A 288,358-nucleotide genomic window follows, 5' to 3' on the forward strand; every position below is an offset into this window, starting at 1 on the left:
GTATTACAGATCAAAATCAGATTTTATTTCTACCTCCTCAGAGAAGCCTCCATATTTCCATGTTTTCTCTTCTATTAACTCTCCCCAGTCAGGAGAACATTTAAGACTATATTTACCTTAGGCATGTCTTAATACCTGCTAGATGCAGGGTTTGGGGAACTTAATAAGACCCAGTGGAGATCCATGAAGTGGGTGAGATTAGGCGTAGAATCTGGTGTCTTTGAATGACCAAGACAAGACTGTTGTCAGGAGTCAACCTATTTCTCATGTTCTCATACTGTTGTCCTCAAGATTTCAGGCAGAAGCCACACTTCCTTCTCTATACCTCCCAAACAGTTAGGAGTCTTGCACCATCTTTTTGAAAGGTTTTTACACTGTTATAAGTAATGCCTGGAGTAGCTATTTATAAAATGGAAAAATTACTACGGCTTTCTCAAATGAAAAGTCAATTAATTCTGAGTCTGCCTTACTTCAGTGCTATTGATTAACTTTTATGCTTGTTTGGAATTTTTCATAGTTAGGTGTTTCACTCAGTGTAGAGACTGAAAAAAAGCATCCACTTATTTTGCCTTTACTTTGTTTTCGGGTTATTTCACAGATAGCTTTTACTCTTTCACATTGCGTACTCTCTGGATTGCAAACATTGTGAGGAATCATTTTGATACAAATGAAGCAAGCCCTATTCATTTTCTAAAATGGAACACACTCTTGGTAATGTTTACTCTTGTAAACTCTTTCAAAGCAGCCTAACTTCGAGAGTAAACCAACAGCACTACCTTACTGGAAACCATACATTGCTTATACTGCTAAGGAGATGAAAATAGACTGTAGCTTAGGATGTTCATGTTAACAATATTAACCTTTCCCTAGAAAGATGCTTCAGTCTGTTCCATCTGCCTAAATCTATTTTTATCATATTTATCCCTCTTTCTAAAATAAATTGGTCTCTTTTATTCAGGTTTCTTTATATTCCCATTCCGTTGCCCATGCAAAATTCCCATTTCTGCAAAGAACCTTGACTCATGCATAAGTTTGGAGCAGTATCTCAGATTTTCAAGCTACAGTAGGATGTCCTGAGTTGTTTGAGTGTTTTAAAATTAGCTATCTTCTGTTAGATGACAAAGGGTAATCCATGTATATAGAAACTTGGCAATATAATGTTGACATCCATCTGTGTTTCCATCAGCATTAAAATACTTCCTTTGTGGTACCATTCTGGGTTTATGAGCACACAGATAATAACATCAATAAAGAAATAAGTACCATCCTAGTAAATGTCAATACTCAGGAAGCACTGATCTGAACACTGGAAAATATATATTATTAAAAAAATAAAATAAAATAAAATAGCTTCAGTGCTTTCCAAAAAAAGCCAGATTTGCCTTGTTCTGCAGCCAGACTGGGCTAAATGGCTCTTTGCAGAATCTGATCTTTGGTGCGTGGCTTCCACCCCTGGTCCTGTGTTGTTTGCTCCTTGATTTCCCCTCCTTTCTTACCTTTCCTAACTATGATGTACTGAATATGTTGGAGCTTGATGATCCTTTGGGTCCCTTCCAACCCAAGCCATTCTATGATTCTATGATTCCTATGAGTGTATGAAGACCTGGACAGGCAGACCACTTTACTGTTGATTCTAGTAAAGGAAAGTCTGGGGTATAAACTTCTCTCAGTTGTAGCTTTATCCTTGTATATGCTACTTGATAGAGGAGTGGAACAAGTCACAAGAAAAACTTGTGCTATGTTTTATGTCTTTAGGCACTTGAGATTCTCACCGAACATGTAGGAGACTCGACATGTTCATTGCACGGTGATTTGCTTTCTTCCCTACTCACTTCCTACTACTTTGTTGCCTGCTTGAAAGAATATGGAAGCTTTTATCTTCCCCTCCTAATTAGTGATTTCCAAATGCCTACTTTCATGCTCAACTGGACGTAGCAAATGCAATCTTATTATGGGACTGAGAGGAACAGTCTCAGGAACCGGACAACACTTTAACTGGTTTAAGGCTCTTCCAAGTGATGCAACATGAGTCAGAGAAGTTGGGGGTGTGACAGTGATGTAGGTTGGCAAAGGGAGGATCATGGGTTTGGTTATGAGGTGAAGGGGTTGTCTTATACCTATGCAGAGAAGTTGCAAATATACTTATGGGCAAGATGCACTTTCTGACAGAAGTGGGATGGATGAATAAGCTGTATGTTTTACTCTTCCATGCATAAGGCCTGCATTGCTTGAGAAATGTGTTCCCACAGGATCAGGGGCAAAGCCTTCTGTCTCAAGAAAGCTGCTTGTAGTGCTTCCAGATACCTTCTAATAGAATGGTTTTTTGAGCAACTCAGTTCAGTGTTATTTTTCTAAGAAGTTAGGCATCCTCCTGCCTTGAATGAAACTGGGATGGTCCTGTGATGAGGTGGGGTGCTTCTTTGTTAATGCAGGGTCCGGGCTGCTAACAGAAGTGCGTAGCATTCAACTCTCATCTTCACTCCCCCGACAGTTGTTTTCTGCTGGATTCTGAACCACAGCAGGAATGCTATGGGAATAAAGCTCTGACAAGTACTCTGCAAAATGCCCGCACTTAAGAACCTTTATATAAGTCTTTAACTTCTTCAAATCCTTCAACACCTTCAAATCTAAGACTCCTGGACTTCCCTGTAATGGTTCTCTTTTTAAAATTTGTGTTGATCAGATTCATGACGGTTTCTAGATGATCTGTCTTGTTTTAAATAAAGGTAAATTTCTACCAATTCAGTCCCCTTCTGTGCCATGGAGAATGAGAAAATCTTTGTGATGTGGCAGTTGTTAGAGAAAAGAGAAAGTAGCAGCAGAGGAAAACAAAGATCTCATAATGGTGAATAAGGAATCAAGAATTACACAGAAATATAGAAATCCTCCTTACGTAGCTTCTTGGTCTGGATGAGGCCAAATTCACTGCAGATCTACGAGTTGTTTTTTTCCCCTCATTCCTTAACTGCTGTTCAGCCGGGGAGGAATGAAGAACATGACACACAAGCTACAATGTACAATGGATTGTACCCAAGCTCAGCTTGTAGCATTGAGTGTCAGTGAAGTCAAGTGTTTCATTACCTATTAGAATGTGTCTGTATTTTTCTCTTCTCAAACATTCATTTTCATCCTTATTCCTAAATCAGTGACTCAGAAATTGGCACAGCTGGCAAGACTGGGGACAGGACTTGCTGCATTATCGAAAGGAGAGTGGAAAACCTCAAAGGCACCAAAAGCATGTCCATATATACAAAATGAACATTATTCTGATTATAAGATGAAGAACAGAAGAGAAGGTACTTATGTTTTAAATCTATAGTATTGATTGAGCTAGTTATAATTATAGTCTGGTGCTACAGTGACTGAGGATGCACAAGGTATTGTAATTGTAGATAAAGGAATACAAAAGGCATTTGAAATATTGTGCTAACAAGTAAGTAATACTGTAGCAGCTGCCTTTTATTACTTCACATATTTTTCTTTTATATAGCTAAAAATAAAACAAGAAACAAAGGGATAAACAACAGATTAAAATAACTTTATCATACACATACCCGGCTTAGTAGAAGGTAGTTGCAGAACTGAAATACAGTAGATCAGATGTTCCTCTCTGCTTCAGCATGGCAATAGCATGAGCTCCCACTAGGCTCTGAAGTCCCCCACCCAGAGCAGATACCACACAGCAGCAGACACTGCGGCTCCACTTGACACATGCTGCAGCGAGCTGAGGGATGTTCTGGAGGGCAAAGGAACACACTGTGGATGTTCCCGTGTCTTTATTTTATGCTCTGAAAACAGAGCAGGCTGTCGCTGAGGCATTTCAATGGGAAAATCTAATTCCACTTTCACCTGAATGAGTGGAATTAAAAAAAAATTTTTTTTTTTTTAAATTTTTGTAAATGAAGTTTTGTTTTTATGTCAGTCCTAGCAGAAATAATGAAAAAGTTCACAAAATATTATATGTTTTGAAGTGAAAATGTCTCTTTAGTATTCATTAATCCCCCTCTACTTTGCTGGTATGGAAACTTCTCACCTAAAAGCACACTTGAAAAGATTGAAACTTGTAAAGACCAAAGTTTTTCTCCAGAACAATTTTCATGCTCGATAAGAATCCCCGTGGGTGATGTGTAAATTAAAGCTGCACAAAACTGAAGGTGCTATCAAATTCTATTCTAACAAGAGAGTTTCTGTAGCAGTCTTCATTATGACATTTAAATGCTATATGTAAAGAAAACAATGTACTCTTGCTTGAAGGAGGAATAGAGGCCAGCTATATTGACTTCCCTACTATCCTAGATATATGACAAACAATCCTGTTAAAATCAGCAAGAATTTATTAAATCTAGAGCTTATTAATGAAGGTGGTAGAAATAGATGAGCAGTTGTCTTGCTGACCAAGAGCTTTGCAGGGATTGCTTTGAGGCACTCTGTAGCTCCATTTCTGCTGCCTTACATGTTTCCAAAGTAGGCTGGGGTTGCTGCTAGAAAAATGACATTTCTTGAGAAATGAAAGAATAGTGGTCTGATTCTATATATTTTTTTTTCCTACTGGAAAAGATGAGAGATGGGTTAAGCCATTTCTGTATTTTTGATAAGATCTGCAGATAGACTGTCAGCAACTGATAGCACAGTTGTAGAGGCATTGATTGTAAGGGACATCTTGATGTTGTCTACCTCAACCACTACCAAAGCTGTCTATTCAGCTGCTTGAAGCATCTCTCTCCAACACTGAAGGAGGCTTTAGTGATGGTTTTATGTAGCCAAGTCAGAAAACCCTCTAAATTTGCCACCATCTTGAAAACTAACTTATTTCAATGCTGTGCCACTAGTTAAGCAATTTTTCTGCTGTCCAGTCTCAATCTCAGGTTTGGGTTATTTCCTCTTGGTTTATATCATCTGCTGTTGCTAAGAGAGGGGTTTGTTCCATTCTCCTTTAACTCTGTTTCGTGCAGTTGCAGGCTGCTATCAGATTCCCCCTTAGCTTCTTTTTATCAGACTCAGTTCAACTGTCTTAGTTGCTCATCACAAGCTATGCACTCTGGGACCTGGCCTTGAGAACAACCTGCTGGACTCCCTCCAGTATCTCAGTTCTTCTTGAACTGGAGGACCCAAAGCAGGATTTGATATTCCAACTAAAGTCTCAATAGCCATGAAAATAACCTTAGTCTCCTGGCAATGATCCACCTAATGTAGCCCAGTAGCAGTTTTCTCTATTGAGAATGATAGCTGAGAGTTTGCTCATGCATAGCCTAGTGTTCAGCAAACCTCCAAAGTCCTTGTTAGCAGGACCATTCCTCAGACAACTGTCTTCCAGCTGGGCCCACAGACAGGATCATTGCACCCCCCACTGCAGAACTGTGTGCTTTTTCTTCCTGAGGATCTTGTTGGTTCAGTTTCCCAAATTTTGCAAGGTCTTTCTAGATTGAGCCTTCCTATGCACATTCTGACGCTACCAAATCTGCTGATGAAGATACCAAACAAAATGAGCCCTACCACTTACATGTGGTATATTCCACTTCTTAACCATCAGCTGAGCATCAATTGATTTTTCTTCTTCAAGCCTGTTGTGGTCTAGACAATTTACAATCTATGTCTGATATCAGAGACAACCAAAATACTATCTGTGTACTGCCTTTATCTGTAGCACAATAGTGATATGCCAGTGGTATGAGATCTAAATCAAAATATTCAGATTTGAAGAATAACTTGTGTAGTTTTGTGTGCAAGTGAATATCATTCAGCTCCACTATTTTCCTTAAAAAAAAACACAACCAACAAACCAACGACAAACTCCTGCTAATACATCTGAAACAGGACTGATTAGGAAAATTACTCTAGTTACGCTTCTTTAGCGTGCTTGTTTTTCGACACCTGTCCAGATTTTTTCTAGGATTGCTGGATGAGGCTGACAATTAAATGAAGCATTTCTTACTGATTTTAAACAACATGGAAAGGAAAGGCATGAGAAATTTTAGCAAGTTTCATAGATAAGAAATGCAGATTATCTTCTGTTCCACTTCTGACAAAATGTTGAACTGGTCTGTTTCTCTCATTCACTCTAGTGTTGTTTTGACAGAGTTCAAATTTTTGTATCAAGTAGGATGCCAATGTCACATTTACTATATAACATCATTTTTTGCCAGTAACACACACAAGTCTCTATTGGCCCTATTGTTTCATCTTATTCTGTTTTTCAAAAAAGGTAACTGGACTCCAGAAACACTTGTGTTTTTGCAGTTTTTACTATTAACACAAATGCTCTTCAGAGAAATCATGTATCTGCAGGTTTCTGGGTGTTGTTTTTCTTTCTATACTTCTAGCTGTCCTTAAAAAATGCAATTGATTGATATAAGAGTAACTTTCAGGAGCCTAAGGATAGTCACATAGATCTTGAAAAACATTTCTAATAGAAAAGAGTTGTTTCTCCTTAAGTATAGTGCTCTTCTGAAATACACCTACACTGAAGTGGTGGCTTTTCTCACAGTGTTTCTTGCAGTGCACTTTGAGGCTCCCATCTGCTAATTTGAGTGACAGACATACTCTTTCATTCTGCTTTATTCCTGTTTGCCCTGAAGAGGTACCAGTGCTGAAAGACACTTTGATTTTTTCCCTTGTACTTTATCAACAGAATTGTTTGTTAAGTACTATTCATCAGAACATATCAAAGGCAACAGATTGGATAACTGTCATGGGAAGCACAATTGGAGAACTTCAGGCTATGCAAAAATACCTGAGAATCTGATTTGGCAAAATACATTTATGACTAATGAGTATTCTCGAAAATTAACCCAGCAGAATTATGAAGAATTGAAAGGAGCAAGGAAAGATGATGTGCAAGCCAAACAAGTCTGTGATACATTTAAAGAGACACAGTAAAGCCAGCTAGTCAAAGGAAAGCATCCCCATTCCACTCGCAGTGGCAGGATTTATCAAAATTTCATTTCTTTGTGTATCAATATGAGATATAAAAACAATACAGTACACGATAAAAACGTCTTGTGAGTAAATATTTTCTTGACTTTTGTGTGTGGTAAAAACGAACCATTCCAACTGCATCATGATGCTGTGATAACAGTTTGTCAGCATTTTGTAATATTATTACATGGCACATCTAAACTTCATTGACTTGGCATCTTTTAGTAGAAGGCTGTTTCCCTGGAAATTGTTCAGTCAGCCCACAGATGAAGTAGTGATCTATAAATATTTTCAGTTTCTTTACAACCTTCTCTCTCTGCTGAGTGCTTGTCTCCTCAAAATCAGAGAACTTAATCTCTAATCAGTGTTGGAGCTCGTTGCCTTTCCCCAGGCATCCTTAGTATCTTGCTTTACCACAAAAGGCATTCTTAGTATCCTGATTTACCACAAAGTGTTCAAAAGAGAATGAAGATATACAAGGTTCCTCTGAAGACACTCATAGTCCTGATTCAAATAAGTCTGTTTAGCTTCATTTTTTGTAAGCTACTTTGTTTTAACATGAAGTTGGCCCTCAGTATTGGAGGTCCAAAGAAAAACTCAGCTGCTGTAGATGTGTTCTGCTAGAGCCTGTCACTGCAGTCTCAATCCTACAGGCACTTCTAGGAGCTCAAAATGGAGGACTCCAGCTCCTGAAGGCTCAGAAAAACAGTGAGATTGTTGGCTGCAGGGATGCATTTCCTGAGACTCAAGATCAGAAAAAATTAGCAAAAGTAAAATCTTCACTTCTGTAGTAAGGAGAAAGAACAGGCTTTATAGGCAAAGCTCTAAATGCGACACTTTTTAACGTGCCTAAAGATGCATTAAGTGAAAGCTCCCTTCAAAGTCTTAGAGGTTCATGACTGTACTTTACTGACCTGGGTTCGTATCATAGCATTCAGATTAACATGTGTGCTAGTGTTCCTGATGTCTGGCTTAAGGAGACATTGGTCTTAACTTGGAAATCTTTTCTCTTTTACTTTTCCTGGCATCATAAATGTTAACCAAGGAGAGTTTTAAAAACTATCTTATATCCACAGGACTTCTGGAAGATATTTGTTATGAAGCAGTGTCTAAAGTTAAAGCTGAATGTTGTACTAGATGAGATGATGACAGAGGCAGCATCAAAGATGAAGTTTTCCAAGACTCTGATTGTTCACATCTACTTTTAAGTCAGTAATGCTAATGGTTTTGACTACAGTATTTAAATGGCACTAGACCTTATAGAGAGTTTGCTTGAAACATCATCAGTAATTGACAGAACTTTGTGCTTAGGTTGTTCCCATTATAAAATGAAAACAAAATGATGTTTTGCAGATCAGCAAATTTACTCAAACATAGATGCATGCCAAGTTTGCTTGTCTAAAAACAAGATACTGAAATGTGCTTCTAAATAAATAGCTTAGTGTTCAGAAGTGTTGTGCATATTCAAAAGTAATTGAACTCAGTGGGATTACAAGTGTTTGCTGCCTGCATTACTATTTTTATAACCATACTAAAGACTTTAGGAAAAAATTAGGATCAGGCTTTTATGCCATATACCTCTAAACTTCCCTTGTCATGCTATTGCCCTGTGACTGTCAGTGTTCAGGAGGCATTTGGATAATGCCTTCAGCTGTATGCTTTAACTTTTGGTTAGCCCTGACGTGATCGGGTGATTGGATTTGATCCAACAACCAAACAGCAAATGTGCTTTCTCCATACTGTGCTGAATTTCACAATACCTATTGCTTCACCCGTCTTTTGTGCTGTACTGGGCTTGCAAGTAAAGCTGAGCTAACACTGATCTTTAGAGACTTTTTCTAATAATATGTGGAAACCTAGGTCTTGGCAAAATGTAGCTATGCTTTGCAAACTCAGCATTCACAGCTTCATGTGTTTTTAATAAAAGTTTAAGGAAATGTTTCCTGGACAATTCCTGGACAAAGTAGTGCAACTTCCCCACCTGTTGCTGGAGTGTCTCTTGGCAAACCTCAGCTCCCTGCATTTCAAACAAAATCGATAGCAAAAAAAAAAAGCAACCAACAATAAATTGCACATTGGACAAGATTTCACTGTTTCTGAATCAGTTTGATGCACATACACAGACATATGCAAGTGCATGCACAGGCACATGTAAATCCCCAGTCCCCTACATTTGCAGATATCTGGATATTGCCATATTATTTTGCATGCCACATTTTGATTGCTGTTCTATTTCAGTTGTAAGAGATTTCAGGTATGGGACTTAACGCTTGTTAAAACTAATTACCCTTATCATTATCATTGATTAACCCCAATTAATGTCAGGGAGAAACGCAGAAATGTCGAACCATTTTCTACAATTCAGTACAGCTGAGTTCAGGGGAACTGGCAGGCAATACACCTCTAGGCTGTGCCCAAGAAACTCAGCTGTCCTTGAGGCAAAAGCCCTCCTCTTGGTTACACACATGCACCACTCAGCCTTTTCCCTAATAGCACTACTTCTGGAAGCTGAGCAATTGGTGTCTTCTGCCTTCCAGCCTCTTAAATGGGAGTGGTTTAGAGAACGCTCTGGGCAAAGGTCTCCAGTGCGGCAGCCGTGACACTTAGTGGCCTGACGCAGGAAACGTACTGCAGACCCAGACTTTGTCACTTGCCTCATTTCTCAGTACTCTACTGTTATTGATTATAATTCCTAGTACTTGGCACTTGGATGTAGGACGCTGATTTTATCAATCTTATAAATATTCAGCGTACAGTGAAACAGACGTTATCAAAACTTTTCCAAATTTAAATGCTGCTGTTCCAGACTTGATTTTTGCTTTATGCTTCAGGCCACGGGGCCTTGCTGAGTAAGGGTTAAGCCTTCTGCTTTGTGTGGTAGCTCGCTGAATGTGACTTCAGTGTTCTTGTCCTGGTCCGTTCCTCATCCTGGTAAACTAATGATTTAACAGTATGGTATTTGTGAGAGTAGTTATAGGTAACAGCTGAAGCGGACTAATGTTGTTGGAGACTCCTGGCTTTGTCTTCTAGGATAGTGGATCTAAAAAAGGAGTTTGGTCTCAGTATTTAAATTATCAGCAGCATTTCCCAAACCAGTGGTTTTAACTTGGCTGCAATGTACAGCTGGGAAATGCAGAGCAGAGCTGCACATTTTAGGGATATATTTCTGCTCAGAAAATCCTGACTGCTTCTGCACCCCCCTCCATCCCCACAGCACTCAGACCCTTTCTGATCCTTTTTATTGACATCTCACCATGAGGATTTGGAAAGCTTCCCGTGATTATTACTGCATGTGTGCAAGCCAAGGACTGTTGTTTTTCATTATCCTGTAAGGATGCGGCATGACAGACATGACAAATACGGTGACAACTAGGTCTCTTTTGTTACTTGAATGGATTTAATTCTTAGTAGAAGGTGACAAGCCCCCTTAATCTAACTTTTGCCTTTTTTGCAATGCGGCAACGAATGCTGGTAATGAAATAAAGAAGAGGAATATATTTCTGAATCAGAAATGGCACCATAAGAAATGTAAAATCCAGTCCTTTTTGCTTTACTTTGTTTATCTTTTTTTAAGAACGGAACCTGGCTTAGTGTGCATATATATGGTAAAGCATTACTAGTTATGTTGTGGAAGATTACCACTAAGTAAGTAATGTAGATCTTCGAGGTATGTACGTACTAATGCTTCACATCTTTCTCTGGGAAAGTAGTCTTGGATACAATCTTGCAGACCACAGCTGTGAGACCGTGGAATGGCATTAGGCTGTAAGGAACATGAGTGTGATCTACTGGTCAGGGGAGATCTGTGTTGTAGATCTCTGCTTACAGTTTTTAAGTCATACTATCTGATCAGCTCAAGGGCATCCTGGTTCTGTACAATGGTATCTCAGCCACTCTTCCTATCTTTCCTGTCTAAAACTAAGGAGCAGGAACAAAAATCATGAACCAGTTGGATCAGAATGGTGTCTGATCCTTAGCAGAGATCAGAGGCCATGCTTCAGTGGAAGGTGAGAGAATATGAAACCAAGCAATTCTGAAATAATACTTTGGAATTTTCTCCTACTGTTCTTTCTGGCTTATGTCGTGAAGTACTGAGGCTTTAAATCCCTTCTGAATGTTAAGCTTTGTGAAGTATTTTGATAACTTCAGCTGAGAAGTGCTGTATAAGCCAAAGTATTATTATTATTAATTGCTTTATTATACAGAATTCATAGATGTCTAGGGAGGGTTGGGGCTTATTTTGGCAGCCTGAGGACTGGCAGGGTTTGCACAGCATGGAATGATAGGCTTGGAGCTTTTTTATTTATTTTATTTTATTTTATTTTATTTTATTTTATTTTATTTTATTTTTTCTGCATGTTGCTTGCAGAAATACACATTTCAGGAATTTCACTTCTCAAGTTCTTACATCATGAAAGAGATCTCCTTCTGCATCCCTAAGATAAGTGCAGCTATCTATTTCTCTCCACTAGAAAGAGAGAAATTATATGAAAAGAGAGGATGGCTTCATCTATTATTACCATAAAACTGTCCCTGACCCTGCATACAATACAAGTGATCCCTCTGTAGGGTAGGAGAGAATGATTATTAGGGTTGTCTTTTATGACCTAAATGTACGTAAATGGTACATTCCAATGCAACTCGCAGGATTTGTGAAGCAACTGCCTTTCGCAGTAAGAAAGATTTAAAAAATCTGTAGCTTCTTCTGTAGTTTTTGTTGTGCTATATGCTTAGAATCTTTTTCATTGCTATCAAAGGCAAGGTTTTAATTCAAAGAGAGTTACTGTAATTGCATGACCTAAATGGAATCAAGCCTCTAATTATACATATTTCATAAATAAATGAAAGGGCTTCACATATTCTTTCCTGAGTCAAAAATATACAGAATCTATTATCACAAATACATGATTTTCTTTGCCAATACGGTTTTGCAAACAGTGGCATGGTGCTGTCTCCTTGCTTCAAGCTTATGTCTTTCTTTATTAACTATGAAAAAATTGGAACATGGGCTAGTGACAATTTTCTTTATTTATACACAGTTTTAATGAACAAAGATGTAGCTCGTCATAATCTACAGCATTTTTATGGTGTTGCATGTGATTAGGTGCAGGGGGATGCACCAGCGCTTTTATTGACTGCCACACAGTTGCTGCTATCAAGGAACTCTTAGGGTACAGAAGAACACAGAAAGCCTTGGTTCTGTCTCAGGTGAGGTAGATTATCTTTTCTGCCAGCACCTGGCTGCAGCCTGCTGACTGAAGAACTCCTGTGATGTACATAGAGTGACTTCATTTGACTCAGCTCTGGAAAAAAAATGATGTGAAGCTGCATTGCAACATTTTTCCAAAGTGACAGCAACTTTTCATTACAAATTCAAGTATCTCTGATCCTGGGAAGCAGTGGGCTTTTCTTGCTGTCAGCACAGGGCTATGAACACTACTGCCAGAGCCACGCAGTAAGCAGGCTAAGACTGCCTGCATATAAAGAATTATCTATCAACAATTTTGGCTAGCTACAGAATAGCTGAGCTTAGTCTCAGGTATGTCATTCAGAGAGAAATCCCATAAGTAACTTCTTGTTGCTGTGGGTAATAGGTTTTCATCTATATTCATTATATTCATGTCACAGCCTTGATGAGATTGTCTTGATTTCCCTCCACCCCCAACTGCCTTACTTACAAAGCTTCCCCTTTCCTCTACTACTTCATTTGCTACTGTCTGGAAAGGCCTTGTAAAGTAAAATAAATAAATAAATAAAATCTGAGCAGTATCAACAAATTTCTCAGGCTTGCCTGTCAAGGTCTGACATTAACACCTTTCCCTTACGTGACAGTTGGCAGGAAGATGTTTCCTTCTTGTTTAAACGTGAGCTTTCCTTTTGATTCTTCCTGGCCTTTCACATTCATGCAAAATTCTTCTATTTCCTCCTGCTATTACCAATTGCTCTGACTTTGAAATTGCTTCTCTTTCATAGCCTTCCCGTAAATCCCCCAGTCCTTTGTTGTGTACTGTAAATAAGGGTGGACTGTTTCCAGTTCCCTGCTTGGCTATTTCAGCACACTGAGGAACTGACCAAGGGCTGCCTGCCACTCAGGTGCTGTAGCAGGACATGTCCCTGTGCAGGGACACAAGCGAGTGACATCCTGGCAGGGCTGTCTGTGTTAGCTTTGCCAAGTGTCAACTCCAATTACCAAAATGCCACCGCCATCCAGCATCTTAAAAAGGCAAACCCTTCTAGAAGTACAGAGAGTACTTCTTAATTGCTGCAAAAACTTCTTTCTTTTAATTTTTTATAAAGTGAAATATAAAAAATTTAAATGAAAACTTTCGAAGGGCATAGCTTGAAATGTAAGAATGCTTGGAGTGTTGATGCAGCACATCTGATTCCAAAGCCTATCCTATAAATCAGCTCAAGTTTTGCTGTGCAGTAATTTAATCTCATTTCTACTACACGTTTTCCTCTATTTGGCTCAGCACTGTAACTCTTGACTATTACAAACCACAGACTTGAATCAAACTGACTTCTTTAGACAGAGTCCAAGAAAGTGCTTCTGATGACCCTCATTGATGTCAGTCATCTTGGGAATCGGCTTTTGGTGTAAATCTTAGTCTTTTTCTATCCAAAAATAGACAATTGTCTATTTTTGGGTGTACAAAGGTGAAGATGTCTCTCTACTAGCTTGGGGATAAGGCTTGGGACAGCACTCTAGAGTCAGATTGACCAGATTTAGTTTAGTCCATTGATAATAAATATTTTTCTGTAGCATGCAACTGATCACCAGACTACGTGCACCCTCTGCTGCAGATGACCCAGTGAACTTAGCATTTATAGCAGGTTTGTTCGATATGATTTTAAGTCCCTGTTTTGAATTAGAGATTTGGGCACTATGCTGTAACAGTATAAGTACTAACTTTCACAACATCTGCTGGAGGAACTGGTTTCTTTCTACTAGATTTGATGTTAAGCTAATGATCTGAACAGAATCTGGTTGCCTATGGCATTAATCTCCCCAGCTTTTGTCTGTGATTTGTTCCTGTCGGATCAAATTGCTTCCTGGTGAGCTGAGTTCTCTAGATTTTTCCTTAATAGTTCCTAAGGGTTACCGGAAAGAGCCCACGAGGATGTCTGAAGATGACACTGCCTCTAAGCAGCAGCAGCCTGAAGTGCTGCACTGCCTCATGCTGAAATGATGAGCCTCTGTGCCAACAGCCAATGCTCCGCCAGTGAGTCAGCCCTTTGCTCTTCTTGAGCAATTTAATAAACTGATGTGCTGATCTAGTCTGCTGAGGTTAAATGTCACACTCGATGGAAAATTTGAGTGGAGAATGGCATTAATACAACTGCCCCTCTTCACTGTCTTCCGAACACCTCCCAAACACCTCCCCTGCACAAAACAGCATGGTAGCCAAGAGGTTTTCTATTAAAGTCTGCTCAAAAGTACTTCTGAGGATTCTCTGACTAAGTGGAAATACACCTAGGACTTACAAATATTTAGAATATTTAGAGACTCAAAACTCCTGCATGTTTTCCTAAAGGCATTTATAAAACATGAGTCCTAAAAGTCTGTATTTTCAGAGGTGCTTAAGGGTTAAATATTCTGTATTTCTCCCAGTTCAGTTCTACATAACAGGTTGCTTCTAGGTGTGTGTCATGCTGGTCACTGGTCAGTATATCATATCTAATCATCTTACTGATGGATCCTGAAGGTGAAGTAAGACTCCTAAACAAAATTTCTACAGCTGCAAATGATGGCTGCCATACCATTCAGAATTTACTGTAGAGGAGTTCTGGGTAGTTGAGATTGCATTGAAGAGTTTATGTGTGCTTTCGAAATTTCACAGCAGCCAAGTAGAAATCATTTTGGAAAAGGCTGATATTAAAAAAACCAGCAATTATTATTTCATCAAAGCTTCCAGTCTCAAGCTGGAGGCAATATCTTTTCATGAGGCGTTTCCAACATTTTTTAGAATTACAGAATTCATGGGTAGATTTTATGTCAAAATCTCAGGGTAGACAGAGTAAGTGTTGTTACTCCAGTGAACTGCCTGCTACAGTCTTGAACCTATCTGCAAGAACAGAAAGGAATGTCAAAACTCTGTAAGAACAGGATTATTTTAAATTAACTAAAGTGAACTTGGTTTTCCCCACCATGCATTTGCACTTCAGACATTAAGGGTACAGGCATCTTCAAAGTGAAACTCCTGTGTTTGGAAATGAACAGTTCTGTGGAAGATCTTGTATAACAAAAAAAAATTCATGAAAATGACTATTCACAATACCTCACTGTGCTAACAGAAGTGGCAAAATTGTTCCATGGCATCAAATATAATTTAACTTTGTGTTGGAAGGGAGATGTCAAAGATATCTTTTAACAGACACTGTGAGTAAAGAATAACTCAGAGCAAAATATTGAAAATAATGAAGCTCAACTGGTAACTAGATGATCATATAATTGTTTCTCATTGTTTTTTGGTCTGCACAAAAGATTCTGAATTTTTCAAGTTGAACTATCAGGTGATCATAGAAAAATTTTAAGAATGGGAAGTGGGATGAAAAATATTGCTGCATATTTTGGTGCACATTTAAATCTGCAAAGCCATTTCAAAGGAAGAGAGTATTAATTTTTGACAAAGCTGCCAGCGTGTTAAAATGTAACTGCTGGGAATGGGTTTTGGTAGTTTGTAATAGCAGGTATAAATCGTAAGCTCTGTGGTCAGAAATCGCACATACATGGATGTGTTGCATCTATTATGCAGTACAGAAATCTTCTCTACATTTCTGTATGTGGATATATGAAACGATTTGGATTTCATAACTGTGGAAAGCTGTTTGCCATTTAAAGTCAGCATCACTAAGCCTCAACCAGCAAGATTATAGCTCTCCCATCCATATTAATAATTCAGTGTGAAATATCTTCATGACACTTGTAGCTCTGTCAGAGATTGAAAATGTTTATATATTCTGGATACATTATATTAAAAGTAAAAAGCGTTAGTATGCTGCAAGCATTCACAAATTCTAGTTGTTGTGGATGCACTCTGATTTGAAACCTGTAATTTTAAACCCAGCCTTGCATTATGAGTCACATTGATTTCTGTGTGCAGTACTGTGGGTAACAGGTGTCTCGTGATAAAACTGCCCTGTCTGGTTAGGTGATGAGGGTGAGGACAAGCAACAAAACCTGAATCCCAAACCAGACTCATTTCTGGTCTCCTTATGGCTTTGACATTCTTCATCTATGTTGGGTTTGGTCCTTCTGCATCTCCATCAAGAGTATCTTTCTGACTCTTGGGATGCCAATGGGTGCGAACAAATGTTTTCCCTGAAATCTGCTTTGGCTACAAGGCTGTCAACCTGTAGTGACTTAGTGACAGACAGCCTTGCTCCTATTTGTCAAACTCGTGCACGTCACCTTTGCAGCACAGCCAGCCCCCTGAAAGCAAAGGCTCTTGTGATCAAATCTCCCTTTGAACTTCTGGATTCTACTTAGCAACAGAAAGTTTTGTCGTGTTTTTGCAGTAAATCATATTCTAAAAACCCTTTGAAATTAAAATTGTATTGCAACACTTGCAGGAACTGTATGCATCCACTGAGTCTCAGTGCTTATGGCATGTCCAACCTGCAGCCCAGGAGCTGCAATGCAGCCTGGCCCCTGCCCCATACTATGCAGGCAGCAGCTCCTCCCTGCTGAGCCAAACTGCCATTTTGTAACCCTATCTGGGCTGAAACCAGGACACAGGGAGGGTGCAGTGCAGTGCCAGCTCAAGTTATGGCAAATTATTGTATGCCTTTTCACACACTGGCCTGTGAACGGAGAAAAATATGCAGCTGTGCCTTCCATTGTGATACAGGATTTTGAGAATAGGTTTCAAGATTGCTGAAAAAATAATCAATTTCTTGGTGTCTTTGCAATTCTGTTTTCAGTTAACCTAAATAAATTGCCTGTGAATTTTCAAATGCAACATGTTGAGTTGCAATCAGACGTTCAACTCAAGAATCTGATCATGTGTCCTTACTAGACTTTTATGAGCCCTATCTCACCAGAGAAAAATATCATTTGCTTCACAGCCACATCTTATTAGAGTCATTGTTTTTTGGCAGTGTGAACATTTCTGAACAAGACCATAAGAGTAAAATTTCATCAAAAATCTCTGGTGAACACCTTGAGACCTCACTAAGGATTGCAGCCACTGCCATTGAACCAGACTGGTGTGTTAGTTTTACAAAAGCAAGATCACATATCCCACTAGTTGTATGGGTTTGTTGCTTTCCTTTTTTTTTTCTTTCTTCTTTGCTTTAATAAAAATTTGTACCCATTGGCATTTGTTGACACTTGCTGAATATTTATAGCAACCAAATGTGGATGTGAGCACAGGGAGGTGGTGGATGGTGCCTTTCAGCAAAGGCAACAGCAACAGTTGGTCATTTCCACTGGTGCTGATTTTGACAAGCATATTATGCAGGATCTTGTTCATCGCTGGTGAAAATGCAGAGCTAATGGTAGTGCCTATGTTGAAAAATAGTATTTTGTAGCTGAGAATTTGCTCTATCAGTTACCGTGCTCATTTTCTCAGTTATAGCTTGGAAATAAACATTAGGCCAACACAGATGCAGCCCAAGGCAATTGCTCTTCACTCATTGCAGCCCAGGCAAGCCAAAAGGTTGGACACTCATGGTGCAAAAAGATTTCTGTCCCAGAGCCTGTCATGTAAAGCACCCTACTGAACAGGAGTGTGGAACTGGGGTACAACATGACAGCTGTGCAACTATGCCAATCTAACCATAGCTGTGATTTGTTATTTGTGATCAATCGCATGCAGCTTGAGGGTGCAGAGGTTTATAGGGCTACAACTCTGCCAGGGTTGCGTCTTTGCCTCCATACCCTGGTGGGGTATTAGAGGATCTCTTCTGTTCACTTCCACCAAAACTTTATTTTCATGCTTGCTTCCGCTACAACTTGAGTATGTTTGCTGGGGGTTTGTCCACATAAAGGGCCTTAAAGACTTTTTTTTTTTTTTTTTAAATGAAAGATTGCTGCTGTCAAACAGTCTAAACATTTCACAATAATCAGCCTTAATCCTGAAAAGAAATATGACTGTTTTTATTACTAATGACAACAATCCATTTATGGAACAGAAAATCAGATGTCAGGGAAAAAATAACTTTTCTTTTTTCCTTCCGTGCAATTTTGAGTACTGTGGGATTTTTTGTTTGTTTGTTTGTTTTTGTTTGTTTGCTTAAATGTGCTACAGCACCAGGATAAACTAGAAGTTGAATCCTGATATTTGCCATATATGCTTCATCAGCTTTCTGTATCTGGTGTGCTCAAAGAGCCATATAAGAAATAGGTTTCTTGTAACTAATTGTAAACGTGATGGGCTGGATATATTCAAGTTTTTCCAATAGCAGTAAGTAACACTTTACTGTCAGTAAGCAATTGCATACAGTTTCCAGTGCACGTTTTTCTCATCAATCAGTTAACTAATCACAGACTGGAGAATTGTGTACAGACATCAGGATGTCTCCATAATGAGCAAAACAGTTCTTATTTCATTATTCTGTGACAAGATACAAAAGGGAATACAGTGAGTGAAAATTCATTTTGTGAATAATGAGCAAATAAGAAGGGGTATTTGCAGCAAGTGTGATTTAGGTTGCAGAAAGCTTGCAATGCTTTTCTTAAAAAAGGCTGTGCCTGTGGCATGCTCTGTGCGAACATGTAATGGCTGAAACCTTAATTTCCACCAATGCTTCTGGTATCAGCTGAGAAGTAGAGCAGGATCTAGCTGTCTGACAGCAAAAATTCTTCCTAGAGCAAAATCTCTCCATCCCAGGACCCTTCTTGTACTTTTCGTATATATTGCATTAGACTGGTTCTTAATACTCTATATCTCCACTTTGTATAATTCTAAATTATTTACCCATTTACTATAATGACCTGTCAAGTCCATAAACCTCTCCTCTTCATACACTAGATCAACAGCAAAAACAAAGCCCAAGCTCATGGCTTTCTACAGTATTTGTCAACGTATTTTGCATGGCAAGCTGTAGGCAATCCAGGAGGCTCCTAGAATGCATTGAGAATAACTTACTGAGTCAAGTAATAGATGACTCCACCACGGGGGATGCAATACAGCACCTGTCGCACCCATGAGTGCAAATGAACGGATTGGTGATATCAGGTTGGGAGGCTGCCTGTGCTGTAGTGACCATGCTGTGGTGGAGTTCACACTCCTGGGGGATATGAGACAGACAAAGAGTAAAATTAGGATGCTACATTTTAGGAAAATTAAATTCCAGCTCTTCAGGAAGTTAGTCAACAAAACACCCTGGGAAACTGTCCTCATGAGCAGAGATGTGGAACAGAGCTGGAAGATCTTTAAGGGAGCTTTCCTCAGGGCACAAGAGCTCTCCATCCCCAGGTGTAGCGTGTCAGGAAAGGAAGGCAAAAGACTGGCAAGGCTGAACCAGAACCTGCTGGTCACACTGAAAAGCAAGCAGGAAATGCACAGGCAGTAGAAGCAGGGACAGGTACTGTGGGGAAGAGTATAAGGAAGCTGATAGTCTATGTAGGGATGGGGTAGGGAAAGCCAAGGCCAAGGTGGAATTGGTTTTGACAAGAGGTGCCAAGAAGAACAAGAAAGGCTTCCACAGGTACTTCAATCAGAAAAGGAAAGTCCAAGAGGGTGTACCCCCCCAAATGAGTGACACAGGCAGACCGGTAACAACAGACAAGGAGAAGGCTGAGGTACTCAATAACTTTTTTGCCTCAGTCTTCTCTGATAACTGCTTGTCACACAGCCCTCAAATGATTGTTTCAGAAGGAGGGGATTGGGGAAGCAGCATCCATCTCACAGTGAGCAGATATTAGGTTTGTGATGACCTGAGGAACCCTGAACATTTATGTGTTTACACATGTGAGGTGTAGTCAGCACACTCAAGGGACAGGATACCAACCAGAAGGACTTAGACAGGCTTGAGCAGCAGTCCCAGAACCTCATGAGGTTCTACAAGTACGTGGTCTTGCACCGGGCTCAGGGCAACTCTGTCTGCCAATACAAGCTGGGGGATGAAAGAACTGAGCACAGCCCTGTCAAATAGAACTTAATGATACTGGTGGCTGGGAAACTGAACATAAACCAGCAATGTGCCCTCACAACCTAGAAAGCCAACTGGGCTTTGATGCAGCCCTGGGCTGCATCAAAAGAAGCATGGTCAGCATGGTCAGCAGGTTGAAGGAAGTGATCCTGCCTCTCTGCTTTGTACTTAGGCCTCACCTAGAGTACTGCATCCAGTCATGGAGTCCTCAGCACAGGAGAGACAAAGACCTGTTGGAGTGCATCTAGAGAAGGAACACAAAAATGATCATGGGGATGTATATAATAAATATTAGGTCAGTATCTGAACCAGTGATTCACACCTGGTGAAAAGGTGTGGCCAGTTCTTGAGAGCATAGGTGCAAGCAATTCACCTGTGTTAACTTCATTTAAGAGATGGTAGCCAGGAAGGAAATATCTCTACTTAGAAATTGCTTTCTTCCAGGAGTTTTCTAGCAAGCCCTTATCTTTAGAATGGGGTAAGTATAACCCCTTCCTATTGCTGGCTTGTGACAAATACCTTTATTGGGTTATCCTAAAAGCAGTTAGAGGTACCTGCGCTACTCTGAGGAAAGAGTACCTCTCCTGTGAGGATGCACTGAAAAAGCTGGAGCTGTACAGCCTGAGAATAGGAAACTCCAGAGAGACCTGATAGCAGCCTTTTAGTATCTGAAAGGGTGCTATAGAAAAAAGGGGACAGATTCTTTTGCAGAGTCTATGGTGGTAGAACAAGGGGAAATGGTTTCAAACTTAGAGGAGAGATTATTTAAGGTGGGTACAAGAAACAGAAGTCTTTTACAGGAAGCGCGGAACAGGCTGCCCTGTCCCTGGAGATGCTTAAGGCTAGGCTAGACTAGGCTCTGAGTATGCTGGTGTAGCTGTAAACATCCCTGTTTGTTGCACAGGAGTTGCACTAGATAGTCTTTAAAGGTCCCTTCTAACTACTAAGGATTTCATGATTTTTATATTACCCTTGTGTAGTGGAAATTCAAGTCACAGCCAGAAACAGTGATTGAGCACCTGGTGGAAAGGTAGGGCCAACCCAGAAGAGCTCAGGTGCATGCAATGCCATGATCCACTCCTTCCCAGACCTCATTTAAGGGTTGGCAGTGAAGGCAAGGGTATCTTGTTGGCTCCTTGTATGCCTGAGCCCTTCTAAAGGTAAGCAGTACCTTTCCTTTGTTTCTGTGGCTATTGTATTTGAGCAAATACTTGTTTGTTTTGACTTGGGACCTTGCTGCTCTGCTATCATTGCTGTACTTTCTATTCTGTTATGCCCTGTCAGATCTCTTTGTTGAAGAGAGAAGACAGTACGATGTGCCTTGGGGTAGTTCACAGTGGTAAAGCAAGCAAGGGGCAACAGGTCTTGGAAATAGAAATTCATGGTGTGTGGACTTAGTGCAATGTGTGTTGTTTTTTTGTTTTTAAAGATAGTAGTGTCAACTGGTGTCATCACTATGAAAGATGACTGCTACTGGATGTTAGTGGCATAGTGGAAGTAAGCACAAATTAGCAGACCAGAGCTGGGTGACCTTTAAAAGTACCTTTCAGCCTTAGCTATTGTGACCTGTTTAAGGCCTTAGCTTTTCTCTTTTGTCAGGAATATCTTTTCTGCCTAGTTGCAACCACTAGAGATTCTGCGTGTGCTAAGCATGGTACTATTGGCTTCTATAGACGTGCAACTTATTAGAAATATAGTAAAAAAAAAAATGTGCTGTAGGGGACAGAAAAAGGTTGTGCAATCTATGTTCCTGCACTAGGACAAGCTTTTGTTGCTTGCCAAGCTATCTGAGAGCTGATGCTGACAGCCAAGCATTCATTATTTAGAAATATTTTGCTGATCATTGGAGTTAATTATTAGGAAAGCACATTGAGAGCAGGTTGCTCAGGGTTGTGTACTTGCAGGCTTTGAGTCTCCCTAAGTTTGGAAGTTCCATTGGCCCTCTGAATGCTGCTCCAGTGTTCTCTTTCATACAGTTCTTTATCTCTAGTCAGAATTTCCCTGGTTCCAGCCTGTGTCTATGTTCTTTTGTCCTTCCAACGAGCACATTCCAACTTTTCTATGCTCTCCTGTCATACAGTGGCACTATGATGATGGTTTGTTATTTGCATGGAAGTAAACTGTGAAGAGTCAATACTGGAGTCCCATTGCTTTTCTGTAAAGTGGCAAGAAGTGAGTGAATACCCTTTATAGATGAGCATATAATCTTCTGAGTTCTTTGCAAAGTGTGTGGAGGCTACTATTACTTGCTCCTTATAGGGCTTGCTAGAGAGAACAAAAGCATTGTCAAAGTGCAATGAAGTGACTACAGAAACCCTTTCCATGTTTTTTTTAACATCTTCTAAGGAATGGAGGTATCACCTTTTGATATTTATGAAACAAGAAACATTCACTCTGCTAAAACTTGGAATGAGCAAGTTTAATTGTTCTGTTACTGCTTTTGAGTCTTCATTTAGGAGAGAACTTGAAAAAGTCTAAGTATTCACACAGGCAAGAGGTTAATATGCATACCTCATGGTACAATGATCCTTTTAGTAGCAGCATTTCATCACTTTACGGTTTTGTGAACTTGACTCTCTTGGCAATACCTGCCCAACAATTTATTTAACTAATATACTTACATGAACTGATTCCCTGGCTTCACTTGGTGTAGTGGAAATGCTAATTTACAGCCTGAGACAATAATTGAGTACCTGGTGGGAAGGCAGGGCCAACTGTGCAAGGTGCAAGTAATGGATCAAGGATCCACCCCTTCCTAGACCTCATTTAAGGGTTGGTAGTGGAGGTGAGGGTGTCTCTTGCTGGAGATCCCTGCCTACCTGAAGCCTTCCAAAGGTAAGCGGTACTTTTCCTTCATTTCTGTATCTGTGGCTGCTGCATTTGGGCTCCTTCTCATTTGCTGTAGCTGAAGACTTTGCCACCCTGCTATTATCATCCCATTATAGCATTACACTTAGTAACCTGAGAAAAGGAAAAGTTACTCTAACTATGAATATGACTGGGGCAAATGGAAAATGCATGTGGTGCTTACTTCAGAAATGGGTCCATCAGTAAGACTTTGATTACTCTTGTCACGTAGAAGTTTTATGGTAGCCCTTATGGAGATTCAGGACTGTATTAGACTTACATGACAGGATTTTGGTAGCACTGCACTAGTAACCAGTAGCTCCCTTGGGATCAGAGGTCATCGCCACAATACATTCAACATACAAAATGCAAACAGAGAGCATTCTGAATTAGTAATTCTTTACGTGTCCAGTGCTTCCAAGAGGACAATTCTCTAAAACCAAGAAGAAAAATTGTGAGGCCCTATCTTTATATGAAAGTCTGAATGGAAATTAGGTCCTTCAGATGAATTTATTTTAAGATCAGAAAGCTTCATCCTCAAGAAAAAGGGGCAATTCTGATGGGGAAAACAAATCTTGGTTTGATAAGGAAGTGAATGTATTTCTCAATATATGGGAATAATGAGGGAATAGTACATGGCAATCAGTAAAAATAAATTGCTCTGGAATTGGTAACAGAAAGCTAGAAATATGAGGGAAAATCAATGGCAGGTGTTTCATACACATATTTAGAATTAAAAAAAAAAAAAGTCATAGGAATGGCATTGACCCTTGCAAATCAAAACACATAAACAAAAAACAAAAAGTATTTGGTGCCAGCTTCTGGTTTAAGAATGTAAGGCTGCAAGCTAAAAATATTCTACTTGATAGCAACAGTTTTTTTTTTTTCAATAGAGGTCTTTTGTTCACTTGGAAGGAAATGAGTAAGGTAAAGCTCATTCAGTAACTAGGTTTTGTGAAGTCATCAATTAGGCCAAAAATAATTATATTTTGGATATGTTATGCATTCTAAGTGTATCTTTTAAGAACTATTGAAGAAAGAAGACTGAGGCTGTGTTTTTGTCTCCAAAAGAAAATTGATTTAGGCTTTAGGTTTCAAGAATTGGTCCCTCACTAGTTTTGAGAGTGCTACATTTGTGTGAGACTGCTCTGCTCACTGAGAATGGCAATGAATGTGTCGTCTTATGACAAAGTTAGGATATAATGAAGTACTTCCAGTAATGAACTGAGTATGTATTTGAGAGCTGCGGATGTGGTCTCGGGTGTCTGTGGGGTATTACATAAGCTTTCAGGTGAGTGTGCTGTCAGAACTTCTCTGTGTGGATGGATAATGTGAAGGTGTATCTGATGTAGTTTAAGAAAATAATCAGTAGCTTTTTAGTAGCAGTTCAACCCCATTTTTTTAATGTGAAAAACATGAAAAAGACTTTTTTTTTTTTCCCCCCCAAAGGGAATTTTCAGATTTGTGTGCAGATCCTACAGTTTTCTGAATACCTGTATTTTTAAGCTAAACTGTTAATTATAGTGAAGAAGTCACATTTGGATTCTTGCATTTCCTTCCTCCTCCGTTTCTTTTGCTACTGCTTTGACAAGAATTGTCTTGATTGTTTTTCTGAACGTATTCTAAAATTCTGTGAGCAGTGGGAGAAATAAAACCTGGCTTCATTTGGATTTGTACACTTGTACTCCAACTCCTACTCTGTCACACACACCAGAAGGGAGCAGCCATGCCAAAGCCTCACATGCGCAGGTTGCCTAGTGCCTTTCAGAGCATATGGTGATCTGAGGACAGAGATATGCTCACTTTCCCTGCAGTGGGAGAACTGGCTGAGGTTCCTCTCCTCTATCCAGCTCCTGATTCTTGTGATGCTTTCCTCCTAGAAGTAAGCTGGCAAGCTAGTTCAGGAACTAGTTACAAATGGAAGGAAGAAATCTTTTCTTTCTCTGCAGAGCCCGCATTGTATAAAACTGAGGCTAAAAATGCAAGTGTGCTGAATGCAGAAGTAGTAGTTGTGAAGTACTGGTTTTGTCCACGTTAAATTTGGTGAGTCTGAAACTTTAGGCTGCCTAGCATGCAGGCCTCAGAGCAAAGGAATTCATGTAACTTGGGATGCTTAAAATGTTCATATAATACATGTTGTGTGGTGTATTACCATAAGTGGAAACATGTTTATTCTGTGTTGATGTATCATACCAGATTGAAACAGTCATATCATCTACAAAATTGACTGTGCTTTTGCTTTGCTTCTGGTTTTGGCAGAAAATAACTTTGTAATCAACATATGGAGTTAGAGTGTTGGTGATTATATGACTGTCATAATGTCCAGACAAGGTCCTGTAGAAAGACAGCTGGAAATGAGACACAGACCGTGTCGGTATACCTACCTTATCCATGAATACAGTCAAGGGTGAACCTATTTTTAGTGTTACAGGGATGTTCTTCGGTGCCTCAGAGTCAGGCCTGTATTCTTAAACTGGACAAAATCTCCTAATATATTAAGTAGGGAGTGCATTAGCACAGTGTTTCCTATCAGCCTTGCTTTTTAATTTTCTCCATTGCTTTTATTCTGTATCTTAAGTGAAGATCTTTACAGTGCTATTTGGACTGAACTTTGTTCTCTGCAGTTTCCTATTTCACTGATGATCGGTTGATAGCATTTCCAGTAAAGAGTCTATCTTACCAGAAGCCTGATGCAGATCTGCTCTAACGAGTTTTATTTTAGAACTGTGCTGGGGGACATTTAACTCTCTGCAGATTGAGGGGTGCTCTCCAGAGCTGTGAATAGGAAATCCATTGTTTTCCCATTGAATTGGGAAAACCATTTGATGGTTGGAAAGCTTTTTATTTGTGAGGAAAATGGGAAATAAAAATTGTCATAGCCAGAAGAAGTTAGTGTGTCTATGGCTCTGGTTTATTCTATAAAGGAAAGGCTTTTAGCCAAACGGCTGCAGTTCTCTGATAATCAATACCATGCTACTGTTTTTGGCCAGCCACGGTCCCATACATTGAGCACAGGGTATCTGTGCCAGATCAGCAGGATGAAGCAGCTACCAGACTTCAAGCATGAGGTGTGAGCCTCGTGCTGTTCAGCAGCAGCCAAAGAAATATTGGGGGGGGGGGGGGGGGGGGGGGGGGGGTAGGGAAGGGTATGAAAAAAATTGGTATTGACATTAAGGAAAAGAGGTTTCTATGAGCTAACGGAGGTTATCCCTATTTGAAACAGCCTGCCACGAGAGCTCTTGAGAAGAGGGATGCTTGTTGCCTTGTACCTAAGCCCGGGGCCCTCGCGCTTCGGCTCTATTTAAAGGTTGTGGGGCAAGGAGCAAGCAGGCTCACTGGCCAACAACGCAGGCGCTGGGGTACGGGGCTCCAAGCTCGGACAGGCGGGCCCGGACCCGGGTGCTGCCCCGCGGGGGCGGGCGGCGGGAGGAGCCGGGTTGGGCGCAGCGCGGGCCCGAGAGCGGCCGGGCGGCTCGACTCGGCCGTCCGGACTAAGTTGACCGCCGTGTTGTGTCCGCCTCTCACTTTTCCGCCTCAGCCCGCGGCATGGCCGAGGAGCTGCTCTCTTTCCGGGCCTTCCAGAGCAGCTGCCCCGCCGGCTATGGCTACGGAGGCGAGCTGCGCGGCCTCCGGGAACGCGAGTTCCCACGGCTCCGAGGTACCGTGGGCGGGGCGCGGCGGCGTGAGGCGGGGACGGGGGTGGAGCGGGTGGTTTGAAAAGAGAAGTTTTAAAAAAAGAAATAGAGGATGTGAGTCCAAATGGTGAATCGGCCCTGCCTGCGAGCGGCTTGCGGCTGAGGGGTCTCTGTAAATGATTTCTGCAGGTTGTGCAGCTGTCTCCTCGCAGATACCCGTGTGTGCGTGCGCCTGTTGCTTCAGGTCAGGTGTAATGAAGCTGCTAAAATAAATCGTGTAAAGAGAGGTGTTGATGCCCACGATCTGAGTGTTCCAAAATACTTAAGAAAAAAAAAAAAAAGAGGTAAATAACATCAGTGTGGGCATCCTGATCCTTAGGCTGGCCTTACTGTGAGGGGTTTCCAACTATTGCTTCTTCAGGGCATTTTGTGGACATCTTGTGATAGAATCTGAGCGCAGGTGTTGCATGCTCTAGGAGGACATGGAAAAGAGCTAAATTTTAGCAGCAGCCTGAAGGACTGCACTGTTAGCTAGGAGTCTGTAAGCTGATTTCAAATATCAGCAATGCTAGCTGCATCAGAGATGGCTGGATGACAAAGTCGATGGTAAATTCAGGCCAGGATTCTGAAAAATAAGTGAGGTGTTGCTTAGACAGTTAAACAGATGGCTCATCAGAACTCCTGAAAGTCAGTCTTGTTTCTCGTGAGACTCCCTGTTTTTGAGACGAAGCGTAGCTGCTGGTGAGCGGTGCCTGCTGGATGTGCCTGGTGCCCAGCTAGAGGTCACTGCAAAGGCAAAGCATTTGGAGCTTATTTAGCTTTGTTTGGAAATGTTTTAGCTAATGTAGTCTACCAAGCTGTACTTCAGTCATGCTGTTTTCTGAAGTTCCTTTTACCATTTGTAGAATTTTAGAGTGTCTGCTTTTATTCTAAATACTATTTCTGGAGCTTTTAAAAATATTTTTAAAGATTGTAATGTTTGTTCATAAGTTGTCCATTCATCTTGGAAGCTCCTTGTGTCAATGTGGAAGATTAGTGTCCTGAACTGACGGCTGTCAATATTTTGTATTGTCCTACCTGGTATTCCTGACTTAAAAGTGGGGTCATCTCTCCTGTTGTCAAGGACCTGTGTCTTAAAGTGGCAGTAATATATAAGATTAGATTTCCCCTCTCTTATATGTGTGTGTATGTCCAGAGCTGCTGAGTTAGGTTTGCTAAAGGTCTTAACACCTTGTTGTGGATGCTACCACATGGGTTTTGAAGCTCTAGGTCTCTCTTGCCGTGCTGAAATAAAATGGAGTTGGCTGATATACAGATTAGGCTCAGTGGTAATGAGTACAGGAGCCTTCTCTGACAAGAAATTAGTGGGTGTTTCAGGAACATGAAGGAGGTGAGGCAGGAGTAGGAGTCTTGGATCATTGCTGGCTTCAGGTCAGCTTTGTGGGTAAGTCCTTACTGTACAAATGTTGACTCTCAAGGAAACCTGTAGCTGCTCTGGATATTGATCTCTGCTGGATGCCTACCAAACTGCAACACCTCCATGCAGTTAATCCCTCCTGGTAAAGAGCATTATCAACAAGGTCCTGGTTTTAAGTAGTCAATAGCAATGTCTTGCGCTGCCTGTTTGGGATGTGCCTCAAAGATTGTTCCATTGTTAAAGATGTATAATAATCCTGATTCTGCTGCTGACTTACGTGAACAGAAACTTTTGCAGTCCTTGTCTAGATGGCCATGAATTAAGCCCTAAACTGTATTTGAAGTGCTAGCGATTTATGGACAACACATAGCAATAAAGCCTAGTGCATGTCAGCAGTTGCAAAGATACAGCGACACTTGGTGATCTTTGCTGAGGACATCTTGTGCAAATGGTGCTTTCTGGGGAAGGGGAAAACCTTTCTTTTGTGATACAGCTTTCACTTTATGGTGTTAATACCTCTGTTGTAGCTCTGGTATGAACAGCTGTCCAAGAATCTGTCCAGAGTATGTACAGTATATGTGTGCTGGGACACCACCTATTGGACTTAGTGTGAGACCAGGCTTTTCTTTCAGAGGTGGTCCACTTGTGATGTTACCAAAGTCCGGGGGAGGTCTGCGCTTCATTGTATCAGAAGGCTCTTGTGAAGCCTGTTGAGGATTTTCCATTCAGTGTCTGTGATGGGATGAAAGGAGTGACTTGAATCAGCAGGGTTATGTCTGTCTGTTTTGCTACAGAAGCCTTATATGTTACCTTTTAAGCCAAGGTTTATCTTCATGTTTATAATTGAAGGGCAGTTAGCTGAGGGCTCAAGCAGCCCCTTCTAAAAATATACATGGAGTCTGTGAAACTGATCCCTGTTCTACAGGCAGCAGTGTGTGTGCAGTACGTGACCTTGACTTTAATCTTGTGAAGAGCATACCCTTATCTGCAGTGTAAATTGTGCTTTAAAAATGGATAAAGAAATCAGCAGGAGTTTGTAGGTTCTGTTGTTAAGTACTGGGAATAAATATGCTTCTGTGATTTTCATCGTAGCAAAGGAAATAGCAGCTTCAGTTTATATCAAGTTTTCAAAAAAGAAAAAAGCTGATGTGATTTGTAATGCAGCATTTAGTCCCAAGATACCTTTCTAGTTTTAGTTGTTAGTATTCTCCTCGAAGATAATAGTGACCACTTAGTGGAAGCTTTCCAAGAATGATAAGCAACTTACAGCCCCCAAATGAAAGAAACGTAGTGTATTAGTGGGCATGTGTTCTTTAAGGACTGTTTGCTCTTTATTTGAGCTAAAACACACTGTCACCTTTAATGTCAAATGCATTGCCACATTAAATGTCAGTTGTCTAGAACTAATGCCCTACTAATTTCATGATTTGTTTTAGATGTGTATGTGTGCTTATATACAATTAACAATAGAAACGTAGCTTGTATGTTTGAAAAAGAAGGGCTAAGTAAGCTTTGAATAGCAAACTGGCCTTTGTTTCCTTAGAACTCAAATGATGTGTCATGACCCAGTCACTGATGCAAGAGTTTGTTCTCTTTTTTAGTTAAGAAATAGTTTTGTACTTGACCTTACACAAAATAATACCTTCTACTCATATCACTAGTAATTATTTGCACTGATACTTTTCCTGTAAGTTGAGAATGGGCGTGGCATGATTTAAGTGTGTTTCAATTAGTTCTCAGTGGATCTGTTAGGAAAGGTCAGCTCTGTCCTCTGAGAACAGAAGAGCATATTTGTTCTATTGTGTGGGATAACCTGGAGTTTTAGCTGAGTTTAAGAAATGGGAAATGCATTCTGGTGTTTCAGATCAGAGTAATTTTGTTGATAGCCAGCTGAAGCCACATAGATGAGTGTGTTGTGAGCTTGAAGAACAGGGCTCAGCTGTTGATCTGATTGCAAACGTGGGTGTCACCTCAGTTTCTTCACTGGCATGGGAAGGTTGTTGCCTTGTCAAACCAGTATTTCCAACAGCTTTATGTCTGAGGTTGATTGGTTGTTTTGGGAGTCTTTGTTTATATAAATCTCAGAAAAAATCTCTGTAACCCGATTTTTTTATATATATATATATATATATATATATATTTTTTTTTTTTAAAGAGAAAACCAGCTCTGGTATCTGTCTTCCACCTCTACTTGTATTTGTTCTGCTCAGTTTCTGGTCGTTAATATTTTCTACCTATGAATAAATCTGTTTTTTGCTTGCTTGATGAAGACTGCATGCATTCAACAGAACTCTTGAGTGTTAGTACTTGTCAAATCTCATGTCATTTTAAAAACTATGAGTAATGAGTAAGTTTGACTCACTTTTTCCATAGGCTATGCTTAAGCCATACACAAGGTATGTGGCATCTTATGATCATGTGCAGTACTTTGCTGTGAGTCCCTTGAAGCCCTGGCACCTATCACGCCATCATTAATCTAGGCAGCTACTGGTGTGGGAGAGATTGCAAAGGTAAAAGGACTTCACCTGTGAGCTGAGATTGGTGGATGTTGATCTAGTGCTTATCTCTCCTGCCCAGTGAAAATGAAACCAACTTGTAGGGGAAAGATGAGATTGCTTTTGTTGTCTCATTGCGTGACTGAAAGAGCTGCTAGTTGTGCTAGAGAATGTTTCTCCCAGTTGCCTCATCTAGTTCATTTCGAACAGAAAAGAAATCTTCAAAACTTCTCCTTCTGGAAAGAGTAGGAGGTGGGGGGAAGAAAAAAAGACTTCTGAATGAGAAATTCCACTGAACTTATTATACCCTTACTACCCACACTTGGAATGCGAAGTCTTGTTTAGAAATGTTACAATCCTTTTTGAAAAACAAAGACTGAGAACATTGCACTGCCACCCTTCACAGAACATATCTCAGTTTTTTGTCCACAATGCTCTGGTTCCAAGGCAGAAAGAGGAAAAAGCTGATTTCTCCTCAGGCTGCATTAACTGGAGTGCAAATATTCAGGATCTCTGTTTTTGTAGTTGCCCATCTGCATGCAGTCTTTTTCTCAAGCACTGATAAAAGGTGGTGAAGACGCATGATACAAAACTTCAGCGGGGTGGATTTGGAGTTGTTACATTCGACTGTAGTAGTAAACCCTGAGGCAGGTACAGGAGACATCCCAAAGGTTCTCTGTAAAAACTACTTTTTATAGAAATCTAGGATTCAGAAAATGATGCTACATAGATTTTTAGGTATGTAGAATGACTTAATCAAGACATAAGAAAATCTGTATTTGCAGATGTTCAGAACTGGCTCTTTAGGGAGAGTAGAAGTGACCAGTGAGACCTATTATTGAAAAGCTGGAAGCAAATCTTCCTGCTTGCTGTGAGGGTTGTTCATGTGCTTCTTGGTGGCTGTGAGATCTCTGGCTGTTCACATGTTCTGTCCTTGCCTGGATATCTTTGCAGCCCCTTTGTCACAGAGTGATTTGTGTTTTTTTTTTTTTGTTTTTTTTTTTTTTTTTTGTGGAGCACATTTATTGTATACAGAGAAATAAAGCAAGAGATGCTATTTATTGAAGGAGGCTGCTGGTGGACAGTTTGAAACACTGAAAGACATTGAGGAATGATGGCTTTAGTATGTGCAGATGGCACTGTAAATAGGAGCTGTGATACGTGTAGTGCAACTGCACAACTATGTGATGATTGTGTTATGAAAACCAATATAGATGTTAATGTAGACTCCTAATACTTCCTTCCTCTTGGTTTCAAGATTTCGAGCTTGCTGGAGTTTTAAGAAGCATTTGGACAGTGTTCTCAGTCATATGGTCTGATTTACTTTTTTTCGGGTGGTCCTGTGAAAAGCTGGGAGTTGGATGGAATGATTCTTGTGGGTCTCTTGCAGCTTGGGATATTCTTAGTCAGCAGGAGTTACTTACATATGCTATTATTTAAAGTATTGCTATTGAAGAAGGACCATGCGTGGAAAGTGAAGTGGACTTAGTTTAGACACCAGTGAGTCAGTTCCTGATGTTTTTCTTTGGTTACAAGCAGGAGGTAGTGCTGAGGAGTTCTTTATCTTGCCTGTCAGGATTCATGGGCTGTCGGTGGTGTGCTCTGTGCAGAACTGATGCTTCAGTTGATCACGGAGCACTGAGTGATCTCTTGCTCTTTGTGAAGGACACCGCACTTAGTGAGTAGTAGTTGATGATATTATCATTATCATACTTCTACGTTGAACAGATTTTTAATTGAAGAGAGGAAAAAAATTCCCACAACTATTCAGGTAATGTTTTCTCTTTCTTGAATTGTATTACGCCAAGTAATAGATGTAATTCAGTTTAACTTCAGATTTGGTGCTTTAAAACCCATAAAAAATGTCCGCTGCACTATTATGCTGGGTCCATAATTGCCTATACCGCATAGCACAATGTTTTTAAAACTCTAAGCCTCATTGGGAGTATAGAAGTCTTGTGGAAAAAGCCAAGTACCAAACCTTATAAACCAACTTAGTACTAACCTGGTGTGGTTAATGTGAACTGAGAATACTGATGTGCGTTTCAGAACTGCTTAGATGGTCAGTTGGGACTAGATTCTTTACAGTGGGGAATAAATTTATGTGAACATTAGATGTTTAACTATACATGTGGAGATTTAAATAAAAAGAGATTTGGAAAGATACTTGATGGAAGTCTATAGATGCTGCAGGGTATCAGACAGCAATTTAAAATGCTTTACACTTCTAATTAAAAGATAACATTATCTCTAAAATTAATGTCTGTACAAGATGGATATTAGTGTATGCAAGTATTAAAACAAGCCAGTGTTTGCTTTAGTAAAGCATGAGACATTCTCATTTCTCTTACTGAAAAACAGGAGATGTTTTTCCTGCAAAATCCCATGTCAGTGTTTTGTTCTTCCTTCCACTGCCTTTGTGTGCTCTCCTGTTTGTCCTTCTCTGTTACAATATTGCTGCTATACTTGAAATCTGTATTGATTTCTTCACATACTTCTGTACTATGTTACATGTTCTTTTGGTTGTCTATTTTTCTTTTTTTAATGATGAAATTAAAATGTTTTTTAAACTTTAAACAGGTATGTGTTCCTATCTTTCTGCACATATCAGTTATACTGGAACTCTTATGTAAGATCAAAACCTGGTACGTGCATCTCTTGAAGTTTCCATTGTAGCAGCAATCTTGATATCTGAGCTGTTTCTGAGAATTCAAGGGTATTCCCAGACTGAGGACAAAAAGACAAATGGAGAGATGAGCAGTCAGTTTTTGTTGATCAGCTTGATTCATTGCATACTTTGTTTCGGAGAGATGCTGCAGAGGCATTGCTTGGATGTGAAAAGACTGTCATTGAATTCAGGAAGACCATACTGCAAAGAGCTGCATAGGAATAAAGCACTGATATGAAAGGTTGATAAATGGTGAGGCAACACAGTATATTTGCAGAGCAGGAAGCTAGTGGGTTGCTTGACAGAGAGATGATATTTAGGAAGTAGGTTGTTGAGCTCTCAAATGTCTTGGGCTTTTTATAATAAGATGTCTTGGACCAAGTCACAAGACTATTCAGGGCAGATGTGCTGCTTTCTATGATGCTAAAATATTTGTAAGGTGGCTTTGGTCTGTTTTTCTTTTTTTTTTCCCAATACCTTGCAGAGCTGAGAAACTTAAAAGTGCAACTAGAAAAAGATTATTTCTATGAATGTCAACTTGGGTTTGGTGTGGTATTACCCTGTCTGCGTACTGATCTATGTACACAAACAGTTTGGATCCAGCCACAAACCAATTTCTGTCACATCTGTTAACAGGAGATGTGGTGCATGGAGGTATTAGGGGAAAGATGGTATCGAGAGCTGAAGGTATGGAAAAAGGATGTCAGAGTTCTGGAGAAATGGGCATATGGTAGAGCAGGGAGTCATAAAGACAGACCACAACAAAGTAAAAAGTCAGGCTCCATTAGTTTCCTTGCTAATGAGGCAAGTTGTTGCATTCCTGGAAGTACTCTTGGCAGCCTGGGTAGATCCCCTGCAATGGTTTTCTCTGGCCCTTCACCTCCTGTCCTGCTTTATCGAAGTGATGGACTGGAGGCACCTCCTGCAGGGATGTGAGCCTGGGCAGGCAGATGCTGTAAGGCAAGCATGCAGGAAAACGTTGGTTTCTTTTTACTGGTATGTGAAATACCAGTATAAAATTGGAAGGCAGTCTTTGGGAGATGAATTGTACTTTCCATGCTGTTTTATTTCCCCCCATTGCTTTGAAGGTTACACTGACTCACTTTTCCTTTCTTGTAGCAGCTAGGTGAATATGCTTTTTACAAGGGAAGTAAAAAGTTGTGCTTTCTGTGCTCGTTCAGCTTAGCCCCTGGCGCAACAGGATCTAAATGCTTTTAAAGAAGAAAGGAACATGACTGGACAGAATTTTTGTCATTTGTGGTCTTTCAGAAGGCAGAGATCCAAGGGTGTGATCTTGTAGTGCTGTGGTTAACTGATGAAGGGCAATTACACAGCTAAACTTCTGACAATATGTAGAATGATGTCCTAATTTAAAATTTGGAAGAATGACAGGAAGCTGTTTTTAACAACTGTTCATTAGGTTAATGTGGTGCAAATTAATTTCATTAATGCAAAATTAAACACCAGCTATTACTATTTGTTCCCCTTTTTGAAATTATTAACAGGTGAGGTGAAGTTACACAGTAAGGAAGCTTGTCCTCTGATTTCTTCTAAAGGATGAAGCTGAGGCCCACAGTTGTCCTCATTTTTATGTCCATGACATACAGTGCGTTGAAGTTGCCAACATTTAGTAATTTCAAACTGATTGTATCAGTGATGGGTGATGATGCACGTTGCCTTTTTTCTTTACAAAGATATGAAACAAATAGAACTGTGTGAGTTGGTGACCTTCAAAGATGCCTTCCGTCTGACCCCCCCCACCACAATAGTCAGGGCCATGAGTGTGCATATATTTGTGTGTGTGTGTGTGTGTGTGTGTGTGTGTATATATATACATGAATGGCACTGTTGCTGTTTTGTATATATCATTTCCCAAGCAACTTACTCTGGACTCATGTTATCTGTTACAATATACTATATGTGTATCTGACTATTTCTTTTAATATAAACAGTTGTCACAAAATATTGCTTAGCCACTCAATGGAAGCGTGTGACTTTTTTGAATTCTGCTGTCGGCTTTGATTCATCACATACTAGGAAGATATTTACTACTTACAGATTTAGTCAATTTAGGAGCATATAAGCTCAATGAGTAGAGTTCTTAATACCCTGTCTGATCTCACTTGTGATGGCTTTGATACAACATGTTGTGTGCTGATGAGATCGGATAAAAGCTGATAAATGGAAGTGGCTAACAAGAAAATACATTCTACTTGATGGTCTGAATAGAATAAAATCTAAGACAGCATGCAGAAGGAGTCTTTGCAGCCATAGACATATTTTTCACCCTTATGTAAACTTGTTACTATTACATAGCTGGGTAATGGGACACAATGCTCAAACAAAACTGTACTGCACTCTTTTATAACTGAGTCATAGATTTCCCAAATAATTTAAACACTTGATAAACAAATGGCATCTTTTAAATGTTTTTTTAAATGCATCTTTTAAATTCCCTTAGGCATGTGAAGTATTGTGGCCTAAGGGTGCTTATGAAGCTTAGCGCCACCTTATCCTAGGTATTTAGTGACAGGTACAATGCTACAAAGATAGCTTAATACAAATGCAGGATGATGTCCTTCCAGAAAAATATGTTTTGTTGTTGGTGGAAACAAAGAAACCCATAGATACTTTAAATTCATAAGAAGCACATTGGGAAACTCACAGTTTGTAAGAGCTGTGTATAGAACTTTTCTCAAAATGTGATCTTAGACATGCAAAAATCCCATCTAAGGAGTGGGTGCAAAGGTGTATTTAGAAGATAAAATAGGAAAATAAAAACATCACTGCATCTGAACTGCATTATAATTGGCATTCCTTGTTTCCTGGGACAATGTAGTCCATGTGAATGGTGCTTCCCCAGTTTTTTTCCATTCTGTTGTTTACAACTGTTTTGACTGAGGAGGGTGTCAATGCCAGCTCTTCCTGGTAATAAAATTAAGCCATTTTCAGTATTTTCTATTTAATGTTTAATCAGTAAACTGTCTTAGCATCTCTCCTAAACTCACAGAGAACAAAAATATAGAACAAGGAGAGAGGAAAACTATGACACTTAAAGGGATAACAACTCGCTGTGTACTTTAAATGATTCCAAGTCCTCTTAACTTGCAAAGTTGGAATCTTTGTGAGAACCTCCTTTCTATTCTCCGTGGAAATTCCCGTAGCTGTAAGTCTGTCATTTATCAGGGAAGTAAATTGCTGTTTTTCCTGAAACTGTTCCAAGTTCGTGTTCTTCTGAAGCTGAATTTGACTAATAAGTCATGGTGTGATGAAGTTCTGTCTATCCTTTGTCCTTTAGGGTCTCTTTGAGAGTAATGGAATAACTTTTTAAATTATCAGAGAACTTGTTTTTCTTGAACAAAGGTAACTTGGAATAAAGGCTTTGATTTTGGATTTAAGTGTAGATTTAGCTTTTCATTAATTAGAATAGCCACTGCTAATGTACTTAAGGATTGCTAATGTCTTTATAGTGTTGATGGGGTTGCCGTGCATGGAAGCAATTCCCCTATGAACAAACCACAGTAATTGAAACTGCAACATAAAGGAAATGTGTTTTTTAGGAAATGCCCTTTTCTGTGTTTTTTTTCTTTCTGTTAATAAGAACAGTAAGACTTAATGCTATGATATTTTTCTTGAGAGTGATTGATCATGAGTGATTCCCATTGCAACTCCATTCTTTAAAGCCTCTCCAGCATCTATACAACCTGAGCTGTAGGAATAGAGAGGGCGTGAATGAAAGGAAAAAGACAGATTTCTAGTGAAAGAAAGTAAGCCTCTTTAATGTTCCTTTCATGGCTTATTGTCAAGTCTAGTTTTAAACTTCCCATCTTCTATTTCTTTAGAGGCCTGTGGTTTTTAGTATGGAAAATAGAATTGAAAATGGTCTCTGGGTGATCAACTGCAGCTTGGGGAAGAACCAGACTTCTGGCAGCAGGGAAGGAAGTAATGATGACTTTGTGAGGAGCTGCCTTGTGTTCAGGCTCAGAGAATCTCATCTGCTGGGCACAGGAAGCATTACTGTGCTATTTCTCCCTCTTATTAACTCAAGCCAGCTCTCGGTTATCCTTAGGAGCCTGTAATAATGTGGGGTTGAGTCCGTCAGGAGTTACGGAAAAGTATAAAGTTACACCAGTGCTTTTCTTCTGTTGAGGTTTTTCTTTCCAGCTGGTGTTTTTAAAGGACTGGGAGAAATGTCCCACCCCCTTTGGAAATGTCACAGTTAAAAAGGCCTGCTTTCATTGAGAACATTCATATATTCAGACTAGCTCTTAATGAAAGGTAATGTCAGCTTCTTAGCTCATAGGAGCTAGAGCTCACTGCTAAAAAATAATTGTGAATAGCTCTGTTCCTTTAAACACATGGACTGTTCACAATGTGCAAAGGCTGTCTGGAAGCACCAGATCGATACTCCCAGATTTGCATCACTGAGCATGACAACTCCCAACAGATTAAGGAGCTGTTACCATCAAAACTTTAATCAGTTTTTCTTCCGTTTCTGCAAGTACAGAAAAAGACTTGTGAATTGTCTTGAGGATTATACTGCATTGCTTCTGGATAAACTTCAGTGCCTCTGAAGTGAGGGGAACACAGCACCAGATTATCTTGCGACAGCTGTCAAGTTTCCAAAGGTGTCTGATGAGATCTTCAAATCTTAATACTCAATACTTTATGGATACATCCAACCTGTAATATGTCACCCTTGCTGCTGTTTCCTCCCAGTCTGGTGGTAGAAATGTGATTACACACAGAGCTGATCAAACAGCAGGTAACTGAAGCAGATAGTTGTGAATTATTAGATTTCCATGTTAAATGTAGAACTGTGTATAACCACAGAATCAGGGTGGCTGCGGCCGGCAGGGACCTGTGGATGTCATCTGGTTCAGTCCCTGTGCTCAAGCAGGGCCACCCAGAGTAGGCTGCCTCTTCACTAAACAGTCATTACAATGTGTGTATGTATATATACTTGTATGATTATATACATACAAATTCAGGAACATTAATCTGAAAAGAAGAGGTAAGAAGAAAAAAACCAGAACCAACAATTGTGGAGTCCAGACTGAAGATTCAACCTTTCTTTACTCAATGTCATTCAGTTTCATTCAGTTTCTCACTGACTTGAAGAGCAAGTTTGGGCTTCAGCAAGAATAATTATCTTATACAGTTAGAGTCCCAAACCTGATGGTGTGTTTTGGACCCCTCACTACAAGAAAGATATTGAGGCCCTGGAACGTATTCAAAGGAGGGCAACAAAGCTGGTGAGGGGTCTGGAACACAGGCCATAGGAGGAGAGGCTGAAGGAGCTGGGAATGTTCAGCCTGGAGAAGAGGAGGCTCAGGGGAGACCTCATTGCTCTCTATAACTTCCTGAAGGGAGGTTGTAGTGAGCTGGGGGTCGGCCTCTTCTCTCATGTCATTAGTGATAGGACCAGAGGGAATGGCTTCAAGCTACGGCAGGGGAGATTCAGGCTGGACGTGAGGAAGTATTACTTTTCAGAAAGGGTGGTCAGGCACTGGAATGGACTGCCCAGGGAGGTGGTGGAGTCACCGAGCCTGGGGGTGTTCAAGGAAAGGCTGGATGTTGTGCTGAGGGACGTGGTTTAGTGGGAGCTATTGGGAATAGGTGAACGGTTGGACTGGATGATCTTTTAGGTCTTTTCCAACCTTGGTGATTCTATGATTCTATGCCATTACCAATTAAATGCCACAATGTTGAAGTTAAGCTGGAAGTCAATATAGAGTATTAAGGAAAACAAAACCTTGTGGTATTGTTCATAAACAGTTGAAAGCATGGAGAATAAAGGAGTACAAATCTCTATCCCATTTGGAGTTTTCATCAGCAGCTCATATTGAAGTGTGTCAAAGGAAGACCATATCATTGTCCCCTTTCTTTTTTTTGGTGGAGGAGGATGCAGATACAGTGTGGTTGTTCAGAACGTGTAGCAGCTGAATGTTGGTCAGCTGCTGAAAGCCATTGCAGTTCAGTGCAGTTGATAACATTGCTCTCAAATTTGTGTCAGTGCAATGTTAGTGATCAGAACACAAGCAGACAACTTAAAAATGCTAGTAAAATGTATTTGCCTGTGCTGTTTGCTAATTGTATTACTGTTAATAATATGCTTTTACAGGCTTACTGTTTACTGTTGTTCAAGTTAGAATGTCTTCTATCTTTTGCTTAAGACTATAAAAGCAGATTTTCTTTTACCGCCTCTTCTGTTGCTTTTTTTTTCCCTCTTGTTTTATTCAGAATATGGTGGAGCTAAATTGAAACTGACTGTTCAGTATGTCTGTCTGAGGGCAGAGATTTATGATCGTTCCAGTCTGTGTGGGTATGAGTTCCAGTCCACTGTCAGGATTCACAGCAGTGAAAGATTCTTTTCTTGTGGTACTCTTCACCATTATTTTGTTACTGAGGAGTATAGCATTTGAGGAAGGTCATCATCCCATATGGAAGTTGGTTCTTGAATTGCTCTCTAGGAACTTTGAAGTAATCAGGATGCTTTGGCAGAGGGCTGCTTAAATAAGCTATTTGTCTGATAAGCAACAGCAGTAAACATAGGAATGAGTAATATGAGTGACAGTGCCTTCATAGTAGGAGATTACAGGATCTTAATGGCACCTGATTTTTTTTTTTTTTAATTTGTTATTACATGTCTGTGGTTAAAATATGAGAGGAATGAAACACAAATTTCATTTTTTATAGAGAACTGGCTGTGAGGGGCACAGAGAATTTTATCTGTTTAAGCTGTGCTTTTTTATATTGGAGAGAAAACATACTTCAAGAATGGCTATCTATAACTCAGGATTATTTAAGACCACTGATAACACTCAAAGTTATTGAAGACAATATCAGGAAAATCTGAGTTTCTGCTTTTTTGTATGATGATTCCTTTAAAAGGATTGTTTCTTGGGAAACTTTGTAACACCTAAACTACTTGTATATGTTATGTTCACGAGGCTCACTGAAGGAAGTTGCATCGTGTGCATCTGGGGAAGGTACTTGCTTCCTTAGGGGTGTGCCTGGGAATAGGCTTGAAGCTGACTACTGGCAAGTCCTCAAGTGTTAGCCACTGTAGTCAATTCCTCTGTAACTCATAAGGTTTGTCCTCAGAGAGAATAGCTGGAGCTGCAGCCCCCTCCCAAGAGGTGAAGCAAAGCTTATGTCTTGTGGTGCCACCAACAATGATTTGTTTTGTACATCTTCTGCATGGTAGTTTTGTCACTTTGCTAAATATGAATGAACTTCAAATGAATTTCACCTTAATAAGTTGCTTTAAAATGCAAGAGATAGGAACCAAGTATGTACTGTAGCCTTAAATTTACTTGCTTTCAGGTTGTGTAGTAATGTTATGGCCAAAAGTACAAATATGACAAGTAGACAGTTCCAGGGTAAGAACACATTACTTGTAGTTGTGGTTCTTAGACTAGTGAGTCTATGGAGGTATTTGAGAATTAACAGCACAGAAATTAGCTCTGAGATATTAGTAAATGACTGCCTTTTCCATTTATGATATTACCATTTGTTATTAATTTGATCACTCATTGCCATGAATGCAGTTCATCTCACTTAAAAATTCCTCTCCATCCTTGCTTCATGTTACAGAATTAATTGCTGGATTTCTTAGCTTGAGTAACTCTTTGTTTGCCATCGAATGTGTTTTTTCCCATGTAAGAAATAGGTGACTAGCCATCTCTGGTTTGCCCCGCATCAGCAGGAGCAATTATAAAGAATGGACTGGGAAAGGTCTACAACTCCAGCACTTCACTGCTGGATAGCTTCAGAGGCTCTAGATAGGAAATAGCTGCTTAGTTTCTAGTTAGACAGTATTTTCTAGATAGCAAGTGTTGTCATAAACTGACAAAGATGCTCTGTATGAATGTGGAGTCTAATCTTGTCACTTAGTCAAATATGACTAGACAGTACAATTTGTGGATGAAGGCCTTGACTTTTAAGCATGTAATGCTTGCCTGGGTTCCTTGAGACAAAATGCAATAGCTGATGTTTTGGCACAGTTGTGATTTTTAAACTCAGAGTTCAGAGATGAGGGAAACCAGGGAATATTTGTTGTTTCATGTATAATCCTTCTTCATTCTCAAAGCTAGTGTAGTGTTAATGAGGCCATTTGTATTTAGTGCTTTGAATAATTTATGGTGAAATCATAATTCTCTTTCATTTTTAATGTCATTAGTATTGAAAGAAACCCTTTAATTGAGAGGAATTAGAGCAGATGCAGGACTCGGTGAAGTGCAGCAAAATATTCTTTAGGTATGTGTTTATCAAGTTGGGGTAAACATGTAACTGCTTTAATGTTGGACCTATAAAAAATGGAAAAAGCAACTGTGAAACTCATTTTTGCAGGACAGAGATTTTTTACTAGACATGACAATCTGTATATCAGTAATAATAGTCTGTTATTGGGTTTGTGATACTCGGATATTTGTGAGTACTACCAGAAATATATTAACTTCTCAGGTATCTCCAATCCTACTTTTTAAAAAATGTGGCAAGAATACATTGTATTAACATAGCTGATATCTACTAGAAGGTAATCTGTTTACTTTCTGAAAGATACAAAAAATATCCCATTGACTTCAAAAGAGTTTTGGATTATCCTTTTATTTGTTTTGTAAATGAAACAGGGAAAGATATTTTGGTGTTTAAAAGAAGCCATGATACGCTTTGCTATGATGCTTGACTTTTTTTTTTTTTTGATAGCATGGTAATTTGTGGAAGTTGAGTAGTACCTTTAGAAAAGAGTTTTGTGTCTGTAATGTCATTCTTTTATAAGCAAATGATTATGATTTTTAAACTAATGATGTAAGGGAAATGAACTGGAATTATTGCATTGGTTTCCATGTGGCTTCTCTTGCTTTACACCAAAATGAGTGAGACTGGAAGAAGGTGTGATGACTTCTTGGTTATTGCTTGACCGGAAATATCAGAATGTACAGTTGGAGGAGCAGTGTAGAATCCAACTGTGGAAGAGAGAGAAGGAAGATAGTCTTCCAGAGTTGTATGCTTTTCCTTATGTTCTTCTATAAGAAGCAACATGAAAACACTAATTATCACCTTCAAGTGTTACTTCTACGTGTTTATTCATATAATCATCTCAGTAGTGTACACCAAGACATCTTTCCAAATATATATTTGGAAATGTTATAACACATGCTCCAAGGAGCCACTCAGTCACCTTGATATCTTGGTACCCTTCTGAAGAAGTGGCTGATGCTACTTGACTGTAGCAAGGTGATCTGTCACCTGCAATTGTAACCCTTGTTTGTGTGCATCCTACTCCTTTTTGTTGGTCTCTGAACTTCTGGAGAGTGCACACAAACCCCCTGGAGTCTAAAGATGTCCATAGGTGCCATTGGAGGGGAGGTAGCAGTATACATAGGCCAGCATGTCAAGAAAGAAAGCTTTCTGTTGTTTCAAAGGTTGCTTAAGCTTCTGTGCGGATGACATTATAGCTCGCTAGCTTGGCTTGGAACCAAAAAGGTAATCAGCTCAGTATATCTAGGAAGTGCTGATTTAGTATATTTGTTAATGGTTTAACTCAGTCCAACTGAGCCTCATAATTACCTCAAAGGCTCTGAATCGGCTGCTGTTGCGTATGCTCGTGTTTGAACATAGTCCTCTCTGTTTCACAGAGGTAAGGTCTCTGTGAACTAAAGACAGAGTTCTGCTTTGGTTATTCATTGTAATACAATTAGAAATTCAAATAGATATTGGCTGGATTCCTTTTCAGGCACTGGACTTTAGAAAAGGTATTTCTGTCCCACTGCAACCCTTCAAAGGTCAAAGAACTCTAATGAATCTGAGACTGCCAATAGATTGTGAGTGTTGGGAGATGTGGCTGGAGGAGGAAAGAAGTAAAGTTTCGTGTTCAGGTGGTTCTTGACAGCCCCTGCATGTTAGTCTGCCCTTTGCTTTTGAGAGTGTATTTTCAGTCTTTAGGATTCCAGCAGCGCAAGGAATGATAATGTCTGTGTCCAGTGAAAGGTAATGTCTGGAAAAGCCACAGACTTGTTCTAAAAAGCTGCATGACAATAACCAGCAGTGGATTTCTGTTGTCTGAAGTTACTTTTAAAGTAAAGACCAAACCTCTAAACCCTGTGTGTTGCATGGTAATAGTCACTTAGCAAGAAAGCCACACATAGGCTCTTAGGTGAGCACTTCAGGAGACTTTCTTTTTCTTTTAGTTTCCTAAAACACAATGGACTTTACCAAAATTAAAGGGGAAAAAAAAAAAAAAAAACCAAGAACAAAACAACCAGGGGATATGCTGAAGTGGCATGTTATTATAAGTAAAAGTGGGCCTGTGTTAAGCAGGTTTTCTCTTGCATATAGCTATGTTTGAGGTTAATCGTTAGGAGATTGATATTTCATTTCTTTTGTCAAAACTAGTTAGCACAGCTCTGCAGCTGTCATGATTTTTCGCTATTGTGAAAAGCTTTGTTTTATTGTAATGCTACTTTGTGATAAACAGACCTCATTCTTGGCACATTCTTGGAAATGATTGTTGGAGGCTTTGAATCTGTGCTTGGGAAGGCACCTAATTAATGGAAAATAAGCTGTAGGAACTAATTTAGCTCAAATATAAGAAGGCATTAATAGAACACTTACACCAACGTATAATTGCGTTCCTGCTAAGTTATTGGTGGAAGCTTATTTATGTCTCTTAGATTATTATTATTATTTTTTTTTTTTGCAACAATTGTTGTTTCCCAGTTGGATGATGCTTTTTGTGCTGAAGTATTATGATGTTTTTGGAGGCATTAGAAAAATAATTATTGAATATTCTGTATTTCTTTATATTCTCTTCTCAAAACAAAATAAGAAATAGATATATTTAATGTGCTATATTAGTGAAATCAACATCTAATGCAGTCAATGAGCTTTAGTAAAGGTAAGGTAATAGTGTAATCTTACCATTTAGGTTGCTTTCTATTTGAATAAGGGAAGAAGTTTCACTTGAGAAGCGATTTGCTTCAAATTATTATGAAGTGGAAGTGTATGCAATAGAAAAGTTAGTCATTTTTCATAGTGATGTCTCATCTCCATAATAAAACACAAGGATTTTTATGTCTTATTAAAACGAAATTTCCACCATGTTATATTATATCTTAAGTAGTAGATGAAATACTGAAACATGTGTATTTGTATTTTTCCAGTCTAAAACAGAACTGAAAAACAGTTAGGAACAGTAAGTCAAGAGATATGGATGTGTTGGTCTGAGGACTGTTTTTTTTTTTTTTTTTTTTTTTTTTTTTTTTTTTTTTATGAAGGTGAGGGAACTAAACTTTGGCTTTCCGAAATTCTATGAACTTTTCCTGAAATTTGCTTTCCAGAGAGAGAAGAACAAGGTTACTACTTGTGGTGGTGTTGTTTTTAACTGTTCTGTTCTTTCAACCTTAGTTTTTCCTCCTAGTGTTTTTGGAAACCAGTAAAACCATTTTGAAAGCTTTCTGTATGTCGCTGTATATTTCATTTAATGTATTTTGCAGGAGATATTTAAAGTCACTAATTTGTCCTACATTTTGTATGAATCCAATTGATTCAGGTCGCAGAGCAAGAAATAGAACTAACTAGAAAAGTCAATTTCAAATATTATTTTGGCGTGTTGTTGTAAGCCTGTCTTTTTATAGCAATAAAAAAAAAAAGGTAATGAAGGCGAATGTAGAATAAGAGTGTTTAGCTAATGACCATTACTATAAATGATTACTATTAAGATTCCTTACATATTGCTTTCTCCTGTCATGTTGCAACTGCCAGTGGAAATTCTGGATGCTGCTTTCCTGCACAAAAGTGAACATTTTTGTGAAAATTTCAGCAAAACCAACAAAAACATTTTGTGGTAGTAGAAGAACAGGAACTGTGTTCTCTTTGAACTCCTATTATTTGATCAATTGCATGAGAGAGAAGAGAGGTAAAAAGAGACTGAAAGATAGCAGTATCTTCAACAAGGATGTGGGAAAATGGGTTTTGGATTGGGTATGTTGCAGTTTGAAGGCTTGCATATCTATGGATCACTTGCAATTTATATTTTATCTGGAGGTGATGAGGTAGTAAGCTGCAGTATGTTATTTGCTTGTGGCTGAGGTACCTCTGAGTCATGCCCAGAAACTAAGGAAGGCTTCAGCGAGAACCTGAAATGCAACCTGTTACAGGAGCCTGTGGAAATAACTGTACTGGCAGCAGTCGATATCTAATCAGGCCCTAGTGGGCAAAAAGTGAGCCTGTTATAAAACTGCATTACAGGTGGGCTGCATGAACCAAGGTAGATGCTCACTGACCCATTTGCTGGCGTCTCATTTAGCACAGGAGCTCATAAATGATGAAATTTGACAGCACGTACTCTTTTTTTTCCTGCAGCTGTGAAAGATGCATTTCATAGAGCTGGGTATGACTTAAATATAAAACGCTTGCTTTATTTAGTGCTTGCAAGGCCTCAATACCAGCAGGCTGTCAGCTCTATGTAGGAATACTGTAAACTATATGTGGGCATAGAACAGAGGCAGGGCTTATTGAAACTGGGTTTTGGCCACCTAAATAGCTTTTGTAGAGTCTGAGCAGTCCCTGCTGAAAAGTACAGTGAAGGTGGTGTATGATATTGACTGCAAACTGTTTTGATATTCTGACTGCTTTGCTGAAGCTAATAGTGCAATAAGAACGAATAACGTGAACTAACAGGAAGTGGAGAGAACTAATGGGAAGTTAATACGTATAAATGTAATCGAATATTTCATGCTTTGCTTTCTTACTCAGTTCATCATGTCAAACACTCAAGTACACTAATGAAGCACCGATTTCCCACAGAACTCAATATCTGGCTAGCAACCTGTGAAATATGGATGTCTTTCTGCGGGTTGCTGGGTTGACCTGGGAGCACTCCAAGTGCTGTTGAGCTCAGGGTGGCAGTTGGGAGCCAGGTTCTCCTCCAGTGGTATGGTGACTCTTCAGGCTTTTGGTCTGCAGCCTTGTTGCTCAGGTACTGTGCTTTTGGGGTCATTTGAAGAGCTCCTGATCCTAAGCAAGGGACACAAAACGTTGATTTGTCTAGCAGCGTATAGGTGACAAGCATGTCATTCAGAAAGCATAATCTAGTTTTGATAGCTTTTGTCTATATTGATGCCGAGTAAGAACTGAAGATATAAATAACAAGTAATTGACCATATTAACAAAATGCTAGGTATGTTCTGTTTCAAACAAAACCCACTCTCAAGCCGTATTAGTAGCATTTTCTTTTCTTTTTCCGTTTAACATTTGGAGTTTTTTTTTTTTTTTTTTTTTTTTTGCAGGGCCAGGATTTTTATCCATCTGTGCGGTGTGTGGGCATATCAGTGACTGTATCATCCTGAGACTTCAGGTGCTTTTTTTTCAAGGTTAGATGCACAGCATAGTTAGAGCTGCTTTTGGCATTTAATTTAGAAGCAGCTCTTATACAGTCAGTGGAGAGTGGGAGCAGCCTCTGAAGGGCACCTGACATAGATAGTGAGACTAACTTGATGTGGTGCTACCTGTTAGCTACTTGGTGGTCCAGAGGATAGCTCACTTTCCTTCGTAGACCCCTCTCCTCTCTATATTGTCACTTATTAAACTTGGGTTATTCCAGTTTTGTCGTCGTTGTTTTGGCATGTGGAAGTCTTATATTTATCTTTTGACAGATAATGCTGTATTTTGCCTTCAGCTTGTTTTCATGCAATCGATTTCATACTGTTTGTTGTTAATGTTGCTGCACTTAAGATAGATACCATCTCCTCAGGGCTCTGCCTGTATGTATTTCCAAGCAATGTTTTGTACATAATCCCACTGAATTGTAATTATATCTGTCAATCAAACTTGATGATTCCATTTTATTTTTCATTATGGAAGCTTTGGCAGCCTGACTGACAGGCTATAATCAGTTGAGAGGGGGGTTCTGCTCTGTCTGAGACCTGGGAAGCACCTGTGGGGCCATGGCTAAGGAGTCACAGGGTTGCAAAAGGTTGAGGAAATGAGGCAGCCATGCACAGAGCAGGTAAATTGGTTGTTTTTGTGGTTGATGTACAGTTAAGACTCAGTGATTTATAGCATCAAGAACAACATTAAGGATTAAAAGAATAGGCCACATAGCAGAAGAAGTCATAATGTAGCTGAATACAAGCTGGATGACCAGGCGTAGGTTCTCCAGTGGTGTAGGGAGGAGGACATCTTGGGATTGCCTGCATGGTCTCTGTTCTCCTCTGGTTAGGCTGTCTACAGCATGATAACCATACACTGAGCTTCCTAATTACTAGGAGATCTAAAAGTATACATGTAAAATAGGAGTGTTAAATTAAACTGAATAGTCACCCAGCGTAGTGGAGTACTGTATCCACTTCTGGGCTCCCAAATACAAAAAAGACAAGGTGAGAGAGTCTAGTGGAAGGCCATGAAGATGATAAAGGGCCTGGAATATCTCCCCTGTGAGGGAAAGCAAACTGGGTCTGTTCAACCTTGAGAAAAGAAGACTCAGAGGGTATCTGATTAATGTTTGTAAGTATCTTAAGTGTGGGAGTCAAACGGACACTGCCAACTTTTCAGTCTGTGGGGACAGGACAAGGGGAAATGGCCATAAACTGGAGCATAGGAAGTTCTGCACCAATATGCTAAGGAACTCTTTTCAAAGAGGGTGATGAAGCACTGGAACAGGCTGACCACAGAGGTTTGGATTCTCCTCCTCTGGAGATATTTGAGACTCACGTGGACACCTATCTGTGCAGCCTGCTGTAGGGGGGCTGCAAAGCAGTGCAGTGGGGTTGGACTCGATCTCTGGAGGTCCCTTCCAGCCCCTACAGTTCTGTGATATCTGAGGCTGTGCTTATTGCATGCCTGAAGTTTTACAAAGAATCAAGGTATGCGGAGATAGTGAATATTTGGTCTACATGTGAATTTTAACACAGAAGAAAAACAGGGGACTATTTATTTTGCAAGTGGAGTTCTTTGTTCTTTTTTCTAATTTTGAACAGGAAAGACTGGTTCACATTTGTTTCCAGGGTGTTCTGTATGTAGAAATAATTTGCAATATTAGCATGTGATTATTATAGCATATGATTGGATACTGTTGATAAATAACTTTACATAACTAAAGTTGGCACATAATAGGACTTCTGAAAACCATCCTAAAAAAAACCTGCCTCTGAAATGTAGTTTTATCAAATAGTTGGTACTTGATCAATGAAGTCAGTTACAATTCCTTGCATAATAGTATGTAAATTGAACTAAATTTTATGCTTTTCCCAAATAAAGAAGGCAGGTCCTAACAAATGGTGTATTTTAATTTTCTTTTGGTTGATCATGTTGTTTTCTTTTTGTGCTACTTGCTGTAAATAGTGTAATTTCACAATGCTGACAGGCTGTATACAAAATACTGCGGTGAAACAGGGAACTAGATTACTCTGTATATACTGACAAATCTTTTGTTAATGTGTGTTCAATAAAGTTAAAATAGCAAGTGTTATTAAACTAGGGGAAAAACAATGAAAATTATTAATGTTCTTTTGTTTGCTGGTGTTATACATGTGCCACAGTGCTTTTTTTTTTTTCTTTCCTCTAAAAAATAGTTTTATTGAAATAAGACAGGAAGGGGAAAAGCTACAGCATAAAAGTGCAGTAGCAATGAAGGTATTTGTTTCAGTGCTGTCTCAAGTTCTATGAGCACCTTTTTTTCATTTTTCAGGCAGTACAGAGAATATTAAATGCTATTCTGCTTTCAATTAAACAGCAGCATTAAAGGTATCATAAAAGTTTAAGAATTCCAAGTCATGGACCTGGAAGTGGTATTTCAGAAATGAATTCAAGTGTTCTTTACCTTTATTTAGTAAAGTCACAATGTTGTCCTGAATTGATTGTGTAATGAATCAAATTTGAAAATATCACATAGAGGAACTATTATCTAGAGTCCCTTTTGCTTGTATTGTTTCACATGAGTCTGCTTGGAAGGCATTGTTCTCTTGGAGGAGAGGGCTGCCTTTGTTTTTTCTGGACTTCAGAGAACATTCTGTGAACTCTTCAGGGAGCTGCTTGGCAGGTTGGCATGGGATAATGCCCTGAAGGGAAGAGGGACCCAAGAAAGCTTGTCAGTATTCAAGGACCATCTTCTTCACATCCAGAAGCAGTCCATCTTGAGAGAGAGGAAGGTGGGCAAGAATGCCAGGACTCTTCCATGGATTATTTAGAAATTCCTGGACTTAACACGAATAGAAAGCCTATAGGTAGTGTAGGCAGGAATGAGTTACCTGGAAGGATACAAAGAAGTAGTAGTTAGAATCAAATCTAGCAAGGGACATAAAGGGGAACGAGAAGAAATTCTACAGGTCTATTAGGGTTAAAAGGGAGGCTAAGGAAGATGTGGGCCATCTCTGAAAGGAAACTAGAGACCTGGTCACAAAAGATATGAAGAAAACTAAGGTGCTCAATGACTTCTTTGCTTCAGGCTTCACTGGCAAGGGCTCTAGTCACACTGCCCAAGCTGCAGAAAGCAGAAGTAAGAACTGGGAAAAGGAAGATGTGCTTGCTGTAAGTGAAGATCAGGTTTGAGACCATTTAAAGAATCTGAACATGCTGAAGTCCATGGGACCTGATAAGATCCATCCACAGGTTTTCAGGGAACTGGCAGGTGAAGTTGCCAAGCTCTTATCCATCATACTTCAAAGCTTGTGGCAGTCTGGTGAAGTTCCTGCTGACTGGAAAAGAGGAAACACAGCCCCAATTTTCAAGAAGAGGAAAAAAAGATAGAGGGAACTATGGACCAGTTGGTCTCACCTCTGTGCCTGACAAGATCATGCAGCAGATCCTCCTGAAGATCCTACTAAAGCACACAAAAAAAAACAAACAAAGATGAGGTGATGGGTGGTAGCTAACATGGCTTCAGCAAGGGCAAATAGTGCCTGACAAACTTGCTGACCTTTTTTTGATGGAGTTATGGCATTCATAGATAAATGAAGAGCAATTGATATCATGTGCCTGAACTTGTGCAAGCTTTTGCCACTGTCCCACATGACATCCTTGTCACCAAACTGGGGAGAAGTAGATTTAATGGATGGACAACTCGCTGAATGAGGAACTGGCTTAACGGTTGCTCTCAGAGTTGCAGTCAATTGCTCAGTGTCCAAATGGAGATTGGTAATGAGCGGCATTCCTCAGAGATTAATGCTGGGACCAGTGTTGATTAACATCTTTGTAGGCATCATGGATTGTGGGTTTGAGTGCACCCTCAGCAAGGTTGCAGATGACAGCAAGCTGAGTGGTGCAGTTGATATGTTAGAGGGAAGGGGTGCCATTCAGAGGTACCTGGACAGGCTTGAGAGCTGGGCCCATGCCAGCCTCATGAAGTTCAATAAGGCCAAGAGTAAAGTCCTGCACCTAGCTTGGGGCAATCCCAAGCACAAATACAGGCTGGGCAGAGGATGGCTTAAGAGCAGCCCTGAGGGGAAGGATTTGAGTGTCTGTTAATGCAAGACTCAACGTGAGCTGGCAGTGTGTGCTTGCAGCCCAGAAGCCCAACTGTATTCTGGGTTGCATTGAGAGAATCTTGACCAGCAGATCAAGGGAAGTGATTCTGCCCCTCTTCTCTGCTCTTGCAAGGTTCCACCTGGAGTATTTCATCAGTTCTGGGGCCCCCAACACAAGGATATCAAGCTGTTGGAGTGGGTCCAGAGGAGAGCCATGGAGATGATCAGAGGGCTGGGGTGCCTCCCCTATGAGGACAGGCTGAGAGCTGGAGCTCTTCAGCCTGGAGAAAAGAAGGCTCTGAGGGGACTTTGTAGTGCCCTTCTGGTACCTGAAGGGGCCTACAGGAAAGATGGGGAGGGGCTTTTTAGGAGAACAGGTAGTAGTGATAGAACAAGGAAAAATGGCTTCAAACTGAAAGAGAGTAGATTAAGACTAGATAAAAGGAAGAAATTCTTTACTGTGAGTATGGTGAGACACTGGAACAGGTTGCCCCCTCCCTGGAGGTGTTCAAGGCTAGGCTGGATGGGGCTTTGAGCAATCTGGTCTAGAGGAAGGTGTCTCTGCCTATAGTAGGGGGTTGAAACTGGATGATCTTAAAGGTCTCTTCCAACTCAAACCATTCTGTGATTCTATGTACTTGCAGTTACTTCCGTTCTATATCAGAGCTAGATGCGCTGGCTACTAAGCTGTGGGTTCCGAGTCACATCCCAGTGTCCTGCTAATATAACCAGCCTCTGTGGTGACTCTGACAGTGTGATTTGCATGTAGCCTGGTGAAGGTAAAGCTGGTCCTGTTATGGCAAAGGAGAGGCTGGGTGTCTGGGGATCCCCAGTGGAGACCCGACTGTCTCCTGGAGCTGCCCTGCTCAGCTCAAAGCACCTCCATTTCTGAGGCTGGGAGATGCCAAGCAGTTTCTCATGAGTGAAACTGAATCATCTTTAAATGGGCAGATTTGATATTTGATGTCACAGCACTAGAGCAATTTTTATAATGAATGCATTTCCCTTGCATTAGCTACAGCATGAAAATATCTTCTCTGCCAGTTTTCTATATTGGTTTTTCTTTTTTTATAGTATACATTGCGTATTCATAGTAAACACGTGTAGATGTAAGCGTATGTCTGTTATGGTGTGATTTGTTATGATTGTGCAAGCACTTTCTTGAAATGAAGCTTGCTTGCTGGCATTTGCCATGCAGACTAACTGTGGGGCAGCCAGGTTTCACCATATGCCTTCTGAATCTTCATTTTGACCTCTGTGTGATTGTATGTACTGTTTCATATGTACTGTTTCATACTGCTTTTTAGTCCTTGTTATGATTTAAAAAAAAAAAAAAAAAAACCAGAAAGATGGTACATATAATAAATCAGTCTAGTATTTTTCCATCCTCTTCCACTCTAAGCACCTCAAAACACTTTTCTTTGATTAACTTCAACTCATTAAAAAAAAGAAAATCTGCTTTTAACCAGGCACTATAAATGGGGAATTCTTGAGGCAGTGGAGGACTCATAAAATAAAAGAAGGGATGGGTGTCCAGACTGGTTTTGTCATTACTGGTCTCACAGCTTCACCCACTGAATCACTGCTACAGCAACGTAATTTATAATTATATGTATTTCCAAGTGTCAGGACTTCTCATTTAAAGCTTAACTCTTTGAGCTTAACTTTTAAATCCCTGTGGAAAGGAAAGGCTTTTAAAATACTTATTAAATTCTAATCTTAATCATATTCATCATTATTAAAATTTGAAATAGGTTGAAATACTTAAGGTAAGTGAAATGAAAAAACTAATAAAGGACATGCAACACACTGGAGAAATGGAAGAATAATTGCTAAAGATTAAGAAATCTAAAATGGTCAAACACGAGAAAGCCTCCCTTTCCAAGAAGCTTTTATTTAAAAGTTTTGCAATAACTGAAAAATATAAAAAGGAATTTTAAAAATGAATGGAACGTTAAGTGCAGCAGACTGGCAAGGAATATTTAAATGCATTAAAACTTAAACTTTGGGCTTCAAGAATGATTCAGGCCATGCCAGTTAACATGGTTGTCGCCTACTCTTTGGCAGACTCAACAACTCACTGTTTTTGTTGATACTTGTAGTAATTATTGAGATAAGAATAATAACAGTGTCTAGAAGTGCCAAGGTACTGTGGCTCAAGGCAGTAGCTTGTGCAGTCTTCTACAGGTGGAACTTTTCAAACAATGTGTAATATGAACTTGGAAGAAAAGGATCTCTTCCAGTATTTTGCTTTCTAGTTAAAAATTATAAAGATGCAATCAAAACACCGGGTTTCTATTGTATCGCTTTTTTTAAACTGTGCTGGTGAATGGAAGATGCCTCAGTGTGAGTGTTGCCTGGTTTATTAGAACATATTTGAGAACCGTTTTTCAAAATCTGGGTGGACTTCTGAGTCAGTCAGAGAGCTGTCATACACTAGGAACTTTAGGGGGAACAACTTTTTGTGTTGTGTTCTTCAGTGTGGATCCTTGTATAATGTACCTTACTTGTATATGAGAAATTAGAATTAAGTATTTAAGAAAAAACATTGAATTTGATCTTTTTGTTTGTTTTAGGGATGACTTACCTTGACCACGCAGGTTCCACACTTTTCCCTGAAAGTCTACTTACAGCTTTTACAGATGACCTCAGAAACAATGTTTATAGTAAGTATGAATCAACGTTTCCATTATTCTTCTCATTATTCTTTTCACCTAAGTAGTTCAAAACTAGGCCTGCTGAGTTGTTGGAAGATAGGTTTTTCACACTGCTATAGAGCAGTTGGAAGACCAGTGATTTTACGGAGAGGTCACATCTCTTTAGATCTCCCTTGCTTGGCTTTTTAGTGGCTGAGGACATGTCTTTGTGGTGGGATGCAGACAAATGGGAACTGCTCTCCTGCCGTTGTCCAGGGCTGCTTTCACCCTTGTGAATCTTGCCCTTTTTAATATGTGGACAAAGGGACCTAAGCATGAGGTTGTTACTGAAAGGTAGCTGCTGCTCTTTTTGCACGTAGTGAGGGAAGCCAGCCTACAGACAGCCAGAAATTGGCAGTAGATGGTGGATAGTATGAAAACAAGAGAAGTACAGAGCAGTTGTGTGGGACTAGGTTATGTAGACCCTTCACTGTTGTGACTGTGGTCCATCATAAGCATTTTGTTTGAAAGAAAGCTTAACATAGAGTGGAGTTAGGTTTAGCACCTATTCTCTGCCTCTTCTGGTCCGCTGCAGTTTGGTACTTAGAAAAGGAATGTGAATTTGATGTGTTTGTAATTGCACAGTATCTGGACGGAGATGTAGTTATTAAGGCTTTATGGCAGTATAGTGCTACCTAGTATTATTTCTTCCCCAGATCTTCTACTTAAATTCTTCAGTCTCTTCAGGACATTATCATCTCTGAGAACCCCATGCTGCTTGTGCTTTTAAACAAAGACAACATCCTTTGTTTGGAAGTTATTGTTATGGTGAGACACAGTTTATGTTAGAAGAGACTCATCCAAGAGAAAAAAAAAATGCTTTGCAGTATTACCTATATATGCTATTAGTAGTCCATCTGAAGTCATCAAAATTTCTTATTGTGTGTTAATATCTGTGGGCTAGATGTCCTTTTTTCTGGTTTTATGTACTCCTTTTGCTCCCTGATCCATTGAGCAAAGTGTTTCCTCATCTGGGAACTAGATATCACTCTTCAAAAGAGAACTGTGTTCATTAAAGCACCAGCATGTGCTTATCACCTGGGTGATAAGCCAAGGAGAAGTTTTGGCAAAACTTCATGTCATGCGACATTGTCTGTAGCGTTTTCCCCTCTTGTTTTCTGAATGTTGACAAGTCCCGGATCTGATATGAATTTAAGTTCTTCTATGAACTAGATGTTATTCTTAATAAGGGTAGCCTTTTTGTTTTTTTTGGAGTTACAAAAGGATGCACTGATTTGATTACGTACAAAATCTCTTATGGTAGTGAATGTCAGTGATATTAAAATTAATGTTCTGTCACTGCAGCCATTGTGAAGTGAAACATATGCACTCTGATCTTAGTTACTTCAAACAAATTTGGGCTTGGCCCTTCTAATTAGAAGTGCCATCTGTGGCAGAAAAAATTAAATCTGTGAATCAATTGAGTGGTCATGAACAGAAATAGTAGTGCTGCCAGATTTTCACAGTACCTATAATGCTATGTGAGAACAAATTCCATGTTTGACGCTGCTTTAATTTAAAATGATAATGTAATCCCTAGCCTGGTGAAATTTTTTTTTTCCTCACTTATCTCTGCTACTCTAAGGGCAGTAACTGTTGTATGAGTTTATTTGATGGACACAGGTGTGAATAGGTGTGAAGGGGAAATTTAGCTTGCCCTTTTTTATTTTCTTGGTGAAAATCTGCAGGCCTAAAGAACTACGTTTAAGATACTGTATGTGTAAATGAGAGGAAGGGATGTAAGTAAAAGAGATTCTCACTTCTAAATTGAGAATATTTGAATTGGAAATTACAGAAATGCAACATCAGACGTAAAAAATAAAAATAAAAAATCAGAGCTCAAACCTTAGATGTAGTACCTCAACGTTATTATTCTTTTTAATGCTTTCACTCAACATGCTTTGTAACACCTTCACTGATTTTGAAATTTTAAAATAAATAGATTTTATTGTAAATTACTGAATAGTGTATTAATTGGTAACTTTTTTCTTGTTCTCTTTCAAAAATGCTTATGTGTTTTCCTAAGGATTTATTGAAAGGAAAGCGTGTTGTTCATCTGTGGATGTTGGTTTAGCTTATTTTGCTCAAGGAGATAAATTTATGCCCTTCTTAGGTACTGTTTTAATTGTTAACATCTGTCTGTTCTGAGCTGTACTAAGGTGGCCACTGATGTTGCAGTGAAATTTTTATTTTCATGAGCAATAGGAGCATAAGTGGTGTCCAGTAATGAATGTCTGCTACCTCCATATGATGTCTGTTAACTATGTCTTAGTCCCTGAATGTATTTATTAATGTGCATTCTGTCTCTGCTTTTTTTTTTTTTTGCTAACCTATTTGTACAGATGCAGTTGTATTTTTGTTAAGGGAACTGCCTAAGTACTAGTAACAGATACAGTTGAAGTTTCAAGGTCTGTCATAATTGCTTTCTTTAGTTATATGTTTTGACTAACTGTTCCAAGGAGCTTCAGGGCATTGCCTGCAAAGTAAATATTAAATCTTTCTTGGTCATTTTTTCAGGCTGGCTTGGTGTAATACTTTGTTAAAAGAAAAAAAAACTAGTACCTATGTTGTGATTTATGATTAACGTCTATTTCTCCATTGTCTCCTAGGCAACCCTCATAGTCAGAATATCAGCAGCAAACTGACATACGACACAATCGAGCATGTCCGATACAGGTAGAATAATCTTTCTTTCAGACGTTGTGTGATGCACTTGATATTTTTCATTTTGTTTAGGCCTGTGCTGTTTGGATCATTTTGATGTGATGCCATTTTCTGAGGTTTGTCTGTCGCATCTACAGAGAATACCTTGCACTCAGGCAGTCAAATGTTGAATGCAGTCTGAGACAATCTATTTCTTCTTCTCCCAGTTGTCCCAATTCTCCAATTCCTGTTATTAAATTAGCGCTGTAATGTAAGTCTACAATTTTAATTAAGATCTAGAATTTAGAATTTAAAATGTGAATATTAATAAGATGGTAAAGTAGATAGTAAAGTGGAATGAGTGCAAAGACTTTGCTGAAATTCAGATGGCTTTATTTAAAGTGTAGTGGTTTGGAGTAGTTTATTAAAAAAAAAAAAAGTATGTTCTTCACAGAAAGAGTAATAAAGGCATACATACTTGTGCAACAGATACTTCTACTGAGATAATAGCTTTTAAAGTTTGTTTATTGTCACTTAGTTCAAAAAGACAAATAAAATACAGTTGAGCATCATGGCAAGAAGGAACTGAATCTCTAAAAAAAAAACTGTCCTTGCACGAGTTCAGAATAAAGCGCACTGAAAGCTGTTTTTTGCCTTTGGTTTGCATAAAGTGAAGAAGTACACAATGTAGGTACTTAGTTTAACATCTTAAGGGTTTTTTACGTGCCTCTTGCTATTTTATAAAATGTCTTCATTGCTAGATATGCATGCTTCGACCAGAGTTGATTGGCCTGCTTTTAATGGCACTCTTTGCACAGGGTGAGAAATGTCACAGATTCCTTTATTATCATCATCTTGAAAGCAAACCTTTCTCCGAAACACATTACAGAATTCAGATCAATAGCAGTGGAACTATAGCAGTGTAGTGCTTGGAGTTAGAATGAAAAAAATCTGCTTTACATCTTTTTGCCTTTTCTGAGTGCCCTTTTATAAGGGTGTAAAAAGAAGGGGGAAAAAAAAAAGAAAACAAACAAACAAAAAACAAACAAAAAAAAAAGCAAACAAAACCATGAGATTTTTAGCTGCGTGATGGTGCTGGGTATAAACTTTCTCCTCTTTTTTTTTTTTCTTTTTTTTCCCCCCCCTAAGTGTTCTGAAAAAGTATTCTTTCCTTTTTCCCAACTCTGTCTTATGCCGAGCAGGATAAGACAATCTGTTAACACAAGCCTAAGTGAAATAGAATCTATGAGGAAGGGCTGTCTTCAACATCAGATGCTTAGGACCATGTACAGCAGTACCTACAGTCCCACAGTCTGCTGAGCTTGCCTGTGTGATCACATGCAGTGTTCAACTTGTGGTTTTAATTTACTGTAATATTCCAGTGTTGCCATTGAATCATTTTTCTTATGAAGGTACAATAGAAAGTGTTCTTTGTAGCTGTTTCTGGAATAACTTCTATAATACTGTATGCACTTCATGGACAAGGTACAAAGAAATAGACCTTTTCCGTATATTTAAGATTTATTTAAGAAAGAACATAGATTTCTTACAGAAAGCCAGCAGCTTCAGCTTATTTTATTTTGGATCCTATTTTTTTAAGTGACTTTTATAACAGCTGCATGGAAGATGCCATAAGCATACCAGTGTTTTCACTTTTTTCTCCTGAAAATAAGTAAATGAATGAGGAGCACTCTGCATCCAAATGAACATTTCCAGTCTTGCAAATGTAATTTGCCAGCTAGTCCTGTAGATATTCTGCAATTATTCCCCAATAAAAGTTTTAAAAGCATAATCATAAAAAAAGACACAGTTGTAAAGTTGTAAAAATTTGGAAAGAAAATGCCTTAGAACCTGTCAGTATGTCAGTTATCTAAAAGCCAATAAAAGAATATTAAATATCTATGCTTCCATGCTCTTGCAGCTAGTCAAAAGAAGCAGTATGACAAAAGGGAGGCAGGCAGTTTTGTCCTATATCAGAGCTCACAGGCTAGATTTCCTCGATGAAACAATAATTCTGTGGGTAATTTCAGATACCTGAAAACAATTCACTTCCTTATAGTTCTGCTTTTGGTGCATGGCAACAGCCAGAAGTGTAACTTCTATTTGTGATCAACTCCTGTGACCTTATGATTATTTTTTCTAATTTTTTAATTTGGTTTGCTGATGAGATGCCACGGGCAAGTAATCAGGTATGGAATAATAGGATGTTTTGAGTTGGAATGGACCTTTTAAAGAACATCTAGTCCAATCCTTGTAATAAATCTTTAAGATGAATACAAAACTTAGTTGCTAATTTGTATTTGTTGATGTTGCTGGTTACAGCATTGGCATAAACATTCCTAATCTGGCAATGTACACTTTTCCTCCATATAAAACTATTATTTGGTTTTGCTTTGGTACTTGTTTGACTGGCAGAAAGCACTGTTAGAATACAGATTTGCATTAAAATAATGTAAATAATTAAATATTAGAGCTAATGTATGTTTTCTATGATTTACCAGATTAAAATAATCAAATTGGCTTACCAACTCAAGTACAACAAGAACAATCAAAAGTAACTCTATTCACAAAAGCATTGCTTCTCTTCTGAAATGAACTGTGGAGAGATTTTTAATGTTGTGCGAATCTTTATATTAATCATGAATGAAGTTGAGAAGAGGAAGCAAGAGCTGTAATAAACCTTTCTTAAAAGTATTAAATGTAGGCATAAAAAAATTATAGACCCTTTTTATGACCTTGCTTACGGAAGTTTGGATGTGCCATTGCTCCAATCCGTATGGCTACAGTATGTGAGTGGCAATATTTTCTCACGATGCTGCAGATAATGCAACTCAGAAATTCATTAGAGTATTAGATATCCTTTTTCCCATATGCAAGCATTTTAAAATACTAGCTTTCTGAATATTTTAAAACATTGTCCTTGTAGATCTTATACTTGCAGTATCGAATAGTTCAGTGTTGTGTTCTAACCAGAGCCAGAATGATGTTCTAGTGTTACATTTGGGGTGCATTTAAAATACCCAACGGGGTACCTTTTTCATTCAAACAGTGTTGTTGAATTTAGTAGAGTTTTGATGTTTGTACTTGAACTTCAGGTACTGAGATACATTAAACTTCAGCTTACTTTGGGAATTGAAATGTAAGAGGGGTAAAAAGCCCTCAAATTTCAGCTTAGTTTCTGCATCAGGAGTCTCCTAAACTATGGAAATGTGTGTTACAGAATTTTCTCACTGAAGCTAAAAGGATTTGGCATTGAACTAAATGGGATCATGTTTAAGTATAGAACCAAATCATCACTTTCTATAGAAGCCTCTCTCAAACTATGCCATCTAAAGGAGATAGTAAGAGGAGAATAATCTTTGTGGCCTGCATGTACATATGAAAAAAGGTACAGCAGACATGCTGCTTAAAATAAATGTAAACAGCTTAAAGCTTAATATTTTTCAAAATTACTTCAGCATAAAACATGTAGGTAGTACTGAATCCTGCTGAGGAAGCAGTCTTATTAACCCTGTTAAAAATTTAATCTATAGTGTATTTTTAGAGATCATTTCATGATAGCAAAGCAAGGCTTTACATTCCTTCTGTGAATCTCATAGTTTGTCCCTCAAATGAGGTCTAACTCTCTTTTTAAATTATCAGATGTTCTGAAGCAGTGATATGTGAGAAATAAGCATTCTTTGGTTATTTCCTTGCTTAAACACTTCAATGTCTGGAAAAGGAATGTTAGATCTGATACATACATGAAAATTGCTTGACCTTTCATACACAGTAAGAAATAGTAGATGCAGGATCTGCTTAGTATTGATTTGTTCTTTGTAAAGGTCATCAGCTGGAGACCATATGGGTGAGTGACATATGAGCTCTGCATGCTCTCCTCTTTAATGACACCTATTCACTTGGAAACCACCTTTCAAAACTGGGGTGGTGTTCAGCCCTTTTACGTGCTTATTTTATACTGCCACATGCAAATGCTGCTTTTTCTGGCCCAGCTGTTCAGCTGTAGGACAAGTCTGAAATGTCACAGCCAGTGAAGATAAGTGGGAAGGCTGCTCCTGAGAATGGCTCTGTATGGTGAATGGAAGTACCATGAGAAGACAATTATGAATAATGAATAGTTTTTCTTGAAAGCGCAGAATAGGCAAGAGAGGTGATCATCTTTGTGATGGTCCATGTAATGATTTTACATAGCAGTGCCATGGAATGATCCCAGTGTGCCCACACTGATCTGGGGCACGAGCAGTACCTGATTCTGTGCTCTCTTACGTGCTGAGCAGCAGCCCATCAAGAACTTTAGTACAGATGCTTTCTCGTTTTTCATTTGATAACACCTGTCCTTTTATGCAACTGTGGGAACTTACGTTTTAGTTTGCAGTACTAAAAGAAAAAAGATAATCAAATGAGTAGTAAGCATAAAATAAAAATCTCAATTTTATAAACAAGGTTTTTTGGGAGTTGATCTGTTATTACTTTTTGTGGTTTTACTCTCTGTAGTCTTATGCAGGTAGTGAAAAGCATTCAGACATACTTTTTCTTTAGAATGAGTTCAAAAAACAGTGAAATCTGTCTGCTTTGTAACTTTGCTGATGGACTTTCATTTCTATTTTTATTAATTCATTATCGGTTACTTTGATGTGCTGAAGCTTTAGAAAGGAATGTGTTAATATCATCTTAGTCTTCTGCACGTCAGCTTTATACCTTTGTGATGAGATAGCAGTGAATAATATTTGTACGTTCACGGTGATGCTCTCTGGGTTGTAGACAGACAAATCTGGAGTGTTTCATTTATTGAAAGGAAAAAGAAATGCTTCAGTAAAAAGAATTAAAATCTGGAGGTCAAGATTGCTAGAGTATGAACACACAATTTATTAGCTAACCTTGGGCAATCCAGAGTTTAATTTCTAGGAGTGGTTAGAGTGTGTTTTGCAGAGATTTGAAGAAAGGTGGGTATGACCTTTATTTTTCTTCTATATTCAGAGAAAAGGAAACCTGAAGAACCTGCTTTTATAGTGTGGCTGTGATAAAGAAGCAATGGAGAATAAGTTCCATTGCTTTCTAAAGAACGCTCAGAGTGTAGGGAATGATACAGGCTTACTTGGACCCAGGCCACCATGTTTATTCATGTTCTATAAATTCATAAAGCCTAGCTGCATGTTCAGTCTGCTCTTCTGGCACTGACCTGATGGCTCCTGCTAGAGGGAACCTGTGCCACCAAATGAGATGTTTCAACTGGAATGAGGCACATTGTTAAAAATAGTGACATTTCCTCAGTACAAATTCCATTTTTCTATTCATCTTCTTGTCTCTTTTAAAAATGACATGGAAGATTTTTTCCTCCTTAGCCTTGTAGAAGAAATTGAAAACAGTGATATTCTTCCCTGTTCTGGATCTTCAATTGCATCCTCAAAACTTCAGTGAGACACCTTTCTGTGACTTTTTTGGTAACGTGTTCCTGTAGCTGTTAAGGGAGTAGTATCATAGCCCTGCCTAGCTGTTGGACCCCTAACAGTTTTAATTACTCTTTATCAGCTCTTAGGGAATCTGACAACTTCCTTACTGGTCTAGATGGTCATTTGTATTCTAAATAATGCTTGTGGGAGACCAAAAAAAACTGGATTTCTGTTTTTATTCATATATTATTATGTAGCATTAAAGAGCTGTGCCATTTGCTTCAAGTCAGTTGAGTTGAGAAATCTTGAGTGTCATCTTGAATTATGGATATTGTCCAAAACTCAGCTGTTTTTTGTCAACTTTCTTGAAGACCGCAGACACTTTCAATTTTCCAATTATCAGTGATACTTTACCAAGAAAACTGGTAATTGGATCTCTGAAAAGCTTAACCTATGCTGTTTATGTTACCCGTAACACCATCACTGTGGGAAAGACAATCCATGTATTTTTTTTAGAAGCACAGAGGTAATTTATTACCACACCTTTTTTACAGAGTTTCAGGATTTTTCTGTGAAGTTAGCAAATTGAATACTGTGCTCAATTTAGAATCTTTTTCATTTCACTTGTAAAGCAATCTAAATACTTCATCTGCTGATATAATTAAGCTGTTGAAGAGATGCTATAGTGTTCCTGAGGGTTCCCCTGATGGCATCTGTGCCTCAGTGAATCTGAAATTCCTGGTATCACTTTCTTGAAAGCTTGTATGTTTTGCACTCATATTTGCTACCCGAGCCATATCGTCCTGCATTTTTAACTAGCAGACTTCAGTCCTGGAAAAAAGTCACTTTCTGCATATTGAGTCCCTATCCAAAAATGTGAATTCTGACTCTATTTACTGTTCAGTTTCCTCAGCTTTTTGGTACTGTTTGTTGCACATACTTCATGATCCTGTCTTGACTTTTTAGTACTTTGAACTCTGATACCCACTGAAATAGTTTTAGTATGAAGTTCACCAAAGGCAATAGCTAAAAGTGTTGCTTATTTTTTTTTATTACCAAGTCAAGCTTGTTCATGGTGTATTGTTTGCATTTTCATATGTATATAGATCTGATCTTTTTAAGGCAGTGATATATTCAGGAAGTTTTTATTGTGTTTTTTCTGTAGCAGCAGCTATGATCTGCAAAGGGTGGTAAAAAAAAAAAAAAAATTGGGCAGGTGACTGCAGTGTTTCAATGATTTCATTACAGTTTTTAATCTCAGTTGTTATACAGACTGAGAACTATCTTCTGTCACTGTGACATCAAATATAACTACAGCCTTCTCCTCATCTCTAATAATGCTATTAGCTTTTATGCATTGTTCCAGACTGTCTGTAGCTCATCCAGTTTGTTTACAGGCACTGGAAATACATTTGCCTTGCCAGACAATCACATGCCTATAGCTCTTGCTTTCTCTAATGAGCAGGTTATTTACAGCACCCACACTAGAGGCTGTAGTTCTAAAGCTGCTTTTTCTTTTTTGCTGCCCTCTGCAACCTGATGTCTTGCTGAAATTTGCAGTTAATCTCCTATGTATGTTATTGGTTGTTATCTCTTTTCCTCTGTGTGGCACTGAGAACCCACTTGGGCATGGGCGGATTCCAGCCAGCTGTCTTCATTAAGTGTGTAATGGCTTGTTACTGTGGGCATTTCTGTCCTGGTTAAAATTTGAACCTTTCTGTGGTAAAAGGCATGTAGGTAGAGCAATGTGTTGAATACTAGAGAATGCATAACTGGCGGATCTAATGCAGTAGCTCTGCTGAGCAGAAGGAACAGGATGAGCAGAATAGGAGTGCAGGAGGGCAGAGACCAGTGAGGGATAATGATGTCGTACAAGCTGACTGCCTTACTCCAAGCAGGGATGCAATGGGAATGTGAGGGCCCAGTAAGGATTTTAGGGTGCCAGACTTCAGGAAAGCTGGATCCAAATGTGCATTCCCAGCTGGTCAGTTCAAGAGTATGGAAATGTACATCACCTTCAGGATTTTTATGCTTTAGTCTTCAGCTACTACAGGGTAATCTTCATCTGGTTAAGAGTTTTCTCATTTTCCCAAATGGGAGACCTGGAAAATTCTTCCACTGCTGTGAGAGAAAGCAGTGATGATATGTTGCGGTGCCAAAAATTTCTGGTTTTTTTTGAGGTCTTCTGTTAACACTTTCTGAGGTGTTTAAGTAGAGTGAGTCCTTACCCATTCTCTTGTTTTCATAGACTGAACAGGCTCAGCAGTTCTTCTGAGGTGTTTCCTTTATCCTCCACCCCAAACTCCACTAACCCTGTTTCTGAGCTTGTTCTGGGTTGCCTTCCTTTTTCAGAAATGCATAGCAGGAATAGTGTAGAATCCTTACAACAAGTCCTACAGTATAGTAAACAAAGGTTTGGTAATTGAAGAAGAATAAAAAATTGTGTAAATGGGGATATAACTTGATGAAATGTTCTGGGTGCTAGGAGAAGTCAGAAAGTATTGTAAAGACAGGGAAATTGCCCAGGCATTTCAAATGGATTAGAGGAAACTAACAGACACAATGGATTTTCAGGATGAAAGGAAGAACGTCTTTGTGGGGATTCTTCTAGAATGTGATACGTTTGTTGGAAGCTGATTTCTCCTTGTGTTTTTGTTTTGAAATTTCATGCTAGTTTGAAAGTGATAATGTGATTTCTAAACTGATTGATACTGTTATTAATGGAGCCAAAATGAACGGCTGAAATTTCTGTACAGATAGATATTTTGTGGGAAAGTATAATGATTTGAAAAAGAGGAAATTATTTCATTAACATGATCACTTTCAGCTTTTAGTTGTTTGAAATTAAATGTGCTGGCTTTCACTAGTAGTTTGAAAACATGCAGCAAATGAGGGCCTAAACTCAGAGCTTTGTAATATACACTGGAATTATTGAGATCCTTCTAACTGTATTTATTCTTACTTTTGTTAGTCTGCCTATTTCATCTATTGAAGTTTTTTCATCTGTTTTAAACTTTGTTTCTGTTATGAAGGCTGTAAGCAAAGATTAATGTCCTTGGAAATAAAAGATGCTTTAAGAAGCAGCATGAGCTGCATTAATAAATGGAAATATGTAAGATAACTGAAGCAAGGGTTGGAACAAAATTCTTTGTTAAGGTGAATAATTTCTAGTGAATCTAGGTGGAATTGGTGGGTTTTATTAGTATATTTGCAATGTGTCAAAACAGGAGGAAACTGTATCATTAGTACTGTTAGTGCAAGCTCAATAAAATGTTGTAGACACTTCATAATTTCTCTCAAAGCTTTGGATTGTGAGATAATTTAGAGGGTTAAATTCTGCATTTTTGGGCTTTTGTGTAAGCTACCTGGGTTTGTAATTAATACGGTGTTCACCCTCAACAGTACATAAAAGAGCTTTTCAGCACTCAGGCTTTTCTTAGCCATTCTTATGCCTCTTTTCATTTCTCTATCTTTTTTGAGGTGTTTAGTTTTTCACTACACATTTTGCACAATACCTGTGGTAAGGAGATTTCAAATAAAGAATCATATTTGGAAAGTCTTTCAAAATTCATGGTAAAAGTGATCTTTGGAATATTATGTATCTTTTCTCCTTACAAGGGAATTAATGTGATCTATTTCTCCTTTCCACCTGGCTGACAGTTGGTCAGAAGAAAGTAGGAAGGCTTTGCTCCTGATTTTCTAGTAGCACTTTAAAGCTATCTTAAATGGCCATCTTGGTAAGTGAGATGCTGTTGTTTCCCTTTAGGTCTCCCTCTTTATTTCTTGGATAAACAAAATGTTTGACGTTTACGTATCTTACAGACCAAGTTCTATGCCACTTGTGTGGTTAGGAGGTGGTATAGAAGGGTGGATTTCTATCTAACCAGTGAGAAATCCATTGCTAAGGTCAATCCCCTTTCTTGTTCTGTGAGATATTCCAGTAATTATAAAAATTATAAAATTATGTTAAAAAGTATAATATGCTGCTTCATTTGTGATGGGAAAATTATAAATAAAAAAAAAAATGCAGGTATTTTAGAGGCACAGATATAAGCAAGAAAACTCTGTGGCTTTTAACACCTTTAGCCATACTTGTAAAAATCTAAAATCAAGGCTACGTAGTTCAGCTCACAGTTGCCTGTCAAATGCAGAAGACTTCATCTGGAAAAGCTTTTACCATTTGGGTACTTCTCCAAGTTTTTCTGTGTTTGCCTGTTTAAACATCCAAATGGGATGAGATTGCTATAGCAAATAGTACTGACGTTTAATGTATATAATGAACTTCAAAATGAGCTTGATGAAGTATGCTTTTAGTACAAATTGGAGTTAAGCTGCAGTGCCAAATTGTGATATATAATAGGTGGTATTCTTAACAATGAAGTGCAAATGAAATTCTGTCTGCTTTTAATTAAATAAGCACACACTCCACTGAGTTTTGGAAATTTAATTCTCTTAATCTGAAGTCTCGGGCCCTGAACAGCTATTGTAGTTTTGAAGATAGTGCTGATATGTTTCAAGGCTGTTTATACTTAACAAAACACTTATGATCTTGTCTTCTGTAAATTTGAGATTCCTCTAATTTATTTTTTTTCTGGTATTTCTTCTGTTGTGTGGAAAAAGAGCGAAGATAATTTTCATATTTGTACTGCATCATAGTCAGAACTGTTACCACAAGCATTAAGAGAAAGGCTAAAGCCTGTGTATTCTGGTCTTTCTTGGTTGTAGTTGTCCCATGTGAAAAGTGCGGTGAAATATGTTGCTGTACACAATGAAGCATACCTGCCACTTGAGAGCTGTCAAAAAAACCTTCCAAAATGGGAAGGGACTGGCCAAAAATTTTTGCTTGGAAAAAGAGCTACTGAAAAATCAGATGGGTAAAGATTTTCCTGTGGTCAGATCTTGTGCTTTAGAGAAAAGATTCCCCCAGACAAAGGGACTCATACTAGGCATAATAAATATACAGCACTAATTATGATGGCAGCTCTGAAAGTAATGCACCTTATTATGTTGGTCCATGATGTCAGGGGCAGATGGTGGTGGTGTATAGCAGTAGAGGCTGAACCTTTCTACCATTACATTTTGTTGCTGTGTGACAGATGGTAGTAGAAGAGCAGTGTGACAAAATGACATCTGAGGTATGAAGCAAAAGTGTAACATTGAATTCCTCCATGGAGATAAAATAGCACCTATTGGCCTTCTTTGATGCTTGCTGAAAACTTAAAAACCAAACAGTGAGCACAGTGAGGATGTAACTGGTACATTTCAGTAGTTGTGACGACAACAACATGAAAGACAAGCCACAATCTGGATGACCATGCATAGCTGTCATAAAATGAAGAGCATATTAATCAGAGCATCCATGCAGATTGGTAGATTATGGCCAGGGAACAGTGTACGGAGCTGGATATTGGCTTCAGTGTATTGGAGACAATGGTGGCAATGCTGGAACAAGTGCTCACACAAGAAGAGAAGGAGCACAATATGCAGGTTTGTCAGGACCTGTTGAGCCAATAGAAGGCTGATCACATCATTAGCAGTGATGAGTTGTAATGTCACCGCTACAAGCCAGAGACAAAATGACAGTCTGTGGAGTGATGATGTGAAATCTTCATCAAAGAAGAAATTCAGGATGCAAGCCTGAATGGGTGAGGTGATGTACACTGTCTCTAGTGGTAGGAAAGGGATGATCTTTCTGGATTTCTTGGAACCCGGACAAATTATCAACTCTGAGAACTACATCATAACACTAAACTGAAGGCTCAAATGTCTGGAGTCAGACCAAAGGGGAAGACAACCTTTCTCTTGCAAAACGATAGCACCAAACCCCATACCAGTTTAAAGACTTTGGAGCACACTGCCAATCTTGGCTAGTCTGTCCTACCATACCCACCGTATAGTCCAGACTTGAGACCTTCTGACTTCCATCGCTTGGCCCAATGAAAGGTGAACTGCATAGACAACATTTTCCTAGCAGCAGTGCTATCATAGCTGGTGTGAAACAGTGGGTCACCTCTGCTGATACAGATTTTTATGAGCATGGCATGCCGGCTCTTTTTCGTCACTGGCAAAAGTGTATAGCTAATGGAGATAACTCAATTGGAAATTGAAGCAAATTCTTAGCTACAGTGTACTATCAAAACTGTTACTGTGTTCTTTGTATCTGCTGTTGCTTCCAAGGAAATAAATAGGAGGCATTACTTCTAGAGTGACCTATGTGCTAAGCTTTGAAGAGATCTGTACAGCTTATTGAAAAAATATTAATAATAATAATGTTCAAGTGATACTGTGCTTTTGTAACTTATGGGAGAATTTTTTTTGCCTTTGGGAGAAATAAGTATATATTTCATGCTTTCCACTGTCTAATTTCATTGTCATAGAACCACTGAATGGTTTGGGTTGGAAGGGACCTATAAGATCACCTTGTTCCAACTTCCCTGCTATGATTCCAGTTAGTACAAAATGAAATAAAGATGGCTATTAAATTTATTTTACAAATGTATGTTATTTGAAGTAAGGTCTGGTTAATCAGCTAATATACGTTTTAGCTAATACATATACATAACCGTTGTTGTTTCTTGAATTTAGTTTATTCAAATTCAAATGATTTGATGGTATTTTTTACATACCAAAGCCTGTATTCAAACCACTTCAGAGTCTTAGTAGTGGCAATCTTTTTGGAAATGCTTTTATGTAGCTTATATAATTTGGAGTTAGCTCAGATGTATTTTTACAGCCTAAAGTATTTTTTTGACCTTCATTATAAGTAATTTAAAAACAGTAGCATATAACATTTTTGGTGTCACTCAAATGACTTTCATTTTGAAGTCCAATTGAGGTTTACTTGCAATGAATTGGAGCTCACAAACCACTTAAGTCATTACTGCAGTAGAAGCACTTTGCCTTTAGGGTGTACTTGTATTTCTGCATTAGTAGAATTGTGTTTTGTACCTGTTCAGTGAAAATTCCCATATCAGACTCAAACAAAAGAAATGGAAATAAAAAATACTTTTCTTTTTTGCACTATCTTTCTACACTGGAAAATTTTGCTGCTGGCATGGTTGTATAGATTTGTTATCATATACCTGACCAATGTAATAGCAATGTCCACAGGATTAGGTAAATACATAATTAAATATATGAAGAAATTAAATTCAACATAACTTTCAAGAAATCAGAGTTATAGTGTGCAATTAACAGCTTAATGGACCTTTACCTCTTCTAGCATCGTGTTTTAAATGAGACAAATTGCTTGGAAACGTTTAATAAAAAATTTGATTACATACAATATGTAAAATGAAGACTTTAAGTGTATTCAGAATTTCTCTCAAGCACACATGGGTTGCTAGAAAAAGAGAGCACGTGTGGACTTGGTTACTTAGAATATAATTCTTGAAGTGCAAAGCATATTGTGAGTCATTTGAAACTTATGAATGGCAGATTTGTGGAAAAGTTCAATTGCAGCAAATTATAAATGTTGGTAAACTTGTTTTTATAACCACAGTGAAAGATGTTTTTCCCCTAATAAGAAATTCAGACTGGAAATGCGTAGAAGGTAAAGAAAGCCCAGCAAAACACTGTATGTTCTATGCTAGCTTTGGCAAAGGGGTAATTTTCTGCAGGCAACATGGCTGTGAGGTAGTCAGAACCACTACAGCCAGTCACTGCAGCTTATAATGGTGTCTGTGCTGTGTGGCATGTATGGTCTCCCCAGGACTAGTGTCCTGCTGGTACAGGCCTCACTTGGTGCTCTGAGTTTAGGTGGATGCTCAGGTTGGGCTGGCACTTGTGGAACTGAGGCAGGAAAGACCAACCCTATGGGCATCATTTGATGGAGAACAGCTCTGAGGAGGTTGTAATGGTGTCAGAGTGAGTTCTAATAGATGATACTTGACTGTATGGGACTTCCATGCATTGGTCTAGTACAAGTATGATACCAAGGTAAAGCTATTGACAAAACGCAAAGAAGAAAATGAGAGTCTTAAATTCTTCATGGCAAACTGTGAGAAGATTATTACTATGTTAAGTAACGTTTTAGGGTCTGTTAGACCTATTAGAAAATGAATAGACATTCCTCGGGTATCTTGGTAGTCGCACTGCCACTGAATTTTCTGAACGTACAGTATGCACTGTAGGCATTATATGCTAATGGCATTTATTTGCTTATTTATGCAAGTAATTTAAAATAGGACTTCTTACCATGTACTAGGTGTTTTGCAGAAAAATTAAAAACATAAATCAAGTGGCTACCTGCAGCGGGTAGAGCAAATAAGGGCTTCTATAAAGAAGTGACCACCAAAACACATAGCAGAGATATCTTCAATAAAAGTAAAGGGATGCATTCAGGCATGGAGAAGTTACTTGCATCAGTCAGATGCAAAAGGTCCATATACAGTGTTCCATGTTCCTGCAGCAGTTTGTTTCTGGCTGAAAAGATGAATGAGCTGGAACTAGGGTTTTAGTAGATGTAATCACACATTTTCCTTTTTTCTTCCCATTTCTTTAGCCATTCTGCCTAAATATATGCTAACAAGTTTATCTACTGATTTAATAAAAACACATAAGGTCTCTCTTCTAACCTAAGCTATTCTGTGATTACTACATTTTTCTTCTGCTGCTGTGAGAAGGTGCAAAGGTCTACAAGAAAGACAGTTCAACACACAACAGCACTTAGAATCATATTTCTGTTGTCTGTTATGTGAGTATAGTCCCTGTTGTGAGAAGGCTGGTAGAGTGAAGGGAGAGAGAGCCCACAAAGTTTGAATCTGTGGTTGATATGCTGCTGAGGGTGAGAAGTGGGCTTCACATATGCAGTTTATCTAAACTCTGGTACATGGTGAGATATCCTAGAATAGTTCTGAAACTCCGGAAACCTCTTACACTGTTAAGCAATGCCATGTTTTTATTCTTATTGCTTCTATTTTTCTGCAACCCCTTAGCTCGCCCTTTAAACCTCCAAGTTTTCTAGTGATTTCTGGTTGAGAAATTTCTCAGCTGTTTTCACAGCTTTCCTTGCTGCTGCACTCTAGATTTTAGGACTTTTAGATGTTCTTTTCTCTTCTCTAGTTTTCTTGTATAGCTCATATTCTTTTTTGTGTAGGGAGGAGTTATGCTCTCAGGAGAAGGAAATGTGGGTGCTCAGCATTGTTTTCTGTGATCTTAATTTTTTTTTTGTTTGTTTTATATTCAAAGTGTTGTTTTAACATTTCATAGGCTGGAGCTGTTTTACCTGAATATTCTAATGCCTAAGCTCCTCTTCAGTGATTTAGTTGTCAGCTGCATCACTTGGAGACATTTAAACACTGTATGAGCTTACTTGTGTCCTGATGTTGCTTATATAAAATAAAGGTTGAAATCAGCCTTGCTGCTTCCGAAGAGCTGCAAGAAAAGCAATAGCCCTTAGCTTCTAGTCAGCCACTTGTGCTGAAAATATTTGAAAAGGATGCAGTAATCATCAGAATTGTGTAATGGCAGCAAGCATTAAAAATACTCTGCATTGAATAAACTAATAACCAAATAATAGCAAAACAAACCCCAACTATGCAGCAGTATTTAAGATTCCTACAATCTCTGTTGTGGGTCCTGTAGCTGGACCTGTTTGTTCTGTGCAAAGAAACTTGGCCTCTTTCTTGTTCAACCAGAGGAAAACTCCTTGCACTAACCATGAAATTAAAACTGTGAGGTTGTAAAACCCATAGCTGGCACTTGTTCCTCCTGAGAGGAAACTTGACATAGTTAATTATTACTTCTGTGATACTGATGACAGTTTTGTAGTATCTCTCTTTTGAATTGGTAGTACTAATGAAGAATGTAGTGGGCTCAAGTAGGTGTTTTGCTTGCCTGCTTAATGCCCACGTATGGATTGACTTGCTTCCGAGCAGTAGAATGTCAGTGCTCTCCCCCACCAGTAGTACTTCTTTGGTTCTCTTCCAGCTGCAACTGATCAAGCCAAGGTCTGTCTTTCACTGTACCAGTTTAGCATCTCTGAGACCTCTTCCTATCAGTCGTGCTTTTTAAACTTGAATCTTGACAGATCCTCAGGATCTAACAGAGGTGGTGTAGTAATGTAGAGTAACACCTCTCAGTCCTTAAGAAACTTGAGTTTTCTGGATTTTGGCTTTATAATCCTAAGTTTTTACTCACAGTTCCCTTCTATGAGCAGTACAGAGAAATCACACCAATGATAGAGTCGAGATTAGATAATTAGAGGGAAGAAATGAGTGAAGTAGAAAAATGTCACTCCTATGTGTCTATGTCTAGAAGAAGTCCCAGATCCTTTCTGCCTGATTTGGATCCATGGTTTGAAATGTTACTTCTACCAAAGAATACCTCTAGACGTTATCAAGAGAATCAACTCCTGAAGTACTGCTTTGATCCAATTAATGTTGTCCAGCTAAATGGGAAATGACTGCAAAGTGTGGGGATGAAGATAAATGCACATTTTCTCTGTATGTCTCTCACCTTTGTGTTATCCTGGTGTTGCATGAGCTTCTTGGCCTGAAAAAGGGAATTAAAGTCAGACTCTTGCATAATAAACAATGTAGTTTTATTTTCTGAAGGAGTTTTAGCTGTTCTGGTTTTTCTTTTGTCTACCTTGAAGAGTTTGTTTTTATCCCATGTCAAACATGAAAAACAGAATCACAAGAACTTGTGGGTTCAAGAAAGCCCGTTCTCTCCAAACTCTTTGCTGCATTCCTGTTCCTGAAAACCTGGAACAATTATTCATGGAGTTCTCTGACTTTGGTGACTGTGAAGACTCAGAATGCTGCCTGGAAGACTTGCCACTTTGCATCCATTGCGTTATCAGAGTCAGTTGGTTTGTAGCCCAGGAAAATGTGTGCTGTTGTTTGGGTAAAATATGAAGCCTCTGAATGTACCTAATATATAAATGTGTTTTTAATAGTTGATAAGTACATTGATATGGTGTCTGGTTTTTTTCCAGTAAGAATCAATATAAACTTGTTTTCCTTTTGTCATTGGTTCTGCATATGGGCATTTTAAATTGCTTGAATAAAACAAATATCTCCCAGCTTTGAGCAAAAATATTGGACTGTAGCAATTGATTTGCTTACGTTATTTGATAATAGCTATGAGCAGTTCTAATTAATTCATGAAGGATCCCCATTGTGGGGAGAAATTCACTATGGTTTTTGTAATTTATTGTATAAGCAGAAAGCTATAGTCTGCTGTAAGTGGCCTATAATTTATTTAGAAAACTTGTTGAATTGTCAATATTTATGCCTTCACTGTAGTTAAGACAGGTCATAAAGTGAAAGAAGACTTTCATTTAAGTTCTGCACTGAGGTCTGTGCTGTGCAGACGTGATGCAGTGCATTGTCCCTCATAGTATGGGGGCATGTATTATCAGTACTAAAAATATACTTTTCATCTAACCTCCTGATTTTTTTGTGAGCCAAGAACAGTTTTGCAGTGGATCTGAAGCATAACAGATATAAATTATGATAATTAATATCCCTGTTTAAGTGAAAATGGCTTGTTATCACCATAATGAAAAAAGAAAGTAACATCCTATGACAAATGAACGCACACTATATGCATTATCTGAAGAGACTTCCTTGTTCCTGTACGATATTTGAGCTGATCTGAAAAATGAGAAAGGTGCAGAATAAATACTTAGCCTTGTAGAGCAGTGAAAGAGTGTCTACTCAACTATAACTGGAAGCTTGGTGTTTTCTGAAGCATGCCAAGGTCAAGTAGTTCTTTTGAGAGTTTTCTGGGAGCCACTGAGTCATGGAGATGAGGGTTGGAGAATCCTTGGTTTTCAGAGAGGATTTTGCAGTGTAACAAAGACCACTTCACAGAATTAAGAATATGCTTCTTTATTCTGTTTACAGTTTAAAAGAGATTTTCCAGGAGCCATTGCTAATTTATCACTGAGTCTCATGTACTTTTGACTTGGTTAGGATTTGTGTTTCAGTGACAAAAGACTTTTTAAAATCACCATTTCCAAAATCTTTGCCTTTCTGTACTCGTTGTTAAATGCACATATAGTAGGAATGGACGGTCCTTGATTCAAGTATGTTATCATTCCCTTAATATTTTAAAGTAGACACTGTCAGGAAATGAAGAATACTGTATTGTTTCATTGTTCTTGTAATTTGCAGAGGTGGCAATTATGGTAGAAGAAGCAGAATAACTTACTAAAGATCACTCAAGGATTTAGCATATGAAGTAGATAAGCAGATCTTCCAAGTCCCACTCAGTAATTGAAATCTTGAGACAGTGTTTTGTCTTATGCACTGGAGTATTTAACTTTAATCGACAACACAGTTGAGACGCAATACCTGAACTATTTCTCCCTTCCCACTTTTGTTGAATTTCAGTATCCATTTGTGATGGCTGTAGAAACCTTCCTGTGAACAAGGGGGGGAGATGGGATATTCCTCACCACCTTTCCTTTTGGTGCTCAGACTTTGAGTATCCTTTTCATTACAGTCCCATAGCCTGTCAGTGCTTCCTTACAGATTGTACCCTGTCATATCGTAATTTGGTAGCAGTGTACATCTGGGCATTTTGTCACTTCCTTAAGACTTGCTAGTTGTATCATTTTCTCCTTTTTTAAGAACCCTGCTTTATATATATGCATATAGTTATTTGTGTGTGTGTATATGAAAATAGAAGCACAGTTTTTTTCATCAGTGATCTGGATCCAGGAATGCAATGCATCCTTAGTAAATTTGCTGATGATACTGAAGTGGGAGGTGACTCTCTTGAAGGGCAAGAGGCCTTGCAGAGGAATTTAACCACCAATTCAACAAGAACAAATGCTGGATTCTACACTGCACCTAGAGTAATGCCAGACATAAGTAAAATTTGGGAAGTGAGTGGGCTGAAGAGAAGCCCTGCAGAGGAGGGGCTGGAGGGTGCTGATGACAGCAAGCTCAGCACAAGCCAATGTGCCCTGGTAGCCAAGGGGGCAAACACCACTTTGGAGTCTGTTAAATACAGCACAGCCAGCCTATCAAAAGAGATGATTCTTCTGCTTTATTTAGCATTGGTGCAGCCTCATGTGGAATATGAGCTCTGTGACTCAACTCTAAAAAGGATGCTAAGGTCCTTCGAATCATCTAGAGGAGAGCAACAAAACTGATAAAAGGGATGGAAGGCTTGTCCTCTGAGGAATGGATAAGGACACATGGGTTTATTCAACTTACAAGAGAAGGAGAATAGGAGATTGAGAAGATTGCTTCCTACAACTTTGTGAGGATGTAGAGAGGGAAACGCTCATCTATTCTCCCTGATATCGAATGGTGTGATATGTGCAGGTGCTGAAATCTGTCAGGAACATTTAGGCCAGGTATGAGGAAAAACTTCTTTATCAAGCAGAGAGTTGAACAGTAGAACAAGATTCCTACAATGGACTGTCCAAGTTTTAGAGGCTTTTGGATAAAGCACTCACTAATAAGTTTCAACTTTGAGTCGGCCCTGATGTAGTCTAATAGTTGTACTTAGTCTTTTTAGGTCCCTTTCAACTGGAGCTGTTCTATTCTATTCTTCTGCTTTTAATCAAGAATACTGTTAGTATGTTTTATTGTCAAATAGTTTTACTGAATAAATGAAATGCTTTAAAGTATCCATATCATTTAAACATGTACAACTTTACAGCAGAGACTTGTATCTTCGTTTCTAGACAAGTAAAGCTTGGATTTTCAATTCTTCTAGGGTTTAGAATAACTACACATCCTGTGCCAGATTTCACTTCTTCCTCTGAATCTTGAAAGATCTTAGAACTAATGAGAAACATGGTTTGCATGAAGGGAAATGACTTGACTTTGTCCACTTGGGTCACCTTAAAAGTGAAGTGAAAGACAGTAATTTTTCATTTACGAAAATCAAAGCATCCTCTGCTGTCTCTGCAGACCAGCTTTGTCATTGCGCATTGCTATGGCTAGTCAGAAATTAGCCTGTTGTGAACTTCCCTACTTCTGCTGCTAGCAGCCAACCCACCCATTACTTACTGATGGTTTTATGCCTGACTTTCTGAGTTCCTAGTGTGCAAGCATGTGCTTATCTATCATCACCTACCTGAAATATGAAATGTGAATATAACTTTTAATTTTTCGCTATCAGAATGTTCAAAAATCAAATTTAGTTGCTACAATTATAAGCTGATATGTCTGTGAAAACATATTCAGTTTTTGTCAGTTGCTGATGTTGGTGAATTAATGCTTTTTGTGTGACAATCTGACATACTTGTCCATAAGCTGCTGAAAAACTGTTAATTAAGTTGGTCGCATCATTTTTTTTTTTTTTTTTAATTTGTGTCCTAGTTAGTCAATTCTATTAGCTAATTTTCAATATTTTGAGTTGAGATTGGTATCTAAAGTAGGTAGAATAAATCACATTTTAGGGATGACTTGTGTAGGTATAGGTGCTAATGTTAGATGAAGTGAATCCAGTATCAGAATCAAGAATGATGATTCCCTGGGTGCATTTCTGATACTGTAATTTTACTTGTTGTAGACAGTATACATTTAATTAAATGCCTGGACCCAGGTCTGGTATTGTATTAATTGTGCAGAGCTTTAGTTCAGAAGCAGAATCATAGAATTATTTGAGTTGGAAGGGTCCCTCAAAGGCCATCTAGTCCAATTCCCCTCCAGCATACAGGGACGCCTACAGTAGGTCAGGTTGCTCAGAGCCCTGTCCAGCCTGACCTTGAGCTCCAGGGCATCCACCACCTCTCTAGGCAACTTGTGCCAGCACTTCTCTACCCTTACTGGAAAAAATACAAAACAAAACAAACAAACAAAAAAACCCACAACATTATTTCTTATATCTAGTCTAAAATACCCAATCTAAATCTCTCCTCTTCTACTTTGAAACTATTTTGCCTGCATAATGATTTTAAAAAAGTATGTTTTTTCTAGACAGAAATAATTAAACAAGATCAATATTGACAGCTGTTGCTGCTGCAGTTATTCTAAAAATGGAAGAAATAATCATCTTGCATTAGTGCAGAAACCTAAGTGGAGCAATGATTTATGTAAAACAGTCTGCATCTGAGAAAAGCAAGAGAATGTCATGGAGTCTTCAGTGTGCTTCCCTTTTGTATTTGTCAGGCAGCACAGTTAGCACTGGTCAGGGATCAAAGAACACTAGTTCCTTGTGTATGTACCCTTGTAATATTCCAGATCTGCAGTGAGGTGTTGATTGGCAAATGTAAAACATTAATTGTATTAAAAGTCAGCAAGCTAATCATAGATTTGTACCTTGCAGGAATTGGAATTCATGCTAATATGCTGAATTATAAGATACTGGCTGTCTCCTTAAGCTTCTTGGAATCTGTTTCTCCCATGTAAAATGTGGAGATAATACCTCATTGAGTTACGTAGTTACTGCAGCTTTAGCAAGAGGATCCTTTATATCATTTTAAGATATTTGAATGGAAAATAATATATTTAAACAAGTTATTTTAGAAAGCAAATGAACAAAAAACAAACTTGAATTTTGGAAATAAGTGCAGCCAAACTTTATTACGTTCAGTGTTTTAGACTAAGTGCATATCTTATCTCTGGGCGTTTAAAGACCAGAACTACAGGGTGACTGTTTTTTAATTTTAGAAAACTTATCTTAGGCTTATGCCAGTAGCACATAGTCCTTTTGATGGTTTGCTGTGCAAGAGATGATGCTAAAATTCTGTAAGGTCTATGAAAGAGTGCACTTAACAAGACCTAGAGTCTTGTCAGTACTCAGATCTACGAAGTCATTTGAAAGCCTGCTAAATTATTGCAAGTATCATGCATATAGCTGAAGTTTAAGCTCTGTTTATGTTGATGTTTTTATTGCTCTTCTCAAATCTGGGGTGAGGGAGGGTTTGCAATCAATAATGCTTTTTCCATAATAGACCTTCTGAAATACTTGCTTCTAGAGAGTAAAACATAGAGGAATTGACATGAGGCGTTTCTTTTCCTTGTCTGTGAAATTTTGCACTCCTGTAGATGTGGACTTATTCCCATTCTTCTGTTCACTGGCTTTAAGGAGTTTAGTAATTTACAGCTGTGCTGACTGAGAGGATCAGTGTTGTTACTTGTGCTTGTTGAAATGTATTACATCTTTTTGTTGTTGTTACTGCTAAGAGAAAGAAAGGTAGTCTAGGAAGGACCTTTTCTGTGCTTTCTATTCTTTTTTCCCTTTTGTTTAGGAGGGAAAAGTGTTGAGAGTTATCTATGTAAAACTAGGGTTATGCTTTGCAATAGAAGTTAGTAATTGACAACCATACTGCAAGTAACAATGATCTCTTTGCAAAGTGTTTTACATTGTCCCTGTGACATGGACAGTTAGGTCTTGGCATTGAGGTGAAGTTGGTGTTTGTTGCCTTGTTCTCTTGTATCTTAATTTCAATCAGTAATAGTTCACGCCTTGGATTTGCTTTTTTATTACGTGGTCTTTTCCCTCAAAGGGTTAAGCAAGGCAGCTTACATTGATAAATTCTAAATAATTTAAGTCTGATTGCACACATTGTGAAAAATGATAGGTTTTAAATTGCGCACATTTGGAACTAATTTCTCCAACATACAGATGGCTTGGAAAGACAAAAAGAAAAAATGAACAAATGTGTATGCTACCATTCTGATATCTATGTAGCTTTATGGGGGACTCAAATTTTGTCACTTACACTGCCTAGGCTTTGTACACCTCAAAAATCTTCATTCTCCCATTATGCTCAAGTAACCATACCATAACAAATCAGTTAACTTAACATTTCTACTGAGAGATACGTGACAGATAAAATCAGTAAAATATTAAAGGATAGCAGTTTCATTAATGCAAATCAGCATGATTTCACAGAAAGCAGATCTTGTTTCCTTGAGATCATTTTCCGTGTTTAATTGATAGAAAAAGCTTCTGACATAGTAGACAGATATTTGACTTTGCACTGAACAGTGCTTTCATGCCTTTACTTTTTCTAAAGGCTCCATACCTATAAATGAATAACAGATTTTTCTTCTACAGAATAAAGATTTGGAGTGAGTGACTCCAAAAGATTTGAGATGCATGAAAATAACTGATACATGCTGCACCTTTGCTACTAGCAAATACAAATTGGGATTTCAATCAAAAGAGAGATGGCCCAGCCGGCTGAGGAAAACTGGCATGTACCTATGCCAGAAAGAAAGAATTAAGGAAAAAAGTACAGCCTACATTTTTGTTTGTTTTCATTGTAAACGTTTAAATACCTGGCCAAGTAAGCTGTCTTCTTAAGTTATGGGACAGCCTGAAATGTAAAGGAACTGTGCCTGGACTTAAATATATTAAAACTTTTATGAACAGTAATGAATGTGCTCCCACAGAGCAAGCACATTTATAAAAGGCATCTTCTAAGATGTAGAGGCACCGTAGAGACCCTGACACATTATAAACTATTTGCTTCTACTAATAATTCCCACTGAAATCAATAAAAATGCATGTAGAGCAAGATAATGCTAAGGCTAGAGTGTCCTAACCCAAACCAGTGCAAATATTTGCCAGGTGAAACAGTGGAATGTACAAAGCTTGTTTGTAAGTTTACTGAAAAGGTTGAGGTCACCTGCTTAAAACATGCATGCTTTTTTCCTCTTAGCAAAGAAACAGTATTTCATAATCGTTCTTTCTTCATGTTGCTTTCTTTAGTTTCAATAAAGATTGCATGTGAAAACCTTCCACAGTGTGTAAAGTCAGTCCTCTGAGATGAATTAATGATATTTTCACTTGTTCGCCAACAATCATTTTTAACTGGGAGAGAGATTCTGTAACTGTTGATGGGGGACTAATGTATTCTGAAAGCTGGGGGAAAGCAGCTGGATTTAGTAAGGATATCTGCAAATGGCTGTTGACAGGGGCAAAGGAAGAAAGGTGACTGAATGCCCTGTGGCATTCTCTGCCTACTGACAAGTTGTTTTGCTTTATGCTTTGGAGATCATCACAACTCTCACATGATGTACCTCTGTGAGACTTGCAGCTCGACCTGACCTGTGTTTTAATAAATAAAGAAATAAAATAGTATAAAAATGCCATCTTCAAATGGCACTCTCAAACCATTATTGAAGACCCTGGGAACACTGTAGTTCTTACTTGTGCGTAAAATATATTCTTAGGAAATATTTTTTCTCTTAGCCAGCTGTGAGAGCAGTAAGATTTATTATCTCTTAGAAACTGATAAAAATCTCTCTGAGTAGCTTAGTGGAATAAGTCAAGATGGAAAGAGGACATTGGCAGGGAAAGGGAAATAAATTTGTGTTGGAATTTTAGTCGAATTTGAATTTCATTGACTTGGGACAGAAAGATAAGAGAGGTCAAAAGTTGTCAGCTTTACAAAACGAGGAGGATCCATACTTATGAAAATCTCTTTTCTGTTTACATTTACTTGTACGAGAAAGGCTTTGTAGTTTTCACCTTATGTGGCATGCATATTACATGTGAAAAATCACCAATCTTCTATTTCTGTTGCATCGAGAACTGTAAATAGTATCTCTTGATATCTGAGGACAACTCCCAGTATTTCAGTGGGAACTCAAAACATCTTTCTAAAAAAGTTTGTTGTGTAAAAAGGTGTGTTTGCTAAAAATAATTTTTAGTTCCACTGCATTTATAATAGAATAGTTGAGTTAGAAAAGACCTACGAAGGTGAGAGTTGAACTATTGTTATTTGGAGAATGGGATTTTGAAATTCATATGCAGTCATAAGCAGTATACATGAAATTCATTGTCTAAGTAACAAAGAGAAGACCAAAATACCTCAGATTTGAAGAGCTACCTTTGTGGCTTGCCTGTATCATGAGATTACATTTTATTTTTATGTGCAATTGTTTGTTTATTTACAATTAAGGCAATTATCTCTTAGTGAAAGCAACATCTGCATCTTCATGGAATGCTGAAAGTGTATTGTCAGTGATAGGATTATTAGATGTTGAAAAGGTCTCTGTTTTCACTGAGCTGGAAATAAGAATTTGGAATTAGAAGCAGCATTTTCAATTCGATGCAATTTTTTCCACACCTGCAGTGGATATGAGATCTCTGTGAAAAGTGAGCGAAGCATTCTAATTAGGGATTTTGAACTCTTACTAGTTTATTAGTTTGGAGGTTAATAAAAGCCACTTTTTGTCAGTATGGTGGACATTAGTGAAATTTTGACCTAGTGTAAAGACAGAAGTCAGTGCCAGCATTCTTATTGATTTAATAGATATTACCTTGGACCTATTAATAGGAATACTGGCTTTTTGCGAAGAGGAAGGGAAGATTTTGTACGCACATCCTTCTTGACCTTATCGTAACACTTACCATAATTTTCAAGCTGCAAGGTATTGGTGGTGTTCAGAGAGGTTTTTATATATTGGTGATCCCTTGCAGAACGCATTTCTGATATTTTTTTTATCCTGTTGAAGTTGATGCGTCTTGTCTAGTTTTAGTCACTTGCTAGTATTTAATTATCTACAAGCAAGTCAAATTGATTACATAATATAAGAGCCTTACAACTTTGAAGCAAAATATCTTAGCCTTTAGATTTAATCAGGATAGCTATCAGTGCTGGTGGCAAAATATAATATAAATCTATTTACGTCTTTGATTGGGATGCTATACTTCAATAATTTTGAAAGACTTTATATAGCTGTAGCTTAGAATCCATCTTAAGATTGAAAATCATTATTATAGATTGGATTTTTTAGATTTTCTGTCTTGTGTTCTGTGTTCATATATGTGTCTTTAAATGTGTATAAAGAATACAGTCCTATATTCTGGTCCCTTATTTCAATTTGACTTTTTGGTGTGAGTCATTTAAGCTTGGGTCAAAAATAGAGCAAGTCATCAAGATATAAATATTTGCTTATGTAAAGGGTTGAATGAGCTTTTCATGCAGGTAAGAAATGTATAGCTTGCATGCCGTGTATATACATGCATACCTTGTGTACGCTCTTGATGTCATTAGAAATTCGTGAGCTGAATATTAAAAAAAAAAAAAAAAAAAAAAAGCAAATGTTATTCCTAATATGATGTTTCACTACTCATTTGTTTCACTACTCATTTCAAGTGTCTTTGGATTTAAAGTGAAGAAAGAAGACTCTGTAGAATAACCTGAATATACCAAAAGGAGAGAGATAACAAAGGGCATCTAAAATGCCAGTGCAGCAAAATGAAGGAAATTCTGCAGGGAAACAAAGTCAAAAGAAAGAAGGAGAATTCTTAGTTAGGTAGCAGATGTTCTCCCTCAAGAATAGTGATGGAATAGAAACTAGAGGAGAAAATACCTAATGAACAGCGAAGTTTCCTTTTTTTTTTTTCTTCTCCCTCCAGTGTCAGAACAGTAAGTCTAAAGAAGTGTGACAAGAATTGTCACCTTCTTTGATATTGAAACAGGAACCAAGAAAACAGTTAATTTCAAATTTCTATATTGGGAAGTAGGAAGTGCTCCCATAAATAGGATAATGTCAAGGGAAGGTCCACTGAAGCCAAGTGTTGTGTGTTTAGTTGAACTTCCTTCAAAGAGGAGATTGCATAGACTAGCATTAGTAGTTTTTCTCCTTTCAGTTGCTGCAAGGAAGAATAGTAGAAGTACTTTACTTTTCAGAGCAGTTACAAAAGAAGGGTATCGCTCTAATAATCATTAGAGATTTATTTACATTTACAGCATATATAATAGAGTAGTCACACATCATCCACCACCTCACTGTGCTACGTTCACTGCTTGGTCTCCATAAATGTTCAGCAAGTGTTGATGAATGTCAGTGGGTGCCATTTTTTTCTGTGTGGAGGATTTCATGCAAATGCTTTTGCCTCAGATGCCATTTTGTCAGACTGCTCCTCTACTGCCATAAATTGCATGGCTACAAAATGTAATGGAATGTTGTTGGGAAGATTCAACCTCTACTTGCCACACTGCCAACATAATCATAGAATCATAGAGTGTCTTAAGTTGGAAAGGATCTTAAAGATCATCTAATTTAAACCCTACCGCTATGGGCAAGGTTACCAGCCACTAAATGAGGCTGCCCAGAATCTCGTCTAACCTAGACTTGAATCTCTCTAGAGATAAGGCATCCACAGCCTCTCTGAGCTGCCTGTTCCAGTGCCTAACCTTCCTCTGCATAAAAATTTCTTCCTAAAATCTAACTTAAATCTCCCTTCTTTTAGTTCAAAGTCATTTCCCTTGTCCTATCATTATCAGACTCCTCCTGCTTATAAGCTCTCTTCAAATACTGAGAGGCCCCAATGAGATCTCCCCAGATCATTCTCTTCTCCAAGCTAAACAAGTCCAACTCTCTTAATCTTTCTTCCTGCTCCAACCCTTTGATCATCTTTATGGCCCTCCTTTGGAGACCTTCCAACAGCTCCACATTCTTCTTGTATTGGAAGTTCCAGATCTGGATGTAATACTCCAGGTGGAGCTTTACAAGGGCAAAGCACAACGCGACAATCACCTCCCTCGCCCTGCTGGCCACCCCTCTTTTGATGCAGCCCAGGATACTGTTGGCCCTCTGGGTTGCAAGAGCACACCGCTGGTTCATGTCCAGCCTTTCATCCATCGGGACCCCCAAGTCCTTCTCTGCAGGGCTGCTCTCGATGACTTTTTCTCCCAGTGTGTACTCATATTTGGGATTGCCTCAACCCAAGTGTAGTGTGTTGCACGTGGCCTTGTTAGACCTTGTTAGATTCTCTTGTGCCTGCTTTTCAAGAATGTTTAGGTCCCTTTGGGTGGTGTCCATTTTTTCTATTCTATCAGTTGCACCTATCAGCTTGGTGTCATCGGCAAACTTGCTGAGAATACACTCAATCCCACTGTCTATGTCATTGATGATGTTGAAGAAGACTGGTTCCAAGATGGATATTTGAGGGATGCTACTTGTTAGTAGCCTCCATCTGAACACAGAGCCATTGAGAACAACTGTCTGGCTGTGACCACCCAACCAATTCTTTATCCACCTAATAGACCCGCCTTCAAATCCATAGCTCTCTGATTTAAATATAAGGATGTGCTGCAGGACTATGTCAAATGCCTTGCACGAGTCCAGACAAATGACATCTGTTGCCCTTCCTCTGTCTGTTGATGTTGTCACTCCATCATAGATGATCACCAGGTTGGTCAAGCACGACCTGCAATTGGTGAAGCCATGCTGGCTGCCTCAGATGACCTCTGCATCTCACATGTGCCTTAAACATCTCTTCCAGTAGGGTCTGATCTGTGATCTTCCCAGTGACAGATGTGAGGCTCAATAGCTTGTGATTCCCTGGATCTTCTTGAAGAATACTGCATTACTTTCAGAGTAGTCATCGTACTTTTGGTACTTAAATAGTTGTGTGCTTGTTTCCTTTGCATTTAGTGTGGTTCCTACCTAAGGTGAGACTGTGCAGTGATTGACTTGTAGAATAATTATATAAATTCACACAAGATGAAGTAACAGATTTTGACATTTGGCTGGCACGGAGATTTTTTAAAAGGACATTGCCAGCACATCAGTCAGTTTCAATGTGATAAATATGTTGTTTCCAATATTTGAAAAATCAGCAATTTATCAGACCAAAAGGTCTTCATCAGAACAAAAGGTCACTGACTCAGACATATAGCCATATGTCTTTTTTCTTATTCTGTTTCCTCATTTTTATAACAGCAACTAGGTACTGCAACAGTAAACTGGGAGCCAAATTTGCCCTCTGACACTGAGTTACTATTTGTAAGAAGCCACTGGGAGCCATACTCTTCTGAAGTGAAAACATGTTTCTTTGTGTTTATTCTGTTCATTCTGTTCTAATGTAGGCCATGCTCATGCAGTTATTAAACAGTAAAAATTCTCATCAACTTCAACAGCAGCATGAGGATCAGCAGTGACAGTTTTCTCTTTGTGGGGCTCCTCCTGCTGCAGAATGCAGCCTCTCACTGCTTGTGGGACTGAATGGCTGGGATGACATTACATCTACCCAACAATCCTGTCACTCGCTGCCTATAAAATGAAAGTGGATTAATTTTAAACTGACCCCCCTTAAAGCCCTCAGCACAGTAGGAATTGGTTTTCTGTAAGCATCCTCTGTGCATTTAGCTCTCTAGTCCTCTTACTCATATTCCAGTCAGAATTTGTTGGCAGAATCAACTGTGTTTGCTGAAAAGTAGAGATAGCATGTGGTTTGTTCAAAGGTACACAGGAAATGAAAGGTGCTCCAGAGTCTTAGAATTCAGCTGTCTGAACTGACCAACACTTTAACTTCAGTGTAATACCTGAGTTCAGTATCAGTAACAGACATCTAGGGAAAAAGAGGGGAAACATTTTGTGGTGCTTTCCTGCTAGACTTTTCCAGCATCCAGTGACCTTTGTTTCAGGGAACTCTTAACTAGATGTGATATTTTGGGTTTTTATTAATAGCTTTTTGTGTTCACTGATATGATTTTTAGTGGAATAAATGAGTTTCTTTCAAAGAGCCCTGGTGTTTGCGTCTCCAAAGTTGTTGGTAAATGTTACAACCATATGACTTCTGGCAGTGAATTTTGAAGTGAGCTTCTTTTTGTTGTGACAGCTTAACTATTAGATATGACTATGAGGCCTTTAAAATAATGTTAGGTAGCTGACAATTCAGTCCCACTGAACTATCATGTCCAATGTCAAACGAAAGTGAGTTTGTACTGATGTTGACCTCTGCTGAGTATGTTGGGGCTACTCAATCCAGGGTATGATGTGTCATTTAATCACAATCACAGCTAACAATATGCAATTTTTTTGGTCCTTTTTTGTTTCTTTTGCCTTTGATGCTTTTTTTTTTTTTTTTTTTTTTTTTTTCTTTCTGCTTTTTCGTGATACATGTTGGAGAGTCTGTTTTTCTTTGCCCGCAAAATTTCCTTCCCACAGAACCACAAAGAGCATGAGGGCACTATCAGGGAGGATTAAATTATAATAGCCTGGAAATCCATGTTGGCCATAAAGAAAGGTAGCATCACACAAAGGATGTTGATGAACATCATAGAGTGTTTCCACCATTGTTTTGCCTCTTTGTTCTTGACCTTGGCCCTTGATTTTTTTGCCAAAAACAGCAGAAATGCTGATACTGGGTGAATGGTTGAGTTCTCCAAAACCAGAAGTTTCTGAAATTGTGTGTCATTTCACAAAACAATAAGGAAATCTTTAATCAAACACTTAAATGAAAGCTTGTACATTTTGTTTCAGCAACATGAAAGTGAATTTCAACTTAGGAGACCAGGTTGGAGGCTCAGATCTCATCATGGCTTCTAGACATTTATGCTTTCTGGCAAGAAGCAAAGAGCAATTGAGAGTCCCTGACAATACTCAATCTGAAATGAACTTGTCAACTTGTATTTTGTCCACGAATTGAATGCCTACGCACTTATTAAGTGAGGAAATGGCCAGGGTTCTCTTTGTACAAATGCTGATCACCTCATGTAAATAAGGCAGTAAGTCCAGGTGTTAGGTCATAGACCCTGTTTATATTCTGCTTAGATAGCTGATTCTTTTCTTTTTCACAAGTTTAGATGCAGAAGTCTTGCTCTGGTAGCTTGGGTGACAGAACTTAATACTATGAGTAGTGAACAGTCAAAGAGTGGTAAACAGAATTTTTACCTTGAAAGAAAATTGTTCACGTAAAGCATTGAATAATTGAGAAACGTTTCTTGTGAGTTAATCAGCAATACTTGGTAAACAGGTTTGGTGTAGGAAATGTATCCTGATCAAGTGGTTCATTTGTAATTACAAACTGATTTAACTAGATTTCATTACAGTTATCTACAACTTTGTCTTTGGGAGGGCTTTTTTACTTTGTTTAATGCTTGATCTCCTTACTGATGCTTCCTAGGCTAGCATTCCAGTCTCTACCCAAGAAACAGAGCAGCACCATGATGTGAAACATTTATCTGCTCTCAGTAGGAACACTTCCCCTCATGGCTGCATTGCTTCGGGAGATTGGGCAGGCTGAAAAAGTTATTTGCGTTTTCTTTCTTGCTCATAAGTGTGAGTGCCATTCCGTGTGGTGGGTATTACCACAGCTGAGTAGGGAATGATGGTCAGTGAACAGATAATGAGGAGGTACCTACAGTTCTGAGCAGCTTTGAGGAATAGAGGAGTTTATGACTGCAGATAGTCCTGATGTTCTGACTAAGTAGAATTAGTACATCAGACAGCACAATAGGTCTTGGTGCTGGTCTGTACTGTAAGCAGGCAGGTCTGTAGCTTGTTCTCTTTGAGTAGATTGGCTATACATGATAAAATAGTCATCTCTTAAGACTGAGTAATGAGTTAGCCTGTTAAGATGCTGAGGAAGTTTTGCAGAACTCTTGGCTACATACAGATGTTCTAAAATCGGCTCTGCATGAACAATAGCAAAGCTTAGCTTCTTTTTGAACCTTTTTGTTATTGATTCGGGGAAATAAATGGCTGTCTGTATTATGTAGGAGCATGCTGCGGTACTGCGTTACTGTGTTGTCCATCAGCAAGTCTTGTTCTCTTCCTTTACTGGATAATGCTCATGATAATTCCAGGAGTAAATCTTAAAGCCCAACCTGAACAAGTGGAAAAACATGATATTAGGCTGTTGAATATTTGAGACAAATAGCCACATCGTTGTATCTCTGTTTTTGGATTATATTTTTAAAATATATTTCTATAACAAAATTAACTGTTGCTGTAACCAATACACTTAAAATGATTTCATGATGATAATGAAAATGCAATGGTTATTTGCTATATTAATTAGCAGTTGATTTAGTGTTATACAAATGTGCTGCTTTTCAAGTAAACATATTGCTGACATTTTTGAATAAGACTACCAATTAAACATAGATAAGTAGAGGAGGTGATTACAGGGAGGTTATGACAGTAGACAGTAGAATAGAGCTTCATAATTTTTGACTTTTAACATGTTACTATCTAAAGCATATTGTTAATGCCATGTTTTTGTTACAGCCTTTTATAATAAGTACACATCTCTGATATCTGCTACACAACCAAATTGCTGAAGAATAAGGTGTTGCTTCTCTGAGCTGAATTTTTCTGTGAGATCTTATATTCCCCATACCAAATCTAGCTCCCAAAGCCTGTAGAGGGAGCCTGCTAATGTTCTGGCTGTTATTGCAGTGTTAAGGTGTTTCTGTAACTTTAAAAACTTTCTAAAACTTAATTGAAATATTAAAGGTATAATCAAAATTTAAAAGTGTGTACAGCCAAAGTGTCTTCTTGAGTAAAACCTTCTTGAAGCTGAGAAGGCACCCTGTGCTTGTGAAGTTATTTTGCAAATCCTCATAGAACAGATGTTCACAGAATCCTTCTGCCTCTTGCTTATTTAAGCAAACCTCAACTGATGTCAGCACCTATTTTTAATGGGGACTATTTCAGACCAGTCATTCTTGATTTGCTGTATCTGAGGAATGAACCCATTCGGTTTTCATCTATAGTGATCATGCACTTGAATAAAATTTATGAGTCTGAAAACTGGGATAATTAACGACATGTAACTACTTCATGGGGCGTGTTTAGAATTGTGTAAGATTAAAGCCCTTAACTAAAAAGTAGGTTATTTGCTCAAAGTGTTTTTTCCTTGTGATTGTAGAAGAGTTTGAGCAATAATCTAGAGATGACTTGGAAGTGAACAATATGTGTTGCTTGTTCTGGACATCCTCACTCAGAAGCAAAGTGTCACTTGTTCTTCTGTGGCATTTTCCTAGCTCTGGAGTTTGATGCTTTGTGTATTCAGTAACTGTGAATGTTCTGGCTCCCTTTTTCTCAACTGTTTTACCTGCTAATCCTCAGTGGCAGTGACCCTACTATCTTGAGCCTGGGTTTGATACATTATTGATTAATCCAGTTTAGACTGCACTTGAAGTGGTTGCACTTTAATTAAATTTGGTATCTAGAAGTAATAGCCTAGCATTTCAGATGCTTTTGGGTAGAGATGCTTCTTGTGTACTGCAGAATGTTTCTTGTGATGGCATTTTTTCTTATCAGAAAAAAACGTATCTTTTAGTGGAGTATTCTATATTCTTTGAATCTGATTGCTTTTATATTACAGTAATTTATCATTAGTAAGATTCTTTTTTCTCTGTGGATGCCTTATTTTAGCAATACAATGTGTAATTTCCTAAGAAAACAATCATCACTTAAAACCACTAAGCTGTAATATCAAAATAAAACTTTTTTATTGAACACTTTCCTTTTGGGTGCTTGTGGGTTTTTTTTTTTTTTTTTTTTTTTTTTTTTTTTTTTTGTTTGTTTATTTTGTTTCGTTTTTTTGTCAGTTACTCCTGTTTTATTAATACTACATTCTTTTGCAACAATTTATCTTAATAGTTTCTGGCTGTGCCCATTAGTATCCTCTCCCTTGGTTTCTCATACTGAAAGCAAGGAGTAGATGATATAGCTAAATTTCATCATTTATAAATATAATGGGTCTCTGGGAAGCCTTCACATAAAAAGGTTTTATTTTCTTTTTTGGGTACTGATACATAACTTCTTTAGCATCACACTGATCATGAAACATTACAGATTCTACTTCTGACAGAAGCAGGCTTTATTTAGTAATTCAAAGAGGGGAGATCTGCATTTTCACGCATCTTCCATGTTAATTTATGAGTGAATCACTTCAACAGAAGTGTCAGTTAAAATGAATCTAAACTATGATCAGTTATCAAGTGAAAAACAAACAAACGAACAAAAAAACCAACCAACAGTTAAACACGTTAAACTGTTATTGTATGCTATAGGTATGTTGCTTGAACCTGAAATTAGAGACGCTCCTGAATGAGGCATCCAAAGTTTTACTGTTTTATGTGCATTTTGGATTGCATTCAAACATTTAGAGTATAAGTTACCATATTTCTTTTCTCGTTTGTGTTCTAGCAGTGGCTAAACTGCATCATGCATCCTGCGGTAAGTGGTGATTTAAGTATCATGTAGGGAAGGCGGTCTCTTTCCAGAAAAGTTTATTATCCAAATTTAAAAGCAGCAACCATGGGTGGGCACTTTGAGAAAGCAAGATAGATCCAGTAGACAAGACAAATCAGTATGAGTAGTAACAGTGTCAGCATCTCACTTGCTTGAAAGAATATAAATTCTGGGGAGTGGTGAGGTTGGATGTCAAAGGCGTGTTGTAATCAAAATATCCATAAGTGGATGTTCCTTTGAAGAACATTTGCTATCATCTTTTTCTAGAGCAGAAGTGGAACCATTTGAAAATGTGTGAGAAGATGGTAAGGTTTGTGGGAAGGAATCAAGGCTCCAAAACTTCACAATGGATAAGGGTTCAGCAACAAGACCACGGTGAGCCTTGAAAACAGAACCCTCTTTGGGGTTCAGATGGGTCTGAAGACACTCCTGGGGGAGTGGGTTGGTCCAAGTGCTGAAGGGGGAAACTGCTCCTGGCAGTAGAATTTGGAATAGCTAGCAATGGAACTAGGAAGTCATGCCATAGGCAGAGGGATAGCATGTTAAGGAAGACGTGCTGTTTTGGAGATTTTGCCTTTGTGGACGGATAGGAATAGGCATGTTTTTGGAATGTAATAGAAAATCATTTATATTTATTGTAGTTCAAGCTTAGTAGGATTCTAACCAGTCTTTTTTTTTTTTTTTTTTAATATATATATTTTTAGTGGAAATAAATGGTTGAAATGAAATGATCATTTTTAATAATTTCATTGGGGCAAAACCTGAGAGAAATAAATGCCCACATGTGTCAATTTTGTCTTATATTGACTGTCCTTATTTGACACAAAATTTAGTGGGATTACGGGCAAGAGTGTCATTGTTGCAGTGGTAAAGAGTTTAGCCTCTGTAAGGTCTTTGGGTTGTATTGTTTTGAGAATGGCAAAGGATCAAAGTGCAGCATACCTTGATGCTGTAGATAACAGTGGATATACAAGAGCAACAGAATATGTGCAAGTGCATTGTGGTTTTCTGACCTGGGTTTTTGAGCATCACTTACTGAATATTCTGAAAACAGTGGGTAGAGAGCATAGACAGAGAGGAAAAAAAAAAACCCTACATTGTTGAATTCATTTGTTCAGTCATTATTCAATACATTAAGTAAAAATACTTGTTATTTGTGCAAAATAAGTAAACATCAGTTTTAGCACCTAGATATTATAACTTAAAAATAAACCTCTTTTTAGTTTCTCGTTCACAGTAAAATAATAGTACTTCTGTTTGTCATAAAGGAATACAACTTTGTAGCAGAAGTATATTTTTTTATCTTTCTTTGTAATAGTGCTGAGCAATATCTAAGAATAGCAATGTGATTAGTCCTTATGAGTACCATAAGGACAATAAAACTGGCAAATGATCTTCATGTGCCCATTTAAAGTTTTACATACTGGATACAGGCCATACCACAGGATTATAACTGGCATCTTTCTCTTAAATTGTCGGGCAATTAACTTGGTTTAAGGAGCGTGTAGAAGAAGCTGCACTTGCTGTTATCTGTTCTTTTGCATAGCATTTCAGATCCTGTAAAATTTCATAAATATTCTAGAATAATGTTCTTTATTTATATGTGTAGATGAAATTATTTTTGTATGCACGTACACAGAAACATCTATGCAAAACAAGATCTCCTTTAGTTTTGGTTCATGCAGTTTACCTTGTAGTGAAGTGTTTCTCCAAGCTCTACTATTAACTGTACTGATTCTGCAGAATATGATATTTCCTAGGACTCAGAAGGAGATCAGAGCTATCCCTAAATTCTTCGGATAATTTTGTTTATATTGCATGTATACAGTGTCTCAAAGTGGAATGCTGCAGGTGGGCTGAGCTTCTTGTGTGTTACAAGAATGCAAATAATTAAGCAACAAAAACCACCTGTCTGTGGTGACATGAATTGAGATTTTTGAGAAACTGTTTTTCAACAGTGGTGTTTTTATAAACTCCGTCCTCATCTATCAACATTCAGTCGTATGTTAGATTGAAGCATAAGAGCAATGGAAACTCTTCACAGTTTTCTAAGAACTTGTCCTATTTATTATCAGAAATTAGTAAGTGTATTATTTTGATAAAGATTCATCTTGTATGTTACTTTTAAAGAAATGTAAAGGCACTGAGATCTTCCAAGAAATCTGAGCCACAAATTGAAGGAATATTATAACTCCAGATTATAATATTCTTCTCCATAATCTCCCTACCTGCGCTTCCTAGAGATGCCCACAGTTGGATGCTCAGGCAAAGAAAAGAAAGAAAAAGGTATGCCAAAAACATTGAAATTCAGCTCAACATTTCCTCCATAACTGCCTGTCTGCTGACATAAGAGGAGTAATAGCAGTAATAGTCCACTTTCCTCTTTGCTACTTGACCTGTGGTCAAACAAAAACAATCAATATGAATCAGAAGTGAATACAGGAGTGCTTAATCACTTACAAAATTGTTATAAAATTTAAGAGATCTGAATAATTTTGGGAGTCTGAGTGATGAGTGCCAGGACCTTACTGTCTGAGGTCTCAGTTCAAGAAGTTATTCAGGTATGTATGTCATTTTAGACTAATTGAAAACAGAGGGGCCACGAAGAGTAAAAGACATGCTTAAATACTCTCCTGAGCTGAGTGTAAGCACGCAATAAATCTGCAATGATCTTGTAATGCAGGTATCTCGTGTCAACTCTCCCTTACTAACTTCATTGAAGTGCTGTAGGTACATCTGCTGTTTCCAATGAAAACCAGACAGGATTTGAAGTGATGGCTGCTGCTGCAAGAGTTTTCTGTAATAGCTGCCAAATGGGAGAGAGGAGGGGGAGAGAGCAGCAGAGGAAGCAGTAACATTGCTGTCTCAGGCAAAGAAACAAATCAATCAGTAGTCTATGCAGAGAACTGGGGAACCTGTCCAACATCTGTCAGATGGAAAACTGACACACTGCAGTGGAATCTGCTTTATAATCAGCCATTTCAGGTGTTCTGCGCTCAGAGAGACGTTCAGAGAGCTGTATGAAATTCTTTACGTTGTACAAGGGTGGGATATTGGCAGCAGCACATCCCTGCATAAACGTGAAACTGTACCTTAGCAATAAGTACAAACACAGCTTATGTCTTTCATATTTCTCTGTAGGTCATTTCCAACCTTGCAATTCTATGATTCTAAATGTACACTGAGATGTATAGAAGGTGCTTAGCTGGGGAGTGCCCTGGGGAGCAGAACATCTTGAGCAGGGCTGTCTGCTGGTAAAATCCCACTGCTGCTGGTGTTTACCCAGAGGGAACTGCTTTGCTGGAATGTGGACCATTCTGATTTTGGCTAGTAGGAATGTGAAGATGAACACCAACACTGCTCAACTCTTTGGGAACAGAGAAACTGGGAGGCACAAGACAGGGGTGACCCTACCTCTAACCAGAACGTAGTGTTCTTTTGTAGGGGCAGTGGGCTAAGTAGTGTTGTAAGACAGGTGAGTGAATTGCTGATTCCTAGTTCTCACCCACTCCTGCTGAGCCTGACAGCAGCTCTCTAATAGGCAGCATGAGCTGGGTACCCAGATGTGATGTGGCCAACGCCATTCGAAGCCAACAGGCTTGTAACTATCAGCACCACCTCAAACATAAGATGAGGACACTGGGCTTAGTTGGATGTCTATGCATCATGGGTGAAAGCCCACAAAATGGCAGCCCAATCACAGCAGAGTGAGGTTTGGCTTAATATTTTGGGATTAATGTAGATATTTATTTTACTGAAGGCTTTGTGCAACAGGCTGTTACAGTGCCTTTATTTTTATGATTCTGTAGGAATATTGTTATGTAAGAGAATGGCAGTCATAAAGGGAGCTGCTGTATAAGAATGAAGCAGTAAGTTTAAAAATAGGTATGCAATTCTTGCCCTTTTCAAAAACTTTTTAATAAAAATGGTGAATAATGAAGAAAAGCCCAGTAGATCTGTAATGTCAATAAAGAGCCACAGTATGAAGTATCTTCTACATTTAATTGTCATTAGGTCTCAAGCAAAGTAGATTATGGAAGAGCACTTTTGCTTTTTATAGCAGGCAGCTTACTGTTTCTGTCTCCTCCTGTTAATACTCATAGGAGTCTTGCATTGATAGCATATTTTAACGATTCATGCATCCACCTTAGTTTAGGGGCATGCAGTGCTGATCTGCAGCCAGATGGTCCAGACAGATGATAAAAGAGTATGCAATGAGGCACCAGAGCACTCATCTCCTACTGCCCTGTCACATTGAAGAAACACTTAATGAAATCTGAAATCGTAACAGCTAAAAATACGTACTGCAGGATGATGGACTTTCACACGTCCCACGGGGATTGAAATGGTTTTTAAATGTAGCTTTTGTGGGAAAGTTGCTGAAATCGCTGCCTTTTTGCGTCCATTTCTGTATGAATTCCTACTGATCTGGTCAAAAGCCATAATTACTTATTTTGTTAGCAATTACCTATATTTTAATCTGGAAATTGCCCACAAAAAGTAAACTATTCTTCAATGTGCTTTGTTGTTCACCAGTTAACTTCTTCTGACATCCTTGTTGCACAGAGCGGTTGGTAGCAATCCATTTTGAGACTTTGCAATTTGACACTTGAACCCATTGATGGGATGTAGGATGAATATTAAGCTTCTGCCTTTGACTTTTTAGAATGTAACTCTTAAAATCAGATTTCTAGACTACAATGGCAAGTTCTGTATTTACTTTCCTAGAACGTTCTGTAATCATTCAAACTCACTGTACATTTGCTGAAATGTTTGCAGAAAGCAGTGTACAAAGGGCAGGGACATACATATCATGAATGTATTTAGAACTCTGAATAAATATTCATCAAATATATTCTGCACTTTTTGTTCTGCTCCTTGTGATATTAGATGTTACCAAAGCTAATATCAAAGCATCAGAGGTGTGACAGATCTTCAGAAAAAGTGCCAAAGTCATGATAGGTAGGGCTTAAAAGTACACAGAGCCGACAAGGCAGTAGGTTTTATCTGAAAAACTTTGATAAAGTAAATATTTTGGAATTCTCTTCTGTTTTGTGAGTTTTATTCAGACTTGATCCTGCTGGAACATAAGCCCAGAACTCTGGAGGACCTCTAAATTGTTGGGCAAGTCTTACTGCATGCATCCTGTCTTTTTTGATATGACGAGAGATCACTTTCAAAACAGAGAGCCTACTGTAATGTGGTGTTGCATAGTAACATAAAGGAGGTTGTTGCCCTTTCTAGTTTTGATGTAATATATTTTTCAGCAGTTAATAAAACTTTCCAATTTTGATGAATTTGTAGAATGCTTAGATTCACTAATGCAAGAAGGTTGTAGGTTAAATCCATGTTTAGAGTAAGATTTATTTGCTCAATTACATTATTCCCACAAGGGTTTAATCACTGTATAAGGTAATACATGAAAGTACCCAGGCTTTTGATTTAGCTTGAAGAAATTCTAGAGGTTTTTTTTTTTTTCCTTGAAAGTTAATCAAGGATAGAGTTTTTTTCAGCTGTGAACATGTAGCAACACACGCCCCTTCAGGTGTGTACACTGGTCGGAGTTGCATCAGTGTTGTTACAACTGCTAATTCTGTTGTGGAGTGCAAATTTTGCAGTAATAACAAGAATAGTTACTCTCCATACCCCCTCCAATATCAACAACTTTAAGAAATTTTGAAACTAGAAGTAATACTATTTTAGTTTGTGCAAGAGCATGGGCAGTATTATAGAGCTATTCAAGTCTGAAATAGACTTTTTTTTCTATCTTGTGTAAAAAGGAGGAATGAGTTGACTTTTTTAATGAGAAATTTGTAGGTGTCAATACAAAATGCTGAAGGGCTGGGATGCTGAATTCAGTGGTCAGCTGCAACATATTACTTTCCTTTGCATTTATTTAAGTGCCTTAATACCTGGAATAAAAAGGAAGAATTTTGCAAGTTTTATGCAACTATTGATCATCCCATGCAGAATAGCCCTTCAAAGAAGTCAAACATGATGAGGTTTCTCCATCCGGTTTCTTTTCTGCTTTTGTTCTTTAAAAGTTCTTGAACTTAAAATATCAATTTTATTGCTGTTTCGAAGATATGAGCTGTAAGTATTATTCCACAAGATGCTAAGTATTCTGTTTCATATGAGCAGGGGTTGTTATCTAGTACATGACAGTATGTACTACCCATGTGAGCAATCCTCTGCTCATCCTGAGCATCCTCCAGTGACCTGAGTTTTCATGGGGCTTCACTTTGCAGTGTGGCATACTTGGGAAGTCAGACAAAGGTTCGTAAGTACTGCTCCTTATCTATGGTAACTGGCTTTAGTGAAGTTGCAGTGGTTTGTGCCAATGATGAATTTGCTATTCAGAATGTTTTCCAGAATGTTTTCCAGAATATCTGTTGCTATATCTGGGCTGACCATCTGACATTTGGATTTCCTGACCTCCTGGGTCAGGTATCTAACTCTGAGGAGTTAGATAGTGAGGAAACAAGAAATACAGGTCAGATACCTTTCTGGCTCAGGCTTTCTGCCTAGCAGCTGTACAAGATGAGGATGCAATGTGGAAGGATTGCACAGGAAATTGTAGTTGTTTCTATACTTTGTAGTTACTTTTGATTTCATGAAGTTTTCTGCTGCCAAGCAGCACAAATTGCAAAAAGGAAAGGTTAATTAACATACATCCTATGGGGTGAACTTCCTAATTAATAGCAGTTTTAACATATATCAGAATTAGCTAATGGAATACTTAAACCAGGATTAGTTAGTTCCAGTTTATGATTTCCGTGTCCATTTTGATTTGAACAGAACATTCCTCAGACAATATGAGAAAAGTGCAGCAGGTTTCAGAATATTTCTCTTAGCTTCCTTTCACATACACAGTGTCTTGTTCTTGAATTTGATTAATATTTTCTGTTCAATTTGTAAAGTAATGACATTTATACAGAGGTTTTCTGGTGTTAACGGGCTTTGAGTTACCCCTAAGCTGTTTTCATTTTGTGATTTTAAAAATGTCACTTGTGAGCTCCTTAAAATGCTATTGTTCCTTGTTTCCTAACAAGTTTTCAGGATTGCAAATGGGTTCTGTTTCAAGGCAAGCCAAGAATATCCCTCAGTAGTCATTTATTCCTCATTGCATTCATCGTGTGAGGAACAGTTTTTCCCTCAACAGCCAGGAGCATTGGAAGCATGGTTGTCAGGATTTAAAGTGAATGAAGTGCAACTTGACAGGCAGAGATGATGTTTCCCATATGTGCAAACATCCATTCATATTTCTGGGAGGTCTTGGGGCTGTCTAAGCCAAAATATTAATGTGGCTCAGTGTGCAGTGAGAAGTCTTTGATTGGCTCTTCAACAAATAATAAGCAGAAAATCCCTTCACTTCTGAGTGCTTCTTGGATTGAAGTCAACAGGATGGTTTCAATATGTCATTATATTGTGCTATTTCAAACTCACAAGTTATGGGATAGGGCCTTGGTTTTAGCAGAGGATGAGTGTCTTGCAGCTTTCAAGAGCCCTTGTACCAAGGCTTTGTTCTCCATATTACTGTCTTCCCTTCGTTTTAATAAGAGCTTTTAAACATTATTTTTTTTTTTTTTAATAAAAAAAAATCTCCAGTGCTTTTAGAAATGAAAAGCAGAGCTGCCCTGCTGAGGTAGGGCATCAAACCACATGAAAAACAAATGCCAAATAAAGCATCTGCAGTGTCCAGGAATCTTGCAGACTTTGCTTTTGTGGCTTTTCACCCAAGGAAGGGAAAGCACAAGCTGATGGTAAACAAGCCTGGTAAACTTAAGTCATGTTAAAGAGAGGTCTGTGGAAATGCATAAATAGATGTCTGTAAATTCCTTGTATTTTGAAAGCAAACTAAGGTGCTTTCATATTAACATCTTCATCTAAAACGCTTTCCAGATGGAAGCACAGTACTTGAAAAGCAACGCATGAGGAAATAAGGCCTATTTATGTGTGAGTGTATGCCACTGTCCCATTCACCATGGTAACTGAGGCTCAGATTCACAAAGTCATCTTGTTCCTTCTTAAGCACCTAAGTACCTCTGAAGTTCTCAGACTAAATCTTTCCCAAGTAAATATGATCTCTGTACAGGTGTTATATAAGTTCCAGGAAACATCCCATCTTCACCTTTTTTTTTTTCCCCTCAACTAAGAAAGCACTGTTTATGGCAGTAATGATTTTTATAGTCAACCCACCAGTCATGCTGTGGAAATGTGCCAAAGAGGAAGATCCGAAAGGTTATGCTGCAAATTGTCAGTTTCTGAACTTCTGGACATTTGGATTCAGGGACTTCATCACTGCTGAAGGCTCATTTTGTGTAACTGAATCCTTTTGATATGAGAGCACTTTGCCTTAGGCCATCTCTTTTCACCTTGTGTTTTGCAATTTCCCCAGAGAACAGGCTAATATTAAAAGTGTGTGATCACTGACACAGCTATCTTCATTTGTGGTCAATATTTTTCAAGCTTAGTATCAAAACTTTGTTTCAGAGCAGAATTAGAGTATAGGAACAAAAGATGGATCTCAGTATTGGGAAGATGTCTGTCAAGTGTCATGTCTTACTTTGCTAACTAGAATGAGAAATGCTGGGTTATCCTTTTGAAGCAATGTTTAGTTACTTGCAGTTTAAAACTGAAAATAACAAGGAACATGAGAATTAATCAAACTATAGGTTTTGAAGGCAAATCCATTTTGTAAATGTCTAATGAACAGTTACTGGTTGTCACACTTCCATTCTGTAGCATTAGTAAAGTAAAGCGATTTACTTGGGTCAGAGTGTCTGGAGTGCATAATGCAATGCTCCAAGAAAAATGTAGATTTTTTTAACTGGCTACAAAACAACTTAAACCAACACCCCAAACCAAGCAAAAATAACAGCTGGAGAGATCACAGAAGTATGTAGTTTAAAGACTAGTACTTCTTGTCTGAAGTTACTTCCAAGTTTAAACACAGTGTAAAGACCTGAGTGTCTGAAACCATCAGATCACCTAAGCGTGTATTTGTTTGTTATTTAATCTTTTTTCCTGTAACAGCCTGTCCAAATTTATACTTCCTATGCTGCTGGGAAATAGCCAACTTTAAAGCTCTGCTTTCTCTGAATAAGAAAACAGAGTAAGGTAACTTCTGACTAGTTAACACTGAGGCACTGAGTTAAAATCATAGAATAGAATCATAGAACGATTAAAATTGTTAAAGACCACTAAGATCATGTAGTCCAACTGTCGATCCATCACCACTATGCCCACTAAACCATGTCCCTCAGTTGACGTGCATCTTCCTATGTATCGCTTCAGATTTGCTTCATCCTAGTGGCTCTTAAGACTTGTTGCAAAAGCAATTTGAATTTTAACACAGGGTTGACTGTAAAAATGATTCATTAGTCATTTTCTGTTTGGTGCATTTACAGTTAGGAATGGTTTGTTCTTGAGCTGTTTGATGTTCATGACTAGATCTCCTTTGATGTTACTTAACATACCATTTTTTGGTGTTGTTTTTTTATTTATTTCTTGCCTGGTTGACTTGAATGCCAGATGAATTGTCATTTGAAGAGCCTATGGTATATATTTTTAAATTATTTGTATCCTAGTTAGTGAAAATATTGTTATTCAAAAGTATGTTCACAAACCTTTGGCCATTGTTCAAGCACTGGAGTAAGCAGATCTGGCTTATTTTACTGAAAAAAAAAATAAAAATATCCACAAATTGGTTTTAAAATTGTGTAGCTATTGATCTTCTTTCTCTACTACAGAAAAACAACAATTTGATTTCTAAGGAAACAGTTACCCAGGGGTTTCTGCCACATCTAGAAAGTTATAGGACTGCTGCCAGGGAGAGGAGTAATATTTGTGTGTTAGAACAAACTGTACCAGCAGTCAGCCTGCGGTATCGTATTTTATGGTTTTCATGATTCCTTCCTCCTGTTCTGCTCTTCTGATTACATGCAGTGCCATAATACCACCCTAAATCTGATTTTGCTCTGTTGGTATACCCAGCATGATGCTGAAGTCTTCTGGTTGTGCACAGTGAAGGTCCACACCTCCTAGTCTGGATGGGTGCTTCTCATGAATATTGTTCATCAAAGCATCTTTTCTTGCAGAAGGACATTTTGTAGCCTTTAAAGAGCAACTTTTCTTCTAACTATGTAGTGCAAGATGAACTTCAGGCAGTCTGCTGTGCTGACAACTTTGCAGAATTGGAGAGAGGATTTATTTGGCAAAGACCAACTGTGACCCTTTGTTGGTAAACAGACATTTCCCCAGTGCGTCTCCAGTGAATCAATCAGAGCCTAGGAGAATAAACGTAACGGATTATAATGCTTCAATTCAGGTGGCTGAACACAAATGCTTAAGAAGTGCTTTCAAAAAAAAAAAAAGGAAGGTATATTTTCACCACCTGCCTAGAACAAATGAGGCTTATCAATTACGTTCCCTCTAATGATTTATTTTATAAGTTCAGGAAGCTGATTCAGTGGAGTCATAATCAGCAGAGGTGTGATGAATGAAATCAGATGAGTGAAATCCTAATCACTCTCATGGCAAGCAGAAATGGGAAGAATCTGTGATTCTTTCTTCTGTGTAAAATGGTCAGAACACAAGTTTATGTGGATGTGATGAGTGAGGATAGAGCAATGTGTGCCTATTTCACAGTTAGCATATGTTCTGAAAGGCTTAAGTTTGTGTGTTGTCAGGATAGGAAAAGAAACTGAAACAGAAAAAGCAACTTTAACTTTGAGAAGAAACTTTAAAGGATTATTTATTTATTGCAGTGCTCCTTATGCAGGTAGTAATCCATTGGAAAATCCTTGAATTTGATGGATTTCTGCTGGATTAGTTGCACGTGTAGCAGAGATGGTGTGGCACAGTTTTTCCCATTGAAAACATTTATTTAAAAAGAATGGGTGGGAAGGTAGTAACTAATCTTTGCAAGGGCATTCTTTCATTAAATTAATGCTTTGCTGGAGGAAGATAGACACAGTCCTACTTAAAACAATTGATTCTTACAACTGTTCATAGGTTTGAGTTTCCTTTTGTGCTTGGATTGGGAATTGAAAGTAAGAGTATAATACAGTGCAGTGATATACTGGAATAGACCTTGTCTTCACAGAATATTTTCTACCCAGAAGGCTTGTCTTTTTAATTTGGTGAACTAGAACATTCCCCTTACATATATAGCTGTAACTAGTAAAGCTCTCCTGACACTGTACTTTTGTCAGTGGTAGAAGCTAAGGAAAATTTGGGATGAGTGTTAAGCAGCATGCTTCTTTATGGAATCCTTGTGAATCTGTGTTAAATTACAATTTTCTCCTCCTTTTTACTTCATATACATGGAAAAAGCATGTACAGAAAAATTATTGCTAGATGTTAAGTTAAGCCTCAAAGTTGAGTGCCATGCACCAAGTCCTAGCGCCTGTATCCATTTCTAATCCCCCAAGGAAGTTGATGAGATTTTTTCAATTGACTTCTTTGATAGCTGAAGCTGACCCTTAATTAATAAATGAGGAAGGTTAAAATGTTATTAGTCATAAATGTAGGTGTAGCCGCTGAGAACTGGGAAACACTTCTCACATGCACATCTATGTGAAAGGGATTGAAAAGGCAGTTATGGAAAGTGTTATCCTCTAATATTATTAAAAGAAAAAGATTTGTAAGTCAAAATAAGATATTTCTACTCAGAAGTCTTTTTTTTTTTTTTTTTTAATCTTTTTATTTTTTCTAATTGCCATTCATACAAAGGCTTTTTCTTAGACAGTAGTACTTTGAATCTTTTCAGAGTGTCTGTAGAACAGAAAGCAGAGCAGCAAAAGTTCTGAGGCTCAAGCTGAACGTTTCTCCATACAAGCCCAAACTGGGTATGTGCCCCTGGGCAGCATGACAATGGAAAAAAATTATAATAGGAAATAGTTTTAATATGTAAATGCACAGTTGAAAAGGAGCCTTTGTGAAGTGCTACTTAAACTTATACTGTTGAATAGATAACTACTATTATACTGTGTTCAAATGGGAATCTGTTATTACAGTAGCAATACTGAGTTTTTAAAAGAGGTCTGTTTTAGTTGGATCAGCTCCTGGCTGGAAAATCACTGTGTTCACAGTATTCATGAATGCTCATCCGCAATCTAAATAAAAATGTGAATACAAATATAAATCGTGACAATCACAAACTCCTTGGTCATCTTTTGGTTTTGCCAACCAGCTGAAATGTTATCATCAACTGGAATTAAAGCATGGAAGAACTCAAACTTAGGAAGGTAAATTGCTCAGTTTTTCACACGTTTGCAAGATGGTAAATTTTAGAAGTATTTAAAGTATAGAAGCATGGCTAAAAAGAAACAAAAGAAACAAACAAACAAAACCAGCATACAAATCAACTGCGTTTTGGGAGGCTGTAATGGTATAGTATGAACAGTCATACCTTTCTGGTAGCAGTGCTACTGCTCTGCTGTTGAGAGCCATAGAAGAAGAGCTAGTGGCGAGAAAGAACATGATTTGTTCTGTTTGAGGTTAGTATGGCCAGCAAGCAGCCTTGGCGGACATTCCTTTCAGCTGACCATGAGTGATCCCTTCTGCATGAGGTGGCTGAATGAATCAGTAGCCTGTGCCCCCTGCAGAGCAGCCACTAGTGGCTTGGGGTATCTAATTTTAATCAAGCTTCTTTTAATTAATCCATGCTGTTGGATTAGCTAGGTTAAGTTAGATGTTTGTTCTCTCTGAATATCTGATTTGATTATATATGTCTTTAAATATAAAGCCAGTTACTAATTAGGTACGTATTAAATTTATGAAACAAGACAGCAAGGTTGGTTGAAAATTAATTGACTTTCTCTGCCATTTTTTACATTAGAAGAGTCTGGCACTTTGACTCAGTGGTGTTAATGAATACACTGAATTGTCACAGCAGTTTTTTGAAGCGATTAAACACCAGCAAAGAGAATTCTTAGAATATGAGCATGTACTGGGTGTTGAGTGGGCTCTCCTTGCACTGGCTTCACAGACTACAGTATGGGTGAGGCAGTTTTTTGTTTGATGTGTGTCCTTCTAAAGAGTTTGGAGGAGGAGGAGGAGGAGAAAGGGGGCAGGTTACAGTAAGGCAATTTGCAAGGTTTGTCTTTGGTGCACAGTAAAGATTGAGCATGATGTCTCATCTTTCCATTGCCAGCCTAGAAACAAGGTACAGAGTCAGGCTTCTCAGCCTCTCTGCCATCTTCTGTGTGATGGCACAGCTCTATCAATGTGCTTAATGAAGCAATTATCCTCATAGTCATTTCTTCCAGAGTTCTTTGAGAAGTGAAAATTTGTAATAATATAAAATACTACTACTGCTTGCAGCTGTGAGCTATGGTAGATCAAGCTATCAGTTTTCCACTGCAACTCTTTAGTCCTGCTTCCAACATCTACCTTATATATGGCTATAAATCTTCCAGGAGTGTAATAAAGGTGAACTGCATTTCACTGTAATGGGGTATGTCTTATGTGAAGACAGACATTAGGAGTTCTATGTGTAATAGCTAGTGCTTCCAAACATTAACGTCAAAAGACAGGATGTAGCACTATGTACTGCAGAAGTCATTCAGAGGTATTGCAGTTTTCTGTCCTGAAGTATCCTGATTTTATCATAGCAGTGCTGCTCTGGTTCAGGAGTTGGTGCCATTTGTTTTATAAAACTCATTCTGAGGTGCTCGTAGCTCTTCTGCTCTGCACATCAGAAGTCATTCTCGAAAAGTGAATGCTTCTGACTGAGTTGTTTTTCCTTTATTTATTTATTTTCCTTTTTTAATGTTAAAAGTCTTCTAGCCAAATATCTGATTTTGAAAATTCTACTTCTTTTGCCAGTGCTGGAGTCATAGCAATTACATGACACTTTTAGAGACCCCCAAATGCAAATAGATACCTTAAGAGATTCACAGAAGAGCCTATTTCCTACTGAAGACATTTAGAAATGTAACTGATTGTTCCTATGTGAAAGTTACTTTCTGGTACTGAACTGAATAAATAAACACATTAATATTATGTTGTGGGTTATATTTCAGTACCTTTCAACTTTTCTAAATGTGAATGATTACAAACTGGATGTAGTTAAAACACTACTGATGTGCATGAGCTTTGTCTCTCATTTATGACTTAAATATAGAGTTCTCATTATTTGTGAACCAAAAAAATATATATATATTCATTGTTCTGTATAGTTGTGAAAATGTTTAAGGAAAAGTACACACTGGTTCTGATATTCATTGTTAGGCAAAAGCATCCCGTTATTAAATCCCAGTCCACCATTCCTGCATCCCAGCTCTTGTCATTTCACAGTGTCTTTTGGTCAGATTAAGTGCTGCGGCAAGTCAGTACAATTCCTGTGGAGACTGCATTACTCCCAAGTAAAGTCTGGCTTTCTGCCTAGCTCTGTCTCACCTCCCCCTAAGTCTGGGTGATGCAAAGAGGCTGGCTGAGGAGGAGAGCAAAGAAAGCAGAGAAGCTAAAAGATGAACTGACTTGATAACTGTCTTCAGTGTGCTTTGTGTTACTGCTCTTCTCAGGTTGCTCTTATGAAAGGATGCTGTGTATTAGGAGGTTGCTCCCATCACCTGTTTTTTTACTCAGAAGGTAAAAAAAAAACCAAAACACAACACCTTCCTCCTAATACCTAACCTAAACCTCCCCTCTCATAGTTTAAAACCATTCCCCTTTGTCCTATCTCTATCCACCCTTGTAAACAGCTCTTCCCCCTCCTGTTTATATGCTCCCTTCAAATATTGGAAGGCCACAATGAGGTCTCCCCTGAGCCTTCTCTTTTCCAAGCTAAGCAAGCCCAGTTCCCTCAACTTTTCTTCATAGGAAAGGTGCTCCAGCCCTCTGATCATCTTAGTGGCCCTCTTCTGGACTTGTTTCAAGAGCTCCATGTCTTTCTTGTGCTGGGGACTTCTAGCCTAGACATAGTACTCCAGATGGGGACAAATCATGTCCACAACCACAAAGACCTGAACATCTTACTGACCTGCCTTTCAATCCTTTCCCCTGTTAAAAAACAGTCTAATGCCACTCTGCTTGAAAAGTAGGTTAGGACTCTTGCTTGCCTTGCTATCCATCTTTTCTCTGCAAGGAAACAAGAATAAAGGCAAGATTGTCTCAGCTGAAATTCAGGGCATGGGTCTAAGTGGCAAACCTACAGCTAGCCAAAGTGCAGCTCTCTGGGATAAGGCTTCATGATCCTTTGTTCAGCTATCCCCTATGGCATGCACATGTGCCTCAGACTGTAGTGTGGGAGGTGGTGGGAGAGGCTGCACAGCTGCTGCAGGTGAGGGGAGAGGATATGATTCAGCAACAGTGATGAATGAGGCAGGTAGGCAGCTTAATGCCCTACACTCAACTTCTGTGATCGTCCCTGTCTTCATCCCTAATGTGGTGTATGAATTTTAAGAGGAAGTCTGCTTTCTCTGAAGAGCCCTTTAAAAGCAATGTCCAGAATTGTGAATTCTTGCTGGAGCTATACCTGGCAGGTCTGCTTCAGAAAGATCTCTCTGACTTCTTTCAAACTGACTCCTCAAAACATTTAAAGCTTAAATCCCCAACCTGATGATTCCTTCATAAAATCTGAAATTTCTTCTTTATTTCCAGGAAACACAGACTACCTGACATTTGTATCACATTTCAAATATTTGAGCTCTGAGTCAAGTTTCATTGGGCATATGAATCCATTTGTTGCATCTTGTACTTCCTAGTGTAGTAAGACTTTCCTACAGCAGACAAATGTATGTCGGTATCATTTTGTAGAGTGGTTTCTGGTCCTAATCATGAAAGTCATTACAATCATTTTTTTTTCAGTGCCAGAGCTTTGATTGCAGCACACATCCAGCTCTACATTCTTTGCCTGTACTATTTGCCTTTCAGACTGAACACAAAATTCTGAGGCATTTATCTCTACTGTTCTGTGGTTGAAGAAATTTTAGCTTGAATTTGTCATGTACCTTTTGAACAGCTTACGTTTAAATGCAGTATTTAAACATTCAATCTTGTGAGAGAATCTCCTGTTACATAAAACACGTGAACTTTTAATGATGTACATTGAGGGCCAGAGTGTATAGACTACCCAAGTGCAGGGCTGTACCTCAGAATTACATAGATTAGAGTGGCAGCTGCCTGTTCACAGAAATGCTCTGTAGCAGAAGAGGTGCACGGAGAAATCCTCTGACATCTTGCTTTTCTTGAAAACCAGGCAACACTTCTAAGTAGTAATATTTATGCTCTGGATCAGTTTTGCTCGTTCTGCTTCATCTGCCCAAGCCTCCTAAATGCTTCCTGTTAATATTAATAGAATTTTTATGAAAGTTCATTTGGACAAAGTTCATCAGAATATCATGCATGGAAAGCAACTGAACTAATGCTGCTCCTCAGCCTCTGCACAGACTTGGTGTCAGTCTATCTTGCACACTAGGGGACTGTAATAGATGGACAAGTGTGCTTGGATACCAAAGACTGTAGTAGATGCTGGTTCACAGAAGATAGTTTAGAGCCAACTCAGTGCTCACGAGGCATCAGCAAGTGTATGGTGTATGGCTTCAAAAAAACACCTTGGTTAAATTTTCTTCTGGCTCATTGGGTGACATTGGTTACGTCTGGTTTAGGCTGTCTTTGCAGACAACAAAGATTATAGCCTTATGTGCATAAATCTGTTTTTCACTGTCTTCTGTTTCTGTTAGTAGATTATAAACAGGAAACAAAACTGTATGCTTTTTGAATGAAGAATACTCTGACAGATCCAAATAATCTGTAAACTAGCTAACCAAATAAAGCTATTAAAAAGCCAACCAAACAAACACACACTAATGCCACAAATAATTTTCAGGTAAAACTGACCTATCTCCTCAGGATCGGTGTACAATATAATATGCAAGCTTGATTCTGATCTCACTGAGGCACTGGACTGGATTGGACCACTCTGCTCACAGCTAGGCAAAACTGGCTTCTATCCTTAAGAACTCAACTACTTTTACTGTAGCACATGAAAGATTCACCTGTGGGCAAAATTGTTGAAGTTTATTGTGCTGTTTGCTGAAATCTGAGTACTTGCATTTAAATCATGTGTCAGAATAGAAGAATTTTCCTGCTGAGGAAAAACAGAATATATCATATGGTAATAAAACAGAAAATTCAGAACTTGATTATTTTTTTTTTTTTCATTTTGCAGAATATTACAACATTTTCACACTACATCTGAAGATTATACTGTCATTTTCACATCTGGATGCACGGCTGCACTTAAACTGGTAGCAGAAGTATTCCCGTGGGTACCTGAAGGCACAGAGCAACCGAGTAGTCGATTCTGTTACCTAATTGACAGCCACACATCTGTGGTGGGTATGAGGGGCATAACTGCCTCAATGAATGTATTATCTGTTCCAGTAAAACCAAAGGATAAGATGTTATTGGAGAAAGACTGGTTACCAGCTGAAGAACAAAACTGCACAACACCTCATCTTTTCTCTTATCCAGCTCAGAGCAATTTTTCTGGTACCAAATATCCCCTTTCATGGATACAAGACATAAAATCTGGAAAATTCTGCCCTGTCAAAATACCAGGGAAGTGGTTTGTTCTATTAGATGCAGCCTCATACGTGAGCAGCTCTCCATTAGACTTGGGAGTTCACCAAGCTGACTTTATCCCCATCTCATTCTATAAAATCTTTGGATTCCCTACTGGCTTAGGAGCATTACTGGTAAACAACCGGATTGCCCCCCTCTTGAGGAAAACCTATTTTGGAGGTGGAACTGCCGCTGCCTACCTTGCAGGAGAAGACTTTTACTTCCCAAAGAAGTCTATAGCAGAAAGGTAAGGCTTTGTTTAACAAAACTTGTGGCTTTTTGTTTATTCTGTTTGCTTTAGACAAATGTCTTAGTGTTGGAGCATGCACTCCTCTCTGATAATTGTGTTGCTTTATGCAATTAGATAGGCGTTTCTCATCCAACTCTGTTTTCTTCTTATTTTCATATCTAAAAGATGTTATCTGAAATATCCAACTTCCTTCTTTGATCTACGTTGTCACAACGAGTAAAACTGTATGGGTTTATCCAGTGACATAAAAGTCAATCCTTGTGTTTTTTAAATTTTACGTGAGGTACTCAACAGAACCCTGATTTGTTCTTGAACGCCTGCACCTGGAGCAGACAGGCCATGAGTGGTCACGCTATAATGACCCAAATGGAAAGTAAGGGCCATAGATTTCACTTACTCTTAGTAGAAGCTTTATGTGAGTAACACATACAATAAGGTGAATTACGAAGGACTAATATTTGTAGCTCTCTTATTTTAGGACTGAGGTTCTGGAGAAGCTGTGAAGCTCTCCTGCTGAAGATAGAGGACACCTAAAAGGAGGTGAAACAGAAATAGATAAGGAAGTACAAGATGATATATTAACTTCCCTAGTTCTTTAGCATACTGAAATACTACTGCTGGTGATACTTGATCTTTCTGCCTCTCTCCCTCAAGCCAGGATCACCTTACAAAAATGTAGAGAAGGGGCTTCCTTCCTGCAACATCCAATATGTCTGCACAAAGGGAAGATTTGAGATCAACATTTGGTATTAGGAGTGTCTGGAAATGAAAAAGAGAAATAATAAATACAGCCAGTCATGCCTTACATTTGTTTATGGGTTTGTATTCACAAAGTCCAGCATCTCCCATGATGTAAATGCCTGTTCTTCAAGTATATGTGTAATAATGAGCATTATGCTTGATGTATGTGAACCTCTCCTAGTCGCGTGCAATGAGTGCTGCTATGGTGTTTCAGTTCTGGAGTGGTAAATGTAGTGGCTAGCTCCATTAAGCTGGCTCTCTTCAAGTACAAAGCTACATATTATTTTAGAAATGAAAATTGGTAGGTGAACAGCCATTTAATCCTTTAACTTATTTAAAAAAACAAACAAGCAAAAAAAACACAAAAACAAACAACAGGGAAGTATTATTGTTCTGAGTTCTGCTTCTGTGTTGTTGGTTTTTTTTAAACCAACAAGGCCTTTAAGTGCAACAAAATTACTCATTGCGCATCAGAATGAAAGGGCACAAAAATGTGGGATGTTATGGTGCTCCAATATCACTTGCAAGTCAAGGAGAAAGCCTGCTTTAGTTTGACCTGGGTAGACTCTTAATTTCTGAGTAGCTTTCTAGAGATAATTGACACATAACTCCTGATGTTCCATAGCAGATGAAAATATCTGATAAACGTGACAGATCTCAATTCTTCTTTTACACCTTTTGGAAAGGTATGTGGGAATCTTGAGGAAGCTCGATCTCTTTTTCAAGAGTCTTCAGAGATTGTCTGCTTTTAAGTCATTCAGGCATTTGAGGCTCCCAAAATTTTCAAGGGCTTTTTTTTTTTTTTTTTTTTTTTTTTTTTTGTTACTGGGTCAGAAGAAAGGCCTGCTTTAACCTTCTTCTAGGCCAGAGTTATAAACAAGGAAATGTATCCAATTGAATTTCTCAGGCTGAGAGCAGAGTGTCTAATCTTGGTTTGAGGGAACCTAACATATAATCAAATCTGACACCTGGACATAGACATGTGATTGATACTAGTTCCTGGTAGACACCAGTGTCACTCAGTTTGACTCATATATTGATATTTACTTCTGTTTTCATCTACTCCTTTGCTTTTTATTTGAAAACCTAATTGTCAAAAGTTTGTGTTTAGAGCATTATTGATGCTGTCCGTAATCCCTTGTGAACTCTGGACGCTTAAAGTCCTGCCTACAGAAGCTGACATTTTCAAAGATAGGTCAAGGAATGAAGATAACCATTTCTTGTAAAAATAAAAAATGATAGCATTGAAAGTCTCAATCAGTAGTCTCCATGCTGTTCCATATGGGTTTTTTTCCTATTCAGACATTGTGGCGCTTTGCTTCAGTGTATCTTTCAAGTTGTTTCCGAATAATAAAACACACAAAGTAGATTGGAACAGATCTACTAGATTTCAGATGAGAAAGCCAGCCATCGTGGCCAAAGCTAATGATTACCTCATCTGTGGCCATGTTTCCATTTCATCACTAGTGTCTAAAACACAAATCATTATTTCTTGTATAAACAGCTAATTTGCAGAAAGGAGCTTCCAGCCTTGGAGGTGTCTAAACGCAGCTGGGAAGACATTTAGCGATCAGCTCCAGCTGGACATGCTTTGGGTAGGAGCTGAGACTTAAGACCCTCTGGGATCCCTTCTGACCTCTGTGTTCCCACTGTTGATCCTGAGCACCACTGCTGAGCTCCATATTCATTCTTTCTTTGGATACATCTCTGTGATTTCTAAAGATTGGTTTCTTAAAACAGTTCTTTTGAAAAAAGGTTTTTTAAAGTATTGCATTAACATTGGAAGTGAACAAATGGAAATGTTTCATTTTGTGAGCTAATTTATGAGTACCTCCCCTACGAAGACAGGCTGAGGGAGGTGGGCTTGTTCAGCCTGGAGAAGAGAAGGCTGTGGGGTGGCCTCATTGCAGCCTTCCAGTACCTGAAGGGAGCCTAGGTACTCAGGAGAGGAGTCAACTCTTTGAAAAGGTAGATAACAGCAGGACAAGGGGAAATGGTTTTAAGTTGAGAGAGGGAAGATTTAGGCTGGATATCAGGGGAAGTTCTTTAATATGAGAGTGGTGAGGTGCTGGAACAGGCTGCCCAGAGAGGCTGTGGAATCCTTGACCCTGGAGGTGTTCAAGGCCAGGTTAGATGGAGCCCTGGGCAGCCTGGTCTAGTATTAGATATGGAAGCTGGTGGCCCTGCTTGTGGCAGGGGAGTTGGAGCTTGATGACCCTAGAAGTCCCTTCCAACCTGGGCCATTCTGTGATTTTATGATTTATAAGGAAACCTGCATTGTAACAAATATTACTGGAGAAGGAGATTAAAATATGTATGTCTGGATGCCTTCAGCAGTAGGCATCCCTTGTGCATAATTAAAGTGCAATGTAATAAGATAATGGCTTTTTGTGAGTCAAGGTGAAACTTGAGTGGAGATGTATAATGAGGGTGTTTATTCATTTTCCTTCCCAGAACTGTCAGAATTGTTACCTTTTGTTTTAATGGGTACAGCTTTTCCTGGTGTTATTGGTAGTTTATTTTGTTGTTGTTGCTATATAAATTATTTTATTTCAGACTCTTAGTTTTTTTTAATACCCTTAAATCATTTTCATACTTTCCCATTTCATATCAGTAGCCAGTCTTTCTATATCAAATTCTAAAATCATGTTTATTGTATTTTCACCCCTGTATCAAACAGCTTGAAAAATTATTGTTATCATTCACAAATCTAGCCTCATTTCCCATGTTGTTTTTTTTCTCCGCAGCATGAGATAATAAAATAATATGATTATATATAGCAAGAATTCAGTGATAAAATATTCATCATGTGTCCTATTTTTTCTTTTGTATCTGGGAGTGCTATTCAGAATCTGATCATTCTGGAATTTATGACTAAGGGAAGAGGCACTGTTGCGTTATCTGTAAATTGGATACCTGCATTGTAGTCTACCAGTGTGTGAGCTGTTGTGTGTTTTTCATTTCCAAATGCATTTTCAACATCTTTGAAAATCCACATGGCGTGATTTTCTTCCTGACCAATTTTAGCGGTTCTTGTCTCCTCTGCTTGGATGATTTGACAGTCCCAGAGCAGCAGCCACACTGTTGTAATCTATGATGCAGTGTACTTAACCAGAGCAGTAGGAAAGGTGTTTTATTTTCTTGATGCGGTAACTTTCTATCTGTGAAGTTATTCAGTGGCTGTTGTATATGACTTGCCAATAAAAGGTGAGATCCATAAAGTTCTGTGGGAAATGAGCTTGATTAGGTTGCACCCGTGTACCTCAGTGGAGAACTGTGGTAGAGATAGAGTTGGGATGGAGTCTGCGTACCTGTGCGGATGTGTAAGTAATGACATAGTTTGGATCCTCAATTGCGTGCTGAGCTTGTCCATGCTGAAAGGAAGGGAAAGGACAGGAAAATGAAGCCAGAAAGTTAGGATCCAAAGGATCTACTACTAGGTTCCCAAGAACAGCTATCATTTTGAGGGATTGAGTATAATACCCTGGGTCTGGGTAATTGATGTAGAACATCTCTAGAATCCCTTGGTAAAAAGCTGATTTTCCTGGTTGAAGTTGTCTCTTGTGTTTTATTGCATACTTCTGTCAGCATAGAAAATGCTGATTTACTGCACTAAAACTCTTCACGATACTGAGGAATCACCTAAGGGCTGGACTACTGATGCTGGCGTTGTCATCTGGCTCCCACACCCTTGGGGCTCCACCCATAGAATGTTTTTAATGTGAGAAGTGGCTGAAATGGTGCTAGTACTACTTGTTCAAAGCATATTGTTATGGTCCTTACATGGTTTTGAGATTTTTTTTGAGATCTCCAAACAGGACCACTTAAGAAGGATTTCTAAATCCAAAAAATTCCTCAACAACCATCCCTTCAAACAGAAGTGATAACTTTCAGACGATGTATTTGGGAAGTGATAGGGGTCTTCATCTAATTTCAAATGGGTGTTCACTGCGAGGCTGCCTCTGCACCTGATAGACTGCCTGGGACTTGCCAGCCTGAACGGGCAACAGGAAACCAAGATGTCAGCTCTACCTCCTCTTAAGTGCCACTATCCCATAGAGATGAGATGCTGAGGGCATGGGGTGGAATTGGGTAGGAGTCTCACAGATTCTGTCCCTGTTGGAAAGACAGATAAAAGACTTTTACTTAATTGATGGAATTTAATTCTGAAAAGTTCTACAGCTGTTTCTCAAAGCAAGAGCTGTGAAGGAGGAGAATATTTGCTTTCTGAGTAACTGTAAGAAGACTTAAGAGAACCTTCACTTTTTCCCCTCTCTACTGAAGTGTACCTGCTAGAAAGCTTCCAACAGTTCGTCTTATTATTTCTTGGGAAGAAGGGGACAGTTGACATTTTCAGGGTGGTGGGTTGTTTTGTTTTGTTTTTTTGCCATGGTCTGCAAGGTTCTTCAGTATTTGATACTCAAAATCTTTTGCTCTATTTTTTATCTCACTATTGAGGTGGCACTCATATATCATTTTTGTACTCTAATATTCTAGATAATTTTTTTTTTTCCAATAATGAAGTTGCTTTATTGCCCAGAAACTCAACATAGTTAGAATAAACTGAAGGTTATACTTTGGTGAGTCGAATGTAATCCTTTGAGATCATTTTTGTTCTTGATTCACTTCCGCTTCCCACAGAGGTTCAGACAGGCATCTCCCCAAGTGCAAAGTTGGCTGTAACTACTTGGTTACTTCCGCAGAGGGGCATCCGTGCCAGGCAATTTACATTGCCTCTCAGGAAAATTGTTTCATCACACTGAAGTGTCTTTGTCCTAGGCTGCAATCTACAGCACGGAAATGAATACTGGGGTATATGGGTAGGAATTGGGTTTTTGGGGCGGGAGAATGGTAGATCTTGCATGCTTTTTAGCAATATTCAGCAAAAATAAAAAAAATACAAATTCAAAGATATATAGACTGTACTTCAAATTTTCTTACTTAAATTTTCTTACTTACTAAAGGAAGTAATTTTCTCTCTGAAATTTTCTCCTTTAAAAGAAGGCTGAAGTAAGCTGTCTCCCTGAAATCCAGTAGCAGTCACATGCCTAATGTGCCCAGCCCTCAGAGGTTCATGTAAATCTTATCAAGCATCAATCTGTATTGATAAACCAGCAATTTGATGTCAGTCTCCATCCCAGTATACAACAGGCACTAAATTACTGACTTATGAAATAAACCTTATGAATTGCTAGGATGCTAGAATGCATGCATTTTTAAATAAAAGAAAAATTTGGAGCTCATTATAAAATGGATTGGTCTTAAAATATAAAGTATTTTGAGATGATAGCAAGGAAGAAAGAAATTCTGTTCTATACCAGGGCTTGATTTTTGCCTTTGATCAAATACAGTGCAAATCCTGCCTGAGCTAGAAGGCCTATCTGCAGTCAGTGTGGTGAGCAAGTTGTCATGATACAGTTTCACCCTAGGGATTTCTTAGACTCAAATTTAGAATCGAACCCCTGCCCTAAGTCTTCTTTGAGAAACTTTATAAATTTGTAGCACCAGCTATTGGGATTTTATAGCATTTTCTGGTAATAAATTTATTTCATAGTGGGTTTTTTGTGCTTTGCAGATTTTACATTTGTGATTGATTTACATATATGATATATGAGAAAAAACAATGGTAGCTTGTTCAGCATAAGAATTACACTTTTTTCCCCCTTAACATTTGTTCTTGCTATTATCACGTAAAAGGGTGAGACTGGCTGTTTGACCCAGTCAGTATTTACAACATGCAAGTCCTGTTCAGATAATGTTAAGGCATTGATTCACTTCAAAGTACAGGAATTAAAGCTTTTGCTCTCTCTTTTTACCTCAGGCAGTTCTCAAGAACAGCAATTGCTGTAAATACTCCATGGTATAGTGTATAATTAGTATAATTCTCTTTGTTTGACTGCAGAAGTCTTAGAGACAAAAGCAGAAGTTAAGGCAGACTTACTGAAGAGCCGTGACTAGTGTCAGGGGGTCAACTTATATATTTAACAGTATTTTAACCTACTTCTTACATGCTAAATCGTCCTGTGTGTATGTGTGCGTGTGTGTGTGTTTTAAATGCTTTCACAGTGATGCTGAAATTGTTCTGTGTTGGCTATAGAAATTTATTGCTTCCTTTGGGATTACTGGAATTTTGATTTGCAGAGTGCAGATGTGCAAAAGCATTGAGCTAGGGCAGGAGTACCTGCTGGCTGTACTCCTGGCCCCTCATGGACACAGCTGCATCTCTGCAGAAAGAATAAATCCTCCACACATCCTCCATCCTTCCCCAGAAAATCACTTGCTGCTTTTCTAGCCATTAGTGGGGGTTTTTCCCACTCCCTATTCCTGCTAGTGTAGCAAAGGGTTGACCAGCTCAGCATCAGCCACTGGCCTGATGGATGCTAAGGTCTTGGGGAAAGGACAGATGTAGAGCTGGGTGGATAAGGCAGCTCAGAGAGGACAAACAGAAAAAAGCAGAACAGAATATTTGTGTCAAAATGATACTAAGATTGTGAAAATATCACTACAGATCAATGTGGAAAGTTTCACTTGACCTGGAAAGATAAGCTTTGTCTTATTGAACTCTGTAAGCAATGTACTTCTTTGGGATTTTTGTTTGTTTGTTTGTTTTCCTAATTGACAATGACAAAGCGAAATACCTGAAGATTGCAGGAAAGAATGGCAAGCTTTTAATTGGTAGAGTGGCTGGCAATTATAACTACTGGCTGAATGCAGTCCAAATTGAGTTCTTCCAACATTGTTGGAAAATTGGTTGTTTCCACTTAAATTTTGCCCTCAATTCTAGTAATCATTATACAGTGGTAAAATATTCCCATTCCCAGCTGAAACTCATGGTAAGGTTACGTTCAAAAATGCCTGGTGGAAAATGAGAAAGCTTTTCTTCTTCTGTAACATTCTAATGCATTATTGTGTCACGAGTTTATTTTAACCCTTCTTGCTGCTTTTATTTGCTCTTTTCTGGAAGAAAGTATTAAAAATCAGTGGTTTTCAGTCTGTTGTGTATGGACCTCTCAAAATCCATGATCTTAATCACAAAGTTTCCACTGAAGGAGATTAAAACATACGATCGTATATCCGTGTGGCAACAATATACCTGAACTTTCAAAAGAGATTCTCATTTTTCAGTGGTATTTTTTAAAGTACAGTGACTTTCACTCCGTATCAATCTTCAAAACTCTTTTTTGAAAGGTATTCTTGAAGATCAGACTTAGACTTGTCAGTAGCATCAGAGACAAGTCTTGTCACTTAAGAGGATATATTTTTGCAGTGTAAATAAAGTCGTATTTGTAATATGACAGCAAGATGAAATGCCCATAAAGGATGGTCTGTTTAATAACAGAAGACTCACAGAACAGTCTTAAATTTTATGACTCAGATTATGTGGCTTCTTATGTGGTATCAATCTTCTTTTATATTTTATTTATAGCTAAGTTACAGAGAGCTACTTTTTTAACAAGTTTAGCGGTCACTACTGAGAAAAGTGGTCTATATGAAGCCAGCGTCCTTCAAATGTTTAGATAAGCTCATTCAGGTTAGTATTTGAAGATTACAAGTACAAACATAGGGTTTGTTCTTAATTTTTTTCATATTCATACTAGTCAAATGTATGCAAGAGTGTGTCTGGCAGTTGTACTCATGGGAACCCGTGAAAGAAACATCTCCAGGATTCTCAAATAGATTTAATTCAGAAGAAAAAGGAAAATATAAAGGCTCTTGAGGGGAAAAAAAAAAAAAAAAAAAAAAAAGATTTAATAATCTTTCCCGACTTTCACGCATAAGAAAAATTTACAGGCACAGGAAATACTCCAATTTGATTAAACACTTGGCTGCCACATTTCAGTCTGTTCAATTAAAAAAATCAGACAGATTCTCTAGCATTATTATAATCCACTTTTTCCACATCTAGGCATTTATATTATCAAATAACATCTGCTATGGTTTAATAGCTGTGTCAAATGATTGAAATAGCTTTATTTTTGGTGAATTTTATGATAAAAAGTTTTAGAGTTACAGCTGGGAAAGTACTTAGGCTGAGTGGATTGTATCTCCTACATTATCCTTTATGGCAGACATTTTGCAGTTATGCTTCCAGGTAGTAGTCTGAAATGGCCTTTTTTTTCATTTTTGGATTGCTGCTGATGTCAACAGTTTGTGAGTTCAGCAATATAAATTGTATGGATTTTTCTTCATAACATCCACTGCGAGGAAGTGGTTAGTATGAATCTAACTGTCTTTAGCACTCACTTTGTTCTAAATTAGAATTGTCTTGATAGGTCTCGATATATACAGTAATATATGACCAGTTTACATGAGGAAAAATGGCGCTGTTCTGGTAAACGACAGATTTAGCGTGGTCTGTCTTCTTGAGCAAGACATACTATAGCTAAGTAACAGTAACCCAGTTAACCCAACCTATGGAATATATATTTATTTTTTTTTAGCTCTTCTGCTGTCATCCTGTAAATGAGTGCTGGTGTGCTGAAGTCCAGATCAGTATCAGAGGCTACTGTTCATGTTAGATTATGTTTTTATCTTGTTGCACATCTATGTTTTTCCTATATTTTGCATGAAGAGTTTAGAAATAGCGTATCAAAACAAAGAACTAGAGCCACTGTTAGTACTAGATTTTCTGTGTTTGTCTTGAGAAACAGAAGTTAAAAGATAAAACAAACCTTAGATTAGCTTTTCTCAAACTCTGCAAAGCGTGTACATGCATATAAAAACATAATCCTTATACCAGTATGTGGACAGTAAGTTATTTCTAGTCATCTTTGATTGATAATGGTTTGGCAACCTTTTTCTAGTGTCAACTTGAACACTCCATTCTAATCTTGTTCAAATCATATCCCTGGGTGACAGAAGTTTTTCAAAATAAGATTTTACATATGTGATATTTACATATGAGGCTTTTTCTTTTAAGGAAATGAATTTAATATTGATTTGACTGCCAGTGTAGTTTAGAAAGCACCCGTAACTGAGTAAGACATTAGCATTTTGAGCCCAGTGGTCTGGCTTGGTTTGTGTAAGATGATAAGGATAGTGTACATTGTTTTGCCATGTGTCAGAAAAAAAATGACTGTAGCTGTGGTCCTGTCTTTTTTGAATGTTGCACATCTGGCTATGAAAAAATGCCCTCATATTAATCCATTTATCATTGTTTCTGGGTTTACGTTAGTATTGTTGGGTTCAGTAGATATCCTAAAAAGTACCTTGCTTTTCATTGCTTGTAAACGGTCCTCTGTATGACCTGGATGTTCCTGAGAATTTGTAGGTGTCATATACAAAATCTGCCTTTTGGAAGTGCTCTTTGTGATTGGATATCAGACATTTGCTCACAGTTATTTTATTATTTTACACCTAAATTTTTTTCTTGCTGCATGAAAAATCTTACTGTGCATACCCAGATTGGATACTGCACTACTACCCAGTAGTGCAGGAATATTCCCTGATTGTGATTCCTGTGCTTCCTTTCTCCGTAGCTAGGTGTTACATTTTTTGGATGCACTTTTTAGTTTCAAGTTTATACACTGAGAATACATGCTCATCTTTCTAGAGGTATTAAATAAATCACAAGTAGTGGAATGCTATTCTTTTTAAAATTGTTGCATGAAAGTACCAGAACCTCTGTAATGCTCATTCTGAGAAGTACTGTTAAAACCATTTGTTGAAATTTTGAGTGCTGTTTCACTGAAATGCAAATATTTCATAGGAAAGCATAACTGTTGGTCATTTCTTAATGCAAAAAGCAGACACCTTTCAGTCAAAATCTGATTGAAAATTCATAATTAACCTTTAATTTACATGTGACTTGTATTTTATGTAAGTTTTAGTGTTCGGTCATATTTTCACAGCACAAAAAAGTTGCATATTTTCTAACAATTTGGTACTGGCACTGCTCTACAGTGTTTGCAAGGTCAACGCATTTTCTCATTCTTGTTACCATGGCTTTCAAGACTTCAAATTTTTGCATTTTCTAACCTGTTTTATTATAGTCTTCTGCTGGCACAGCACCTTTACCCCTGGAGAGGTTGTCCTCTGTTGTGCTAAAAGCTTGGGAAGAGCATTCACAGGCTTCCAGAAATGTGCTGCAGTAAATGAGAGTAGCTAAGATCACTGGGATGAAAGTGGCAGAACTGCTGTGTAGGGACCTCTTGGTCCAATTTATCTGCTGTTGGACTCAACAGGAGACCTTTGATTACTTTCTTTATGCCAAATTTAATCCCTTTTAATCATTTAAAGCAATTAAAAGTACACAAATTATCATTGATTCACTATCTAGACATTTCTAGTTGATTTTCATAGACGAATTGCTACTGAATTGAGGATGAGCAGGAAAACTGCCTCCCTAATTGTTCATAAGAATTATGCTCTTGGCATTTAATGAATGTGATGATTAAATTAGATCAACAAGTAGAAGCAGGCACATGCCCTTTGGCTGGCATTTTCTGAAGAATTAGGGTTTTTATGTATGTCAATGTATATAAGAACACACATAAGCAAATAATTGTGGTTGATTTACCAGTAGTAGACAAATAACTGAGGAAACCTTCCTGCCTGCTTGTTTTGACTGCCTTGAATTTTAAATTTGAGATGTTACTATTCCCATTCTCAGTCGCTGAGAGATGGCTTTGCAGTGAGTTAATGCACACACACCTAAAGATGCTAAGTGCAATTATAAATTTTAGTGAGGACCGCAGAGAGATCCAGAGACAGGCTGGATTGATGGGCTGAGGCCAAGGGATGAAGTTCAACAAGACCAAGTGTTGGATCCTGCATTTTGCTCACAACAAACCCAGACAACGCTACAGGCTTGGGGTAGAGTGGCTGAAAAGCTGTGTGGTGCAAAAAGGACCTGGGGGTATTGGTTAAAACTTGGCTGAAAGTAAGCCAGCAGTGTGCACAGGTGGTCAAAAAGACCAAGGCATTCTGGCTTGTATCAGAACTAGTGCAGCCAGCAGAAGCATGGAAGTTATCATCCCTCTTTATTCAGCACTGGTGGGGCAGCACCTTGAGTGCTGTATTCAGTTTTGGGCCCCTCACTACAAGAAAGACATTGAGGTCCTGGAGCATGTAGGGCAGCATAGCTGTGAGGGGTCTGGAGTAAATGTCTTATGGGGAGTTGGTGAGGGAACTGGAATTGTTTAGTCTGGAGGAATCTCAGGGGAGAGTTTGTAACTCTCTACAACTACCTGAAGGGAGGTTGTAGCAAGGTGGGGTTGACGTCTTCTCCCAATTAGTAGCGGTCGGATGAGAGGGAATGGCCTGAAGTTGCACTGGAGGAGGCTCAGATTGGATGTTATGAAGAACTTCTCTGAAAGAGCAGTCAGGCACCAGAACAGGATGCACAGGGAGGTGGAGTCACTGTCCCTGGAGGTATTCAAGGAACATGTAGGTGCCATATTTAGGGACATAGTTTACTGAGCAGTATCGGTGTTAAGTAGATGGTGGGGCTAGACCTTAGAGATATTTTCTAACTTCAATGATTCTAAGATTCCATGACTAAATGCTGTGATATGGCTAACTTTCAAACAGACACCTATAAAGGACTTGGCCAGCAAAATGTTTTAAGTAATAGAATATAATGACGCTCTTTTTGTCTTAACAATATGGTTTTATTTCTGAGAATGTTTAGCATCCATGATTTTCTTTGTATGCATAAACTCCATCAAAAAGGACATTGGACTGTGTTCAGCTTCTGTACTAAATGCAAATTCAAGCTGTACTGTGCTGCTCTTGTTCAAAGACAATGTCCTTGTCTTTGTGTGAGTTTATAGCAGACCTCCTAAATGTTTACTATAAATCCTTCTTCCTATCACAGAGTAAAGTCCATGGTATGAACACATTCACAGTCTACATTCATATGAAATATGTTTAGGAATATAGAATCAGGATGCATTCATTTTATGTTCTCTAAAGGTTTCTATAATACAGAAATATATATGAATACAGAAAATAATGCCTGCTGTTAATATCACCAGATCCTGAGCGTAATATTGTGCGTGCCGCAATAGATTTCTAAGATCATCTATATGAAGTTTTCAGATTGTTTGATGAATCAACCTTATACTATAACTGTGCTTAAAATATAGCAAATATGGATTTCATTTCGTCTTCTATGTGCAGGAAAATGTAAGTTACCACATACTTCTGTCATGCAGGGAGTACTGAATAAGTTCTCATTTAACCTCCCTTCCTGCCTGATGAACACAAATGCTTGGCAATCAGAACTGTGAGTCGAAGATAAGGGAAGATTTCTTATCCTAGCCTGGTTTATTTAAATTATGAGCTAAAGAGGGGAACGTGAATCTTGAAGAGATCATTTTGTACTTAATGAAGCAGTTTTAACAGCCAACGAGATCTACCTTTAGCTACTTGAATGGCTACAGGAATGTTAAAAATTTATATGATCGTAAGAATTCTCAGCAGAACATCTTATTTAAGTAAACTTTTCTTATTTCTGCTTCTTTCTCCAGTTAAAGATTAATAATCCATTAATTTGAGATTTTTTAAACATTTTTTTCCCCAGGTAGGTGAGGAATGTAACAAGCCCAGCCATAGTTAAATAGTGAGCGGGGCTCGTGCTTTATCTGTAGTGGCATGTTGAAAGGTGTAAAAGCACTTGGCAGGGCTGCCAAATTAGCTCATGTATGGGTGTCCTGGAGTGGGAGGAGAACAAGCACTATTCTCTTTCTGTTGTTATGTCCACTAATGATTCTGACAACACGTTTTTAAGGTGCAAATTATGTGTACAGAAAGAAAACTATATACACACAGACAAGAACAAGGTTATGGCCCTGCTGACTTCTTTCATGGAGTTACTGACCAAATAATAAACCACGTGGATAGATACAACACGTTGCATGATGGGCATTTTTCCCTTAAATTGTCCCTCTTCCTCAGCACATAGTTAAGATAGAAGCTTTGGTTAACACCCAAGGTAACAGGGACACTGGTCCCAGTGCCTAGTGACAGGAGGAGGAAATAAAAACAGGAGCCTCTTCACCATTTCTCTGAGCTGCGCTGAGGTGTGTATTGATTTCAGTTACAGATTAAGTTTACAAAGCAGTGGAAGAACTTGATGGTACAGAAAACATCAGCGTATCAACTCAGTGAACCTGTCATAGGGTGACTGTTATAAGGCTCCTTGTGGTTCAAACAAGCTTTGAGCGGTACTGCCCTGAGGATAAAAAATGTGATCATTGGCTCTTTCTGTGGTAATAGCTGATTGATCACTCTGATCACTTTCCAGGCATACGCTGCTTTTTCAGAGTGCTAATAGGAAAATATTTCTTACACTTTTCTTGTGCCAGTGCATTTCCGTTTTAAAACCTAAATACGTGACAAGATCTCAAAGTTTCATTAGGGAAAAACTGGAAACATACACTGTACCCACCTCTGTTATTTTAGCAGCAGAGGAGTAGCAATGTTAAGCCTGCTCTGTAGGTTGCACGTGGTGATGTAACCAGAAGCCCTGAGCCAAATCCTTGCCCATGGCACTCGAAAGATGTGGGAGCTGTTGTCACGACAGTCTGAAAATTCAGGTGAGGCAAGGCTCATGAGTTGCAGTAACCTGATTTATTGCTCCAACTGCTACAGCTGGGAAATATACCACTCCTTACAGAACTTGCCTTACAAGGTTTAGACACCATTAAATCAGGCTGGTAAGTTCTCTCCTGAAAATAAACACCCAGACACTGCCTTCTGCTTCATGTCCATTTCTCCTTAAGCTGAAAACAGAATTCTAACAAAGTTTGATTTCTAGGGAATAGTCTTATTGCAGCGATCAAATTCAGTTCTTAAACTTAAGACAAAGCATAGTGTAACTTCATTTGCACTGGAACATATACTTATCAATTACAATAGAGACTTTGTGCCTTCATATACCACAGTGATTTGACATCCCACAGTGAAATAATTACAAAATGTATTACCAATCTCCAGGAAGAAAAAAAAAATAAGAAAGAAAAAAAGAAAGCAGTGACAGTACCATTTCTTTGTTTTCCAGAGGGGAAAATATCTTTGACATCTGTTTCACTTTGCAGAAAATAAAGGAAAAAATAGTAAGACTTTCCTGACAGTCATTGTGTGACATTAACCTAAACAGCACAGGAAGAAAGTAAGATAATCTTATTTATAATGCATCTTTGAACAATTCCTAATTCTAAAAATAATTAGGAAAAAGAAGTACACTTAGCAGTATCATTTTAGAACTGTTTTATTTTTTTGTGTTTTGTTTTTTTTTTTTTAAATTTTGATATACCCAGTGTAGGTGAACAGTGTCTACATTAATGATTGATTTTTTAGACTGCATCTTGCACTTAAAGCTGGACCTCATTCGGCAACCTCAGGCAATTAAAATTCATTGAGGCGTGATGTCTGTTGTGTTTTCTGATGTTTGTTTAATAATGTACCTATCTAAACAACCACAAATACATTTGGAGGCGCAGATCCCTGTTGGGTCTTCTTTCAGGCTCTGGGCAGATCCAAGAAGACAGCATTACCTTACACTATGTCCAACATTCTGTCATAGTATTTTTACTTTAATTACTTCCTGAATTGAGGGGAAAATAGTCAACGAAGAGATAAAACCTTGAATCCTTTTCACCCTGGCAATTTGATTACCATTTAAAATGAGGAATTCTTTATGAGAAGTTCAAAGTTTGTCTTTTCCCTTTTAGCATTGCCTTACAGCATCATCATAACAGAATAAGACCTTCTTGGCATATATGATATGCATCAATAATAATCCTGTTTGCAGAAACCCAGCATTGCTAGAAAATGTTGACATTCAGACTAAATACTAGTGACAGTTTTGTGGGCTTTTTTTAATTACATTTTTATGATCTTCCTTGTAAGATTATCCCAGTGAAATGTTGACTCATTATTCTGTTTTCTCTCCATTGTTTTTGTTTTGTTCTGTTTTGTTTTGCAAAGCCCTGATGATACTTCACTCCTAAGAAAAGCTTTAAAAAATGCCCTATATTTGCAGTGTGAATTATGATAGTGCCACTGTGCGTAACAGTTACATTATAAATATTTCTTCAGACATTTGATAAAGATTCAAATTAAGAAAAAGAATTACTAGTTCAATTACAATTATATATAATTACGCTATGTTCAATTTAGTTTATCTCTAGCTTTTTCTTGCCACATTGTGTTCATTGTTGAAGAATGAGAATTTAGCTGACTGTATTGGAAGTAAATACAGATTTTTCTGTTCTTTATGACATATTTTGCTTAAATTGAGACTGTCCTATCAGCATGTTTTCTCACCAACAAATGATGTAGTTTAGCTCGTTCAGCTTCAAAACTAGCCTCACACGTGAAGACTTCTTTTCTAGTTTGGAATCAATTTTCTGTCAGTTTCTGTTAGGCTAGAGACTATTCACTGCTAACAGTACTATTTCCTTAATTATAAATTACCTATGCTGATGCAAGCATAGTTTATTTGCATTTACACAGTAGGTGTGTCTGATGGATATTCTGCTAACCCAAGAAAAATAGATACTTTTCAAGATATGTATGAAGTCTTCTAGAGAGCTGTGTGAGGGCCTACTGTCTCCAGGAGGGATCAGTGCAAAAACTTATTTAGCATAAATATTAGCCATGGACTAATTAATATGTGTCTAAGCACTTAAGGAGGTAGAACAGCTAGAATAATGCTAGCTTACTGTGTTCTCTTAGAGAAAGTATAAATGTATCCAGTATGTTCATGAACTGCACCTATGCTGTCTTGTTTCCGAAGGATTTATCAACCCTTTTAAAAAAGAAAAAAGTATCTAGTAAATAAATGATTATTTGTTTATTTTACATCTTACAAGCTAAGACATGCTCTGTGGTGCCACATTGCTTCCTGCTGTGAAGTGCTCAACTGATGCCAACGAGAGCCCGTTATTTGGTCACATGCCTCTAAACATTACTGACCAATAGAGCTTAAGTACAGTACTGTCTGTATGGTGGCATTACTTTTTTTGACAGTATCTTCTTTATGTTGCTTTCAAATAGTCCCTTGGTAGTTTAAAGCAATCTTCACGTGTTTAACAGTCATATTAGTTGTGCTTTTCAGAGATGCTGAAACTAAATATTTTCTCTTTCTCTACTCTAGGGAATTCTTGTTCTATTCCAGATAAAATCCTGTTGTTATGCAATCTCTCTGTACAGCTTTGTATCTTAGATGTACATATTGATTATCTGCTGTTCTTTATTTAGGACGCAGTCTGGTGTTGTACTTTGACTCCACTAAGGAGTAATAACCTATAACTAATGGCCATTCTTAGGATTTGAGAGATCTGGACCATCTTTCTTCTACAAGATGCATAATCTTTTTATTTGTTTGAATTTAGGAAGTGTCTTTGCTACTTAACATTGTTTTTGAAAGTAGCTGTGGATTTTATTCCCCTACCCAGTGTTAAATTCTGAAATCCAACATTGCAAGCATTTGGCAAAAGAGTAGCACCTGAAAAAGGAACCTGTAGTATATCAGAACAAAGACCCCAGCATTCCCCTTTTTAGGCTTCGGTTCGCCTTCACTGAATGGAAGAATAATATTCATCTGCCTGATGAGAACATTGCAAAAAGTTCAGTAAGAGCTTTATGAAGATTTGTTTTCAGCTAGTGACTGAGGAAAACATGCATATGAAGATGAGAAACTTATGGTTGCATTTAGGCTAATGGATACTGCATGTATTTCATTATCATCTCTTTATAGGAATGTTCCTGTAAGGATGAAAGGTATTAGAAGTAGCAGTGAGCTGGCCCTGTGCAGGGTAGCATAGGGGAGTGCCCAAGCTGAATGCTTGGCTGCCCTGATTCAGAATATGAGCTGTGGTTTGGAAGATGTCCAGTTTGGGCTAATCAGGATAAACATTGAGCACATGTACCTCACAGGTATATGGGAAAGAAATTTCAAGTAACCTAAGTCACATTTCTTCATAGCAGTGGATGGTTTGTGAGGATTGAGTTTGACTGTAACTCTAAACTAAGACAACTGTCATATATTTCCCCTTAAGCAGAGAAGGAAGTCAAGATGACTTCCTTGACATTAATGAAAACCTTATTTATTTATTTATTTTTAATTGAGAAATAGTAGCTTCTATTTTTTTGAGGCAAAACAGCAAGCAAAGGCAACAAAGCGATTTCTCACTGATACTCCATAAGGACATGGTGGGAACTGTTGTATGGGCTCCTGCCAGTCCCTTGGGCACCATCCCTCTCTTGACAACCGTGATTTAAGCTAAAGCAGGGAACATGCTGCCATTCTGATGAAGAGTGTAGAGGGGAAGACATTTGAGGAGCAACTGAAGTCCCTGTGTTGGCTCAGCCCAGAGCAGAGGAGCTGAGGGGAGGCCTGATGGCGGCTGCAGCTCCTCACAGGGAGCTGATGGGCAGCGCTGAGCTCTGCTGCGTGTGACAGAGACAGGGAACGGCATGGAGCTGCATCAGGGGGGACAGCTGGGGGTCAGGGAAAGGGTCTGCACCAGGGAGTGTTTGGGCACTGGAAAAGCCTTCCCAGGGCAGTGAGCTGCTGGAATTCAAAAAGCATCTGGACAACACTCTCAAGACATATGGTCTGATTTTGGGGTGGTCCTGTGTGGAGCCTGGAGTTGGAATCAGTGGTCCTTATGGGTCCCTTTCAGCTTGGGATATTCTGTGATTCTATGATTCTGTCTCATCCTACTAGTGCAAACACTGTACATGGTTAAAACTATCCTCTGGTATAGAGAAGAAGTGAGTGCTGTAGAGCATTCTGCTGCTAAGAGGGGTGTCACTGCAATGATTCAGAGATTCTGGGGCTCACACTTAAATCTGTATGTGCACTCTTTAGACCAGGGACTAGTGCTTCTCGAGTCAATTTTTGCCAGGCTCTCTGTGGCTAAGCAGTATCTGTCAACGTGGATAATCAGTATTATCTTTCATCCATTCACATATTCGCATTTGTTATTATGGTGACATAAGGTGGTAAAAAATGCTGATTCTTTTTCGCATCGCTTAAAATTTTCCAAGCTTTTTGTGATGATGGATGTGCCAATACAGGATGATATACCTCCTGAAAATCTTCCACTTACCTCACTGATGTATTCTGTTTTTCTCAAAGGAGCCTTTGAAATGGTTCCAGTGAGTTTGAACACCAGAATTTCAATTGATGGTATGGTAGCTAATTGAACAAAGACATTAGTCAAGTTTTATTAAACATTTTATCTGCAGAACTGAATTCCAATAACAAATGTATCTTTAAAAACAAGTCTGCAAGTCTGCATTAGGTGAAATCTTGACAATGTATTATCAGATATGTTATTTCTGTAAAAAAAAATAGGCAATATTAGACACAAAGTACTCTTAAAAGCGCAAGTTTGCTTGTCTGTAGCTAAGGTCTGCTAGAAAGCAGAACACATGCTTGTTACTAAAACATAGATGATCGATTATCTGAAGAAGTTATAACTCAACAAGAATTAGAGGTTTTTGTTGTAGTTGTTTTTGTTTGTTTGCTTTACATTCCAGACATAGTAACGAAATGTTAGTAATAGATACGTCTGTAGGTTTATACTAATGAAATGATGTTTTAGAATTGTTAATACAGGAATGGTAGAACTCAATGCAAGATTACATGTATTTTATGGCTGTTGAGCTCAGTGCTCTTTAAGTATTTGGTTTGTTTTCAGAAGAACTTGTGGAGAATTGTGCTTTTTAGTCAGAGGGTAGAATTGAGTCTCTGAAGAATATTTGACTTTTGCAGGATGAAATTACAACACATTAGTGAACTGAAATGCTCTGAGATACATTGACAGAATGCTATTGTGTAGTGAAAACTTAAAGCAAGCCAATCCTTATGTGCAGTTTTGACTTTAAGTCTGAATTTCCATCATGTTGCAATTTGAAAACAGCATTCCTAAATGAACTGTTTTTCTCTACTACCAGTTCACTTAAAAGTCACTCCTTGCATCAAGAAAAGAACTAGCATGAAAATATTTTAACCTTCACCAATACAAAATGAATGAGCATATTCTTTATTGTTTCCCTCCATGCCTGCTAATTTCTTGATCAGGACATGCAGCAATCAGTTATGATTGTTTCGTTGTCATGGGCAACGTGTGGAAAACCACTCAAATCTGAGGTGATGAGGAGAAGCACTGAGCTGGGCCGGCATGTGGCTCATCACTGCAGACTTGCAGTGAATACACCCCAAGTCCTGCTATGAGTCTCACAAACCTACACACAAACATTCAACAGGGATCCCCTGAGAGGGAAAAATTTCTTTAACCTAACCTGAGATGAAAGGAAATGCATTTAGTGACTACAAAGAGAGGGAAAAAAGAAATGTCAGGGCAGCTAAGACTTACGTGAGATACCCTGTCTATGAGCTGTCTATGGCATCCAAAGTTTTTTGGGTTTTTTTTTGCCCCCTGAGATCTTAGTTTCCCATCTTATGTGTGTATGAACACTTTTAAAAGGAAGAAATCTTTTAAGAAATTATATCAGAAAAAAACAAATAAGTTTTTCATTTTTTCCTCATATGGCCAAATTGCCCTATTAATGCAAGTTTTTAAATTTATCCTTTGGATTTCTCATTAGCTTTACAGTATGTCTAGATCATTTAATTATTATATTTCATCTTGTAGATAACATAAGATTTAAGAGCTATTGCTGGTTTCTAGCAACTTGTCGCTACATTTTGCCTGAAGCTGCTTTTGTATAACATAATCTTCCCATAGTTAGCATTCAGGATGCTCTGCAGAGCCTCTTAAGAAGACTTAAATGCTGAATAACTGTCACATAGCAAGTCTTAGTATTATTGCACTAAATTGCATTGCAAGCAGTGTGATAAACAACATCATAATACTTTGACACATTCATCATTAATTATAACTGAAATCTAATCTCAACTGAGTTTTTTCAGTAATTGTATTCTGTAAGGCAAACATTTACATATATGGGGAAGGGAGGGTGGCAGAAAGAAGTCTCGCAAAGCATAGCTGATATATCATAATAGTGAATGGCCTGACAAGTCTTACTAGATTTTATATGAGCTTTTCTACATGTGCAAAGGATTGAAGTATCTGATTTATATTTAAAATTAATTCTGTGAATAGTTGTATTGGAAAAAGAAAACATTGCAGTGACCCACTGATTATATCGCTTTAGGATAGCATGCGGGACTTTTATATGACATAACAGGTCTCTGACACAGAAAACTAGTGTTAAAATCAGAGATATTCCTCTGACCACTAAAATACTGAGTGGTTGGTGTTTAGGCTTTATTTGGATATACATATATCTAATATGCTCTCTGTATTTCCCAATAAGCTGTGTACTATGTTTAGGAATGGCAACTCCATCTGCCTTTCTCTCCAAATTCGTACTTGGTTTCCACTGCAACACCTCATGCTGTCAGGGAGTTCCCAGGCAGACTGTTTTTATTTTTATGGGGAAATGTGAGTACCTGGCAACTCGTGTGGGCTGGACACATTACATGCCCATTTACCACCCAGCTGTGACACAGTGTTATGGTGCCCTTATAGCCAGTCAGAACCTGCATCAACTCACTGCATGGGATTTTATTTTATTCCTCCTTTTTTTTTGTTTTTGTTTCCTATCTTCCTAAAAATGTTTTTGCAAAGCACTTAATTATTTACATAGTTCTAAGCGTACTTTCAAGTGCAGTGATACTTCCTGTGTGTTGGTTGGAATTCCCTGCATGCAGAGCTACCTGATTTCTTCCATATTTAGTTATCTCCAGTGGTTAGCAAGTCTCAGGAGGCACTGTTATATTTGGAGCAAGCTTAGTCTTCCATTGGATATTTCTTCTTATACGAGACTTCCTATCATTGTACAAGCTGCAGTTAGCTGGCTGCCTGTCCTTGAAATACCTGTGCATTGTGTCTGAAAGTATTTTCATTTCAGCTCTGGTTATTTGTAGGTTGGTAAATAAACTAAGAGGAACTCTTCTCTGGTGGGCTCTTTGTAGACACCGTAGATTTTTCTCGGTAGTGTGTTTATGCAATTCTGTGAAACTTTCATGCTGTCTTTTTGTCTTAGATTTGTTATTCTGCTCTCCATAGCATATAAAAAACCTCTCTATTTTCAGCAAGGAAATACACTGGAGGATTACACAGTCATCAAAGTGTGATTAGTGTTTTTTGTGAAAGTGCTTTTATTGATAAGAGAGAATAGCTGATATGCTATGATGGTACATGTTGTGTTTTTCAAATGAGTATTTTGCATTAAAATGTCACTGTACAATCTTCTTTCTTGACAATTCTTTTCTGTCTTGTGATGATTGAGGTAGTGAGATTTTTTTTTTTCACTTTTACATGACAAAAACAGTCATGGGAGTGGGTGTTTTTATTGTGTTAACATCATTTTGTAAAATCATACAGCTGTCGAGATCAGCTTTTATTTCCATGACAATTAATCTAAATAAAATTATCTTATTGTTCCTCACTACCCTCACCTCATTACTGGGAGCATATGGAACTAGTTGATAAATCATACTGTCAGGTTGGTACGGAATATTTGTGAATTTATAGGAAAAGAAAGCTGCTAGTAAGTGCATTGCTTCTGCTCTTTCTAGACACAGGCTCTGTACAAGCAGTGTTGCACAAGACAGTGCCACCTTAATGTGTAGTCAGTGGGAACAGGCTTGGTCATGGGAAATCTTCAAGAGGGATGACTCCTAAGTTTTAAGATGTTCCCAAAGTTAGATGCTTCGGTATTTATGTAATTTCATTTGCACTTTAGTAAGCTGACAGGAGTTGTATTTCAGCATTTCCATTTACTGGATTCTTAGGAGTGTCAGGAGCCTTCTGGGTGATGGTATCAGTTTGCTGACAAAAACACTCAGTGTAATCTCTTCTTTACTACTGAGCCTATATGTTAGACTTTGGCGTGGGGGGCAGGAGGGCATGCTGTTGTTGTTTTGTTCCTACTAATCCTGTTGGGAAACTGTTCTGTAATCTCATTTTGAACACAAAACTTCTAATTTGCAGTCTGTATTATGCTTTTGCAGTCTGCATTACGCTGTGTTCAGTCGGATCATTTATCTGCATTTTATCCCATAGCTTAAATAGCTCTATTTCCTCCCTGGTTATTACTCCCCTGTTCTATTTTTGATGTACTGAGAGCAATTCTGCCTAGATTTAGGCTTCCATACTAAACGAACTGAACACTTTTATAAGATGGTCTGTCCTTTTCTCTGATCATCATACAAAATATGCCATGGAAAATTGTATCAGATCTTCATTGACTGAGCTAGCATTTTTCTATCTGTAAATCCTTGCGTGTTTTCTTGACTATGATGTTGGTAGCTGATAGTTGATCTGATCAACTATTAAGAGTGTTGCTTCAGATGACAGTCCTCCTCGGCAGAAGCTAATGTCAATAATCCCTAACTTTATTATGGTTTATGCATACTATGATATGTACTGTGCATTACAGCACATTGGATGTTTCATCTTGTTTCTATTTTTAGGGTTTTCAGAAAGATCTGTTTCTTTCTGTATACAGTATACAGTCCTGTCTTCTGCTCTGACAATTTCCAGGTTTCATTTCATAAGCCTGTTTTATGCTCACATTACGACTACCTTTTTGCCAAGGTCATTACTACTAAAAGAGACACTTGTCCCATACCAAGTCCTGGAGGAACTAAACAAGTAACCTTTTCCCTGCTTAGTAGTTCCCCTTTCAGCACAATTTCTTAGCCTACTATAGCACTCTTCCAATAATCCTTATTCTGTAATAGCTTCTCATGTGGCACTAGAGGCAGTGCTTTGCTGAAATACAGATAAATTGGTTCTTTTGCATTTCCTTTGCCCAGACAAACAATGTGCTCTGCAAAAGGCAGCCTCTCTAGGTTGTATTTTCCATTGGCAAAGTTCATCATTGGTGATCCATGGTGGAGCCTGCTTTTATTTAGTTAATTGTTTGCTTCAGAATTTGTTTTCAAGAAGTACATAACACACTGTTACCTGGATCACTCTTGTTTCCCTTGCTTCAACAGAAATACTGTATTTAATGCTTTTTATATGAGTGTTGATAAATTTGTTTACTGGTGTGTATTGCTGGACTTGAGAGTTTTTATGTCAATTTCATACTATTCTGGGACACTGGGACATTCTGGGACATTCTGGGATATATTGGGGATAGTTTGTCTGTTTTCCTCTGCTGAAGTACATTAAAGCCTTTGAGGTTAGTTTCCACACCAGTTGCAATAACTTCAATTTTCACACTTTCTACACACTTTCAGCCATGACTCACCCTGTCCTGACCTACGTTTTTCTTCAGAGTCCTTAAAAACTAAAGACAAGTAGCATTTATTTGATTTTCAAGCCCTTTTTCCTGTCCCACCTCTTTGCTCATTGAATAACAATAATTCTTTTTTTATTATTTTTGTTTATATTCTTTATCTTATTATATATTGTATGTACTACATATTATTTTTATTTTCCTTTTAAGTAAATAATGGTTTGCTGTTCAGTTTAATTTACTTTGTCAGAGTCTAATACAGCTTGGCTCTGGGGAATTCTCACTTCATCCTTGTGCTTTCTGTCTTTCCAAAAGTAGCCTCTTTTTTTTTTTTTAGCAGTCTTCTTCTGGTTTCATATCAGCTTTTACAAGAAGTGCTAAAATCTTAAGACCATTTTTTAGTGCAGGTTGTTTCTGGAGGTTTTCTCTAGAATTTTTTCTCTCTCTTTTCCAATTTTTGGGGTGCAAATTACATGCATTTTTGAACTTGGACTTCAAGTACCTCTTGGTCTCCTCTATATTTGTGTCCCCGATGTCTTCAGTCCAGTTTTCCTGACCAAGTAATTCGATGAATGTTTCAATTTGCCTCTTTCAAGCTGAAAGCCCTGTTTTGGGTTGCTTATCTGTCTGTGCCACATAAACTTACAGTTCTTCAGATCAAAGCTTCCATCAGTCCAAGTCTTCTGTAATATGTTGTATAACTACTCACAAAAGGCCAAATTACAGGTAATTATTATGTGTGCACTTAGTTTTGTTTGCTGCTGGTTCTGATGTTAAGGATTGAACTCAACAAATTTTCTCATCTTGTGCTTTCGAAATTATGTGTAAAAAGTGAAGGTAGTACATATTTCTGTGAGAGGAAATCTCACTTTATATAATATTATTATATTATATTATATAAATATTATATATTTATAATATTATAAAGTATCTGATGTTATCCAAAACCCATGGGAGGTTCTCAACAACTGGTTTTGTTTATTTGAATCATCTTACCAGAGATACTTCAGTCCAAACCAGTTCTCTTGTTTTCACCATCTCTTACCTCTCTCTGTCTTTTCTAACTTGATTATTTGACTACCATATACTTGTCATGTAGAAGTGGAAAAAATGCATAAGAGTTCTGTGTATTACAGTAGTTCTGAGCTCCCGAAGAGTGAAGACAGCTTTGTAGGTTTTGCAGTAAAGCATATGACTGCAGGATGCCCCAGGTTGGTGTAGCATGTATTTCTACCAATATTTCTTCTTCAACTATGAGAGCGGGAGGGGAAGGGTATGTTTTTCCTCATTGAAAATCTCAGTTGTCTGCACCTCTAGTGCCTAAAAGGGCTGCAGGCACACCTTGGAATGCCTTATTAGCTGAAGTATCCCTTGTATTTGTCTCTTCGCATTCTACTCTGGCAATTTTACTGCAATCATAAAGGTCTCAACATGCAAACTATCTATCAAATCTCCTTATGAATCCATGTTGTTTGATAGCAGTAATTTAATAAGGCAAATCCTATCAAGATGCCAGCCTTTCTGGGTACGCAAGGTGTTGCTGGTACATATATCATACATTAAACTTAATGTAGGTGCTTAGCACTTGTTACTGCTCCTTACACCTAGTTGCCATAAGCTGCCAGCTACAATCACATGTGCACAGTGGTATCAGAAGGAAAAGACAACAGTGGTAACACTGTGTTCTTCCTGTCAGCACATGCTTGTAGGATTCTAGTATCCACTTAATACTCTTTTCAGTTTATAAAGAAAGAAAATGAAATCTCACTTCTCAATTTGAATTCTCTTCTCTGGTTCCCAGTAGCAAAATACATGGACTTGAAGGTTTGTAATGGTAATTTACAGAAATAAAGTGCTCCAGCTCACTTCTGTCAGTGGTGGAAAGAAGTCTTGTGCATTGCAGTAAGCCCTGCTCTGAGACACAGACCTTTCTGTAGGACTGAGCCCACACACTGGAAAGCAGTTACAGGGATTTTTCTCTGTTATCTAGAGGTAAGTTACTACTCCATTATCTGAGGTCATTGATCTGAGTCTGCCTCACTGTCACATGTGGTTAGACAGCTGTATTGTTACATGTGGATCCTTAAGAATGAACTCCTGTTAAGTGAAGTCTTTTTTGTCTGCCTAATTTTAAATTGATTTGTCCCTAATAGTTCATCACAGTGTTATTCTTTATCATCAAGCGTACCTTAAAAACGAAATATTGCATCTCTGTCTTCATTAGGAAATAAACAAACCTGTTTATACTGAATATGGACAAGTGATTACAGCTGGTCAGATTATTGCCTATGAAAAATTTATCTGCAGAATGTCTTTCATCCTTCCTTTCCTTCTAGGAAGAAAATCAAAGAAAGGTTTTGAATTTTTATTAATGATTCATTACTCATAACTTATCAGTGAACAGTTTATGCAAATATGCTTTGCAAATTGCTCACTTTAACTGTTACTTGGGGTTATGTCTGGATCTTACCTTCCCATGGGAAGCAGAAGTATGAATATTTGGATGATAGATATTTAATCATGTGAGAATAATGCATATCAAACTTTAAATACCCAGATACAGAAATGATTTGCAAGAAACCTGCTCACAGTGAATTGCACCTTACTGGAGTTCTTGTTGACATTAAATTGTGATTTAAGATGAATGAGTAAATTGTAAGCTAGCTAGCTGAGAGCAGAACATACTATTATTTGAGGCCAGTGAACCAGCAGGGCTCCTGTTTCCAGAGACTGACTTTTATGTTTAATATACGTTAAAGAAATGTCCTTTTCTGCGGTGTTTTATATACCTTAAGGTAATACTGTGTTTGCACAGTGGAATTTTGAAAAGAAAGACCATTTTGTTTCCTCCACCTCTGTCAAAAAGAAGTCACTTTGCCCTGTCTCGCAAGGTTGGAAGAGAACCTTTGCCATGTGACAAATGTATTTTAGGACTTTTTGTAACCAATTGATCTTGTGTGAAGAAAAAAATAAAGGAGCTTTACTATTCTGTAGAGTATTTGTGTAAGGCTTGGTTGGGGAGGATATTAGCCTTGAGATGTGACTTCTAAACTGTTGCATGGTTTAAATGCTTTCTGGCTACAGTTTTTGTTTAAATAATTTATTTTAGAAAAAATCCTGTAAACTATTAGTTGAAAAAATAATAGGAGAAAGCTAATTTTATTTTTAAAAAAATTGCATACAGCTGAAGGTAGTCGTGATGTGGTGTTCTCAGAAGTGTAATTTTTACTCAAAGGCAAAGCACTGAGGAACTATAAAATCAGAATGTGTCATTCAGACTGACCTGAGTAATAGACTGAAGGATTGCTAATCTGTCTGGGCAAAACGGGAAGAATTTTTGGATACAGATAGAGATCAAAGTTGCCAGTTAGGCATTGTATATAAAAAGCAGAGACATTTGAGAAATAATAATGGATTGATTTATTCATTCCATTTTGTACTCCAGAAAGGGCAGTTGTTCAGGCCCTGGGTAAGCGTTCTCCAGTCATTGCCCGTGAACGTGTAATATGCTCCTAACAGAGGTAAAAAAGAGCTGCTGAAGTGCTGAAAGCAGGTGTCCTATTCAGGAGTCTGTAATTTATTACTGCCCTCCTGACATTTAAATTCCTGTCTGCCTGCAGCATGCTCCCGTGTAGGCAGCCATGCAAAAGTTGACTTCTTACAAAAGCTTAGTGATTTATCTGTGGTCTATCTCCCAATTTTATTTACTCATCTCAGCAGCATCCACTATATACAACAAAGATATTCACTCTGAAGAGAGCATACAGCAAAGGGCAGGAACCTGGGGATCAGATCCTGTTTGGAAAGTGTTATTTGCAGAGGTGCAGAAAGTCTGCATCATCTGGATAGTTGGTCTCAAGTGACGTTGTGGTAACACTCAGCTGTTGCTGCTTGCATAGCCAAGGTTCCACCTAGCTAAGAAGGTAACTAACTGGCAAATTGCTAACAGTGGATGGAATCAGCTGTGAGGAGACAAAGCCAGAGCAAAGGGAGCCTGTCCTCTAGAGAGCTGCAAACAGCCCAGAAAAATACCTGACAACTGCGTCTCAGTGGGAGCAGAACAGGGCACTAAATGGGGCCTGGTAAAGATGTGTTTTAAGTTCAAGGGAAGCAAAAAAAAAAAAAAAAAAAAAAGAGCTCCTTTTGCAAGTGTTGGTTTTTGATGTCAGGAAGCAGTGAGACCAATTAAGATCTCTTCCCCTGCTAATATCCGAGATGGCAATTAATAACGTAAAAAGGTGGACGTAAAGGAAATGAGCATGTTCCTACAGTGGTGAACCTGACACTGTATACCCTTGGTGCTATTGTAATTCCAGCAGAAGTCAATTTAGAACAAACAGGTGTATTTCTATAAAGTGTAAAAATGAAATTTACCGAGATGGTTGTTTCATGTGGAGGTGATAGGGAATATCTCTCAGAGGTGAGAAACAGGATCTGAATGAACTACTTCTAAATGCATGCCAAGAACCTCTCAGTATTGTTGTACTTTTTAATTAGATGAAAATAAATGAATTGAAAAGATGAAAGGAACTTGTAACATCTCACTTCAAAGGACAGTTCCACTCTTAGGAGTATTTAAAAAAAAATAAAAAGGAAAGGAAAGGAAAGAAATGAAAAGCAGCTTATTCAAGAAATGCGCTTTTTCTTCCTATGAATTTGCCTTCACTTTTACCTGCCTCAGAAACTAAGGCATGACTTTTGCTCATCTGACCTAGTTTGAGTCATTGCCCTGGTGTAAGGAAGAGTGGAGCTTGACTGACAGCAGTGTTCCCTCTGCACTCTGGGCTTTGTATTGACTCAGCAATACTCTCAGATGAGCTGAATTATTTTTGACCTTGTGGAGGAATTTTTATCAAAGTTTCAAAGCTCTGGGCTGTACTCTGGCCAGAGAAATTGATGTGCAGTGTTTCTGTGTCTGGATTTACTTTGGGTAAATGGAGAGAGAAAAAAAAACAGCCCTGAATGTCTCATCTGCCTGCTGGTCAAGTCAGCCTTCCCAGAAAGCAGAAGCCGGTACTCCTACCTAAAAGCTATGCTGTGTATACTGTCCATATACAGAATAACATGTTATTTAAGATATTTCACAACCTTAGCAACAGCCAATTAGTCTTGAACCCTTTTAGACCCTTTACTTAAGCCACTGCTGTCCATCTTTGGGGTTATATTTCTGTCTTGCACCAAATTTTGCCTCTCTCTTTAAATAGGAATACTTTTGTTTGTCTTCGTACACTTTATTTCTAATCCTATCTGTCCAGGGCATGATGTGTTAGAATATTTATATGCAAAAGTGACCTGCGTAAGAGAGAATGAGTTCAAACTGTCCAGGAAAATCACTGTTTCTTTCACGGATTCTGTTGCCCTGAAGTTTAGAAAACTACATTTGTATGCAAATTGTCATGACAAGCACTCAACAGTATTCAAATAAAAACTAGCCTTCTCCAGTCCTGAGGAAGTCATGACAGTGGGACCTGTAAGCAGTTTTCTCTCATGGCTCAAAGGAAGAATCCACACTCTTAGAAGCACAGGTCTTGTGTGTCCTGCAAAGGAAGAACAGCTCATCAACTTCATAACTCCCTGATAAGATTTAGACAGGCTGCTCTGTGTCTGTGTTATGCCTTGAGCTGTTTAAGGAGTTTGCCAAATAGCAGGTTGATGTGAAATGCTATCAGGTTTTCACAAACACAATTAGCTAAGCAATTGAGCTCATCCCAGCTGTGATTAAGTGGGATTAATTATAATAAGAACTAGCTGAGAGAGGTAAGCTTGATGTTTCCTGGGTTGCTGCTCCGCGCTATTATCCTATGTAAGTATCCTTTATACATTCAGCTGCAGAGACTTCATTACTTTGGGAAATGGCTGCTGGACCAGCATTAAAATGAGCTTCATCCTAAACTGATTGTTCTAACACTGGAACTGCCATTGAGTGTGAAAACAATTAGTTTGAAGCATCAATTACATCAGAAAGAAAAGCAGCCATTCAAATCAATGTTTTGCAATGTAAAGGAACATGTTTATCTTTGCTCCTAAATAGAGTTGAATATTCTGGGAAAGAGCTCTCTGTATCCCAAGAGAGGAATAGCTTCATAGCATCATGGTTTGCTTTGGTAATGATTAAATTTCTATAGTTTTTAGGACTTCACTTGCTGAATACCAGAATTGGCCCTCCATGTGGCAGGGGGGTTGGAGATTCATGATCCTTGAGGTCCCTTCCAACCCTGGCCTTTCTGTGATTCTGTGATAATTTGTGTAAACTTCTCAAGGGGATAAAGCAAAATGATCAATTAAATAGCTGGAAGTATGGAGGGGATGACAGCATTACATGAAGTTGTGCATAGGATGTTCACTATATCTGGATATTATACACGAGAATCAAGTGTAATGGCAATTGTGTAAATACACACATTGTAGAAATGACAGAATACTAGTGCTTTCTTTGCCTGAAAAGCCAGTAATGTAGAAATCGAGTAGGCAAATCCAAATACAGGAATGAACATTGCAAAATATTATATCTGTATCTGAACTCGGAAAGAAGACTTGCCCATATCTTTGAGGAAGTATTTTTGGCATTTTATTTTAGCCCCCAGCATGATTTAGATGCAGGGTTACTGGAGTGAGTCTAGAGGAGGGCCATGAAGACAGTCAAAGTGCTGAAGCATCTCTTCTGTGAGGAAAGGTTGAGGGAGTTGGGCTTGTTTAGCTTGGAGAAGGCTCTGGGAGACCTCATTACATCCTTCTAGTACTTGAGGGGAGCTTATGAAAAGCAGAAGGGGGAATGACATTTTAGATGATCTAATAGTGATAGAACAAGGAGAAATGGCTTTAAACTGAAAGAGGAGAGATTTAGTTCAGATGTTAGGAAAAATTTTTTTATGCAGAGAGCAGTGAGGTGCTGGAGCAGGCTGGCTGGAGAAGCTGTGGATGCCCCCATCCCTAAAGATATCCAAGGTCAGGTTGGATTGGGCCCTGAGCAGCCTGAGCTGGTGGGTGGCAACTGTGCCCATGGCAGGGGGTTGGAGGTTAATGATCTTTAAGGTCCCTTCCAACCTAAACCATTCTATGATTTGGTAATTATTTTTATTTTATGGCTTCTGGTTCTTGTAATGGAGCTTCTAGCCATCACTTTTTTTGCATCTAGTACCATAATGATTGCACTGTCCTGGAGCATAATGTTTGATGAAAAAAACATGATTGTGCTTGCTTTATTTTTTCTGAACAGAAGGAAATTCCTAATCTCTGGACGACTTTAGTGAAAATCTTTAAGATCATAAAACATTATCATGGTTCATGCATCTTCTGTTGCTTAGTGATGCATGAACTACAGTTGTCTCCTGGGTTAACAATCACATATGATTTGGGGGCCTTTGAAGATCTCTGCTGACATCTTTGTAGCCTTTTCAAGTACTTTTCTTTTCCAATGACTGTTGCAGAGGGTTATGCCCTTCTTGATGGGCTCAGTGGCAGCGTCTCTACTCTGGTCTTCAAATCCCAGTGCTTTAATTGCTTAACTAGTCATTGCCAATATTTGATCAGGGCCAATCACCTCCCTCTTAAGTAGTCTTTCTATAATCTCTGCTTAGCAACTGTGTGGGACCAGAGTAGTATTTCCCTCTGAACATGAAATTTTGTTACTGTTTTTCTGTATTTGATTTTGAAACATCTCCTAGCATCTGCCTTCTTCTCTTTTCTCTCGTCGTTCTTTTCTGGCTTTCTGGAAGTATTGCTTCCCTCTGATACTGATCCACACCTTGTAACTGAAAACCAGTGAGGTTAAGGAACATAATATTTTGCTATTCAGTATTATTAGACAAGATCCAGAAATTTCTAAGAAGGATTCTTTGGCCTGTGTTGTTTTGGAAAGTGTGAGCACAAATGATTCCTTTTGGACTATTCTTCCTTGCACCACTTCCCTCTTATCGTTTCATTTGTAATTATTTACTGCTTCTGTTATTTGTCATAACTGAACATGCGACCTTATAGAATTGAATCCAGTCACCAACTAGCCCTGCACAGTAGTCAGGTATTGCACTTATATAGAACTTTATCAAATATTTTTAGAATCTTTGTATGTTCTTCAACTCAGTGTCCTGTCTAAATTGTCTTGTTTCCATTAGTAGATAAGTATGAAAAATATCTGTTGAAGTGAGAGCTATTATGCTATTCTGTTAAGATTTATTTTATTAAAGAAAATGTATTTGAAGTCTTGATGTTTTGCATCTCTGAGCCTTTTCACAATACGTATATAATTATGGCACCAAAAGCTTTCTATCTGTATTAAGGAAAGTGATACATCCAGGAAAAAAATAGTCTTTTTTTCTTGTGTATCATGTGTACATGTAAAATATTTTTTTACCCCAAAGTTCCTCTAATGTACTTGGTGATATTCAGCTGTGTTCAGTTTGGACATCGTCAGCTCTTTCAAGGAACACCATGATCCTGGGAAGACTTTGTCCTCAAGGTGAAAGTTTTGCTTTAAACTTGAACCATGAGACACGATCTCAATTTCAGTCTTACGCAGTAGCGAGTTCTGTATATTTAACCTTCAGTTGTCAGCATTATTCTGCTTGTGAAACAAGCTGAATGGTCACTCCTTAAAACTCTTGGTAGGCTCTACATATATTTTGATGCCTGGTATGACTTCCCTTCCCTTCTGCCCATTCAAAAGTCTCTTGGGCTCTCTTTCATGAACATAACCCCTACCTGGGAGCTGCATCTTCCTAGTTGCTGGAATGGCTGCAGAAGTTCATCACATCAAGCATTGTCTCTGTTTCATGCTTACGCTGTTGGTTGTGTATGCATGTCCTGCCCCATCCTTTTATAGTGCTTCTGCTATAGGTCTGTTATTTTTCCTTTCCAGTAGCACTGCATGGATGGAAATTTGTTACTAATCTTCCTCCAAATACGGAAAGTCTCTTCTTGTCTTTCAATTCAACTACTAAATGTAATCACCTGGAGTAGAGCAAATACAAACTGTCCACCTGTTGCTTCACCTATTCCCATCAATTTCTAAGAGTAGAAGGAGACAACTTAGAACCTTATGATATTAGGGCATAAAATGTAAACATTACTTATTACTTTGAAAATCCAAAATATTCAAGTAGCCAATATAGGAGAAAATAGAGCTGTTATGTACAAGCAATCAAATGAGCTTCTAGTTTTAATAATACATTTTGACTGAACAAGACTGGCACTTGAAGATGAGTCCCTGAGGGAGGAGTTCCCATTCTACAAGTTAGATTCATTGGATACAAAATAGTAACTCTCAAAATAGATATGAAGTTTGTATGATACCTGCATGATTTGTTTACTGTGCTGCTTTGTTCCATTCTTCAGGTTTGAAGATGGCACAGTCTCTTTTCTTGATATCATTGCTTTGAAACATGGATTTGATGTTCTGGAAAAACTCACAGGTCAGTTAACATAACTTTAATAATGAAGTCTGAATTACAGATTTTTACTTGGGAACCAAATATGATTGTATTTTCCTGTGGCTGTAGCTTAATTTTCCTTTCTAGATTTATAATCCACATTCATCAATATGAAGATTGGAGTCTTCAGGATAACTGGTTTATTCGGGTGTTGTGTATTTGATCATTCTGAACTTCTTTGGAAAAATTAAAGTATCCAGACTGTTCTCCCCAAGCACACATGCAGGACGTGATTATATCAAGTTCTTGCTGTCTGCCTGACACTTAGAAAGATGCAATAGGAAAATAATAGTAGGATGTAGCTGAGCTACATTCTGTTCAGGCTTGAGGCTGTAAGAGTTGCTGCTGCACACGAGGACCGTGCAACTTGACCTCGTACAGCAAAGCAATTTAGTAATAGAGATTTACAGAGAAATCAAGAAATAGTTTAGAGAACACCCTTTGTGATAGGAAATGCACTTCCACTAAGTGGATATTTCTTTTCATACAGCAAACTTTTCAAACCTTGGTTTTTCACAGCAGTTATTTTGTCTGTACTTTGACACACTGTACTGGAAAACAGCATTATGTGTTCCAGTGCTGTTATTGTTTGGTTCTCTGGTTTTTTGTTTGTTTGCTTTTTCTTATTTTGTTCTTAATGCGATATAACCTAGCACTGTAGATCTTAGAGAAATTCCCATTTCCCCATGGAAAAGCACATGATTGTGGAATTGTAGTACACTTTCTGTTTCTTGAAGTGCGGGATGAAAGGAGAAGAAACACCAGTCACAACTCGCAGCAAGGGAAGTTCTGACTAGGTATGAATAAGTTTGTTTTTTTCAGTATGAGCATAATCAAATCCTGGAACAAGTGCCCAGAGAAGGTTGTCAAATGTCCGTACTTTGAGATGTTCAGAATTGATTTGGTCCTGAACAGTCTGATGTGGCTTTACAGTTACCTCTGCAGTGAACTGGAGGTTGAAATAGATGACCTTAGAAGGTCAAACATGAAGTATTCTATCCTTCTCTAAGCACTGAGGGCTACTGCTTCCCTTCAGGCTAAGGATATTGTAATACAGATAGGTGTACTGAGCTGTGCAAAGTGGGGGACAGACCTTTCCAGTTACTGCTTAGAGCATGTTCACACAGCGGTCAGCCTGTGGCTACGTGTACAGAGATAACTACAGCTCACATCCTGCCATCTTCATCTCTTCTGTGCTTTGTGAGTTTGACATTCCCTGGTCACAGGAACTTTGGGAAGCCTGTGCAAACCTGCTAAACTGTCTATTTGCAGTAGTCTTCTCCAGGAAGATAACTTATATGGCATGTTTGCTGCATGATTTCATTTCCCTAGGGCAAGTGCAAGTAGACTGGTATGAGGGGCTACTGCAGGCTTTCTAGCTTGCTAGGGAGTCTTCTAATTTTAACCCCTTTTCTTCAGCTCTGACTGTTTGAGCACCTTTGAACCCTCAACAGTTTGAGCTATAACCTTGCATTGGATCACTGTCTTCATGACATTCTGTGTGCCATGTTGACTCCAGGATGCCCTGCTGTGCTTGAGCCTGGCACTGAGGCTTGCTTCCACTTTAAAAGTGTGCAAGGTTAACAAAATATGTTTCATACTCGAGTATATGCACAGTTAATGTGTATGAATTCTATGAATAATGTTTGAAACTCCCTTCTCCAATGCATTTTTTTTAGTTTCCTATAATAAGGCATAAAGCTCATCATGATTTAAGAGATCTGAGTCTGGAAAGACACTGATCATGTACTTTTAATGCTGCTTGCGTTTGAGGCAATTTCTTGTCTTGATTTGTCTGAAGATTTCTAGTTTCTTCCTGATAGAGCAAGATTTTTGTGAAGGATGGTTTCTTAGATACTTGTCCATGTGGAAACCAATAGCAGAGTTTTCATGGACTTGAACAGGAGTTTGACTGATCTCCAGCCAGTACAGTTGTTCTGCTTTGTTGTGTCTTGTGTGAAGACCAGCTATCTAAAGTGAACCTGTATTATGCATACCTTCTTGCAAAACAAAATGCTTTAGAAGAATGTACAATCTTAAGCAAACGTTCCTTTTTAAAGGAGGCTAACTGCTTTGGTTTAACTTGTAGGAGTATTGGCTGGCACCTCTTCCATTGCTCATCCATCTAAGTACCCACCTCTTGGTACCCATTCCAGCTAAACTACTTGAAAATCTTAATACTAGGCAGAAGGGAATACTTGATTTGGTCCTGAATAAAGTGGGTAGCAGTGGATGGAAGAGTAGAATACATGCATGAATGAACAGCCTGTTGAGACCTTCTGGTTTTTACTATTTCTTTTAATTTGCTTTCTCACCATTAGCAGTGATGAAAATTTAAGGTAGCTCAAGTGACTTTTAATGATCTAAGTCAAAGGGATTTTCCACAAAACTTTTGTGAGAGTGGGTGATTTGGCTTTAATTTTGGGTTTAATGCAGTTGTTTATGCTATTTTTGTGTGTTCATTTTAAGATTTTTCTGAAGTGTGGCTTGAGTAATAACTTTCTGTCTCCAGTATCTGAGGCACATCAGGTTTTATTTTCTCTAAAACTCATCAATACCTAGATTTAACTAGTTCAAATAACAAAACAGATGTATTTATACTGTATTGAAGGGAATATGGTGAATTGTTGTGTTTGTTCATTAATAAAAAATGAACTGTACTATATCAACACCATATTCTTGACTAGTCTGAATAAAATCATTAAAAAGCTTTTTATGGCACTTTCAGAATAGCTATGGACTGCTATCTTCTGAATGCTAGACCATTTCTGGGGATATTGTAAAAAGTTTAGTAAGTTTGCTAAAGCAGTGATCTATAACAACATCTATATTAACTTGGCATGGATTTTTTGTGGTTTGTTCAGAATATTTTAATTAGTGTATTATGTATTATGTTAACTTCTGTTTTTTTTTTTCTGACGTTTATTGTACAGCTTGGATTTTTACTAAAAAGCTAGGTTTCTCAAAGATGAAATTTTCTATATCAAAACTATGGAGGTTATTTCAAATCTTCAGACCAATAACACTTTCATAAATAAATAAATAAATAGAAATATTTCCATTTTCCTTTACGAAATTATTTTTTCCTTGGTGCTTAAGCAGAAAGGTCAAGGGAGATGAGAGGAAAAAAAAAAAAAAAAAGAACACAGGGTAAAGAAGAAGACACCTACATTCAGGATAAAATTGAGAAACTAGATAATGTTTGTGGCACATATTTGAATTGAAGAACTTCAGCTCAAGTGCTATAGCCTTAGGTATTTTGCTGGTCTCTAGTCTCATTTTCAAGTGTCACATTGAAAAGCAGAAGTGCCAGCAGTACCTCTTAACAACTACTAGAAACCATTGCTTTCCAGATAAGTAGGAACATTCAGCATCTCCATTCACACTGAAACTGAAGTGATTATGCTTACATGTATGTGTGTATGTAAGGATATACATTTGCATACAATATATTTTTTAATTAGAATTTTATCATACTGAAGTTGAACAACCACCATGCAAAGATGGTAGCATGAAGTTGTATGGCTATGGTCCCTTTTGGTTTTTTTCCATCATTAAATGCATTTTGTCAGCCCGTTTGTCAAAGGTGCTAGAGCTTCCTTGGCCTGGGGCCTGCAGAGTAGGTGCAGATGGGTGCAGTGAATCTATCTCTGCTTGACACAACCAGTGCAACAAGGGATGTAGTCCTTTTGGCACTGACTAGACATCATTGAGAACGTCGACGATTTGCAAGTTGCTTGATTTCTGTGGAAGGTACACTTCTCCTTTTGAACAAAGATGATTGGCGTTTGCATGTATACAACAAAGCCATCGCATGCTGCAGGAACATTTCATAATAAAAAATTACTGCAGATTTGTTTTAATCCACTTTATGCATATTTCTTCCACCTCAGCTATCTGAGCTTTCAGTGTCAAAATGTGCTGTTAGAGGGGAATCACTTCTGAGTTAGGCTTTCCTGTGGCTCCTGGAGTACTTGCTTTGCATTCACTCAGTACCAAAAAGTGATTCTCATTCTGGGTTGTAAATCGCCTGGAGCAGAAACAAGGAAGATGAAGAAAATGCTTTTGTTACTAATTGTTCCCTTCTGTGTAATAAAGGCATTGCTGAAGTTTTCTTGGGATGTAAGGTGACTGCATTGGACCAGTATTTATTGAAGATAGAGAAGAAGATCACTAATGGAAGGTTTCATCATTAGACTGTGCTGAGATGGAAATCTGTTTCTGAGTCTGATATCATCCCATCTAAGTCCTTGACCTGTTTCAACTTCCATTTAACAGCAAGGCATATGTCATGCTAAAGTTATATTGTGATGGGTCTGACTAAAGCGACTTCCGGAATCTTATGTCTTCAGAATTTTCAACTTGACCTTAGCTGCTACACCCTTTCATTAGTAAATATTTATCAGTTTTACAAATGAAACAAATGATACACATTTGGAATTATTTTACGAGTGGTACTTCAGTTATGATGTCTATTCAGGAAACGTTATTTCTTTTCACAAGAAAATATATGCATTGGAAGAAATCATAAAATGCAGATGGTTTCTAAAGGATGATAAATTAAATGCCTTTTTAAAAGTCATTGGATGCTTGATTAGTTGTTGGAAATAGAAGGTTGTTCTAGCTTTCATAAAGGCAATTATATTACATGCAGTGAAAAAGAAATACAGTGCAGGATGCTACATGGTGAGGCTAATTTTGATTTTTAATTTAGCCTTTGGAAGTTGGGACTTCTGAGTTCTCTTCTGTTGTATTTTAGTTTTTACCTTCCTTTGGTATTTCAAGGACTGGTTGACACTGGTAGTGGGATGCTGAGCAGCCTGCTGTTGTTGATACTGCATGGATTCTCAATGTCTCATTTTTAAATACTTATGGCCACACAAATTAACCAGTTTGGGGCCAGAAATGATTTTTCTTCAGTTGTCAAATTGGCAAGGATCACTGCACTTTCTTCTGTACTGGCCTATGTGGAAATGGAAGCTCACGATATACAAAATTGTTCTTTTGGGGGGCAAACCTTCCTTGATGTGAGGGAGAAAACGAATCACTGATGAAATTTTTGCTTTCTCTATGCCAACCATTTGCCACAAGATGAAATATAATGGAAAAGATACCTAGGCAATTTGAACAAGTTCTCTCACTTCACTGTTCACATTTAACACTTTTGGTAACTGCAACTGAAAGATGGACAGGGTTTTTTGCTTCTATTCTTATGAGGAAAACATGTTTGACAAGTTGACAGTGAGAAGATGCTCCATTCTCCCCTTGAACATGAAAGCATGGGTATGCTGAAGAGATAGAATTTTAAATTCTGGCTTCAGAGGGAAAACAGTCTTATGGATGTAAGCACAGAAAAGGAGTTAAAGCCAGAAGATGTTCTGATTCCTAGATAATTACACTGAATTTATTAAAAATTTCTCCTCTCCTTTATTGGATAGTGAGTTGACTGTTTCTGTTTTCTAATTTCTATCCCCAAATGAACTTGGTTTAGAGAACAAACTAGAAAAAAAAACTTGCTGCTAGCATGTCATGTCAACCCAGTTTTCTTAGTTTTCTTTTGTGAGCTGTCTAATGCAAGCTAGACATCATTTGTACCTGAAGGCAGAGCAGAACATTCAGAGCTTGATATCAAAAGCTCTGAAAAAGTGAGTTAACAGATGAAATCCTGCCAAGGCTGATTTTGCAGAGTTTAATTTTTATATAAGATTTATCTCTAGAAATAAAAACAGTTTTATATTTTGTTTTTAATGCACATTTGCTAGCGTTGACATGGACTCCATTCACAAACTGCCTAGTTTGTAAAGGGGCCTAGAAAAAGACCAGAAGTGTCAGTCTTTCCTCAGACCTGTCGAGGGTAACACAGGAAGAGGTAGCAAAGGACAGAAATGTCTTGGGTGCCTTGGTGTGTACATTGCACATCTTCAGGTACTGAAGGCTACAAGATGAAACTTGAGTTATTTTTGCTTTGAAGAGCTCCATGTGCTTTCTCATAAAAAAAGATTCACCAATTTCATTTTTCTCACTAAGGAGGCTTTAAACTCATACTGCTGGCACCAGAAGAATGCCTTTCCTCTTCTGTCCATCTGTATGTTTGTAGTTCAATCCCTGAGATGAAGAAGAAATTATGCATGTATATTGGGTGTCTTATTGGTTGTGCTTCCATAATGTAGCTGAGAATTTATGTCTGGGGTTGCTGGAACCACTCTGGTGTAGAACCATTTTAAGATCTCTTTGCTTTTTGGTATGCTTTATACACCTTAATTTAACGTGGGTGGTTTTTTTTGTTGTTTGTTTTTGTTTTTGTTTTTTTAAATCAATGCAACAAACTGGAGGAAGAGATAGAAAGAACAGTCTTGTCATGAGCAGCTTGTCATGTGGCAGCTGCAGAACATCTTTGTATCCTCAGTTGTATTGTGTTGTGGGTTGCTGTGCTGTCTTCACTGAAGCTGGCAGACATGTCACTGTCTAGCAAAGGACCAGTGAATTTTGAAGAACTACTGCTCTGGTTCCAGAGGAGTGCGCTCCTCCAGTGGTTGTTCTTAAATACAGGCAGTAAAACAGGAGCACTGTCCTTGTATATTCTTATCTACTTTCTTTGTTTTTCTTTGTCTCCCCATCCCTGTTTGTGAACATAAAGTGGAGGTCCTCAAGCTGTGGTAGCTGTAAATCAAAGTTGCTGATAAGAGAATTTGTTCATGTGTTAGTTCAGTTCTTTAAGATAATGGTTGGTGATCTAAAAAGAATGATAAAATTCTGTGCCTCTTCCTATCACTGAAATCAGGGAGGGATAAAGTAGCATGCAACCGGGAAAGCAAATGTTCAGGAACAACATTCAATAAATTGCAATTATTGGTCTATTTCTCTATCTACTTTAGTTCAAAATAAACCATTGCTCCTAACCAAAGAATTTTAGTTTGGCTTGGGGATTTTTGTGGGCTTTTTGGGGTTAGTTTTTTGGTGGTGGTATATTGTGGGTTCTTTTGGTTTTTTTTCTTACTATAGTAGAGCTAATTTCTAAAAAATTTGTGTATTTTTTCATCACTCTGTATGTGAATTCTATTTATTCTTGACTTAATCTTTGGAAATTCAATCCTATTCAGATTCTCCTTTAAGCAAGTTTTTACTGTTCTGAACATCAGCTCTTCAGTCTACTTTCTTTCAATTCTGTGTACCTTAATGAACACAGGATAGTACTATATTAGTAATATCTAAGTATATAACTTAGTATCTTAATATCTTAGTAATATCTAAGATACTAAGTATCTTAGTAATAACTAAGGTGATTTGTCAGCCTCACGTCAGATGGCAACTGTGAAACTAAATTCTGACCTATTGATGAATCAGAACCTCTACTGAATTATTACCTGCAATTTCATTTTCAAATCTGTGAGAAAAGATTGACTTTCATTGTGAGGGCTTAATTTCTGTGGACATTCTTATAAGTGCTTCCACTGAGATCAGTGGGGCCATGAAAAGAATCCTAATATAATGGCCAGGATGACTTGTGTCACTTGAGCTCCTTTTCTCATTCAGATATAAAATTTGCTTGACCTTTGGTAAATCAAATACTACTCTTTAGGGGAGAATGGAGCTTGGAAACTGTTCACAGACACACAGCATAGCTGAGGCTGTCAGGGCCCTCTGGGTCCATCTGGTCCTTCCTGTGCTCTAGCAGGAGCAAGCAGAGCAGGGTGCTCAGGCCCATCCCAGGCAGCTTTTGAAAATCTCCAAGAGACTCCACAGCCTATGCCAGCACTCTGTTTATCTACACAGTATAAGAAGTGTCTCTAGACCTGGAGTTATACTCTGAGTGGGATTTATCTTACGTCTTGTCAGCATGTGTCTGAGCTGACCATCTAGGTTCCAAATGCAAACTGATGCAATGAAAGAGGCAGCACTTCTCCAGCTTGATATTTCGGATATTTAGGATGAAATGAACTACATACAGCAATGCCAATTCTTCTCATTGCCTATTAAGGGGGTTTAGAAGATTAGCTTAGAATGGCCTAGGAATTTTTCTTACTTTTACATGTATCTTCTGCTAATCCATGCGGGGCTTGAAAACTGAATAATCAGATTAGCTGATGTGGAAATAGTGTTTTGTCACTGGGGCTGGGGGGGAAGGAGGAATGAGGAAGGGGAGTGTAGGTGTTCTCTTTTCCACCTTTCCTTGATGAAGGTGAACCGGGAATATGCTAAGGAAATCCTGAGGAGGGTGAGGGCTCAATTTTTGTGAAACTCTCATCTGTCTACTACTCTGAGTGATTTCTGATTTGCAACATACATTTCATGCTTCAAATCCAAGTTTATTCAGGTAGATGTTGCTTTCTCTGAGAGGGAAAGGTTCGTATTCTGACAGCAGATAAATTGTTTTGCAAAAGCAAAAAAAAAAAAAATCTATCTCCAGGGTAAGAATGTCCCTGTTATGGAAAAACAGTCAAGAATCTATCCTATATAAAGAGTATTTATGTACAGCTGACTGTCTGTGTTCGTTTTCATTTCCATCTTACTGCTTAAAGCAGGTTCGGAGGAAAGCTTGATTAGCTCTTTTGCATAAAAAAAAAAAAGCTGTTGTTGGTACTGCTGTTAATTTATTAGGAAAGACATGCTCAACAGAGCACATATTTGCTAATGATTGTAGATGGAATTAAAACAAAGAACCAGTATTACAAAATGAGCAAATAAGTGAGTCTTGTGCAACTGTCTGAAAATACAGTCAAGCACATGATGTTTATGGAAGGCAAATTTGAAATAATGGATGGATCCTGCCTTTTTTTCATAGCGTAGGTACAGAATCTGTTCCCAGTTCTGCTCAAGGTAGCATTGTAAAATCTGTCACTTTAAACAAATAAGGTGGGAGAAATTACTATAGCTTATGTCAAGAGAGAATGGGTGTAAAACTCTGTCTACTCTTCAGTCTTAGTATTAACAGCAGTCAAGCAGTCAAGCAATGAAACTCTGATCTGCTTGTTCCTAGACTGACCCAGCACTACTGACACATGGCTAAAGAAAATCTTGGATAAATGCTTTCTGTCTTAAATATTTTTCTCCCTAGAAGATCATTTTCTTTCTTGGACATAGTTAGGAAATGATGGAATTCTCCGTTTCACTACAAAGTTTTCATTACCATTGCTCATTGATGGAGAACCTATAATGACTGTGGGACCACATTTTTCAAAGAAATTGTGAAGGTTTTTCAGTTACACTTGGACACAAACCTTCCAAAGACTTTTTACTGCCTAAACAGACTGGGGGGTCGGGGTCCTGTTTGTTCTTGGAATACCCTTTTAAAATAGAGAAGAAAAAAAAAATAGATCTTGCGGAGTGCTCAAGTAGTGCCTCTGTACAGTACTAGCTTAAAAAAAAAAAAAGCTGAAACAGAAATGGAAAATAAAATTAGACTTAAATTAATTCCATTAAATCTTCAACAATGTGATATATTGCTAATTAATTTTTGCCATATCCTGATATGCTAACAAGGAAATACAATGTTACCTTGTGGTTGCTAATTTTCTTGACTGATACAAGAGCAGTTTTCTTACTAGCATACACCTAGAAAATGAGTCTTGACAGGACGATGAAATACATTTAATTATATGAAGAGGCAGAGCTCTGTGATGAGAGAAGGGACCAGCATTCTGGCATTCACAAAGGAAGGTCTGGCTGGCAGCAGGGCGTGCATTTTGGCCATCCCTCTGCGTATGTCCAAGTCCCATTCCAATGTGTGCTGGCTGCCATGGCAAAGGATTACCTTATTTCACTTATTACATTTTTAATTTCCTAGCTATCTGGATCCAGCTGCTTCAGCTCTTCATGCAACATGGAGATTTTATGCTAAATCCAAAGGGGCTAAATTAAAGCAAAAGGAAATTTGCATATTGTGTAAAACTCCACTTGTTCAGCAGATCCAGATTATATGGTGCTAATCACAAACACTAGATAGAGAAAATCCTCTTGAAGTCACCCTGGGGTTAAGTCAACTGCTTTACACTCTTTGACACATACCCGTGAAATATGTAATCAAGTCTGTTTGACGTCCTCTCCTAATTACGTGTGTGTATTTTAAGCAGATGCTTTTCCAGCTGATCTGTGCCTTTTCAGATCTTTTCTTCATTATTAATCAGAAAATCATGCTGTATGTTAGCGGCAAGGGCCAATTACGGGAAACTAATATTAGTTTCTTTGCTTAAAAGCTGTACTATTCCAAGTAAGACCACATAACATGTAGATGTACAGAAAATTTAAGAATCTCTAGATGTTATCCATCAGTGGCATAATTAATTCTATCATGCACTGTGCTATTTCAGACTAAAGTTAAATTTTATTCTGCTATGTACTGCTTTTTCTTCCGTTTGAGGAAAAATATTAAGGAAATTCTCTGTTGGTATCATGAATGGGATGTTTGTTTTCATAAAAGGTAGGATTTAAATTATAAAAATACTTTTCCCCCAAGACTCAAGACATTCTTAACTTCTGTCAAGAATATTAATAACATAAGCTTAGCGTTTCATGAATTCTTTGTAGTCTGTGAGATAATATCAGGAGGCAAATTTAATATTTAATCAACTTGAGTGTCACTGACTTCTAAGTAAAACCTATTTTTATTGTGACTGTGTCAGAACGTTCTTCAGAATTGATAGTGACCTAGTTGGTCTTACCTCTTTCCTCAGTTTAAAGACACAGTCACATGTTTGCTGAAGTTTATAGCTGAGTTCCCTTCAGTGCTCCCTTCAGTGTGTTTAGTGGAGACATCTACTGGCCAAATTTTAACTAGCTTCCTCTTCCTCGGGTCTTCCAAAGCCATTTCTTACATCTCTAGAAGGAGACTTTGTGGTATACGAATGAATATCTAGCAAATTTTGGACACTAAATCTATTCTTCTAATAAGAATGATGATTAATTATTGGATCAACAGATAGAAAATTAATAAAGCAGATGTTTTCCTATTGTCTCACTAGGGTTACTTCTGGTAGTAGTACTTCATTACTTATAGGTTAACGTACATAGGTTGCTCCAAAAATAATGCCTCCTATTTATTTCCGTGGAAAGTACAATAGATACAAAGAGCACAATAACACTATTTGATAAAGCAGATTTTGTCAAATAGTGTTACTATGCTCTTTGTATCTTTTGTAGTTTCCATTTGTCATTTAGTTTTATTTTATGTATTTGTAATGGTCATTTAAGGTCTATGCCTGCACATCAGCCAAACCATATTTTTAAGATCCACACATTTACTCACCTGTGTCACATCCCCTGCTCACCCATTTCATCTACATTCTCACCCTATTTCCAAGAAAAGAAGCCTCCACAAAGTTTCTCCGCTTGTGTACTTGTTTAATCTCAAATGTTGCATTCCTATGACAACTGGAAAAAAACATGTATTTTTAATTTTTCCCCCTCTTCTCTATTCCATTCTTTTTTCTTTTTTCTTGTTACTGTTTTTACTTCAAGGAACTTGCAAGTATTTTGTTAAAGCATCTCACCAACTGCACTCAGCTATACCTATTGTAATATAAAGCTGTGATGTGTGTTAGTTGAAATTACTTGTTGCTTTTGGTCTTTCAGCTTGATTGCATTGTCTCAAGTTGATACTAAAATTTCAGATTATTGTTTTGACAGGGAATTGATACTTTTCATCTTTTGTTCACCTTAATAATCAGAACTCCAAAACACAAAAATTTCTTCCTAGTTTCTTCTTTAAAGCATAAACTTCTAGATCATCTTGAACTTTGGCTACCTTCCTACTGAATGTTTCATAAGGTTTTATATAAAAAAAGTATTTTTTTAAGTGTTAGGCTAATGTCAGTGGTATTCACACAAGTATCAACAAAAAATGGTGCTGAGAGTGCTTTTTATAAGATAGTATTTGAATAAAGGCTGCGTTAAGTTTTATAAACTGAGGACACAGAAATCTAATAAAAACTTGGGTTATCCAGTTTATAAAACAAATTCAGTACTGTCTTGAAAAGTAAGGACTACATTAGCAGATTTCTAATTCCAATGAATTTTACCATTAATTACACAAATGGCAAGGATTCAAAGAGATGAAATACCCAACACAGGTTTTCTCAGCTTAACTGCGTATGTCGGTCAGAGGACAGTCATTTTATGCAGTAGAGTGATCTTGGCATTAAGTCTGCCCAGTTACACGTACCTGTCTCACTAAGCAAATTAGACTGAGTTATAGTCACAAGAGCTGGGCTAAACCTCTTGATAGTAGAAAGATTTTAGCATAACCACAATGGAGAAATCCTTTAAGAATAAAAAGCTATTAATTCTTGAATTGTCCTATACCACAGTTCTGTGTTTCAGGCATGGTACTGTAGGTCAGTGCTCAGTAAAGTAAAAAGCCATATTTCTGACTTGGCAACATTCTGCATCCCTTTTCTAAGGGCCAAAATCATACGTGCCCTACATTTTGGGCTGCGATAAGTAAAGAAGAGCTGTCTTGGGTTTCATACAAAATATGTGCATGTGTAACAAAATGTCCTTTTTCTATATAGATATTTAATGTAAACTTAAGAAAAAAAAAAAAAAGAGCAACAACATAAAACTAGCAGGGTATTTGACCCTGTTTTTTAAAACTAATGCATTAACGTCTGCTTTGATGGAAATGGTTGCAGTTTTTAGTTTGCTAGATTCTTATCAGAGATTTTTGGTCTAATTATACTCTTCCCGCGCTTCGTTCTTGGAAATAGTTGTTCTAGATACATACTGCCAAAAAGAGATGAGATGCAAATGGCATGATTGTGAAGCAAAGGATATTTTTTTCTGGCAAGAGAGGTCACTTGCCAAGTGACATAAGTGCTTGTAATGTGCAATACATACTGGTTTCAATTCAAGTGTGTGTGGGGGGGTGTGAGAAGAGGGCTTGTCACTGTACTGTGCCCTTCCCTCCACAGCATTCCATTGCCAGCTACACAGTCTGTGCTTGAGCTATGGACAGTCAACTAATGGAAAATATTGCTAAAATCACATCATAATGATAATGTTTACGATCTTGTGGGGCTGCATTACCAACTGCTTAGGGCTGCACACAGCCCTGCACAAGGCAGCAAATGTTTGTGATCCTGTGGGGAGTCATCACCTGGTATGAACTGTCTGAGTTTGTCAGTAGTAGGATAGTTATGGCAATTGACACCATCCAACTCCAAAACTTTGGCCAAGATCTTGTGGATGCTGTTTGAAAAACTGCCATTTATGTGTGGATTTTAGATGCATCTTCAAAGTACTGACCTCTAGCAGCAGAGCTAGTTTCACTCCTTGGAGATTGGTAGGAGTTCGTATCATAAAAGAACTTGGTCGCAGAAATTAAAGGGCAAGGCTGGGAGCCAGAATGACTGGACTGTTTGTGTAAACAAATTTTCATATATTTTGGCAACACTCTATAGTGGTATGATTTTCTTTCCATTCTATGTAAATATATATTGGAGCAAATTGATCTAAAAGAGTGAGTTGATGACAGGATAAGTTGAATGTTCTCAGGTACACATTATTTGAGCCTGTCTTGGCACAGAGGTCAATATTGGTGTTTGCTATGAAAACTTTCTTTTTTTTTCATATAGGATCTGTAAACACAATGATAGCAAATTTTCCTTCTTGGGAGATGAGATTTTAAGCAATGAAACCCAGCTCTCAAGTAGTAGAGAGTTTGGAAACAATTGTGAATAACTAGTGTTTTTAAAATGTACCAAAAATCATGTAATGTAAGTAATTGTAGGGGCATTCTGCTCACCATCACAATGCACTGTATCTGAAAGACTTTCTCCATGTCACAGGCAAATGGCAACCGAAAGCAACAGACCATTTCCTTTTCAGAATGCTTCCAGGTGTCTATTTTTAAGACCTTGAGTTTATTTTTCCCTTTTTTCTCATTACATTAGTATCAGTTTTATCTTGTTTTTGAAAACTAGAATCATCTTTGCTCATGGTGGTGTGCTTTCAGATATTTTTTCAACCTGATTTCATTTATAACAAGTATCATTTGATTTTTACTGTTGTAATTTCTTTGTTCTCTACTGTCTTTATTGATTTGGTTTGATGATTTCTTATTGTTGAGATAAATAAAGTGAACTTTAGAGAGACAGTAAAATTGGTTGGGTTTTGCTTAACCTGTAGTTCACAAGATGTGCTAATTTATTTTGTCTGATCAAGTGAAGAGATTCCTGTTTCCAGCCATCTACTCCAAATCTTGGCTAGAGTTGATACCTAGAAGGTGAGTAGTCGGTGTGCCTACTTCTGTGTTCAGAGCACAGAAGCGCATTCTACTCACCTAAGTTACTCCTAACCCTGACTCCATAAATAACAATCATTAAATGCTCAGGCTGGGCTGAATGCTGTAATTCCAATCCTTACTTCTAGAGTTATAGTTGACAGTGAAAGAGTTTGCCACTTCTTTCTTATTGCCTACAGTGGCAGTGTGCTGTGTAGTCTGACAAAGCTGCTAAGCAGAGTCTTGAATTTCATATCAATATAATTTACAAAACATAGGTGAAGCCCAAAGGTATTTGAGGTATTAAGTCTTCATAATTTTACATGAAGCTGGGAATAGAAGCTGCATAGGCTTGTATAGTAATATGTAAAATACTCAAATGGCACCATAAAAATCAGCTGTTTCTAATGTATTCTTGATCATCTCACCATGCAAGATCTGTTGAATTGGAGGATATCAGAGATGGGTAGCAGGAGTGTTCAGAAGCACAAAAGAGTGCTCACAGGAACAGACTGAAGAAACTGATGGCATATTTTAGGGACCTGTTTCAATTTGAAACCCTGCATAAACTTAACACAGAATGTGTTTTCCCACTCACTTTGTTTTAGAGTGTTTGCCATGTATGAAGTGTTCCTGTTCACGCAGGCCATTGCCATTCTTAGAACAAATCACCACAAGGGGAATTAAACCAACGTATAAGAAAAGGGGGAGAAAATGGAAAAGAAACTCTGAGGACAGTAGTTTCTATGCCACTTGATTCAGTAAGAACACAACCATTAAAAGGATTAGGGGGCTGTAAGCTGCTATCCTAGTACCTCATTTGCCATGCATGCGATAGATCAATGAGGAGACTCTGAGCTAGCCAACGTGCAGTGATCTGGGCAGTCAAACTGTTGGGTGCATCCAATTATTGACAAAAACAATGAAGTTCAATCTCCAGAATATCTTTTTCTTGATGTGTTTAATTAATGAGGATGTTTGGATTGTGCTTGTGTAATTGTGAAAAACTTAATGCAAAGATAATTATTATCCACTTAAATGGGTTGGCATGTTTCTATTAATCATGCTAAACATACATTGCTAAATTATTAAGCCTCTTGTTTATCTTCAGCACTAATACACACAACATGACTAGTGGACATTACAGTGATGAGAAATCTAAAAGGAATTTTTACCCCATTCAAGAGGTATCAGCTAAGAAAATTGCGTAGCTCCATGCATCATCACATACTGGTCCTGCAAAAGGCCGTCCAACTTTGCTGTTAATTGAGCAAGTATTTTCAATAAGTTAAGGAAGATCTAACTCAACTTTATGAGTCTTCTTATATGAGACACTACTGGGGCATGATGTCTGGCTGCCTATGCCACATGCTGTCCTGTGACAAAGCTGAGTCTGATGTATTGGGCCACTGCTGGGGAAGGTGGCCATGGAGATTGAGCAGCCCTTCAGTGGAGCTTCTGTGTTTGGTGCACAAGGCCGCCTGTTCCTCTGGGTTTCCATTTCCACCATCGCTTTGTGCTCATATTTTCCCAAGTGCAGAAAGCAAGGCAGTCCTTCTAGTTATTTGTTGGAAATGCAATCAGTGGGAGCTTGGAGCTAGTTTAACAGAACAAAGGAGATCCTCAAGTACTGCTAAGAGATCAGAGGGCAGGAAATACACTGGGTGTTCAGATTAGAAAACTGATGTTGAGGAGGGTAAGAGTATAGGAGGCATTTTTTGTTCAGTCAGTTTTGTTATTTTCTCAGCAAATTCCAAAGAGAAACCAGTTGTGATTTATTGCTCATGAAATCCAACAACAATGGGGGACACAATTAACAGATCACCGGATTTGTGAGGTGAACTAAAAGGTGAACTTAACCCTTGGGTTTTAGTAGCCCAAGGTTATTTGTCTGTCATCTTTTCTTGTGCTTGTGGTGTTTGATGATAACTCTACAGAATGAAATAAAGCGTGGTAAGTTTTCTGCCAATATGGGAACTGCTGGAGGAAGTCTCTGGGAGAGAACAGTGTAAGAACATTTAAACAAAAGGCAAGAGGAAAAAAGGGCAAATAACTCCAGTAGGGAATTCACGCGTATTTAATATGAAGTATTGTAGGTAGAGCAGCTGCTGGACAGAACGAATTTCAAGATAGATCTGAATAATGCCCGGAAGTGAATTCTGTTGCTATTTCTCTGTGGTAGTATTTACAACATGAAGTCAGATCATCAAGTGATGCAAAGTGGTTTATGGTCTGGCAGTATTAATGCAATTAGGATGGCTGAGCACTGTTAGGAATCTGTCCATTAAAATATACGCTCATCCCATAAAAACAAGACTGAATTCCCACTGTTGCAGTAAGCTTGTCTAAGCACCATATATCATCCAAATGGCCAGCAGTGACTAAGCAGTGTCGTGTTTTAATGAATATTCAAGCACAGATACATCATTTTATTTCTGTTGGCTTTTTAATTTTCTAATGCTCTTTCATGGTCCATGCTTTTGGAAGAGGGAGGGAGATGGTTGCTCTTAGAGGAAGAAAGGCATGTTGCCATTTCATTTCTCAGTACTGAGGTTCATAATGCGATTACCAAAATGTGAATAACAATCAAATAATGTAGAGGCTTATTCCCTATGGATAGCAAAAATAAATTTCAGTCAAATGTTTCCGGCAGAAATCTCAAATTTGTCATGCAAAGTACTTTTCTGCATTCAAACATAATGTATTTATATGAGTCAGAAACATCAAACATTAGGATAAATAGCCAGATTATAAATACAGTCTGCTTATGAAGTGATTGGAATAGAAGTGCAATTAATGAAACTGGCAGAATAGCTATGAAGCAGTGCTAATGCCTTGAGATTTACAGAAAACATACGTATCTGCCTTAAAGCATGGGATGAAGAAGACGCACAGGGACAGCTTTCTATTTTTCCCTTTAAAAATCACTGACTACCTTTTTCTTGCTTGTGGCATATATTTGTGTCAGAAGAGAACCAGGAGCAATTTTTAGACTTTTCCAAGACTCATATTAAAAAGGAATCTGAAGTCTAGGAGGCCAAGGGGAAAGAAATGAGAAGATCAGAATTATCAGTTACTTTTCTTCAACCCCAAAGACAGTGTAAGACAGTATAATTCAAGAACAACAAAACTACAAAACACAAAAACAATAAAAAAACAGTAGGGAAGGATGGCAAATGCCTGTATCTGGCAAAAGTGCTGCTATGAACTCCTTGTCCCCACTCTCCCAACTCTACTGACCTGCCAGAATTGTACTGTGAGGTGCTGCTGGTCTTACTTGCACCCAGAAATGCTACTTGATGTCATCATCCATATGGGGAATGGATATAATCTGAGATACCTGGGTTGAATCTGTGTTTGTGCATGAACTGCAAGTTCTAGTAACTGTTTGGGTCCAGTGTAGGTCTGGTGCTGAAGGATGGAATAATGAATGGGAGTAAGAATCAGCTGTAAGGTATATGAACCCTCTGCATTGGTTTTTATGCATGCAGTTCTTTACTGGGAAGATATTGTGAAGATCTGCATCAGCAGTCTGTCACAAGTAGATTGTTCTGTGGATTTTGTCAGTTTTTTCTGTGCATCAGCAAGGGGTGATGGAATGAAACATGTATTTTGCAAGGACCTTGCAGGACTTGTCCCAGCAGTGGCTGCTGAGTGGAATGCCAGGCTCAACTTGCAGCAAGTGATAAAAGTCACTTAGCATCATTTTTGAGCAGTGAAAAGAGCTGAGATTTAACTCCTTTCCAGGACTCCAGAAACTACCTTTATGAAAATTTGTTGTGGCTCTAATTAAGGCTGATATTTTTAGTCATTTTCACTTTTGACATCAATGTGATTTGAAATCTTTAGTATTATGTTGTGGGTCAATTATGTTGAGGGATGGTGTTCCAAAGTAATGTGACAGTTTTATCCAGTGTTCACCTTATTATCAAGTCTGCTCAGTGTCAAGATGTTGCACTGCTTTGTACATAGTAGTAGTTATTTTAGCAAATGAACATATAACTAAGAAACCTCAGATTGGTTTTGGTGAGTAGTTGCAGGTGAATCCCAAGTCTGGATGACCTGTGCTCAGTACTGAGCTTAGAGCACATAAAATTAAAGAACAGAGGTAATAATGGTATTGGGATATCTGTATAATGGTTTTGAAGCCACAAAGTACTTACTACAACTTACAGCCTTGGAGCTAGCATAGTTTATGTCCAGCAGTTCATGAATTAGAGATATTTATGAGAAGAAAAAATTAGATGTGTTACTCTGTCTACTATAGAGGAAGATTTCTCTGAAAATGAAGAAACTTTACTAGTCTCAGATTTTTGTTTACTTGGCTTTAAATGAGCTACAAGAGTTTTCCTGCAGAAAAACCTTTTTTTTTTTTTTTTTAATCCTTTAAATCAGTAATCTTGATTGGACACTTTCAGCTTTCAATCATTAAATGTAATTAGTGAGGTGTAGTTTTTTAATAACTTCAGAAGTTCACAGGAATCAGAACAAACCACCATGTTGAATTTTTGAGTCTTGAGTTTATCTCTAAGAATGTAGCTATGAATGGGAAAGCAATTTATTAGGCCAGTGAGTACAACCTCTTCAGTGACCCCAGACCTCAGCAATTACTTCCTTAAAGCTTATTTATAAATTATTGAGAAAATGCATGAGTCATGGGCATGAGTTGTGTGACGGGTTCATTTTAACTTTACAGGGATTTCATTGCTTTATATTTGCAATTCAAATTAGAGTGACTTTTTAATATGTTAGAATTTCATACATAACAGGAATTCTGATTCCTCATAAGCTCCATAGAAACTGTTTTCTCTTAAAAGAGGCTGATTTTTATAATACAATGATGAGAGTTCTAATCAAGTCTGGCTGCTCACAAGTTATTAAAGCTGTTAGTCACTGTGACCGTCTGAAAGAACAATGGATATATCATTAAAAACTGAACAAGCAGCATGAATAAGTAGGCCTTTTTTATTTTTTTCTTTGCACCAATTGAATGAGTCTGTAACATCTTTTCTAGACCCACACAGGGAATAAACATGTTGCTCAGTTTGATGAAAAAAAGAGCCTCCCAGTTCAGGGCAGATGGCTTTTTGGCAAGCCCTCTACACATTTCTAGCCTTTCTAATAGTATAGGTTACAGATGGGTTTGTTTTTTTTAATATCTCCATGGATGGAAACTCCACAATTTCCCTGAGCAACCTGTTCCAGTGTTCAGCCACCCTCATAGCAGTGAAGGTTTTTCTGATAGAGTTTCCTGTGTTTCAGTTTCAGCTCATTTTCCCTTGTGCTTCCAAAGTGGTCACTTAGGAGAACAGTCTGACTCTTCTTCTTTATGCCATCCCATCAGGTATATCAACACACTGGGAAGATCTCCTGAGCCATCACTTCTCTGAGTCAAATAATCCCAGCTCTTAGAGCCTCTCCTTATATTAGAAAAACTTTGGTCCCTTAATCATCTTTGTGACCCTTTCCTAGACTTATTCCAGTAAGTCCATGTATCTGGAACTGGGGAGCCCAAAACAGAAGGAAAGAATCACCTCCATTGTTGCAATGTACCTCTAGATACTACTGATTGCTTTTGCCTTGGGAGTGCGTTACTGGCTCATTGTTGTGTCCATTTGGGTCACCTGATCCTTTTCTACAAAGGTGTTTTCCAGTCAGTCAGACACTGTGGTCAGTCCTACCTGGATGCAGGACTGGACATTTCTAATTGTTGATCTTCATGAGGTTCCTCTGTTCACTTCGTCAGTTTGTGAATGTTCCTCTGCATGGCAGCAAACCCATATGTTGTATCATCTGCAAACTTGTTGAGTGCATATGCTGTTCTGTTGTTTGGGTTATTAATGAAGTTGTTTACACAAGACAGTAATTTCTGGGGTATGCCACAAATAACTGGCTTCCAAGCCATTATGTTGTGATCACAGTCCCCTAAGCCTGTTTTCAGTCCACTTCACTGCCCACTTGTCAGCCTATACTTCATCAGCTTGTTTGTGATGATGTCATGGTAGACAGAGTTGAAAACCTTCCTAAAGTTAAGGTAAAGAGTTTCCCCTGCTGTCCTCCTATTCATCAAATCAGTCATCTTGCTGAACTAAGCTACAGTTTGGTTAAGCATGATTACTGCTTCGTGAATCCCTGCTGACTCCTCCAGATCACTTTCTTGTCCTTCCTGTCTCTAGAAATGGTTTCCAGAATCAACTGCTGTATCAACTTCCCAGAGACTCAGGCAAGGCCAATCAGCCTGTAACTCCCTGAATCATTCTTGCCCTTCTGGAAGGTAGCAATGATATTTGCGTTCTTGCAATCCTCAGGAACCTCTCCTAGTCACCATGATAATTTAAAAATTATTAAAAGTGGCCTTGCAGAGTAGATCTTTTTCATTATTTTCTACCTATCGGAAACTTTCTTCATTCTTAGTCCTAAGTCAAGTTCTATGATTTTGAGAATTTCTGAAAAGCTGGACAAGGTCATTGGCACATGGCTAAAAATGGCCATTCAAGTGTGTATGCCATATGTCAGAATTATCTGGATTAATTTATATGATTGCAAAAATTCTCACTTATTTCCTTGAGCACAGAATGAGAAATTTGGTTATTCCTTCTTTTATTAAGTCAGCATGCCATTTTGGGGGAGAATCTGTTTGTGTTGCACGTATGTGAATGGCAGCAAGGGAAGAAAATGGTGTCTGTAAGCTTTTTATGGGCATAGTAAAAATGATTATTGAAAGTAATCTTAAATATTTAGGGCTTAGCCCTTTCTAAAACAGCTATCAAGGATTTAATAGAAAATAAAAGCTTTTCTATTACGTTTTTAAGCATGTGCTAGCAGTTTGGAAAGAGTTATGAGCTGGAAATAGAACCCCATATGAAAGCAAGAAAAGCCCCAACCTCTGAAATAAAAAAATTCTCTGTTAAACTGTCTGGGATTTCACAGTAATTGCTAGGCAGCCCAATGGATTTGATTTTATCAGGATTTTCTGTAAAGCATCTCTTACAAGAATGTAACTGTTAAGGCAATTATCTCTAGGACTGAAGTCTTAATGAAGTTTGTACTTTCAAGCAGTTTAAGGGGGAGATGTTGATACTGCAATTCTGTAAGCAGAATATCTTTATTTCTGAGCACATTTGTTAAAGCTTTTTCTGGAAAATACAGCTCTTCATCCATAAGCTAAAAAGTTCATTGTATTGGTCATAATAAGGGTAAAAAAAAAAAAAAGTCTGGGGATACTGAGTTTTGTTCAGACTAAGGAAAAGTTACCTATTTGGGGAAGTTGACATAATCACAAAGTGTGAAGACATCTACATAAATGTGCATACACCACTTGTACTTTTAAATGTATGCACGTTCTTTTAAAAGAAGTTTCTTGCTAGAGGCAACCCAAAATGTTTTTACAAAACGTATGAACTTTCATCTGTGTCATTGTTTTCCAGTGTTTTACTCAGCAAACAATACTTACAAATACATGTTTTACATATTGATCCTTGCCAGAAAGAAATTTTTCGATCAATGCTAATTATGAATTGTCAAGCTACTGAAAAGAAGAATAGCTGTAAGAGGCTACTTGTCAACTGCTTTGTGTGTTCTACCACTATGACAGAGCAGGTATTTCTGTGTGGGATTTTTGACCTCACAAGTTCCTGGCAGACCTAAAACCTCAGCAGTGCAAACTTTGCTCTCTCTATAAAAAATATGTGCAATTTTACAAACATGTTGATTTGATGTATTCATTGACTGAAAGAGCATTCAGCAATTTTTAAAAAAGCACCGCATCTCTAGAATTTTCTGGTACTAACAAGATTTTTCCCTTGAAAAAATTAAATGTTATAATTATTACAAATTTTTCAGAGCGTCCAATTTTTGAATACATTCATTGTTATCTGTTTGAATAGGTTAATATGATAATGATTGTAAAATTTGTCTTTTTTAACAAGAGTTCTTGTTCACATCCAAGATGGTAGTGTTTTGAAGTTAGGGAATGTAGGAGCAAGAAAGAATAAGCTCTCTGAACTTAATTGAAAACTCAGACACTTACTTTCATGTTAGTAGTTTCCATTTGAATAGTGTCCAGTTTCAGGAGTTTCAGTTACGGCTCCAGACCTGTAAGAGAAATAATTAATTTTTTTTTAAAGGGGAAAAAAACGTTTTTTGTGTTTGCAGCAGCTCTTGCACTGAGATGATGTCCTGTTGCATGTGTAGTTCTACCTCACAGTAGCAGCAGAAGCTGGATAATTCACTCATATCCTGAACGTGGGATCAGCATCATCCAAGAGGGAGCCCTGTTAGGGGGCTGTGGGAGGCAGCTTTTCAGGCATTTCGCATGTGAAGGAGGTGAGGTATTTTCCATTAGAGATCCCCAGCACATGGCTTGGCAATTGTGCTGTGCTTTGGACAGGGAGATTTAAGCCTAATTAAACAGTAGTTGTTGACTTGCCTGTTCTGTAATAGACATGACACCATTTGGTGCTTAGCTGTGGTCTAGCATCAAACAGCTCCCTTCAAACGCAGCTCTGAAGCACGGCCCAAAGAATAATTAGGTTTGCCTGTGACAAGCCAGGAACTGGCTGACAGAGCAAGTGGCATTAGCACGGGTGGAGCCTGCCAGCATCAATACTGATTAGAGATGCCATTCCTGCCTGTGATGGGTTGCCAGCTCCTAAGTGCTGAACAATCCAGTGACCTTGGACAAACAGTTTCCAATAATGATACAGCGTTTGTTTCATTATGAAAGTGACAAGAAGGGAAAGATCACAGTGTATCTTTCTTTCATGCAATCCCTCATCTCCAAAATGGATGTGAGTTTAATCGTTCGTTTCATATGCAAAGCCTCTTTCTGTGGTATTAAGAACATCTTCATTTCAAAGCTTAGAAAAGTTAAAGATGACTGAAGGCTGAAGTGGAGGAAGAAAGATAGTGCTTATACCTGTCAGTAGCTTCACCTGCTTAGAGATAATAAAAATATCCTCTGAAATTTAAAATTGCTCTTTATCTCAGTTTAGGAACACACGGTTTTTATCTTTTTTTTCTTTTTTTTTTTTTTTTAATATTGTGAATATTCAGCAAATTGGGCTAAATTGCCTGTTTTATTATAGAAACGATATAAAATATTGGCAAAATATTTGTGGATGGAATATGATCTAGAGCTGATCTTCTTACATAATTTTAGACTCTGTTTAGTTTTTTTTGTTTGCTTGTTTTTAACTCAAGTCATGACCACCTGCAACAGTGGTCAACAGTTTTGAATAAAACCTTTCTAAGCAGAAGAAGGAAGTCTGGATTTGACAAAACTGTCTGAAAAATATTAGATGCAAAATGTAAGCTGCCTCACCAATGCTAGGGAGAAAGCCCGTATAACAAGATAATCAGAGCCCCTCAAGACTCCTTCAAAACCCTGGCAAATGGCACAGCATTAGTGTAATTTTTTAAAAGCTCATTTATCTGTTCCTCATAAATGTTTTATTTTCTTTTTCAGCATTGCTTCTCTCAGTTTGTTTACTAGACAGCACAAGGAGAGCATTCCTCCAGGTGCATTCTATGGGACTCTGAATATATCTTCTGCTCTTCTCTCTTTTTATAACATTTTTTCTTTTGAACAAGTTTTTTTTTTTTTTAAACCAGAGAAAAATAATGGTAGTTTGCAGGCCATGGCTGAGCAGAAGAACCATCTCTGTCATGCCATGAGAGATGTCAACTTGAATAGGAAATTGTGCTGCAAACTACATTTAGAAGTGCAGAGTATCACTCTGATTCAGATCAAGTGACTTCTTGATAGGCTGCAGGACAGACCCTTTTTTCAGGTGACCACCACATTCCTTTGTTGAAGTGTTTCTGGTGGCTGATGCTGAACAAGATGAGCTGCTGCAGTGAAGTACAGCAGCCTTGGCCACCACTACCTAACTGATCTGATGAAGGACTTATACCACCCACATTTTGAGCATCTTACTGAAAATACTTTGTGTAGTGGTAATCTTCACACATATTTATTCATCATGAAGAACGCCAGTTTAGGCATTGGATTGCTTTGTTTCTAAAAACAGTTGAACAGATGTGTAATCACTCAAATGAGCTTGCTGGGAACAGGAAACCACAGAACTTGAACTCTTTGAAGAAGCATAGGAAAGCTGATTTCCCATGAGTCATGGAAATTGAGAGACTATGTGAATGAAGCCTTGCTCTCTTGGAGCTGCTCATACCTGTGCAAGATGCACAGTGCAGCTGTAACCATACTTGAGCTGAAGGAGCTGAGTATGGCCTGTCACTGAGCACGTCCAGTTCCTGTGATGGAAATTATGGGCCTGGGTAGAAAGATGTCAAGTGTCACTGTGTTGTGATTCACTGCACTTGCTTTAGTGAGGTGAAAAGGAGGCAAGGCTCCAGTATTCTTGACTTGAAAGCTGTATTGTTCACAATAGAGATTACAAACTGTCTCATAAAACATAATGCTTTATACATTTAAAGAAATACAGCCTTCTAAAAATTCACTGCCACATTTAAAAACAAATGTTGGTGTTATGTATTGTGCAGTATATGGTGCTGAGACAGCTGGGTGAGCTGTGTGGGTCAGAGCTGCTGGCCTATCCCATACCAAGTGCCCCATGTTGCTCTTGGAGCATTTGGGGTTTCAGCTTTATGAGTTTGTAAGCAGGGAATGGCCAGTGAGCCATTGCAGGCTGGGAGTCACTCTTGGGCCTTCTGCTCTTGTATGGCTTTTTTGTTTATTTTGTAATGGAGAATAATCATAAATATTGTAATAGACTGTTATGCCTTAGGAAGTTAACAGCTGTTTTGCATCTAAAGAAAGTTTGTATCTGATATGCAGCTTACCTGAATGGAATCTGTTTGAGGGCAGCAGCCATTTCACGGTGTGTTTGTAGAGCATCCATGTAATCCTAGGAAACTGCCACATCCTTTGAGGCTATCCCTTCAGCCTTTCGTTTGATGTTTCAAAGTTTTAATCTGCTGAATCCCTAAGTGTTTAACTAGAGATATTTGATTCCTCAGCTGGTGCACAAGAGGGTGTTCAGAGACAATGTTTGTATGTTTCTTGTGAGTACTTTTCTGCTGCTTTGCTCCAGCTTAGTTTATGGGACTAATAGAGTGTAAGATAGGGAGTTGTTATAAATACATTTGTACGTTTGAGTTACTTATGAGTGTAGTTAATGGGAATGTAGTTTAAGAATGCTTTCGAAATCAGTGTAAGTTTAGTGACCTTATCAATTCAGATTTTTTCACAAATCTTAGATAAGATTTTCCTTAAAGCTTCATTTTATCATCATATCATTATTGTTTTTAAATTTAGTTTTCCAACTCATTGTTTTAAGGAAATCCTTGAAAACATAAGCTGCCAATACTGAGAAAGCAGAAGGCAAGATGTTACAGCAGAGGACTGAGATGTCTTAGTTCTGCAGTGCATTAGCATTTATTTCATCTCTCACACAACCACGCTGGAATGTACATTTCCTGATAACTTTTTTTTTTCTTAAAGTAATTGTCCACTTCCAGAAGCACCGTGATTGTGTTTTGGTAAATTGAAAGATCAACTAAAAGGTTCTGAAATTATTCTGGATTTGGAATTTTATTTATTTTTTCCTGAGTATTTGCCCACAAGAGAAGCATCTCAAAAGCAACTTCCCAAAAATCCGTGAATTGCTTTGCCACTTGAAAATGTCTGAATTGTGAAAATACAGTTTTAGCAATGCATAAATAAGAAATCCAGGTAGGAATAAAAAATACAGACAAGGGAAAATTAATAAAGGAATGCAACAAAATCTCCATAAGTATCTTAAGAAATTAATAGCCTGCATTTTGACTGAGTTTAAAGTAGTTGTGTGGTGCGTGAAGAAATTTTTGGAAGTGCAGCAGAAAATAAGGTTAAGTTTGATGGATGGATTTCTCAGAGATTGATAAAAAGCTTGAAAAAGTGACTTTTGAACCCACATAGTCATTACTTTTAACCTATTTGTTTGAAAACTTGATTATGATTTGTTCTTTAAAAAAAAAAAAAGAATTGTATTTGGAATACATGAGATAAATAATTCTGCATGGTCCATCCTTATGGCAAGGCTTCAATGTTTAACAGGAAAAAATGTGTACTGACACATGTTTATTTCAGGTGATGACTAAGAGAGTTACAAGGGACATCTTTGGGTTTTCTGACTGCACTAAAAGAATAAATAAATCTAGTGGCACTTACACGAATGGACTTGGTTTTGCAGGATCTCCAACTCTGGTTTTGGTTGTATTTATGCATAAAATGCTTGTGAGGTTCAGAGAGGAGATGATCTGTGGGTATTGTTAATACTGCGTTAGAAACAGAAGCAAAGCAGCCTCATTACTGCTGCTACATAGAAGGTCTGGAAAAGATCGGCAGGAGAACAGAATCAGTAGAGAAAGATGGAGAGGCTTGAGAGAAAGAGAGGCGCTCTTGGCAGAACTATAACAGTGCAAGTTGCAGTGTAGGAAGGCTTAAAAATACAATGCAAAACTTCTTAAGACTGTGGCAGATCATATCTAAATATACGCGTTGGAAAATGAATTTCTAAACGATCCTTTCTGCACTAGATCTCACTAACAAAACTCCCATTTTTTGTTCATTAGACATTCCTTAGGATTTTCATTGCTGGGCTTTTTAACATATGTTGTTTTATTGATCACCATAAATATCTGTGTGGGAGTGTGTATATGGACCAGCCATCAGATTAATTTTTTTTCTCCAGTGCTGTTTTGAGGATGCTACTCCTCATTTCCAAGAATCAGTTGAATTTATCTTAGACATAGAGACATTATTATCTCTTAATAAACACTAGAGCTGTGTTTTAAGAGAGAAAGAAATACCATAAAATAAAGCCAAATTTGAGCTATTTCTAGAAAATAAGAAATTCTGAAGTCCTGGATATCTCCTTAAAATCAAAAATTTGCAAGTGCTACTGTAGATGTCTAAAACTTAATTATGTCTTACATTCTACTAGTTTTTCCTAAATGTATAGGTTTCTAAATATGGTTGTAAAAATAAAAATAAATCAGCTTTCTCCCCTTTAATTTGTTCAGCCTTTGGAACAAGCAAACAGACTGGGAGGGAGGAATAAACTAGACCTGATTATAATTTTCCCAGGAGATTTGTCTCATGGGAAATCTGTTTTACTGAAACCTGTTTATTTTTAATATAACGGTTTACATTAAAAAGTCTAAAAATTACTCTATTGAGACATCTAGACATGCTGTTTGCTATTTAGTTTGTTGTATTTTGTATGCACAACTTAAAACATCATGCACTTCTGAATTCAGAAAACGTTTGACTGTAAATGAAATATGTAGGCATTTGAATTTCTTTGAAATAGACATTTCTTTGAGGTTTCATTAGGTGGCATATTTGGGTTCTTCAACTACCTTCCTGATATGGTGTTTGAAAAATATCACTGTGGTAGTTTCTTAATAAGCAGAATGCTATCTTCCAATTATATAACTAAAAGAGAGGATTTTATTTAATCGCTTTTTGACAAAAATGAGCATGCCCTTAGAGCGTTCCAAGTTCTGTATATCTGCAACTCAGCCCTAAGGGGAAAAGTGAGTACATTATTTAAAATAAAGTTCCATGTAACTGCCAGAGAACATTCCTGATTTCCTTTAATTATCTATCAAAGATGGAGGTTAAAAAGAGAGGGAGCATGAGAACTAGAAGGGGACAAACTAAGGGTAGAAGAAAGAGGCTGAGAGCTTTAAAAATTGAAATTTATAAATTGAGAGTAGCAATACCAGTCCATTAATTGAATAACACTGTAGGTGTTTAAAAGCAATATATTTTTGTGTCTGTGTTAAGAGGTTGGTAAGATATATTTTGCTCTCTTTTTCATAAATCAGTCTTGAAAATGTCTTTCTGTTCATGAAAGCAGAAATTCTGAAAGTCTGTCTCTGGGCATCATGCCATTTTGTGGTACTAATAGATCATTCTGTTCTGACAGGCAGAACTTTAAATAAATGTCTGCTCAACAAGCAGCTCTGTGAAACAGGCAGATCTGGCCTCTATCTTTGGGTCAAATACTCACTGTTGCCACCGCAAAGTAAAATAAATTAAGAAATAATCAAAGTTGGGCACATTCAGTTAGCACTGTAGAATTTCAGAACATTCTGAAAAGGTTGGACGTCATTTCAGCAACGTGTATGTAGGGTATCGAAAGATGTTCTTGCTGATTACTGCAGGAGAGCTTTACAGCTGCAGAGGATCCTGTCGGCTTTAATAAGCTCTGAATACATTACTGATGAACCTGGCTTACTTGCAGCTGATGTTAAGCTTCCTGATGCCCTTGACACACACATTTGTCTTTTCTGTGTGGGTAGATCAAGGGACAAAAACTGTGGTGGAAACTGATGTCAGCATAGTCAAAAAGCAAAAACAGCAGAGAATTATAGTGATGTGTTTAGCTTCTGTTTAAGTGTCTTCAGATAAAATTATAAACATATCCTATATATCCACATTCATTATCCATAAAATATGATGGAAATGAGGGTAGATAAAGAGTGGGGTAAGATGTGGGAAACAAATCAATCTGTCATGTTAGAACTCATCATATGTTAAAAGAAAATGTGAGTATGAGTTGGGTTAAAGTTTTGTAGGTTGTAGAAGAAAATGAAGATTGTGATTGCAGACTTTGGCTGTTGAACAAAGTGAGCTTTCATGAGTCTTTTTAATCAGAAATAATCAACATGCTGCCTTGCTACCAATATGTCTTGTTATCTGCTGTGATAGAGAAGGACCTAGGTTTTTATAGAAAATCATACACTGAGCCTGATGGCATCATTCTGGGAAAGAAGGGAAGAAAAGAAGGGCTGTAATGGCTATGTGTGGCAATGCTTGTCAAGAAGTAAACTTTTTTTTTGGTTCGTTGATTTCACCGTTAGGATCTCTGGAACTCTGAGCAGGACCACAATGGTATAATGTTCTTGACCCCTCAAATTATACCATTTTCCTTTTGCCTTTACAATTCTGAGTTCAGGGTAGCTGAAGTGTTCCTATTTTGCCATTTCAAGTGCATGGTACTGTCAAAAAGAATACAGAATGAGAGCTATGTCACATGCTAAGCTTTCTTATACTCTGGTCTTAAAAGTTCTTGAGAAGACAAGAAAAGGCAAAATTGCTGACCAGAGTAAAGAAACTCCCAGGCCTGTTCCAGATCACTGGAATTTCAGCAAGGCACTGAAAAGGGACTTGCTATGTAGTACTGCTCTGTCTCTCCTAGTATGTTCAAATTGACTATCTTCTATGGCCACAGAACACCAGCTTGTCTTACATCTTTCTGATCTCTCTTCATTGGGGCTTTGTGCCACTGATGCTTTTTCATTGAAAAAGCTCTGAGTGAGTGTCATAGTGGGAAATACATGAAAGGAAAATATGGACATGCAATGACACTGTTCAGGCTAACGTTATCTGATAAATGCTTCCTCTGAGAGCAGTGTCATGCCAGGACGCTCTAGAATAGAACACACCAAATCTGATGAGCCAGCAGTTGTTTTTTGGTCTCAGTGATTTAGTAACATTTACTTGTTGAAAACTACTCAAGTAAGCTCCTGTCATAATGATAAACATTGAACATGTTCTTGAACTCTTAAAAGTGACTGTGGAGGTCCTTGGAAAGCTGTGCAGAATTCCACTAGAAGAATTGTGAATCCACAAAATATTGTTTTATTATTGTTGTGCTCGTAAAATGAAACTGGATTGATCCATTACTTGTTGCTTTTTTCCCAAATCCTGCCACAAGCAAGAAGTCAGATGAATTTCAGGAAGGTAACTGAATCTATTAGTTCAGCATGAAATTCACCCACGTTAATGTTTGATACCTGCAGTGTGTTTCCATGCATTTGAATTCACACTTCTTAATTATCAAAATTTTCCTCTTAGGTTTGTAGTCAAATATTTGAACAGTTTGATTAATCACTGCAGTCCTGATCAGTCTAAAGCTAGCTGCTTTTCCTGTATCGCTGCTGTGTTACATCTCTCAAGAACTACTGCAGTAGTGTGATACAGGTCCTGTAAGATCCTCTTCTATAGAGTTAAGACCGCCAGAGTCCTGGTGTCTGACCAGAAAGATTGATTCTAGAAATATTAGAAGGATGGCCAGCCTGTAATATCTGTTCTAACTTAATTCTAAAGGGTGTAACTGCTTCATAAACAAAATAGGCTCAGTAATAATCTTTAAAAGGATTGAGTTATTTCAACTGTGAAACAGGGCTCTTAGCTGCTTGGTTAGAAAGATCCAGTCCAGGCAAGGGTATCTAAGGAGTCAGTGTTGGAAGACATTCAAAATGACTCATGTACTGAATTGTCTTTCAAGATGGAAAAGAAAACAGTACTAGATGAGCATCTATTAGTTACAAATATATTTTGTGATTACTTAGTTATTCTTTATTTTAGGAAATTTTATAGATATGGGAAGCTAATCAATTTTTTATGAGTACAAGTCAATTGCTTCTTTCTATGTTATAAATAAAACCATGTGTACTGCGGAGAAATATTATATTCACATTCTGTGACTGGTTAGAAGGTCCTGTAATGTGCTGAAGACAAATGTATTAACAAGGAAAACTAAGAATGTCAGTACCCAGTGTATGCTCTGACTACTAGTACCCGTTGTTACTATTTCAAACTGCCTCAGGAATTATCTTGGCTAATTGTAAATATTCAGTGCTGTTATTAATTTGAATCTCATTACTGGACCTCTTGTTAAATCAAAATTTAAAAAATTTATTTTAACAGTTGATTTTTGTAATTCAAGGAACTCTTGTTTTGAATGAAAACCAAGATAATAAATGCATTATTTGCTTCATGTTACAGAATTTGCATATCTCATGTTGTGCAGCATCTCTGTGTAGGTAAAGGTCATTCAGCTAAGCTTCATCAACTTTCTTTGCTCACAGTGATGGCACTCAGTGACTGTTGAGCATAACTGCCATCTGTACTATTTCTAAAGATTATTTCATAATGCTTTAAATGTGAAGATCTTTTCATGATCATAATTTTCATTCATGGTGTCATGACTGCACTTCTCACTGGTGGGACAAGAATGACAAAAAGTAACAAAGATTATCTGTGTATTTGTTTCCTTAAATTCCTTTGTTCCTCACTAAAGCTCAGTCTATAATCTGTATATTTACATTTGTCGAATAATGGAAAGGGTCTTTGTCTTCATTCTAGGTGTCTTTGGCAAATATGAGCATCAAAAAAAAAAAAAAAAAAAAGCTGTATAGCGAATAATACAAAACAGCCAGAAAACACAAAAGGATCTGCATTTCCAAGTTTGCCTTACAGAATCCCTGACAGTGTTCTGTAACTTCTTAAATCTTGGAATAGATCTCACAGAACAGCCTGAATAGTTCTCATGGAACAGCCTGAACAGCATTTAGCCTCGTCAGAATGTAAGAAAAAGTGTTCTTAAGAGCTGAGGAAACTAGGAAGTGAAATGTGATGTCTAATTGTTATACCTGGTGACCAGCTTAAAGTGTGATGAGCCTCAAGGGAAGAGAGAAGTGAATGTGGGTCTGCTGTACACCCTTGTGAGTGGAAATGTTTGGCCAGAGGGAACTGCTGCCATCTTGCCTTCTCTTCCTCACCTGAAAAGGGAAATTTGTATGTGGCACCTTGATCTGATCCTTTCTTTATATAGCTTTGCTTATTTGAAATAGAAATGCTAGGGAAAATGCAATTTAAGCCATTTTTTATCTGTGTTTGCACCATGCCTGCAGAATCCCTCACTAACACACCAGCAGGAGCCCACACTTCCCTTACTTGTGCTGAGCTCAGGTGTTAAGGGGTTGCCCTGCGAGGAGGCCAGGGCTTCCTGAGTGCTTTCAGCCTCACTTCTCCTCTTTGATAGCAGCCCCTCTGAGCCAGCAGTACTTGTCCTTCACTGATACCTTGCTTGGCTCAGTGTTTTCTTTAACCTTATTGCAGTAAGTCTGCTGTAAGAGGCAGCTTCTCAGTTTGCTGCAGATCTTGATTTACAGCATGAGACAGCACGTGGTATGGGTGAGAATTACTCATGTCTTGAAATACTTCAGCTCTTTTGAACTGGCTCTGAACACAGCTTCTAACTGATTTATGGTGTCACAGCTTATCACAACTGATGTAACACCAAGAGAGGCTAATTCTGGACGAAGCACACTAGTCACAGTCTTTAGAAGGAAGTAATAGCTAAAGTAAAATACTTTATAATATTCATTTTTTCTATTTCAATTTTCTTTTTCAGTCGTCTATTTAGTATCTGCACACTGAACTGGTAACTGATTAACATATCTACCCTTTTCTTACAAAACTAGAGATATCCAGCACAGTTATTGTTTATCAGTTCCACAACTTGGCGAGCGTGCAGCGTTTTGTGTGCAGTAGACTTCAGAAGCTCATAGGAATGAGCAACATAATGACAATCTGCCAAAAGTTAATTTATTCCAGCCAACACTGCGGGCCATTCTCCTTACGAAAGCACAAGTGCAGGCTTACAGAGGTTATTGCTGAGCATCCCACAGCAGTGGGTGTAATTTAAGAAGTAGTAGTATCTCGTGTTATTGAATGAACCCTTGAGAAATGAGACTGGGACAGTAACATCACTGCTCAGATCTGTGCGTTGAATGTGTGGTGTTGTGGCAAAGTAGCCCTTTGAGCAGCGTTATGGCAAAGTTCTTTCTTTCACAGTCTTTGAAATACTATGCGTGTTCACACATCTCACTGTCTCACACACCTTGCCAATAACTTCAAGAGATCTGAGCCTACTAAATTCAGGCAGAAAAAAAATGATTACGTAAAGGTAAACGTACCCCCAAGCACAGCAAGGGATGTGAAGAGGAGTTAATGCCATTGACATTGGCAGTGCCACAAAAGTGGCAGTAGAAGACTGAAGAATTCAGAGGTTCCTGAACTGCTTAGCTTGTGGTGTTAATCCAGACATTTATTAAAACAGCATTTGCCTCAGAAAGCCTCGGGGCAGGTCCCAGTGTAATTCAGCTTAGGATGAGACCCAAGAATCCTGGGTACTTTTCAGTATTGACTGTGTGCTTCCTTATGATTAAGGCATCAAATCACAAAAATGTCAAAGCAGTTCATAGAATTCATTGTAACTGCTGTGTTGCCTCTATCTCATGAGTGACACTGTCTGTTTCTTCCACGGTATTTATTATTTTAACAACATTACCCAGCAGAGACTGACTCTGAGAATGCAAAATAGAAGGCAAAGCATTACAAAATCATATGAAAATCAAGAAATCCAAAATTTCATTAAGGAAGAACTTGATGTATTAATGGTAGAGCTTATTTTACCAACTGTGAATATTTCCGGTGATTACAGATGCAAAGTGGGAAAAAAGAGTGTATTTTTTCTTATTTCATCCCTGGTAAAAATCATATCCTTATTGACTGGAGACTTTTTCTATGTATAATTTCTTCGTTTAGTTGAATAAACCTGTGATATTTCCTGTATTGCTGTGATGAACAAGCTCTGTTGAGCATTAGTAACAGTGAGCTGTAAAGAGCAGACATAGAGCATCCCCACTGCTTTCTGCCCCGGCAGCCATAACAGAGATTGCTAGAGCAAAAGTGGGAATGTGTCCAACCCAATAGAGAGGGAAAACCTGGAATAGGAATCAATATGTTGCCTTGGGCACTACAGTGTTTCATCCACAAAGAGATTCTAGAAATGTTATGTTAAAGGAATCGCGATGGAAAACCTATAGAAAGGTAATTATCAAACCACTAGCATAGTCTTGAGCATATGATGATCTACTGTTCCTCTAATACTGGCATGGTCAGCTTTGGAAGAGAATAGATTTACGTTGTAGTAACGCTTTTGTCTGGGATCTGCCATCTAAGGGAGAAAAAGACAGAAGTTGTCTGGTTTTGTGGAATGTTTTAACTTGACACTGAGGGAGAGGATTTTCCCCTGTGGAAAATTTTTTTAATATTTCTTTATATTCCACTTAATTTTCATGCAAGCTGTTTGTTTTCATTGGTTTGCAGCTTTCTCCGTAGGGGAGAAAAAAATCAAGAACAAATTTGCTGGGCTACTTGATATTCATGGCACCTTCAGGGAGTAGTGGTCACTGGGTCTTCCAGAAAAGATGTCTGAGGGAAGAATTGTATTTAATGGCAGACCTGATTGTATTATAATTTCTGGTTTAGTAGAAGGTGAGAAAGCTGTTCTTCCTACTATGTTGAAGTGAATAGAAGGTTGCTCTTGACTCAAGTAAATAAGTAAATACTATTTAATATAAAGCTCGTGCTGAATTAGTCTTATTACCTGAAAACATATGACTGACTTCCCCATCTTAATGTTTCCTAAATCCCCAGCACTGCAGTTTTGCCTTACATTAGCAGTCCAGATGTTCTGAATTGAAAATGCTGGGTAAGAAGCAGCAGTAAAGCTTCCTTGTGCTGACTTCAAGGAATTGTGTGCATCAGGCTCCATTAAGCAAAGGACAGACCCACTTTTACAATACAGCAGAAAACAGACCTGTGTGCTACATTCAGGTTTCTAACAGCTACCAGGAGAATACACATGCTTTTATGGTACAAGTTTCTCTTGCACTTAATCTTTCAGGTGACAGAATCACAAGGAGATGTTGTTCTGTTGGACAGAGAAAAACCTTGGGATATAAAGGCTTTAGTGGTAAAATACAAATATCACATAAATTTGTACTTTCAGGGATGGTTCTGTTGTTCTTACCAAAACCTCAGTGGGCTCATCTCATCCAGCGCTCTGGAGATCCAGTTTAAGTGCTGCTTCTATGAGGTGTGCATAACATTCTGCCTCTTTAAGAAAGCCTCTCCTCTTTTATGTTGCTGGCTATTTGGTTTGAAAAATCACCCTGAAATGATCTCCTCTGCTGAGAATATGGTTTGGGCTCATGAAAAAAATAGGCCCCCTCCCCTACGCATGCAGTCAAAAAAGAAATCTCTAAACAAAAGCAAACAGTAAATTAAATGTCTCTTACCTGGAGCAGAGTTGAATTATTAGATAGTTTTCAGTCTAACAAGCAGTTAACCTAAATTGAATTGTACCTGTAATTAAAATACTTAGACTAAAAGTGAGCCAGCCAGCTGGCATGTATATCCTCTCTCTTATTCAACTCCCAAGAAATTAAAAAAAAGCAAAATACTTCTCATTATGATGTTCGAAAATGAGGAGCTTCTTTTTTCAGAATGTTCTGCTCGTTTTATTCGTAACAAAGACTTCTAGCTTCCCTCACCATATAAAAACAGGGCATGAATTAGCTGCTTGAAAGAAGTGGGAGATGGGGCATCAAAGAGCCTTCTGTTCATTAAGATAAACACCGAATATGTGTTTCATGTTTGGTTGCAGTATAACATTCTGAATAGAGGATTATACAGTAGCTTCCCACAGTCTTAAATTATTGAGATGGTGTGGGAGAAGGAGGAGAATAAAGGGATTTAAGCTATTATGCAAAGAATTAGTGCTGAGAGAGTAAAAGGTCCCCTTATTACCCACTGAATTCTCTGTGGATTTAGAAGTGTTGAAAGTGTAACATAGCTCTCCATTTTGGGTGCACTGTTAGCACATAACTGAGTTCCTACAGTCCATCTAAAGTTTTAGCCTGAATGTTGATTTTGTGAGATTGACGATAGTTTCAGGGCTAAAATTTTTTTTTCTGCTTGTTTTTGGTGTTTTTTTGTTGTTGTTGTTGTTGTTATGCAAAAAAAATGTTTTTTATTTATTTTTTATTTATTTATATTTATTATATTATATATATATAATATTATATATATAATATATTATTATATTATTTTATATATATAATTATATTATATTATATTATATTATATATATATAAATATATATTAATATTTATTTATTTTAAAAAAATGTTGCTATAATCTGTTCCTGCATAAATACTTTTTTTTTTTTTTTTTTTTTGGAGTGAAAATCGTAGAATCATAAAATGGCTTGGGTTCAAAGAAACCTTTGAGATCTTCTAGCTTCACCATCCATCCTACATGCAGGGTTGCTCCAGATCCCCATCCAACCTGGCCTTGAACAGTTCCTGTTCCAGTGCCTCGCCACCCTCATCATGAAGCATTTCTTCCTTGTATTTATTATAAATCTGCAGGCTTTCAATTTAAAACCTTATCCCTTGTCCTGTCACTACTCTTCCTGATAAAAGAGTCCCTCTCCATCTTTCTTATAGGTCCCCTTTAGGCATTGAAAGGCTGCAGTGAGGTCTCCCCGGGCCTTTCTCTTCTCCAGGCTGAACAAGTCCAATTCCTTCAACTATGCTTTATAGGAGAAGTGCTCCAGCCTTCTGATCATCTTCATGGCCTCCTCTGGACCCTCTCTTACAGATCTATGTCCTTCTTATCCTGAGACCCCTGAGCTAACTGTACTGCTGCTACCTCATGAGGTAGGGACTCATGAGGGCAGAGGATCAGAATCACCTCCTTTGTCCTGATGGCTACATCTAGGGACACATTTTTTCCTTCTTGCTCACAAACGTAGTAGCCCCATTTGCAGAAAGGGTCATGATCCACCTCACTTTGCATTCCTAAAATCAATTTTTATTGCACATATTTTATAGATCAAGTTGATTGAACTGTTCATGTGAGTCAGTGTGAATAAGGGTTTTGCAATCTTTCCATGCCTTATACATTTTCTGTGAGTGCGAATGATGGATGGTTTTATGAATTTGCTGATACACCATTTAGAGTGCTTTATGCAGAGTTTTAATGAACTAGAATTGCTAATTTTTATGACCAGTATTGAAATGGTATTACAAGAGCTCCGTTCTGTTGATTCCAAGGAAGTGTCAGTGTATCAAAGTTTCATGAGGGGCCCTTATATCCGTAAGTACATTTTCAAAAGTGATTTTTAGTTGCTCTTGGACAGCTTCAGTTGCTGTATGCTCATTTTAATGTATTTTTAATTTATATTCTGTTTATTTAATCTTTAAACTGTCAATAGTGTCTGCTTTAGAAGTTCCATCATTTATTTTTCATGTATCTTTTCTCTAGGCCTTTACTGCTCTTTGCTCTGAGAAGAAGGTGATAGCTAGATTTGGCCTAAATTAGACAGCTGTTCTCGTAATTCAGAAAAAAAAATCTGGCAGAATGTGTATAATTCTTCCTCATGAATGTAGGAATCCTGCTAGAGAAGTGATTGAGGTTTCTTATTAAGCTGATTATATTTTATTATTGTTGCTTACTCTTGCAGAACTATATTTATCACATTTCAGGGTTGCACTTCAGGGGTAGAGTTTGGATTATCATGTGAGTATTTCATTTTCATGTTTGCAGCATTTTGTTTGAAGTGGAATTGCTGAAAACCAGAGCTGGTTAGAATATATTCTTTGCAAAGGAGATACATGAAGCAATCGTTACACAGTTCATTCTCAGAAGACATTGTTTGGGCGAACAAATAGGTGACAGACTTCAGTCAGAGGCATTCAGTTCTATACATAGAAAATGGAAGCTTCTTGGAGGAAGGGAAGGAAGTAGTTCAACTGTTTGACAGGATTTACAGTTTCCACAGCTCCATTAGCACGTTGACTCACAAATTCCACATGGTGATCTGTCTTGTTTGGGATTTATTGGTTTCACTCCCTGCTCATTGGTTTGATGAGATTCCAGCTCATCCTTTCTCTACCTCATTACTGTCTGTTAGGTAATGCTGAAGAATAATGAGTCACACCGATTTTTTTCTAATCCAAAATATACGTGAGTTTGGATTTACGGGAGTATCAGAGAATTTGTTCACTTAAACTTCAACTATGTTTTCTTTGCACAGCAAATTGGAAAAATAACACCATATGTGATTTATGGCTGCCTTCTTTTTTATCTCTGGTATTTAATTTCTCATAATAAGAGAGATAAGAAATGTATTTGGATGCATATCACCGAGGTTTCTGAGTGCAGCCTTAAGCATCAGAGCTTTCATTCTAGAGGCTCAATTTCAGTCTCTGCTTTATCTTAATCTCTTTATTTGAAATCTTTTACAGACAGTGACATATGCCTATCTGTCTACAGTTCTTTCAGGAAGAACTAACATTTGAACATTTGAGCTACTGAAATTCTGATTGTTTCATAGAGGAGATTAGCATTCTATAATGTGTGCCATTAAATGTTTGCCATTTATGTGATGCAAAACCAGGACTATAAATCTGAACCCTTCTATACTGGATACTTACTGGACATCTGTGTATGTCGTATTTCTCTGATTAGATAAAATTCTACTAGAAATAATAAAACCTTACTGTATTTTGCACATAATAATAGGCAGACGGAGACAGTACAAATACAAGTTATCATCAGGCAAGCCAGCCAGTGGGTTTAGAGTACCTTGGTGAGAATTGTACGTCTTACAGTTTGAATGCAGTTTTCTTTCCCTCTTCTAAATGTGAGTTATCTTACTCTTTCTGAAAATTAACGTGTACCATAGTCTCTGCAAATAAGAATATGCACATACGCACACACTATGAAAGAAAAAGGTGACATTGAAAATTTATCTATCAATTGCCCAGTATTAGGGTGCTCTCATGTGCATACCTAAGAAAGGTAAGGAATATTGTTCTCTCTCGGTCAATTTTGTTACTTAGCAAACTTGTTCCTTGTCACTGCTCCAGCAGTGAGAGCTTAGAAAACGGAAGGATGCCAGGTTTAATAGAGGAAACAAAAAGAAATTCCTGTTGACATCCAAATCTTGTATCAAATTTGCTTGGAATAAAATTGTTAAGTCTATTTTTCTTCTCTAAATATTGGGAATTTATTTTAGATATAATCTTTTTTTACACTCAAAACGGAACAGAAGTGTATAGTTGTACTATTCTGCCCGTGTTCATGTTTCTGAATTAAATACACTATTCTTCAGATTTCTTTTCTGAGGCGTCAGATACTTTGATTCTAATCTAGAATTAATCTTTTTGGAATATTAAGCCTGATCTTGAGTTGTGAGTGATTTACTGACATGCCACTACTGAATTCAAAGTACCACACAGATGTCAGCTAAATGAGTGAGACCTGGAGACTTTTCCTTTTTGACTTTTCCAAGTTCCAAAAACAAGAAGAAAAAAGTAGGAAAAAGCAATTTATTAATATGTTCTCATCTCCTGCCTTGCTGAATTTTGACAGAATGGGACCTCAGCAGTTTCCACACTTGGTCTTTTCCAAGAAATAAGGCTTTACTGATTTGAATGAACTGATCTGTCTTTGGACAGATAAACACGTATTTCAAAGGGAGGTGCCTTTGAAGACATGCAATTCTGAAAGAAATGTTTACTGGAATGTTTATTCTCTGATTATATTTAGAAGAAAGAAAACATTTTTGTTTAGCCTTCCAAAAATCTCAAAACATTAACGGGCAGCAAGATCTGGTGAAAAGTCCCCTGAGGTGGTGATGAAGACCTCAGTATAGGTGTGGTTTGATCCATATCCATGTGAAAAAACATGAGCACCTGCAATGAGCACCTGCAAATATCATGTGCTCTCCACATGACTGCCACCTGCTACACTGTTTGTACTAGTGACTAGCCAGCATTAGAAGTATTCCACAGCGTACCAAAATATGCAGAAGAGGATCCTTGGCACTCTGAACTGTCCAAACTGGAGCAGTACCGCTTTCTGTGATGGTAGCCAAGCTGAAGGACAGTGAAATGATAGGTCTGAGATGGTGCTAACTTGTCTGGATGCTGTAGTTTGCAGATGTACATCAGTAATGTTAGGTTTAATAACATCTTCATAGGTTAAATAGAACACTTTGGCAAGGAAGTTTCTGCACAGAAGTAAAAGGTTTTTTGTCAATCTTTTCTGCTCAGTAATTTTGCTACTGCAAAATGTATGGCATTCATTATGGCAGTAAATAATGTGAAAACTGATGTGTTACTAGGGAGAGAATTAATGATATGATCCTGTCTGGCTTGATATAAAGTCAAAACATACACACACAGTAATAAGAGGCATATTAACCCACAGAAATGCCGGAGTTTATATTTACACAGCAAAGTCCTTACATTTGTATCAAGGAAGAAATCATTATTAAATGCAAATTGTGCCCTGTGAGCATCCTTGGTGCTGGTTTTGTCTCTACACGTACATACTGTAAATAATATTATAGACTTCATCTGATGTACTTTAGACTACATCAGATTTCATTCTGATCCAAAATAACGAGCTCATAAATTGTTCTTTATTTAGAATAATTCTCAGGAGGAACCAGATGCAGTTCATCTTAGTGAAACAACGCCACTGTAAGAATTAACATCCATAAAGTGTTAGAGAGTCAAAGCATTTGAGTCCTTCCATCACCTTTTCAAGTTGAAGTTGGGATGGTTTATCCAAGATGTAAGTCTTTCAAGAGGCTCAAGGTGTGCTACTGCTTTTAGCCGCAGATAGGCAGCTAAGGGAGTCTCCAAGGTATTCAAAGCTAAGGAACTGGATATAAAACCAGATATCTGTGTAGCTGGTAGGCAAAATGCAGGAATGCAGTATGCTAATCAGTGGCAAGTAAACCGTATTATCTTCTCACTTATCTCACACAGGTTCAGCTGAGCAATGAATTGAACTTTTGTCATCCTACATGTGAGACTATATGCAGTAATGCAGGTCCTTAGATCACACTGGAGACCAAAGATTTGTTCTGTCTTTTTTTTGTTTTCCTTATATTCCTTTATCTAGTGTGTAGAGAGAGATGAGGTAAGCACAGAATTTATGCTGGAGATAGTAGAGATGATTTTGTTGAGCAAAATAAAAATAAATCACAGCTATTTACTAAATATGTCCCTTTTTCAGTCAGAACAAACTTCATATTGCTGGCATTTGTTTTGCAGGTCTTTTGACATTGCAAACCTAATCACAACCTATTCTGCTGCTTAAAAATATGGGACCCTGGCAACACCGCTTCCTCTTTCCAATCACAGGGCAGCAAAGCAACTGCAGGGTACTGCATTTGGATTTGTCAGAATAAATAATGAAGAGGCTCATCAGCTTCTCACTAATGAACAAGGAAATGTGATTAAGCAACTTTAAAAGAGAATGGCTGAAAACAATGTAGATATGATAGCAGGATGATTGCTGTGAATGAGAGACTGAAATTTCTGAATAAGAGGTTTCTTCAACGAGAAGCGATGACAGTAGTTTAATCTTCCATTAAAAGATTCCTGCCAATTTGGAAAAGCTCTGAATCAGGAGATTACAGACATCTCAGAAGCTGACAAGTAAGTCACTTCTCTTAAGACAGCTACTTTCTGGCAATTGCTAGAAAATAGCCTTTTTTTTTTTTTCCAACACTCTTAACTTCTGTTAAACAATGATGAGAACATTTCTTATTTCGGCAATTCTTTTCGTCTCGAAGATGATGAAAATAGAAATTGTCTTTTGGACCAAAGTGTTCTAGACATGCTTGCCAAGTTTATTGTGGCTAACATCTAGAAACTGTACTGATTAGCTTCTGGCAATGCTCCTCGAAAGTGCTTCATGAGTTAGAATCTCATTAAATATTTTATTCCTCTTCATTATTCTTCAGCACCAGAAGTGTACACTTCTTCCTCATATCTAATCTGTTCTTGTGCTTTTCCTCTCTGCTGTCTGTACTTACCTGAAGGAGAAAGCACACAATACAGAAATGTCAAGAAGAGTGAACTAACAAATGGTGCTGTAATTTTTCTGTATCTCGACAGAAAGATATCTCATTCTTTCCTTCTTATACATCCAAATATATGACTTTTACACGTAAACATATCAAAGTGAATAAGCAGATTACAGGATTTCTGTTCAAGGTAAATTATATAAAACAGTAGAAGTTTCCAGATATTCAAATATAAAAATGATTTTCAGGTATAAACATGATATGCATGTAAGTGTGAGTTTCACAGATATGTGGTTTTAAACAGAAATTAAAAGAAAATGTCAAGCGTCATTTAACGTATCAAAAATATTCACGTACTTCAACTACGATACTCATCATTACAGAAAATTCTCTGGGTCTAAATCCAGGGCAGAAAAATACTATTATGCTTCATAAGGCTTTTGAAGAAAAAATATGTCTTTTTTTCCATGTGATGTAGGTCCATCATACTGCAACAAATAAGGTGAGAAATTGAAAGGTCTTTGGGTTTTCAGCTGAAACTTCAGCTGTCTTCAGTAGCAAGTTGATTGGATTTAACATTAGGATACAGAAATCTGCCTGTGTTGCTTGAAATAGTTTGAGATCATATTGTTACTGTCTAATTATCTAGATGCAAATTCACTGATTTCAGTTATTATTTTGAAAATTACTCACGCTTTTCTTGTTGTGTGGATAAATTACTGTTAAATAAATCATATTGTTATACTTACGAGATCTTTACTTTCCTACCCAGTAGCTGCTCTCTTGTCAGTGGTTTATTCTGGCTAATACAACAACCTGCCTCATCCTTTCGGATTAGATGTATTCTCCTGAAATGACTTGTTTTGTATCTGAAGCTTATGTTTTAGCTTTCTGCAGTGAATTAAAATATTCCAGAGACTGTATATGATCATGGTACGTCATTGCATGGCATATCTGAGAACAAGATGTCATTTTGATTGGGACATCTAACCGAGATACAACTCTCTCAAAAAGCAGAGATGTAGCAGAGGTCTCCATCTGCTAGGAAATATGTGCAGTTCTCTTTTCCAAACTGCTCTATGTAGAAAAAATAAAGAAGCAAAGAATGACAGTATATTCCTTCTTTATGCTTTTTCCAGGACAAGTCCTGTGAAAACATTTCTGCAAAATTTCTCTAGAGCAAATACGTAGAATGGGTGCTGTCAGTAAAGTGTTCACAACATCCTTTTTCTTGTTTAAAAAAAAAAAAAAAAAAAAAAAAAAAGGAACAGGCTTAGAAGAATACTTTTTTCAATATTCAGTTAATTGCTTGTGGACTGAGACTTGTATTTTATCATTTTTTTTAGAATATTATTTTTATCTTAGACATAACAGTTTACTTTCTGTGCTGTGTAAGGGTTGATACCTCGTTCCTACCATCTGCAGAGGGAAACCTGAAGCAAAGCCTGCTTTTCAAATTAATTGTGCCAGAAGGTTTTAGTGCTGTGTATATGCCGGAACTATATGCTGGTGTTGTAATGCTTGTGAATCCATGTCAGTGTAACTTTAGATTTCTACAGCAGATCAATTGTAGATAAGCAGTGCAACAGGAGCTTTTGTAGGAGGAGATAAATATTTTCAAACTGTACATTAATTTAAAAGAATCCAAGCATACTGGTTTTGTGCTAGTTGCCTACCATTTACTCTGTTTGAAAAATACTTTCATAAAAATAAGGTATCTGATATGTACACACACTTTTCTTTTTGCAGGTGGAATGGAGAAAATAAAACAGCATACGTTTGCGTTAGCTCACTACACCTATACTGTGCTGTCTACCCTAAAATATGCCAGCGGGGCACCTGTAGTACGTCTTTACAATGACACAGATTTCAGCAATCCAGATGTCCAAGGTCCAATCATTAATTTCAATGTGCTCGATGAAAGTGGAGAAGTGATTGGCTTTTCACAGGTATGTTCCTCTTTTCCCTTAACAGAATGTTCAGTCTGTATCTTAAGCGTATTTGCAATGAGTTATTTATCCTAAAGAAAATATTTTATCTGTCGTTGTCTCCTCTGAGGTTTCGGTTTCCTTTCTTCATAGCTCTCCATAATACATGCACACCTTTTTGAAGCAATGGAAAGAGAATCTCATAAGTAATGCTAGCACAATGCAAAGTGCATGATAACAAAGGACATATCTCAGTGATTTAATACTCTACACATAAGAAGTTTGAAAGTTGTCAGTTTTACCAGGATGTAAACAGGCAAAGCAGTTTGGTTTCACTTCTCCTTTTGCTTCTAATAATTATGTTATTGTGATGTTTCTGAGAAAGCACTGAGTAACCACTAGGGTATTTTTATTTAAAAGTTGAATATTCAACATGAGGACTACACATGATATTCCAGTTCAGAAATTCTTTAAACTCTGTGTTTCTCGGTAACTTTCTCTAGTCTTTATCTAGCAGCTATTCTCAGTATTGATAACAAAATTTTGTGAAACTTTCCCACTTTTCAGTATTTGTTTATCATGTGAGAAACTGGCCATAATTTTATATGACCTTACACTAGTGTAGGAAAAGCAGACAGTGGGTAACATAGGGTAACACAGCTCACTTAATCAGCAACAGAAGCCAGAAAAAGCACAATGCTCTAGTTCAGTTAGTCTGTTTGTTGCATGTCTCTTGAATAAGTCCACACATCAAGTTAATGACTTTGATTTTTTCAAAGCTTTCAATAACTGATAGCAGCTCTGCAAGCAGTAGTTGTGTAGTTGGATTGCTCTTGGAAGGGAACACCGAGAAATGTCTATGAGAATATGTGGGGAGATGCATGTATACACAGGTGAAGCAGGTGAAACAGTTACTTGGCAGCGTGACAAATAGAGTTGGAGTTTTGTGAACTTTCTAAAGCATTTACCACACTGATGAACATGGAGGTCTTTTCTCTATATGTCTTTTAAAAATTGCTGGGCTATATTGCCAATCTCAAAGATTCACCAAAGTTCAGTTCCAAGAATTTCACACTTTAGGAATCAGTTAGCCATTTATACAATACTGAGTATGTGTTGCAGTGTTTAGAGAAAAACAGTGGCATTAACACTACTGGGGTAGTAAAACGCTCTGCCAGCATTCTGATTTTGCTTATGTCCGTTGGTTAAAAGGAAGGCACTATTTGCACTTCCAATTTTCACTATTTTACAATAAAAATGACTCTTGCCTGTTTCACTTTTAAAAAAACAATTGTACCCTTAAATAAGCAGTGATTTTATAGCCCTGTGCCTTCACTGTGCCGGTTGGCTGCAATGGGTGCTCATAAAAAGCTTCTGTATTGATCTGTGTCATCTGGATTGCACTATTCACCACATTGTCGTTATTTCTGGCATGAGTATATTGAATGAAGAACTATAAGGTTTTCAAATACATACTTGTCACATCTGCACTGCCTGTTGGATTACTTTTTTAAATTAAAATAACATGCAATTGAATGACTTTCAGAAATTAACAAGCAGCACTATTATTTCCAAAGCTATACCATGTGTGATATATATAATTGGCTTCCCTATGGAATTAAATTCTTTCACAGACATCTTACAGCAGTTATGCAGGGGAAAAATGTCTACTCTCTCTTTATGATGACAAAGAAAATTTGTATGACAGAGAGCAAGCTTCACCAAAGTGACGGTGTAATCTCATCTTCATTCATATCTGTGGCACTACTTGTATATGTCTTTAAAATTAGATAGGTTTATTCAAATTAAAACTAGATCTAATACATCTATTAATTTTGTTTAGAAATGAAATGGTGTACACTAGTTTGCTCATGTCTATGATCTGCACATTCTCATGGATTCACTAGTCAGTCCAAATGTCATCTAATGGAATTAGAAGAACAGAGTTTCAGAAGACTCTCAGAAAACATTTTTAACAAAGGGAAAATTGGATGACATTTCTGTCTGACATACCTACTGGTGAGTACCAACTAATGACTCCAAATGTACTTCAGCTAGTATATGAAAAGGGAAATGACAGAATGTCCTATCTTTTATGGATGATATCCATTTATAATTAATTACTTATAACCAGGCATCCAACCAATTCTATTCGTCTTCCTGACAGGCAACTGTTATGTGACCACTGCCTAGTGTGGCTGGACATTAGCATTTGGTAGCCTGAAAAGAACAAACTGACTGATATTAGAGAAGGTACTATGCTGTGGTTTGGAGTAATTTATTCTCACTTCTATATTTAGTGTTGGTGTAACCTCACCTTGAATACTGCATGCATTTCTGGGCTTCACAACATAAAAATGATCTTAAGGTACTTTAAATCCAGAGGAGGGCAGTAAGTCTCATAAAAGGGCTGGGGGGATATGTCCTGTGAGGAGATGCTGAGGACTCTTGAAATGTCTAGTCTGGAGAAGAGGAACCTGAGAGGCAATCTCATTGCTCTCTGTAGCACCATGATGAGGGGAGGCAGAAGGAAGTGCTGAGTTCTGACGTTATCACTGATGGCAGGATGCAATGAAAAGTTTATTTGGTCAAACACTGGAACAGCCTTCCTAGAGTGTTTAGGTGTTCAAGAGGCATTTGGACAGTGTCTTCAGTAGTATGCTTTAGCTTCTGGTTAGGTGTGAAGTGGTCAGATAGTTGGATTTGATGATCTTTGCAGTTCCCTTCCAACTCAACTCCTCTCTTCTCCCCTTTCTTTCATTCCTTTCCCTTCTTTTTTCTCCCTTGCTTTTATGATCAAGGCCAGTGGTACCCTGGGGTGCATTAAAAAGAGCATGATCAGCAGACTGAGAGAGGTTATCTTCCCCTCTACTCTGCCCAGGTTAAACAACATCTAGAGTACTTTGTCCAATTCTGTACTCTTCAGTTCATGGAAGACAAGGAACTTCCAGAGAGAATCAAGCAGAGGACCACAAAGATGGTTATGGGCCTGGACCCTCTCCCTTATGTAGAAAGAATGAGAGACCTGGGGCTGTTCAGCATGGAGAAGGCTGAGAGGGTATCTTATCAATGCTTATAAATATCTACAGGGCAGGAGAGAAGTGGATGGGGCCAGACTCTTTTAAGTGGTGCTGAGTGACAGAAGACAAGGAAATGGGTACAAACTGGAATGTAGGAAGTTCCAGACAAACATGAGGAAAAACTTTTTTACTTTGAGGGTGATAAAGCACTGGAAGAGGCTGCCCAGAGAAGTTGTGGAGTCTCCTTCTCTGTAGATATTCGAAACCCACCCTGATGCTTTCCTATGTCATCTACTGTAGGAAACCTGCTTCAGCAGAGAGGCTGGATTCGATCATCTCCAGAGTTTCCTTCCAACCCCTACAACTCTGTCATTCTATGATTCTGTGATTCCATTCCAAACATTTCAGACTGGCAAGAAAAACTTTAGAAGTAGACAGTGTCTTCAGAGGATACCAAGCTTACATTTAAGCCTGAAGATTTACATAATTTACATGATATTCAGAACTCTGAGCTAAGTCCAAGATACTTAGAATGTGAAAGGCATGCAATGAAATACATGACATTTAGCACTGCCACTGAAAATTAAAACAGGGAAAAAATCATGTCCTTTATCTTTGTAGCATTTTAGAAGAAAACTGTTCTTACTGACTGCTATTACTGAAATCCATTTTTCATTCTTATGAGTGCAATTCACCCCAGTTAACAAGACTGTGCATCAAAACACAAGCATTCATGGATTGCATACACTGCATCAACTGCACTAGTAGGAAGTAGCTGTGGTCTCAGAATCATCCTTGAATGCAACCGTTTTTGCATCAGTCAAGATCAAATGAAACAATTTCATTAAAACAAGAAATGAGACAATGTCGTGATTGCAGTCTCAATGATGGCATCGTTTTTGATAGCTTCCTGTCCCAGTATATATGATACTGGACATGTAAATATTAAGAAGTGGTAGGGTGAGAGTGGAGTAGTTAGAGAAGTTGAATTGTTCTTTGTCTCTCTTTTAGCTGTTTATGACTGTTGAAGACTATCACTGTTTTAGAGTATTACTTTTGGAAGAACTATCTTTGAATGCTATGTGTATCATTGGTTTAATGGATGGCTCAATTACTGGTTTAGCTGTTTTGCTCTAAATGGTAATTAAAACAATCAAAGAAGAGGGACTGGCAGGCTTCAAATATCAATCATTGTTCAAAAGCTTTTTCTTCAGTTTTTTTCATGAACAAATATGTCTTTATCTAGGAACAAAACCACTAAATTTTTGAAATCCCCATTAGTCTATAGTCTTTTGGCACTAAAACTACACTAAATTTCCTTCTTTGAGCTGCACCAAACTTCCCTTTGAGCTCCACCATACTTCCCTTGGACTGCTGTTGTTATTAATTTATTCTTGAAATGTGTTGGGAAGATATCTGCGTTCTTTTTACATGTACTGCCTGTTCTTTACAACAGCATGTCTGCCATTTTATGTTGTGTGTCCATTTGTGCCCAGGTTATGAACAGAGAAACTATCGCAAGCCTAGGGCATAAAGATGGCCATTATACCAGTATATTGGTATTTAATACCAAACAGCTTCATCATACTTGCCCAGTTCAGAATGGGTAGTTCTCCAGCATTAGAGCTTTTGCTGTTCATGAATGGACAGGTGACTAGCTGGTGTTTTGGAAAGTGTAGGACTAGAGTCAAAGGACCCCTGCTAAGTCAGTGGTGCAGGATCAAAGTGGAAGGATTGACGTTAATGCAGTAAGCTGCCGATCTCCTATTTCTTTGTAAGGCTTCCAGAAAAAAAAGAAAAAGAGCAATTTGCTCTAGACATTAAAGAGATTTTATGATGTCACAAAAATGGGGTCATATATATATATGTATTCAGGGATGAGCTAATACTGCAGATTTCTAATGCAGCAAATCACCATTGCCTCATTTATTTATAGTGAATTTTTGCTATTTTCAGTATATACGAGTTTATAAATATCCTCAAGTCCTTCCAGTCTGTGAAACACTGCTTAACAGCAATGACTCGGCTTCAGTTTGCATCGTTGCCATCATTTTATCAAAGTCTTGCATGCATTTCCGTAATGTGTTACAATTGCCAAAGAGGGGATGGAAGAGCTGTAAGGGAATATTGATTTGAAACAACAAATATAGACAGAAAAAAAAGTGCTTTTCATACAAAGAGGATAGAAGTGTGGAATTGTACATATCTCTCCACTTGCAGATTTGAAAAAGAATACCAGCTCTGCCATGAGGAGCTTTTGTGCTAATATTATTTTGAGTTTACTCTTACTTCTCAAAGGAAGAAGAGATCTGTTAAATATTCTTTGTAATATAGATGGTTGGAGAGAAATTTTAACAACCTTTCACATTTCTTCCTGTAAAGTCAGTTTGGGAATTAGAAGAGGTGAAAGGGACTAGGGCAGAGATGGGCAGATGGAGTTTCACCTTGAAACATCTGTTGAATTCATGCTCTAGGGAGCTCTTATCCAGTCACACCTCCCAGTTCTGTGTTTTCTGCCCCCTCTTGAGACGTACAGCTTCCTTTAACAAACTTTTTCCCCCTGGATTGCTGAGAAATATTTTTTTTGTTGTTATTTTTACTGTGTCTTATGGGCTTAAAAAGCGATCAAACCATCCTAGCTCTCATAGCTTTTCTTTTTGACAATACCTGCTTTGCCTGAAGCCTGTAGCTTGCTGTGACTGTCTCACCTGCAAAAATTTCCTTAGCATCCATATATGCCTACCATGCCTCCTAAAAATCCTGTTAAGAAGGGAGTAAGCATCAGTTCATTAGGAGTCCCAGCCGTTCTGCCTGCCATTTCACACTTGTGTGTGATAGACAAACTGCTATAACAGCAATCAGCTGCCAAAGACTATGTAAACATTTTGCATCTTCTAGGAAAAGCTCTTCGGCAGTGTTACATATGGGTGAGTTTTGGCTCTCAGGATTGAGAACCCTGCTCAGCTAGATTGTGATCAGCTTTGTCTAGGAGATTGCATTAGCATGTCCTTGCTCATTCCCATCAGCCCAGATAGAGTGAGGGGAGAGCTAGACTTTGAACTTATCTTTCTTCATCCATTTTGCAGGGAAAACCTATCAACACTTCTCAACGGATAACTTGTCCCTTCAGCACAAATCTATAGTGCAATCTGATGACTGCTCTTATTATGGCATCTGCCCACTCTCTCATCCACTTTCTATTTCCATCTACTTTGTTATGTTAAGGGCAATATTAAGGGTATTAAGAGTTAAGGGTAGACTCAGTGACCCACTGTTGTTTTCTTCTATCCTGTTGTTGTTTTCTGTCATTCTGAAGTGTAGAGCAGGGTCTTCCATTTGAAAATGTGGCACCAAATCACTTAGGCATAACAAGAGCCACGGAGGATCTCACCACTGTACCATGGCTACTCCGTAGTCTCTTTCTTCCAGTGTTCACGTGCTGGTTTTGGAAGAGAGGGGGAAAAAGAAAAAGAAAAAGTAAAAAGAATGAGACTTCTCCTAGAAACAAAAGTATTTGTTCTCTTTTGAACTCCATTTATCCTTTTTTATCCAAAGCATTCCACAGCAGTGAATTCTCTTGTAAGTAGATTAACAGTCAAGTGAAACTTATTCCAGTGATTTGAGATGTGAAGGGGGGAAAAACAAGTTTTAGCGCTGTAGGGACCGTGAGAGGTTATCCATCTCATTATGTGCCAAGATAGGATCATCTTAATCTGAACCTTTCCACAGCCTTATGAGGCTGAAATTTAGCTATATTCACTGCTACAAAATATATCTTGATGATGAACCTAAGTTTCTCTCAATGCAACCAAAGTCTTCATTTCTATAAGCACTGGGTAAATTAAAAAAAGAAATGAGTCTGGACACGAAAGCAGAAAAACAGAAGATTCCGAGCGTGTGAGACAGGAGATTTGGGCAAGCATTCAGAAGCACAACCTGGCTAAGAGAAAGCAATATATGCCAATAGAATTTATTCTGTCTTTTTGCACTTAGGCCTTCAAACAAAAGTAATAAGTGACAAAGAGGTGTGAGAGATGATGGGAAATGTACATAAAAGTAGTTGCTCATGGTAGATACAGTGGCCATAGCAAATTCTGGCTGTACCTTTTCATCACAGGTGCACTTTCTTTGCTTTCATTCCTAAATGTTCAATTTAAGATCTTCCTTTTTCTTCAATGATATACTAAAAAACTGCTTAGCTGGACCCACATCAGTATCCAGGAACCCAGCAATGGGCTGCTGGTATCCTCTGTTTCTGCTGAAGTCTTTCTGAATCTTGACAGATTCAATACCTGTTTTCCCCACTTATACAGTTATCTCAATAGCACTCTCTAATCACTCAGGAATTAAGAGAAAATAGGTCAATATCCTCAGACATGAAGTGGCAGATACATGTGTATATTCACACTTATGGATGGATAGATATTCAAGTAATTACTTACGTACTTGATGAAAAGAACCATGCAATAGCTGAAGAAGGTAGATTTCCTGAAATACTGCTTTTTATATCCTAGACAGTACCCTCTGCTGCTCTAGTGGACTGGGTCCACTGCATTGTACATCTGTACAGAATTGGAGTGAGAATATGAACATTACAAGAGTGAAGAAAAAAGGAGCTGCAGCATTTCTTTAGAACTGGAAGCTGTTACTAGATCAGTTTGGTCAGATTGCTGGCTGGAGTCTGGTAGTAGCCATCTGACCTGTTCACCTGCTCTGGAAATTCATGCCATGTCCCTGCAGGAGAAAGTGGGTTATTATTAAAAAGCAAGGAGCAATAATTTCTACTATACTTAAATTTTGAGTTCCTTGCTGTTCTTCAAAATCTATTTTTTTGTTTTTATTATTATTATTTTTCCCCAAACTCTTACTTCTTTTATGTAATCATTCAGTTTTGCAGTTGGAGAAGTGCAGCCTTTTTTTCCTTGGGGGGTGGGGAGGGAGGCAGAGAAAATGGAAATTCAGCATTTGTTAATTCTAGCTAAGAAAGTCTGCTCAGGGATGGTCAGATGACCCTGACTTAGTTACAGTAATGCTTTTAGAAGCATATCCACTCATTATATTAATTTTGATGACTCAGGGAAAGAAAAGTGTTCTTAACATACTTAATGGGATTTTTGGCCTTCTTCCCAGTAGCAATCTAAAAATGACTGGAGTGAATGCTCACTATTGATTTTAGCTATGGATTCAGGCATTGATTTCAGGAAGCTGGGGACAGTGGATGGACCGGTGAAATAGAATGCAAACAGAATTGCAAGAAGTAAAATTGCTGGGAAGATTCCTTTTGAACCTCCACTAACTTCCTTGGTTCCAATTAGTTTCCAATTGTGCTATGGACGACTCCCAAGCAGGGAGATAGTAGAGATGCAGCAAACCATGATGGCATGACAATAAATAGCACCTAGTTACTTCAAACTGGCAAGAAATGCCATTACAGTCTGGTTCTTTGCTGGTGTTTGGTTACAAGATAACAGTAACCCAGCATTGGGCACTCAAAAACAGCCCTTACAAGGGGATGGCAATACAGCACACGTTCTCATTGAGCTAGTTAGGGATTTACTGACTGAGAGTAAGGAGATGATGTACTTGAGAGATTCAGTGTGATAACTGCAAGCCTGTTTTAATAGATAATGAAGCTTATCTTGTTGAGGAAGTTATGGCAGGGTACAAGTTGAGTTGCTTTTTACAGTATTTCATTGCACGGGGACAAAGGCACTTGTGAGGTGGTATGCTTAAAATTGTGCACTGTTTCACTGCTCACCAGACCTGGTCAATGTTAGAAAGCTCCATGAAATCCTAGACTGAAGATTTTGCCTGACACCACTTCTCTGGAGTGTCCTTGCATGTTGCTAGGGAAACTGCAAAGGAGATAAAAGAAAGATGCTCACAGTTGTTCAGATGACAGAATCTAAGATAAATGGGGGAGGCTAAATATTTTCTCACAGGGCTAAACTGTGGCTCTAAACTGCAGACCTTGTTACATAGGAGAGAAATAAATATGAAAAGAAACTCCATGGCAGCAGGAAGAGGACTGCACTTCTGACAGCCTCTGCTGGATGCTTTTTTTCTAGATATTAATAAAAGCAGATCAGCTGCCTTTGAATGAATGCAGTGTCCAGTTTCAGCCCACTATCTGAATCTTTTGAAGACGAGGAGAGGCCTGGCTCTACCTGCTCTATTACCTCACTTGCATCTTCCTTCTCCCTTCAGAGAAATTTTAGGGAGAAAATTATAGGAACCTGTATGGCCGTAATTAAAGTAATATTTCAACAAAGGGAAATATTAGTATTTAACCCCATGACCTCCCTGCATGGTAAGGAAGCAGTATTGTTGCCATTTGGAGGAAATAAATACAGACAAAAGGAGATTTAAGGGATATAAGAAAAAAGGAAAAAGGTGGGGAAAGTTTCAGCTACCCTGAGAGTCTACCCTGATCCCTTTAGCCTACAAGGTAGCTAGAGATGCACAACTGGATGTAGTGATAGAAACAGTTTCCTGTTACAACATGGGAAAGCTATGTTGAAGTCAGAGCTAGAAGTCTGCAGAAGGCTTGAGTTTCTTTGCTTTGCTTTTCTTCCTGGAATCTGCCCTTTTCTGGATGTCACTTTATCAACAGGATTTTTATTATCACTGAATATGGTCTTAAAAAGAAAAGAAAACAAAATATGATTGACTGGGGAGACCAATGAGAATTGAGGTGCCAAATCAGACAAAACTAAGGTGTTTTACCTACTCATCAATCTTTTCAATTTCAGTAGCTGGATCTTAGACTCCCAAAGTTGAGATATGTTCCAAATAAGCCCATACCCCAGTTCACCGCATGTAGTACAGGGCACAAAAAGCAGTGAAGTCATCCATTAAAAATCAGGACTGTTTCATTTCTTCTTTACGGTCACCTAATTCCCAAAGTATCTGGTAGTTTCTGGATCTCAGAAGTGTAAAATTCTTGCTACTCCTTTATGCATGGAGGACCTACAATTTGTTATGCATGTGGCATCCTCTAGGAGAGAATTCCTGCAGAATGGGAAACCACATATTCCAAATTATTCTGAATTTTCCTATCTGCAATCATGCCTATTATTTGAGGGTTTTTTTTTAAACTGGCAGATTAAATTATCACATCAACAAGAAATTTCCTGAAAACTTCATACTTCCACTATCTAGACACTCAGTTTGGCAATTTCAGTAGATTTCAGTATCTTAGTCTGATACACTACTGCTGTCTGCTAAGGAGAGAGTGATGAATGTATGTAGACTGAAGAAAGATTTACATCCACATACCAGTTTGTTTAAACCATTGTTAACAACTAGAGACACAATCAGCAGCTGAGGATCAGCTTCATCAATACCAGGAGATTGGTGGAAATTCCTTACTTGAGATACAAAACCAGGAAACCATGCAGTTAAGCCAGTTTAATAATATTGTTACTCAGATAAAATGCTTTTTTCTCCCTACCAAGTTATTCCAAAACAACTGCTTATGTATGTATGTGTGTGTATATGTACATATTCTGACCTACTTCTTATTAAATTGTATTTAAAAAAGATTAATTATGCATTTGCATCAGCAACAACATTTTACAGTCAAAAGCTGGATGACGGAAAGAGCTAGCTTACTTTCTCTCAAATTCCATGCCATGAATCAGTGAATTAATTTACCAGTGGATGTGGAACACAGTGTCATGAATCTTGTTTTATAGGCAGCCATCAGTGGTATGCAGTGAAATTCTTCTAATGAGCAAGTCCATCAGACAGGCAAATTCCTCTGAAATGTGGTCATTGCAGAAAGTAGAATGAGAAGTCCCAGTCCCAATTCTTGAAGACAGTACCTGCCACTTTTGAATTAAATAATTTTGTTGTTGTTGTGTGTTTTCAGAACATTTCATGACCTATTATAAAAAAGACTTTTATTCATGTCAATAATTGTGATGCTCAGTAAAATAACTTGCTTGAAAAACAGCTGCAGAATTTGAACCTACAGAAATGATTTCAGCAGAGATTCCTAAGCAATCCACCATTCTTACTGAGAATCTTAGACTTTGGTAGTTAGAAATAATGAAAAACTACAAGGTATTTGTAAATCTTTTCTATCATTTAGTATATATCTACCTGCAGTAAGAGCATCATCCTCAGACTTATTTCAGCAGAGTCTGAAGCCAGAGAAAGGCTTATACCATGCAGCATGCCTCTAGAGAAGTCCCAAAGGGAGTGGATAGCAGAAGTCAGTCATTTGGCAAAGGCAGAGGAGTTACTGGTGCAACAGTGTGAAAAAGAATAGAAAGGTAGAACACATGAAAATCTAATTTCTGTTCATCTTCTAAGTATGAACTAAAACAGCAGCTATCCAACAGGAGATTGTTGTAGGACAGTACACTGAAATGCTAAAAATAAAACCTCTCCACCCCCTTGTTTTTTAAATTAAAAAAATATATATATCAATTGTAATAGTATTTGCCAAACAGAGCAATTGCTAAAGGTGAACATTTGGTCAACATGTCAATACTGAAGGCTGACTTGCTTAGGACAGCAACTGTGCTTAAAACAGAAATTCTCTCTGAGACAAAGATAAGTACTTTAAAAATTGGTTTAGATGGACATTATTCACGTGTGTTTGTTAGACTCAAAGACCACAACATGGAACTAGAAAAAGTACTTTTTTCTTGTCAAAAGTCGAGATGATCTGACATGAGAGTGCTTGGGCATGAAGCAGCCTTACAGGGTTTGGCCCCCAGCAAACAGCTTCAGAAAAAGTAATGAATGCCAAGGGACTCTGAGGGACAGATGAGACTCCAGGATACTGTGATGACTTCACTACTATGTCCTCACTGACTGAAATTGGTTAATATGCTGTAAAGATTCCGCATGTGTTTTGCACTTCAACTGTCATCATTAGGCTTTGAAAAACCTAGGTACAATGGTTCCAATTATTGCACTCAGAGAACCACCAAAGCTGAAGATTGGAATACATAACTCTGTGTACATACCATCAGTACCATTCATGCTTCTGTGCCTTATTGATGAACACATTTCTGGTTCCCAAAAGCTTAGTGCCATTGTTAGATACAGAGCTGCAAGCATCATGCTTTATTTCCTAAGCCTGAGTTCCATACCCGTTATTGCTCCTTATGGCAATTTTGGAGATGTGCTTTATTTAAATAAGCTTTTCTTCATTGAAATAACTGTAACAGATGTTTTATGTTCTATTTGTTTTGCTCTGTGGTAACGCTGTGGAGAGAGATTAAATTAGCTCCCCGCACAGAATATTTCTAGGGTGGAACTAAAGAAGGCATTGCATATGTCCAAGGGACAGTCAAGCATGTGTTCAAGGGGCAGATAGATTGGCAGTGCTGCATGTGCTCATTCTTTACTTGGTTTCATTGCTTTCAATAATAAGTGTGCATCATGTCACCAAAATCTGCAGGGCATCTATGTATATTTAAGCCTTGCATTGGTGATAATGGAACTCAATTAATAGTAAAGCTTATGAATAACTTATCTTTGTTCTCCTGAACCTTACTTCCCTATATTCCCCTAATATTCATACATTTTTATGTATCAATAATCTTTGTCTACTGTACAGACTAATATACAACATAGTTAAAAGTGTTATCGAAGAAGGGTCATGTCACGTCTTTCTCTTCTTAATGCTAGGCAAGGTTAGAATGAAATTCTGAGGCCTTTATTAAAGCATAGTAATCGTTTATTTGACAAAATGTAAAAAATTAAAAAAAATAATCTTGTTAACAATTCCTTGAAGCTAGGTCATGGAAACTTCATTACATTGTATACATTTGGATAATCAAGGCTGCCCAGCAACATTTCTTCAGAAGAAAACAAACAAACAAACAAACCAGTATTAAAAAGAGATTTTCTAAGCTTTTTGAATACTGAGAAAATAAATCCACTGTACAGTCTCAGTAGAGAAATCTGTCATGATTTTAGCCTTGCTTGTCATCATTAACAGAACGATAGATCCACCCACGAGTCACCAGCTCCATGACAAACCATGTTATATCAGAATACAAACTTTTCTCATCTAAGTGTATAAAGAAGTCAAGAAAATGTCACTGTTCCCAGACTGAAGTCTTCTGACAGCACAAAGTTAATGACACCACAACAATCTTTCTCAACAGATGACTTTAGCTGTAACTTTGATTTGAGAAACATGCTTTGAACACAGTTTATTCTCCAAAGCATTAGTCATGAGAAGACATCTTTTCTCTGCTTTCCAAGTCTGGTTAGTTTGGTTGTTTCTCCATTTGAGAGCTAAACCATTTTGAACTGAACTAATGAGGCTGAGCACATTTAAGCATGAGCGGCGATATCTTTCGCTCCATAATAGTGTAGGATTTCCTATGTGTATACAGCACATTTTTATGTGGAGTATCTTGTGTCCCACGCACTGAGTGCTTTTAGTTTGAACTGCTTTTAGCAGAACTGAACGCTGCTTAGGTTGAATTATTTCAGCCTAGAATAAGTTCTAATGAAGGGCTTGGTTTTTCAAGGACCCAAGACAGTCAATGAAGGCTCACACAAGCAAACTCAAAGCTGTCAGAAGGCTGACATTAAAGGACTGATGATGTCAGAAAACAGGAGACAGAGGATGGGCTGTGTTGGGATAATCTGGAAAGTGCTCACCAGTAACCAATATTAAAAAAAATTATGTTTAAAGAACATAAAAGCAAACAGAGTTTAAGCCTCCTAGAAAACCTAGATTGAATGTTTCCACTGATAGTTCAGGCAGGTAAAGCATGGGTTGACAGCTAGGGAAGTGACAGGTCTGAAATGGTAAGCACTTCCATTCCTACAGCTTTGGGTGCTCCCATTCTGCATGTAGCCTTAGCTGCCTGAGAGGAGGACTGTGTTTCTGGCATATCTGAGTCCCCTCAAACTGTAGCATGCTTATTCCTAGGACCCCGAGTTTCCCTTTTGCAGTAGAGGAGATAAAGCACAGAGAGATTAAACAGAGTTTGTGTGAGGTGGTTCTGGAAGTCTGTGGTAAGGGCTGGATGTGCCAATTGGATGTACCTTTCTGACCATCTGTCCTTTTTCCAAGTCATGACCAGGCCTATTTGTCATTTGTTGTCAAAGAAATAACTGCCAGTATCTGTACCTGCTCAGTTATCATTAGCACCAGCTGTTGTTGCTTTTTCAAATCAACATAAAGAGTGTTCAGATCCCTACTGTGTGCTTCCATGGTTTTTGAACTGTGCTAAGAGGATCCCCATGGTGTGCTTTCCTTGTTTCTTAGCATTGCTATGAATCCTTGACAATCTGCATTTCTTCTCTGTGGGGCCATTTAGAGAGCCAATGCCACTCTCCCATTGCATCCGTATCTGCTTCTCCTTCTGATGCATATAAAGAGAAGTGCCTCTGTTTTTCACATCATTCACTCATGCCAGCTTGTCATCAATCACTGTATTTATGCCTATTCAATATTAAGTGGATGATAAAGGGACAGTATAACACAAAAAAAGCATAGCACCAGGAAAACATTCATCTGTGAGTTGGTAGACTGGGTGGTCATGTGTGCAAAATCGAAGGAAGTATCCCAATGGAGTGCCTGCCCGATGAGCTGTAGTTGCTTGGTGAGGGGCTGATTCTTCAAGCACGGGTGTGCCACGAACACACTAATATCTTCATTTTCTGTAATGAGGACTTACAGTATCAGATTCCTGGTGAGAAAGGTTTCCTTCAGCTAACTGAAAAGGTGCCCCACCCCTCACTCTTCGTCTTGTAGGGGCAGTTATAGGTGATGGTTCAGGCCAAACCCTAAATGACACTATGCTGCAGACCTGTAATTCACATTACCAGTATAGGTGCACAGATTTAAAAGTAAGTGTGTGTGCTGGTATTAGAAGGATCCGTGTCTGAACTGATACACTGTGTGTGTTTGTGTGTGTGCTGTATAACTTTCTCTCAGTGCCACTGTAATTATCTGCTTCCATCAGTGTTTTCTTTCAGCTGAAATAACAAGGCTGAAAAATCCTCAGTGTATTATGGGAATGCTGACAGCTACAGTCAGTTGTTAATAATTTAGAGATGCGATTTACCCCCAGTTGATTTGTACCCTTAAAACACTGTATATAGTTTACCACAACTTTAAATGTCTGTCTTTTGTTCTTCTTTTATGTGTTATTTCCTGTTGAATCGGGAAGGTGGAAAAGATGGCCAGCCTCTGCAACATACATGTCCGCACAGGTTGCTTCTGTAACACAGGAGCCTGCCAGATGCATTTGGGTATAAGCGATGAGGACATCCAAAAGAACCTGCAGGTTAGTTTCTGAATGAGATTATGTGATACATTACCCTTGGAAAACTTACAAATTCAGTGACCCAGGCTATCAGTTCTGAATTTCACAAAGGATGGGAGATATGAGGGCTCCCCAGTTCAAGAAAGACTAGGAACTTCTAGGAAGTGTCAAGCTGAGGAGTACAAAGATAGTTACGGGCCTGGAGCATCTCCCTTACAAGGAAAGGCTAAGAGACTGGAGAATATTCAGTCTGGAGAAGAAAAGCCTGAGAGGGAATCTTATCAATGCTTATGAATATCTAAAGGGTAGGAATCAAAGTGAATGGGGCCAGACTCTTTTCAGTGTTCCTCAGCAACAGGACGTGGGATAAGGGACACAAATGGGAACACAGGAAATTTGATACAAATCTAAGAATAAACTTTTTTTCTTTCTGGGTGACACAGCACTGGAGCAACCTGCACAGAAAGGTTGTGGAGTCTCTGGAGATATTCAAAACCCCTCTGGATGCTTTCCTGTGCAACCTTCTCTAGGAACCTACTTTAGCAGAGGATTGGACCAGATGGTCTTTCCAACCTCTACAATTCAGTGAATATGCCACTGATTATATAAAATGGAACTGTTCTGACAATGGATATAAACAAAACTCCCACAGAAACCAGCAGGCTAGTGATTTGGTCAGCTAACTGAGTGTAATATCCCAGTTTAAATCTCAGCGAACTATGCAGATGAGACTGGAATTTATCTGGAGACTAATCTTGCTAACAGGCTATTCTGGCACATGCAAACTTTTTCTTGACATAAGTTTTTGAGAAGATCCTCTTGCTTTGGGGTAGAATAGGGCAAACATTACAAAACAATATTTTTCCTTGCTCGAGTAGCTAATTAGACATTTGGGATTTTTTCTCCTTTTTCTGCATGTATTCATGGGTTAACTGTGTATTTCTGAAAACAATATTTCAGGTTAGAATTAACAGACTTTTGAATAACTGTGTAGTAAGAGGGAAGTAATGCAGTCTGTCATAATAGCTCTGCTTTTCTTTCTATTTTAAACTAGGCTGGCCATGTCTGTGGAGATGATATTGACCTAATTGATGGACGTCCCACTGGTTCTGTGAGAATATCCTTTGGTTACATGTCTTCTTTTGAAGATGCACAGGCATTTTTGAAATTCATCATAGCCACAAGGTTCTCTAAGTCAGACACTGAGATTCCCTTTCAATCCTCTGCTACGCAGCTAACAACAGAACCTGCCCCAGATGACCACTCTTACTTTAACAGCGTCAATAAATTGTCTCCAAGAACGCATATTGCAGATAGAGAACATAGGAATAATCCATCTGGAACAGAGAGGACTGTCAGTTGGCGGTCACCGGAGTCTCAGTCGGAAAGCATAAGGGAAGCTCTTTCTGAGGTTGCTGTGCCAAAGATTAAAAGGGGTGGCAAGCCCATTACTGTCATCAATATTTACCTGTATCCAATCAAATCATGCTCTGCATTTGAGGTATGTGCTTTAAATTATACTTATTTTATCCCCAACTATCAAACGTGTCAACCAGGAACAACATGTGCATTAGATATTAGGAAACAGCATGGGGTGCTCACTTTTCCATTTCTCCAATCTCTAGGATTGAGCCCTGCCTGCTAAGGCACTCTAAAGGATTTTCAATTAGACTGAAGGTACAAGATGCAAATGTGTCTTTGCTCCTCTATCGCCCATCACAGAAAAATCAGCGCATAATATGCAGTTTTGGGGGAAAAAAAAAAAAAGTTGGCTTTGCAAAATTTGACTAAAATATAATCAAATAATTAGTATGCTTTCACTGAATGACATGTGATGGATTTGTAGGCATTGATGGGTAGGCAGCAATTTAGAAATAACTTGATTAACATGTTATAATTGAGAGGAGGTTGATTTACATTACAAAGAAATGTTATCATTAAAAATACATTTGCAACAGAAATATGACATTTAAGTGTTGCTGCACTATTTGAAAGTTCACTCTTTGAAGATTTTAATTGCTTTTTTGCCAAGTTAATAATATCATCACCTTAGCTGTGACTTTTTTTTAAAATAATGCATGATGAAATAGGTGTATGGCCCACACATGACCTAGAATGTGACTCTGCTTAGTACCATACTGAGAACTGATTTAATGAATGTCAATAATGGTATAACTTTCCCTGTGAAAACTTGCTGGTGTAGGTCACTGTCTCACATATGAATGAAAATTGGGGTCAAATCCAGTGGCAAATCACCTGCATTTAAAATATGGATTCTCAGCTGTTTTCATCTTTTTTCTTTTTTTTTCTTTTTTCCTTAATGCAAAAAAATAAGAAAGGGAGGAATTGAAGCAATGTCTTTGAAAGATTAACAAAACATCTGCATTTCTAAACTTGGTTTGCTTATGATGTTTTTAATTCAGAGGCACAGTCTTGAGCATTAAATGAGACCTGAACAAATAATTTTCCACCCTTTATTAACCTTCCACTAAATCAAACCATTTAAAAATCAAAGTAATCATGTGAGAATGTTTTAACCTTTGTTTAAATGTTGCAGTTATTACAGCTATATTGCAGAAGCCCACTACAGAAACACTGAAATATGTCTTAGCAGTATTTGGGACCGTTTGGGGTCAAATTCTATTTTTAACATGCAGGCTGGTGTTACAGGATACATACCAGAACACTCAGAGCCAGGAAGACTTTGAAGTAATTGTGCCCAGAAGCAGATAAACCATACCTCAGTGTGAAAGACAGCTTTTGTTTTCCCAAACTGAGCCAGTTTTCCTCTCTTCAAGCTCTGTGAAGGGAAACTTCTCTAGGTAATAAATTAATAAAAAGCTGGTACACCCTGACAGACAGAATTGCAGTTTTAATGGAGGAGGAAAATCCCCATGCATAATTCTTGTGCCAGGTATGTGTTAATGGGCCCAGCATGAAAGCAGAGTTCATCTCACCTGACCTTACCCCTCTAAAGTTAGATATTATTCGGTAAGCAGGAAGAGATGGATACCTGCTAAATCATCTTATCATAAAATAGGCATCTGCAGTAGGAAAAATGAATTGTCCCTAGGTATTTCTGTCTCTTTCCATTGACTGCACGAGGTATCAACGGCTACTTGGATTGGATAGGCAGCAGCTAACACTAGGCTTAGTTAGTTTAGATTAAAAGTGCAAATTTAAAATTTGGAACTGTATGAGGTTTAGGTTTTCATGCCTAGAAATATTTTTGAAGTCTCTGATTTGATATTTTTTGGTAATGAAGCATCAGCTGTGTTAGAGCCCAATAGCTAAGCACTGTCAGAGCCTGTACTGCCAAAGGGTAATACCTAATGAAATGTATGCTTGCTTTAGTATATAATATTGAAAGGGACTGGAACTTCACTGTAGGCAGCATGCAGCTCTCCTCATCGTCTTCTCAAAGAACATGTTTTGTACATTTCCATTTAATCCATAGAAGATAACAATAGAAGTTGAATTAATAGATTTAATTAAAAATGGATTTCAGTGCATAAGGAGAACAGGCCAGGAAGTGAAGCCAAAAGTATATTGGAACATTATATGATTTTCAATATTGAAGTAAGCCAGAAAGGAAAATGTGTTTGCTTATGCGATCATCTTCCTGTCTACCAGGTGTTCTTCATATTTTTGTTACCAAAAGTCAGAGTAGCAGATAGTAGGCACTATCTGTCATATATTTATAGACAGATTGAAAGATCTGCCAACCTGATTTTCTGCATGTAAAAGAGATAAATATGGCAGCTCACAGCCCACCACTTGTAATGAGCATTAAAACTCAAAGGCAGTTGATCCCATTCTCACCCAGACAGTGGCTTAGTTTCTTTCCAATGCTGAAGTGTAAAATAGATAGCCAGTGCTGCCAGAACCCAGACCACCAAATGCAGAGTGCATCATCCTCCATAATACTCTGCACACCATTACTACAACTTCAGCCTATGTCACCTTGGAAGGGGAAAATAACCAATCCACACACACTGGAATTTTAAGCCAAGCATGCTAGAGACGCCGTACCACAATTAAATGGGCCCAAGTCCTGAAAATCATTTTGCCTTCTAAAATAGTAATTATCATAAGATCTCTAGGCTTTATCATGAAAAGGCTGATTCCAGTAGAAGATTATTCTTTTGCCACTCTCTTTGTCATGCAGACTTCACACTTTACTGTCCCTTCGCTTTACTAACTCCATAAACTTCTGAAGTAATAATGTAGCTTGTAGTTCCCATGGTCTTCAGATAGAAGCCAATAATTGAAATTCAATTTCATAATATAAATTTAAAATAGCTTTAAATGTTTTGCAGTTGTTGGAAAGTTAGAAAAATATTTCCTGTTAAAATTTGATGCCTATATTTGTCAGTTACATAGTAGCTCCAAACCAGCTGATGTGAAAAAGTGGCTTAGGTATTAGACTGCAATAAAATCACTCATCTTGTACTTGGATACTTGAGATCGGAATCTCAGATTCGTAAGTTCAAGTTGCAGTCTTCCAGTTGATGTAAAGGTCAGACCTTCAGCATGCCTTGTAAATGGGCTTTATTGGGAAGTACACGATCAGATTTGTTTGCCTAAAATAAAATGTCTAGAGGAAGATTCCACCTATGTGTGCAAGACCTCATGCATCTACCAGTGAAGCCTGTCCCTCAACTTGTAGTTTGCAGTATAGATGACTTAATTAGTAACAGAAGGACAAATTCAAGGATATGAGTGTGAGCTCACACCTGTTTAATCTCCTCTTTTAAGTCACATCATCTCCTCTTTATCTAAACTATGAGCTGAAACTGTGTTTCAGTGTAGGAGGTGATTGGCCTCCAGTGAAAATGAGAGTCAGAGTACTTTGGCATCTGGCAGGATAAAACCTTGCATTAAGGTATTCAGCCTACTGCAGACTGGTTAGCTCCTACTGTGTGCATGTTTCATGAACTTTTCCTGGCCACAGGACTGTCTCTGTTCAGTTACGTTCCATGGATTTTGTACATATGGCTTAGGAACTAGAAGGCAGAATATTCTAGCTGAATGTCTTAAATGTGTATTCACTTTCCTACAATTATTTTATTAAATGGAGAGAAGTAGAAAAGAAGAGTAGCCTCTGTCCCTGACCACATTTTTCTTCTTTTTCAACATAAAAACATATTTTAAACATACATTTTTAAACATGAACATCTCTCATGTCAATGAATCTTGCATAATTACGTAGTGCAATGTGCCCAGTAAAAAGGTTAGGACTTTAAACATTAATAACTTTATTATTCTTGCAGTAGATTTCAGAAGATAAAAATTGCATCTCAACACAGAAAACAAATTAGCTTTTAATCAGAAATACAATGCAAGTTCTTAGTAATCAGTAGATAAATTATATGTAAGACCACTAGCATTTTTAAACTTGCATAATTTAAAAGCTGTTCAGTGCTTTCTTTAATGTGCCTGAAAATTGTGTTAGCTTTTGTGATGACATTACAGTGGACTATGGAAAAATGCAGCCCAAAACACTTTAGAGAAAATTCTGAACAAAACAAAAACATGTTTTTGGAATGAAAATATTACAAAAAGAAAAATTGCTAAAGAAGATAGGATAATGCAATGTACTGGTTGTGCTCTGTGCATTGAGCTTATAGGCATATTTGAATGTTGTATGATTAGCTCACCTGCCATGCTGGGAATGAAGTTGTGTGCATGCAGTAACCAGTAAAAGCATGATGTCCATGCTTCTCTCTGTCCTTCACCTTCTAATTTGTCTCAGAAGAAGAGATGGTCATGCAGTTTCAGGGAATTGATGTAATACACTATTTCTTATTATGATGTAAGTTAGCCTGTTTTATTTCACTCTGCAGTAGTAAGCTTCCCTGGCTGCTTTGCTTCACTCTTTTAGTTACCTGATTATAGGTATATAGCGCTGTTTGAGTGCCCTACCTTGCCTCGTGCTGCCTGTCCTCCAGGACGTGCATCTCTTGTGCAGACTGTGTCTTATTAGCTGATTTTGGGCAGACATGTGGGACGTAATCCAAGGGAGCCAACTTGAACCACTCTTATTGTGCCTCTAACGATGTCCTTTATTTGAACTGCTCTACTTAAGTTGCTTGCAATCACTGAACAATCCCTTCAGCCTCTTTCAAATAATGGTGGAAGAGGGTCTGTGCAGATTGAAAGCCAAAGTACTGGAGAGAATAGCAATTCCACACTGATCTCCTGTATCAATATTAGCAGCAAATCAGCTCTATTTCATGATCATCTGTGACTCCCTGTTCAAGGCAGAGTACACAGTTATTTTCTTGTTGCAACTTAAGTTATTGGAGCAGACATGCAATACACTAAGTTGAACTGTAGAGGGAAAGTAGGGCACTTGACAGTTTGCTCAGGACATTCATGAGAGGCATGGGACTTACTACTGGGGACATTTGTGTATCATTCTTAGTATGATAGCAAACAACCAGAGGAACCAGGGGAAAAATGGGCTCAAGACCTTCAGTTGTGTGCTGCATCTCAGAGTGGAGCCTAAAGCTGGCCCAAAGTTGAAGCAAAACAATTGAATGTTACAGTTGGGTGCTAGGAATCACATTTTGGGGTTCTTCCTATAATTTTCTGCTCTTTTAGTTTATTAACTATATTATGTCTTGCAAATCCCTTCATGATCTGTATATCCATGACAGGATGTGTTACTGATAAGTGATCTTTTGTTTTGGAAAGGAGATTTGTTAGCAGGAAATTCTTGCAACTCTCAGATGATCACCAGCTGTTCAAAATGTATTTTGTAATCTAATTACAGGATAACCAAACAATACAGGCATCTCCAAAGGATAATTTACAGCCAGCATAAAAAGCTGTACTTCAGCTGATATTGCAGTGTTTGAGCTGTGATTCTTCTCCTAAAAAAAAACAAGGCAAAGGTTCAGATCTTTTAGGTGCTGATATAGTTCATAGAATCACAGAATGGCCTGGGTTGAAAAGGGCCACAATGACCATCTTGTTTCAACCCCCCTGCTAAGTGCAGGGTCACCAACCACCAGACCAGGCTGCCCAGAGCCACATCCAGCCTGGACTTAAATGCCTCCAAGGATGGGGCATCCACAGCCTCCTTGGGCAACCTGTTCCAGTGTGTCACCACCCTTTTAGTGAAAAACAGTTGCTGGGACAATGCTGTTTCAGATGGCATGCCAGACCTAAAGATTTCATTTTTGACTGAGTTTTTATCCAGACTTACTTTAAAAACTGCCAAAGAGTGTTATAAATCATGTTGATAAAATACATTTCTTTAATTTTTCCATGTATGTTCTGTATTTCATGCAGTTGATAACTCATATGGTTGATAGTGGGAGGCTAGTTCAGCTTCAGTGCTCTCAGTTTCCCATTTCAGCTCATCTTGAGTGCCTGCCCTCAGCTCTCTCTAGCCATGCTCTTGATGGCAGTCTGTTGCTGAGAACTTTCCAAAACCTGAAAAAGTTTGTAAGATTGGGGTGCTTTGGCTTCTGTGGTGTTTTGGAAAGAGCACATGCTAAACAAAATTGCGACTTTTAATTAATATAACCAGTGCTTCAAGCCATGTTTTCTTCAGAGCATCTGAATCTCTCAGCATCTTTTTTGCTAAAGCTGGTTTTGTGTGGAAAGTGCTAAGCTTCTCTACAAGAATTCAACACAGTTCATCTGTAGTTAACTTTTCTCCATATTCAACTGTGACTAGAAAGCATATGTCAGTGGAAACAATATGTTTAAATGCCTAGCTTTATGTTAAAATAATGGTATTAATATTTTAGCATTCTGAAGGAGAAAGCAGTTATTAATATCGCCCAAAGACATTACTAAAATTGCTCTCTTTTTTTTCATTTTGAGATTACCATCTGTGTAACATCAGTAACAGATGTTCTTTTCACCAGAAAAATGTACATGAAAGCAAGGACAATATGCCTGTGTAGGCTATTGGAAGAAAAGAGCATTATAGAATCAGTGGAAGAACAGCTCGCAGAGAAGATCATGTTTTGTTTCAGGAGGATTTGGAAAACTATTATGCTCTAGCTGAAACAGAAACTTCAGCAGTGAATATTTTCTCAGAAAATGGTTCCATTAAAAAAAAAAAAAAAAGTGGAAGTTTATTCAGAGTTCTAAATTTCATGTTTTCCTTGCTTTCTGCTTCTTTTTTTCCTTAGTTCATACAACTCACACGAAACCTCCATTCTTTGTGAATTAAAGTTGTTAAGGGGAAGAGGTCCTAAAGTATCTGAGTATAAAATTAAAAACAGTTTTCAGAGTATTTCATTGATTATTTACTGCATTCCCGCGGCTCTGTTAAATCAAAGGGTGTGATAATATGCAACAAATTACAGTAACTCCATTCATTTCTGTCAGCTTCTTGCAGTGAGAACTTGATCTTTGATTTAAAGTTCCTGTTATAAAGGCTGATGTCAGCTTGCAAAAGCTTTTTTGATTTGAAGGAATTTCATTATTGGTTTCTTTTCCCTATCTTTTCAGCATGAATATGTTAATACAACTAATATTTTCTAAACCTTTTCATCCCCTCCTGATGCTTTTTCAGGTTACAGAATGGCCGGTAGGAAATCAAGGTTTGCTGTATGACCGTAATTGGATGGTTGTAAATCAGAATGGAGTGTGCATAACTCAGAAGCAGGAGCCAAAGTTGTGTCTTATAAATCCCTCAATTAATCTGAAGCAAAAGATTATGGTCATTCAGGCAGAAGGTAATTGAACAATATCCTTTTTTCCCCTTTCTTACTGATGTTAAACTTGCATGCAGAGACACCTGTGTGCATGCACAGAAATACTGATTGCCGTGTATGCATACCAGCTGAACAGACATCTTCTGCTATCAGCTGCAGGTAAAGAAGGCTGAGGTTGGAATAGCCCTGGGTAGTTTCCTAGCTTGTTGTTGGGATAGGTAGAGAGCAGATAGCAAATCCGTATGCACAGTCGTGAAGTGAATGCTTCGGGAAGGAAACGTGATTTGATAAATGTGGAAATCCATTGACTAATCTGTCCCTCCACATCATGAAGGAGAGTTCACCAGCCTGAAGGGACTGTCACCGCTGTGAAGGTAAAGGAACAGGAGTCTAACATCAAACATCTAGGCCAAAGCCCTTCCCATGTTTTGCTCTCCTCTTTCTTCCAGCAGCTATGGGACTAGAGGGGTAGAGTCTTCAGTGGGAATTAATATGAATTAAGATAAGAACCAGATAGTACTAAGCTCAGTTAAATGCTCTCACTAGCAGGCATGTTTGGGCTTCTTTTGACTCATCAAAACCCTCTTTATTATCTGCTGAAGGGGAAAAAAAGTGAAAACTTTATGGAAATCTTTATGGAGAGCCCCATAAAAACAAATTATTTATTTTCCTAACAGTGCTATTAGCACTCAACAGTCGAACAGGTTTGTATTCCGCTGAAGTCATTATTAATGCCCCGTTTGCATGTGGCTGAATGGTGTTTATCATTTCCCTTGTGTCTTACATTTACTCATCCTGTATGTTTTAACTGTTATTATTGTATGTGTTCTCACTTTGCACAGAGAAAAACAAGGAAACTTATATTCAGATTTTTAACCCCTTATTAGAACTCCATATGAGTGGTTCTGTAACTACAGCCTCCTTTCTGTTTGTACAGTACATTTGTTGTCCACTCCAATTGTCAGGCCAGCTAATTTCTTTTGTCATGTTTATCAAATGTACATTAGAGTATTTCTGCTATTTTTTTTAACACTTGTTGTGTGTTCTAGATCCCAAATACAATCTTGTTTTTATTTAGGGATTCCAATCCAGCTCTCAGGGGGCTCTCTGCCCCCCTCCAGGCACAAGCATTCCTTTCCCTCTGGACATTTCATTATTGGAAAAAATTGTTTACAGCTATTTTATTTCAATATGGTTTAGTATTCCCTACCCTCGCTGTCCAACAAAATAAATTTGTCAGTGTGATTCAGTGTGACAGTAACTACTTCAATACCTTTTGCCAAATCCTTCCTGTGCTGAGACTGCTTCAGGTTCTTTCTTTAACCCTGTGTGTGAGCCGTCTAACAGCCAGCCCTGGATGGACAGGCAGATCAACTGTCTGACCAACCCAGTGGTGGATCCTGCTGTGACTGCTTGTGTTGCTGTTCTCATGGCTGTTCCTTACTGTGGTAGAGGGAGGGAGTTTTTAATTCTGAGAAACTGCATCTCTGGGTTTTGACAGTTATTTTGGTAGTCTGTGTGGTTGTTAGCAGGGATTTCCTGTTCTATTTGACATGAAGGGTACAACAAACCCCCACTTTCACAAGACACAGTTTGAGAAAACTGATGTTAGTTTAAATCAGCTCCCAAATAGAAAGATAACTTTTTATATATTGATGTAGGGTTGCTTCCACTGAAACAATTAATGATGGAGCTCCCAGCAGCTCAGGGCAGGTGAGTTTATTTCCAGAAGTCATATTGCTAGAGCGAGAATAAAGGAGAATGTTTTTTCTCCTGCTCCGCCAAACACAGAGGGGCACAAACAGCACTGGGCTGGTTCCTGACACATAAAAACAGAATTTGCTTGAGAATACATTCCTGTAAAAGGTTAATTTCTCTCTTTACACGTTAGCTAACAATCAGCATTACTATGGCAAGTTGTGACAGTTTGCCACCGCATAGAGAGAGAAATTTTAAGTGCTATGAAGGCCTTTTAAAACACTGGAGTAGAAAGATGCTTGCAAAACTGAACAACTAATTACGCTTTATGGAGTTTATTCTGCCTTTAAATAGTCATGTGTTGCTGCCAATAAAAATAATAGGAATTATACAAATACACTGCTGAAAGAATGTACATGAATAGTTTGTATTTCAGTCTATTGAAATAACAGACCTCTAATTTTTCTCATTCACTGAAAATAGGAGCTATAAAGACAAGAATATTTTTTTATATATTAATACTGTGAGCACATCTGTGGATCTTATTATCAAGCAAATGACCATGGAGAATGAGCTTTTACAATTTAGTAACTGGCAATATTCTGCTTTTTTTTTTTTTTTTTTTTTTTTTTGCCTCAAGATAGAATAAAATTGTAATTAACAATGTTTAACTGACCTAAAACTCTCTCTAAAATGTGTATTGTTCAATAAAAATGCGATTCACTTGTTTATAAAAGCAAGGCTTTTTAAAGCCCTGAGACTCTATTTTAAGAAATGTTGTGAGTGTGCCTTGTTTAGAATTTTATTTTAAAAGATAGTAACAGATAAGGACACATACAGTGTCCTTTCAGGTGGCTTGGAGCTAGATGATCTGTAAGGTCCCTTCTAACCCAAGCTATTCTGTGATTCTATAATTGTATGAATCAAACTTTTCCAGAAGGAATGATGCTTATGTTTAATTATTTCAAAGTACAAGAACATTTGTCCTGGTCCGTAAGATGATAATAATGTCTTCTTTTTTGGTTGTTGCAGGCAACTTCAATGCATGTATGTAGGTTGTTCAAAAGTAATGCCTCCTGTTCAGTTCCACGGAAACTGCAGCAGGTACAAAGAGCACGATAACACTATTTGCAAGAGCAAATTCTTAGCTACAAAACACTGTTTTTCAACATAGTCACCACCATTAGCTATGCATTTTTGCCAGTGATGAACAAGAGCCTGCCTGACACACTTGTAAAAAGTTGCATTGCCATCCGGAATGTGGCTTGTCTTTCACTGTGTTCACATTCACTTGTTGATGGCCTCCATCAACATTCAACAAGAGTCAGGGAATGTTGTGGGTGCCATTCTTTGCATATGGAGGAATTCAGTGACACACTTACACTTCATACACCTTTCCATCTCAGACACCATTTTGTCAGAGTGCCCCACTGCTGCCATCTGTCGCAAAGCAACAAAATGCAGTGGAATACTGGTGGGAAAATTCATATGCCATATCACCAACGTCCACCTATGATATATCGTGGGCCAACATCATAAAATAGGAGGCATTACTTTCAGAGCAGCCCTTGTATTGCTTGAATGTTTTATTTTTCTAAATGAACCTAAATTTTCCTCCTTTGTCTTTGCTTCTGAGGTATCCCAACGTTGCTAGCTAAGTAGAGAATGGGAGTCTCTCTGTACTGAAAACTTGCAGGGGCTGGAGCTGTTAGCTGGGCTATAGCAAATCTGAACTACATTTCATTCCTCTCCTTGCAATAAAAAAAAATGATTTCACCATGTCAAAGGGCTAATAGAGCTTAATTTTTGTTTGTAGGACAAATATATAAGCAGAAAGTAAAGAGTGAATTCATGACGTGCCGGTATAAAACTGGAGTACTGGAGATCAGATTCTTTGTTGGTTTGTGTTGCAGTATAATAGAAAATAGTTGGATTCATTGCAGCCACATAGACACTTTGTTCATCGCATAGGATTATTGCTTTCAATTAACAGATAGCAAAGCTGTGCAGCTTTATTTTTTCTTTCTACTGAACTACAGCAGCTATTCCATCTCTTTCACATCCCATTCCTGATAAAAAAACTATGGAAAAAACTTTTAACATATGTCATTACCCAGGATTCATCATCTTGTTTAAGCTCAGAAATGGATACATGTGAATAGTTGTCTATTTGTGGTATCTATACATTTTATCGTTACTCCAGTTATTGTAATTTAATGTCACATTGTATTTCTTTTCATGTACAGGCTATGCTTATATTTTCTTTTCCGTGCCCCATCTTTCTGTTCACTCCATCCCACTGCTCCAAAAGAAAATACAGCAGTGATTAATCATCTCCTGATTTGCTAGAGAGCAAAACAGTGATAAACCCATGCTTTCAGCAGAAGCCATGATTGAGGCAGTAATTCTGTGCCAGTTATATTGCCTGAGATTCACAAAAAATGAAGTTATTCAAAGCTGAAGCAGTGTATTCCTCAGTGTGGCTTGGGTACCAAGGTCATCTGCAGCCTTTGCTCTTTGCATTGTCATTTGGAGCCACCTGCAGGCAGAGAACATAATTCTAGCAAAAAGGAAGAGAGGATTTTTGTCGCAGAGAATGTGGGAGGCTGCTGTGATTGTGAACAGGTGCAAACATAGGCATTTTATTCATTATTGTATGATTCTACATAAATGTTTTTTAATTTGGTTTTCTCTCTATCTATCTAGGCATGGATCCAATATCTGTATCACTAGAAGAAAATATTGGAAAAGAGGCTGTGGTCTATGAGAGTAAAGTCTGTTCACACAGGTGAGTGAGAGCAGAGAGGAAACCAAGCCAAAAATCATTGCAGTAAAACTAAGAACATTATCAGATAGACACTAAGGGGCAAAGTCCTTTAGTAAAAGTGAGGGAAGATAGAAAGCAATAAATGTTCAGTGAGTTAGGGGGCCAGGAGAGGACAGTTTGAGATAAATAATTTGGCATGAACGCATGTCTGGTAGAAAACAGTAAGTAATAACATTAATGAAGAGGGAGTTAAATGAGAAGGTTACAAGAGACTGATGACATGGCACTAACTTGAGTAAGAGAGATCTTTGTTTTACATTTTCCAAGGATGAGAAAAGGGAAGGATATCACCTCTTGCTTCCAAATGTCAAACAGGAACCTCAGCAGGACTCTGGAAATTCAGCTCATTCATTTGACAGTAATGATGCTGGCAACTTTGCCCATTTCTCACTGAACTGATTCAAATTTGCTAGAACCCACTGAAGTTAGAAACAGCTTTCCTTATATGTACAAGCCTTTTTAATTTTGTTTTGACCATCCATGTTGATCAGTGTCCCTTTAACAAGCCTAGGAGGATTGCAGGTGAGTATGTGAAATATGATCAACTCTAAATCAAAAGACTTAGCACCTCAGTGATATATAACATTATGAATAAATTAATTTCCTATAAATGAATTAAGCGTTTATCCATTATATTTTCTAAGTACGTCCCAGTCCCAAAAGCTTTTCTGAGTGACTGGCAGTGTTCCAGATGCCTTCCTAAATTATATTTGCATTTATTACTACATTTGTTTTCACCATGTCTTTTGGTAACCCTAACTGAAAGAGTAATTTACAGATTCCTTTAGTCTTTTGACCAATGTATGCAGGTTATTTGTAACCCTGGATTGGCTTTTATGAGGGTAACATAAACAAGCCATCAGAAGTCCTGGCCATTTTCCCAATGGAGCCATGGAGGAAATGATCTTCTCCTTCTTTTCCACTAGTTATTCAGATGGTGATAAAGAGGATTGTTGTCTCAGAAGAATACTTTCCTCAGGTGGTGGAATTCACCCAAGAGTCATTTGTTTTAACCATCTGTCCCACTTCCCTTAGTGTTGACTCATCCCTCGCCTCCCCGTGGTTAGCCCATCTATTACAGGTGCTGCTGTAAAATAGCCTAGGTTGTCTTTTTCTCTGTGTCTGTATGTTTTGTTGTCATGCCATATTACAGTATGTCTTTCATGTCAGTGACTGTTCTATTTTAATGCATGAAGCGGGAAATTTTTGTGGGAGACAGCTTAGAGTTCTGAGGAGGAAGAAAAGGATGAAGTGGTGAGGAAAGGGGAGATACAAGACAAAGACTGTGATAGGCAAATAAATAAGGCAGTAAATAAAGCTAAATGAGTGGACAAAATTCATGAGGCTCCCCACATTCTCAGAGATCCAACACTGATGCCATGTTCCCATGTTTCACAGGGGAGCCTCCAGGGCCTAGAATTGAGAAATAGGAGCAAAACAGGGCTTTGCACACGTTGGAGTGACGGGGCTTTTTAGTACATCTAACAGAGAGCAGATGAAAGTACTCATAGAAGCTAGTGTTAAGTTTATGGGTGCTGCAGAAAACTCCAAGTGCACAGGGTTAGTTCTTTGCTGAAATAGGCAGGAACACAGACACGGTATCAAAAAAGTCAAGGTAAGGATATTTATGATAGAAGAAGACAAAGGTGTAGTTAAAAACAAGGTGAACTGAACCTGTTATGGGTGAATATAAGTATTCTATCCCTTGGGATCAGTATTCAGACTTCATCTGTCCTTGTTTCTTGTTCTATAAATTACCAAGCCAGAGGGACCAGCTGTAAGGCACTGAAGCTGAATGACATAATAATGCAATGAGTGGGGAGCTCAAGGCAGACAGCAAGTAAAATCTGAGGACGAGGCCCCGCTTTACAAACTGTCTGACATGCTGCAAATGAAATGTAATACTGACAGATGTAAAGTAATACTTGACAAAAATAAAAACAAACAGAAAATGAATGGACTTGAATTACAACAGAACTTTGAAAAGGACCTTGAAGAGACAATGGTCCTTGCTCAGAAAATGGTCTGGCAATAAGGGAAAGCAATTTGAAAACCTTGGAGTCTTGAAATACACAAACCACATGGTGACATTTGATGAACTATTCAGAATGCTGTGTGTCTCTAACTTAGCTACTGTGACTCAAAAGAGAAAGCAAATAAAAAAGAGGGCCAAATTTTCATCCTGATTTATGCAGTATTACGTTCCAGCAGGCAGCTAAGCAGTTGGCTCAGCAGAAAATTGAAATACCTCTAGCACCTCTGTTTGGGTGGGAAAAACTATTTGGGGAATTTGTTTCACCTGTACTGTGATCATGAAAGATTCATGTCTTCTCATTAGCTGCCTTCTCCCTAACACAGTGAGCAGTGAGGACACAAGAACTGCTCACTTCAGGTTATGAATATCATGTGGAGATTCACCTTTTGTCCCCACTTCTAGCCACAGTGCCATTTTTTCATTTCAGCTTTAGGACATCATTGACTAAAAGCATCAGGTGGGCATCTGTCCAGTCTCAGACTGGGGAGACAGATGCTCAGCTGCATCTCAGTAAAAATTCAGATCAGCAGCTGAAGGCATATCTGATCCCTGCAGGATTATAAAATCTCTTGATATCACTTTTCCTGGCTTTCTACCTGTCCAATTTGATTGAACACACAGTACATTTCATAAAGCCAAGTCAATTCCTCTCTCAATCTTAGGGCTTAACATCTTTTACCATGTGGAACTGTTTTTTTGTTTCACAAAGAAGAGAGTCACCATTCAGCTTTTTTTGTCTGGGTAGGAAAGCAAGGTGAGCACAGGACCACTGCTACTTCACTTTCCTTATTACAAGAATCTTGCCTAGATGGTCATGAGAATCTACATTCCTCTCACCTATTCATGGCACTTAACAGTTAGACATCAGTCAAAATGTAGTTAAAAAAACACACCTGGAGTAAGAGTCGTCCCATCCTGAGATCTGATATAGATGCAAAGTGGTTATCTCTTTCTATTTTCTGTGAGGGAAACCCAGACAATTAGCTAAAACTAGATGCCCTGTTTTTAGACAATTGAAATGAAGATGACTCTGGGCCGAGGATGCTAATTGCAAATAGGTCTGATCTGTGTACTTTCTGAAATGAGAGCAGTGATCTAAAAACCCTGTTAGTAGAGCTTAGATCCAAGTAAAGAAGGCAAATCTTGCGTAACTCAATAGACAGATTACTAGTAATAGGAACCATCTTTAGGTTGAGAAAAACCGCTACATGGGTTCTACTAGTGGAGTATAAAGCACATACCAGTGAGTAACTTTTTCATAACACTTCACTGTAATGCTTTAGTATTGGCTACCAGTTACTGTACCTCAGAGTCATTGTCTTGTGAACCACAATTACATAATAGTTTATTCTGCAATAATTGTTGGTCTGATATACCAAATTAGATGTCATGAATATTAAGACTAACAGAGTAGAGCTGAGGAAATTGGGAAATAAAATTATACAGAATAAACATCTTCGTTATTTGTCTTCAGTTTTGCAAGTTAATGTTTTGGTGATCTCATGATAGGGTGAAAACATATGACTGTGGAGAAAGAACTGCTGCCTGGTTCTCTACATTTCTTGGTCGTCCGTGTCGCTTGATAAGACAAAGTCCAGACGGGAAAAATGACGCGCAACACAAAAATACAAGAGGTTTGTTGTCAATCTTAAAAAAAAAAAAAAAGTGGTAGCTCACGTAGTAAATATGGAGTCATTGACTTAACACTGAGTATAAAATTTCCTTGATAAAAGGGGCAAGAGTCATGAGATATTGATTTAGTAGGCTTCTACGGGTACATTTATACCTGTACTCTGCTTTTGCTGCCCTTCTCTTGCTTTCATCTGGTGAAAATGCACAAATACCTCCGTCTTTCTTTTTTATCATCACTACAATGATTTTATCTGGAAATCCAATGATCATTTTGAGAAATGGTGATGAAAAATCTATTAAAATAATGTATTTTTATACTTCTTTTTTTTTTTTTTTTTTAATAAAAGCAATCAAATTGAAAGAGCACTGAAAACCCATAGATGTTGCTGTTGTAAATGATTTTAAAACTGGTAAAATCTTGGCTGTATGTCAGTTTCTAAATGCATTGTATCATTACAATTTGCAGTTTTGAGAGGATTCCTGGAATCTTTCTTTAGTGTCTGGAGCCCAGTGAGAAATGTTTTAATGAGAAAGAATAAGAGGTCAAAGGAAAAATGAAACTACTATTATAGTCTTCCTGATTATCCATCACTGTATAATATAGGATTGATTTTTGGTAGGTCTGACATGTGCTACAAGCATCTCGCTCTCTCTTGTGAATGAAGCTCAATACCTCCTGATAAATGCAGCCAGCATTCTGCAGCTGAAAGAACATGTTGCTCCAAGGTAAGATTCTTTTGTCTTCAAATATCTTTCAGCTGTCCTGGATTCCAGAATCTTGCCAGAAGATACCATTATAATTGTTTTATCTCAAAATTTAGAGGCATGTACTTTTCAATGTTCAACAAATATATAGGTACTAAACTACTATAGTTACTCACTCCTGAAATGCTTCTGAAAACTTGAGTTAAATACTCAGATATAAACTGCCTACCAGTCATCTTCAGGAGAACTTTTAACAAACCTCTTGACAGTTAGTCTGATGCTAGGGGACCATTAGGAATCAGTCAACTTCTGTTTGTGGAAAGAATGTGGATAAGTTAGTTTTCCTTGACGTAAGTAACCTGTTAGATGAAAATATAAAGTCTTGTTAGTTACTGAAATACTTCTTCCTATAGGAAAGTTTCAGATTTAGAGAAACATTCACAATAGAAATATTTTAGAACTATTTGCTGGACTGTGCTTACTTTGTTTATTTATTGAATTTTGTATTACTGTACAGAAATGAGAGATAAAGGCAGCAAACAAAACACTTCAGCTAGACTGGGATTTAAAGTTAAGACACCCAATGCTAATTATATTTTTATAAACTGAAACTATTTCTTGAGTGTAACAAAGGACAGGCTGGAATTCCATCATTGTTATTTCTTCCATTCTTCCATACCATATATGTTTCTTCTCTGAGCTCATGTCCCCCTTTCCTTGTCTCACCAAACTATTGTGTCTGCTTGGAGACATCTTTCCCTGTAGTCACCCACCTATATGTCTCTCTGCACTGAAATTCTTGTTTATAGAATCATAGAATGGCCTGGGTTGAAAAGGACCTCAAAGACCATCTAGTTTCAACCCCCCTGCTATGTGCAGGGCCACTAACTACTAGACCAGGCTGCCCGGAGTCACATCCAGCGTGGCCTTGAATGTCTCCAGGGATGGGGCATCCAAAACCTCCTTGGGCAACCTGTTCCAGTGCGTCACCATCCTCTGCATGAAATCCTTCATCCTAGTATCTAACCTAAATCTCCCCCGTCTTAGTTTAAAATCATTGTCCGTTGTCCTAGTGTTATTCCTATATATATATATATACATAGCTGTAGGAGGATACATATATGACTTCAGGACTTAAAACCACAGGCTGCGATGAACATCAGTACAGATCAGCTTGCGTTTCCTTCTTTCTTTAGGAGACAGTTGAACAATTGAACAATCTTGACTTATCAGGACAGTTTCCCTCTGAGAAAAATGCCTGGCAGAAGTTTGAATCTGTCCATCTCTCAAATACTTTGAGTACCTTTTCTCAATGATTATTAATACCTTTTTTTGAGGCTTGACTGGCTGGGTTACACCTCCTTGGGAAAACAATGCTTGCAGGTATCCCTTACTCACACTGGACATTTTCCATGTGGGCTCCAGTGAGGAAACTTTCCACGTATGATATTTGAGTGCACAGAGAAAGAGTAAGGCACCAGAGGGAGCAGCAAATGACAGGAGGAGGAGGACAGGGAACTTTGCAACATGTGATGTCAGACGATCCACTGTTTTTGCACCTAATATCTTGCAGGATTCTCTTCAGTACAACATAATCTCCTTTTTCTCAAAGGATACTCCAGACATGACCAGAGCTGCCACTGGGCCTGAGAAGTATTTTGCTTCCCAATTTTCAGCACAGGTTGGAAGACCCCTCCTTATTTTTCCATACTGTGCTTTCTCAGGATGCTGAGGAAATTAATTCAGCATAATAGAATCACAGAATGATTTGGGTTGGAAGGCACCTTAAAAATCATGTAGTTCCAACCTCTCTTCCGTGTTCAGGGACACCTACCGTCAGGCTGCTCAAAGTCCTGCCCAGCTTTCCTTGAACACTTTCAGCAATGGGCCATCCACAGCTTCTCTGGGCAACTGTTCTAGTTTCTCACTACCCTTGCAGCAAAGAATTTCTTCCTAACATCTAATCTAATGCCTAATTATTGATGTACAGCATCATCATTCCTCACTGCTACTCAATCATTGCCATACAAACTTTCCAAATACTGAACTATGCAATAATCTTTGAAGAATCTGCCTGTAGGGATCTTTATTAAATTACTTTTTTTTTTTTTTTTTTTTTTTTAAATATGAGTTAGCATCTTGCATGTAAGTTTAATGGAAACCTGCTAAGATTTATAGAACTCTTTCAAACTGCAGTTGAATTTTAACGGTTTCTCTGTGATGCATATTCTGTAGTAAGTAAAAATTAATCTTCCTTTGCACTTGGCTCTTGAAAGGTGATCTAAAACAATAACAGGAGTTTAATTATAAATTAGAATGTAAGGTGCTGGTGGAAAACTACATGTGTAAAGAGACATTCACCTCTGCTGTTGCCTTTAGAGGTTACCTCCATGAAAATCCCCATGATTTGGCCTGTGCAAATGTTCCTGATAGAAATATTTTCCTGAAGGTGCAAATAATCATTTTCAGTTTCTGTTAAATATATGGAATGCTTTCTGCATTGCAGGACCCGCTGCTGTGGTAAGTCCTAAGTACTCAAGCTAACTTTGGCAAATTACACTGATTTTCACAACAGATCCATGCTGAGATTTACAGGATGAAGATGCTTCCACCCAACTGATTCATGTTTTTAGAGAGAGGAAATAACAGGAATTTACTCAGATACATGCTGCCAAGTAGTTACAAGCAGTTCTGAGGACTGGGGATAAACATGGGAGAGTCCAAGTGTTTTGGACGTGAGACTGAGCAAGGAGAGAAAGAGTGTGGATATTGGAGTCTTGGAGAAGCAGCATCAAGAGCTGGAAGTCAAAAATAGAAGTAGTTTTTAGAAGCTGGTTCAGAACATGATAGATTTAGCTATGAGGTTACCAGGGCCTTTGATGCACCCCTTAATACCAGCATGGAACTCATCTGTCACAAAATGCATTGAAAGCTGTCTTTACACAGCACTCCTTTCTGCCAGTTGTTCACAGAGAGTCCACAGTAAAATCGTGAAACCAAATGGTGTAACTGAACTGTTTCATGGCTGACTGCTATTTTCCCCTGTAAGTCTCAGCATCAGCATAGTCTGCACTTACCTACTGCAATCATGATAAGCTGTATCTCAGCCATGGGATTGCTCGCAGGATCTCTAAGGAAATCTGCACTTTCTATCCCCAGGCTCCTCACAGCTTAGTGGACAGTGAAGGTTTGTAGGAGCCAAGGTTGTGTGGTTTGACTGGAGATCAGTTCATCCTTATGCACATTCATCTGCTAAAGAGGATCATCTAGACTGTTTTAAAGAAAATCAAGCTTTTTCATGTAGCAGACCTATTCTGCCAGGATTGTTTGATGGGAGGAGTTCTTCCCATGCATTGAGTTTCCTTTTTTTTTTCCCTTATTTTAATTAAAACAAAAATTTCAAAATGCTTATCTGTTTTTAAAACTTTTTTTCTCTAGAGCAGAATGATTTTTCCATTACTTACCCAAGTTATGATCTCTGCTGGAGCATGTCAGATGCAAAAGTTCTCAGAACACAGCTGATGAAACATAGAAAGTTGTTCATGTCCACCATGGCTAATGCAAAATAAAATGCTTTTTCCCCCTAATAGTAGTACTCAGAGAACCTCCCTCACAAATTTTAGGGCTGTCGTTTTTTATGATACTGGTAGAATTCTCCTTTGAAAGGAGAATGAAGAATTCAAAGATGCAGCCAGCTTTCTGATATTTATATGCAGTCTGCTGCTCTGTCTCCCACATCTTTGTTCTTAGCACTGACACAAATCTGTACTCTGGCAGTTCTAATGCTTGTGAAGAGGTGGAGATATCTCCTCACAGAGATTAATTTTTGTTCTAAACATCTGTCATTTGGTGCAATCTGCTGCAGCCTACAGACAAATAATAATATGGGGAATATATTCTCTCATAAAATGCCTTTACTGGCCTTGAGCATCTGCTGGTTTTGTCCCTTTTTCAACTACAGCATGTGCAGAACATGCTTGTATTTGCTTTCTTCTTAGAAGAATTTAATCAGTCAATTGATAACTTAGTCAAAAGATCTTTTTATTTGCTACCATTATTTTTACATGTAACTAGTAAAGAAGTTTTTTCATGTGCATTGTTTTTAATTGCTGAATGTTTTCCTGCCTTCCTTACAGTACTTTACAGGGCTACAGCTCTGAAGAAACCACCCAGTTGATTACAAGTTATAGTAGAATACTTTGTGCCTCTTTTATTACCTTTGTAATAAAACTTGATCCAAGATATTCTGGAAAAACAGTTGATGAATTCTATTAGCCACTAGCTTCTTACAGCACAAAAATCTAGTGCAGAACTATTGCAGAATACATTAACTAAGCTTGCTTTTTCTCTTCCATTGTGAACTCTGTGTTATAGATTGAAAGAGCCATTGGAAATAGAGGAATTAATCCGACGTTTCCGTGCCAACATTGTCATCAGTGCACCAGAATCCTTTGAAGAAGAAGAGTGGGCTGAGATCTCAATAGGTTCTCTGCAATTCCAGGTGCAAACTTATCTCCATTGTCTAAATTCCTATTCTGTCACAAAGCATTTTGCCCCCTGGAGATTGGGCAATTCTTGCGAAGCTTTGACTTGAACATGGGCAACTCGATTTGTGTACAGGTGAAATTTATGAAGGTGCTAAAAAACCATGCTGTGACCCCTGGCAAACATGCTGCAAAGTGACTGAGTGGTTTTGATGTATTTCTCTACCCCCCTTTTTTTTTTTTTTTTACAAATTTCATAATTCATAACATTTCTCATCTCCATCCAGCTGAGGAAAAAAATAATCACTTTTTTAAGGTAGGGTTTGCAGCAAATATTGAGCAAGCATGTAACAAGAGAATACTAGTTGCTCTCAAGTATGATAATCTAAATGCAGTCTCAGATTGCTGCACATCAGTTGTTGTAGTGATTGCCAGAAGCCTGGACATGAATACCAGTGAGTGATCACTGTCCATTGTTCTCTGGCATATGCATTTAATCTCCATGCAAGACGTGTTTCGAAGTCTAGCCTTAGGTAAGGTTGTTTCTTATATTATGTTTCATATCATACCTCACAATGTGATGTGCTTTGTACTGTAAGGAAAATGCTAACAAGTCAGACTTTGTTGGCAAGGAAATACTTTTTAGAAAAAATGCAAGCAAAGGTCCATGAAGAAGCTACATGTGAAACCTAAGGAAAAAATGAATATATTTGTTACATGTTGTATTGAATTTACCTCATTCTTAGATATGAAATATATGTTTGTAAATGAATTGTCAAGGATGTGAAACAGCAATTCATTGTTTGCTAAGGAATGACAATGAAGGATGTGAATAAGAGAAGTGCTAAGGCCAGATCTAGAAGCTGAGATAGGAATTATTCCTAATTGTTTCTGGTCAGCATACTTTAAGAAATAGAAAGGCTATTTTTTAGTAAAGGTAGGAAATGTGACTTATCTTCTCCTTTCTTTGTGTATACTTTGATCAGTAAGCTGCAATGTGAGTTGAAGAAAATTCAGGAAAATTTTCTTCAGGTGCTTGATGCCAGAAACACAGTAGAATACAGTGTTGAACAGAGAAAAGTGGGGTAAAATATTTTCTTCTCTTGAGTTGTTTTTCTTTTAATAAAATATTAAAGTTGTTGCAAATCATGAAAAACTAGAAACAAGTGTATGATTTTAATGCCTACTCTGAAGAGTTGTACAAACAATTCTAGGTGTTCCTCAAAGAAATCAAATAGCTCTTCAGAGCAGCACATAAAAACATTTGCAGTGTAAGGTTAAATTATTTGCCCTATTCAAATTTTATGACAAATTTTACAAAATTGAAAAACTTATATTAAGATATTTTAAGGAACAGTTATTTTCTAATATGCAGAGCTTTGCTAAAGCTTGGGATGCAGTAGTAAGCAAAACTGTTCTTCATTTTAATGTTTTAGAAGAAGTAACTCATGGCAGACTTTTTGTCCACCCTAAAAATGCAGCCTATTACAAACAGGAATTAACTTTAGGAACAGCATTCTGTATTATATATGATGTTAGATTTGCGGATCTCAGTATCCTTTCTGATGACAGACTTGTGAAAATTCACATTTTACATTCTGTTTATCTACAAGTTCCATACATATAAGAAAGTGTATGGGATATTGTGTATTTCAACTGCACATAAACAGTGTAAAGCCTGTTAGTTTAGCTCCAAGAAAATCACAGAATCACAGAATCGCAAGGCGTTGGGAGGGACCTCAAGAGATTGTGTCCAATCCCCCTGCTAAAGCAGGTTCCCTACCGCAGGTTCCCTACCGCAGGTTGCACAGGCAAATGTCCAGGTGGATCTTGAATATCTCCATGGAAGGAGACTCCACAACCTCTCTGGGCAACCTGTTTGATTGCTGCATCACTCCCTTACCATACAGAATTGTTCTGCTTGTTTGTATGGAGCTTCCTATGTTCAAAAGAATAAAATAAAATGAAAAAAAAAAAAAAAATCCTCTTCTTGATAAATCCTGAGGACCTGACTTAATTTTAAACTCAGTTCTACTTTGGGCAAGTAGTCCTGTCAGCTCACAGATTAAGTCAAGCCATCAGGAAATACAGATATGTTTCTTTCTCTGGGAAATTTTTCCCTAAAAAGAAAGGAAAAGAAAAGAAAAAAGGAACTAAAAATTCAGTGAGACCTTTGCAAGTGGACTCTTTGAAAATGTACCTACATGAGGTGAACAGGACTGACCCCTTACATAATTAAAGCCTACAGAAACAAAGGAAAAGTATATGGAAGACGTGTTTTTGCAGTATTATACTGGTTGTAAGCTTGTACTGTTCCACAGTGTACTGTTTTGATATAGCAGTGACCCTTCTTTAACTGAAATTTCAGGTTGTGGGTCCATGTACCAGATGTCAAGTAATCTGCATTGATCAACAGTCTGGGGAACGAAACAAAGACTTTCTGCAGTCTCTGTCTGCTGCCAGGGGTAAAAAGGTCAGTACATTGCTCTAGAAGAGCTGCACAGAAAGATGTAGTGCATTGCATGCATAGTGGAATACCTGCTGAGAGAATACTCACTGTTAAGTTCTTCAGCTAATCATTATCATTTGTTTTTTCAGTCAAAAGAGGATAGACTTACAACCCAGATATGATATGGCTTATTCCCCAAAAATTCTCAACCTGTCTTTTATTCAGGAACTGACTATAAATGTGCATTGCTTTTCACTGTGCTTGCTTTTATTCTGCATGTACTGCTTTACAACATGTTTGTTTTGGTCTTGGAAAATACAAGACAGTATGTTGATGTCATTCCAGAAGAGAAATGTGAAGAAAAATCACCAAGTGCTTGTGACAAAACAATTAGCTCTTGCGACTAAACATTATTTTTGCTGAGAAAAAAAGGCTTAGGTAACCCAGAGCAGACGCGAATATAATCCAAATGGAGAGTGACTGATCAGGAATGTGAGTGAGGAATAGGTCTGAAACACAGGCTCTGGTTTGGAGTTGTTGGGTCTCCTCAGGCTACATTAATTCTTAGAAATGAGAGTGCTCAGACAATGGCTAGTTCAGCATCCCAAAAGCTTCATAAATCTCAGAAGCATTTTTTAGCTGAAAATTCTTACTACGAATTCACTGATTGCTGTTAAGCTTCTCTTGTAAAAGGGAAGGCAGTCAGTGCCAATAGCCTCGCCAATAGCAGCCAGACACCAGAGACTGTGCACAGCACAGAGACATAACAAACAGGTTGCAAATTATTCACCCAAAGGGTGCATGAACAAGTTACAAATAATGCATTTTTTGTTTAAAAGCAAAACAAAATCGATTTGTCTCAGTGGCTCACTATGCAAAGAAAGAGCTCCATGTTCAATGAGTGTTACTGGGGAATAGCTCTGACAGCTCCATCCTGGAGCCAGCTGCCTGGTGCAAAGTGAGGTGGGGAGGGGCGAGTAGTTCAAGCTGCCTGCTGGCACTGCTTCCTGCTGGCCTGAGACGGCTTGGGGCTGCACAGCAGGCTGGCATCCTGATTGCTGCAGCACGTATCATGGAATCATAGAATGGCTTGGGTTGGAAGGGATCTTAAAGACCATCCAGTTCCAATCCCTGCCATGAGCAGGCATGCCCCCCACCAGATTAGACTGCCCAGAATCCCATCCAATCCGGCCTTGAATGCCTCCAGGGATGGGGCATCCACTGTTTTTCTGGGCAGTTGTGTCAGCACCTCACCGCTCTCTGAGAGGGTATATGTTGCATTGGAGATGAGAACCTAATTGTAGTGGGTGGCCTGAGAGTGAGACCTCTGCAAGTCATGGTGAATCAAATCTGGAACATCTGGGATACTTTCTGGGTTGGGATGCTGCCCAGCTGCCACATGGGGCAGGGAGGGCTTTCTCTCCCGCATGGGTTTTGCTAGATTATAACTGAAAGCCTCTGTAGAAGGACAGTAATCTGTGTTTGGTGTCCTCCTCAAGTGGCAGTGACACTTCAAAGACACAGATTCTCAGGAGAGGCACAGCATCTTCTGCATGTTTCCCACAGCAGAGATGAACTTCTCTTTTGTTCAGGTTAACTCTGGTAATGCAAAGATTTTCTTGTCCTAGAACCACAGGACTCATTCATACAGAATTAAGGCAATGAAAGCAACCCAGCCTCTTGAGAACCTGGTGTCAAATAAAAGGAGCAGGGCATGGCAAGGCACTGCAGAGTACCATGCTGCTATTCACAGCAGAGCAGTGCTTCCCTTCTCACAGCTGTGCAAAGATATCCGCACTGCAAAGAACAAGGCCATCAGCTTTTTATTTTTCCCAGCTTTCAGCCAAAGATTACTCTCAGCACTGCTGGCAGAAGGACTCTTGTGAACATGCCCTGCTCTGTACAGGGCCAAGTCTTCTGGGTATGCTTGACAGCCAAGTGAGGTAATCTGAGCTGAATGTGTCTGTGAAGACATCATAGCCCATTGCTCCTCCAAGTCATCTGTGGAGTGATGGTCACCAGCTGCTTATCAGTCAGCAGCACCTGAGGACTGTGGCATCTGCAGTGTGCTAGGCAGAACTGGCAGAGGACATTTATCTAAACCTTGCACAGTAAATACTGGGGAGGGAGAAACATTGAGTTCCTGTGGCTTTGCTAAATTGCAGAGCTAATCCTTTGGTGACTTATGTCTGAAGCAAATGCTTTTCTGTTGAGGATTCATGTACCTGACGTCACTTTAGACTTTTTTTTTAATTTAACACAGATTCGGTGAAGGAATTTAGCAGTGTTTGTTCTCAGCTGTCAGTAACACAAATCCAACTGCAACAAACAAATGCAGCGAGTACAATTTAGGCTAATTTCCTAGTACTGGTGTAACTGATATTTTTGAAAGGCCATTATAGTTACTTAGTTTCCAGAATGTTAAGGACTCTGCCCATGTACTTCAAGAATGACATAAATAAAGTAAGGCTGGTCAGAGCTGGGTTAATATTTTTTTCTGAAATGATATTTTTCATCACTCTTCTGAGACTCTGAGCACTTCCTGCTCCAAGCTGAAATATTCAGGCTTTGCATGGATGGATTATTGCTGAAAGTCAGAACCAGCTACTCTAATTAGCCACACAAGCAGTTTGCATGTTTCCTAATAAGCATACAGCACAGCAATGAAGCCTAGCCAACTACTTTCTATAAAACCTTTTTTTGCATTGTTTGAAATAAAATGTAATCACCTCTGCAAAGCAAACTCAAATTCTTCTGCCATCAGTTCTGAAGAAGCGTTCATTAAGAATTCCTTCTGTAATTTTGGACTGAGAAGGGAAAAAACGAGCTTTCCTTCTGTGGCAGAGCTCTCTGTTACAGCAGGAGGCTCCAAAAGGCTAGATAACTGCATTAAGCAAATATTGTAAAAATAGCCACATGCTGTTTCACATGCATCACCACCTGATGCAAAAGGAACACAGGCAGAAAGGAGAGAACACTGAATTCTTGCCCATCCTCTGTGTTTTCCTGATGCACTTTAATGCTAACAATAGTGAAGCCTTGTGGGTAGATATGCAGCTGTGCTGTGAACTGGGACTTGCTGTCAAGGTAGCAAAGGGAATAGCGTTAGCAGTGTGCCTCAGCATAAGTGTATGGATAGCTGTACATCAGGAGAAATCCATTATGGTTGCATATGCCTTTCTACACTAAAAGGTTTGTGTTTTTTCCCTCTGGGCTGTTGATCCCCTTTTATGTATCTCATTGTGCCTGGGAGAGCTTCCATAACTGCAGAATTAGATACAGCACCTTTGGACTGCTTGCTGAAACCTTAGCAAGGAGAGAAAGTGAATTCTTTTATCTGATGCATCGTTTTGCTTTACACTCTGCAGTGCTTTCTGTCCAAAGATCAGGAATGCTTGCAAACACTGACTGATGTACGTAATTAGCAGACTTCTGAAATAATATGCTACTCTTTTCTCAGGAGTGGCTAAACTGGGAAATTCATTTATTTAAGGTAGAGTGCAAAAGCAGATCAGTTCTTAGTAGAAACTTCTGCTGTCCAGATATTTTCAGTAAAAGAAGATATTTGGTCTTTTTTTGGCTACCAAGTTAAAACCTTCCTTTCATTCCAGTATGAAAAATCAGCATGTCAAAAGTAAGTGCTTCCACTCCCCTATTGTGTAAGACCTTGCTAACGAGCTTTGGTGAATCCAGAGCTAAAAGAATATCTTTACATTTAAAAAAAAAAAAAAAAAAAAAAAAATCAGGTTTAATCTTTGCATTTTCTACACCTTTGTGTGAGAGAAGTAGGTTGTGTTATGTGCGTGAAGTGAACAGAAGTGAACAGGTGAATTTATCTGCTGATAGAAAGCAGTTGAGAGCTACATCCAAGGGCAAAATCCAGAGCTCATCCATCCAAAGCTAAGTGTTTGCATGCAGTATCATTTATGTGCTCATTACACCTTCTAGCAGGGCACTTTCCCCAGCAGATGCTAGTCTGAATTAACCAATTGCTTAGGAGCTGTATCTTAAGGGCATCACATCGCAGCTTGTGTCAGGTGTAGCAACTCACATTTCATCATTTCATCCTACAAAAGGATACCATACCCAGGAAATTTCTCAGTCAGTAAATATCCTAGAAGTGCATATTTTTATTGTTGCTCCAGCAAATGTATTTGAAACAACATGCAAGAATGACAGCATTTCGTAACTCCTCCTTTCATTGAGTGCGATGACTATCATGTGATTCACTGTTGGCAAGAATGTGTGTTTTATCTGTTTATTCCAGCAGTGAAGTGTTGCAGTTATACTGATGGGGCAGCTTTACATGAAGTTTAAGAGCAGCAGAAAGAGCCCCTACTGCCACCTGTATGGACAGAGTGGCACAGCTCACAGTCTGACCATCTGCTCTGGGGAAGCTGGGTGAGCAGAATAGATGCCCTTGAAGTCAGGAGAGGGTAGCAACAACACAAAGGAATTATGCAGTTCGTTGTAATGACTCTGCAAGCTATAATCTCTGTGTCTGAAAGTTTCTCTTTTCAGCACTGAAACTGGAGAATGGACAATTTTCTGCATTTTGTCTTTCTCTTGAAACACAGCCCAAATGGCAGGATGCACAATTTTTGTGGTTGGTTGTTTGTTTGGGTTTGTTTGGTTTTTTGCTAAGTCAATGTTTGTAATTGGTAGAAAAGCAAGGAAATGTACTTGAAAGATACAAAATCAATTTCTGGTAATCACAGGCTAAATTCCGGTCATTCAGAAAATAAAGATATCAGCAATGCAAGTGATATTACTGGAAAACCCTCATCTAAATAGGCATAATAATGAAATAAGTATACCTCCAGTATCAGTGTCACCTTGAAAACTCCTCAGGCATCATCCAGCCTTAGAAGTCCTAAGACTTACATGCCTAGTCAGAGTAGAAAAATACTGATGACCAGCATTAAAATAGTATTTAAGAACTGCTGTAGATAAAATTTATTGATCTGTCTTTTCTCAAATAATCACAGAGGGTTTAAATTGCTTTAAGAAAAAAAAATCTGATTAAATGATTCGAAGCAACAGAATTAAGGCAAACTAAATTATCCATATTGAACAATCTGCCAAGATGTATTTTAGTCAAAAAGATAAGTAAAAAAATCAGTGCCATAAATATATGTTGAAAATTCCCATGTGTGAAATCAATTGATTAACACCGATGTTAAAAAATCTTTCCTGTTTGAAATGTAGTGTAGAATAGACCAATACTCGTTTTACAGTATTTGTTTTATGATTACCTGATTTTTTACAGCAATTAAATTATGGCAATTGTCATCTTTACATTAGGAAATTAAATCCAGGATGTTAAACACAAGGATGAAAAAGACTAGAATTATGTCCACAGAGAAACCAAAGCTCGTTGACAAAGAAGAGAAAAACGAGAACAGGATAATACATGCTTCAAGCTTTTAGATGAAACTGTTACTGACTTAACATTTCACTGTTGTGGTTGTTCCAACCCAGTCACTGTGCTGTTAGGTTGGGACCTTGCTGTGCTGTGGTCATATCTCAGCATTGCATTCTGGAACACTGACCATAGGATCTACCCTACGTCCACAGGTGTGAGCCTCATTGCAGACACCAGTATCCAGAAAGCATCATTAGTAGCATAGGACTGATCAGGCTCAACTCATGCCACATATATGTGGAGTACCCATGAGATGAAGGAATAGCAGAAATAGCCAAAAAATATCTATCTGGGAGCTATCTTAGTGTTCAGGATTACAAATGCAAATAGAGCCATGCTGAAGCAATGTTTGCATAGTTCTCTGCTTTGTAGCATCGCTGTTACATGAGAGAAGGCCTCAGCCTTAAATCTCAGTCATTCTTCAAAGACTAAAAGCTGTTTCATGTTACCTCATTTCTATATCTTTAATTAAATAGTGCAAAAAGTGGAGAAAACAGACTGCCTTCATTTTACGTCTGTCAAATACGCACCCTTAGATTCAGCTAATACATTTGGTTATCTTTAATTTGTTGCAATTCCTTTTACCTCACATATTTTTCTAAACCTCCTGTAAATGTAATTCCCTCAGTTTCAGGATCATTGATTTAAACAATGGCAATAAATGTAATCAGATAATGGAGAAGGATGATAAAGTTTTGCTTTAAAAATGTGTTTGTTCAGACGTACCAAATGGATCACGTTTCCTTTTTTATTTAATTTACACTTGTGAGTGACTGATAATGGAACACTCAGCTGTAGCCTACCAAAGCCAAATACTTTTGTTCAAAAACTGACAAGAAGATTTATGTTGGCTTTCCAAGCTTTTCAGTTTGAAGAACAAAGACATTCTGAAGTCCACAAATCAGTTCTGAATGTAACATGATCCCCGGCATTCATTTATTTTTTACTTTATATATCAGTTATTTTCTTATTGTTTCTGATTCTTCTAAAATGTTATCCTGAGGTTGAAAGACTATTTCTTGCTGCTATTTTATATCTATATTCTTCGCAGGTAGGGAACAAGACCACAGAAACACACCATGTGTCTTACTGTGACATTTCTATGTCAGAGCCAGCTGTTCACAGCTTTAACTGTAACATCTAATGTGCTTAAAATTAAAACCATACACAACAGTGCAGAAGCACAGATCAGGTCTTCAGTGCCTGCAAAGGCTTATGGTCAGTAAGGGAAGTAGTTGTCCTGCTTTTTCTTCCTTAGTATTCAGCAATATGAGGACATTTGCCTAAGTTTTTCTAATGTTCGTGTAAGATGGCATCACAGCTAATGACAGATAACAAGTGGCAGTCCTGATAAAACAAACTTTTGGAATATTTTCTGTAAAATATACTAAAATATTGATGAAAACAAATGAAGGGAAATTCATCAAGGTTAGACAAAGTTCTGTTATAAAGTGAATAATTCACTGTAGGAAATGCAAGAGTTTTCCTCACTGCTTGAACATACGTATCTTCTGGGTGCTACCTAGCCATTATTTGTGAAAATGGATTAACTACATTTGTCAGGGAGCCAGAAGAGTCATTAATTAAGCGTGAATTACATACACAGTACTATGGAACCCATGATAAAATGCTATGCTATTTATCCACTTACTGAAGATATTCTTCTTGAGTAGCATGGCATTAGCTCTTGTTTACCAGTCTATTATAGTTAATTAATTAAAATAATCTTATTAATATTAAGATCACACATACGTCCTTACTATTAAAGCAATATTATTTTTCTAAACATATCTGGTTTGTGAGATCCTCTATTGATCAGATTACTTTAGCATGAGTTGCATCTCAATTAATGTTTTGCTTTTTTCAGACAAACTTTGGCATATACCTGATGAACCAGCCCTTACGCTCATCCCTTCCAGGTATTTTATCAGTTGGATCTGAAGTACTTCCAATATTGAAGGAGAATACAGAAATTCAACACCCGACATTCAGTGAAGAAAAATGTTCAGGATAGATTTCCTGGCGGAGAAGAGATGCAACTTAAAAAACAAGTCACTAGTCAGTAATTTGAAAAGAAAGAAAAATCACACATTTGCTTCTGTTTTCAGTCTTAATTTTCTGCTTGCAGCAAACATTATCAGATGGCGGTACTCTTGATAATTACACCTCACCTACATGTTTTTGCTTGCGATTAGGTTACAGCAGCCATAACTCTGTTTTGCTCAATTGCTTCAGGATACAACAGGCTTGATCAAGTCTTAATAGCGGATGACTCCCAAAACAAGTCCAACAGTGTTGTCAGAAACCCACATCTCAATGAAGGAAAGTAAACACAAAAATACCCTACTACTTCCTTATGCTGCTTTGTTAAAACCACATCTGGGAGAGAGGACACAGGCTGTGTTTTGTGAACGGTGTGGGTGGGGAGGGGATAGCAGAAGAGCAGTGAGACAGCAGCAGTCCTTTCAGCTTTTCACAGTGATGTATACACAGTCTGAGACCACCTCATAAAAGGTGTCTTGGAATGCCTTAATGAAGCAATTTCATCCACTTGATCTGAACATCTTTTTCTCATTACCATTTGACACTTTTACACCTGATCCATTTTAGATGATGACTTTCCACACACTTGCTTCCTTATGTATTTGTAGATGTTGGCACCTTTTTTTTTAATTACAAATTTCTCAACTCATGCGGGCATTTCTATACAAACTTTGTTTACGATCAGCAATCTCAAATAGCCAAAATGTTGGAACATCAACTTGAGGGAACTCATGGAAGTCAAAATGCCTTTCCATCCTGAATAGATCTGCCCCTTTTGCCCTGCCCCTGGAGGTGTTCAAGGCCAGATTCGATGGGGCCCTGGGCAACCTGATCTAGTATTAAATGGGGAGGTTGTTGGCCCTGCACGTGGCAGGGGGGTTGGAGATTCATGATCCTACGTTGGCCATTCTGTGATTCTGTGGTTCAGTCAAAGTATTGTTTATTCTTACTCCTGGTGCTAGTTCCTTAGAATTTGATAATAGCCTTCTTAGACGTTTTCTGAGTTCTTTACTGGGACTTCATCTGATACGTCAGTTGTGGAGAAAATCAGTAAAAAAATAAAGCCATGCATTAAATAAATAAATAAATAGATAAATAAATAATGAAAGAACATAGGAAGTCAGTGTAATGCAAGATTAAACATACTGAGGCCGGGTGTTTTATGACCCCCAGCATGTGTCCAACCAGACACATGGCAGTGTCATGCTTTCAGGAAGTCCTCCTGGAAAAGGAAATTCTCCCAGATTGGCCACTTTATTGCCAATTGGGAAGGGAAATTTGGGCTCCATTAAAAGCACTGTCAGGACTTTCATCCAGAATGATTTAGGTGTTCCTTGAGGCGGTTTTGGCTCCAACTGTGTGAAAGTGCTTCTGGCTGAGGCAATCCTTGAGTTGTACGGGTGCAGCCCTAGAGGGGAGAAGGCAGCTTTGTGATGGATTTGGTCAAACAATCGTTCTGAAAAGGGAGCGATCATCTCAGAGCACCATACAGTGAGAAAAGGGAAGTGCATTGCTCAGTGCGTGAATCAGAATTCTGAAAGTAGACAGTCTTTTTTCTTTTATTTCTCACTTTTTTTTCAGTTCTTTTGAAGAACAGGTTTTACTCACTTCAGCTGGAACAGACTGTTATTAGTTTCCCGGCAGAGCTTTGTAATGGAAATGAGACGCTATCTGTTTCTTACAACCCGCCATAAAATACATGGAAAAGAGAAGTGTTTTATATGTATGTAAACTGAGGATCAGTTTTGAGAGTTGTGCCTTTTGCTTCAGAGCCCAAGCCATGCTCCTTGATGTCTGCTTTGAAAACCAGGGGTTTTATCTGTCTAATAGTCAATTATCTGATGTTGTAACGAGTTGGCTTTTTGGAACCTTGAAAAGCAGTTTCCTGGTATCTCCATCTCTTAACTGTTTCACACTTTGCCCTTCTGTAATGCAGAACTTTGTTTTGTTGGATAGAAATCCAGTGTGACTCTGGCAAATTTAATACGAGGAGACCTGCTGTATATTGACCTTCAGGTGATCCCTGGTGCTTTTCTCTGTCCTCTTCACCTCACCACCACCTCATTTGTTTAGAATGGCACAGAAGTTAGAAGAGGAAATGGAAAGCAAACCTCAGTGAGCTCTGTTTTACTTGTCATTGCATTTACTACAAAATAAGCCAGCTTGGTACACTGTGATATGACGAATACTGTCTGTAAATAGCCTTAATGCAAAGTATGATAACTGAGGATGAAAAGATTTGAACTTTTAAAATGTCATGCTTGGTCCTTCTGACTTATTATTTACAAGCAATTACACTTTTTCCTCTTTATGGCCCAGTAATATTGGGTCAAGAATAACTCTGACATTTTACAGAGAAAAAAAATATTTCCTGTGATGTCTGAACATTCTCATTAGTATATGTTGTGCATTTCCCAGAATGAACATCTTTGTGCTGTGGTGATGGGAAATGTCAAAATGCTTCTGACTGATGGAAGAGGCATAAGGAATCTTTCATCTCAGTGAAGAATAATATAATATTTCCCTTCTGTTAAGTGGAGCGTCACCACCAGTCTTTCCATCAATGAAGACAAATTCTTCTCAATGTGAATACATCGTGGAAAATCTTAAAGCAGGAGGAGTCATATTTAAATGGCATGCACTGGAGGTTTTGCAGAAAAAACATCCCTCCCCTAATGTGAAAAAAAATTCAAAGAAAGGAAAATTGTAGCGTCATACTAACCAAAGTACTGCACAAGTGAGAAGAGCATAAACACTTGAAAACACTGTGCATATTATACAGGAATATTATATGTTCTGTAAAGGAGTCACTGCTCAATGTTCAGACTATATGGAAAAAAATACAGTTTTGTATGAATGCAGACTCTAAAACTCGTTGCTGCAAAATTAAATCTTCAGACTAATTGCAGATACATATTTACTTTCTGTGGATGAGAAATGCACTGAATACAGTATTTCTAGAGTGCTGTATGTAGAAAGTCCTCTACATATTTGAAGCTTGTATTTCCTTGCAATAAATTATTCAGACACATTCCATGTTCTGTGGGACTTAACTCCTCCGATCTCAAGGCAAGAATGATGATTATTACAAGTTCTAATAATAGCCAGGAGGCTGGAATCATAGGACAGAAATCAGCATTCTTAGGAGAAGCTTCTGAATTGTGTTCAGTGATATGAATGTGATAATTCAGGCATATTATGATTTATGCATTTTCAATAGCATCCTTCAAAATACAGCCAGAAATTTTGGTCAGCCTTCTGTCAAAATTGTGTACAAATCAAAAGTGAAGATTATTGATTATCATTCATAAATTATGGAGATTATGCTCTGCATTTCTTCTTTGGACTGTCTCCCAACTTTCTTGGAAATTAGACCAATAAAATACTGCTAGTGCTTGGCATGTGACCGTTGGTGCTTGCATTCTTTCCCTTTGAGCTCATGAGATGCTCAGCTCTGTGTGGAGGCATTGCTGGGCTCACTGGGTGAATGTGACTGTAGCCCAGTATGTGGGTGGCTCTCGCGGAGCTGAAAGATGTGTGTCCCTGTCTCTGTGATTATACAGCCAATGAGGCAGCCACCTCAACAAACATGGACTCAGGAGAAGGGAGAAGAAAGCCAGGCATTCCTCCTGGGCATGTGAGCTAGTGGGCTCCACAGGCAGATGTCCTTCCTCATGCCAACACCCCAGTGTGCAACATGGGACTTCCTAAGAAGAGATGGGAACACCCCAGAGCAAGTTGTCGAAAGAGAAGTGCCTCTTAAGCAAGGTGCCACTTAAGATTCCTCTGTTCCTTTCACATCAGCTCAGTGTGATGGGAGCTGTGGGTCACTCTCATTGCAGAAGGGCAGGTGTCCTGCGATCGGAATGACTCACTCAAAGAAAACACAGACACTTGCCACCAAGAATTGCTCAGGAGTTTCTCTGATGACCAGAAATTATGACACAACATGAGAACTTGAGGGATTTTGTTTAGAAAACACATAAGAAGTGGCTGGTATGCTGCTGTGATTTTGTCACTGGTGTGTCTTTTCTGAGTTACTGTTTGCTAGCTAATTAATAGACAGATACATGAATTGGTGAAGGTTGATAGTATAATCTTAATAGAGCTGCTTCATGGCAAATCTGAAATGACACTGATCTCAAAAGTAGAGCCATTTACTTTGCTTGGCACACACACAGCCTACAATTAGGTGCATTTCCATGTTAATCCCAGTTTCTGCTGTGAGCCTATCTATTCCAGGCATGCAACCAAAACTATTCAGCATGGACCTGGACATCAACATCAACTCATACTAGATAACCTATATATTCCATATTTGAGCTGCCTCATGCTATCTGCTGCTTTTCAGAGGTAAGTGCCCCATCTAGATTAAAGTACTCTGGCTGGGATTTGCAATGCAGGGGTGGCTCTTTAGTCCAGAAGTGAAATCAGCCTTCAGTTTCTGAAAGGGCTGTGTTTCTCATAAGACTGTGTTTGAAAAGCCAGCCATGACCTAATGTTGTTTTCTGCTACTTATTAGGGAGAGCTTAAATAAAGCTGCTGAAAATGCACAAGTTACTATTTCCCAAACCAAACGTAGAAGACTGAAGATGCTGCACTGCTGGACTCCACTCACTTCCATAAATGAAGAAATCTCTGAGGTATCCATCATTAACTGCCTTTGGGCTGTATATCAGATGTTGTAATTTCACTGGTTTATCCAAATGCTGTGGACTAATCCTCAGATTCTTTGTATTTGGTGCCACATTCATAACATTTATTTTAGCAAATCCTTTGATACTGAAATGGAATTGAATTTGCCTGGCACCACATGTTTGTCTTTATTCTGTTTGCAGGAACAAGAACACACAATTTGTGTGTTCAACTTGATAAAGCTCAGTGTAATGATTTAAAACAGTTGAAAAGAAAAAGCTCTCATCAGAGTTGGTTTATCTATCAGTCAGTACCTGTGAAAACCTGTAGTGTTCCTCAGTAATTACTATGCCTAGCAAATCAGAAAAAAGAACTAAGCTACAAGAATGAGGCGTGGCTTGGTAACACTCATGTACATCACTCATGTACATATTTTCAAGCAGAAGAAACTGAACTTTCTAAAACACTTTAATTTTAGTCCTGGAAAGTCACCTCTGAAAAGAGCAGACACTTTTTCTGAGGGATCACGGGATCACCCCACCTTTTGCATCAGACCCACAGTAGAGCAACAAAATGGCCGCTTTCTGTGCAGGCAGAAGCAGACCTCAAACATGCAAAAATGCAGAATTAGAGGGGCTGTGTGCAGTCAGTCATTATGTTATCTGTGGAGAGGAATGTTACTGGAAAGCAATTCCCTTAGCACACGCATCTCTCATAAAATGTCCATATTAGGAAATTTTACTTTGCGCGTGTAGTTACCTTCCAAGGTCTCTGACAAGGAGCTTTATGCCACAAGAAACAGGTAGAGATAAAACAAGAAAGTGATATCAGACAGCAGGTGTTAGAAGGCAGTGAAATAACAGAATGCTTTTTTGCTGTCTACAGCATTCTCTACAGGCAAGAAGATCAAAACTGAGTCTAGAAAGAATATGAAGTTTTGTTTGAAGGATACTCTAGCTTCAGGGCTCGATCAGTGTGCTCAGGGCTGGCTTTCCAACAGCATCTCTGGGCAACCTCTTCCTTTACTTTTCCTCCCTCCTGGTAAAGATATTTTTTCTAGATTTTTTCAGAAATTTGATTTCTGACCATTACCTCTTACCCTTTTGCTGTATTCCTTTGAGGAGACTCTAGTTTGGTCTTCTTTCTATCCCACACCTTGAGGCAATTGTGTCCTCAAACCACCCAGTCAAAAGAATGATCAGTGATTTCAAATACCTTTTGCTGAATGCAGGAATGTTGACACCAGACAACCCAACAAATCACCTCCCGAGTAATAGCACTGACTGTTTTCCCCTTGTTCTAACGCTGAATGAGTGAGAAGGGCTGAACAGCTCATGCAGGTGCTATTTCCCAGCAAGTGGCATCAAAATGTTATAGTGTTACATGAATGGATGTAGAGACCTGGCTGCAACACATCCACTTCTGCTCCTCAAACACTAGCTCTGAAGTTAATTTTAAATGAAATGTCATATTGAGACTGAGTTCAAAGTATGAACCTATTACCACTGACTTGCTGGTTGATTCCATTTTTGACTCAAACAAGGCAAAGGGTTTTTGCTCTTGTTGTTTTGTTTGATTGCTTTGTAATGCATTCTTCACGAAACTAGAATCTGGTTGAAGTCTTGGGCCTAATGAAGTCAGGAGAAGAATTAAGCTCCAGTTTCCTCTAAAAGTCTGGAAGTAATCATGTTTGTTTCCCTTAGTATAGTCTAAATGGATCTTCTCAATATTCAGAAAGCTGAATGTGACTGAAGCATCTCCATTTCAGTATGCCCAGTTTTGGTTATGTAACAAATGTGATTTTCCAGAAGTATGAGCTGAGCACTTAATAAAATCTAAGTTGATTAAACAGTATGACAACCAAATCCCCATGCAACCCAAGTACTTCTGAGAGTTTAGGCAAATTAGGTACCAATTCCTAGTTTACTAAATTAACTGCATCCAAAAGGAGTTCATCAGCTTTTTCACTGCTATTCAAGGAAATTGACAGCTACTGACAACTTTATTCTTCTATTTCTCTCTTTAGCACATACAATGAAAAAGGTGTGAATCAGGAAGAACAGGTCAATGAGATTGTCAGGCAATTATGAGAATGAATTAACATCTGAACAGTTGAGCAATCTCATTTTATTCTTCTCTGCACAGTGCATATTTGCTTGTCATAGTGCAACCCATGTATGAAAACCATAATCTCATGGGAGCAGAGAATCCTCCCTCAGTAGCCTTCTGAAATCCCCGTGCTCGTGTAATGAATAACCTACATGGATTTCAAGGTGATGAAGAATTAGAATCAGTAGGATGGGGTTTTTTTTGAGAAGAGGTTGTAGAGCCAAAAACCTTTGTCTGCTGAGGCTGCAAAGCCAAAAAATAATTTCCACAGATTTTTGTTTTTGTTTTTTGTTTAAGTCGAGTGTTTTGCAACTTTTAAGGGATGTAAATAAGCCATTTAGTATTTCTAGCTTTTACAGGCTCTTCTTCCTCAGATGCATATTCCTAGCTGAACTTGTGAGGACCTTCACAAGCTAGGTCCTCTGGCAGATAACTTGGAAGATTCCCAATAATTCAGTATTTATGGTGAAACAGAATTGATCTTCAGAATGAATGTCAGCTGAATACATTAGAAGAAAAATAACAAAATGGAGAGAGGGGAGTCCTTGAGAAGTTATCGAGTCAGCCCTGAGCCCTAGATCAACAATTGTGTTCACATAACTCCTGACAGGTACTCATCCAACCAGATGATGGGACCAAAAAGTATTATTCTGGCTTTTAAGCTGTAGATGCATCTGGCTTATTATTCAGCTCTTATGTCAGGATGTATCATGAGGGGAGCCAAGCCAGAAGCTGTGGTGACCATATCACAGGCCATGTTCTTGCTGATAGGCCATCAGCCCCAATGGTCTGAGCCAACTGAGCAGAGCTGGGGGCAGGTCATAGATGCCAGTGTGACAAGATGGGAGATGAGCTAGATCCATGGTCCAGAGCTCTAATCCAGCAGATCAGGTGATGGGACAAGAGGTGCCTGAGCCAGCTCTACACGCTCAAGGTGGGATGGTGGCAGTGGCCTCTTAATGTGTCTGAACCTAGGGAGAGTTGTTCTTCAAGACATACACCCCTGTGTGTGATAGCCACCATCATTTTACACCTGGGGTAGAGAGCAGCAGAACTTCGATTTAAGGGCCAAAATGGTCACTCTGCTTCTGCACAAGAATGGTCACTGAGGCCACACTTAGTCTAACTTCAGAGCTATTCTCTGTTTTTGTATCCGCCAAGTACTCATGATTGCTTTTTTTTTTTTTTTTGCTCTTTTCTTAAATAGCTGAAAATGGGAACTTCTGTCTTCCACGTGTTGACATGGTCATGCTCACAGGCTGCTGAAGATTGCCTGAAGAACATGGTGCCCAGAGGCTTACACACGTGTAAGCTAGCATGCAAAGGGCAGCTCTCAATGAAGAGGTTTTGCCAGTCTGATCAACTGGATCTTATAATCACCACAACGTCGTCAGAGATCTGAGAGATTTCCATTGCCATCCTCCCTGTACTTGTTACTTCTCATTCTTGTATTGCTCATCCTTTAACAGCAGAGCTTCAGCTGTTCTTAAAATTTCCAAGCTGGCATATGAAAAGGAAAACTCTTGTCAAACATATGTTTACAACCACTGATTGATGCTCTTGCAGAAGATAATGTCACCTGAAGAGGATCAATTAGAAGCATTACTCTTTCTTTCATCATAAATCTCAGTGAAGCAGGAAATAGTATGAAACTTGAAGGAAAGATAAACAAGTCTCATAGGAGGAGTGCAGTATGATGAAACAATAGGGTACAGAAGGGTAGGTGACATTTCAGGCCAGCACTGAGCTGGAGACGACTCATCTAATTGTCGCCAACTTCCCAGCCCAAAGGAGGGGTAATTGAGAAGCTAAACATAGGTCCTGAGGAACACCATCACAATGTTAAAAGTTGGCTTTAGAGCATTAATGACACTGATCCCTAAAAATGAACTCAGAAGAATCCCTGAACTGATGATCTCACAGATAGCAGCTCATACTGTGGTCACGTTCACCTCTCATTGACTGCATCTTTTTGTCCTCCTTAGAAACGTGACCCCTCGGAAATCAGTGTGCCCATCAAAAAGCAAAAGCGTAATGAACAATTTTTGATTCCTATAAATGGCAAAACTGTTTTTTATTTCAAAAAAAGTAGGACAGTGCTACTTACTTAATTGGACTAAGTCCTACCCGCTGAAATTCATGTGAAATTCTGTTTAGTGGTTTAGCCTGCTGGGTCTGAAGCTGGAAAGAGAGATTACTTTCCATCTAGTGAAACAAGAGCGGTACTCATTCTTCTCATAATCTCTTTGAAGCATCTGTGCTTGAGGCAGAGGCTAAGGTCTCAAACTGAGCATTTTAACACACAGTGTCAATGATGTTGTGCCTAGCACTGTGTTGAGCCAAATAATTGCATCACTGTGCCATGTTTCTGCTTACCTAATCCTTTCTGATGCAAGAGAAAGTACCTGGGAATTGTTTGGCATGTTTGATAAGGGTAAGTGGCACAGCAGCCTTGACTGCATTGCACTGAGCCAGGGCAGCTTTCTTTTACCTGAAGGTCAGTAGCCCCAGCTTCCTGTGGCCTTGCTACCTGGGTGCATTCATGCCTGCTCACCATGTTCACTTTTCTTCCACTCTGTCCTGTAGACACTGCTACTACAGCTGCTGTGTCACTCTCATCACAAATGAGGGCTTCCAATTCATACAATCATAAAATCATAGAATCATTACAGTTGGAAGAGATCAAGTCCAACCATCAACCCATCACCACCACACCCACTAAACCATGCTCCTCAGTGCCACAACTCCACATTTCTTGAACACCTCCAGGGACTGCGACTCAACCACTTCCCTGTTTCCAATGCTTGAACACTCTTTTGGAGAAAAATTTTTTCCTAATATCCAAATTGAACTTCTCCTGGTGCACCTTGAGACCAATACCTCTCATCTTATTACAAGTTACCAGAAGTGTATCATCTTACTCTTGCTTCATTAACTACATTTTTCAGGCTGCTCCAGTACCCTGTAGCCTAGATCTCTTTCCTGCTCCTATGCTCCAGATTGAAGTAATTACCCCATAACCTGCTGTTTTATCTGTGGCTCTTCTTTGCTGGCCTCTGCCCTTCTCAATCTCATGCGGAGGTTTGTCAGTCTTCTTAGCTGACATCTGCAGCTCAGCCTGCTTGCAGCCCTTCTGGGAAGTGAGAAGGATGCTAAGGCTGGTGAGAGAAAGTGGCAGCCCCACAGGGAGTGCGCCTGACACCTTACAGCCCAGTTTTCTAAGCAATTTGCTTCAAAGGATAGGTTGCTCAGAGCTCATACCTTGGGATCTTGGCTAAGATGTATAAACTCCACTAGGCCTAGGATCTATCATGTTTCATACCTGGCTCTAAAAGCTGCCTATATGTTGTTTTCTTATTATTTGTTTGGTTTTTAACTCTCCTGCTTGACGTAAAAAGGTGTAAACAGGTGACAGGACTTAACAGTTAATTTATCCACAGGTGAATGAGGGAGGACTTTCCTGTTTTTTGGCATTCTGTAAAGGTTTTTCTTTCCACAGAGAAAGAATAGGGATTTTCCTCGAATCAGGAGAGATTTATATTTAAGCTCCCTGAAGCAATGGAATTGAGCCCCAAACTTTCATGGTTGGTATTTGGAATGGTAAGCTTACAGAAGAGATGCTGCTGGAATTTCTTCCCTAGGAAGCATCCCCAAAGGCTCTGTGGGACCACAGAACAACTCAGGATGAAGGAGATCTTTGGGCTTAGCACCTTGTCCATCCTCTGGATAACCCTTCACCAGAATGCCAGGTAGGATTCCCACCACTGCTGTCTGTTCTTTTCACTGTACAGAGAGTGATGGGAACAGGACATTGCAGTAGAATGTTTATAGGAGCAAGATGGAGCAAGGGTCCTTTTGCAGGGTGGGGAAAAAAGGTGGAAGCTGAACAGCACAAAGAGCAAACTGAAGCTGGATCTCATAGTCAGCTTCTTGAAATCTCTTCAGTTGGTTGACTAATTACAATCAATACCAAAATACATTAAACAGAATAAGTAGATACAAAAAAAAGTGGATTTCTGAATAGTTCCTCTAGATGGCAAGCTTTATCTATTCTATTTATCTTATCTTTTCCAAAGCAAATATATTCAAGTCCTATAAGGTATCCTTATGTAGTGTTGGACCATTTGGTCATTTCTGGAATATCAGTTCCTGGAATCCTGAGCAAATTGCTGTAGAGAAAAGAAAATGTGGCTCATATATCAAGTCCATGAGAAATGTATTTATTGGCAGATTATGCTGGAAGGTACAATAATGAAAGTTTGTTGATAGATGGTATATTTTGGAAACTTCCTTACTGCAATTCAGTTTAATGCCAGTGGGATTTTACTGTGCTAGGTGTGAGGAAAGACCCTTTTTCTGCCCCAGCTTTTCTGTGTATTAATGCTGATCATGACTGTCATTGTGGCCAGTGAGGAATAAAAGTGTGGAATCTAAAATACGATGAAATCAATAACTTTGCCCAGAGAACTGATCTGGATCTAACTCTTGTAAATTAGTGATGACTCCAGTAGACTTCCTGGTTTAAAATCACTGAGATGTCTGATACTTAGTTTGCTTCGATATTTTCATCTTAGATAGGAATGTAATAGATATCAGCTACTTTGAGTTCTGTATTGTCTTTTGAATTGCTATAAAGCAAGTGCGATGGTAGTGCTGGGACATAGAGTTGCGTTACAGACTTAATGGTATCAAATGATTTACTAGGAAGCAAGACAGCAAAGCATCAACCCCGTATCTCTATCTAGAAATTAGAGTACGTTCCCAGGCCTATGCTTCATACAACAGAAATTGAACTTTAAAAAGGCTCTTGGTAATTATGAAAACTCCTGTCTAGCAATGTGTCACCACTCTAATGAGGTTTTTATATGACGGCAGTTGTCATTCTGCTTTTTCTGTGAACACATTAAATGATGTCTGCACAGACTTACACTTGTGACCAGCGCTCAGACATTTGCATCTGTTCTGCACGGCCCTTGCTGAGACTCAGGCTGTGTTTCTTCATCTACATGAAACAGTTTATGAACTCCTCTAGGGAGACACCCCCTCATTCATCTCCCAGCTGTACATAGCGTTCTGTTCAGGTGTTCAGAAGTGGAAATTTTTTGTCCATTCTCTTGGGAGATTCTTCTGTAACCTTGTTTTGGTTTAACTCAGCAGGCAGAGCAGCTGTTTGGTCACTCCCTCCAGTGCAATGGGGGAGAGAATCATGGGCTGAAGTAAAGACAGTTTAATAGGACAGAAAGGGAAGGAAAATAACATACAAAATGAGTGATTGCTCACCACCTGCTGACTGATGCTCAGCCAGTCTCTGAGCAGTGGCAGCACCCATCCCCAGTCTACTGTCCCTGTTTTGTTGTTCAGCACGTTGCCACATGATGGTATGTAACATCTCTTTGGACAGTTTAGGTCAGCTGTCCTGGTGCTGTCCCCGTCCAACTCTTTGTGTCCTCCATTGCTGGCAAGGCAGTAGAAGAAGCAGTAACATCCTCAGTTCTATGCAGCACTGCTCATCAACAGTTAAAATGTAGGGGGTTTTTTTGTTGTTGTTTTTTTTTTTTTTTTTAAATTTTCCTCCTGAAATCAAAACATGACCCCATACCAGCCTCTATGAAGAAAATTAACTCTATCCCAAAACCAGACTCTAACAACGTATACATGTATTGTTCAATTTAAGTTTGTGCTGTCCCTGTTGCAGCTCATTACTTATTATTACATCCCTCAGCCTCCCACTCCTTGTTCACGTCTAGTGCGCTGTCATGTCTCTGACTAGACTGCAAGAGTCTCAGACTGTGGACTTTCATTTTGTCTACAAAATCTTTAAGCATTGTAAGTACCCGCAATGCTCTTAGCTGTGCTGTTTGTTCTGCCTTACATGATTTGTAAGTATGTGAGGGAGACCTGTGGGAAAGTTGAGGAGGGACTTTTTTCATAAGGGCAAGCACCGATGGGATGAGGGGAAATGGCTTTAAACTGGAAGAGAGCAAATTTAGAGTAGGTATCAAGAAGAAATTCTTTACTGTGAGGGTGGTGAGACACTGGAACAGGTTGCCTAGTGAGGCTGTGGATACTCCTTCCCTGGAGGCATTCAAGGCCAAGCTGGATGGGGCTTTGAGCAACCTGGTCTAGCAGGGGGGTTGGAACTGGATGATCTTAAAAGTCCTTTCCAACTCAAACTGTTCTATGATTTGTCATTTCTTTGCCTTTCCACCCTTCAAATACTCTTGTCCTAGCTTTGTCTTCAAATCAGCCTCCCCAGCCTGCAGATCATTGCTTGGACCACCTGACCTCCCTCTGACTCAGGACTTGCTTTCTAGCAGAGGGATGGCTGGGCCTCTGTGCACTCTTGCTGACATCTTGGTCTAGTCACCTCAAATGTTTCTTATCTCACCAATCTGATGAGATGCCTCCTCAGTCATTTCCTCCTGCTGCCACGTGGCATTGCATGATTGTTTCCCTGACAGCATCTCTTCCTGCTCTTGAGCTTCCCACCTTTCTCTTCCCCGGTGACCTTTTCCTTGTGCCAGGAAACCCAGTGCCTGCCCTTGGTAATGAAGTGGTTCTTGCACAACTTGGTGAAGGAAAGAGGAGACCTTTCTTCATTTCCTCCTCTTAGCATTACAGTTATACCTCTGAGAAATTTGCTTGTCCTCAAATAAAAATGTCCCCTAAAACAGAAGGGGAAATGGATGAATCTGATTCCTCCAGATTTTACTGAATCATGAGGTTGAGGTTGACTGATAATGAAAAGGCGAACGTGTTATGTCGTTACGTCAACACAGAAATGCTTGAGAATATAATTTCAGTCACTACCTATAAATGTGATTGAAGTCTCTCGTTTTTGACAAGAAATCTGTCTTGATCTCATCCAAAAAACCTACTTTTTTTTCTTTTCTTTTTTTTTTCTCCAGTTTTACTACTGAAGGAGGAAAAAAGAAGTCTGGCAGGCACTCTTACAGGCCGGGACAGGCCAGGCATGATCCAGTGCCCCAACGAGCCATTTCTTTCCTCCCCAGCACAACTGCACAGCACATCTTTCTGGGAAGTCTCCACAGATAATCAGCCCTCTCTGTTACCTGCTATGTACAATTCCATATTCTCTGTGTTCATTTAATACATCTCTTTAAACTGGTGCAGAATGCTCAGGATCACTGCCCTCTTTCTCTTAGCTCTTTAATGTGACTGATGAACAATTGGCTAATTCCTTCCCTCAGTATGAGATGAGATATACTGTAGTACCAAGTCCTTCTCATCCCTGCAACATGCCCTGACGCAAGATGGCTTTGGTCTTATATAGTGACAGAGGGATAACCAACCTCTGAGTGTCTTGCTTAACACAACAGGCGTTTCTTTCACCCTAATTAAAAGGTGCCCATGATTGATAGGCGGGTGCATATAGGCCTTCTCTTTCAAGATCACAGTGTCTCAAAGTATCCTTGTAAATGCCAGGAAATCTTTTGGTGATATGTATGTAACTGCTGAAGAAAAAAAATATATTATTGATGTTGTGCTGAATAAGCAATGAAGGCAACAATGGCTACTGACAATATGCCAGCTAGAGTATTTGAAAAGAGGCTATATTTCCTCATAGATTTGTCTGTGAAATAAGCTGTGGTTGCTGTGCACTGCAGCTGAGCTTTACTCAGGTTTAGGCTATCCTTTTCTTTCCTTGTTTTTAATACTGGTAATTTGGATACGTACATAATCATCCCCACCGTCGCTTTGTAGGCACTTTTTATTTCCTCTCTCATTCACATTATTTGGAAGTGGATCTGTGAGTGCTGCCTGAATATTTCTATTTCTTGTTTTTGTATTTTCAGCGTCTTCAAGTCGGAATCAATGGAAAGACCCCAAGGAAATTATTTTTGGCCTCCTAGTTGTAAAGGAGTATGTCATGCAAACCAAACACGCTTCTACTTCCTTTGCTGCAGGCTATTCCCCTGGGATGGAGCAGACCCATGAGGCAGGATGTCTCACAGAGATCTTGGTGCACGGAGGCTATGCGATCCCCTTGTTACATGTATAAGCACTTGCATAAGTAAATTCTGCTTGATGGGAAGCAGGTGAAATGAAATGGGGAGGCAGGTTCTTCCCCTTTTTCTTCTTTCAGTGGGCAATGAGCCTGTGAGAGTGTGGGCTCTTGTTTTAATCATCTGACTTGCATTGCTCAAACTAAGCAGTAGTTAAGGCATAGCATCTGTAAAATCTGAGCCCAGGTTTTGCTTCTCCTTCATTAAATGTATGGTGGTGTGGCAAGCTGTTCTTCATAAACTGAGTCCGTTTCCGATTTTTTTCATGAGCTGTATTTTAAGAACATTATTTGTGTGTATAGGTATGACGCTTCTCACAAATTAGAAATGTCTCATAATGCTGATAAAATGGGGACTTAGAATGAAGAATTTCTTCACCTACCATAATAACAAATGTGTTGGATGTCTAACCTATGCTACACTGCAGTATATATTGATGACTGTGTATCATACTTCTAAATGTAATGAAGACAAGCTAACAAATCCTGTGCCTCTGGAAAAGCCATCCTTTGCAAATTCTGTCTATACATAATCTTAAACAGCATTCATACTGATAGCAAATACTTAATGTATTTTGTATATTTTGTAATGCAGAGGGAGAGAATGGCTGCTTGGCTGGATGACATTAGCAAACAAACCGTCCCTAATCTGCTCTTCAGCGCATGACCTACATCTTGTTGCTATCATTCCTCTTTTCTTTGAGTGAATAACTCTCATTTCATGAGGCTTTTCTAAGCAGAACCCATCCTTCAGTATGCCTGGTAAGTACCAAGTGCTTTTGGCTGTTTGCATTCTGATTCCTGGTTCCCAATGCAGAACCAACACAGATCTCCTAAAATACAATATCATAAAAATCCAGCCACATTCCCCAGGACACAAAGCATTACTTATCTTAAAGCCAATAGTCAGGGCAGTACCGCAGTCACATACTTATCATATCACATACAGGATAAGGCTGGGATCATAGACTGGAGCTGATATCAGAAGGGCTGTGTGATATTCAGAGCAAAGCCAAAGCTGCCAAGTATCACTAGAGCTGTGAAAAGGAGAAATCCCCACCAAATGGCAAACTATCGTGGTAGCCCAGCCTGGACATGCTTTGTAAAAAGCTTTTCTGATGTAAATGGTGTTCTTCAGGCCTTGAGGAAGCTGTCTGGGAAAATGACTGTACACAGGATTTTTGTTGTTACTTGGCCTGATGGCTCACTCAGCATCTTGGTGTCCTCACTGCCTTTTGGTCAGAGTCATGTTATTATGAGTAGATAATTGTGTATTTAGCTTGTAACTCCTTGGTTAAGACTACAATTTAAAATAATGAAGGAATTTAATTTATATCAGTGATGCTCCCCATATGAACTCAACACAAGGCTATAATAAACTCATTTATAAGTGACACATATTTCCTTCAAACCCAGCCAAAATGAAAAATATAAAAATGAGAAGAATGACTTTCTGCACTTAGAGTGCACTCCAAAAAGAGGACTGAGATGGTTAAAATTGCATCTGTTGAGGCGTATGAGCAGTTGGCAAGTTTCTTCATAATTTTCACAGGCAAAATTAGACCAATTCAAGAATAACTGAGTCACAGGGCATTTTGATTGGATATTTCTTAGCAGGAATCTGAAGCAACATGTGCTTCATGAATGCTGTTGGCAAACATCTTAATGGTTTGTAATTTGATTTTTTGAGAACTAGTCAAGCTGAGGGTTAAGATGAGGTTCTTAGACATGGGAAAATTTCCAAAAGAATCTGAGTCTCCATTTACTAATTGAAGTCATGTCAGGAAGCATGTTTTAACATGACCTTTAGGAAGTTGTTTAATTTGTTGTTAATATACTAATTTTCTCTTTACCCTCCAGTATATACAGCAGTCTTACACAGACTTTTTTTTCTCTATGCCAACACAAAGGCGGAAAAAGGAGCTGCTGACACTAACAAGGGAAGAAGGATGGTGGTCATTCCTGGAGAAGACGCCTCTGTCCTTAATAGTCTGACACAGCGAGGTGGCTGCCCACAGATTAGGAAACTGTTTCCAGAGCTCATCATCACCCAAGTGAGGTGGTTGCCACGACAGGTCAGTCCCAGCACTTTCAGCCCTGCTGACTGGGGACTGAGTCAGGCTCTCCTGGCCCTGGTCCTCTGTGCACTGTGCCTAGTATTCATGACAGCAAGCTTCACCTGCTCTTGGTAAGATGACATAAAACATACCCTAGTTTCTCATTTTAGGACAATGTAAGACATGCCCTGGTTTCTCTTAGGTGGCCTTTGCCTGAATTGTTCAGTTCAGCATTGCTTGCCCTAGTCCTGAGCACATCCCTCTGATCCTTGCTCCCTGACAAATCTCTCCCACACCTCTTTCCCGGTGACCAAGCTGAAGTCATAGAATCACAGAATTGTTTGAGCTGGAAGGGACCATTAAAAGTCATCTAGTCCAACTTGCCTGCAATGAACAAGGACACCTACAGCAGATCAGAGTGATCAGAGCTTTCATCCAGCCCTTGATTTTGAATGTCTCCAGGAAGGGGGCACATACCCATGGCTTTCTAGGCAGCAAGGGCACACTGCTGGCTTGTGTCCAGCTTGCTGTCAAGTCACAGGAAGGTTTCCTTCCATTGGAAGCATTAACCTGCCTGCTGGGTAGCACAGGGAGAAGCTGCACAGATACTAGGAATATCCAATAAAATCAGAATGCTCACAGACTGATTACCGTAATGGGGTCAAGTGAAAATGCCCCAAACCTTAGGTAGAAATTTCTGTACTGAGAAGATTATTTAACTAGTTTTAGACTGGGTATGAGGAAAAAGTTCTTTTACAATAAGGGTAATGAGGCACTGGCACAGGTTGCCCAGAGAGGTGCTGGATGCCCATCCCTGGTGACACTCAAGGTCAGGCTGAACATTATTCTGAGCACCCTGATCTGCTGTAGGTGGCCTTGTTTGTTGCAGGGAAATTGCACTAGATGATCTTTAAAGGTCCCTTCCAATTCAAACAGTTCTAAGATTCTACGGTTGTATAAGAGATAACTGTGCACACTGATATTTGCATATCCTAAAGAAATGCATCATAGCATTAAACTTTGTCTGTAGGGTGACAACAGTACTGGGATTAAAAAACTAATCTACCATATTAAAAATGGTGCAACCCACATAAATTAAAAAGAGTAAATGTTTCCAGTGTTGGCAAAGTGGGTGATGTCCATGTTCTCCAAGACTTGTGCACATTCATGTCAGTGTTTTTAATGACACTCAGGCTTGGGAGAGAAACCTTTGTTACAATTGGATGAGTTGTCCCACTTTTGACCCTGGGAGAAGCCCAAATACTGTGGGTGTTTGCAGGGCATCAGGTAAGGAAAGGAAAGGCAGGAGATATTTGTTCTTCTGCATGTTCAGCAGTGTCTTGGAAGGGGAAGAGCCTGGCACTACTAGAAAGAAATTTATATTCTTTTGACTCTGCAAATGCACAAAGATTTATGCATGTGGAGCTACATATTACTTATTGTATGAGAACTAGCTAACAGGAGCAAAGGTGAGGTTCCTCAGGCATTCACCACAGATTCAGATGTACTGGTTAATTTTTTGCTGCCTTTTCCTGGAAGATAACAGCTCTTAACAGGCTGAAGCATTTTTAGGTAGCAGCTGCTGAAATGAATTCTAATATATAGTTTTGTTATGAAACCTGTGCTTGCTAGGCCATATCTGAAACAGTAGTGCTAGTTTGGCAACAGCTTAAGAACAGAGGTTTCTGGAAAATGGAATTCAGTCACGTAAGGCATTCTGATATCACAAAAGAGTGGGAGTTTAAGCACAGATTTAAATGAAAAGTTGACCTCATTTTTAGTTAGAGGCAAAATAGTCTCATTTGGAAAAAGAAAAATAAATTTGAACTATTTTTAATAATGATAAAATACTGAAATTCTTAATATATAGAAAAAGGTAAAATTGTAAGAAATTGGAGCCCAGTGAGATGAAAAGTATCCAGCTTCTGCACCCAGCTGCTTCCTGAACATGGAATTATTTCAATTATTCTTCTGTCTCTTCTTTCTCTCCAAACCATGGCTTGTTACTCCACAGCATATATAGGGAATATATTCTCTTTGATACAGCATGCTTGACCACCCCCGACCCCCTCCCCTCCAAAATATAGAAACACAACACTATACTGAAGCAGCAGTGCTGAGCATTCTGACGTCTCATCTACATTAGCAATCCATCAGTGCACAGCAGTCGATCTGCAGAACATTCATACTCTCTGTCTCATGTTTTTTTTTAGTTTGTGGAAAAAGAGCATATTTGTGGCTGGAGCTGGATGCAATTCACATTCTCTTAGGCCAAACTGAAGAGTAGGATCTGGAAGGGTCACCAGCAAGCCTTCCTGATCTGGATTAAGATGTTAATGCAGATGTGTCCTGAATATGAAGCTGACATGCACTTACAGAGTGCCGTCAGCTTGCATCATTAGCTGCTGAATGGCATTATATGCTTAGGGACTCCTGACTACTGAGTTAAAATATCCAAGGCATCCAATTAATTATTATTATTATTATTATTGGATCTTTGTTCAAATACAGCCTATGAGCCATATTCCCTATTATTTATTTGTCTGGTGTAATTCTCTGTAGAAACTATTAATGGAACAAATGTTTCCTTGAAATAAAACACTGAACAGAATATGTGGGCTCTGAAACAGAAATGCACAATACTTAATTCTAGTTCAGCCTTCTTCCTAAAGCCATTGCTGCATAGCACAGGACTCAGACTGTGTACTCGTGGTAATTGCCGGTACTTACCTCCAGCAGTGAACATGGAAAACGATCCCCTTTTCTCAAGGCATATAATAAATGTTAAATAAGAACAGGGTCAAATTTCCTGCTGATTACTTCTTCTCATTCATTTACTGAACACGGGTGGACCAACATTCCACTTCTGTTTTCTCACTCATTTACAGATTGTGCCTCGTACTTAAGGGCATTTCAAAAAAGTTGTAATGCAAAACGTAAAGGATTGGATTAAAAAAACAAATCAATCAAACAATAACAAAATGAAACACCACACGTGCACCAAAAAAAAAATCTGCAAATGATAGATAGCCAGCATTGTCGTTGTAAGAACAAGAATGTTCAATTTATCAAAGTGGGAATAATTAAACTTCTGTCAGTTCATGCATTATTTTGGTCAGAATTCAGGATTTAATAATTTTCTGACTTGAGCATTGTGTGTTTTTGTTTGGTTGGTTTTTTGTTTTGTTTTGTTTTGTTTTTGTTTTTAGTATTATAGAATCATAGAATCATCAAGATTGGAAAAGACTTCCAAGATCATCCAGTCCAACTGTCTACCCACCACCAGTGCCTCCCTGCCATGTCCCTTAGTAAAACATCTAAATATTTCTTGAACACCTCCAGGGATGGTGACTCAACCATTTTCCTGGGCAGCCTGTTCCAGCACCTGACCACTCTTTCGAATAAATTTTTCCCTAATATCCCATCTGAACTTCCTCAAGGTGCAGCTTGAAGTCATTCCTTTTATTCTGCTAATGCTCCACCTTAAAACACAAAACCCAAACCCCTCTGCTGTTATAAGTAGTTGCCTGAGTTTTCTTCCTCTTGTAGTCTATTTTTGTTGTACTTACAAACAGACTAAAATATCTGTCTGCATCATGTTGTGGTAAAGCCTCATGCTATACTCATCCTTGGCTAGATTTCTTGCTGGTTTTGAAATGAGTGCTTACACTTCATGCTTAAATCAGCCAATGTGCTGTGCAAAAAGCAGACAAATTTTATATAACTATCGTGAAACTAAAGTCAAATTTTTAACACCTGGTAACTCTTAAAAAACGTTATAACAATTTAGAGCAAAATCCTAGCCATTTTATTTGTCCGGCAGCAAAAATAATGAAGATCAAGGCGTTTTTATTTAATCATGAAAAACCAGTTGTATTAGAATCGCGGAATCATTCAGATTGGAAAAGACCTCTGAGATCATCCACTCCAACCACCAACCCACCCTCGCTGCGTCCACAAACAACGTCTCTCAGTGCCACATCCACACGGTTCTTGAGCACCTCCTGGGATGGTGACTCCACCACTTCTCTGGGCAGCCTGCGCCACTGCCTCACCGCTCTTTCTGAGAGGAAATTTGTCCTGTATTATTGCAAAGAAGTAGCAAAATGTGTTGCTCAAGGCATCATAGATCCATAGATTCCAAAATAATGGAAAATTTCTGTTTCAAATTCTGTGCAAAATTTGCAGCACTAAAAGGACATTTTTTAAGCTGATTAGCATGTTGCAAGAAAGCTTCTTAAAGACAATGCATTTCAAGTTCTTCAGAGTTACATTTGTCATTTCTTTGTGAGGCACACACTTCAACGGCAAGAAGATAGCCTTCTGAAGTTAATAAGCAAATTTGAATTCTTTCCCCAGAAGATTCTAAATCATGGCATCAGTGTAGATTTATAAGATCTGGGTATTTAACAAGAAAAATACCAGTATTCACATGTAGGCATTATTACCACTGACCTTTTTTCATAGGCCATGAAGTGCTGAATTTTATTTGGTAAATTGAAGCATTGCTTATATTTTTTTGTTGAGTCAAAAGAATTTTCCATCAAACCAGTATGACAGTTCTAAGAAACCGAATGGGAATTATTTTGTTAGTTAAGTTAAAAAGTTGGGTTAATAAATAGTTCACCTTTTGAAACAATGTCAACTGAAATATTAAAAAATTATCTTTTAAATAGTCACATCTACTTAATAGTTTTGGACACATTCTAGAACAACCTTTCCTATTTTACAGCAGACTGAACTTTTACTTCTAAGTTACCTGAGCGAACAAAAAACAGTTCAGCCTATACTGTATTTTTATTTGCATCTTTGATCAAATCTCCATATTCTTGGCAAGCATAGAATAGATGCCAAAGAAATCAGCAGCAGAGCGGATGACGAGCCGGATGGCATTCCCTGCTGCAGAGAGCATCTGGAAACATAAAAGAATTCTTAAATCACAGGTCGATGGCTAGCTGCGAGGACATCAATGGATGCACTACTTCAAAGTGCTGAGATGTAAAGCACACCACACATAGACGAGAAAGCTGAAGAGTCTTGTTTGCAGGATGAAGCAGCATCTATATGTAATGAATGTAATGAGTGCGGACTGATTAAATTCAGCAAATCTATTTCTAAGAAAATCATATTCTTGGAATACTTATCCTATGCAGCTTTTAAAACAGTTTCTGGCTCTCACTCTCTAAGCTAATCTGTACCTGACGAGTCACTTCCTTTCATCTAATTGTAACAAATATCCGGCTGAACAAAGAGACAAACCTTACTTGATTTTTGATGACAAATTAAAAGTGTGTGCGGGTCTTCATGAGAAGATTAAGCAGATGATGGCCTGTCCTATTGCTGTCTGAGAGGGGACATTTTATTTGCTGATCTAAGCGAAGATGTCTGGCTGCCTAGCCCATAATGAAGATGTGTGGGCGCATTTCTATCTCCTTCCTTAAGTGTAAAGCTCAGTGTTATTAGAGCTTTGAATTTGTCTTGTAAGGTTAAGGATCTAACTAAAGATTGCCTCTGGAAGTTGCCTGTGGAGGGTCTTTGTTCAGGTGGCCAGATCATTCTGCATGAGGTCTTAAAGTAGAAAGAGCTAACAGGGCCAGCTTGCTTTGTGGCATGTTTGAAGGAGCTGTGCTTGTGAAAATGAGTGTAACACAAAGAAATTAAATAATGAAATTCAAAAGTAAATATGGGAGGAGTCACACTTCTGAAACTTGTACCTGGGAAGAAGAGAAACACCACTCCGTGTCATGAAGGTGTCACAGGCACTTGTCAGCGGCATAGCCCTTTCTTTGTTGATGTTTTGTGTGATGCTGACATGACGGTGATGACAAGTCACCATTTTGCTGCATGAAACTATGTGGCAGTCACTTGGAATTCATCTACCCTGAGGTATTTACTAAACACAGTGAAGCTTACACATATCCTCTGGTCAGCACATTGAAAAGAAGTCTGGAAGCTTACTCACCCAAGAAACACTGTGTAATTGGGCACTCCAACTAACTCTGAGCAACCTCCTACACTGTAAATGATCAGTTTTATGATGTTTTAATGAAGCTTTTTTCTTTTTTTAGCTTAACTTTTTTTTTATCTCTTTTTTTCTTCATATGTATAAAATCATACTAGTGATTTCCTGTGTATTTCGTACTCTGTGCCAAGTGAGTTTTAACCTATCATTTCCAGCATAGATTAGAATTATCTTATCTATTTATACTTAATTACTGTTTTCTGAGAAAAACAGTAGTCAGTGGTACATGCACTGACTAATAGACACCACTGTTTTCTTCCTCTTGTTATTATACCTTTCTGGGTTATTGTTCCCTGTGAAAATAATTTCAGCAGTAAGGGTGAAGAAGCACCAGTTTATGCTAATGGTAGTTTCTTTCAGATGAAAATAAGGAATTGCATAAGATGACCAGCAGTGACAGGGGGACATGTACAGCTTTGCCTTTATCGTAGGAGCCAATCTAAATGAGGATTTCCATGGCCAAAGGAAACATCCATGTCCTCTATTCTCCTGAATTATTCACTATTTATCCTCCCTTATTAAAAGAAATTATCTGGATTTCACAACTTCTTTGCTATAGGGTGATCCTAAGAGGTAAACTATGGAGAAAGAAAGAGGACAAGAAGTAGTGAAAACTTTGTTCTCTGTTAATGCATTTTGAATGAAAACAACTAATGTGGTCCTTTCTTTTTCTGTTTAATGTAGGAGCACTGAAAATGAGCGTATGTATTATCTTAAATTGTAATTATAAAGAGCCTCAGTGCTAACACTTGGATATCTTGTATATCTACTTCTCTTTGCCTTTTTCAGCAAGAACAACCTTGATCTGAAGAGTGTGATTTTCTGAATTTAATGTAGAGCTTTTACAGTTTACATCTGGCATTCTTTTACTAGCGAAACTAGTATGTCTCACTATCATCAAAGCAAACAGCTACAGACCTGAGGGATGGAGGGATGTTAGCCCACCAGGATCTCAGCGCACCTCCATCTGCAATGGCTGAACTGTGGGAAAGCCTGAAGCCAGACACAAAGCCAGAAGTAATGAAGCCAGCCAGCAGAGCTCTGGGGATACCTGCTGCAAATGTGAGAGTATCACAAAGCAGAGGTACAGTGCATCAGCACTCTTGGCTCACCAGCCCATTGGAAAAACTCGCACTACGGTGTAACCACATTCAGAGAGAAAACAAGATTGAAAGAGAACCAAATATTTGAAAACAACCATCCGGAGGGTGCCCTCACTGATAGGCAGGATTAGATAGTGGAAATGCAGCATTAACTGGTAATCTGTGGGTGCTAGCAGCAATTTCGTAGCGAGTTCATTATTCTGCACAGTTTTGCTGTTGCAGTTACTGCACTCATCTCCTTTTTGCCTTACGCAGTTTTTTTGTTTGCCTGTTTTTTTAAGTCTGAGGTTTTGAATCTGTTCTCATCTTTGTTTAAACATATCCTTCATGCCTTCAGGTGTGCTTCTTGATCCCTTGAACTGAAGCTAGAAAAAAATTCTCCTGGATTAGCATCATGTTGCATCACCTTCAAAGAGGGTGGGAAAGCACAGCTCCTTCTCATAGCCTTTTGTCCCTGGATCCCTTCAAGTTTCTGCAGTAACTCAGTAGGCTGATTTCATTCCCATGGTCCTTCCAACATGTGAGGTTTTTCTTCTCATTAATCTAATTCTGTCAGTTTAGGGGGAAAAGCTTTGGTAGTATGGGCAAGAAGCTGAATTCCTTGAAATAGATTCCAGTGAAGTATAGAGTTTGCCGAGTGTCCTACTGCTGTTTGCAGAAACTTGTACTGTGTTTAACAGCAGATATATGTCACATGGAAATTAGTGCTTCAATGGAAGCTGGAATTAGATTTTGCCTGAATATATGTGATGGCTTTTGATTTGCGATCTTGAGAAGCAAAATGTTGCGATGGTGTCCAATTTAGACTAGAAAGCTCACAAACATTACAACTATTATATATCATCTTCAGAAAATCTGGTCCCAGGAAGAATTCAGATGTTTCACAGGTCCTCTCTAGTTTTGCTTCTGGGCAGTCACATGTTCATCAGTGCTATTGCTACGTATTACTCTGTGACTCTTCTTGCTTTCTGGGGCCCAAGTAGTAGGTCTCAGGAGATCGATGTCCCAGAGCTGTCCTGGCGTCCACAGGGCACAAGTCAGTAGAAGTTGCTCACCTCTTGTTTAAGAAAGGGAACAGAAAGTGTGGTTTGGTTACGAAGATGATAGCTGCCTGCTTGGTTTTGTGCAATGTTTGAAGAGCAGAATTCATCTCAGTCCCAGCAGGTCGCCTTTGCAGAAAACAGAGAGGGAGCCTGGGCTCAGTGAGGTCTAGGGCATGATTCTCCTCCTAAGACAGATGTCTCGTACAGCTCAGGTGACCCACACCTGCAGCGAGCCCAATTCTTTCTTCTGACTGTATAGTCAACCTCTTAAAGCCTTTGGTACTTATCTGCTCTGGGTCTCACACACATTAGGCCTATTACCTGCACAAAATGGCTGTTGAAGCACATCTTGTGAAACTCGTGTCTTGGAACCTCACAGCTCCACTGCTCCCAGTCAGAGACAGATATTTCAGCCCCATTTCTCCACAAGCAACCTTTATTGGGTTTAAAGAGAGCACTGGGTCCCTTCCCTCTCTTTGCCCCACTCAACCTCTCTCTGCTATGCAAGCAACCATTCTGCAGTAATTCCACAAAGCCATTTTAAAACAAACCAGCACTTACTATTCTGCTGAATGAGAAAGGAAAAGCAACGATTGCCCACATGGTATGGATGACACCATCGCATGCCTCTTTGGACAGGTATATTCAGGACTTCATCTTGTTCACATTGCACTGGGTAGCAGTGGGAACTGGGAAAGTGGGAAACCCATGATGTTTAAAGAATCAACTGCTTAAATGTGCTTCATTTATGCCAGTTAGGGTCCGCCCTCAGGCTTTTGGAATATTCCCAAATCAGCCTCGAATAGGACAGCCTTTAATCAGTTCCACAGAAATCTAATGACGCATAATTGTAGGTTATGGCTAGATACTGGGGTGAGGACAAATGGAGCATTATTAGGAAGCAGATGTGAACATGGCTTGGATATTTTGTCACTTCAGCGACAGAAGTGGAGACAAGCATCAATTGCACAGTTACTGCATTGTTTTTTCATACAATGATTATAATTACAGAGATGAGCTTCTTGGAGGATCAAGCACCACAATTACGGGATGTTTGTCATTCGAGCGCTCTTCGCAAATAACTCACACACGAATGTAGGCATCAGTTTGAATGCTTGGAGCCCATCCAAAGATACAAATGGCTGTATCGCTTCATGTTTTCATTTCATTACAGCAGAATGCTCCTGTATGTAAACTTGACTCTTTCTAGAGTTTTTGCTGCCGTTGACAGCACCGGTTTACTTAGCTCATTAGATGGCTTTCAAATTTTTAGGATGTGGTGTTCAAATGCACTCCTTCATCCCCACTTTCTCAGGCACCTATACTCACATGCTACTTTTCACTTTGCTGAAAAGATTGGAATCAACTCCCACTGTGCCTTTTATTTCCAGAAGCAGGTTAGCAACTTTAATTCCTGACCAGCTTCATCCATGTGCAGAGGACAGCTCAAAATAGAAAGAGAAAAAAAATTATTTTTAAAGAATTTCTTCTGTCATTTTTATATTACCTCCCTACAAGAACTCTTTTTTTTTTTTTTTTCCATAGCAGCCCTTTCCAGTGAAATTGAAATCAGAACATGCTAATGTGATTCCCAGTAGGAGTTTGCAAATGACATAAGAATTTGGTTATTGTCTGATTACTATATGTAATCAGACAAATACATGTACATTCTTCTGCAAATGTAGCTCCAAGTGCTTCTGAGCTTGCAGATATAAGTGACTGAGTTCCTACTATAAACTATCAGTGCAGTAACCTTAGGACATCTTAGAATATGGCTCTGTAGTTAATGGATTGTGGAATAAGAAGCAAGTAGGTTATACATTTACCAACCTCCTGGTCTGTAATAAACGTGGTGGCCATCTTAATTCATTCTCATCAGAGAATGACGTTTTGAGACTCAGGTAAGTTTTCAGAGTGTGACAGTGTCATCTTGCAAGCAAGGGGCATTTCACAAAAAGCTATTTCCCCACAGTTACTCATATTCAGTTCAGCATTGCCCAGCTTTATCTCTGAGCTATCTCTGATGCTAAGCATTACCTGGGATTTTAATTCAAGCAGGAAAATGGATAAGCACATTTTTATTGGGAATATTCTTGCAGGAAAAGGATGCAGAGGGAAAAAAGCAATAACTTTGCCTCTTCATAGACAATACTGTTAAGCTTTTGCAAGTTTGTCTTAATTTTCAACCCTATGCGGACTTTAGTACAACATCTCAAGAGTGCTGCCATCATTTGAGAGGTCTTCAGGCTGTGAGTGAGAGTACATGGACAGTGGTAGCATATGAGGAGGCAAGAAGGCCATAGCAGCTCCATCCTGCACTGCCCTGGCAACTGTTGTTTCCTTGAGTGACCAAAACCATTATTTGCTTTAAATTCTAGGGAAAATTAATTCACTGTCATTTCCTTCACAAACCTCCCCATTGAAGAGAGGCCCTTCAATGAGCTATACTGCAGAAGCAAGGTGAATAGAAGCAGCTTTCTCATGTTTGCTAAAGTACTGAAACAAGTACAAGGCTCCCATGTGAATGAATTCAGCCTCTGAAAAACACAGCTTTTCATCGATCTGTTTGAGTATATTTGCATATGAAAAAAACAACAAAAAATCACCCTTTCAATCTTTGTTGACTTCTGTGTTTTAAAAAGAAAAGGGGGGGTGAGTATTTAGATCTGTTGAGTATAATGTAAACACTCACTGGCTGCAAAATGAGAGATGTTATTTACCCAGGTGAGAGAAAAGCAGGAAATTACCATATTACATCATTCTCCACCAGGGAACCTTTGGTGGATCTGCCATTTCCAGGAGGACATAAAGTTCCTAGAAGTGATAATTGGTTTAGATTTTTCTCTCGGCAAACTAGAAACTGGACTTATGCTGAATTTGGTAGAATTACTGTTTTTAAAATAATAAGGTTATGTCCGTAAGGTCACACTCCTCTTATAACACGACACTTTGCATGCATGCTATCTGAAATGCTCACTGCTCAGTGTCTACCTCATTCCAATATTTTACAAGTGTGCAATAATGATGACTTCCTCTTTCATGCTGCGTTTTGTGCATAGATTTCAAAGCGCTTTCTAAAGAAAGGGAACTGTAATTATCTATGTTAGAGATGGAGAAACAGAAGCACAGAGAGCTAAAGCAATTTGCCCAAGGTGACAGGGCAAATTAGAGGCAGAGTCAGGTGTAAACCCCGCGTCTCCTGCTTTTTGGCTCCTTGCTAGCCTCAGCCTCTCTTGCACTCAATGATGCTTGGAGGAGCAACTGCAGAAGGAAATGGTTACAAGGATACTTTTTGACATGCCCTAATGTGGAACTGGTGCAAGTCATAATGAGGAGCCACTCTTGGCATGGAGTCAGCAGAGAAGTGGTAATTGAGCTGCAAGGAGCTTTCAAGGCTGTGCTGGGGGCTCTTTGCTGAGACCCTTATAGGGGTTGTGCAAAGGCAGAGACTTTTGTTGTTGCTGCATGGACTTAACTTCTCTGCAGGTACTGCAGCACCATTAGCCTTGTGTTCTGCAGTCTGTGTCTTTAAGAAATCAGGCCCACGTGGTTCGTGTCAGTAGCAATCAGTGCTAATGTTCATGGAGGCAGAGGTCTCTATGGCAGAGATATAGGGTTGCTTTATCCCACAAGAAGCTGTGCTTTGGGAGATGCAGAGGCAGTCCATGCCACCTGAACGTATAGCAAAAGGCTTGCTGCTCTCCCATGGTGCAGGAGCACCCAATTTATACCGCTAGCTGCGGTTTATTTGGCATGTAAAACTGATTTCTAAATTATTTCCTGTACATTCTCAAGCAGTTTCCCTTTAAAGTGCAGCAGCTGTGACATTTTGTAGGTTCTGTAATTTCAGATGAGGTGCTAAGAGACTACTCCTTTCAAAATTTTCTTTTAATGAAGGTGGGTACCTGTTGCAATGAATCAATTAAAGCTCCTCTGACACATAAGATGTGTGTTGCCAGACCTGTTGCACAGGTTTGTCAGGAGGAAGGATAACATGTGACAGCATACAGAAGCCAAGAGGGCTGGAGAAGATCAGAAGCTCGCATGAGCGAGCTGAGCTTTCCAAAATATTTTCTCGAAACGCTATTCAGAAGACCCCTGAACTCTCTGGCAGACGGCACCATGGTGGAGCAAGAGATCCTGCTGTCGTGTGCTTATCCTCAAGAAAAGTGTAAGTGACCAAATGTGATTTTGTATGAGAAATGAAAACAGGACACAGGAGAAAGGAAATGAAAGAAACGATCTAGCTATTATAATTGAAAAGACAGAGGGAGTAGAGGGGAAATGCTAAAATGAGGAAATAAGGAAGCTATTAACTTTATATTGTAGGCATGCAATTGAAATATGATTAGTGCCTTTCCAAGCAAAGGAAAGGATGCTTGTATGAAGAACTTTGATATAAAAGTGTCTTGAGGAAATGTGCTTTAATCTTTGGCTTTCTGCTTGTATTTGTGAGGTACTATGGAGTGGTACTGCTGGTGTGGTGGAGAATGTGAACAGTGTGCTCTGAGCAACTCAGGTGGCAGTCTGGGGGGCTGCGAAAGCTTTTTCTGGAAAGACACAGTATGGTTAAAGACAATAATGCTTTTTTTTATTAATTTTTTTTTAATAATACAGACTGTTCAGAACTTTATGCAAATGTCAGCTAAGATTTACAGTACAGTTCAAAGATTCCCAAACCAATCCCTCTATCCCCAAAGGAAAATGTAACATCTTTGTTAAATATTATTTTTCTTAATAGAGAACATATTACAGGCTAGGAAGAATAACAAAAACCTCTGAATATGTTGGATTGTAACAAGATTAGGAGTATTTTAAAAGTATTCTGGAAAATGCCGAGTTCAGCTCCTAAAGTGCTCAAGAAGAGTGTGTCAGGCAGGGAGGGAGGCAGCTGGCTGCAAGAGCAAGGCACTGAGCCTGGCCTGGGCTTGTCTGAACAAAACGCTCAGCAGAGGCAAGAACAGAACTGGTATGTCCCAAAGCCACTCCGGTGTGCCGCCGGAGCAAAGTTCAGCGCTAAGAAAACCTTCTCTCTTTGAACTCCAGATACTTTGCTTTTTGAATGGGCTGGCTTGTTTTGGCAACATGAAGAGGATATTATTTAAAGCTTACACCAGATGGAAGGATTGGCTTTGTTCTGGATGTATGCCTCTGTGCAGGACTTGGTGTTGGTTAGAGCAGAGAGGGCAGGGATGCCAGCAAAGATGCAGTTTACCTGTGGAGAGATGACTTCTCCCACAAAGCCCCAAATGCAGAAGATGATAGAGAATTGAAATCTTCCTGCTGAGCTGAGTTAGGAGCCAGCCCGCTTTAGCCAGCCAGCTGTAAGAGGAACCAGAGTTGTGGTTGCTGCACTGTAGAAAAGCAAGTGCTTCCTTTGCTGCTGACTAGTTGCTGTTAGAGGTTTTCATAAACCATTACATATGCAGGATATCAGTAATTTATTTTTAGCTTTGCTGTAACCTAAACAACCTGAGTGAATGTTTTTCATTTCCTTTTTTTTTCCCCTTTCTCTTCATTTTTAATAGAATTTAACCCAGATGAGCCATTCTGGGTTAAAATCATCCAGTTGCCATCTATGAAAGACAGAGGGTGACTGGAGTTCAAACTGCACAGTGCATGTCATTGTTTTTGCATGTGTGTAATAGAGAAAGGAGATTTCCCAGTCTAGCTTGGCTCCCAGTAGTGCAGAAGTGCACCAGCTGCAACATGTAGAGCACTGTGGAGTCTGAAAAATACGCATGGAAAAATCAAAAGAAACACAAATAAAGTAAATCCATATGAGGAAGGAAGCCAAGAGATACTGCAGGATGCACAAACTAGGCTCTCTAATTACATCTTCTAGTGGCATGAATCAGGACTGGCCACCCCCTGAAGCCAGTGGAGTTGCTCCATGGGCTGAAGAAAGGGCCATGTGAAGGATCCGCCTCAGCATTTACAGTATTAAGCACTTGCCAGGAACAGGTACTACATCTTCCTGACACATTAACCAAATACCACTGAGCACTGAATAGCTCAATTCTAGCCATGAAGAGCTTATTACCCCAGTAAGTGATGCATCTGAGCTCAAAACCGTGGGCTTTTGTGGACTGGTCTGAAAGGTTGACCCACTGCAGATCTTAGCTTAAAGACAAAACCAAACCTTTTAAGAAATCCTTTCTGCTGTAGCAAAATGGGCAAGGCACGTCTTTGTGAGTCATTAGCTGTGTATCTGTTGCTATGTGAATTTAACAAGACGCTCAAAACTTCATACCTGAAGTGCCTAGCTGTCCATGACAACATATTTCCACGTGTGTGTCCTGTCATTTATCTCTTTAAATGTCTTTCAGGAGAAAAATAAGACATTTTATGGTGGGTCTTTTTGTCCTCCAAAACACACTGTGATGCTTACAACACTGAAGATTAGACCATAGTTAGTCATAGGTTTTCCATAGGTCTGCATAGATTCAGTGCTTTATTGCCAAAGTATTCACTCCACAGGTAGACACTACATTTTCCTTGTGTGTATGGGTTTCTGGTTTTTTTTTTTGTTTGTTTTTTGTTTTTTTTTAACTGATTATTTTGTCAGGCATCTCATCCATCAGGCTCATCTTAAAACAGATATGACAAGACTAGGAAGATATCCTGAAACAGCAGTGCACAGGCTGTTTTCAAGATCTTACCAGCTCTGGCTGTTTTCTTTTCTCCTGTATCAGAAATTATTAATTGTCAAAACAATGTTGTGGGAGGTGCACATTCCTCGTGTAGGCACAGCTGCCTTGCTAGGCTCAGTACCAGGATCAATGTCTTCAAAGCCATTCTTCTCACCCCTCTTGACAGAATGGCTTCTAAGGAATAGACCATAAATTAGTCATTGAAATGGCTTTTATACCACTTAGAAAGAAAAATGTATGTAATAAACGTGGTTTCTGCTACAGCAGTGATAAACTTTTCAAGCATATCACACAGTCTTGATATTCCTAAACAGCTGCTTGCAAACATGTTTTAAAGAAAAATAATAGAAAGTTGATTATTTTTTTTAAATTTCTCCCTCTGTGTTACTTATTTTTATAAGTTTCATAGTTTTTCTCGTGTCCTGAAAATCCTTTGTTTATCTGCTCCTTTTGGTAATATTCTTATTATTGGCAGAGCCCAAATATCTATTTTTTTCGTAACTGTAGGAAGGCATGTGAGAAAATGACACTGGTCTAAGTCTTTTAAAAAGAAGGGATAACAAAGTAATTTAACTCTGGACAGAAATAAATTAATCTGAAGCCACTTTACAAATAAAAAGCAGTTTTGTGTTGTACTTTAATTATCTGTCACAAAATTAAAAACTTCTGAAGATTTTTCCTCAGTTTTTTTCCAAAAAACATTCACCTTTAAGTTGAAACCAAACATGAAATTGCACTAAAATTTCGGTGAAAAGGGATTTGGGTATAGGGCTTGTTTGGTTTTGATCAGTCATGAAATGTCAAACGTACATTTTCAGGGTTGTTTGCTAAGATTTCAGGTATGAAAAAGTAATCTAAAATGAATATATTTCCTTCTTACTCTTAAGAGCGGCATTGCAGAGTTATGCATGCAGTGATGGGAGGATGTGGGAGGTTCTCTATGTGTCCTGAGGAGGCAAAAAAAAAAAAAAAAAAAAAAATCCCTTTCCAACATAAACTGTGATCCCAGCCAGCCAGTACCTTCCCTCACCAACATCTAGATCAATGACAGGATGTCAAATTCTTTCTTCTTTTTCTTTTTTTCTTTTTTCCCCATCAAAGACAATTGTTAAATTCCGAGTTTTAGGAAAAATAGCATTCAACTATTTTTCAACTATTTACTATTTTCAAATCTAAAACCTCTTGTTTGACTGTATCTGTATCTAGTTTGATCACTTAAAAAGACTGATCACTCTCAATGAAGGAGTAAGTCCCTGTTCCCTACCCCACTGTTTTTTTTAATCACTTAACAAATTTGCTGGTAAAGACTTCTTTCTTTTGTTTGGAGTGTGGATTGAAATATGAAGTCATATTTCAGCCTAGAGAACTGATACTGCGTGGACTACAAAAGAAACAGCACCAGTTTTCTTCTCATGGACCTCTTAAAGCTCTATCCCTGAATCAGTGTTTTGCCATCTAATAAGCACTCTGTACATTCCTTGTACATGGCCATTTTTATATCAAAATTCCCTGCAGTGTTAAATCAGCTGTCTTGGAGAAGTCAAAATATACTGCCCCAATGTGGTTACTGTTCTTGACCAGACCTTTCATGTTGTCAAAACAAAAGTTTTTTTTAAGTAGAGCTGTTTTCCAGAGAGAACCACGGTGCCTGACTGTCAGGTATTTTGGCTCTCATTTTTGGTAACTTGCCAAATTAACACATCAGTGTTCTTCAACCCAATCTGTAACTGTAGCCAGCTAATAAGAAACAAAGTTGATTTCGTTCCATACTTTTTAAAATCCAAGTATGTCCAAAGGAATAAAAAGTGAAAACAAGGCTTAAATAATGCACGTGCTCTTCATATCCTCCTCATCTGAAAGCAACGTGGAAAGATATTTCCATGTGAATTCCTCTCTGTTGACTTATCTCTGGAGAAAGGCTTATGCAAGGCATGGGTGGAGCTCAGGTAGAAATGTAAGCAAGATTGAGCAGCTCAGAGGTGACTGAGAAGTGTGTTTGGGACAACTGTTTATACTCACCCTGCATAGTCCAGCTGCTAAAATCTTCTCTGAAAAACACATAAAATGGGTATAATCAGCACTGGCTACCTGTTCTGCACACAAATGGTGTTAGCTGTCCCAGAAATGTGCCAGGCTCAGCTGGAAAAGGATCCAGAACAAACACTTGAGATGTGCAAATCCTCTGAGGGCCTGGCAGCTGCATCAAGGATGCTCCAGAACCCAGAGGACACAGGGACTTTGCCCACGCAGAGACCTCATGTTTAGTGTTTTTCTGTTCCTGCTGCTGTGGTAACGTGGGTGGGAATGCAAGCGGGGAAGGCTACCAGCAGCTGGATGCATTCAGCAGCTCATGCAGGACAGGCTCTGAGGGACAGCTTTGCAAGGAAGGGAAATATTGAGGAAGAAAACAGAAGAAAGAAGTTGAAAACAGGCCTGGAATATGTTTGCTGTTCTGCTCAGTGCACACTTGGTGTCTCAGAGGCACACACGTCTATGTCCTGCTGAGCTTCTGGCTCTTGGAAGGCTTTCTGTCTCTTTGCAGTATTTCTTTTCATCATGTATGTGAGGTTTCTGCTGCACTGGGGATTTCTGAGGGACACAAGCTCTATTGCAACAGCCCCATGGGGCTGTTGATAGCAGCAGGGTCTACTTATCTACATTTTTCCTCAACAAAGCACGTCCTTTCCTCAAGAAAACAAACAAACAAACAAACAAAAGCACATTACTTCTGCTATTGTATTTTAGGCCCAGTTATGCTGTCGTTTGCTATACCACCACAGCAAAGTTATCACAGAGTACTGAGAACAAGCTTTGCGTGGAGTTTCCTTTCAGAGAGATGGTCTGACTTAGGATAGTCTGCATGGGGGTCTATCCCTCTCCTATCATGTAAGAAGGATCAAGGTTTCAAATCCATAGCAGATTTTTTGACTGGGCACTTGACTCAATGTTTAAGACTAAAATCCCAACAAAGCTGGTGGGGATTAAGTTCAAGGACTTATTTGCTATTTGTCTCTGCAGTTTACTGGGAGCCTCAAGCTGCACTTGTCTGCATGTCTTGAGTTGTCCCAGCCTCAGGTGGAGCTGAGTGAGCAACTCAGGCCTTAATTTGTGCATAACACCAACTGAAGTACACCTGCTAGAGGTTCAGTCAGCCCCACAGAGCTCACCCAGATCCATTGCTCACCACACATGGTGGCTGTTGCTGTTTGCTGCTGAAATACCAAGCACCTGTGGTTCTTGTCCTTTGGCCTAGCAGTAAAGAGTAGCTGGATTATTTTCTTACAGGACATAGGAGTTTCCATGAACAGGTCCAAATCTATGCAGGCTCCTGAGAGAGAGTATGCCTGCTTGAAGGGAAAGGATGCTTTGACACTAGGCTGCCTGTCCAGGACATGCCACTCACCTGGAGGTAGCCATGTGTTGCCTCAGGACAGGCCTGGGTTTCAGCTCCATTAGCAGGACCTCTTTTCTTTGCAGTTCAGATAAAGCAGTACTGGTTAAAATACAGCAAATCAAGTGCAGATGGGCAGAAACATGGATGCCCTCATGCCAGGTGTTCTACACATAAGGAAACATAAGTCAGTTGCTTAATATGCTCTTTCTCTTTATGGACTAATGAATCCTGAATTCAGATATGCACAGTTGCAGCTGGAGGATGAGGAACATACCCCTCCAGCCCACTCACCATGACTTACTTTTGAGCTGCTAATTGCATAATCCATGTTGAGGGTTGGGGGATGAAGTTCCCCTCTTTGATTAAAAAATGCTAAAAAAAAAAAGAAAATAAAAGCACACAAGGATGTATTTTGGAAGAGATCAGGTCCTGACTGAAGTATCTCCATGTAGTTCTGCCAGGTGTATTTGCATGTTGGCCCCTATGCCAGCTACCTTTATTGGCCAGGACCAAGCAGGTGGAGGCTGAGCTGCCCAGATTGTTGTTGCTGGCACTTAATGCTCTCTGTGCACTTTATGGATATGATGCTTAGGATTCAGACTGTGCGCAAAGGCTTGGGATCTTAAGTACTGGGTATTACAACAACTTACGCTGAGTCACCTAAGCTCTTTATTGAATCTGGCCCCAGTGCATTTTTCAGGCTTATTTACAGAGCAGCAGGTATTATTACCAACAGTAACTGGGTTAATAACAGGGCCTCTAAGAGAGAAAGCAATTTGTAACACCTGTGATGCCCTGACTGAAACAGGTTCATTATCTCTGTTTTCAGTTATGTAATGGGAAGAACAATAAAAAATGCCTTCTTTTCATAGAAATCTTGGCAGCACCTGTTTGCCTGTATATTGCCACTGCATCTTGTTTGCTCAGTATTTGCACAGTTACATTTGCCTGCAATGTCCTCAGCAGAATGCCCCTTGAGTGTTAGTAACTAAGCATATATTAAAAAGATAAAAACAGCAAATGCCAAGATGATAATAATAAAAAAAGACATTCATCCTTGCTGTGGATAGTCAGTTGTTGTTGTAGACTTGAAGCCTGACAGATGTGGTTTGCTGGCAAGTGGGTGAGAAAAAAAGGAATAACTTAATTCGTGGTGGGAGGGGTGTCAGGGTTCTCTTCAGTTCAAGACAAAAAGGTCTACAAACTTTCAAAGTTGTTCTTAGCAGCTCCATACACAGCATATGGTCGTGTCCTTCCTGAGCTTTTGACCATTCCCAATATGGGAGTCTGCCAAATGAAAATTAAACAAAAGTTACCCTTAAAAAAATATTTAGGAAGCCCTGTTTTAGAAGTGAGTGCACATGCTGGCTGTGACTCAGAGCACACCCACACACTGGGTAGACAGATTAGCATCTAAACCACTACGCAAGTTCCAATTCTCGCTCAGAAGGTCAAAAAAGCCTGGGAAATGGCCACTGCTCCCTTTCTCCTCAGCACAATTATTTTTTTCCAGATTACAAAGTCGTTTTGGATGGCACAGCAGCAGTATAGTCAACTGATTTATTGTCATAAACAATTGTGTTCCAAGTTGGGAAGCAATTCTGTCATGTCTGGACAAAAGAATAAAGAGGGGATAAAAACAAACCCACCAAACCTCAAACCTTTTCCTTTGGATTTGTTTGCTACAACATTTGTTTCTGCTCCACAAAAACCATGGGGATCTCAATAAGTCTTACTAGGGAGGCACATACATGATGAAGGAGAAATGTAAGCCAAAACCCCCTTGTTAATATGCTTGTTTTTTCTAGAACTGGAAATGTCAAATTTGATGTCTTTTTTTTTTTTTTTTTTTTTTTTTTTTTCCTCTCTGATCACATTATCAGAACACAACAGCTGAAAAGAGCAAGACTGCCATATACATTTCACTTGGTGTTCACATGCTGTGGCTGGCCTGTTTCCAAGCCACCTGTGAGTTAAGTCCCTGAGTTGGCATGAAGATGTTGGATACCCACACACCCACACACTCTGTCCTCCTTCCCACACTGAGAATGTGTAGGAACGGTGTTTGATGAGAGCAGAGAGCATTAGGAACCTTGACATTCAGCTGTCCTGAAATCTGAGGTATCTTCTGTTAAGAAAAAATGTTATGAACCAGTATTCTCTGTATTCGTGTATGTTCTATGGATTGTTAGAAAAAAGGGTTCAATATAGCCTTGGAAGTTTGTAGGTTGTCCTGAAACCCTAAGATAAGTCTTTTCCACAAGTTTCTAGAGGTGACAAGACTATGTAAGTAAGAGAGAAGTGGAAATAAGGTCAGAATCAAAAACAATTTCAAGATTTCCAGCCACGGTTATAAAAATCTGATTGTAAGAGGGAGCTGAGTTAGGCACTGTGCATCATCGAGTGTTCTCAGCTAGCTCCAGGGTTTTTGTCGTGCTTCACCCAGTACTTTCAGTACTTTCAGTGTTGCAGTCCAGCTAGCAAGGAGATAGATAACGTATGGTGTGCATGGAGACAGCGAAGTCTGAGCAAACATTTTTTCATTTTTGTTTTTAATGGCAATGGATGTAAATTTCAGTAATATAGAAACAGCCCAGAGCTATGTTCACTGCTGCAGGCTTGCCGTGGTAGAAATACAACAGATCTAAAAGATTAGTGGCTATTATTAATGCTGCAGCTGTGCAGGCAAAGCAGAGCTGAGCTAAATCTTTATTCATAGTTAATCCTCTGCAAAAGGATGGGCGGAAGTACTAACTTACCTTGCTGGCTCATGGTTTGAATTTCTCTTCACCCAGCATGGCTTTTCATTGAGCTCTCCATTGATCTCTGCTTCAGAGACAAATGGCCTTGTGATTCCCCTACACAGCTCGCGGCCAGTATTAGAGCCAGAAGTACCAGAGAGAATAGATTGTGAAGATGTCTCCTCTACCTTCATTCCCCCCTCTGGTGCTGAGTCAGAAGCAGTCTGAGAACTCAGACTACAGCTCCCATTTCATCCACATCTGCCTTGAACCAGTGCTTTGCAAAACCTGCTTTTCTTCTGCATTTGCAGTGCCATTTCAACAAGCTAGATCTTGTTTCCTCTTTCAGAATAACCATCACATATTCAACAGCGATGGTGCTCTTGCCAAAGCATTTTTCTTATCAGGATTATGCTTTTGCAAGATGAAATGTCAAAGAATCTGTATGTTTAATCTTTTGAACTTTTCCCATTAATAAACAAATAATACTCTCTGGCTTCAGAAATGTTTTTCATTAACCCTTTTATTTCAACACTGAGCATAACTTAACAAACACTAATGTAGTTTAGCAGTTATGTGGAACGCTATTCCTGTTTCAATTTTGCTATTCTATTTTAAAAAGGTGCCATACTATGCCTGAGGATGGCCCTAGGCAGCAAAGGAACATTGCTGCCCTGGCATTCCTCATGATATTGTCTGTGGTCATGACACGCGATGGACTGGCACTGCCTGCCTTCCTGTTGTTTTGTAACCTGGGACCATAGGAAGCTCGTGGCCATTAGTACTGCTTTAATAGCTGGTAGTCATAGCTCCCATGACTGAAAAGCCTACAGAAACTGTGAGGACTAGTTCTGCTCATCCAATTCAGATTGTGTGCATGGCATTTATTTATATGTTGTGTGAGAACTTGGATATATTGTCTTTCTTCTTCCCACACCTCAGTATCATAGCATGTTGGCTTTTATTTCCTTCCCCCTTTCTTGTCAACTCTCCTTTAGAAACCACAGTCTTATTCAGTATATTTGGTTTTCATATCTATGTGCTGGCCCATAAGGAGGAAAGATGAGCAATTTTCTTGTGAAGCATCTTTTTGGATGACCCCAAGAGTCAGTCAGTGGGGAAGCATTCCTAGGGAACAAAGTGAGGTGGTTAAGTCTGTTCCCATGGCCACTAAGAGTGCAAACCTTTGGAGATGCATCAAGTAGTTTTGCCACAGGCATGTCAGAAAAAAAGTTGGGAAAAACTACTGGTTCCTGCTGGCAGAGTAGAGGAGACAACTGCATCCAGGTTCCGTATTCAGATTAACTGAACATGAATGCATCTTGATTTGCAGTTGATTTAGTGGTCACCACCAGACAGCAATTTGATGGTGGAACCATGAGATGTGTGATGAAGATGAAACAGACAGTGCTGTTTCCTGTCTCCCAGATGTTGCTGGGAATTTGTATGTGTAAAGTGAAATCAAATATTTCAGCTCTACAAAAAAAAAACAAACAAAAAACAAACAAAACAAAACAAAAAAAAAAAAACAACAAAAAAAAACCAAACTAATCTGGAGTGCATTTTTGTTAACACTGGAGCATGCCATTTTACTATACATGTATTTCACTCCGCTAACCTAGAAGTGATGACACATTTAATGCTCTAGGTCTGCACTGTGCTTTGAACAATAACTTTTATTGCTATTCTGGTATCATTGCTGGATTTTTTAATGAGACCAATGAAACTGCATTCATCAGATTAATTTCTCTGAAGTTTTCTGTCAATTCTAGGAAATGAACAAAAAGTTATTATATAAAGGAAATAAACTGTGTATCTGAAACTTGAAGCAGAGCATATTAGCAGTAATCAAGTTCATGCTAATTATCTTTACAGCCCCATAGGTATGCATGGTGCTTTGTCGGCAAATACAATGACAAGCCTGTGCTTTTTTTCTCTAGGCAATAATCCATCAGGTGACTCATTCTGTCAGCTTGATTTTATATGCTCAGATAATCTAATATTAAAAACAGAGAAAGATGCACCAGGCGGGTTACTGTGGTGAGTAGGCAAACAGAATGCACTATGAGCTACCACTGAGAAGGTAGGGCTCTATTTTAATCTCTATACAGTTTGGCATTATAGTACAGTGTATTTTCTAAAGGAAGCCACCATGCATTTTGCTAGATTAAATCCTGCTAACTGAGGGGGGAAATGGATGTGCAAGGCACTGTTTGAATTAAGTACATCACTATATCTGCCAAGAACACATCAGCACTGTAACAAAAGCCTTGGAAATGCTCCCTGCCGCCCCCATAACTATAATCCTTTCCTAAAATGGGGTGCAGGTGTTTACAAATTACGAGTGTCTGTTCCTAACAGAGTGGTGGGGAAATGAAAGGAGCCTGAAAACTGACAGCAGGCTGTATCTTCTTGGCCAGTTCTGTGAGCTTGAAGAAAGATAGCCACCAAACTGAACTCAGTATACTAGCTGCTTCCTTTCAGAAAGATGCTCGCACCATTTTCCACTGTTAACTGCTCTGCATGGAACATATTCAGTGTGTTTTGTGTCAGACAAAATGAGTTAAACAGAAATCTGATTCATGAGGCTGGAATCTGGAGAAGAGAAGCTTCCTGGCAAAATCTGGTCTGATTAGAACCAACAATTCTGCTGGGGAGTCATACACAAGAAATAACATATCACAAGTTAAAGAGAGGTGTAGGTGCAGTGGATGTTACCGTCACCCTCTGGGCATGGAAACAGGAGAGTGAAACAGTCCCATCCTGGCAGCTGGAGTGTCTGTCACATAAGGAGAATCTGAATTTATAAGGACATGGCAAATTCCCCCTTCAATTTTTGTTCCACTACCCTGTCCAGGAGGTGATGTAGCTGTTTTCCTGAGTTTGACCCACAAGACCTGTGTGTTGCAGGTACAAATACAATATGCTAAGGAATTGCACTGTTGGCAAGTGAGTGTAAAATGTGGAGAGCTGCATAGATTTTTTGCAATTATAAGCTTAGTGAAAAAAGCTCATTTAAAAAATGTCAGGAATTCAGCTGTGTACAGTGGTTTACAAATTGGAAACGGATTAGCAGCCTTTAAGAGAAAATCTACCATGTCTGCAAAATGCATAGGAAAACAAAAAAAAAAAAGAGAAGTACAGTGAGGGCAAAAAGAAAAGGCAGGTGAGAGACGGTGCTTTCATTTTCTGGTAACTTGCCAAATCAAAATTGCTAAATATTAGGAAGGTGAAAGGTGTGACTTATGATGATAAGAGTCATTAAACCAAATTTCAACAAATACCTTCAAACTTTGTCTTGCTTCTGATGTAACATAATCTTATTTTCGGTCTATGTTTATGTTTGAAGGTAAGAATTAACCTGCCAGGTAATTGCAGCCCAGCTTATCCTCTGCTGCATACCATGAGGGAGCAGTGTCACAGGGCAGCTGCTGCAGAGCATTGTATGCCTTGCTTATGTCAGTGTGCACGCACAATCTCTGTCACCTTCCTTTTTACCACTCCTGAAATGTATCACACTGAGCAGTATTGCCAGGCAGCAAACCCTCATCAGAACAACTAACAGTGAAGAATTTTGTTCGGGAGACAACACAGTTAGCTGGAACAAAACACTACTCCAAAAAATGCTTGCTTCTTCTATTCTTTATGTATTTCCCCAGTGTGCAACCTGTATTTTTTAATCCCTCCTTTCACTCTTTCTCAGATGTGATCCTTACTCTGCCTTGGGCTGCATGACCTCCCAGTGCAACTGCTTGTGATAGGAGCAGAAAACCCAGCACTACCTGGTAGCTTGAGGCCAGGTCTGCGGGAGACAATAGCAGTGAATCACAATAACCCACCAACAGTTCCTTCAAAGAATTACTTATTCGTCTACACACTTTTACAACACATTATAGGAAAGGATGAGACAGGCCTCTATTCCTATGTCTTAACATTCCCTTGAAAATGTGTGTACCGTCATTTCCACACAGATCTCGATGGGATATTTATGTTAGATGTTAGGAAGAAATTCTTTACTCAGGGAGTGGTGAGGCACTGGCAACCCAAAGAAGCTGGGGATGCTCCATCCCTGGAGGTGCAGTCTACATTGCCTGGAGCCCCAGGCAGCCAGATGTAGTGGTTGGCAGCCCACCCATGGCAGGGGGTTTGGAACTGGGTGGTCTTTAAGTTCCTTTCCATCCAAAGACATTTTATGATTGTATGATCTCCATCACAGGCTGGGAGCAACATTCTATGTGATGGGGAGGCTTCTTCTCTCTCAGTGCCTCACACTGTGTGCTTGAAACTTCTTAGTAAAACTCGTAATCTTTCACTCCCTTTATATTTCTGGATCCAAGATTCAGCAACAACTTGGGATTTTTTTAATTTATTTATTTTTTCCCTGTGGTGAATTGTGGGAAGACAATATCCTTTTAGACCATTCCCAGCTGGAGGCAGTTTCTCTATACCTGGCTTCCCTATTGCTTCTTCAGAGCCTCATCTTTGTCTCAGTTCTGCTTCTCTTTTTTGTTGTTTCTTTATGGCTTTTGGTTTAGCCCAGAGACCATGGTGCAGACAGCTTGAATTCCCCGACAGTGGTAACAAGCTGTTCTGTAAGTGGTGGGACTGGAATGCAAACTGTGCTGCAGATTCTCCCACGTTAACTAGGATGTGCATTTGGTTTCCTAATGGTGTAGTATGAGTGACTCTTTTCCAGCTGTACTCACTAGCCTGTTTTCCTGAAATTGTAGGAGTTGCAGAACTTTCTGGCATATCTGATCAAAACTAGATTAAAAATCTACTGGGGATATGGACAGAGAGGAGGAGGTCAGGCAAGCAGAGAAGCACAATCAGAGCATGGAAATGTAATCTTTATTTCCTTAGGATAACCATCCAGAGTGTACCACAGCTAACTCTCTTCTCCTCCTCCATGTTATTCTAAAATAATATCTCAGTGAGTCAAAATGAAATATCAAAAACTGAGTTTATTGAAGGAAAACATTTCAACAAATCTAAAACAAAAATGATTTGGAACTTACTTGTGGATAACCTCAGATCATTGTTTAGTGAAATAAACTGGAAAAAAAAAACAACCAAACTTCACAATCCTGCAGCGCTCTATGGGGAAAAAAAATTACTATTTCATTTTTATTTTTTTAACACTTCTAATCCTTACAAACAAGTACATAAATGGATTTTTGCTAAAAAGGTATGTCTTAAGTATGTCTGCTCACAAGATATGCACTCAAAACATTTGAACAAAGGAAGGTCTGACAGATGTTTTTTCTCTTTTCACATAATCTCAAACTTCTTGACTAATTTTATATGTACTGGCCAATATTCAAAGAAAGCACTTAGATGAAAATCTGTGAAATATAAAATATTTAGCTTATACAAATAAGGAGATTAAGTTGGGTTGTTTTTTTGTTTTGTTTTTTTCCCCTGGATATTGCTCTTTCTAACTAATAATGATGTGATTCTGCTGTTGGGAAGGGAAGGTTCTACGACTTTCCCAAATAGTGGATACTATCAGTGTCTGGCTATATGGTGTCTTTCCCTTCCCCTCCGCTCCCTTTCCCTTTTCTCCTCATTTTTGATTCCTTTCTTTCTTTTTCTTTCTCCCTCTTCCTCTCTTTCTGTCTCTCTTTCACTCTTTCTTTCTGTCTCTTTCATTCTCTTTCTTTCCTTCTGTCTCTTTCTGTCTCCTTCTGTCTCCCCTTCTTTCTCTTCTTTCGTCCTTCCTTTCTTTCCTTCTTTTTCTCCTTCTCTACTTTCTTTTCTTGAATTTTAACTGAAGCTGTTTAACATTACAATTTCCACATTTACTGAAAATTCAAGAATTTTGAAAAAGGACAAGTATTTTATTCTAGAGGGAAAAAAAATATTTCAAAATGTTTCACAGTGGCAGAACAAAAACGTTTTTGGAAACAGTCAGGACATTTTGCTTGTGAATAAAATGGAGCTTGGGAGCCTACCTCCCATGGTGTCTGTGTGGCCTCTAAGATGCAGTGAGAGGAGGGACTGCTGGAAGATAAAACTCAGGAAACCACGGGCTGAGTCACCTGTCATCTGAGGCTTGAAGGCTCTGTACTCTGAAGTCAAAAACTAAAATGCAGTGAAAGTAGAAGTCCCAGGGCTACAAGCTCCTATTCTTGTGGCAGGACACAGGGGTTTTTGATTGCGCATGGTAAGGCTGTGCTGGAATCTGTCTTCAAAAGAATGCACAAGTATTACAGGCACTACGAGCTGTGTGAGCAGCATACTCTACCAGGTGTGTTGTCAGAACATCCTGTTTTGTTGGCATTCTGGGGTGATTTCTTTTTTTTTTAGCAGTTATACCTTGGAGAAAAGTTTTAGTTTTCAAAAATTGAATTTTCCGGTAAAAGCATTCTGCTGGAAAATCCACAATCACCCTGGCTTTCATTGCCTTTCTCAGACATTTCATTCGTTCAAGGTTGAGACTGAGGATTTTTAGGTACCAACGGGGTGTAAATGTGGTGGACTTGGAGGAGATGGAGGATCTCTTGCTTAGGCTTCTGGATGCTGCAGTATAATGGGTGCTATCAGCGTGTGCTGTGACTGTGTCTTATATATTATACAGGTTTAGCCACATTTTTGTGAGCTGTTATTAACGCTGACTTGCAGCATACGCCTTTGGAGGCAGTACAGTCAGGGCATACCTGCTTACAGTGGGAAACTGAAAAGCCTCAAATTTCCTCTTGGCTGGCTTCTTCCTCCTACACCCAGCCTCATCCATGGCATTCAAAAACAGAAGCTGATATCCAGTCATTTTCTATTGTTGGAAGAACACTCATAACAAAACCCACATCCCCACTTGTAAATGCATTGGAAGGTCTTGGTACGTCTACATTTTGAGACTATTTTTAGGTAGTTTGGAAAGGACTCGTCTCTCAGTTTCTTGCCTTCATCTGATGTTCTTTCAGCAGCAGCAGCAGCAGGAATGGGCACCTTAACCACTTTCTAATCAAATTAGCCAGGCTTCTTCCCACTCGGGTGGAAGTCTGGTTGGATTTACCAGCTTGGATTTATACCCTATGGACATGAGTTCAGAGGCACTTCATCCTTTCTCACAGCTTTAGTTGCTGTGTTGCTGTGGCAGCTATCAGTGTTACTTTTGTACGGCTGCACAAAGATGGAACAGCTCGGTGGTGCTCTGACACTCCACAACAATTAAGGCAATTTTGTTTAAGGTATGTTTCATGTCACAACCTTAATTTTGCAAACAGGAAAGATTATTTTTAAAGGAAATGCCAGTGGCCCAACATACGATTTCTGCTTTGTTGGCATGACTAAGAAGAAAAATCAGGCCTTCTATTTCAGACACTTGCATTCTAGCAACTACTTTGTATCTATTTTTGTACTGAAGTTATGCTAATTTTTAACCTCATTAATTAATGAGTACCGTGAGTGTTGCATCTTTAAAAGTTGTGTTTTCTAGTAATCCCTTTGAAGATGCTCTTAAACCACCAGGTATTTAAAGCCACCTTCCTGTCTGAGATGGATTCACTTTTGGGAACAATCCCTGAGTAATTAAAAACTATTTTTGGTTTTTTTATTTATTCATAATTTTCTAATATGTTTGAAACTCATTAGAATGCTAGGCTTCACTTATTAGAATATCCTTGAGCAGGAACAGTAGCAGTAAGATTCACTTCATTAAAGATAAATGTAATCGACCTACTGTTCACAGCAAAGAACTTCACTAGCCAATGCTAATTTGAGGCAAAAAGTAAAAACAAACAAACAAAAAACTGAGACTGAAGGTTAACTTTCTTTTGTTCTCCATTCCCTGGTGGTTTGGCCATTTTTTTGCAGATACCACCTACAATAGAGCAATGCAGTTTAGCATGAGATTTGGTAAACTTTCATGGATTGTGTTATCTGTACAACTAATCCCAGCAGTTGTTTTACTTTTGAGAAGACTGGTGATATTGCAGTTGTGCCTGAAAAAGTGTTGAATTCATTGTGTAACTAAATAGATTTCTTGTCAGAAGAAAAGAGGTAGGCATACTCGTTAAGGCTACCCTACAATTTCACATCTGCTGATCCTCAGGATCAAGTCATATATGCATGGCAGTAGGTGAGGTGTGTTCTGCAGCCTCCCTTCCCTGCTTTTCTAGAGAAATGCTGGAGGCTTTAGGACTGTAATTCCCTGGTGTGCACTTCATGCATCATGCCACTTACTCTTGCCTGCACCAAGAGGTAGAAGGAAACCACAGACTTCCTTGTTACCTAGCCCTACAAGGGTTTGTACTTTTAGGAATGTCCTTTCAAATCCAGAAGTACAGGCAGAGTTTCAGTTTTCTGCTGCTTGCACCATCGCTTTGTATTTTCCAGTTATCTTAGGGATGTAGAAGCCACAGGGCTACTCCATCTCTGTGCTGCACCTAAATCATCATTATCCTCTGAACCCACTCCTCAAATTCACATATTTTTTAGTGATGAGCAGTACATGTAACTCTTTAGGAGACTCAGACACATCCAAAGAGAACGTGTCCCTAAGACTGAAAACTGGACAAATATAAGCCAAGCAATGGCTTCCAGTCTTTATCAGGAGTTTCCATAACCTGGTAATGGAGGCAGCAGCCCAACGTTCGGTGATTCTTCATCTTGCTGAGTGTATTTCCACTGGATAAGCTCCAGATCATCCTGACAGCTAAGCCCTTCTTCAGCAGTCATCATTTCCATCAAAGATATTTCAGATCCTTACAGATATTAATTGCCTCCAAAAAATGTGTTTTGGTTTATTATTCTTAAAGCGATGTGTAGTGAATACTCATTGAATATGCTATTTTGCCAGTGTTTTTATGCTGTTATGAATATCACAAAATTACCAGAAGTTGAGCATTGAAAACAAAAAATTACAAATGAAATCCTGCCCTGATAAATTCTAGAGCTACAGTTTTAACAGTAGCGGATTTGGGATTTCTTATTGCAAAATGCTTAGCACTGTGCATTGCTTTTATTGAAAGCTGGAGATGTTTAGCATCATAAAGAACTGGAGAAATGCAAAGTCCTTGAAACTAAGTTGTATCCTTATCTAATGAGGCTATATGTTGTGGTAAGGAGATACCAGGCGTTGGCCTTTGATTTCCAAAATAAAAGCAGAGAGCATTACAGCCTTACGAGTTCAGAGAAGAAGCAAGGACCTTGGTCAGTTATAATTTACGGAGATGGTTGGGGGATAGAGGAAAGTTATTTGACTGTGCTTTTGGAGATCATCACTGCTCACGTGCTGGTGCTTGATTATTGTACTAGGTTACCTGCACTGTGACTTTCTGGGCTTCATCTTGGATAAACACCTCCCAGCTCTGGGAAATCATGGCTGGCCATGTCCCACATGTCACTGAGGGGTCTCATCAGTACTGCTCCATCTCCAGCTGCACTTGCAGCGATGCCCATGCAGCCAGGCCAACCAGCATTGGCCACATAGGCCTGTAAGCAGAGTGCAATCAATCAGACAGTCCATATCACTGTTACCAACGGGACTGCATGGTTCTTCCAGGGAAAATGGGGCTAAACACAGACCCAGAACTTCTTTCTATGGAAGCATTTCAAACATTACTGACATAAAACAACACTTGTAATAATATGCGCTGACCTAAACTGAAATTAATTATACTTTGCTCTCTCTCTCTCCTTCTCCAGTGTTTGAATTGGAATAATATACTTTCTTCCTGTGATGACATTTCTTACGTTGTTCTTTCCATATTATAATTCACACTCATTAATTAATTTCCTTAAATAATAGAATGTTTACTTCCTTCCTGCATTTTGCATTAGACAGAGAATTACAAGCAAATATTACCTGAACTCTCAAAGATGTGGATCTGTTCTTTTCTTTTTCTAACAGGCTTAGAAAAGCTAAATGAACATAGGCAAAATCTTATTCCTGTGCTGGAAACAAATGCAGCATTCAGTACCACACAAGTTAATTTCAAAGCTATTTGTGGGCAAAAATAGGACTAATGAATGTTTTCTCAGAATCAACAACTGGAAGAGCTTAAAATTAAAGTTGGGTCTAAAATCCAGAAGTCAGCTGGGTAGGAGCCTTCTAACAGTTCATGTCTTGGAAATTAATCTCATCCTGTATAAACAGACTTTGTATGACTCAGTATTTGGGGATAGATGAAAACAAATGTGTAGGAGAGGCATCAAGAAGAAGAAATTGAAGTGAATCTTCAGGCTCAGGGGATACTGAATACCTTATGTTGTGAGAAAACAGAAGTATCTTTGATGTGGGGTTACCTAAAGCATCTAGGCACTATCCCAGTTGCTAGTGTTTCTTTATTTCCGTGGTTAAGTGAGAGCGGAAACTACAGCTTCATTGAAGTAACTGGAAAAAAAATTCATTTTTATGATCATTCTAAGTCAAGCCTTTACAGTTTTAGTAAACTCTTATGTCCTTCCTTATACTTTTCGTCTTTTGCACGGCTGTTAGAGCAAAGTTACTCAAGTTTAAAGCTAAGCTTATGTGGAAACACTGCAGGATTAGAGACTAAAGAATGTTTGAAGTCCCTACTTGAAAACCGACCTTGTGAGATTTCCAATTGAAAGATAACTTAACAAAGAGATAAATGAATGTTTAAAACTCATACTGAATTAATACAATACGCTTTGATTTGAATAAAAAAGAGTCTGAAAATCTCTGCTTGTATTGACAGTGTTCCAACTCACCTTGAAGAAAGGTGAAAATATATCTAGAAAATAACAGTGAGGCACAGAGTACTTTGTAAAGCTCTTTGTTGATAATTTCACGTATTCTGCTGCATTTCCTTAAATGTCACAAAGGAACATAAATTTTATCCAGCTATGCTGATTTTAATGCTGAATGGCAAATGACTACTCCTTCTTTCTCCAGTGCTGGGGAGGGAAAATGCCATGAAAGAATGTATGGGGTGTATTCTCCCTCAGTTTGCTTTAGATCTATGTAGCCCATTTCTCATGCTGTCAGGAAGAATTTTTCTACTGCCTTCAGGGAAGAGACAAATTCAACCCTCAGCCCTGCAAGCTTGTATGCACATTCAGAGCTGTGTTACTGGTCTAAGAACCAAGAAGTTAGCACAGTAGGAAATGCCAAGGAGAGGACCAGGGACTAAACATGCAGCTCAAAGAAAGCTGGAAAGCTATCTCTTGGCTGGACAGAATTGCAGCCATGAATACTGTACTGGACATAGGCATGGAAGTCAGGTCAAGTCTTTACCAAATGTAAGGCATATAAGCAGTTACAACTTGCATGTAAGTTTTTCCTCACAGCTTATACAGGAGACTGATGGAGTTTGCTTTTCTCCAGTACACTTTATTTGTGGCTAGGATTTGAGTCCACATCCTTTGGGTTTTTTAAGAGTTTGCCTGAGCCACTGTCTGTCAGGATCTACTCTGAGGTGAGTCTTATCCTGCAAAAGTTGTCCCTCATTGTATCTAGTATTTATTCACGTGTCTGAGAGAATGGTGAAACTGAAAGTTCGCCTTTTCAGATGAGCAAAAGAAGCACTCCTTAGTGGTGCAGTGGAGACAAAACCTTTGTCCTGCCAGCAAGGTAGATGGAGCAACAACTTGTCAATCTCTATGCATGTGGCAGCAGCTGGACTGCATGGCATTGCCCAAGCTCATGTGTCTGTACATGTGACTGAAGAGAAACTTTCTTCCTTAGACCCTGTAAGCGTATAAACAGCAGAGAGACAGAGACTGGGCTATCATGGGTGTAACCTTCACTTACGCGTCTAAACATCACTGTTGCGCTCCTGAAAGTGGAGGCAGTCTCCACCACATGAGGATACCCAGAACTTGTATCCAGGCTGCAGCACTGAATAATTAAACCAGCTTACCACAGCACCTTGAAAGATAAAATTAAAACTTCAGAGCTTTCAAGAGAATTCCAATAAACTGAATGAAAACAAAGACACTGCCTGTAACAGATGCTACAATAGCATTGCTCATGTGCCAAGGGAGGTCATGTCCTCTTTGTGGTAAGCTTGCATGTGCAGTTATGGGTGTATCTGTAATTATAGGCAATGGGAAGAAGGCTTGCTCAATAGCATGCCTCCCCCCACCACTCCAGACATGGGCAGGAACATGCTGCATGATGAGGTGGCCATCCCTGTCCTCCTCTTCCTCTTTGTGCTCCAAACTCCACTGTTCTTACTTCCTCCGCTCAGCCTTGGATTTAAGCTCTGCTTGCTGTTGAGCCATTGACTGCCTCCAGCAGCTCAGTACACAACACGTATCACATGCCTGTTCTTCCATTTGTCCTCGTCTCAATTTATATTACTTCTTCTCCACAGGAAATCTAATTAGATCTACATTTTTAAACTCAAATACACTTGTAAAAATGCATCACCATAACAGAGATAAAAAGCAAAGATGCAGAGTGTCTGGGAGCATCCTTGGGAACTTGTAAGCTACTTTACATGAAAAAAGAGAAATCTCTTGAAGATAACCTCATAAGAAAGAACTGTGCAGTGGCCTCTGTTGCAATACAGTTCAGAAAGAGATTTGAGGAGAGAGGAAGAGTTGAGCTGGAGAATGAGACACTTGGATACAGATTTGTATTTCATGTCTAATATTTTAGCTGTTACTGCACTTCATTTCAGCATGAGCACTCCAGCACCCACGCAAGCATAAGCAACAACAAGCTTTCAGCTCAGCATAACAGGGCTAACACAGCTGGGAGGTTCTCTATTTTCCTTACAGCTAATGTCACATAGTTTAAAAAAACAAAAATACACCACCCAAATCAAAACCCTTTATTTCCAGAAGCTGTAAATGCTTATTACCATGCTGTAAGGCAGTGTAAACAGGTTCCTGGCCCATGACTAAGGCTCACAGGCCATCTTGTAATGCAACTGGCCGTGTGCAGATGTTCCAAAAACATGAGGCATGGAAAGAATTCAGCTGGGCTCGCAGGGCCCTGTATCCAGTTTCAAGCTTCTTGTTTGATTAAGGGCATTTCTACAGGAAATGGAAAGCTCGAGGGCTACAAATGTTGACCTTTCCGGCAGCCGCTCGTTTCAGAGGAGAGGCTGAGACTACCAGGGACGTGTGTGCCTGTTTCCGTGTGAAGAGCATATGCACGCCCACATGAAATGAAGGAATGCACTTCTCGGGAGGCCCACGTCTTGATGAGAACCACCAAAAGCGAGCAGAGCTCTGGAGAAGCAGCGGCCCTGTTTTTTTTTGTTGTTTTTTTTTTTGTTTGTTTTTTTTGTTTGTTTTTTTTCCTCTTCTCTCCTATTTGAAGGCGACTGCAGCGCAGGCCGGCGCGAGGCTCTGTCAGCAGAGGGCGGCAAAGGACCGCAGAGAGGCGGCAGCGAGTGGCCCTCAGCCCGGGGAACACGCTGAGCGTTCGGCATTGCGAGCAGGAAATCGGCGCTCTGCTCTGCTCTATAAAAACCAGGGTACAAGTCAACCGGGCTGCTTTTTTTTTTTTTTTTTTTTCTTTTTTCTTTTTTTTTTTTCCTTTTTTTTTTTTTTTTTTTCCTTTTTTTTTTTTTTAACAGACGAAATTAACTTTAAAAATTGCAGCAGTATTTCCCTGAGCTTACAGGCTCTCTTTCAGATTGCTCTTAAAGGTTGTTGTTTTTTTTTTCCCGCATCACTCAGCTCTCCAATCTGAAGATTTCTTTTTGGCTGTGGCTAATCAAGCTCTCTCAGGTTGCAGATGCAGCACACACCTCTAGAGGTGTCTCCCAAGGAGCAGTTCATGTGGGAAGGTCCATGGGAGGGGTCCCATCTGAAGCTCTTCCTTCACATTTGTCACCAGAGCTGTCCCTGACTCACCCATGAGTTAGCAGCCTGCAACAGAGCTCCCTTCTCACAGAATGATGGGCACATGCAAAGTTACTCAAAATACCTATGGTTGTTCACGCCCTCTCTCCAGTTCAAGTGTTGACTTTACTCAACAGACTTCCTTTTGTGCTCAAGATGAGACTGCGCTGTTCTTTACTCGTGCTAGTGCTACTGAGTGAGAAGGGCTGGGAAACAACTTGATCCCATTCTTGTTAATCATCAAGCAGTGGTAAATTACTTGCAAATTCAGGCTTAAAATCCTAGTAACACAGGCATAAATGGAAGCACTGTATTTTCTGCTTAGAAAAACACTACAGAATCATACAGAGTTGGATGGGAACTTTAAAGGCCATCTAGAGCAACTCCCCTGCAATGAACAGGGACATTTCCAGCAGATCAGAGTGCTTAGAGCCCCATCCAGCCTGGCCTTGAATGTCTCCAGGGACAAGGCATCCACCACCTCTCTGGGCAACCTGTGCCAGTGCCTTACCGCCCTCACTGTAAAAAACTTCTTCCTTGTATTTAAAGACTCAGCCAGTATAGGTTATAGTCAGGAGAGTCTAAGCACTAAGGCTAAGCGCTGCACCATTTGATCTCAAACAGTTTACCTAATAAAATATTACCTCATCCTACAAATGCTATCATCTTGAATTTTGTCCTTCAGAATCCAACAGAAATCGGTAATCTTTGCAGCTGGCTTGTGAGGTGCATCCATTTGACTGGATGGCACCAGTAAACAAGGACCAGAAGCTCTTCTGTCTCCTTCACACCTTTGTGTCTCAAATAGACAGATCATAAGTTTTTAGCATATATACTTGCTATAAGTCGATTAAAATAAAATCCATGATTACATCATGAGAAAGGTATTTTTGGCCTCCAAGGAAGCAGAGTATCTACTAATCAGTACTGTTTGCTCTCCAAGTATAGCTTTGGCAGAGATTTCAGGAAATTCGTATTTCTTTCTCTCCAGTTAAAGTACTGAAAAGGCAACTAGCCAGCAGAAGGACCAGGAAAATATGGATTGACACAAACCTAGAAAGACAAACTTGGCAGAAATCCATGGTATTTTTTTTGGTTGTAAATGAATAGTGGCTTTCCTGGATCAAATTCCTTCAAAAACAGAAAGAGCACCCTGAGAGTTGTTTCTCTTTAGTTATTTTTTCTAAAATCTACATGTGCTCTTGGTACCATCATAAGAATTGCTATACTATCATTTCATTCACGCTTCCTAACTTTTTTTTTTTAATTACACTGCTGTTCTTTCCTGAACATTTTCTCTTCTCACAGTATTTTCCATCTATGTTCCAGAATACTGAGAACACAGGAAGCAGTGCTCTGAAGGGGAAGATGATTTTTTGAAGGCTTGCCACCTCTTGAGTTTAATTGCCAAGGCTTTTTATTTAACCATTTGACTGAATATAAGTTGAACTAGCAGACCATGCCTAACCTGCCAGGAAATGTACTAAAATAGCAAGAAAATATTAAGTAATGCTTGCAGATTGTGATCCAATAAAATTCTGCCACTATGCATAGAAATTGAACTTCAGATATTTCCAACTCCTATTAAGATTATAGCATTACATTACATTGGAACTATAAGCAAAATCCCAACAGTCTCTTTACAGTGAAGGACAAAAGATGATGGAAAGAGTGCTTTAGGTCTGGGAGCAGGTAATGAGTCCTTAAAACACCATTCCCTAGATTAGACTTTCAATGTGGATCACTTTAGCAGCCACTGGAAATTAGGACAAATGACTTTCAAATAGTTTTGCTTCCATTTCTTTGTATTACTGAGAGGTCTTCAAACTGGGGCAGAGTCAGATAAAATATCTCTCTCCTCTGAGATGACTAATAATAGCTGTTTAAGGGATTTGTTTCTGAACCTCGCTCCCAGACACTGAAACAGCTTTCTTCAGATATAATCTATTTTCTCACTCTCAACTCAATGAGCATTTTAAAAGTGTCTTCCTCTCTTCCACACAAACATGATGAAATTTCAGATCAGAAATTCTTATTAGGTTGACCATATCATCTTTTATTAAGGTTGATTTATTTCAGAAACAGAAAAAGAAAAAAAAAATTCTGGAATGCCTCTAACCTACTAGTCCAATTATCATTTTTCCTTTCAAGCTACTTTCCTTCTGTAACAGTGTACTTCTGCTCTGTGAACGATAAATCTAATCAGAAATGCAGGCTGTGAGCAAATAGTGCTTTCCACCTGCATTTTGATGTGGGTTATTAAATGTTAAAATTTCAGTCTTCTTTGTAAATAATACTTCTGTTATTACCAGAAGTGAGCAATGCATATTGTTGGCTCTTTTAAAAAAATAGATTGAGCCATTACAAAACACTAAGGCCTGGTTTCCCAGGCTGTCAGCATCATAGAAACTTTTGCTCTGACTCAGCTTGACCAAGTCATTTGAATTCCTGCTCAATTTGTTTCACTGGATCACTCCTTTCCAAGTCATCCTCAGAAGGGACAGGCAGGCAGTGGTTTCCAGTGCTCAGAGCTCTGATGTCACCTTTTAAGCTTGCACTCTGACATTGTCTCCTGAAATCGAAGCTGGAGGAGTAGCTTCACGATGCGGAAGGAGCACATTCTACAGTAAACTGCTCATACAATTTGCTCAAAAATGTATTTCCCCCATTTCCTGTGATGTGTGGAATTTTGTCTGAAGGTCTGAGATACTGAATGCTCTTTTTACTGAAAATATAAAGGGAAAAAAAAAGATGGGTCATTAACGCATTTGTTAAACTAGCCCTTCAGCTTACAGATATGGAATATTTGTAATATGCTTTACCTTTATAAATATGAATGGTCCTCTTCAGTTTCCATGGGACTCTATGAGTACAGAACAAAACATATGAGTATATGCACCTGAGAGTACCTAAGCAGATACTATCTTTTTAAAATATCAGTTTCAACATAAAAATATTAGTTTTGTGACCAGGGGGCTGCTTAATTCCTTTTTTAGAATAGAAATACATAACAAAATCTGAAAGATGCTGAAATGTTTATTGATTTCTAGTATATATATATATCGGCATGGTTACAAATTTCATGGAAATCAATTTTCATGTCATACCATCTTTTAAATTTTTGGCAGAATATAATTTTTAGCTGTATGTATTGCACTGAAACAAATTCAATTGGGCAAACAAAATGGACCAAAAAAATCTGTAAGGTTATACTTTTGTATGGAAATGGCTTGAGTTTTGCTCCAAATGTGTAAAGAAATAATTGCCAATTTCTTCAAAGAATTCTTTAAAAAATGTTAGCAAGCTCCTCATAAAAAGCACATCCCAAAATTACAATTATAGTATTTTACTTAAAACTTTTTCCTAACCTTCAACTACAAAAAGTGAATATATAGATACAGGCACATCAATGCTGTTGGATGTGATAATAACATGAAACTACCACTAATATTTCAGTGTGAGAGGATCTGCCTAACTCTTCTATTGCATTTGATCTTGAAAACATAACTGCTGCAGCAGCAGCATCTCCTTACAGCTGTATTCCACAAATCCATAGAAATTCTAAGCATTTTTATTCTATCATGCAATATTTAATTATTATTTAATTCCGTAGCAAGCTACGAGCAGTATGAAAGCAGTATGAAAGAAAACCTGCCCTAAAGAATGCTAGTTGTTCATGTTTTTCATGAACTATATCTATATGTACAAAAGAAACATTTTCCATCATAGCAATTGCCTCAAGGTGCGGAAAATATTACTAGAAATGTGATTGCGAGCAAACCCTGGGCAAACCAGTGCAACCCACAAAGAGCCAAACACAACTTCCAGATGAAAGAGGGCATACAGCTGCCTGCCACAAATCTCCACGGACTTCCCAACACACATGACTTGCAGGAAATGCCTCGTTGTTGTTTGAGCTCATCACATCAATAAGCTCAGGGAGAATGTCAGCTCCTCGCCATTTGCCTGCTTCCCTCCTCTGAGCTGCACAGCCAGCATTTCACAATGGATGGGAGAAAAGATTTCAGAGGTTGTGCAGTCAGTAATCCTAGTGCAGGAAGTCAGCAGTGCAGCCAAGGGTGAATTTATTGAACATGCTAGCTCTGTGAAACCCTGTGCCTCTGACAGCTGGATTAATATTGACAGGAATAAAGTAGCTAGGGCAGCACACGCTCAGGCATAATACTGCAATATTTGTTAACTACTTTCATCTATGAACATCCTATTTTTACATATAAGTTCTTGGCATGAGATCATACACACATGAGGTGATCTGAGTATTAGCAGATAACAAGTTTAACTCAGGTGCAGTTAAAATATCCTCTCTTAATTGCTCCTTCAGTGCCATTGTGAGCAGTGTACATGATGTTGCACTGCAAGCATCATGTGCAGGGCAAGCTTCTCGAGAGCTCATACAGAGCCCACGCGCTCAGCTCGGGGCTGACAGCTGAGCACCACAGTGAAGCTTATTCCTCTTATCTCTCCTGAAGTATGTGGAGGTAAGAGAGAAGAAACAGGAGAAAAAAGAAACTCGTTTCCTTTTCTTATTATTTCCAAGTTTCACTTCTTCAAATGCCCAAAGAAAACCTCCCGAAGTGGTGGCACTCCCTTTTGCATGTGTTTTCAAAAGCTTTTAGCAGCCACATACGGTCCCTCAAAAGGCAAACCTCATGCAAATCGGGGCTGAAATTATAAATGACCTTCAGAGACAGCACTGCAGATGATAGCAAGAACATCTGCAACATAGTCTCCAGGTTTATGTTTCTGAAGGACCTTGTAAAATTCTTTCCTTCGTCGCCTGCGCTGTTTTGGTGGCCAGCAGAGTAGAGGTCAGCTTGTTTGTTTTACCCCTCTCATGATTTTGCTCTGCCAGACGTGTGTCCATTAGATACAATTCTTTAAAAACAAATTGTGTCATGCAGTAAAAAATAACTTTAAAATCACTGTGTCAAAGGCTATTTCTGTTCCCAGCTGTTAAAACCATAGTCCATCTTTGCCATTTTCTTTTTCCTTTTTTTTTTTTTTGCCTTTAGAAAGCTGTTGATCTCATCGCAGCAAGTGAAATTAACTTTACAATTGGAACAACTGATGAAATACAGTGAAATCAATAGTGATGATGTTAAAATAAATATTGTGCAGAAAAATAAATGTTGCTATTTACGAAGCAGGAAAGGTCACGGGCTATAGAAAATAATGAACGCATTCATCTACACCGCTGTATCACAGCTAGAATGGAAACCCTCTGATCAGTGAGTCATCTCTTTGCAGCTTCTCTGCTGCGCTGCCCATAGCAGAGCTGACTCGCAACCACTGCTACCAGCACACAAATCACTTTCTGTAGGACCCCCTTTAACTCCAGTGCAGCCTTGTTTGATGATAAAACTCTTGCAGCAAGGGGCTATATTTAAATCTCAGTGACTCATCGCTCTTATGGCTTCTCTGGAGTCATCAGTGGATCATATAACTACATATGTTTCATTCATGTTCTC

At 38.6% G+C, this 288,358-nt stretch overlaps 2 protein-coding genes across 3 annotated transcripts in view; both read left to right on the forward strand.

Moving 5' to 3' along the window:
* Window positions 1-26,406: 26,406 nt before the first annotated feature.
* On the forward strand, window positions 26,407-231,290 carry MOCOS (molybdenum cofactor sulfurase; the record flags this gene model as incomplete). Its single annotated transcript, XM_079533631.1, has 15 exons — window positions 26,407-26,518; window positions 53,120-53,209; window positions 55,849-55,915; window positions 106,318-106,959; window positions 140,272-140,348; window positions 183,891-184,090; window positions 199,245-199,361; window positions 200,395-200,841; window positions 207,880-208,042; window positions 212,426-212,507; window positions 216,091-216,215; window positions 216,834-216,939; window positions 221,293-221,419; window positions 223,771-223,875; window positions 231,144-231,290. 15 exons carry the CDS (start codon window positions 26,407-26,409, stop codon window positions 231,288-231,290), a joined length of 2,607 nt encoding a protein of 868 aa, XP_079389757.1.
* A 29,068-nt stretch (window positions 231,291-260,358) lies between these two features.
* Window positions 260,359-288,358, forward strand: part of PTPN3 (protein tyrosine phosphatase non-receptor type 3) — a gene marked incomplete at both ends in the record, with an annotated part of 151,337 nt that continues 123,337 nt past the window's right edge. For both annotated transcript variants that reach the window (XM_079533169.1, XM_079533170.1), the window contains one exon: window positions 260,359-260,485. In XM_079533169.1, the coding sequence (XP_079389295.1) occupies window positions 260,359-260,485 (127 nt within the window). The remainder of the gene's footprint in view (window positions 260,486-288,358) is intronic.

Source organism: Tetrao urogallus, assembly GCF_951394365.1.
Source record: "Tetrao urogallus genome assembly, chromosome: 3".
In the NCBI taxonomy this organism is placed as follows: Eukaryota; Metazoa; Chordata; class Aves; order Galliformes; family Phasianidae; genus Tetrao; species Tetrao urogallus.